A 288,358-nucleotide genomic window follows, 5' to 3' on the forward strand; every position below is an offset into this window, starting at 1 on the left:
TGGTAGCATCTTTAGGATTCTCTATGTATAGTATCATGTCACCTGCAAACAGTGACAGCTTTACTTCTTCTTTTCCAATTTGGATTCCTTTTATGTCCTTTTCTTCTCTGATTGCTGTGGCTAAAATTTCCAAAACTAGGTTGAATAAGAGTGGTGAGAGTGGGCAACCTTGTCTTGTTCCTGATCTTAGTGGAAATGGTTTCAGTTTTTCACCATTGAGGACGATGCTGGCTGTGGGTTTGTCATATATGGCCTTTATTATGTTGAGGAAAGTTCCCTCTATGCCTACTTTCTGCAGGGTTTTTATCATAAATGGGTGTTGAATTTTGTCGAAAGCTTTCTCTGCATCTATTGAGATGATCATATGGTTTTTCTCCTTCAATTTGTTAATGTGGTGTATCACGTTGATTGATTTGCGTATATTGAAGAATCCTTGCATTCCTGGAATAAACCCCACTTGATCATGGTGTATGATCCTTTTAATGTGCTGTTGGATTTTGTTTGCTAGTATTTTGTTGAGGATTTTTGCATCTATGTTCATCAGTGATATTGGCCTGTAGTTTTCTTTCTTTGTGACATCCTTGTCTGGTTTTGGTATCAAGGTGAGGGTGGCCTCGTAGAATGAGTTTGGGAGTGTTCCTCCCTCTGCTATATTTTGGAAGAGTTTCAGAAGGATAGGTGTTAGCTCTTCTCTAAATGCTTGATAGAATTCGCCTGTGAAGCCATCTGGTCCTGGGCTTTTGTTTGTTGGAAGATTTTTAGTCACAGTCTCAATTTCAGTGCTTGTGATTGGTCTGTTCACATTTTCTATTTCTTCCTGATTCAGTCTTGGCAGGTTGTGCATTTCTAAGAATTTGTCCATTTCTTCCAGGTTGTCCATTTTATTGGCATAGAGTTGCTTATAGTAATCTCTCATGATCTTTTGTATTTCTGCAGTGTCAGTTGTTACTTCTCCTTTTTCATTTCTAATTCTATTGATTTGAGTCTTCTCCCTTTTTTTCTTGATGAGTCTGGCTAATGGTTTATCAATTTTGTTTATCTTCTCAAAGAACCAGCTTTTAGTTTTATTGATCTTTGCTATCGTTTCCTTCATTTCTTTTTCATTTATTTCTGATCTGATTTTTATGATTTCTTTCCTTCTGCTAACTTTGGGATGTTTTTGTTCTTCTTTCTCTAATTGCTTTAGGTGCAAGGTTAGGTTGTTTATTCGAGATGTTTCCTGTTTCTTAAGGTGGGATTGTATTGCTATAAACTTCCCTCTTAGAACTGCTTTTGCTGCATCCCATAGGTTTTGGGTTGTCGTGTCTCCATTGTCATTTGTTTCTAGGTATTTTTTAATTTCCTCTTTGATTTCTTCAGTGATCACTTCGTTATTAAGTAGTGTATTGTTTAGCCTCCATGTGTTTGTATTTTTTACAGCTCTTTTCCTTTAATTGATATCTAGTCTCATAGCATTGTGGTCGGAAAAGATACCTGATACAATTTCAATTTCCTTAAATTTACCAAGGCTTGATTTGTGACCCAAGATAGGATCTATCCTGGAGAATGTTCCATGAGCACTTGAGAAAAATGTGTATTCTGTTGTTTTTGGATGGAATGTCCTATAAATATCAATTAAGTCCATCTTGTTTAATGTATCATTTAAAGCTTGTGTTTCCTTATTTATTTTCATTTTGGATGATCTGTCCATTGGTGAAAGTGGGGTGTTAAAGTCCCCTACTATGATTGTGTTACTGTCGATTTCTCCTTTTATGGCTGTTAGTGTTTGCCTTATGTATTGAGGTGCTCCTATGGTTGGTGCATAAATATTTACAATTGTTTTATCTTCTTCTTGGATCGATCCCTTGATCATTATGTAGTGTCCTTCTTTGTCTCTTCTAGTAGTCTTTATTTTAAAGTCTATTTTGTCTGATATGAGAATTGCTACTCCAGCTTTCTTTTGGTTTCCATTTGCATGGAATATCTTTTTCCATCCCCTTACTTTCAGTCTGTATGTGTCTCTAGGTCTGAAGTGGGTCTCTTGTAGACAGCATATATATGGGTCTTGTTTTTGTATCCATTCAGCCAATCTGTGTCTTTTGGTGGGAGCATTTAGTCCATTTACATTTAAGGTAATTATCGATATGTATGTTCCTATTCCCATTTTCTTAATTGTTTTGGGTTCGTTATTGTAGGTCTTTTACTTCTGTTGTGTTTCTTGCCTAGAGAAGTTCCTTTAGCATTTGTTGTAAAGCTGGTTTGGTGGTGCTGAACTCTCTCAGCTTTTGCTTGTCTGTAAACATTTTAATTTCTCCATCAAATCTGAATGAGATCCTTGCTGGGTAGAGCAATCTTGGTTGCAGGTTTTTCTCCTTCATCACTTTAATTATGTCCTGCCACTCCCTTCTGGCTTGTAGAGTTTCTGCTGAGAGATCAGCTGTTATCCTGATGGGGATTCCCTTGTGTGTTATTTGTTGTTTTTGCCTTGCTGCTTTTAATATGATTTCTTTGTGTTTAATTTTTGACAGTTTGATTAATATGTGTCTTGGCGTATTTCTCCTTGGATTTATTCTGTATGGGACTCTCTGTGCCTCCTGGACTTGATTAACTATTTCCTTTCCCATATTAGGGAAGTTTTCAACTATAATCTCTTCAAATATTTTCTCAGTCCCTTTCTTTTTCTCTTCTTCTTCTGGAACCCCTATAATTCGAATGTTGGTGCGTTTAATGTTGTCCCAGAGGTCTCTGAGGCTGTCCTCTGTTCTTTTCATTCTTTTTTCTTTATTTTGCTCTGCAGCAGTTATTTCCACTATTTTATCTTCCACCTCACTTATCCGTTCTTCTGCCTCAGTTATTCTGCTATTGATCCCATCTAGAGTATTTTTTATTTCATGTATTGTGTTTTTAATCGATGCTTGATTCATCTTTAGTTCTTCTAGGTCCTTGTTAACTGTTTCTTGCATTTTGTCTATTCTATTTCCAAGATTTTGGATCTGGGAAATAGAATCTTGGATCATCTTTACCATCATTATTCTGAATTCTTTTTCAGGTAGACTGCCTATTACCTCTTCATTTGTTAGGTCTGGTGGGTTTTTATCTTGCTCCTTCTCCTGCTGTGTGTTTTTCTGTCTTCTCATTTTGCTTATGTTACTGTGTTTGGGGTCTCCTTTTTGCAGGCTGCAGGTTCGTAGTTCCCGTTGTTTTTGGTGTCTGTCCCCAGTGGCTAAGGTTGGTTTAGTGGGTTGTGTAGGCTTCCTGGTGGAGGGGACTAGTGCCTGTGTTCTGGTGGATGAGGCTGGATCTTGTCTTTCTGGTGGGCAGGTCCACGTCTGGTGGTGTGTTTTGGGGTGTCTGCGGACTTTTTATTATTTTAGGCCACCTCTCTGCTAATGGGTGGTGTTGTGTTCCTGTCTTGCTAGTTGTTTGGCTTAGGGTGTCCAGCACTGTAGCTTGCTGGTCGTTGAGTGAAGCTGGGTGCTGGTGTTGAGATGGAGATCTCTGGAAGATTTTCGCCGTTTGATATTATGTGGAGCTGGGAGGTCTCTTGTGGACCAGTGTCCTGAAGTTGGCTCTCCCACCTCAGAGGCACAGCACTGACTCCGGGCTCCTCAATTTGGGATGATGTGTTGTCTATTCATGTATTTCACAGATGCAGGGTACATCAAGTTGATTGTGGAGCTTTAATCCGCTGCTTCTGAGGCTGCTGGGAGAGGTTTCCCTTTCTCTTCTTTGTTCTCACAGCTCCTGGGTCTCAGCTTTGGATTTGGCCCCGCCTCTGCGTGTAGGTCGCCGGAGGGCGTCTGTTCTTTGCTCAGACAGGACAGGGTTAAAGGAGCAGCCTCTTCGGGGACTCTGGCTCACTCAGGCCGGGCGGGAGGGAGGGGCACGGAGTGCGGGGCAAGCCTGCAGCGGCAGAGGTCGGCGTGACGTTGCACCAGCTCGAGGCGCGCCGTGCGTTCTCCCAGGGAAGCCGCCCCTGGATCCCGGGACCCCGGCAGTGGCGGGCTGCACAGGCTCCCGGAAGGGCGGTGTGGGCAGTGACCTGCGCTCGCACACAGGCTTCTTGGCGGCGGCAGCAGCAGCCCCAGCGTCCCACGCCCGTCACTGGGCTCCGCGCTTTCAGTCGCGACTCGCGCCCGTCTGTGGAGCCCCTTTAAGCAGCGCTCTTAATCCCCTCTCCTCGCGCACCAGGAAACCAAGAGGGAAGAAAAAGTCTCTTGCCTCTTCGGCAGCTCCAGAGTTTTCCCGGACTCCCTCCCGGCTAGCTGTGGCACATTAGCCCCCTTCAGGCTGAGTTCTCGCCGCCAGCCCCAGTCCTCTCCCTGCGCTCTGACCGAAGCCCGAGCCTCAGCTTCCAGCGCTGCGCGCCCCGGCGGGCGAGCAGACAAGCCTCTCGGGCTGGTGAGTGTCGGCACCGATCCTCTGTGTGGGGATCTCTCCGCTTTGCCCTACCCAGGTATGTGGGGAGTTTCTTGCCTTTTGGGAGGTCTGGGGTCTTCTGCCAGCGTTCAGCAGGTGTTCTGTAGGAGTTGTTCCACGTGTAGCTGTATTTCTGGCGTATCCGTGGGGAGGAAGGTGATCTCCGCGTCTCGGTGATTTGCATCTTGCTGATTTTTCAGGGGTGATTCCTTTTAGTACACCAAATCCATTGAGATCAAACACAATGCAAACCACAGTGGGAAAAAGGAGTCTGTACCTATATTAATGATTTCCATGCATGGAATGTACAACCAAAATCAGGTTTGAAAGCCTTGATACCTTTTGGACCATGTCTGTGGATATCCCTGTGTGCAAAGATCAAATAATGGTAGAAACTAGAGGAAAACATGCTAGCTTTAAGCCCACCCTGCAGCCAGAGTCCAGATAACAGAAATAACAACCAACCCTGTATAGCACCTTCTATATGCTGAGTGCTTTTCAGCATTTCACCTATATTGACTTCTTTAATCTTCACAACAACGCCTTTTTTTTTTTTTTTTGGCCATGCTGCGCACCTTGTAGCAGGATCTCAGTTCCCCGACCAGGGGTTGAACCCCAGGGCCACAGCAGTCCTAACCACCGGACTGCCAGGGAACTCCCACAACAACGAGTGTAGATAGATGTTGTTATTATTTCTATTTAAAGATGAAAACAAACGATCCCAGAATAGTTATGTGACTTGCGAGTTAGTGGGAGAGCCAGGATTCAAACCCAGGCAGTCTAGTTCCAGAGTCCACACCTTTTGCACCATGTGGGGCAACGGGATGTCTTGTCCTGTGTCCCTGGTCATCACCACATTTGCAAGGGGGTTGAACGACCTGCATCTTTTGGAATGATGCCACTTAAATGGCAACTCTCTTCCTTAGATTCCTCTGTGACATAGCTGACATGGCCTGCAGAACCAGCAAACGCCAGTCAGTGACATGGCTTGGGAGGTCACTAGAGCTCCTGGGATCTCAAATATTCAGGGAGAAGTTGCGGCTGGAAGTTACAGGACTCCTCTTTCCTCCCGCCTCTCTGGCTTCTCAGAGGAAGCAGACCACTAGGGCTAGATCTGCATCTTCTATTTTTCCTCCTGCAGCAAGTTTCTTCCTAGGTAGGTAGCCCGCCCTCCCTCCACCACCAGCCCTCCACATCTAGGTTCTGGCAGTGAAGCATTTTCACATGTTGTTACTCCATGTTTCCAAGAATGTCTGCTTAATCTAGGATTAGGGCAGCCGCAAAACAGGTGGAATCCGCAATTGAGAAAATAATCAGATGAGAGAAGGAGAGATGGACTAACTGATCACAAGGGGTTGGCTCAAGTACAGGGGGAGGATTAGGGTCCTGGAAGGCTGGTAGAAGTGAGGCAGGGACGACCCCTGGATGGATGAGAGTAGAGGCGGGTATTAAGGTTGTGAATCAGGTTGAGAAGCAGGAGACAAGAACCCAACTATTGTAAACTGGACACAAAGTGGGGTGCTGATCACTGACACGAGGCCTTTCCCATCTGCTCTACCGGGACTGGGTATGAGAGTAGGACAGAGGCATGGCTGCCTCAGCATGGATGGAGTCCCGAACGCAGAGGAGGAGGCGGGGGTGGGCAAAGGGTCGTTCTGCAGCCACTTCACCCCTCCTTGAGGAAGAGACCAGATGGCCAAGTTTTACAGATGGCTAAACTCAGACTGTGGGTGTAGACCTCTGTTGTTGCCTTCTGACCCTGGTTGTTATCCATCTGCATTTCCTATTTCACAAGTAATTTTTATTCTTTTCAACTTCTCTTCCCCTTTTAGGCTAGATTTCTTAGAGCTGAAGAGCAATTGCTCAAGGATGACCTTGCCTAACTTGAAGAATTACTCTTGTTCAATAAAAAATTAATCTTATGTAAATAAAACTTGATAAGAAGTGCATCCATGCTGCCCTGGTCCCCTCTCTTGGGCTTCTTGTTTCCCTTTTCTGAAGTTTCATTCACTGGTCTATAATCTCAGCTTGCATCACGTCCCACTGACTAGATTGTTATTCATTCTGTAGTACTGTTTTTATTGCTGCCCGGACACCTAAACCACTTACCATCCCTGAATTCACCAGAGTCGAGCACCCCTAGCCCTATTAGAACATTCCCCTCCGCCGCCAGCCCCCGCTTATGAAACGCTACACTGGCTGAGACTCAGTGTCCTTGCAGCCCCAGGATCCTTCTCTGATGACGGCGCTACAGCCCTTGTGTGAGAGGACCTGCGATTTGTCTCTGATATTGGCAGAGTTCAAGATGCGTCGAGCCACTTTCAGGGTAACTCAATAAGGTTCTATTTACAGAGCTCTCTCTTGAGTTCAGCTCCCTCAGGAGAAGTTTTGACTCTCTGTAGGTAGGGATGAAGTCTCATTTACCTTTATTGCCCCAAATGATATCCAGTACATATTAGAGGCTCCTCTGATATTTGAATGCATTGGCTGATTTTTTGGACACCCTCCTTGAACTTAGGTTTAAACTTAAGAGATTTCTTAATAACTTTCACAAGTGTACTACTTATTGTTTGAAAGCAATACTTTTAACTTTTCTAAAAAGAAAAGGAAAGAAAAGCTTACTCAGAGATCATTTAATGAGCATTAATTCTAAAATATGGGAAGTTTTTTTTATCCCATTTATCTACTTACCCTATTCTGGACATAGTATGTCCTTTCTTAGTCTTTCTTTTTCAAGCCAAAGATTATCTCTTGGTTTCTTTGTTTTCAAGAAGTAATTTCTTCTCACGTGCTTTTCTATATTAATAAAAATGAAGAGACTAAATATGGGTTACATTAAATACATTTAGGCTGTCTGTTATTAGGCTGAACTAATGATCCACCCCAGCAGGAAACAGCTTTCCCTCCTTTAAATTCTTACAACTTGTTGCCTCAACAGTTTACTTGGTTCTTTTTGCATGCTGCCTGTATTTTTGCACCTGCATAATTTTTTTCCAAGGAGATAATATTTTGAAAGCCCTCTTGGTCTGGGACTTAAAGCATAAAGTAGGCACTCACAAAATATAGGCTGTGAAAATAAATAAATGAAGGAACGAAGTAGTAAATTTGACAATAAATTTCCTGACAGGAGATTTCTTAAAATGAACAAGTGCTTCCTAAGAACTAAACACGGAGAGTTTTAGTGACAATGGGGGCAGCACAACCCAGAGGATTTGGCTTTAGAAAATCCTGGATCTACTCCTAACCACCAGCAGAGTTATAAAGATGATCTTGAACTTGGTGGAATGATTCTGACTCTGCTTATAGGTTTTATAGAGTAAAAAGATTCCTATTCAGTAGACACTTTGTGACTTTCATTTCTTATTCTTTTCACCAAACTGTTGGACCTCTACAGATACTAAGTCAAAGATAACTGACATATCAGTTACTCCCATTACAAACTTTGTAGATGCAGGCCTTCAATGGAAATTCTCTAGTTTTAAACTGTAGACCATTCTTCCTTTACATTTCTTTAAGGTCATCTTTGTAGCATTAAATGTCAGGCAATGAAAGGTGAATTTAGGGCAGTTGATTTAAGAAGTATGATACAGCCTTGCCTCAGAATCCACGGGGTATTGGCTCCAGGATCCCCTGCCAATACCAAAACCCAAGGATGCTCAAGTCCCTTATATGAAATGACTCAGTACAGTCGGCTATAGGGAATCCATGGCTGGTTGAATCCGCGGATTCGGAACCCGCAGAGGGCCTTCTGTACTTTAAAACTTTATGTTCGTGTGTGTAGAGGTGTGGGTGCACACAACAAAACGACTTGTGAATGTCTCTCTCCTTGACCTGTTTTGACCAAAGTTTATTACTCATTTAATGGAGTCATGACAAAGAGCAGGAATCAAAACACATGGGGATCACAGAGGCTGTTATGTTTATTGTGCAGAACAGACAGTGATAATCCACTAGAGAAATATTTTCAACAAGCAAGCGATTCAAAGTACAATCATAGACAGCAACTCTACATGAAGAACAAAGTTAGAAGACACTCAAAGAAACAGGGAGAAAGTCAACTGCAGTTCAACGTCTTGATACTTTTCTCCTGCACACATACCTAACTTGCAGAAATGGTAGAAAAGTTAAATGTCCAGTCTTACTTAGCCCGAGACCAACAACAGCAAAGAACAGTCCTATAAAATTTATCTCCCACAAAAATAAACTATATATATAAAAATTTTATGATGTTCTTACTGTTCCATTGGCCACAAGCTTTTTTCAGTATGAAAAATGAGGTATACTGGGGCTTAAGAGGTAGTAGTGTGTTTTGATTGTACAACGTATAGGAAATAAGAGAGTAATTTCATCAGAGATGGAAACTGCCAGGTGCTCCGAGTTTGGCCAACACGAGCAACTGCTTTAGTTTTATGAGCTGGCCAGTGAGGTTTCAAAAGGCCCAACCCAAGACACGGAATGGGGCTTCTTATGAGCCACTGTTTAGTTGCTTATTTAATGCACAGTTAACAGTAATGTTGAGTTTTAATTCTCTTCATAGCTCCTTTGGTGATTCACAACAGTGAGCAATCTGCCAGTCTCAGAGAGGTATGTGGCCTTTGAAACTACCTCCCTGAAGCGGCTGGAAGAGAGATGGTTTTGAGTTTCATTTGGCATCAGTACTAAAAGCCAGACTGACACAAGCCGTCATGAGAAGCTACCTCTTGGCCCAGTTGATAATACCATGTTAAAAAGTCAGCACACTCACTAGGAGAGAAAGGAATAAAAACTCTACATAAGAAGCGTTTAAAATAAATCTGGTTGAGACATATTACAAAAATCACATTTGTGTAAAATACATGAAAATATCTGTCAAGCATTTTCTCATATTCAACTAATCTTCAAAACACATATTTTTGATTGCATCATGCAAAAGCTGAGCTTGTTGCATCTCACCTACAAAGCTTCAAGTTTCTTTGAAGGTTGGCTTTATTTTATTTATTTGCAAAAAAGTATGTAAAAACGTGTTCCTTTCTATCAAAAGCCTTTTACAAAAATAGTTTTGACTAGGGTTAGCTGCAGTCTGAACTATTTCAAACATTGACAAAAATGAATGCTGCAAGTAACAAGTTCATTCCTTTTGAAGTCTGGAGGTAGGTCTTTGCAAGTCAATTAGTCCATTTCCTTAAACAATTCATGTGAGGTACAAACTTGGAGGGTGATATTTAAACATTACAGTCAAATTTTGTGTGATGTGTAGTGTAAGGAGGAAAAATATCCTTAAGAACCTAGGAGCGACTTGGTTAAAAAAAATTCAAGTTAATGTGGAAAATCTAGCAGAGAAGCTGAAACAAGTATTTGTAAATTTTAATTAAAAAAAAACCATAGAAAAATACATAGCCATGCTGAAACACAGTAAGGAGACTGCTTCTTTAACTGTAACTAAGTGTACAAAAAGAACTGTAGATGATTAGCATCATCTACCCATTACTTTTCTTTTTCTTGCATTGCTTGTGTATAGCAGCATGTAGTAAGTACTAAACTGTAAATTAACTGTAACATTCAGAGGTAGTATTGAGCAGTGGGATGTATTGCATCTCTGGCTAAAAGTGCAGTTTGAGTGAAGAGATGGTGAGCTGAAATCAAGGTAAAGCACCTCAGCCAACCATCCTATGTCAAAACGTATTACTTGAAGTAACACATAAGCTTCATTTGAGGTAAGTGGTATTCAGGTCTTTCACAGAAACTGATACACAATGGAGAGAGAGAGAGAGAGCCTGCTTTTTTGTTGTCGTTGTCCTTTAAATTGTAGTATAAACTATAGCAAAAGAAATTTGGATTTCGCCCCTCCCACCTCATAATCCAGGTGAGTTCATCATGCGTTATTCTGTTGTACCTTTTCATTAAATTACAGAGAGGATAATTTTACTTGTCTAGGTTCCTTAAAATGCTTTGAGGCTGACAAGTGTGATTTATTGCTAAATGGCACTTGGCTCTGTAGGAAGTAGATTCTACCCGGATGAGGGTTCCTGAAAAAAAAAATGAGGGCCGTGAGTAAATTTATTACTCCTGCTGATATGTGTGGCATCCATAAATAAAGGAGTTGGCAATCTGAGTTTGCTTACTTCCCTTTTTGAAAAGTGAACATCACCTTTTCTGGTTTGTTAAGCTGGATGAAAGGATACATCAGCATTTCGTCTCATTTAGAAATAAAAGTAAAAATTAAAAAAAAATCATCAAGTAAGTGTCTACAAGGTTATATGAAAAAGAGAGAAGTAGTATCTAGTCCTATCTTTGGTGTTCTAAACAGAAGCTTCACTACTGCGAGTGGGTTGGGTGGTGTCTGAGGCAGCCAGTGTTTCCCACCGCGCCTCTCCTAGCGGAATGCCCAGCGTCACACGGGTGACATGTTTCTGGTTTGGATGCAGTGCAGTGATTGACTAAACCCGATTCAGAGGTTCTTCTCACCCACCCACTCCTGCTTATCAGATCCACAAACTATTAGTAGGTTAAGGAAAAAGAGAACAGTAATTAAAAGTTGCATTGTTAAACTGTGTCCCCTGTGTTTACAGCAGTTTTTCACTAAACCTGGGACCGTGAAGGGATTACAAAGAAGGTGATTAATATAGTCCTTTTTAAGGTTACGTGACTTCTCCCCCCACCCCCGCCCCTCCCCCGCCCCGCCCCGCCCCCTAACCCCAGATGAAAGTGGAAAGACCATGGCGACAGAGAGTAAGTGGTCACTGCAGTGTCTTCTCCCTTCAAAAGATCCAACTGCTGCTGAGGTAGAAATTGAATGCTGGCGCCCCCTAATCCTCTTCCGCAGACTCTTGTGAGGATGTCTCTTCAGTCTCCTCCTGGAACACACAAAGGGCACAACCATTACACTGTGTGGGCTGTTCAGACAAACAGTTCAGAGGTGACCTGTTTCCACAGCACATTATGCTGGCTTCAAAAGAGGATGCGGATGATTGGCAAGCCCCCTCGTTCCCAGGGCTTCTTAAACCGTAATTGAGGAATCAAGGTGTTGTTTTTTCCCAGAGCAGTCATTAGCCACTGTTGACTTAAGGCTTGACATCATGGCGGCTGCTCAGCAAATTCAATTGTCTGCCGTCCAGAGAATGTCAGGCCCGTGTGAGCTTACTCACCAATCAGAGAGAAAAAGAAATGGATAAATTTTTACCGACAGCATGCCAGTCATCAGTTTTATAAACCAGCAAATCAAGTGAAGGGGATCTGTTCTTAAGGGACAAAGAAAACACGTCCTGCAGATATTGGTAATCATAGCTGATGCTCTTAGGGACTGGCTGTTATTATCCCATTTTACAGGTGAGAAAATCAAGGCCCAGTAAGTCGTATACCCGAAGTCGCAGAGCAAGTCGAGCCAGGCTTTGGGCAGAGTCAGACGGGTGTTGGCAGCTGTGTGTAACCAGGATGCCACTGCCACATACCAGAGGCAGCGTGAGGGCAGAATCGAGCCTGAGAAAGGGCTGCAAGAGCTGACGACTCACTTCCTTTCCAAATGGATTTCCTCCTTCTTGTATTTATTAAAGCGCATTTTAAGACAATGACCAGAGTTTGGCATTAACTGCTCAATCTCAATACTAAATCCACACTGACCAAACATTTAATGGTGGTTTGGCCAAGCAGAGAAAATCTAATATATATGTTTTTGCAGGGCCTCCTCTTCCTATAAATCTAATTTCTCCTTCTCTTTTCCTTTTTCTGATTCCGTATGGCTCTGGAATTTGTTGGAATTTCTGCAAGCCGGCTTGAGCTGCAAAGTTCTCTTTCCTTCTGCTTATTTAACAAACGTGCAGTACCTTTCAGGACATGGGTGGTAAAGCGGAGACAATAAACATTTCTGATAGAAGCGTCTTTAGTGAGAGGATGATTTTTATCAAATGCTGTACATTGTCTCATAAGACGGCATGTGAAAAAGATCTGGGAGAAGAGGTAAACATTCACTCCTGCAGCAAACTTTAAGAATGTCCAGCTTAAAACAGCTTATAACAGTCTTCATACTTTAATAGATTTGATTTTCCACATGGCTTCATTTTGTCTGGGTGGCTAACTGACACAATTTATACCTCTCTTCCTTTCCCAGGTCACTACAGTACACCATTCAGTAAAGCATGCCTTAAAGCTTGTCTGCATTGTATGACCAAACTTCCATTCATTAGTGTTTGAAACACTTCAGCTGTGAAGGAACTCCTAAATGCTACCATGTGTGACGCTTTTGCGTAAAAGCAGCAAACGGGAGGGAAAAAAACCCACATGAACAGGCACTCACATGCTCACATGAATGTGCGCACACGGACGGACGGACACACACACACTCTCTCTCTCTCTCTCTCTCTCTCTCTCTATATATATATATATATATATATATATATATATATATATATATATATATATATATATCCTGGGCTTTAACCATAGGCCACTGCTTACTGCAAACCCTTTGCAAAAGGTTTCAAACGTTCTCTTCCCCCAAGACTGAAGGAGCTGTAAATCCTGGGAATAAACACACACACAAATGAATGGATTACAGCTTAAAAAATATAACCACGGCAGCATCAAGTCATGAGGTTTCACACCGGTTTTGTTTAGTCTGCTTTGGGTCGTGTGGGAAACGTGGAACGTTTGAAGCTACCCCGCATCTGCTCCCAACCCCCAAACGGCAGCCTTCACATATTTAGGCAGCATGTTTATACCTCTTGACAGGCAACAGGCCATGACCCTGAGTTTCTCTATGGAGTCCCGGCCACAAAGGAGGATGTAGCAGGATCAAAGCCACGGACGGACGTGAGAGAGACAAGCCAAGGTTCAGCTGCCCTCTGACCTTGTTTTTTCACTTAATATTTAAATTCCAGAAAGTCATTAAGCTGTTCGGCAGATACACTCTTCACCGTCCCCAAATGACTCACTTCTCATTATGACAGGAGGTGTAGACTTAGGTAACTACCCTGAAACAGACCACAGATTACACGCCGGCAGATATATGTGATCCTTTCTTCTCCTGGTTAACAAATTAATAGAACGCAGTCAAGCTGGAAACCTCCCTGGATGGAGCTGTAATTATTCCATTTCTAACTGCTCGATTTTCCTAGACTATCTGGAAACCAAAGTACTTCCAAATCCGGAAGGAAATCGAATTTTCAGGCCACGAACTTACAAAGACCTTGTAGTAGATGGAATGTGATCAGCTTTTCAAAACCTTCCCAGAAACTTTGCTTGATTTGAGCTCTTGAAGCTCCTGATATGTAAGTGGTTTATTCAAATCCCTTAGACACAACTCAGCTGAAAATGATGGTCCCTCATCCTCATATTGTTTCCTTTACTTAACGGTTCTTAACACAACATGGAGGGTTGTTTTATTTCCACCAACACTGAAATGCTCCTACTAGTAGCTGTCAGTTAGTAATGGGTACATAACTAGGATGTCAAGGGTGGGAGCCTCACTCCGTCAAACTTTTGGAGGTCATGCAGCTCTCACACGCTCAGAACGGTGTTTGGCTCTTTCTCAATGTTTGGCTCTTGGGGAGCTCTCTCTTCCTGGCATAGCCCTGACTGGCCATCCTCCAGAGGACGGCATGGCTGCCAAGTGGATGAGGTTGGCGGGGCACGTGGCACCTCTCACCTCTGCAAGACCCAGTTCTCACCTTCCCAGTGACTTGGCCTTTTGCTACATGTATGGTTGCTGTGACCAAAGTGTGCGTGTAATTAAGAGAAGAAAAACCCTCTTCGTTTTTTTGTTTTGGTTCCACAATTCATTTACTGAATTGGGGCAGGTGCCTTGACAGCAGATTGCGAGATAAGGCGGGGAGAGAAGAGTTCTTGCTTTTCCCTCCCAGGAGCCATGTGGGTCATGGATGCATGAAGATGGAGTCGGGAAATCCATGTTCAGCTGCCCTGTCACGGCTGACCAGACTTCACACAGGGCCCTTCTGCGGTGCAAAGAGTGGACAGGACCCGGTGACGAAGGAAATAAGCAGCAGGTTCTGAGGTCCCCCAGGGATCTTACTCTCACAGCAGAGTAGTTGGTAGGGACCCTTGAGATTCAATCCTTCTCAGTTAACTTAGAAGACACTGCCATTACTGCAGGCGATAGCCTGCAACTTGAGATATTTATTTAAATTGCTTCATGTTCGCAACATACGCCCAAAGGATCTTTGAGCTTGGGTAGCCCCCCAAGAGCAGCTCTGAGGCACTAAGGGGGTGGAGAGACCGTAGCCAAGCATTCTCCACATCTCATTAGGCGCTGGCTGGTGAGATGGGAAGGCCAAGCAGCCACAGGCTTACCGTTGGAATGGGGCTTCACGAATGTAGGATAAAAGGACTTTTCAAAGTGAAAGTGCACAGTGACATTTTTATGAGTACCAGCCACTAAGGCCTCTAAATACAGAACAGCCCCCAGCCATCTGCTCAGTTACCTTACAAAGACCACTGAGGCTGTACCACACTGGGGTGAAATGCGGATTTTTTGGCAGAAAACTGAAGAGAAGGAAAAGAAAATGGGCAGAGTTGGAGAACTATATTTTTATTACGACTACTGGAAAAATTGCACTCATTTTGCCTTAGTCTTTCTTTTGTTCCCCCAAAAAAGGAATTTAATAAGTCTAACTCTTTCATTGCTTTCATTACGCTTGTGGAAGAAAACCCCCACTGAAACCTAGATATATAGTTTGCACCTATCTCCATCCTTTTAATGTGGTTCAGCACAATGCATGTGGTGTACACCCTTGGGTACACTTCTGCTAACTTATTCAAAAGGAGGAAGAAGACATCCCAATATCCACCCTGATCCCCTAACGTTGGATGGAATTTTTCAATGTCTTAGGCATTTAACCATAGATGTTACCACATAGGCACGGGTGAGGGTGTGCGCTAGAGGAAGGTTCAGGGTTTAATGTGACAGCTGAAGCTCTGGGTTTAATTTTCAGATGCAGACTAAACAGCAGATCTGCAGTGGAAAGGAGGCCAGCGAATTTTAAATGGAACCGAGAAGTGGAAATACTCTCCCCGCAAACCTTAGGAGTGCTGTCACCATGATGCCCCTCTTTGTGTGTATAAGGAGGGCAAAGTCATAGACATCCACGCCAGCTTTAATAAATCCTTATTTTTTCCCCTTGGTTGCAAAGAATTCTGTAACTCTCTTATCATAAAATGCTGCAGGCTACAAATACATCTGTAATTTAAGCTGTCGTGCCAGTAAACCTACCAACACCTGGTAATTTAGAAAGTGTAGTTATGGTTTAATGACATTCTTTTTGTCATCTTAGTATGTCCAGTTCCTTAAGCACTTGGAATGCCACACTCACGAGTGTTTCATGTTCGTCGTGACTATCTCAAGCCAATCCCGCCGGAACAGAAATAATGGGCTCTCCTCAGCAGCAGTGACCAGAAACAAGTTTTCAAGTTCCATCTGCAGCTAAGTGACCCTCAAGACCACAGAGCGGACTCTTTCTATGTCTGGGTCAGATATTTTAATTTTAAATTGGATTGGGGCTGTTTAATTGAATGGAAAGTGATTATTTCCTCCAACTAGGAAAACTTTATATCGCATTAAAAAAAAAACATATCCACTGGAACCTACATAAACCCTATGATCAGGCAAGTGCAAGGGATTCTGGTAGAAACGGTAGGGGGTAAATATGTTTTTCAAAAGGAGACTTTAGAAGTTGGGATATTTACGGTATTTGTACCTGATTTTTTTTTTTTAAATTTTAGTTTTATGTATTGGGTTGGCCAAAAAGTTCACCCAGGTTTTTCATAAGATGGTATGGGAAAAACCCGAACAAACTTTTTGGCCAACCCAATATATACAAATATACAAGCATCTACCTTGCATGTGCTACCATCAATGTAATAAAGCCAGTATAAGGTCTTGTCGGGGGATATTTGAAGTAAAGAAGGTTGATCCTAGATGTCACTGACCACAGGCACCAACCCTGGCATTTGTGTATAACTTGTGCCTTATTCTCACTGTGTCAGACCGGTAATGAGAATACTCATCTCTGCCCAGCAGGGTGTGAGAAAAAATGTGACAACCAAATGGGAAAACTTTGAAAAAAAGAGTAAAAATCCTGTAAGACTACAGTGTGGAGCTATGATGATTAATTATAGCTACTCATTCTGTGTGTCTTTCTTTACCTGTGATTCAGTGATAGATTGTTGAGAAAGAAAGGAAAAAAAAACCCTATTATTAAACAATGCCTCCTAAATAAAACAAAATAAGACATCTTAGATTTGTAAAATACACTCCTGTTTGTCTTATTCATGCCTCTGGTCAGAGTTCCATCACTGAAAATATTGTAAACAGAGGTAATATTTATCCCTGGGATACTACGAATTTCTTTCCTGGGATGAAAGGCTATTTAAAACTATCTTCAGGAGGGAGTCACATTTTTCAGATAGGGAATTCATTTTATGTATAAACTAACTGCAAGTTTCAGGATCCTGGAAGTCACGATTTCTGAGGATCACAAGCTTGATCAATTTTCCATGCCAGATCTAATTCGTACTGAGGAGTCTCATGTTTAAAAAATAGCTAAGGACGCAGCAAAAAGATTTTCGCATGAAGGAAGCACTCAGAAGAAGGAAATTTATTTCAACATTTCCAAAATTGTTGAGGAATGTTCTTCCTTTTATGCAGAGTAGTTTTAAATAAAAGTGGATAGATTAAAGGCTGCTTAGTGGTTATATTCTGGATATGTTTATTAATGGCACAGATTAGGAGATCCTTTACTCTTTGCTTTCCATGTGTAAAAAATTTTTCATAAGTTGTATTTGTTGCCAGGGAACAGGACATTTCTGGATTTTAATCATTATTGCACCAAACATTTTTCATTATCCTGAGATAGGACTTTTGAATAAGATTATGAAAATATCAGTAATAATACTAAGCTAACAAATAATTCTTCAATAAGACATTTCAGTGTCCAGCAAACATGCTCTGAAGGTACAGAAAGTTTCTTGGATAAAGCAACATATTTCTATTCAAACATTAAGGAATTTCTTAGAAAGGCCATGTTTTAAATCCAGTTACTATTTATTCATATTAATTTTGGTCAGCAAGTTTGGATAATAAGAAGAAAGCTTACATATTGAATAAATAATTGTTTTTTATCCAGTTCACATCAAAATGCACAGGAAAAGCATTCTGCAATATGCATAGAAAAGCAGGCAGACATGGCCATTTTGTTTTTAGCCTAATCCACAGGCTTTACCACACAGTTAAAAACAATCACACTTAAAAAAAAAAAAAACAAACTCCTATAGGAAATCTGTCAAGTCCAGAAATACTATATTTTGCCTTTTGGAGTTTTATATCTTGCCCCAAATTGAGTGATGTTCTTTCACTTCCGTTAGAAGTTTATGTCATCTCTGTAAGACATTCCCTGCCAAGAAACAGCTGACTTCATCTTGCCAATATTCCTTTATTACAACTAAGCTAATGACTTCATATGTTTACGGTTAATAATCATTTTGATATGCTTCCTCTGCCCTACGCCTGTGCTGCTATATCCTTGAGCTACTTTATTATAGGGGTTAAATGTTGCTTTCTACTTGGCTTTCCCCTTCCCTTGACCTTTGCAATGTCAGAGGTCAGAGGTTAAATCAAAAAGTATTTCCTATACAACAAAACAGTCCCACTCAGGGCAGGCTTTGATATAATTCTTCATGTTTTGCCAGTTGGTACCAAACATTTACTGGCCCACAAAATGTTTTACCAGATTGAAAGGGCGTAAGTTGGAAAACAACTAAATCAGTACTCTTTATGACTTAAGCGGTATAAATCACTATTCTCCCTGAGTGAGTAGAGAGTGCCTCTTTTCTTCAAGTCTGATTTATGATGAACTATTGACTGTACTGGCCAAGATACCATGTACAGGATGAGTGTGAGAGTGAGAACTCTCCCTTCTTCCTCCTTCCTCCCTTGTATGTCTAGACTGAAAGCCCCCAGGAAAAATGCTGTCTTTGAGAACAAGATGTTGACTGCAATTCATCAACCTGCTTGTCCCAAAAATGAAATCTCTCATTTTGCTCTAAACAATGTTTAGGTTGTCTGAAATATAAACATCCTTAAAACTGCCCTTGAAGTCTCTGTAAAAACATTCAGCTTTTTTTTTTTTTAAGGGGGGAAAATCCCATGATAACCAAGGCTTACTGAGATTTCTTTGCCCCCATACACACCACCCACAGAAGATGTTACTCCCAGGTAAAAGCTCTATTTTGAAACAGAAAGCTTTGTTTCCAGTCTTTTAGAAACTGAAAACTTTCCAGTTCTCTCACTGGGAAGTTGAAAAGGAGCAGGTTTCTACCTGTCTTAATTGCTAGAGGTGTAGCTTGCCAGGGCTGTACAACAATGAGGAAATTGGGTTGAAAGGAAGGAGAACTTAGGATTTTTAAAAGCTGTTTTTACCCTTTGGGTAGGGCTCAGGTGAGAAAATATGTCTGAATTATATATAAGGACTCACTTCTAATCTCAGTTTAAAGCCTTAAGAGGGGGAAATCAAGAGACAATAAGATATCTAATAAACCAGCAAGATCTTTTCAGAAGTCTGAGATGGAGTGAGATTTTTTTCTTATCAGAATTAAAACTTGAGAAACAAAGCCCCCTCTATCAATAATAATAACCTGATACACTATGGGATTTCTCTTATAAAAACAACAGCAGCGGAAACAAAACCTACCACTGTTGCCTACTCAAGTTGAGAATGTAATCCATGTGGCTGAGAAATCAACTTTCAAATTGCTAAAAAACTAGGAAATTAGCTAATTTCTTATTTTATCAATTTAAATGAAAATATAGTAGATTTCTCCAGTAAGCTTTGTTTTCACTAGTTTTGGAATTAAAAAAAACAGTTAACGTAAATATTAGAGATCTTCCTCTTTAGATTTTTAAGATTATTAAGGTTTGCAGCTGATGGTACCTGGTGGACTTCCCAGGCACAAACCCCTGCAGTAGGGTTTTCCTTAAATTTTTATTCCTAACAAGATGCATGTACTTATATACACAAATGCACATGAATAAGATTTATCATAATCCTGAATTTGTCTCCTTAGAATGAATTGTGACTTTCTGTAACCCAGTTTCAAGAAGTGGCATCCTTGAAGTTCTGAGGTTTCAGAATTTGATGGCATTAGGATACTTCAGAAGAGAGTCTTTGTACTTCCACACATATGGAATTACATACAAGCCAAGTGATTCTAACTGCTTTAGTCCTAATGATAGGATGTAGCAATCACCATAAAATTTCCCCTAAGTTAAAAAAATCCTTATTTTAAAAAGATGCAGTGAAAACACTTGAGGTCAAAAAGATAGTCGTTTTGAACTAATTAGAATGCTAACATTTTTGAGAATACAAATCTCCGGAAATAAAAAACCTAGCATACAAAAATAAGTCAGAATGTAATAATACTCCCTGGAATGTACACAAGTCTCTTCAAAATGTTCTTGGGAGTAAGATAAGATGCATTGTTATTATCCCAGTTCATAGATGGATACATAGGGAACAGAGAGATTGATTCACCCATTGATGGGGCCAGAAAGCAAAACCTAGGTCTCCTTAGACACTGCTGAGTCCTTTTCTTGGGATGTAAAATATTTAATCGTGCTAAAATTTTCACCACCTCAAAACAGGACCTGAATGTAACCCTTCAAAGTAGTGTTGATGAAGAAAGGATATGAGCCTGAGTTAATCCAGACTGCTACATGGAAAAGCCATCTGGGAGGGTATTTTGAAAGAAACAGATGGAAAAGGAAGAGATTCTTTTGAATGTGATGTAAAATTTACATTATCCTCCATGAACTTCTGTGTAGTCCCCATGTTTATATAATTCATCACTGTGTCCTTAGACAATATAGATTAGGAAGTCCAATGAGCTCATGTTCTTTTTTCTGAGTCTGAACTCTCCTTTCAAGGGCAAATCTGGAGCAGGGTCTGTAGGTCTGTAACACAGCCAGATTGATCAGCGAGGACCAACCCAATCCATCTGTGGTTTCTTTGATATGCCTGATTCTCTTAGGACAAAAATTTATGATGTCACATCATTTCTTGGTATATTACTGCCCAATTTGCAGTCAGTTGCAGCCACATTGATAATCTCCACCAATGATTTATCTGTCTCTGCCTCTTTACTTTTGAATATGCCATTCATCTCATCTGTAACATCTTCCTTTCTTTCCCTAATCTATGTCTTTATTTTCTCTTCTGTAGCTAAACAACAACAACAAAATTGAAACTCTTCTGGGGATCATCCCTTTAAGCAACACATGGCATTCCACTCATTCATCTGTATCCCATTGTGCGTCATATAGATTGATATTCTGTGCTCATTTGCTCAACAAATGTGCAAATGTCTTCTCATGTGTGTTCACTGAGTATCTTTATCCCTGGCTCTACATTAGACTCACTTGAGGAGTTCATAAAAAATACTAATGCTTGGGTTTCCAGACCAAATAATCAGAATCACTGAAGGGTGGGGCTAGTGGTGTGTAGGTAAATGTTCAACAACTTGCTCTCCAGTAAAAAAAAAAGTCCTGATTTGTAGTATTTTCCAATTTCCATGGTGTAAATACTCCTACCATAGTGGATTTCAAGTTACCTACTTGACATCAGTAAATACAGAATTTGGAAGAGATACTCACAGCTGCCTCACAAGGGCTGGTTCCAGCACATACCACTGGGTAGGGTTCAGAATGTACACACACACACACACACACACGCACACACGCACACACACACGCACACACGCACAGAGCTGTCAGTCAATTCAGCATCTGTGGGGGATTGGTTCCAGGACCCACCACAGATACCAAAATCATCACTGGGTAGGGTCCATACACACGCACGCGCACAGACACACACACACACACACACACACACACACAGTTGTCTGTCCTTCAGTATCCGAGGGGCATTGGTTCCAGGACCTTCCTCAGATACCAAACTCTTCAGACTCAAGTCTCACAGTTGGCCTTTACTCCATATCCGTGATTTTTCATTCACCAATTCAACCAACTATTAATCGATCGTGTAGTACTGTAGTATTTATTGAAAAAATCCACGTATAAGTTGACCATCACAGTTCAAACCCATGCTGTTCAAGGGTCAACTGTATATGGCATATAATATACAACTGTATATATATATATATGTATATGTGTATATATATATATATATATAATTACATTTATATTATCTGTAGGTGATTCTCATATGTAGCCAAGGGTAAGAACCTCTGAACCAGACTACACATTTCTCAGATGCATGTGACTAAGTTTTCATTTGCCTTATCTTCCCTAAACCCCAAGAACAGAGACTGAATCAAAGTTGTTAACAGACCACGTAAGGTTATTAATCTACTGTTCACAGCCCACGATGCAACAGCGAACACTGCAGTCTCCTTTGACCACAATGCACAGATTTATAAATTCATTTGCTCTTTTTAAAAAAAATCCCTTACTGATTTCCTTACTGATGAAGGATGAGAGGCTAAATATATTTGGGATCTCCTACTTAAAAATGTCAAGTTTGGTTTATATTTTGTTTTGTTTAATATTGCATAGAAACACTTGAACACAGTGTACTTATTTTTAGTGCCCCCAACACTCTTGGCTTTTGGGAAAGGGAACAGCTATGAGGATGATTTTTTTTCATGGCAACTCTGTTTTTATTCTATTTAAAGCACATGTGTAATTATTCAGATGCATTTCCCCTGTGTGCTTTTATATCTGTTTAGAAGCTTCATTTCTCTTTCAAGCTGCATTTGTAAAGAATAGTAGACACAGGAGATTGTCTGAATGGTCTTTCCCAGGCAAGGCAACATTGTCCCAAGAGAACAGGGTGCAAGGTACAGTTTTAGAGACCTCTAAGGAAAAGATCCCATGGATAACTTAAATTATATGAAAGATCTACAAAGAACTTGGTAACCCATGACACTGCTTAATAACTTACTTCGGCAGGTTCTGCATGATGCACCTAGAACTCCTGGGCATCTCTTTCAACCCAGAAAGGGAGAACAGCAAGATATTTTCATATTTTAATAAAGCTCACGTACTTAGCAATCATGGTTAATTTATTCTTCAAGATATACTTCCTCAATAAGCATGATTCTTATGCTTCTATGTACAGATTATAGTTGGGACAAGGAACTCCAGGCATACGGAACAAGAGAAGTAAAGCTGGTTCCTAATTTTGATGTTGCCAAAGACGTCAGAGACTGTGATTCAGCCTAACTGAAGTGAGACCTGAGAGTTCATCAACAGCAAAATTAGTATGACCATTTCCCAATTTCCCAGTCTTCTTTGGGAGTGTTTTGGGATCACCAAATGTTATGGAATAATTCAATGAATAGATATGTTTCCTGTCATGGATCATGATATATTTTGTGGCTAAGAAGTCCTGTATCAGGTCAACGGAATATGGATAGTGAGATGGAAAGGACAAAACTTGATGTTTAAGAGTTGGCAAAACACATGATAAGATTAAGTATTTGTTTTATATGAGGCACTAAAAGGTTTTATTTTTTAAAGTATTTTTATTTATTCTGTATACTTCAGGCCTTGATCTTTTAGAATTTCTAAAAATCTCAGTCTACGTATTCTTGACTTTGTCTGAAGGATACAACCAATTTTCAAGAATACTACAATGCTGACATAAGGCTAGAAAAATACTAATTAAAGGTTTAATTTGGGGTCATATTTTTTTCACTATTTATATTAACTGGGGGAAAAAAAGCACAATGACCATCTCTTACCTGAGCAGGCTTCTTCTGAACAACTTGTTGAGGCTAAGAAAGAAAGAAAAGAACTGTTATAATTTAAAAGGAAACACACATAATGAAAATAATCAAGTATACAGGTTTTAAACATAGACACTTGTCTGCAAAGACAAAAATTTCTAGGTGCAGATGGTTTATTTCAGGTTAAAGGGTGTTTATTCATTATCTTCACATGTTAAAGAAATACAATGCAGGTTATCTCCATTAACACAATTCCCAACTAAGGTCTGCAATACATACCAATTACATCAAAATAAACTTGCTCTTCTATTCACTTTGTTTTAGCCTGTATATCACAAAACTTAGGAAGTGAAAGGGCCTAATTTATTAATATTTTGTTTTTTTAAAAAAACAGCTTTACTGAGATATAATTTATATTCCATAAAATTCACCCATATGAAGTGTATACGTCAAAGTATTTTAGTATATTCAGAGGATAGTACAAGCATCACCACAATCTAATTTTAGAACAATTTCACCTCTTGTGAAAGACCCCATATCCATTATCACCCACTCCCCACTCCCTCCTGCTTCCCTAGCCAACCTCCCATCCCTAACCAATCACTAATCTACTTTCTTTCTCTATAAATGTGCCTATTCTGGACATGTCATGTAAATATATGGTCTTTTGTATCTTTTTAAATCATATAATATATGGGCTTCTTTCACTTAGCATAATGTTTTCTAGGATCATTCTGTTATAGCATGCATCAGTAATTCGTTCCTTTTTATGGCCAAATAATATTCCATTGTATGGATATGCTACATTTTGTTTACCCATCCATCAGTTCATGAACATCTGGGTTGTTTCCAACTTTTGGCTATCATGAATAATGCTGTTATGAAGCTTCATGTATAAGAAAACTTCATGTATAAGTTTTAGTGTGTACATGTTTTCATATCCCTTAGGTACATAGCTAGGAGTGGCATTTCTGGATCACAGAGGTAACTGTACATTAAACTTTTTGAGGAGCTGCCAGACAGTTTTTCAAAGCAGCTTCACCATTTTACATTCCCATCAGCAATGTATGAGGATTCCAATTTCTCCCCATATGTGCCAACACTTGTTATTGTCTGTCTTTTTAATGATAGACATCCTACTGGGTGTGAAGGTGAATGTCATTGTGGTTCCGATTTGAATATTCCTAATGGCTAGTGATGTTGAATATCTTTTCATGTACTTTCTGGCCATTGGTATATCTTCTTTAGAGAAATGTCTATTCAAATCTTTTCAAAATGTATTTGGCTTTTCATTATTGAGTTATAAGAGTTCTTTATATGTTCTGGATACAAATCCCTTATCAGAATATGATTTGCAAGTATTTTTTTCCATTCTGTGGGTTTGTTCACTTTCTTGATGTTACCATTTGCAGAATATTTTGTTACACTTATATCTGTGGATCTTTATCATCTATATGTATTTAATTCTGGATGTAGTGCAAAACTCCCCTCTTTTGAGTAAAATACCTGAGGAAACTTTTTTCTACTCAGCCTACATTAACTGTCCAATATTTAGAGTATTAGAAAAATATTTAAGTTATTCTTTGGTGTTGTAAAAGGTGGATCTGAAGCCCAAGTTTCTTAATGGATTACTTCCAGTACTCACTCTCATGTCTGAATATAAGCCTCCTTTATTCTATCTACACATCCCTGAGATTTGCAAATACAACGGAACCACTTTGATGTGGGCAGTGACATGCTTCTGGGGTACAAATGAAAGAAATAAAATTGTTACAGAAGTCAAGGTAAATTCACTCCATTGTGACGGGGTAGAGCTTCTATTCATTTTCTTTCCTCTCAGAATTTCAGTGATGGTGTGATGTCTTATTGCCACTATAGTAAACGTGTTTTATAAAAATCATCAGAGTTTTTTATTTTTAGATGAACAAGATAAAAATAAAAGAAATGGCAAAATACTTCTGTTTACTGAAAAAAAAAGTTTGAGTTTAAACCACAGTAGAGATGACATTCTAAAAGCCCAGGTTTTGAGATGATGTTTTCTCCAGGTGGAATCCAACCAAGGATGATTAGGACTTCTTGCCTCTTAGGATTCAAATGTGTGTGCTAAGAGAGTATTCATTTCAAAAGAGTCATTTGTAAGAACAGACCACTTTTCTCCCCTCTCTTTTTTCCTGCTGATTACACCTGTACACATGTTTACTCCCAAACCATTTCAAATCCTCACACATCCTCACGCATTCTTGCAGGCTGACTGGTTCCTACTGCTCAGAAGTCCCCCTCCCTTTTTGGCCTAGGAGCCCACATTCATGTGACTCCTCCACACTGTGGGTCTCAATGAAATCCTCTGAAAGGGCTGCCAGCTCACCCAATTTTCCATGAATTAGGTCCTGACACTTCAATGAGGAGAAAGACAATGTCTGAAACCCTGCCAGCCCTGGCTCCCAGCCTAGTTCGTGTCACAGAACTTCTACCAGCTGCCCTTCCACACAGCACTTCATACTTTGCAGACCACCAAACAAACAGACCCTTGAGGACTTTCAATGCTGGTTGGGGTTCTGGCTGCCAGGATGTTTTCCCAGCCTCTGGCACCCAATGGCTCCAGACTGTGCCGAGAACGTTTTCTGTTGTTGTTATTTTGTTTTGCTTTTATTCTTATGAATGGCTTTGGTAGAAAATGCAGATGGAAGCACAATACTACTGCCATTCATAAAGTGGGAAACGAAACAAACTGCTGTCTGGAAATTTTGGGGGACACCAAACAAACTGCAAATCTCTTATCTTCCTTGGGGCATCTGCTAGCTTAGATACCTAGAAACCAGTTGCCCCCCAGGGTTCTTGTCATTAGAAGCACGGTCGACCACTACGTTTTTCTAAGAAAAAATGGATAATATCAACTGTGCACATTAATCTTGAGTGTGGTTAGCAGTATATTTCCCTGCACCTTAATAAATGAGTAATATTTTACACATGCATCTCCCATATAGAAGCTAAAATCCTTTCTATTTTCAACATCTGCCCCTTTGTGACAGGAAGGACCCAGGTCTTGTTATTTTCATTTGCTCACAGGGAAACTAAGGCAGAGGGAATTTAAATAACTTCCATGAGATCATTTTCTAAAGCTGAAACAACCGGGGTCTCCTAATTCTCTTAATCCCCCATATAATACTCTGAGGAAACCCATTCTCAACCTTTTAAAAACAGTCAAATCCGATTCATCCCAGGAGGATAAGCTATACTTCACGGCCTTGGTTTCCACCTCCAGACTCAGTCTTCTCCTTGGGATCTTTCAGGGTTCCCCTCCCCACCTCACTCCTACCACAGCCAGGAAGCCTCATGGTTTCGTCAGCAGGGCTAGCTCTGATTCTCCTAGGCTGCTGATGGAGAGTGAACCCTGGGGGGCAAGAGGCAGGCCTGCAAGGTCCAGCTGTTCCCCCTCCCCGCTTGGAGATTCTGCCTTTATTACCTGCTGTGGAGTGTCTGAGGACATCCCTTTTAAAGGCATGGGTTTCACAACGACTGTTCTACTGAACAGATAGCAAAGCCCTCCAAGCTCCTGATTTAGACACTTTTTTTTTTTAAATTTATTTTTGGCTGTGTTGGGTCTTTGTTGCTGCGCGCGGGCTTTCTCTAGTTGCGGCGAGCTGGGGCTACTCTTTGTTGCGGTGCACGGGGCTTCTCATTGCAGTGGCTTCTCTTGTTGCAGAGCACGGGCTCTAGACACGTGGGCTTCAGTAGTTGTGATGTGCGGGCTCAGTAGTTGTGGCTGTGGGCTCAGTAGCTGTGGCTCGCAGGCTCAGTAGTTGCGGTGTGCGGGCTCTAGAGCACAGGCTCAGAAGTTGTGACGCACGGGCTTAGTTGCCCTGCGGCATGTGGGATCTTCCTGGACCAGGGATCAAACCCGTGTCCCCTGCATTGGCAGGTGGATTCTTAACCACTGTGCCACCAGGGAAGTCCCCTGATTTAGACACTTCTGATGGTTCCATTTCTAGTTACGTCTGTGCAACCGGGGAATTTATACAGTTTAGGCGCTCTGCAGACCTGGCATTCCAACCTTTCCAAGCACTCAGATTTTGAGTTCCTTATAAGATTGTTACACTTTTCAAATAGCTTGTAATGAAAATCTCTCATTCCGCGGTTGCATTTTAACTTCTAAAATCCAATGGGTGGAAGAGAGCTTCCTCCCAGAACAAAAGAACATCAACAACAAAGGACTTTGAGGAAATGCTTTGAATTAATATAATGTTAAAATAAAACTGTGAAGAGAATTAAAAAACCCATCAACTGAATGAATCATGAAAAGATTAAAAAGGGCCCTCTCTAACCACGGGGACTTCAATGTGCAGTTTTCTGCAGGTTAACCCTTATATTGGACTAGCTCAGACAAATTGAAAGTACAATCTTTGAACAAATAAATATTATTGTTAAAGTCTGTAAATAGCTTAGGATACAGCATGCTAAGAAAGTGCAAAGGATATGAAAAAGGAAAGAACCTATTCTGGGAATTCTGAGATCATACAGCAAACCAGTATTTCTCCCAATGAAAGGGAAAAAGTTATTGAATTTTTAATGTCCACAGAGTATTTTGGTTTTTAAGATTTTGTAGAAAGACACTGGTGTAGGAAATTTATTTCAGTATAATTAAGGGGCTCCCCAGCCCTCCTGAGAATCCAGCCTATGGTTCCAGGGAGTCTAGGTATTTCAAAGCTGATGCCTAGACAGCTAAGCTACCCCTTCTAGTAGGTACTGAAAGAAAATCCTTCATAACAAAGAACCTGAACATTAGTAGTTCATTTTAATACTAATTTAAACATTAAATGAAAAGAGGCTTGAACTGGGCTTAACCACTCAATTTAAAAAAGAAAAAAAGAGGTACAATGTCTAGTAAAGTAAGGATGATCATTATGCAAAGGGTCTTACGTTGACCTATGAAAGAAAATAGTCCTTCATTGGATCTCCGTGCAGATGGGTCTTTTGGTTTTATGTAAGTAGTAGGCTTTTAATCTAATTATATTTTTTGTTTTACTGCCAGCTAGCAATAGGTGGTTTTGCCCCCTTGACTTTAAAATCAAAAGACCACTATTGAGTCAAGAGGTACTTCTGTTCCCTAGCACAAACTTCATGTAGATCGTTTTTGCATTCTCATAGCAGTATAGGGCAAGACAGATCTCCTAGCTGTTTACTAAAAAAGAATTTTAAAACCCTCATTTCTTTTGTGAGACATGAAAGGCCCCTAAAATGTTAACTCTCATTTCTAAATGAAAGTTAACATTTTAGGGGCCTTTCACAGCTCACAAAATAACAGCTCACAGGATAAGCTCAGTCATTTAAAATTTAAAATTAAATATGGTATCCTGCTAAAAAAATATTTGTTTTTAAACTTCCCAAAGAGTCCTTTATGGCCTAAGTCAGCTCACGGAGATAGGGGCGCTTATGTTTATGCTTGCATCCATACAGGTGCAACCAGATCCATCTTCTGCCTGAGCTGACTGATGAATTTCCCCCACCATTTGGAGAAAATTTCAATAAACAAATCAACCTATTGCTCTATTACCTCAACTGCTTTCTGAACCACATTCATTAAAAAGTATCAAATTGAATAAGTAGACATAACTCAGATTATATAAACTGTCCAGTCTCTACATAAACACTCCAAATACAGCCATGAACCAGGAAGGCCAGCAGCAACTTCATGTCATGTACTGTACAAACTGACAGGAATTCTTTTTGACTTGTGATTTGAACGATATCCTTTTTGACCCTTTGTCCCAAGTAGTTTAAAGTCTCAAAAGATGACCTTTTTCTCTGTATATAACCATTTACCAAGATTCACTTTCATTTATGTGCTGAGAAATATGTTTTTCATTTTCAGTCTCTGAAATTTCACAGTGCAGTTCTGAATATATATATATATATATATATATATATATATATATATATATATATATATATATATTGAATATGACATTAACCCAACTGGAGGGAGACTACCATCATCAAGAATGAAAATTCTTTCTTGCATTTCATGAAATGAGGTAATCAACACACTTGTTCATGGTGCTCTAGATTTAGTCTTGAAACTTCAGTATTTCAGAATGTCAAGATTTATATTTGGTCCCTTTAAAAAATGAACTGTATGTGCTATAGGTTTTGAACCTTGAAAAAAAAAAGCCCAAGACCTTCTCCCTCTTTTACAAATCAGATCTTATCCACGTGGAATTCTACAACAGGAAGCAGACAAAATGGTACTTCTGACTGGAGTGCCGATGCCTCATTCACATGGCCTCCCAACCCACTCCCTGTCTTCCCAGGATGTCCCTGAGGCTCCTCAATGCAACACCAAGAGCTCCAGGGAATGTAAAATAACAGTCTCTGATCTCTAGATGCAAATCCTCCATCATACCTGTATCACCAGGATAGTTGGAGTCAGAGCATCTTCACAGCATTCACTCAGTGTGGTGTATACTGTTAGGTTGAACCATATGGTCTTGAGTTTTTGTCAGTCAAAACCAGTCAAATAGCAACAATTTCATATGGTTTAACCGAATAGAATCAAGGTAAGGTGGCCGTTCTCACTAATTCAACTATATAATTTTTGTGATTTGTCATTAGGCTATATCAGCCAACAGATTTCTGTACTTTTTATGAACCTAGATCCTGCACTCTATCTCCCTGCTTATGACTCTCCACCCCGTGTCCTGACCCTTAAAGTTATTTTGCCAAAGTTTTCTGCCAGACTCTGTGGTGAGAGGACGGATTTGCCTTTACCAGGTGTGATGTTCTGGTGTTCTCATTTATTCTGCAGCCTTTCTTCCAGAGCACCATGTCTGTCTTTGTGACCATCTAGCTAACTTCTCATACCCGCTCCAAGCCCTTCCGAACTCGACCTCTTCATTGAAACTGAATGGCTGGAGTGACTGGCATATAACAATTCTTGGTGGTTATTCAGGGTGGCTTTCTATGAAAACTGTGACTTCTAGTTCAATTTAAAATGAATGGTCAACTCTGAGTTAGTGACATACCTATACGGAAGTTGAGTTCAGAGCATTCTCTAACACCAAGTGGTTAAATAATTATTTGATCTCCCTAAGGAATGTTTTTGGTAATTAGATAGGAAGGTGTGTCTGAAGTTTGAAGAATTTCAGATCAAATGTTGGTTCAACAATGTGAGGATGAGACTCAGCTGTAGCTATATACAAATCTCACGCCTATTGCATATACCACTCTTACTGAGAGTCTTCCTGTTTTAATGGCTTCCTCAGTTGAGAATGATCCTGCCCCCTAGTGGTGGGAGGCCTTTGTAAAGTGGAGAAACCATCCATCATAAGTAAGTAGCTAGTGCCTATTTTTCTCCAGCTTAGAAAAAGCCTGGGTTGGGTCACAACTTCTATATTTTGCACCTTCTGTGTGCACTTAGAGTTGACTGTGCAACGTGTGTTCACGTGGAGCCTCAAATGGTTACAATTTGACAGTAACATCTGGCCCTTAGAGAGTAAAGGAGATTTTGTAGTTCTCTGTACAATGTCTCCTATCAAGTGATAAATCTATGGGGAGTTTTGGCAAAATCTCTGGAATTTTTGCTCGGTATTGGGGAGAAGGGGAGGTGTTCTTTATTTTCTACTCAACTTGGCTTTACTCTTGGACTTATCGCAAAAGACAAAAGTAAGCATCATTTCAAAAGTATTTATTGGATTATTATAGTAAAGTGCCCTCGCTGCAGCTGACCTTGTTTAATCTGTTCAAGGATGAGAATAGTCACAATCTACTCTAGTTAGTGTTTATTAACATCAGCCTGCATGTGTATGGCAACGAGCCACAGTAGTTCTCATGAAAACAGATTTGAGAGCCAATATTTTGGAGTTTTTGCCTTCCTTCTGGTACCTTACAGATACCTTCAGAATGGAGGAGAAAGATCAAAGAGAAATCCTTAAAAAACCCCTCAGCGTCCTGATTAGTTTCCAAAGCCAACCTTCTACAATTTGACCTGATGAAGTTATCCACTGGCTCATTAAATTTGAATTGATATTTGATAAACTACACATCAGATGGGCACTGCGCATACAAAATGAATATGAAATGTTTCCTAGTCTCAAGGATCCTAGAGTCTAATGGGGGAGACAAATGAGGATATTAAGAGTATAACGTGAGACTTCCCTGGTGGTCCAGTGGTAAAGAATCTGCCTTCCAATGCAGGGGATGCAGGTTCAATCCCTGGTTGGGGAACTAAGATCCCACATGCTGCAGGGCAACTAAGCCCGCGTGCCACAACTACTGAGCTTGCGTGCCTCAATTAGAGAGCCTGCATCCACAAACTACAGAGCTCACGCACTCTGGAGCCTGCGCGCCACAACTAGAGAAGAGAAAACACGCACGCCACAACTAGAGAGAAGCCCAGTGCTGCAACAAAGAGCCCGTGCGTCGCAACGGAAGATCCCTCATGCCACTATTAAGACCTGACGCAGACAAAATAAGTAAATAAATAAAATATTAAAAAAGTATAACGTGCAATTTTAGATCAATTTTCTCCTACGTTCAATGTAATCTTACGTGTAGAGAGGCATGCTCATCAAAGTAAAAAAAGCATAATCATAAGAAAGAAGAGCTATTTTCCCTCTAATAGGGAACATGAGAAAGTAGAGGTAAGTTCACTGAAGGAAAAAAATACAAGAAATTTGAAGACTTGATATAGAGGAAAAGTATCATTCATCCCTATCACGAAAAATACAGGTAGAAAGAAATTTTCTTTTTCACTTTGGAAAGTTAAAGATTAGAATGAAGTTTAAAAAAGTCAGAAAACGAAACAAAACAAAAATGCAGCTATGGCAGTAGTGTTGTTAAAACCATGGTTAATTTTAAAATGATACTCCTGAGTATCATCGGTGTGTTCCTGAGCTGCAGCATTTAATAGGCATTTTTATCTTACGGAAGATGGCTGTACTTTGGGGATATAATGCATTCCAAAGTAAACAGTCACAAACAGGTCGGGTAAAGAATACGTTGTCTCACGAGTAGACTTCATCTCAATTTTTATGAAAATATTTCATCTCCAAGATTTGGGGGGAAGAATTCACCCTTAGGCAAAGTAGCTGAGTAAAAATTGTGAGATTAGCATTACTTCATAGGAAAAGAATTAATCTTGTTTCAGACCTATGTACTCATCCTACAGGTTTTTAAACAGAAACACTATACATTTTTTGGTATTTTTTAAAGACGCAAATTATTTATTTATTCTCTTTACATATTTCTTTTTTCTGTTTATAACCATTCACAAATCTAGTTCACTTTGCAAATGCACACGTGGCTAACAGCACCAAAGTAAAATGAATAAATATGTGAAACACTATGCTGTTGGGTTTTGACAAATCAAACACATGTGCATAGATGCTACGGACTAAATTCAAACTTTAGCTAATGCCAACTTTAGCCAGACAGAAAGACTAATGGTCAATAATGGATAAAAGTAGACATCTATAAGATAATGGAAATTAAATTATGTATTATAGGAGATGAGCAATAATTAATACTCCAAATTTGTTGGGGACATACTTGAAAGTCCATTTAAGACACAACGTCTTCTTAACATTTGATGGATTATTCAGAGTGGTTATATGAAACTGGATTTGGACTTGATGAACTAGAGACACAATTTTTCGTATCACATGTAATACCCTTTTTTGTGTGCTTGCCCATTTGCATGGGATAGAAATCGTGTGATTTTTAAATAGTTCTAATTACTTTTATTTTAATGAAAGAGATTTAGAATCAATACTTAGAAAACTTCTTTGATGCTGAGAACATCTGTCTGGATCGTAGACTAAAACACTTAAAAATGGTTTTACCACTACTATATATAAAATAGATAACTAATAAGGACCTACTGTATAGCACACGGAATTCTCCTCAATACTCTGTAATGACCTATATGGGAAAAGAATCTAAAAAAGAGTGAATATGTATATGTATAACTGAATCACTTTGCTATACAGCAGAAACTAACACAATGTTGTAAATCAGCTATACTCCAATAAAATTTTTTAAAAATCGTTTTACAGAATGATTTGAGGAGCCAGTATTTCCCAGCAGCTATACTAGCTACACATGGAAACCGAATTTAAAAAGCTGAATCATGATTTTAGGCATTTCCTTTCCTTAAGGAAAGAGTCAGTAAATTTATTTGTAATCTCTTACGCTGTTAAGGACTACAAAGGGATAGTTTATGGGTTGAGAGCTCTATGGTACTTAACTGAGTCATATCTCTCCTAGAACCCTAATTTAGCAGTATTTTCTTGGCCTCAGCCTGGGACTGACTTTAGCAGTTGAGTTGTTTTTCTTGGAGGAGGTTTAATATTCAATCCGAGAAATGTTAACTATTCCTGAACATTAGCTTATGTCCTTGAACGTTTTAAACAGTTGTAGAAGTGGGCTCTCTTCCTTGCACGTTCTCACACTTCCAGAGTGTACCCAGCATGCCTGTCTTTCCAGAGAATACCTTCTTCCTGGACCCTCCCTGGAGGTTTTCTCTGGATTAATGTCCCTTTCTTCAGAATCTGTAAATTAAAACATCTCCCTTCCTTCTTCAGAAGAACATCACATTTCATTCGGCTTGTCTCCAAAATCTCTATTTCAAACTCAAGGGGAGATTGAGGCAACCAACCCCCGGCACTTCCTAACTCAGCTCTAACTCAGCTCAACTGCTCTAAAACTGATGATTCTAGCATCGGTATACCGTCATCCTAAAAACTACATGTCTTTGTTTAGACCATTCCAGAAATGTCTCTCTGAACTCTGTCTCGTGATCACATCCATGGAATCAAACATTCTTTAACTACAATTCAGGATAAGGTGACATGACTCTCCTTTTTATATTTCTGTTGATCATATATGAAAAACAGAGCAAGGTACCGTTTACAGAGTGATTTAATGTGTACTGTCTGATTTACCCCACAACAGCCATCTGCTGTTCAGATTTACACACAAGCAAGCGGAACCCTAAAGACAGTAAATGGCTTACAAGGGATTACAAGGCCAGTATACAGCGAAGCTACAACTGCAGCCCAAGTCACATGGGTCCACATCTTTTGCTCTTTCTACTATGCCACACTGCCACAGTGATCAGCTTATTCTGTGCTTATTTTCTTATTAAAAATCAGTGCTATATGCAGCATCTTCTCTCCTCCATAAAAAGAGCATCTGTTTAAAAAGATAATAAAAGTCTAGCTTTCTAGGATTATGACTTCGCTAAGAAGAAAAATGATCAAATAAGAAAAACTGCATTTTAATGTAATGATATTAAAAGATCTTAGTTCAGACGAAGGCTTCTAATATATTTAAAGGAAAAATCAGTATTAGGAAACTATTTTCATAGTAACAGCTTTCTTCTGGAAAAAGTTTTCTTGTCAAGAAATATAAATAGCATCTTCTTTCACACTAGATTTCTATAGAATTAGAAATCCTGTCCTGCTATGTATATATATGCTTTCCTTTATTCTTTCATTTCCCTTATTCCCTCTGAAAAGTTTATGGAAAAAAATTCAGGCAAGTCTGTGAAGGCTAAGATGTCTGTGATAAATGCTAATAAATTACTTTTGTTTTTTCCCTGTTTATCACTTGCTCTAACATGGGACGGTGTTAAAAAATGTTAGCTATAAATTCCATGGTGTTTATGACATAGGAAATAGTAGACACAGTTCCTGTATCTGTGGTGTTTATAATTTCATGTATTATATATATTATTGTCTGTGAGCACAACGTGAGGAAGAATAACGATGCCTGCTTCCCATCAGATGCCATACAGATCCTTCCATATAGACGCCTCATCTACATCATCAGACATCTCTCCTCATTCCCTGTGTCTTTCTACTTAAGAAATCTGTACGTCTCTTTCCTTTAATCCCTTGTCCTGTATGGCCTCTGCATTCACTGGCTGGTGCTTTTGTGCATGTGTTCATTTCTTTGGAATGTGACCACCCATGACACTTATTTTTTACCCACGATATATATAAATATACACTGCCATAGAGAGGGAGTCGTTTAAAACACTCCATTTAAAGCCTGCATATATATATATATATATATGTAATATTTATCTATATTTACATTAAGGCACAATTACTAGTCAAAGCTATGGACGTGGGCCACTCCATGCTCCAGTCTCAGAGAAGCTGTATCTGTTAACCCTAAGCAGACTGCGCCACCAATGGAAAATTCCCAGGGAAATTGCCCACCCACCTGACTCAGCTCCTAGCACACTTCCTGTCTTCTCCATAGAGTAAATATTCAAAAAAGGTTTTCAGCTGATTTCTACACCCTCTTGGTGCCTGGAGGAAGTCCTCCTCCTCTTCCAGCTCCTCTTCCTCAGGTGGTGGTGATACCCTTTCATAGACTTCATAAAAGGATGCTGAAGAAATGCAGATTCCTGACTCCACTCCTTGATTCAGGAGGGCCCAGTAACCTGCCTTATAAATAAGCAACTGGCCCTCTGGATGTTACTCTGAGGAACATCGTCATAGGAAAACAACGCTTACACTACAATTCTTCCCTCCAACAAGACTGTAGTTGACATGAGGGAGATCTTTTTCCCAGGGATCCAAGAGTGGGGAAAGGGACATGGGTATATTTTTAAAACATGATAAGATATATATATATATATTTTTGCGGTACGCGGGCCTCTCACTGTTGTGGCCTCTCCCGTGCTCTCCCGGAGCACAGGCTCCGGATGCACAAGCTCAGCGGCCACGGCTCACGGGCCCAGCCGCTCCGCGGCATGTGGGATCTTCCCGGACCGGGGCACGAACCCGTGTCCCCTGCATTGGCAGGCGGACTCTCAACCACTGCGCCACCAGGGAAGCCCGAGAAGACATATTAAATACGACTGTATCTCCCTCTATTTCCTGTAGATCAGTGTATGTGGGGAAGGGTAATAGAAATTTAACCAGTTTATAAAAATGTAGGTAATGAATTCTGATGAGTCTCAAGTATCCCACCAAAGAAAATTCCTCTTGTATGCTTTTGGGTACAATAGGGAACCCCAACTCAAACTGTCTTAATAAGGATATTATTATTATGAATATAAAACAAACAAACACAAAAAACAGAAAGCTTGGAGATGATGCCCCTCCAGAACTGGTTAATTCAGCAGGTTAAATGCAGTTGGTTAAATCCTTGGGGTTTCAGATTCTTTCTATCCTTCTGCTCTGCCATCTTACATTTATTCTCACTCTATCTTCCCCAGAGTCACAAAATGGGTATGGCTGTTCCTGGTGGTGCTTCCAGGAAGGTCAGTGTCTCCAGGAGGGGAGACTGTCTGTCGCTTCCTCTGGTCCCGGGCAGACCTCTCTGCTCTCCTCTCCCTGCAAGAGGAATGGGATCACCATGACTGGCTCAGACAAATCAGACTCACCCCTGGGCTAGGGAAAGGGTCACTTTCTGTGAACAAAGGAAAAGAGGGAATGGATCTAGAATAGCAATCAATTGGCTTTGATACTCTTCCCTGTGCAATTCCTTCTGTCTTTGAGCGCTGGCAGGTAGTGCCCTCTTGACTCTGAAATCACCTGCACAAGATTTTTCTCTGCCTTGTTTGTCCTGCACTAGGGCATAAAGCTTTTGTCTTTGTCAAGCTGTTTCATAGGAGATAGAAGAACAGGCCTCTTTGTAGAATGTACGCATTGCCGTGTTATGATTATTATGGAGATGGTTGTATGGGGGTTTTGCTTTCCCGGACTGTTTGGAATTTTCCTTTGGTGAATCCAGATTTGAGTTCATTTCATCGTGGACTGAAGGGTGTAGCTGTTCCTGACAGTTAGTTAATGAGTGTGCCACGCTGCCTGAAAACCAGCTGTAACTCATTGGTCATGTCCAAAAGGGATTCCAGAGATGGGCAGGAAATAACTAACAGGAGCTTCTGCCCACCGTCTGGAAGTCGACTAAATGTCGATTGACTTCTAACGGGAGTCAACCGGGAGTTCTGCTTTGCTAAACTCTAGAAGAGCAGAACCTGCGCTAGGGTTCTTGTGAGTGTGCTTGGGGCCTTAGGCTGCCCAGGCTTAGGCCTTAGGCTGTCCCTCCTCTGTGAATGAGTTGCCTATAGCTCTAGATAATATATGTCTTGGTATGTCTGGGCTTATTGCCAGATCCGTGTGTGCACCTCTGATCTTAGAAGGGACTGTTGGTGGTAGTAGTTTTTTTTAAATAAAGGAAGGATGTTTGTAAGGTGCTATCTTTGATTGTAGCTGCTTTTTCCAGGATGTGGAAACTGCTTTGGAGTACTCCAGAGGCAGCTCTTTGGCCTTGAGGAAATTCTCCCTGAAGAAACTCCATTTACCTTGTCCAGGTTTGGAGGCGACGTCTTGGTACCTGCAGAGTTTTGGTCCCTTCACACACACACACACACACACACACACACACACACACACAAAGGAAGTTTAAGGCAGTGGTGGAGAACAAGCTTTAGAACGAGAATGGCTTCTAAACTCAGGCCTAGAGCAGTTATGCACAAGCCCTGTGACTTGGTAGCAAATTAAACTTCAATTTCCTAATTTGTATAATGTGGATACCTCGCGGGGCTGTTGTGGTGATTAAAAATGATTACCATCTCTTAACACACGTGGCACAACTGCTGGCTGTAAAAACTTCATAATCATTATTTAATAGCACTAGGGGGGTAGGGGTGGTATAGTAGTAATAGTAACAGCAATAGCAGCAGCAGCAGCAGCAGCAAGGGCAGCATCCCTCCTGGCTGGTGATTTGCATTGTTCAACATCAAAGAACTGGGTTTCACTCTGGTGAATGGTTACTGGAGTCTCTGCAATATAAATTTAACCCCCCCCCCCCTCTGATTTGCCAATGTGTCACTTCTGTGGCCTTCAAGATTCCGATTTTGGCTGCACAGGAATATGCATGGCAACCAGAACAGGACTTTTTATGTGCTTTGTTCACCTAACTTGCACAGGACAATGGCAATTTCCTTTGTATTGTGTGATGCAGAGTTCATTGGCATACATTTTACAAAGATGTTATCTAGCCCGATTTCCTTCATTCGGCTCTCCCCTGGCTATTTAAAGCACTTGATTTGTGGATAGGGATGTCCTCCCCCCAAATTCTTATAAGGCCAAAAAAAAAAAAAAGGAATGGAACAAAAGATTTACAGAGAGGAGCAAAGAACACACGCGTTCACAATATTAACCAGGAACCGTTACTTAATGGTAAAACAGCTTAATAATAGTGGCTTGCAAACTGCATCAGACCCAAAGATCCCATTTGTTGAATGGATCCAGCCATGTGAACATTTAAGCTATATGTGTTAGGCATGTATGAGAATTCCCTGTAGCTTTTTTCCCTAATATTAGTGTAATATGACGCTGCATCAAAAATGCAGCGCCTAAAGAACTTAACTGCAACCCTGCAAGACTTCACGGCTTAAAGTACTTCCCTTGTTCTCCTGTCTTCAAAACACCCTGGGCTGCTGGGAAAGACAGCCAGGCTTTAAAATGTACTATTGTCAGGCATTTCTTTTGAGAGGAACCTATATTTTATTAAATTTAATTAGTGACTACCAATTAGACTGCAGGATTAAAAAAAAAAACCCAACGCTTTATTTTCTTCAAAAATTACCTCTCTTCAAAAATAACTTTCAGCAAGTTACAAAATTAGAATTTCAATTAAATTCAAATTTCATTCTCTTTTTTCAAAGTTATGTGTTGCTTGCAAACTACCTTTAGAATGCTTAGGCTGTTAAAAAGAGTCAAGAGATAACACTTTTCTCTAGGCTACCGCAGCATTATTCACATTATGTCTGCATGAGTGTTACATAGACAGAAAAAAAAAAAAACCCAAATCAAACAGATGCCCTTAGGCTATAACGATCATATATACCACACTGCCATTATGCAGATATTTCTGTCAAAGAGATTTCATTTATTCGACAAAATTTTGAGTAGCTACTTTGTGCTAAGATGACTACCAGACTATTCTCAAACAACTGCTAAGCAAGCATCCAAAAGAGGACATTCCACTACACGTTTACTGCTTAGTAACTCTTCTAATGGTTCTAATAATTGATAATATTCCCTGTATAATCTTAAAATCAAGCTAAGTTTCCAACCTATTGTTCGACATCAATAGAATGCAGAACTGATGTGAAAGCTTGGCTACGTGCACAATCTACTTTTCCTAATGTTTCCCCCCAGACTCAACAACTACAGTAGCATCTTCAGGATGCTAAGCCGTGAACACTCTGAAAGTCCCCTGCTATTGACCAGCAGTCAAGCCACTGCTTCCAGCAGTGGGGTAAACTAAAGGGGAACTCTGCAGTACCGCTTATGCTTAAAGAACAAACATCAAGGAAAGTTGAAAAACGATGTCTAGGGGCTTCCCTGGTGGCACGGTGGTTAAGAATCTGCCTGCCAATGCAGGGGACACGGGTTTGAGCCCTGGTCTGGGAAGATCCCACATGCCGCGGAGCAGCTAAGCTCGTGCACCACAACCACTGAGCCTGCGCTCTATAGCGCAAGAACCACAAGTACTGAAGCCTGTGCGCCTAGAGCCTATGCTCCGCAACAACAGAAGCCACCACAATGAGAAGCCCGTGCACCGCAACGAAGAGTAGCCCCGGCTCGCCTAAAGAAAGCCCGCGAGCAGCAACGAAGACCCAAAGCAGACAAAAATAAATAAATAAACAAATAAATAAATTTATTAAAAAAAAAAGACATCTAGCTCGGAGTTGTGTCTGGTCGGGTATATATAATCTGATAAAGGTGACAATAATAAAGGAACAAGCATTTGTGGAGCTCTGCAAAGGTCTTTCCTATATATATCACCATGTTTGTGAGGACTGACCAGCGGACCTCGGGTCCCCAAGGTCACCCAAGCAGCTAATAGTGGATGAAACAGACACTGAAATCTATGCTAGTCTATTCCAAAGGGCACACTTTCCCTCCACTTATGCTGCATAGCAGTGTAATGATGACAAAGTATTTGTACAAATACAATTCATCTCCCAAAACACCCTCGCCCCAATTCTCAAAGTGGTGAGGAATGTTCCTCTGTCACAGCCCAAGAACAGACTTAGCCCACATGGGACAGAAGCCCGGGGAATAAACTGGCAAGCTGGTGTCTGTGATGAGCACTGAGGATGCTAAAGTCACGTCTGTTTTGAAGGGCAAGTGGCAAAGGAAAGTTCACTGACTGTAGTTGTTACAAGAATCGTTTTCTAGAAAGTGAGGAAACCCTTGGAGGAGATGGCTGCTTTAGGATTTTGCAGATAGTAGCCATGTCACAATGCCCAGAGAGTCCAGCAGATGCACAGATTTCTTCCCATTTCATGAGAAAGTGGTTGCTCTCATGTTAGGAGTACTTTGCAAACATGGTACAGGGCACCACGTCTGGTGGGGAATACATTCACCCCTATATACCATACTATTTATGACCGTATAACTGTATCTATAGTCTCAGCTAGCACTGTGCTTGCTCCTACATCCAAAACGAGGTTTGATGAACTGAATCTATCCTTCTAACTTCCCATTGAGCTTGTTTGTTCATTCATTTTTTTCATTCCTTCAACATACATTCATTGAGCGCCTTCTAGGATCAGGGTGGCACATAGGTTCGTCTCATACAGTAGGTACTCAAGAAATGAGAAAGGAAGAAAGGATGAAAGAATATGATCTTTGCCACTTGACAAGTCTAGTGATGCTCACGATAATGACCAAATGTCATCAAGAAACACAAACAATTACATTCAGTACATTTATAGATGTAGCCAGAGACACACGAACCATATCCATTAGCCAGATTTTCATATACAACATTATCAAAATTTCAAGTTAAAAATTTAAAGATGTTAATATTCAACTATCTGGAAAATTAATATTTTCTGAGAGTCCAAAGATTAGCTGAACTTTTACAGTATCTGGTTTTGACCCCAGCTCTCACTTTCCCTTTCTTCTGGGAAAGAGTTGTGCAATGACGATGAATGTGAACCTTCAGTGAAATCTAAGCATCTTGCCTTACGCTTCTTAGGATGAAAGCGTAGATTTCTTGCATTCAAAAACCTGGACCTTGAAGTCAAATTGTGCTACAAACCGTGTACAACTGAAGAACAAAGATAACTATTTAAACTAGCCAAATTTATTAGTTTAAACTATGCAAGCACTCCAATTTTTTAGTCCTCCATTGGTTGCGGTGATCTGGCCTCTAACTACTAATAGGTCCACACACTCATAATTTTTAGAGGGAAAAGAATACGGATGCCTGATCAGCAATTTGTATGCTGAAAATACCATGCATGTTTGGACACACAAAGCTTTGGATATATATCAATCTGCCTACACACGCGTGTGCACACACATACATCTATCTATAAACTTTGTTAGCTCCTGGATTTCATTCTTGTTGCCCTTGATAAACAAAGAAGTTATAAGCATATAAAGGATATTTATAGGATCGAGAATCTCTTAAGTCTTTCAACATTGGATCGCTTTACATGGTTGTAAGATGATGGTTTTGGGAGGGAGTAAAGAAGGAAATTCCAAAATGTGAATGGTATTTAGACTTCTTAAATTTTTTTCTTCAAAGGCAAAGAAAAAGAATAAAATTATGTTTTCGTTATTCGACAAGATGGCATGCAGAAGGGCTGTTGGGCAGAAAAATAACTACAAGGAATACAAAGATCTAGTGACTTGAGTCCCTTTCATGAAATATGTAAGTTAAAAAATATTCAATAACCATAAAACAACTTTTTCTTTGATGCTGAACAAAAAACAAGCTTGAAGTTTAGTGCTGCTGAGCAAATGAATGAAAAATACAGATGTCTTTACCTTCAGCTCAACTCAGAGTCGCCATCTGAATCGTCCCGCGCCTAACTCTTTGTATCACAGACTGACTAAATGTATCACAGCATTAGTCAACAGCAAAGGTTTAAAGCAAAACTTAAAAGTACATATTTTTCCTTCTTTTAAAAAATCTCTTAATGAATTAGTAAAGGCAGTTCTGCCATATCCCTTTTCTTGCCCTCCATGAATTCAAACCTTAAAATAACACAGAAAAGCGAAACATGTTACGTCTTTTCCTGGTGTAGTACTCCAGTCTAATGTTTTCAAATTAACTAAGACATTGTTTCATTTAAAATGTAGGACTTTGATGCTATTTTAATTTTCCAAAGTCAGCTCATAATGCCAATTTCCCCAAAGGTCAAAAACAATATATTAAGGAAATACCACCTGCTACTAAGAGCTTCCATAGGAAATTTGCATTTCCACTTTGCAGTGTATTATTTAGGGGAGGAAATGACAACCTACTTCATTATCCCAAAGCACGGAATCCCAATCCCTGCAAAGGAGCAGAAAAAAAGAAAGAAGACCAGTGTCCATTTTTCCACTGACACTTCATGGAAATTAAAAATTCAGTAGGAGAAAGCAAAAAGCATGTGTTGAAAGATGTCAGGCCCACCCACACACTCTCTTCTGTTTCTGTTAAAGCCAGGCTTGCTTGCCAGCCCACCTGAGTGGGGCTAGTTCCACAGAGGGGAGGGGATGGGCCCTGGGCACATTTTTCAATCTTTTGTAAACAATCCTTGAAGGAATAAGGTGGTGGTCACAGCTGTGCCCTTTATCTGGCCTCTGAGAGTGAGAGAGAGCACATGGAAAAGGTCTTTCCAGAGTGCAACAGATCTTTTCTACAGAGCTATTTACAAACCAAACAAGGTTGAAGATAGATTACTTCCTACTGTCCAGCTCACAGGGAAGAAGCATTTTGCTCAGGTATAGGATATACATCAAGGAACAAAGGAGTTGCAGAAAGCATCTCCTCTTATAAGCATTCAATTATATTGAGGTGTCCAATATATTTTACTATGAAAGTAATCCATAATTTTCAGCTTTTCTTGAGGGTATCATTTCTCTCTTCTTCCCTCTCATCCTTTTCTATTTTTCATGGTTTTCCTCCTTCTACAGTTCTTATCACCATTTACAAAAACCTGCTATTCCTTGTTATATATCCCATACTTAATGTGTACGGTAGTTAAAGAAACCTGTATCTTGACACATTACAAAGATTTGTTCAGTGGATCAGTGATTTAATCTGGGTAAGGGCAAACAACTAGTTTGATCAACTGTTTTTCCCCACTGAGTTGACTGACTATCCTCTTTAAAGTACAGAGTTATTTTCAGTTGAATTTAGTTTAAAATTGAGTAAAGGTATATTCTTTGAAGTCATTGATGTAAGGTACTTGAAGAACTGATGGAAGGTTTAGTTGGTTATCTACCTGTGCAAATTAACTACTTAAATATGTATATCCTCAGGAAAGATCAAGCTGGTAGGATTTTTTTTTTAACTTTTAAAACAAAGGTGAGTTTATATAGGTCTTTAAAATTAGCAAGAGCTTCCTTTCATCTTCAGAGATGAAAATTATTTAAATTTTGTGGTCACGATGCATATAGCTCAAAAAATCAGCGTTGTTAAAGATACAACGCTGCAATACAAGAATGGAAAACAGAGGGTTTTGCTATTGAGAGAAATGGTTCAACAAAATGGCCGAAAGGTTACCCAGTCTTTACCTAAGAAGCGGTTTTGAGAGCAGAGAAAACCGCTCTTGTATACATATACAGAACTCATATATATGAACGTAGACACAATATCCAAATACCTATAAAAAACCTTGGCCAATTCCCTGAATATTTTAGTTCAGAATCTGAAAGTCTGCTGTGCACAGACCGTGTTAAAATGGTGAAAAGATTAAAAAATGGAAATATCAAAGGAAATGAAAAAGAACTGGGATTGTTTAGTTCGAAGAAGATGAGGATGCTGGTAACTTAAGAGCTGTCTTGGGGGGACCTCCGTGGTGGTCCAGTGGGTAAGACTCTGTGCTCCCCATGCAGGGGGCCCAGGTTCAATCCTGGTCGGGGAACTGGATACGGCACGCATGCCGCAACTAAGACCCGGGGCAGCCAAAATAAATAAATAACTATTTTTTTTTAAAAAAGAGCTGTCTTGGGGATATGTATATAGGATAGGGACGAATAAACCTCTCTCTTCTGTGAGCGCAAACCAGGAAATATGTGTATTAATGTAGGAAAGGCATTTGGATAGCTGGAAGCACGACAAACTACATACATCAAAACTCTGGCTTCTAACTCGTTTTCTGCTTCTAGCTGGCTATGAGACCTTGGGCCAGTCTCTTGAACTCTCAAGATTTCCATTATTTCCATCTCAAACGTCTAATGTCGCAATTCTATAAAACATAAAGAACTGTTTGTCTTTGCCTTCTTCAAAACTGAAATAATGACCCGGCCACTTAAAAGTGAAGGAATGTCTTTTCCAGTGTGGTTAATATATTTGGTGGCAAAAATGAACCCCTGGCAGAGGTAGTATGAGAAATCAAAAGGCAGATGGTCCGTAGTGAAGGAGCAATTCGTCGTTTCAGAAAGTTGTGATTCCTTCCCAGAGCCTGGCGTGACCACGGATGGTAGCTCAGAGAATTACATTTCAGAAAACGCTCTTGGTTTTCCTACCATGAAGGGCATAAATTCAGTACCTACAAGTATAGCAATGAATAGGCACCTGTGACCATCCTGCTCGGAGGAAGAAAGGAGCCATTTTGTGCAAACAATCCAGGGCTGGAACTCTGGCTGGTTTAAAAGTGGTGTTAAGCTGTACTTTTAAAATGAGTAATAAAACTCCCATGTGTTGGGCTTCCCTGGTCGCGCAGTGGTTGAGAGTCCGCCTGCCGACGCAGGGGACATGGGTTCGTGCCCCGGTCTGGGAAGATCCCACATGCCGCGGAGCGGCTGGGCCCGTGAGCCATGGCCGCTGAGCCTGCGCGTCCGGAGCCTGTGCTCCGCAACGGGAGAGGCCACAACAGTGAGAGGCCTGCGTACCGCAAAAACAAAAACAAAAACAAAACTCCCGTGTGTTGAAAGAAGGCCATAAAACACTGCAACTCCTCCCTTTACAAAAAAAAAAAAAAAAAAAAAAGGAACATCTAGGCCTTTCCCTAGGAGCCTGCAATGGCACACTCTCCCAACATGACACTTCAGCAGCAAGAAGAACCCTGCGTGTTTCACCGCTAACAATGTTCAACAGAGCCATGCAGAAGATTAAATGCAAGAACACATTTTTTTTTCTTTCCTTGAATGCACACAGGGATGTTTCTGGGGTTGAAGGTTGCATTTTTCTCGCCACATACCTCCCTCAGAGCTGCATGTGTGTTGGGAAACAGCTGAAGGCGCATCTTGCTGAATGTTTCATGTGACAACGGGTGCGTTTCAGAGCTTCCTGCTGCTGGTGGTGATCCTGCTAACCTTTCCTTTGTAATCTCAGCAGTTAACGAGGCTGTAAACCAGCATCCGAGCTGATTGAATGTAGGTTTAAAGGGCAAAAGAAAACGGTGGTTGTCTAATGATTAAACGACTTCTTTAACAAAAATTGCTCAACACTGAAGTTGTTTTATTTTCATGTTTTAATCAATGTACAGGCCGATGCAAACTGCGTTCGGGCTGAAACAGAACTTCACCACACTGTTGTGGTCAGGGGGAAAATGGCTTCTATGACTTTAAAAACTCAACTCTGTAAACCCGCCTTGAAAGCCTCTGCCCCGCCCCCTCCTCCCGCCTTCCATGAATTAATTCTATAGAGACAGAGTTAAACACAGAATTTGTAAAACTATTGAGAAGTAAACTTCTGGTTCCACAGTAACCGGGAGTAGTTGCCAAATGCAGATAAATCTTCACCCGGAGTAGGAAGCCCTACACTGTTTAGAAAACAATTCCTAGACTTTGCCACGGTTGAAACTTACTGAATGCTCAAACCAGCGGAACCCCGTGCTTGCTCTCACACATGGCTTTTAGGGGTGGAGTTAACACTTTTCAAAAAATCAGTGGCTTCCCTAATAAAAAGCTCCAGTGATTTAGTGGAGATTTTGATGGTCTTGCGTTTTGGTGTCCCCGAGAGCAGAAGCTTTAATAAATACAGTGATTTAGTGGAGATTTTGATGGTCTTGCGATGGTGTCCCTGACAGCAGAAGCTTTAATTCATTTTGCTCTAAGCAGGTGTGTAATGAGAATAGAGGCTGTGTTGATAAGAGAACCCTGGGAGTTGGTAATATATTATCCTCTGTAATTTCTTCCCAAAATAGACTTAATGGAAAGAGGATGCATAATATACCCCTTCTCAAAGGAAGCGTTCCCCAATACAACAGAAGCAGTCATTCTAAAAACAGCTTTATGGCTCTTCAGTCAATGGCTCTATTTTCTTCCCTTTCACAACTTCCTTCCTTCTACTATGTAAGAATGCACGTGTGGACACACACATTCCCATCTCCCGCACACGCCACTGAAAATGCCCCCAAGATCTGCATCCTCCCACTCACTGAAAATTTCAATCATTATTTGAGGCGATTTCACCTGAGTACTTTAGAATGATCTTCATTTAATCTCATTTTTACTCCAAATCCGATGGTGAAGAACCATTAATTAGCTTCGGGTGAAATTCAGTTCAAGGAGCAATTACTAAGTGCCCGACTATGAAGTCTTGTATGAGACCCAAAGACAAATGAGGGTTCACGAAATACGATGAGCTGCAAGCAGTACACTTCCCTAAAGGTAAAGACGGCCTCAGGAGCGGAACCAGAACGTGGGCATCCCGACTGCTGATTATCGATCCTCAACACACCCCTAAATTGCAAGTCCAATTACTTTCCAAGGTCTCAGAAACGAAATTTCCTTGCTATACCTGTGATGTTTTCCTTAGCTGTATTTCACAGGCTAGAGGACTATTTCCTCCTGCTCAGGGCTAACCAAACCCTTATTAGAACAGAACCAGTCCAACAGCTGAGTTGGGTGTCAGTTTTTTTCAAATTTGTTAGATAATTTCCTTTGAGTGAATGAAGGTATAAATGGTGGTTAGATTCTCAGGCTGGGGACAAAAGTCTATAACATAAAGTGTAGCACATTTATAACAGAAAGGACAGAAAGAAACACTTGAGCTATTCACAGTTAATTAAAGGAGTTAAAGGTTCCTAAGAAATAATTTTGAAATTCATTTTGGAACCTGATATTTGAGGAATACCAGATTTTAATAAAAGACAGTGGATGGAAACTTTTGAGGAGGGTCTGAATGGGAGTTTCTAGGCATTTTCAAGGGCTGGAGATTAATGGCATTCTTGCTTCATTCTCTTAAATTTTACCTCAAAACATATGGTTTCTCTCTTCTCTGATATGTGTATTGCCTGGGCCACTCTAGCAATGGGACAAAATGGTAGAAGAGGCATGGAATAAGGTGGGAAGACATGTTCTGAAAGAACCCGAGGGACTTCCCTGGTGGCGCAGTGGTTAAGAATCCGCCTGCCAATCCAGGGGACACGGTGTTCAAGCCCTGGCCCAGGAAGATCCCACATGCCGCGGAGCAACTAAGCCTCTGCGCCACAACTACTGAGCCTGTGCTCTAGAGCCCGCGAGCCACAACTACTGAGCCCACACACCGCAACAAAGAGTAGCCCCCACTCGCCGCAACTAGAGAAAGCCCGTGTGCAGCAACGAAGACCCAAGGCAACCATAAATAAATAAATATTTGAAACTCTGTAAGAGTTGGAAGAGAGAAGGAAAGGGAAAGTAAATTGGATACTTGTGTATATGAAAATATACTTGAGAACATTATCTTGAGATGTAAAGGCAGGAGGAACCTCTGAGCCACACAGTACTCTATTCCAGTGCACAGCAAAGTACCCTCTGCCAGAGACGTCATAGATACTGTTGTTTAGAGTGACCTCTGAACTGTGTGTGTGTGTGTGTGTGTGTGCGCGCACGCGCGCACGTGCGCAGGTCCTGTGAAGGCTGAGCCAAGATAGAGGACACCTGGGATTTGTAACCACACGGCATTTACAGAATTTGAGTACCTGCCCTCTATCCAATTTACAGTCCAGGAATTAATGTGTTGGAGAAATTGGAGAGTATCTTCAGACAGCAAAAAGAACAATGGGATTAGAAGCAGGTCAGATGAAGATAGAGGAAAATAATTTTACACCTTAATTGGAAGTGAAGAATTTAAAACCTAGTTTCAATAACATGCAGGACAGTAGGTACTAGGCAAAGCTTCCACGGCCCTGAATAAACCATGACAAAAGGAATCTTGGTAACAGCAGGAGAAATTTTAGTTACTCTTAGGTAGTACCTTCCCAGGCAGGCTGGGGCTGCCACTGGGGAAAGCTTTCTGAGGGGTGTGAAAGTTTGGCATCTCTGATCAGACAACCTCTAGAGCTCCCATTTGAAGCCATAAAATGGCACTTCTATTGGTGTCCTAACACGCTTATTCTTGGTTCCCCCTGGGTACAGGAACCTACAGGAGCTTAAGGTACTCACCAGGCAAGTCAGACAGTTGTTTGCTCTTTAGCATCCTAACATATTTTGTTTGCCTAGTTCAGGGCCAGAGCTGGCACGAGGAGCCCAAGACGGTACCAGCTTATTCCCTGAAAGCAGAGAACTGACAGTGACCTGCATATAATACAGGGAAGCCCATCGTGGGTGACCAGTGTTCCTTCATCAAAGAACCCTTCCACTTCCCCTTCTTCCCACACACAGTCTTAGAACATCAATTTGTATAAATGATAAAGACAGAGGTGCTGTGGTTTGGGAGTGGGAAAGGACCTAGAATCTTGTCCTCTTATTCCCTGAGGAGCCTTCTTATGGCTCCTATATATACATATACATATGGCTGTAGGGAATTTTTGCTTCTCTTTTACTGGACCCGAATTTACAATTAAATCAGCCAGAGGAGCCAGCCACCCTTCTCCAGGGCACACCAATTACTGAGAAGGAGCAATTTCCCCTCGATTCCAATTGGAGACACCAAAGAAATGGTCAGATTTTCCCAAGGCCACGTGGTTAGTAGTAGGAGAATTGGATCTAAAATACACACTCTGTAAAATCTTTTACATTTTCCTTGTCTTTTTTTCTTTTCTCCATCATTTCCTATTATATTTTAGTAGACCCTTGATGTTTTATGAGGATTTGGCAACCCCCAAATTCAGTCTCTAAATCCAGGAAATATTTTGCTCAGGTTTGGAGATTGCTCCTAAAACTGTATTCCTATTGAGAGGCAAGCCTTTCCTGTGGGAGAGGTTAACTGCCTTTCCAATTTTTCCCCAGGAGTCATCCCTCCTGTGATGGCTGTTTTCACAGAGAAGCCAAAACAATTGTTTAGTCTCCTACAGAGAGTGTCTACGTAAACCTCCACTAGGGGACAAGGAGGTCGCATTGTGCTGGGACTGCTGGCTTTGTGTTGCCTCCCTTCATCCACAGACTGAATGGTTTCCTCCCAAACATCAGCTTCCAGGAACCAGAATTCAACTTTGTGCCTAAGAAAAATAGCAACCACTCAGTGTTACAGATCTTAGAGTCCACCTCTGGTCACTGAAAACTTGGGTTGTCCGAGGTCCTTCGTGTTCTTTTTTTTTTTTTTTTTTTCCCGGTACGCGGGCCTCTCACTGTTGTGGGCTCTCCCGTTGCGGAGCACAGGCTCCGGACGTGCAGGCTCAGCGGCCATGGCTCACGGGCCCAGCCGCTCCGCGGCATGTGGGATCTTCCCGGACCAGGGCACGAACCCGTGTCCCCTGCGTCGGCAGGCGGACTCTCAACCACTGCGCCACCAGGGAAGCCCTCGTGTTCTTTTTTATAGCCTGAATCCTTTACAGATTGAGGTAAAACAGGTTAAATAAGGCCACAAATAAACAGAGCAGATCTGAACACCACCCGGTGACAGTTTTTGGTCCTATTTTGTCATTTATATACATACTCTACCCCTTACTTGATTCTATGACATGTCTTTCAGTGGTGTTGATGGATTCTCAGATGTTCTAATTCTCATCAATTTAATGGCAAGTAATAGAACATGCCACACCCTTCCACATTGTTCTCTGTCTTCCAGAGTAAGGAAAACAGCTGATTTACATACATGTTGAAGGATTATTGCATTAGCTTTTGAATAATGTTTAGTTTCTGTTTCATACATTTTATTTCATCTGCTAAGATCTGTGCTGGAAACACCTTCCCTTATCAGGGAAAGCATCTCCTCGGTTGCCAACTTTCTCTTGCTTCTAGAGCTGGGAATTAACTGACTATAGGTACCTGTCTTCTGCAGTCATGCTCAAGGCTCCTCCACAGTCTTAAGAAAGCCTGACAAAAGCAGACATAGAAAAGTGGATCAGCATATATTTGGCTTTCCATTAGGACCACTACCATGTCTTTATTCGATATCTTGTCTAATTCACTTGAGCTTCCTTTTGGGCCAGGAGCTCTTGGGCTCCTGCTATACTTTCATTAGTCATACTATCTTATGTGTCATTTAACAAGCACACCACAATGTCTAGTGTTTATATCAGTGTGATTAACGAAGACTGGCTATTGTTCTTCTCAGGGTGCCAGTCTATACTTTTATAGTGCTTTCTGTCATCCATGTTTGGGATTTAGCGAATCTATGCTGCATACTATTCCCACAGAGATGTGGCTGTAAAATCCATGAGGTCTGATAAAAGTTCTTATCTGATATTCATCCATTTTCTGTGGGAAAGTTCTATCACATGAACCAAGACTGTCTGGCCCTCCCTTTTCTTTCTTATCCTCCTGAGAGATCTACCAGAGTGGTACCCTTTCCTTCCTGCAGAAACTTTTTTTTTTTTTAATCGCATGAAAGATTCTTTAAATTCTAAGGTGCTTTACCATTTTCAAAAGTTTCACACACATGATTTCATATAATCCCATAATAATGCTTTTTTTAATCTCCTACCACTATCTTGCCCCTCTCCCCTCCCATTTCCACCAGTAACCACTAGTTTCTTCTCTGTATCTGTGAGTCTGCTTCTTTTTTGTTTTATTCACTAGTTTGTTGTATTTTTTAGATTCCACATGTAAGTGATATCATACAGTATTTGTCTTTCTCTGTCTGACTTATTTCACTTAGCATAATACCCTCCATTATCCATCTATGTTGCTGCAAATGACAAAATTCCACTCTTTTTTATGGCTGAATAGTATTCCATTGTATATATATACCACATCTTCTTTATCCGTTCATCTCTTGATGGACACTTGGGTTGCTTCCGTATTTTGGCAATTGTAAATAATGCTGCTATGATTGTTGAGGTGCATGTATCTTTTCATATCAGTGTTTTTGTTTCTTTCAGGTATACACCCAGGAGTGGGACTGCTGGGTCATATGGTAGTTCTACATTTTTTTTACATCTAGAGGCACTTTGTTATGGTTGACCCACTGGTATCTCTTGCTCTGCAATATCACAGACATCACCCCTAAAAACAGGAATGACTGCCAGGAAATGGATGCCAGCAACCTTTATAGATTTAATAAAACAAGTAACATTGCTGCCTTTTCAACAGTCTATTCATTGCCCTTCTAGGAACACTGGTGGTAGAACATACTAAGGGTACATACAGATGCCATTCCTAAGACTATTTCCCGAGTCTCCAGCCTCTGGATATTTGTCAACACTTCCATCTTGATCTCTACCTACAGGTGAATTTTACTTCTTTTCTTAAAAGTTTGAGAAAAATGTGTGCAGACATTTTCAAATGATAAGAAAATTACATTTTGATGCTTTCAGAACCATTTTCTTATTCAGATCATTGCTGCACATAAATTGGTAGAAAATAAAAACGTTGATTCTTCCAGGTGTCTGGGATTCTTTAAAGGAGATCTTGTAGACTAACTATAGAGGCATTTCCCAGGTTCAAAATTAATTAACCACCTCCACCAAATTTTCTCACCAGCCTTGCTTTTGTTTCCCATGTGTACACTCAACATCAACAAGCCTGAGCTCTCTTTTTAAGTCCTCCTATTGCAAAATTACATGGACATCAGATTTCCCTCTAGAACAACGCTGTCTTTAATTCATCTGCAAATACTTACAGGTATTCTTATGAAAATGGAACAAAAATCAGAGTGAGGGAAGTGAGAGAAGCATATTTCAAATCCTTGAAATATAAATATGCCGTGTGTCTGCATTTTGCTAAGATTAGGAAGGATGTTTGTATAGCTGGCTCTGAAGGACATGTCACAAGCAATGCATCTAGACAGTCTTTTAGAGGAAGAGGTTGGGGTAAATGATTTAGAAAATCCAAGTTAAAAGTCTCCTCTGAGTGGAGAAGGGATGATTAGGGATGTTTTAGTTTGATTTATCAAAACTGGAGGTTTCATATATAAAATAGATAACCAACAACAATGTACTGTATAGCACTGCATAGTACTACACAGTACTGTATACGCAATATTTTGTAATAACTGTAATGGAAAAGAATCTGCAAAAGAATATATATATACACACACACACACATATATATATACAACTGAATCACTTTACAGTACACCTGAAACTAACACAACATTGTAAATCAACTATACTTTAATTAAAAAAAAAAAGGAGGTTTCCCCCGACTAAATTTCTGGATAATTATACACTTGTAGAAATGACTGAAAACGTGCCTCTCTTTCTCTCAATCTGTCATTAAGTGTAGAATAAATGCTGTAGAACTGCATTAGGTACCAAAGAGATATACAAAAGAGTTTTTTTGGGTCTCTGCTAAGAAGCTTAAAGTTCCATCCGAGGGAAAAGATGAATGTTCGGGAAACAGCTAGACAGTCAAACAAATTCAAGGCCAAACCCGAACACTGAGGTTGTTTATCTCTCCGACTTCTCACTCCAGGAACAGGTCAGCTTTGCTCATGACCCCTGTCTTCTCCTCTCCTCCTCAGTGACGCTTCTCCTTTCTTTTCTCAACTCTTCTCCCTTCTGCCTGTCGTACGTGTTAGGCCTGTCAGCGACTTTATAGGCACAGTTGAGTACTATGCTATTATCCTCTTTTTTTATGGACAAAAACCCATGATCACCTATATCTGCTTATGTGACTGATTCATTCATTCATTCACTCACTCATTCATTCAAGATGATCAGACCCAGATTCTGCCCCGAGTGTGCCTCTGTCTCGAAGTCCTAGCTTTTGTTTGTCCCTTTTATGAGTCATCAAACACCACCACGGCACTTTACTGAACTTCTTAGCAGCGTCCCAGTTCTAGGGATCCAGCTGCCTTCCATACCTCGATGGGATTCCCAACCTCTTCATGGACTCAGCGGCGTGGGACTGAGGCCACAGACTCTCAAATACCTCCACTTACTTTTTCTTTCTTCTTCAACTCCCCCCTCCTCCCTCCACGCACCATCACTTAGCGCCCCGAGGGCTCAGCCCCAGGCTCCCTGCTGTTCTCCTCCTTCTCTGCTCACTCCCTTGAGGCACCCACATGGCTTCAATCAGAACCTGTACTCAGAGGAGCCCCAGAGCCCCATCTTCAGCCCTGACCTTTCACTTTCTCTTCAGTCCCTTATTTCCCAATGTCTACGAACTACACAGGTTAGATATTTCACTGCCATCTAAAACCAACATGTCAAAACCAGACTGTATCATCTCTCCACCCCCTCCCCAGGCCCGGCTGCTGGCTATCTCCCCATCAGCCACAGAGGCACTGGTGTCCCCAGTCCCTCAGATCTATCTTCCACCAGCCCCCTCTGCATTCATGGTCCCCTTTGCCCGGCACTCTTCCCTCAAGTCTTCTACTAAGCCCTATTAACTCTCTTTCTGCAGCATCTCCTCAGATCCAATCTTTCACCACTATTTTCCCTGTCGAAGAACTATTCCAGATATTAACTATCTCAAAGTAAAAATATATACGTATTAACACACTCAGAGAAGTAATAAACAGGAAAACTTTCTTGGGATGCCCTGCACATCCTAAAATGGATCAGGAACGGTTCCCATCACATGTCTTCTGGTGATTTGTAGAGCATGAAAGAAATGCTTCAAGCTGAAGTTATACAAATACTTCTTAGGTTTTTCTATTTACTTCACTCAGTAGTTGTTTTATTATTATGTTCCCAGGGAGGCACTGGCCTAACGGGCACATTAGAAATAGATGAAGAAAAATAGAAGCAAGGTAAATTTAATAATGGCATTCCCAAGCATATCCACCACAAGACTTATCTTCAGTGCAGTACATCAAGCTGTCAGAAAAGTTTGTCTCTGGTTTCTCATTTCTTAATTTTGATCCCCTTTTTTGCATTAAAGTTTTCTTCTACCTTCTTGAGATGAATTTCAGAAGAACCATCAGTTACTGGATATGAGAACAAGCTGGCTGAGACTTATAAGTTCACTGATCGTCACAACTGGTTTGACTAAGCTTTGGACAACTTAATTGTTCAAAGCACCTCCTTATTGTTCTATGTGGGACTTATGCAAAGTTGTGAGCTTAGTGGAAAGGGATCTTCTTTCCTGCTAAGGAAGAGAGCAGAGAACTCCTCTCAAGACCACTGAGCTCCCACGTCCTGTGAAGGTTTTCAGCGTGTGGATTATGGAATTCTCTTGGCAACCCCTCCCCATTGTCCTTCTATTACCTCAGTTTAGGCCATTTTAGATACTCATTAGAGTCATCTCCAGAGGAAGAGTGGAAAAGAGGCAGAAACAACCCTGAAAGGAACTAACTATGTCGATTTTGCCAATTTGCTTTGAAAAAGAATCTGTGAATAGAATGTTGGAAATTTCAGGAAAATCTATTTGGCTTAATCCCAAATTGCCTAGCATTTAAACACAGAGTAACTCTACACAAAATAAAAATCAAGGCAGGGGTTTCCCTGGTGGCACAGTGGTTGAGAGTCCGCCTGCCGATGCAGGGGACACGGGTTCGTGCCCCGGTCTGGGAAGATCCCACATGCCGCGGAGCGGCTGGGCCCGTGAGCCATGGCCGCTGAAGCTGTGCGTCCGGAGCCTGTGCTCTGCAAAGGGAGAGGCCACAACAGTGAGAGGCCCGCATACCACACACACACACACAAAAAAAAAATCAAGGCAGGTATTCAAAAGTGCATGTAAAGAAACAGCTAGAATCAGTAGAAGTAACTGGGGCAAACTGAAGCAGGGAATGCAATGTTATTACACATTGTATTGGGAATAACAGATACAAGAAAAGGAGAAGGCCAACGGAATGAGAAAGGAAGGTTAACGTTGGATGACACCAAAGAGACAAAGATAGGGAGTACTTCTTCAGCATCTGTTTTCTGACGTTAAACCACATCAGAGCCAACACTCTGGTTTCTACAAAAAGGTTAAATCCGTACAAGGGTGCTGAAAGTTCAGTCCACCCTTTAACCCTCAGGCTATCCTCCCAGGCATGGTGGTGCACCTGCTGAGAATGGGTGCCTTTTATAATCTGCACAAGGGTGCCACACAGAGCAGCAGTGAAAATGCGTCCTGGGATTCATCTAGACCTCAGGTGGAAACCCAAGAATGAGTAACTCAGTTCTGAAAACGATATGAAGGACATCTGACAGGTCCTATGTAGGAGAGAGCCACCAAGAAGCCACACAGAGGTAACTTGGGTAACTCTTTGAGGTGAAAATGAGGTCAAAAGCTACATATGTATATGTATAACTGATTCACTTTGTTATAAAGCAGAAACTAACACACCATTGTAAAGCAATTATACTCCAGTAAAGATGTTAAAAACAAAAAAAAAGGAAACCATGGCAAAAAAAAAAAAAGAGAGAGAGCTATCCTGGACTCCTCCAAAGCCAATTAAGTGACTTTTTTGCATATTGTTTCCTTGGAGTGTTCTCTTTTCAGAGCTGATTCTTGGAAGTAGCTTGTCTGTGTGGACATAGCATCAGAGGGCATATGGAAATGGCATGAATACCTCAGAGGAGATCTAGTGATGAAACAGCATAATGGAGGGGATAAAAAGAATGTCTTGGGAGGATGAGTAGGCAGAATTATTTCAAATTCCGATCAATCCTAGGCTCCAAACTAGTAGAAAATAGTGACCTGATGTAGAGGAGGGTCACAGGGAGAGGGAAGTAATATTTATCAGAGCATCGATTATACACTAGAAACATTACATCAATTCCGACAAGGACCATATGACATAGGTCCCATTAACCGCACCTAACAGCTGAGGAAACTGCAGTTCAGAGAAGTCAGGCACTCCGAGTCCCGTGGCGCAGATTCAAACCCAGGTCTAACTGCAAAGCCCATATTCTTTCAATCACATCATGCTGCTTATTAAAAGGCTGAACAATATATACCTGATGAGAAAAAGTTAAAGGAACTTCTAGAACTCATGCTTGACAAAATAGACTGAAAAGTGAGATGTTTGTGAAGTAATGTCTGGGAAGGGTAGACTTAAAGGACGGCAGCCAGCTGTTTTGAAACTTATTCTGAAGAAATAAGAATAGGAAATGGGCTTCAACTGCAACACGAAGGAAAGCTTCCTTCTCAGAATGTTACATGTGTTGGAATTAGTGGCTGAGGAACACTGTGGAATTTTCTTCCTGTGCAGAAGTCAAGACGTCTGACTCTGGGGAGAAGACGATAAGTGGGGTTTGCTTAAAATGAAGGAAACCGCTGGAGGAATTCATCAGAGAGAAGGAAGAGAAGAACTGCCACAGAATGGCATGCTACAAAACAGCACAAAAGGGCTTCCCTGGTGGTGCACTGGTTAAGAATTTGCCTGCCAATGCAGGGGACACGGGTTCGAGCCCTGGTCCAGGAAGATTCCACATGCCGCAGAGCAGCTAAGCCCGTGCACCACAACTACTCTCTAGAGTTCGCGAGCCACAACTACTGAAGCCCACGTGCCTAGAGCCCGTGCTCCGCAGCAAGAGAAGCCACCGCAATGAGAAGCCCGCGCACCGCAACGAAGAGTAGCCCCCACTCGCCGCAACTAGAGAAAGCCCACGCGCAGCAACAAAGACCCAAGGCAGCCAAAAAAAAAAAAAAAAAAAATGGCAGAAGGAATGGGAGAAGGAAAGAAATGTTGGATGGGGAAATAAATAAAAAACAAGAGAATCATGATTACAAATATTGAAAACACTTTTGTTTCAATGTCTAGTGTAACCATTTCTGTGGAGCCAAGTTCTACAGCCTCACCTTCTCTGAAGGTATTTTCAAGCAATATATTTAGATTTTTATCTGAAAAGAAGAACTTAAGTGTGATCCTGCCTCAGAGCAGGAATACATAAGTGTTAAATGACCACTTTAGGGGCTTTGGTAATCCTCAGAGCAGTTTTTTTACCTTATATTTATATGGATTTAACAGTAATCTCATTTTAGAAAATTTAATGCCTCATTTAGTTTTCAAATTCCCCTATGTATTAGGCTTTATCATCCTATTGCAATTTGTATTTTTAGGGTTATGAAAGCTGTGGCCCAGAGAGTCTAAGGAACTTATCTAGTTCCTAACTGACAGAGCTAAGACTCGACACTAAGTCTCTGAATGAATCTCCGGTCCAGGATTCTTTCCAGAATCTTAACCTGCATTTTCAACCACATTCTCAGCATTGGCTGTCAACCATACCACCTCCGGTTGTTCCCTTAACTTTGATGTGAATCACCTGTAAACTCCAGAGATTGCTTGCAAGGGGGGCAGAAGAATTGCTAAAGAAAACTGATCATTCAGAGTAAGAGAACAATAAAAAGGACCAACGTGTCTAGGACACCCGTGTCCCTCTACAGACACGCTGATGAGACTGGCTTCCTCATGGTTCTAGAGAGTGGGAAGCAATGTCTAAAGGCTTTTGTTCTTCGTGTTGTTGAAGCCCACTATGAAGGCTGAACCCAGAGAATGCTCTTTCCTCCATTTGTTTATTCATTCATTTATCCACATTTGAAACAGAGGAGATCATAATTCTTTATCTCTTTTTTCACAGCACTGAAAAATCTTAAAGTAGTGTGTCCTCTGGAGAAGTAAATGACAAAATATAAAAAACATATCAAGTTCACTTTAACATTTAGAAAACTTTTCATTGTTTAGTTTTCCAAAATAATATGGAGAAATTTAAAGAGATTTAAAAACATTTATTATTTACCTTAAGAATCATTCTGGGAAATGTGCTAAGGATTGCAATTATTGGGTGTTTTGGGATTATAAAGAGACCATGCACAGAAAAACTAATGGGAAGGAAACATAGTTATAGATAATAAAATTGAAGAGAGCTACGGTGTCTAAGTCAGGAATCACAGTCTGAAGCCCTGATTTACACTAGAAACTCTATATAATATAGCATCTGTAACTGTAAATATACCCAGATCCACAGAGAGCAGAATTTAGCATAGAGATGCCACCATAAGAGCCTCATTCCTATTGGGCCATGCTTATAAAACAATTTCAAGCATGAAATCATTGATCAACATAGAGCTCAATGTGATGAATTCCACATCTTGGATATTCAACAAGATGGAGCCTTCACCATGTATGGTATTATTTCTACACAGATGCTCTAGTCTTTAAGGGAGGCAAGGAAGCTACAGTGTAAGGGATCCCATCATTACAAGTATGACAGAGATGGAAAAGGGTCTCAAATGAAATTGTTTGATATGATGGGAATTCAAATGCCCAAGTGCTCATTAGCAGGCTTGGCTTTAGGGATAAGCTGCATTAGTGGAATTGACCATACTAAGGGACTAGGAGAAATAGGCAACTTAGAGCCTCTGACCCAGCCCTGCTTCCTGCATCCTAATCCCGCTGTCATCACACAGCTCTCCTTGGAGCTCTGCCAAGCAATGTGCCAACAGAGAAGCTGCTCTGTTGAGCAGAGGATGTGGATGGTAACTACCCTGTCACCTGCTTCCGGGGAAAGTTGAAAGCATATTAAGGTTTTTAGAAGCCTGATCCTCCCAACAACCAGCCCATTATTAAGTTATCCTTTTATCTAAAACTAACTTTAAAGTGAAGTGATAGAGATAGTGTTTCTGCTACCCCGACCTTTGAATATCTGTTTTTCTAACAACAAAACCCAGCTAGCTGTTTCCCAGACCCAACATTTGAGCACAGAGGCATCTTCTAAACTTGCTTGTGCCTAAGTTATCATAGTATTCCAAGTGATCTGGATATACAAAGTCTTGTGTTGAAATGAAGAGTGGAATTTCTATTAGATATACATCAGTTTTTAGGATGAGAAAATGTCTGTCATACTTCTGAAGCCTTATTTCTTTTTTTTTTTGCGGTACGCGGGCCTCTCACTGTAGTGGCCTCTCCCGTTGTGGAGCACAGGCTCCGGACGTGCAGGCTCAGCAGCCATGGCTCACGGGCCCAGCCGCTCCGCGGCATGTGGGATCTTCCCGGACCGGGGCACGAACCCGCGTCCCCTGCATCGGCAGGCAGACTCCCAACCACTGCGCCACCAGGGAAGCCCAAACCTTATTTCTTGATGCTATTACTCATGAGGATCTTGACCATTGTTGCAGAGTCTGGTGGGGACTCCAATGCTGCAAGAAATAAACTTAAGTGGGGTTTGGGGGTCTATGAAAGGCTGAAAATCAAGTCTCTTAACCACTGACATTCAGTGACTAGTAATTGCTACTTCTTAGCCTATACAGTTCAAAAACTTAAGAGTTGGATTTGGGCCCTCTGAATTCAGTCAACCCAGGGAACAAAGGGTACTTAGTTGTTTTTTAAGGAAAGGGGACGCATGTAAGAAACCAAAAGAAATGGAGATGTGCATTTCAGTTTAAGTTGGAAAGTGCTCTGAGAACTCATAAGGAGCTATTGTAAAAAGGAAAAAAGGAGGAAACCGTAAAAAGTGGCCCAGGATCCAGTACCCAAAGTTCCTACCTGAAGATATCCATGGAAAATCAGAGCCCACAGAAGCAGGACAGAGAGAGATGCAGACAGGAGCAAAGGGAAAACAGCAGGCTTTATGTAGAGTTATCAACTATACGTGTTTATATTCGTGCCTAAAGCTATATCGTATCTTATTCAGTAATCAATAAAGTTGCGACAACAGTATCTATTTTACAGGAGTGAAGACTAAGATGTCAAGATTTTTAAGTAAGAGATAAAAGATTTAACACAGTACTTGAGTATGTGGTAACTATTGTTCAGAACTGTAATATCTGACTTCTAGAGAGGATACTTGGCTTATTGGAGAAAAAAAGAAAAAAGATTTGAAGAAAGTCTCTGTTCCTGGTGATGGAGACCTGTCTTATGAGAATGGTAAGACAATGACTGAATTAAAAGATTGAACAGAGCCCCTTCCTCCCACTGGCGGAAGGAAAGGAGAATTTTTTCAGCTATGGTGTCCCATGGATAAGTGCTCAAGGCCAGACTGTGAGCTGAGTGTGACGGAATGTAAGAACCATCTGGGGCACAAAGAGTGGGGGAGGATAGGAGCCTTGTACTTTTAGAGCGTTGCTCTTAGCTTCTCTAGTCTTCCCTCCCTCCCTCCCTCCTTCTCTGTTTCTCTCTGTCTCTCTCTCCTTTCTGCCTCTCTACATCTTCTCAATATATTATCTTTTGTACCATTAATTTTTATCGATCTCCTTTTTTTTTTGTCCTAGTGAAAGTGTTTCTTCTATACATTCAACACCCAAGACAATATATATGCAGCAATCTCACATTCTAGGACCACATGGGCCCAAGGAGCTGACCACAGGGCACTAGGGAGGCCAGTCAGGGAGTCTCCGAAGAGGTGAATGCATTTGGAAGGCCAGAGCTCTCCATGTGCATATCTGGGCAGGCACGTGTTCCTGCCACATGGTGTGAGTCTAACATCTTGGTCCTGTAAGCAGGGTATAAAATTACGTGCAATGGATTTACGAATATGGGGTTTATGACTCCATAATTCCTGCCTACAGATGATCTACCCCTAAATTCATGTCTCTGTAGGCAAAACAGAGGCATGTCATCAGGCTTGAAGCATGATGATTTGGTTAAATTAGGTCTAAGGTCTATTTTCATTCTTTTTTTTGGGGGGGGGTCTGTTTATTCAGATAATGGCATCTCTTCCCCATGTCACCAAGCCAGGTACAGCCTCAGTACCACTAGCTTTAGATTGTTTTCATTTTCATATTAACCTGAGAGAATAACAGGATTTTTGAACTTGTCTTCCACACGAATGCAAAATTCAAAATATGCCTGTAAAAAGATTAAACAGAAATTAGGGATGCTAAGTATCCCATATTACAGGAACAAACCAAAGTTTTCTAAAAAGGACAATCCATAGTTTAAATTTCCTGCCTTCAGGGCATGTTACACCATACATCCTCTTAGATTCCACAGGTAATATAATTTATATTAAATGGGACAGGTCCCAGCAGAAATTTGTACAGGCACCAGGCAAAACAATTACTTTGATGTGCTCTTTTGAAAGTATTGCAGCACCTAGGTACAGGGTTTACATGCAAACAAATAGTAGAAGATTTAGAAGTACTCTCTGCTATTAAAATTATTAAATTGCTAACATGTAATTATTGAGTATAATATATAAACAAAACTAATCTATTTACTTGTTTTCTTAAAAAATTAATCAACAGTTAAAAGTAAGAAAAAGTCAGACAGTCTAAGAGTTTGCTAAGCTACAGTTTCCTAGAAAAGAAAGCAAAACAAATCCTCTGCCAGCGGATGTGTTCAGAACTAAACCTTTTTAAAATGATAGCAGGATTTGTATGGAAACACAAAAGACCCCAAATAGCCAAAGCAGTCTTGAGAAAGAAAAAGAGAGCTGGAGGAACCAGGCTCCCTGACTTCAGACTATACTACAGAGCTACAGTAATCAAGACAGTATGGTATTGGCACAAAAATAGAAATATAGATCAATGGAACAGGATAGAAAGCCCAGAGATAAACCCATGCACATATGGTCACCTTATCTTTGATAAAGGAGACAAGAATGTACAGTGGAGAAAAGGGCCTCTTCAATAAGTGGTGCTGGGAAAACTGGACAGCTACATGTAAAAGAATGAAATTAGAACACTCCCTAACACTGTATACAAAAATAAACTCAAAATGGATTAAAGAACCAAATATAAGGCCAGACACTATAAAACTCTTAGAGGAAAACATAGGCAGAACACTCTGTGACATAAATCACAGCAGGATTCTTTTTGACCCACCTCCTAGAGAAATGGAAATAAAAACAAAAACAAACAAATGGGACCTAATGAAACTTCAAAGCTTTTGCACAGCAAAGGAAACCATAAACAAGACCAAAAGACAGCCCTCAGAATGGGAGAAAGTATTTGCAAATGAAGCAACTGACAAAGGATTAATCTCCAAAATATACAAGCAGCTCATGCAGCTCAATATCAAAAAAACAAACAACCCAATCCAAAAAAGGTCAGAAGACCTAAATAGACATTTATCCAGAGAAGATATACAGATTGCCAGCAAACACATGAAAGGATGCTCAACATCACTAATCATCAGAGAAATGCAAATCAAAACTACAATGAGGTATCACCTCACACCGGTCAGAATGGCCATCATCAAAAAATCAACAAACAATAAATGCTAGAGAAGGTGTGGAGAAAAGGGGACCCTCTTGCATTGTTGGTGGGAATGTAAATTGATACAGCCACTATGGAGAACAGTATGGAGGGTCCTTAAAAAACTAAAAATAGAACTACCATACGACCCAGCAATCCCACTACTGGGCATATACCCAGGGAAAACCATAATTCAAAAAGAGTCATGTACCACAATGTTCATTGCAACACTATTTACAATAACCAGGACATGGAAGCAACCTAAGTGTCCATCGACAGATGAATGGATAAAGAAGATGTGGCACATATATACAATGGAATATTACTCAGCCATAAAAAGAAACGAAATTGAGTTATTTGTAGTGAGGTGGATGGACCTAGAGTCTGTCATACAGAGTGAAGTAAGTCAGAAGAGAAAAACAAATACTGTATGCTAACACATATATATGGAATCTAAAAAAAAAAAAGAAAATGGTTCTGAAGAACCTAAGGGCAGGACAGGAGTAAAGACACAGACATAGAGAATGGACTTGAGGACATGGGGAGGGGGAAGGGTAAGCTGGGACGAAGTGAGTGAGTGGCATGGACATATATACACTACCAAATGTAAAATAGATAGCTAGTGGGAAGCAGCTATATAGCACAGGGAGATCACCTCGGTGCTCTGTGACCACCTAGAGGGGTGGGATAGGGAGGGTGGGAGGGAGACGCAAGAGGGAGGGGATAGGGGGATATAAGTATACGTATAGCTGATTCACTTTGTTATAAAGCAGAAACTGACACACCATTGTAAAGCAATTATACTCCAATAAAGGTGTTAGAAAAGTGATAGCAGGATATATGTTGTAAAGGCAATTACAGTGGAATTCAGGTGGGGCCAAAGTACATCAAGATTATAGTTCTGTAACAAAAAGCCTTTTGCTGTAGTTTGACTACGTTGCAGGAAGTCCTCAACCTACACAGGAGTTGGGTTCCAAAAGTCTGTTCGTAAACTGACTATCTGGAAAGCAGAATAAACTTTCTTACTGAAATTATGATGCTTAAAAACAGAAGCATTTATTAAGTTCCCATTAGATTCCAGGTAAGTTGCTAAAGATGAAAGTCCCTTCAAGGCAGAGACGGGTGTATAAACAAATAGCTGCAATGCAGTGACCCTGACCTGTAGGAGGTGCTGTGGATGAGCCGAGAGAGGAACGTCTAACTCCACTTCCCAGCAACAACGGGGATCAGTCACCTCACAGTGAGAATGCAAAGAGGGAAAGAATAAAGAGAAAGACAATGGACATAAAAGAAGAAGAGATGTGGAGAAAGGAAACATGGAGAAGCCAAGAGAACAAGACTTTAATGACATGAGGAAAAGTACAGGAATGTATGAGCAAGAGTTGCACAGAAGAGAACAAACAGACTTAAGAATAGAACTACAGTGGTGTGTGAGATAATCCAGGTTGGGGGGAACAGCTCACGGCTCAGGCCAACAGTTTCCTGGACCTGTTCTTGAGGGGGAAGAGGAAGTCCATGTCATATACAGGTTGCCATTTGTATGTAATGGCTGTTGCAAAGTCAGGCATGGGCAATCCAGAGTGCCCTTTATACTGTACCATAACTCACCATTACAGTCAGGTAAGCTCCCACATATGTATTTACACCAAGTCTTAGGCAAATTCTTGGTCCACTTGGTTGTCTAATGTGACCTTCTTCCTCCACAGGGAGAGAATGCAGTTTCTTCTAAATGCTTAATTGGAAGACTCTATAGACATTGCTATGGTCTGAATGTGTCCCCCAACCCCAAATACATACATTGAAACCCTAACCCCCAGAGTAATGGTATTAGGACGGAGGCCTTTGTGAGGTGCCTAGGTCATGAGGCAGCGCCCTCATGAATGGGATTGGTCCTTTTATGCAAGAGGCCCCAGAGTTGGCTTGCCGCTTCCACCATGTGAAGACACAGCAAGAAGTCTTCAGCCTGGAAGAGGGCCCTCACCTGACCATGCTGGCACCATGATCTGAGACTTCCAACCTCCAGAACTGTGAAAAATAAATGTCTGATGTTTATAAGCGACCCAGTCTGTTGTACTGTGTTATATCAGCACAGATGGGTTTAAGACAGGTATGGTGTCAACCTCATTTAAAGGAGTAAAAATTGAGTAAGTTAGTATCAAGAGGCAGTCAAGCTACATTTGTAAAGACTGGGAAGCAGTGGTAGGAGCCGAAAGGGACTGCCAAAATGGAACTTTAGTCACAGTGGTAGTCGATACCACCCAGGGGCAGGAGGAGGACTCGAAATTATGTCGGAAACCCAATGACATCATGATTCTCCAGTGCAGCTGCCTAATCCCATGTCTACCACATCCCAGAACCACTCAGCCACAACAGGAATGTTACCTAGAAACATCCTTACTGGAAAAATTAAGCACTTGTCCAATAATTTCCTGTTAATGACCGATTTCCCTAAACGTTGGCTTGTGTGTCTCCTCAGGGGCCACTCTATCTTTCTGCTCCCTATTCCCAAACTGCTGTCATTAATGAACTCCCCAAAGAATAGGCCTTCCAGGTGCTTCCAAAGAGGAGCACAGACTCCTATTTGAATCTCTCCATCATTTTCCCTCATGCTCGTTAATCGTTGAGTGATCTAACTTCACACAAATGCTGGGAGGCCCAGAACACTCAGCACAAGACTCCAGCAGAGGACTGACCCCTTTTAATTGAAGTGCACAGTTCACATGCTTGATTTCCATCGTCTTAAGCCTCAGGGACTGCCCATTCACCACTGGAACAAGTCGCTAGCATGGGTGCGGCACGTTGTAGATGAGCAGCCATTGTGAGCGAAGCCTGATTTGAAAAGGTATCGATCTTTAATGTTTGTAGCAATTACAACACTATATTTAATGTTGAGCCTCTGGAATGACTATTAAGACTCTTAACAGTCAACTCCTAAGCATATGAAACCTTATAAACATGCTCTTTTGCCCTCAAAGAACTTACAATCTAAAAAAGAATAAGAAAAGAAAACTCAAAATCCTTTCCCCATAGGACTTAATGTTCAGCATCATTTATTCTTAAGCTCTTTCATTTTCATCCCCTTCCTTAATGCCCTTTTCTCCTCCACCTCTCTAATCAGTTCCACCAACTCTAGTCAGCACTCAAACAAAAATATCTCTCTAAACATTCTGTGACAATTTGAATTCTAAGTGTTGATGGTGGGGAAGACTTTAGGATTTTCTTCTCGCTCAAGTATGGGAAGCAAAAACCACACACCATTGAGACTTCTGCTTAGCTTTTCCCTTCTAAAGCCACGGAGCCCACAAATAAACACAAAGATGTACATAAATACTTATTAATGAATGTTGCTGGGCTACTGAGGACCCACTTCTGTAGGAATCACCCTTCAAGGGCTCACGTAAGATGGTAACAAATCTGTATGCCTATAAGATGCTCTCGCCAGAGGCACTGACACCGCCCCCCCCACCCCCGCCCAGAGTAATCCCTCCCAGTCTGCCTCACCTCTCTCACAAGACTTCCAGAGGAACTCCCCCTCCATCCATTGTTACACGTGACCTCATGGCAACTTCCCGACATGAGTTTAGCTGCAGGCTGATGTCTAAAAGTTCAGGCACTATAAAAACTGGTTTATTGGGTGCAAAAGAGAATTAGGACTTCAAAGACTCTTACTCTGTCAAATTAAATTAACATATGGAACAGCAACTAAGCTATGATTGGTATTCATAGCATCAGCTCTTTGGTAAGGCTCTGGCTGGTTTTTAATGCAGCTTGTTCACTGTTTTAAGTGAACTATTGCTGATCTACTCTGGTTACTCAGAAGAACATTTAACGATGTGGGAAATGCTCACAATATACTGTGAAGTGTAAAAAGCCAAATACAAATTATATGTAAAGTATAATCCAAATTTTCTAAGTAAGATAGGCTCCATATTATATTCAGTTAAAAAAAAATATTTCCTTCATCTCTGAAAGAATTATACCAAAATATTAATGCTGACTCCCTCTGGATAGTAAGATTAAGGGAATAATTTTATTTGATTTCTTGTACTTTTATGAATTGTCTAAAATTTCTAAAGAAAATGTATTACTTTAATAATCAAAAAAATGTGTTCAAAATACATTTTTAAAGAAAATTTTTCCTTATGTAAGAAGAAACATGCAAAAAATAGTGGGCATATACAGAGACAAGCCTTTACATGCATATTATTGGCTTTGTGTGGCTCTTCTCAGATCAAGTGCAGTCGAGGGCTTATCTGCCCATGTGATAAAGGCGGTGCCCACGCACAGGACAGGTTTTGACATGAAGTATTTTATTTACCTTTTTGTTAGTTTTTCTTTCTATTCCCCAACCTAGAAGACGGTAATAATGAACAAGCAAAGTAATAGAATAATGGTAAATTTTTTTCTTTTTCTTTTTTTTCCTCTGGAAAAGGAGTTAGTTTCAAAAGCTGGTGAAATGACATAGAAGAAGCTTGATAAAGACTTAAACAAAATCAGTAGGCTGAAGCATAAGAAATAGAAAGTATACAATCATTTTTATCTTGCATTTGGTTTAACTGAATTTGGTTTACAAAACTGAATTTGCATTTGGTTTAACTGGTTTAACTGAATATGTCAACATCACTAATTACACATAATAATAAATGTATAATTTTTAGTATTTATCCTTATTCCCCAGTCATCTATACACATATATGTATTTAAGTGATAAAGTCAATTTGTTAGCACCTCCTAAAATAATCAGAAAGCCAAACCTCTAAAAAAAAAAAAATTAGGACGTGCACTTCAGAACCTGATGTAAATGATTTTCTATTTATCTGCAAGTTTTAAATTAAAAAAAAAATGCTGTTTCACTCCACAATTCACCTAATCAGAAGATGACTTGGTATAAAGCTATACATATATACAAGATGCTTAAGAGTAGTCAAATTAGCAGGCAGTGTAATCCCCCAAATAGCCAAATAATTGTTTGAATCGATTAATAAACAATATCATTCAGAATCATCAGACCAACCAATTGAACATATAGGAATCATTTTCTGTGCACCTTGCTTTATTCATTTATAAAATAGCAATACTTTACCTATAAGGCTGCAACAAAATTTAGTTAAGGAACAATTGCTAAGAAATTGAGGGTCAGGGGTGGCTTGCACTGTCATCTTAATTTGGGATGCTTTCTACTGTGGAAAAATAGGATAAACCACAATTATTTAAAAGAGATTACCTGATAACTGTACCTATCGTGCTTGATATTAGAAGCAGTGTTAAAATGAATTGCTCTGCAACTTGCATTTATTAGATGAGTTTATAATCTAGAAGCAGATATAGTGATTGCAATGCTTTGATCACTCAGCCAAAGGACAGTAATGGGCGGAAGCAGTAAATCCAGATTCTAGTCCTAGACAATGACCTTGGACAAATCTCCCAAACCTCCCAGGGTCCCCTGCAAAATGAAACTAATGATTTATCTGCTGGATTAAGTGGTGCTTTGCCAAGTTACCCAACACATTCAAGATATTATAAGTACTATTCATGATAATCACAATGGGATATGCTTGGTTTTTTAATTTACTATTACTGGCAGGTCTAACACCACCTCCCTCAAATGAAACATTTCCCCTTTATTTCCACTAGGAAATCAAGGTGCTCTAGGCAGTTATCAGGAATGTAAATTTGTCAGCGTGAGTCTTGTTTCATTCCAGCAACTGAGATGAACGTTATCTGTTTGCTGCTCATTATCCACAGAAGCCGCACCTCACCAATCCAGAAGCCACAGGACGTGGCGTAACTTTGGGTTCTGCCATTCTGTCATTTAATCCGTATTCATTTTCAAGATGAAGGAGCACTGCCCTCGGAACACAAACAGCCTCTCTAGGCCCACCGATGCAGTGTTTGACAGGGCTGTCAGAAACATTTTGCTAACATTTGACCTACATAAATATTCACTGTGACACTTCGAACCTGTTATACTCGCTCCTTTTTACAGGGACTCCCGTTAACCGGGGACCTTTGCCCCGCCCCGCCCCGCCCCCCACCGAAGTCTCAGTCTGCTCTTGTGACCACAGTCTTTCCAGCTTTCCCCAGAAGGTAGCCCTCCCCCCATCACTTTCCTGTGTGTTTCAGCATTTCTCCAAAGTTTCCTAATAGACTGCAATTTATATTGCCTCAAACTGATGACTTAAACCAATTAATAATCATAATTTAAGAAGACCAACAATCCTACATTTCCCTTCATTTCTTAGGGTACGTTGACGATTTATGCATTTAACTTTATGGCACGATTTTCCAGGCATTTCTTCAGTGAAATGTCCCAAGTTTCGGCCTTTCTCATCAGCAAAGCCACTGATTCCAAACTGTGTGTTTTGTGGAAAGGACATAAATAAAAAAAATCCTAGATCAATATACAATAAAATATAAAGCAACTAAAGGGAGATGGTATTTCCAGTGACATCTCATGTCCTGATGTTTGTTTCTTTAAAAAAAATATATGTATACACTAATATCTTGGATCTATATTCATAAATAACATATTCTCTCTCCCTTTTATATCACACCTCAGCTTGCTTTATTTTCTTTCTAATCACACTACCTGGTTTATCTGATCATTTTACTCTAAACAGTTGAGATATAAAATATTGGGTTAATACTGATAAGTAGCACATTGACACATTACATGGGACAGGAAGGAGAGTGAGGAAGGGGGGATTACTTAGGCCACACTGTGAGCTGAATAATTATATCCTGTGGTATCAGTGGGTCAAAGACTTGGTTGTTATCAGAGATGAACAACAAGATCAGAATATGGTTCTCTACTTTCCTCTCAATAGAAAAGATACCACAAGACTCTGTTGCCTGTTCCATTCCCTCATTCCCAGACAGCTGTTTTCTCATGCTGTGCTATCTACTGAAGAAAACGGATCTGGTCATCCAGAAGTCACTTAGTTTTATCCTCGCACTTGTTGAAAAGCACTTCCCCAGGCTCAGTGGGTGTTCAGTAATGATATAAGAAAGAATATATTTTTTGTTTGCTTTGTGTTGTTTTTTAGGGCCTCGGGGTAAAAACCTTTTCAGAAAAGACAGAGAATTTTTGGATCAGAGAGACCTGTACTCAAATCCCGCCTCCATCAAATTTCGTGTAAAATGCCTCATTTTGGCATAAAATGGAGATATCAGAACCTAGGTCACAGAGTTCTTTAAAAGATTAGTTTTGAGGAATATGCCTGGTATAGAATGCAGCACCTAACAGATGGTCAATAGTGTTGATTTAGTATTACCAGTCTACGGAAAACAAATTCAGATTATCATCGGCCCTCACAAATTCATACCAATTCTCCTTAAGACACTGAGACTAGCTTTTTAATTTTACTATTTATTTGGAATGGGAAAAACATCTTTAAAGCGGGGTGATCCATATTGCGAACAAACATTTGAGCTTGACCTAGAGAATAGGGACCGAGTCTTAACTTATCTCTCTGTGGAGCCATAGACAAAGTTTGGCAGCTAGCTGGTTCTCAAAACAGAAACTGAAATTAAGTTTCGGTTATTCAATTAATATAAAAATTAAGTTTATATACATCATCGATTTTTACTGTTCTTGAAATACAATTCTATGGGCCTAACATAAAACACTTAGTTTTCTGAAATAGTTAAGTATATTTCAGATGTAAGTACTTAGATTAGATTTTCAAAGACAAAGTAGGTTACTGGTGATAGCTTTTTTCCCCCAGGAGTGTGTGTGTGTGTGTGTGTGTGACTTTTCATTCTGTTTGAAAAGTTCTGCTGGTGTCCTCGAAATAGCAAGGACCTAAAAACAGGACTCAAGAGAAATTTGTGGAGGATTAATGGATTTGGGTCATAAGGCTTCTATTGTCTTCCATTATCTAGTAAATGATTAACACCAGGCTCTCCAGGAGAAAAAACTGTGTGCACATCTACACTTACACAAGTTGATTATAAATTTTGTGATATAAAAATGTATTGCAAACAATCTCGAATATTAACAAGACATACAATACTCTATTTGTTAATTCCAAACACTTGTAACTGCAGTTTGACTTGCTATTTCTTGCAAAATTCATAATCACTTTTTATAATTCTATCACCAAATACAGTGTCACAAGATCGGGCTACAAAGAAATGCTTGATTCCTATTCAATTTAGCAAAGAAAGAGCCATGCTGTTAACAAACGAATGCAGTTCCAACACAAATATAGGTTGATATTTTCATTTATATTAACAAGTTAAGACAAAGTGAAACAATGAAGTCAGAACTTCACTCAGTCATCAATAATGTAATTTCTTTGCTGAATTAGGTAATAGTTTCTGAAGAGTTGAAGAACATTTCCTCAATTTTTTTCTTGCTATTCACTAAAGGCCACAGACATAAGCATTCTTAAATTTAACCCGAACTGTTAAAATATTCTCAGTAACTGAATCTTAAAGTCTGGACAATCATCAAAACAATATGTCAAGCCCTATTTGTAGCATTTTTCAATTTCTGTAGCATAATTGTTCCCACTACGGTCAGTTTCAAGCTACCAAGGTGTCATCACTGAACACAGAGTTGGGAAGAGATACATGCATTACATACTATTTTCTCTGGATGAATGCAATAAACATAAATAACCTCAAGAGCATAAATAATAGCAAAATCTAGTAAAAATAATTTGGAAATGATGAGCTTTGTGTACTACCTTTCTTTTTAACGAAATTTATTTAATTATATGTGTATATACCTTAACTTTTTAATAATCGCTATGTGTAACAACCAGCTCACGAAATTCCTGAAAATTTGATAATCTGCTCCAGCACACCACAATATCTCCCTCAAAAACCCTGGCTAGTTTGAATCTATCCAGCTTTATCTGTAAGCAGCTTGAAATTAGTCTCAGAAATGAGTGGAGCTTCTACTACAAAAATGGGGCTAATTTTTGAAGCCATATATCTGTGACTGTGGTCTCCATGCCCTGTTCTGTGTATTCATTACAGTTCACAGAGTTAGTCTCATTTGACACAGTTGGTCCTTGACTGGCAGCTGATGTGAGCTCGCTGTGTAAATGTTAACGCCACGCGCGTCTGGTTCCTACCTGAGTCGTGCGCAAGGTTCCCCTCTGATAAGCTCTGATCTCTGGCGCTCAGCTACGCTCTGAACAAGGAACAGATTCTACCTAGTTTGATAACACCCTGCGAAGGGATCTTGATGAGAAGAGCCTGAGCCTACCCTGGGCACAAAAACAAGTCCTCGGAATCGTAGTGTGGGAAATGCTCAGCCATTTCACAACTGAAGATCTAGTATTTTCACAGCAAAATCTCACCATATAAAATTTGGAATGCAGTAAAGCCCTACTAGAGAATGTAGAGACTGATATTTACTGCTCTTTCTCTCTTATTCAGAGGTAGCAATGACTGAAATAACCCAAAGGAACCTCAATTCAAACAAATCATTTTCATTGTCAGCAGAGCAAATATGACCTAATTTGCTACCAAGAATTAGCAAAATAATCTAAACTGCATATACAAAATAATCTACAATGACTAAATAATTATCCTGTAAGTCAGGGTTTTTGGAAACACAAAATAGCCAGATGACTGAGACAAAAGGTTTCCCCCCTCCTTGGATTGTGTTATTTATTTATCATTTTATTGAAGTCCCCACATAGCTGCCTCAATGTCTGACTTTGTGAGAGGTAGAAAAACTCGAGTGTCAGGAAACCAGTTACTTTGATGGCAAAAATGCTGAAGGTGAAATGTGATCGTTCATAATGGAACTAGAAATGCCAGCTTTCCTAAGATGCAGTGGGGTGTTTGTAAATTACAATGAAAACTATCCAGAGATAAAAAGTCTTCAATTCTCATCGTAAAAATAACACGATCTGGGAAATGATCACTTTCTTCCCCAGAACTACAGAATCCTAAAGGGTATACAGACCGTGGTAAAATGTCTAGAATGTAGAGAATTTGCTATAGATAGTGAATTAGGCTTTTCTTCCATAAGCATTCAGAAACTTGGCCAGAACGCTTCCATTTAATTCCCTAGACCAGAATTCTTGTCATCCAGAGATAAACTTGATTCAAACCCTCATCCCCCTCTACTTAAACCTTTTGCAATTCAGAAAATATCTTGTGATTATCACATCATAAGGCAGATTTTCCCAAGCGTGCATGTCCTGTGATGATAAGGAAGAAAGCCAATGAAGTAATGGGGTGAATTCTGAAGCAGGGGAAAGTAGGATGTGAGCCATTATGGTGGGGGAGGGGGAGTTAAATGTAGGTACTACAGAAAATAAATAAACATTGAAAAGGACTTGTTCCCCAACGTGTCATAAACTACTGCCTATGAAATATAAGGATATTTGGAAACATCTAGATATTTGACCAAACCGTTAGGTTTTCATCTGTTTGGAAGCATGAGTTATAAATGGACAAGAGGGCAGATGAGAAAAAACACAGCCAATGCAGTTTGCCAGATGTAGTTGGAATCTGGCTCTGTTATCCTCTAACTCTGTCCCCTCACTAAGCCTCAGTTTCCTCACCTGTAAAATGGGAGTAATCATGACACAAGTTTTGCAGGGCTTGCTAGGAGGATTAAGAATAATGTTAATCAAGTGCTTGATACAGTTGATGCTCAAAATATAGCTGCTATGGCTGGGATCCTGGTAGATATAAATGCAATTTATGCCCTTAAAGTATGTTGAATATATTCAATAGCCATATGTATAAAACAACAGAGTATTAAATAACATAGATATTTTAAAACTCATGAAGCTTTCTTAATGAAAAAAAAAAAAAAAAGATACCTAGTTAGCCTTTTGGGCACTGGTGTAACAGGGCTCAGCAGGAAACACCAGCCACTGTAGGTTTCTGTTGAGACTGGGAAGCTCCACTTTGGGAGAGTTGAGAAAGTCTTGGAAAAGAGATCTGAACACTGGTTTACCATTTCAATAGATTATACTGAACTGACTGTAACAAATAGCACTAATCAAAGAACAAAACCTGAAAGAAAATGAATAAAACACTGCTCTACCGCAGATAATGATTTTCTACCCCGTTGTGCAGGCTGGCAAACTTTTTCCCCACCCGACCTGTAGCACCTGTATATTAAAAACTTACTGAGGGAGGGATTTTGGGGGCCTACTAAAGAGCATGACCATATCTTAGTTAGAAAGCAGCCTGGTATCATGTTTGTTACCTAGTAGGGACTGAGGCTCATAATGCAACACCCACACTTAACCAGGTCACATCAGAATTAAAATAAAGAATTAATATCAATGGCTTGTGGAAACATGAAACCACTGTGCTGTCCTTTTCTATGGATGAATCATTTAACTTTCTTATTTCTCCAGAAGAAGTGGCAAGCATTGTTCCTTACCTACCATCCCTCGTCCTAACATCCCTTTTGAACTTTATTTTTTATTTAAAAATTTATTTAAAAATTTTTTGGCCGTGCCACGTGGAATGTGGGATCTTAGTTCCCTGACCAGGGATCGAACCCATGGCCCCTGCAGTGGAAGCATGGAGTCCTAACCACTGGACCGCCAGGGAAGTCCCCCCGTCTGAATTTTAAAACACTGTTTGGTACACTTCCTCACTCCGTGATCTCCCTGACCGTTTTTTTTTTTTTTTTTTTGTCCTTTTTCCTGGGCCCCAGTATGAAGACGTAACATAAGACAATGTGTCGAAAATAAGTATAGTAGAATACCTGTATTAGGATGCCTAAAACTCAACTTAGTCCCAAGTTACATCACAAAAATTCCCATTCAAAATAAGACGTTTTTTCTTTAATTTTTCTACACTCCTCTTAGTGTAGAAAAGAAACTGCCCTATAAAGTGTGACACGGACAACTCAGCTAGAGATGTACCAAGTAAAACAACCACCTGGAGTCAGATGCTTACGTTAAGTGTTGGTTCCCACAGACTCACTCAGCACAAGTCCCAGATATATTTTCAGGACGTAAATGTCAGGGAGTAAGAAAGATCTTGAAACCAGATTCTTCATGCGGTGTTCCTCCAATGTTTATTCAATTAGGAAAATACAGACCTCCCCGCAGGCTTCGGGGCTACTGTAGATCAGTTTATAGAATCATCTTATGTCAAACAAAGACCTGCAGTTGGCCACTGACTTGCGAGCAGCAGTGAAGGTCAGAAGATCTGCTTCTAGGTGTGGCCACGCTGCACACAGACAGAAATGTATGTATGTTCATAAAAAGAAAGGAGAGGAAAAGACTAAGAGGAAGGAGGAAAAACACAGAAGGAGAAAGAGAAAGAGAAAGAAAGCAGTACACCTCCAACAACGGCTTTGTGACCCCTCTGGAAATGCTACCCAGTTTTTTTTTTTATCATGAAAAGATCCCATTAATGCCTCAGCTCCATCAAACAGCAGACCAAGTCCATGAATGGCACCTATCAGAGCCCAGGGTAAATCCAATGATTAGAGGGAATTCGCCAAAGGGCCTTTGTAGCTGAGAAAAATGCCTACTCCAGAGAGGAATGCAGAAAATTCCTGGGAGCACAGGCCTTCCTTTGTTGGCAGTCTGGCGGTATTCTGGAGCAAATAAAGGGACAAAAATGGGATCTTAGATGCAATGAACATTTGAAGAAAATGTTTTTCAAAGACCTCCTTGAAACACTCCTTTAAAAAAAAAAAAAACCCTCAAACTATCACTCTGATAAAGATGAACTACAGGACTTCAACCCACACCGCCATTTTACAGGATTGCATAACCTTGGAGATTCTCAACAGGAATAGTGTTTTCATTAGGTCTCCTTTGTCCTACTGCGTTTCCTGGTTGAACAGTAAGTCAAAGTTAAAACTTTACAGATAAGAAAACACACATTCCCTCACTCCCTTCAAATTTACTGACAGAATCCACTGAGATTTAGCATAACATAAAAGCATCAGGCAAGGAAAGAGGATAGCATGTAACACTGAATTGAGGATATCAACCAAACTCAGACCAGAACAAAACATAAAGGATATGCTGAGCTATCACCGTTATGAAAACATGCAGACAACCAACCAGAAAGAAAATCTGCCAGGCTGACTAAATAGGATGAAGAAGGCACGTTAAGGCACAAGCACCCTGGACATCAGTAATTCTCATTCATGCTGTACACAGCAGCGAAATTTTACTGAAGCCCCCTAACTAACTAAAGGATGGCAAAAAATCACAGCCTTATATCGCTGCTACCATTCAATAGCTTGGTTATACCAGAGCAGGCAGAAGGAATGCGAAGCCAACTACACTTCTTTTAGCATGTTTTCCTGGAGAAAACAGAATCTTTCAGTTTCGTTTGGTGCAAAGAAGCTGGCCTAATAGAAGATGGATCTGAACCTTTGGTACAGGGGTATTTTAAACCTTCAACCTGAGGGAGACGTCAGAAAGGCATTTGGTACATCTGAATTTCTCATTTTTTTAAAAAGCTCCCCACCCCCATGCTTCTTCAGACCCAAACAATTTTAATGACTTTTCTGCACAATGGGCCCCTAAGTGTAATACCTTCCCTCATAAATCTTGTTGTAGACTTATTTTATGTTCCATTTTAACAGTTGGCAGGGTTGAGGGAGGAGCAAAGTAATAATCATGTAATTCTAGTGGAAGGTTTTCCTCCCCTTTCTCCCGGGCTGAAATATAAAATATTATTTATTTGCATCTTTAGAGAGCCATTCACTAACATTTTTCAAAACTGTAGTAAAGTGGTTGCAAAGCCTTTATTGCTTTGCAAATGTTGTTCATTTAATTATTTGTTTTAAATGCCATTTTACTGGTACCAGTGGGTCGGCATTGTAAAGCCTGTATTAGGATGCTATTTGGGGTATACACAACAAATTCAAGCCTTTGGCTTGTGCTTTTCCATGCTCACTTCTGTTTGCCCATGTAGCCATATATAACACTTTTCCCTGACTTCTCTTCCAAATAATTGAGCATACATAATTGTGAGGTTACTGCATCACTGTTTATGACCAACCTTGTCCTTCCTAAGAGGTACTCCAATAAGTCTCTACCTTAGGGTGCACTCTCAAAGTTTATACCTCTGTGCACCAAAGGGGAGAGGGTCAATTTTACTTGTGCATCATTAAATATATAGTTTGGCAAGCACTAATGAATACAATACTTTCTCAACAAACATGATGGCTTGAAAAACAATTGGCACACCTTTCTGATGCATTTTGCAAATTTCCTCCTATGTCTGGACTGAAAAAGCTTTATCGTTAGAGTTCTTATGAATAAAATGCTTCGTTTTGCCAATGTAAAAAAAATAAGATCCATTTGAAAGAAATATATAAAGCAGGAATAAATTTAAGCACAGAACCATATAAATGCTCTCAACGACCCTGATTCAGGATTCCCTATAAATGGAGTGTACCTCTCCACCACTGTAGATTTCTCTGAAATCTTGCCAAATGCATAAATCCTGGAAACATCTTCTAAAAGATAAGAATGAGCTTGGAAAATAGATCATGAAAGAAATATGCAGTGCCTATAAAATAAACCACACACATACACACACAATTTTCATTTACCAGATCCTCTTTCACAAATCTAGCAGATGGTGGAGTTTTAAAACTCAGTTTTCAAACGACAATCTGACTTTCTATTTAAACCAGAATCTTCAGTATGTTAAAAAAAAATGTGGTGGATACAATACAAACACCAGGGGTACATAACCATGCTCATGTTAAGTTGGCCAGAGGAAGAGAAGAAAAATGAATAAGAAATGGCAATTCAAAAAACATGACAATTGTTAGCTATGTAACTTTATACTTTTCTATATCATTTCTTTCTAGTACTACAATTCTTTTAAAAAGTGAATTAAAAAATTTCCGTAGCAACTTTCTACTTCAGCTAGTGATATATTTGGGTACTCTGAGCAAAAACAGCGATAACACAATACTGAGGAACAGCTATTCTATGCAGACCAGACTCTACATGGAGCCAGAAAGTCAGACATCAGTCTTGTTTTTTAGACTTCTTCCTTAGAAGACTCAAACTGTTCTAATATCCTTCCCTTTTGATCCCAGTCCCCCCCAAATTAGAACAATTAAACTCTCTGCTGCTTAGTTGCTTAACACTTGGAATTACAGCTCTGATTTAGCTCTTTGTCAGCAGGGACTGTCAGGCCAGCGGTACACCACGAAGGTGCAGGCAGCACAGAAGCTGGTCCTAAGCAGCCATCGCTCTGAGATCTACAGTGCTCGCTAAGGACGAACGGCTCAAACGAGGAGGTGGCTGCAGAAGGAACTCCTGCTCTGCATCCATTTACAAATACTAATATACAAAACCTCTAAGTGGACTCAATGCTCCCCACCCCCTTTTTTTTTCTTTCACGTTTTACACTTGTGCTCTCCGGAAGAAAATGACATCACGCCGAAGATATAAAAAGCAATAACGGGGCTTCCCTGGTGGCGCAGTGGTTGAGAGTCCGCCTGCCGATGCAGGGGACACGGGTTCGTGCCCCGGTCCGGGAAGATCCCACATGCCGCGAAGCGGCTGGGCCCGTGAGCCATGGCCGCTGGGCCTGCGCGTCCGGAGCCTGTGCTCCGCAGCGGGAGAGGCCACAACAGTGAGAGGCCCGCGTACCGCAAAAAAAAAAAAAAAGCAATAACGAGAGAGGCTAGCTCTTCTTTGCAAAGGTATGTTTGGCCTGTCCTCAGGCAACGCTGGGTTCTGGAGTGCCCTGTCCTGGCAGATCCTGTCGTGACAGTAAACGCCTGGGATCTCAGGCTGTAACCATCCCGGCGGCAGGAGATGGTATTTGGGGCTATGAACTGAATGCGGCCCTTAAACGTCCTCCTGTACTAACAGAAATTAGAGAGTGGAGCTGTAATTTCAGCCCTCCTTCCTTCACGCAGGACCCTGTCTCCCTGTCTCCAGGAAATGGGGGCTGAGTTAGTGGGGCATGACTATAATAGGAATCTGTGACTGGAGCGGGGTAGCCATCAGTATAAATCTGTCATAGACACACTCACAGAGGAAGAGGGACTTCCATACACTGCAGCCTTTACACTTTTTGATGCAGATACAGATTTATGGCCCACGGGAAGCAGAAAGCCTTTGAGGCAAAGGGGCCCTGTGAATCAAGGCCGTTTTGTAGGTTTCCGCCGCCTGAAAAAGCTACACATTTATAATTGTGCTCGGAGTCAGCCCCCTTCCAGCCCCAGGACGCAGCAGCATTTGGTTGAAATAAAACTGAGGACTTTCCCCAACAGCTGGCCAGCTCTAGTTTTAAGTTTTAACAACAGGATGAATGAATTGAGGACGGCTGAAGGGATCAAAAAGCATTATGCCAGATTTTTTAGAGACCCTTTCCCCAACTATGCTGTTCCCATGTATCAGATTCATTCAGAGATGGTGAACTCTGCTTTGAAGAGTTCCCTCCCATTGTTCGGCTGACACAGATGACTCTTTCACCAAGATACTTAGAAATGATCTGGCGGAGACCGTGAGGAAATGTCTAAAAAAGTTGCAGGCAAGAAAAGAAAGAAAAAAAAAAAAAAGGAGTCAGCTAGAAGTAAATTAAAAACCAGCCCAGAGTTGGTGTTAATTAATTAAAAACACAATTTCAAAGCATCCCTAATAGAAGACTTCCTCCATGCAGCCAGTATCTGATTCAGGGAGTGACTCAAGCAATAAAATCACAGTTGGGACGACTCTCGTGGTGCTGGCAGGCCAAGTTCAATATTTTCCCTATGAGGCATGCCTGTACTATAAAAAGAATGTGATGTTTGAAAATGAGTGTCTCTGCTCTCTGTGTGCTGGCATTAAAAGCCTTTCCTAGCCCTCTTGCCACACTTTGAGAGTACAGTATGAATCACGATCATGTGGCGAGTACCTCCTTGCCAAATTCTTTCATGCTGCTACCACGGTGCGTTCCCTCTCAGGCTCCTGCCAGCAGCCTCTGTCGTCCAGCCAAGAGCATCAGTGCGAGCGGCGGTGCAGAGGCGGGGCACTTCACTCCACACTCAGCAACCAGGACACAAGGAGGCACATTCTTGTAAAAATGGGAATTGCTGAATGGACCGAGTGGGCAGGAGGGGACAGCTGAGGGACGAGGCAAAGAAGCTGGAGAGAATGGATGAGCCATACAGAAGAGGGGCTGATGCTTCTGGAGGGTAGCCTCTGTGTCAGGCGTGGGGTTGGGCTCTTTAAATTCATGCTCTCAAGGAATACTCCTGAGATATGATCGCCCATACCATGGGTGAGGCAACAAGAGACCAACGGGTATCAGAGAAGTGGCTTCCTGCATTATATAGCCAAGGAAAGCAGAGCTTAGGCTGGAACCCAACCTAGTGGCCCTGCCCTCTTCCCTCTCTTTACCCTGCTTCTTTGATTCTTCAGCTGAAACTGGGAGAAGCCAGGAACTTTTTTGCCATCTTGGGCTTTTTAATTTTGTGTTTGTTTTTTTTTTTGGCTGTGCCATGTGGCTTGCGGGATTTTAGTTCCCCGACCTGGGATTGAACCTGTGCCCTCAGCAGTGAAAGCGTGGAGTCCTAACCACTGGACCGCTAGGGAATTCCCAGTCTTGGGCTTTTTAATATTTAAGCCACTCTCCTAACTACCACTGTTGTCTAAATGAACATAATGCCACTTTCAACCATACATGTTTATTAAAACTGTATCAACCAGATTAACATCCATTGGACCAATCTTCACAGCCATGACCACAGAACTCACCCCAAGCCCACCAGCCATCCCCATATTCTGCTCCAGGGTCACAGAGGGAACTGGGTTCAACATCATGAATCATTACTGATGGAACCACTCAAAGTTTATCCCTTACTTACATCTGCATTTCCTTTGTGTTCATTTATTGTTGTGGTTAACTACAGATTAATTGACTTGCCAGTTTTCTGGCTGAGTCTCCTGTGAACCTAGCATGGTTTGGCCTCTAAGAGGCAGAAATGGACTGTGAAACCAGGATGCTCCCTGGAGTGACAATGCTTCTAAATGGCCTGTTACATATAAAGGTTTGGAATCAAAAACAGAGTTGGAGGAAGTTTCTATGCTTTGCATTATTAAAAAGACAACTTGTCCCAATGGCTGGGAAGAGGAAGATACAGAAGAGGAGGTAGAGGAAGGAGAGAAAGGCCCAACTTGCATGCAAGGGTCTACAGGAGAAGCAGTAAAGTGGACATCCTAATCCAAGAAGGACAGTCTTTCCTGGAGTTCTGGTCTACCTGAAATCACAGTGGCGGGGGGGAAGGGAATGTGGATGTTCATAGCCCATCTAGCTAGCTAGCTTGAGTGGGTAGTCTGTCAAAAAAAGAGTTTCATCTTTTCTTAAGTTTCTTAAAAGTTTCATCTTTTCTTAAAAAATATTTATTTATTTGGCTGCGCCAGGTCTTAGTTGTGGCATGCGGGATCTTTAGTTGTGGCATGCGAACTCTTGGTAGCAGCATGTGGGATCTAGTTCCCTGACCAGGGATTGAACCTGGGCCCCTTGTATTGGGAGCACAGAGTCTTAGCCACTGGACCACCAGGGAAGTCCAAGATTTTCATCTTAAGCAATATAATATTTAGAATAATACCAGGTGATGGTCTCATTCTTCTTTGCATTGATCAAATCCCAAGAATCTATTAATGAAAGATTAAGTAGGAAATTGAAAGGACTCCAAACCAAGACCTATTACTTTAATCAGTCCATCACTTAATTGTGCAGCTATTATGTCTCAGGCACTGTGCTAAGGCCTGGACATACAAAGATAAATAAAACATGTTCTCTGCCCTATTGGAGTTGAATACAGTGGGATAATACAGAGCTTTTTAAGTGCTATACTTAAACAGTGGCCTGTCCTTGTAACTACTAACTTTGTGGTATAATAATTTCCAAGATTTGGGCAACTCTCATCTTGCTTAGTGTTTTTGTTGATGAAATTAGACCAGAGGAATTTGTATGATTTTTTACTGCTTAACTACTCTGTGAGTTGGTGATGTCGTTGTTGTATGGATCCACTTTTGTAGTAATTGTGGAGGAAATGAAAGTGGGTAAGAACTGGTGGGAAGAGAGCCTGGATTTTCTTTAGTGAAGAAAACAGAAGAATTTTTCAGAGTGATGTGCCATATAAGTGGGACAAGGGTGTAGAAAGAAATAGGTAGTCAAACAGGATGGCTCTGAAGCCAACCTGTTCTGCCTGGCTCTATCACTTATTTACTTAGCTGTTGAACTCTCCAGCAGATTACTTTACTTATCTGTGCCTTGGTTTCTTCATTAGTAAAAAGAGGATGATAATAGTACTACCTCACTGAATTGTGAGAAAAAAATGAGATAATCCTTACAACAACCCTGATATGGGCTTTCCCATGACCTAAACCACTTCCAAACTAAGATTTGTCAACAACTACCCACAAACCTATTTAAAGTCATACTCCGATTCATTCACCATTCTGCAAAGCTAGAATATTCTGCCCTAAACTTTTTTGGCCTTGTGCACTGGGTTTTCAGGTAGCATTCTTGGAATGGAAACTTTCTTGAGTACTCATCTGTTTTTATCTGTGTGTATAGATTGTTATTTACTACCCTTGTATTTACTAGAACAGGTTGTCTGGACATCTCCAGTGCATCTAAGATTATTTTGCTGGGAAAGAGAGGGAACAAATGCCAGATAACACTGGCAGCTCGTGGTGCACTGAAGATTGTTTGATCTATAGGAAAAAAGCCCTTTTTCTTTCTTGGAACTTGAGGGGAAAAAACAATGGTGATACTATATTAATTACAACAATCAGTTTTACCAAAGTCCAAATTAAAGAAGACTTAGATATCTAGTTGGGATACTGGAGTTTATGCAACAAGAATAAAAATAAAAGTTGAGGAGATTAAAATGTGCACATTTAATATTTCTTTTAAAAAATGTTTAATACTTTGGATATTTTGGTGTAGATTGGAGGAGAGTGCCAGAAGAATTCAGAAGTATAATAAAACAAGATACCAAGTGTGTAGTCCTCCTTGCTAGTATGCATGTGGAGGGCAGCTCACTACTGGTAGAAAGAGCACAGGCTCTGAAATCAGATAAGCTGGGGTGAGTGCGTCTAAAAGGGGATGATGGTCCCTGGGTCCCTGAGTCATCTTTGCTACAAGAATTGCGCGAGATAATCTGATCAAAATGTGTAGCGTGCTGAGGCACTATATATATTGGTGAAGGAATCAATGAGTGAAAGATGTAAACAAAGTTTTATTCAAAGGTTTCTTTCTACAAAATATCTGTGCCTCCCTAACTCACAAATAACATCTTATGCCCCTAAACCGCTAAGGAAAAAGGCATTAATAACCTCAGAAAAAACAGCTGCTATTTCTAGTAGTCTTTGTGAAGGGGTGTGTGTAGGTGGGTGTGTCTGTGTCTGTGTATGTGGGAGAGATCAAGAAGAAACTCTAAAACCTAATGTGTGATCCAAAAGTCACATAACGCCTTGGGGTCAAATGCAAGGAAGGCGCAGTTAGAATAATAAATTCAAAAGTTTTTTTTTTAAAGCTTATCTGTGTCAGGTTTTGTTGCGTACAGGTATCTTACTATAGAGGTCCTAGGGATCAAACTCCAAGGAATCTTCACTGTTTATTTATTTTAATTATAAAAGTTAAGATCTATGGTTCTTTAAGATTTTTAGAATTTCACAGATTCTAAGTGTCAAATATTTTTCTTAATATTCTTCCATATGGTGATTCACTGGAATGCCAGCTTCAAAAAGAAGCGTTAAGATTTTCATTGCCTTCATCGAACTGGCCTTAGAAGAAGTCATCAAACTTCTGTCTTTGAAACTCCCCATAAAATAACATTGATTGCACAGGGGCCATTTGTGTAATGAGCTCTTTATAGAAAAGGCATCACTTAAATTGCCAAATAAATAGAGTGAGGTAACTGGCCTTCTATAATTCTGGGCCATGAGAAACATGCATTACTTTCTAAATGAGCTCAAAGTCATTAAAAATCACAGGAATTTCATAACCTAACCTATAGTTCAAGAGAGTCTGGCTTACTTATTAAGGAGCACAGGAGGAAGGCAATGAATAAACCAGGAAATGAGGAATTCAGTGGACTGTGCCTTCAAAGAGCAAGAGTGTGTTCAAGATAAGGCAAAGAGTGAAAGTGACCACTGTCAGCTGGCTCTTGGTTGGCAAATTGATAAGCTTTGTCTGGACATTTCTCTTGAATTCAATGGTGTGCCCTGGTTGGATTTCTGCCTCCTTCCCCAAACACCTCTCTGTTGCCTTTTAGCCAATGTACTTCTCAGTAATTCCCTGCAAAAATGATGAATCCAAAGAATCTCCCCATCAGGAGGAGGAAACAGGGACTAAGGATGCTAGAGAATCTTGAACCTTAATTGAATTGTCAGCTGGAAAACAGTTTGATAACAGTCCGGTTTAAATTCCACTCAGCATTGTAACTCTTAAAACTGCGCTTCTTTTAGTCAATGAATCATTTTTAAGAATGGTTACAATACAGCAACAAAGATATTTATGTAAGCCAAGTTTAAGTAGTCTGATCTTTTAACTAGCAATTTGGTTTTTTGTGTGTGTGGTACGAGGGCCTCTCACTGTTGTGGCCTCTCCCGTTGCGGAGCACAGGTTCCAGACGCGCAGGTTCAGCGGCCATGGCTCACGGGCCCAGCCGCTCCGCGGCATGTGGGATCCTCCCGGACTGGGGCACGAACTCGTGTCCCCTGCATCGGCAGGCGGACTCTCAACCACTGCGCCACCAGGGAAGCCCGCAATTTGGCTTTTTTAAAGACATTGTCATGGCATAGATATTTGATATCATCAGATCAAATTTTAAGAAAATTTTAAAAATGTGGCTCTCGGGCTTCCCTGGTGGCACAGTGGTTGAGAGTCCACCTGCCGATGCAGGGGACACCGGTTCGTGCCCCGGTCCGGGAGGATCCCACATGCCACGGAGCGGCTGGGCCCGTGAGCCATGGCCGCTGAGCCTGCGTGTCCGGAGCCTGTGCTCCGCAACGGGAGAGGCCACAACAGTGAGAGGCCCGCGTACCGCAAAATAAATAAATACATAAATAAATGTGGCTCTCAAACTATCATTTATAGTTATAAAAACTTTTCATATCATTGTTGTGATTATTATTATTTGAACCAAGAAATATGGGAAAGGAGGCCGGTCTTGATATTATTTTTTAACAAGGAAATTGGGTTGAGATATTTAGAGTGTACTGTAAGGTGCAGGAATGCTCTTGTTGCCTCAAAGCAAAGTGTTTCCAGCATGTTATTTATTCCTAGGGATCGTACACATTCCAGATGATATCACCAGGGCTGCTGGTGCACAAGAAAATAAGCAAATGAGATACACATTGGCTCATGTGGCAAATCACCGGCTTTGCCAAATGGAAAAGAACAGAAATGGGGAGGGAAAACATTTTGTTTTCAATCTACAAGGATATTAATAAAACTCAAACCCAGCATTCTGTGGCTACGTTTCCCAGGAAGAGGAATCTTTTCTGGCCAAAAGAACATAACAACAAACTTTTGTATCTGAGAAATATGTATCTCATGATGTCATTTAAAAACCCACTATTTACCATGACTAGGACTGAAAACATGTTTCTCTGAAACTCGGAAACCAAGAAAAAAATTGAGGGCAAATTCTACCTAAAATCATCTGCAGTTCAGAGTAAATCAATTCAGTGAGTGTAATTTGATGCATTATTTATCACAGCTTAAAGTCAAAAGCTGCTCTAGATAAAATTCGAAGGAAAAAATAAACAGTAAGTCACCACTTACTAAAGAGAGGATGAAGTAAAAGAATATGAAAGTTTCTTAAGAGACTTTCTATGTAAATGCAATTTATAGACACCAGTGAGAAATGAAAAAAGCAAACTTCATAGTGATGAATACCATGTAAAAATAGAATAAATTGGAAGGCTTAGGACTTCCCTGGTGGCTCAGTGGTTAACAATCCACCTGCCAATGCAGGAGACACGGTTTCCAGCCCTGCTCCAGGAAGATGCCACATGCCGCAGAGCAACTAAGCCCATGAGCCACAACTACTGAAGCCCGTGCGCCTAGAGCCCGTGAGCCACAACTACTGAAGCCCGTGCGCCTAGAGCCCGTGCTCTGCACCAAGAGAAGCCACGGCAGTAAGAAGCCCACGCACCACAATGAAGAGTAGCCGTAGCTCGTCGCAACTAGAGAAAGCCCGCGCGCAGCAATGAAGACCCAACGCAGCCAAAACTAAATAACTAAATAAATAACTAAATAATTTATACATAAAAAACTTAATGGATACAATTATTAGCAAATTTCGGTTTGGAAATCATCAGTGATTAATAATATTAGTAAACACACATATAGCACTGTGTGCCAGGCACAATCTGAAGCACTTTATGACATTAACTCATTTGATGCTCTCAACAATCCATTATAATAATATGATGATTCCATAAAAATTCCCATTTTGTGGCTGAAGCAACTAAGGCTCAGAGAGCTTAAGAAACTTGTCCGAGACCATACAGGTAGTGATTATTAGCACATATTATTCTAGATGAGGCTAACTAACAAAATTTCAAAGATACTAATAAATATTGAGAACTTAGAAGCATAATTCCATTAGAATATAAAACAATTTTTTAGAGAAATTTCACTTAGTAAAGTAACAATGCTGAGCTCTCCAGATAGCTTAACTTGAGGATATAAATTATATGCATAAATACACAATCTTTCTTAGAAATAAAGGCCAGCACAAATAAAGTTTAAAATTTGCCTTTGACAGCAAAAGGAGATACACCTGTGCATTAATACTGTTCAGTCAGTATCAACTGAGCAGGTATAATTTGGTAAAAATGCTAATTTTTCCCAAGAGCCACTGGGCTTGCACATGTATCAAAATACCCCTGAAATTTCTTTCCCAGTTTTTAATCCCTTCCTGAATTCTCTAACTTAAATGATACATATTATACATACCAAAAAAAGGCAACTGGTCCTTTAATTTTATTAGGGTACAATTTATTTGGAAAGTAAGATTCCTTATTATAAACTATGCCTCTTCCTGGAGACATTTAGAATTTTGAAAGAAGTAGATTTGGCAAGAATGTAGTGCAGCCCTTAATTTACAGAGGAAAAGACAGTGACCCATAGAGATTCAGGTTAGAATAAAGGCTACCATTAAGCGGAAAGCAGGGCAAGGCACGCTGGCTAAGAGCATAGGAGCATTTACTAGCTGAATTAGCCATAGGAGCATTTACTAGCTGAATTATCTTGGGCAAGTTATTTAACTTCTCTAAGCCTCACTTTCCTCATCACAAAAGAGGGAAATATTTCATGCAGTTGTGGAAATTAAGTGGGATTACAAATATAGTGTGCTTTGCCTAATAGCTGACACCCTGTGAAGGCTCAGTAAATGGTCACTGTTCTTGTATTGTTATCTTTAAATGATTTCCAACCAGCTGGTGTCAGAACTTGATGTAAAGCACTTGGGGAGTAAGTGTTGTTATGAGCTGGTTCCTAATTCCTTCCATATACCTGGGCCTAAGGGGGCAAAATCATCTATCATTAGTCTTTTCCGCAAACGTAGTATTATTCACCACCTCCTCCCTTCTTTTACTCCCTAAAACAGTTCTTCAGCTCTTAGGAGGTGTTTTTCCATCAGAATATAACTTCGAAGTTGAATATTCTAAACTCTCAGTCAGGAAGGTTCAGAATTCGCTTTCACAAAGGGGATAAACATGGATTCAGGAAGTCTGACCAGCAACAATTCCAGGGCTCACATTACCCGCTTCCTCGTTATTCCAGTTGGGCTCTTCCTGGAAAGGGGAGTCTGCTGTTTGATTAAACATTCCAGTAACATCAACACTGAACAAAATCATATAATCGGCCTGATCTTAATCAAGTGTGCTTACCTCTCCTTGGGAAAAGCATTCAAATTAAAAAACATTTCCCTAACAGATCAGATACGTAGGAACAATTCCCCATCTCTGCTGCTTCGCTGGCATGTCAAGTCCCCGTTCATATGAGACCAGCCAATGCGTACTGAGCACTTCCTAAGGGCCAGGCACAGTGCCAAGCGCTTTTGCTTACACTTTCTCATTTAACTCTCACAACCCTTAGAGGGAGGGAGGTACTATTCTCATCCCCATTTTACAGATGAGATCACTGAGGCCAGGGAGACTAAGTAAGTTGTCCAGGGCTACATCATCACCTCCAGAGCTACTAAAAATCCAACAGTGGTGTGGACAGGTCCTCAGCAGACCTGGCTCAGCCATTGCCCAGATATGCTACATTCTCTCTGGCCTCAGTTTCCCGTCTTGGAGAGAATGCAGCCACTCTCGAAGTTCCTTTCCAGCCTGACATTCCACAGCCTGCTGCTGCTGCTGCTTCTGGCGGGCTTCTTTGTTTCCACGCTCAGCTGCTCTGGCCGGGCCTCCCCCGGCTCTGCCCTGTTTTGTTTTTGCGGCTGGACCTACTACAGACGCACTCCTGGCAGCGCAGCCCAGAGCGCAGCCGAGGAGGCTTCCTCTTTCGCTCAGTTCCTGGCCGCTTTAGTATGAACAGAAAAGGTGGGTAGGGGCCAACTGGCAGAAACCACAGAAATAGCAGCGCATGATTCTCCTATGAGCAGGAGAAAGGTCGGCACGCAGGACCCCGCCATCTGCTGAGCTCTTTCACTGACTAAGGTTGCTTTTGGCACGCACAGGCACCAGGGGTTTCCACGCTTATTTCCCTCTGGTCAGAGTAGACAGCTTTGCTGATAGACAATTCGGAGGTGATGCTCCACGGTCCCGTGCTAGCAACTGACCAGCCAGGGACAGGAGATGGAGACCTTCAACTGCAAAGCCACACGGGAACACCACACAGGGAACACCCCCAATCTGGATCTCTTATTCTGTAGCCTGCAACCTCCTGGGGGATCTCCCCGGGCCCAGGCCACCTCTGAGCACTTGGGAAAAGGTGTGCAGTTCAAGGACGCGTAAACCGCAGTGACTCAGCCATCCCTGCACTTGCGGGAAAGGTGGGTTCCCTGGATTAGCAGGCTTCCTTCGCCAGCACTGCGTCCTCATTAGCATCTGCCTGCAGGGATCGTGTGCTGGGCTGTCTGCAGCACAGTTTCTCCTCTCCCTGTCATCCTCTCTCTCTCTCTCTCTCTGGGTCTAGGGCAATACTCAGGCCAGGACAGTTCCAGTCATAACTGGATCTTTCCACCACTTAGGAGCACACATGAGGATTTGCTGGAGTGGTGTTTTGTTTTGTTTTGTTTCGCTACTATTAAGCAAGATTGCTTCATAATCCTTTAAGTGTTTTTCAGCCAAGTTTTATTTACATATCCTGGCCAGCAAGCACGTGATTAACCCAAGGATGTCACGGAGGGAAGGCAAATGCTACGTCTGAACAAAAGCTGATGCTGTTTCGGTGAGGAGACACACACAGCTGAGCTGTCGAAAGGACAACCGTCTCTTGGGCCAACACTACACAAAACTCTCTGACTCTGGAGACCCTCAGAAACAAGAAGGAGCTGCTGAGGTAGGGGCCCAGATGCAAGTGATTCTGCTTCCGTCTCCTTCTCTCTCTTTCACTCTCTCCACTCTGGGGGCAAAGCTTGAGGAGTGCCGGATGCCCACAGCATCTAATACATGTGAATGGTGGCAAGCTCTCTGTCTGTTTACCACAATGATACACTTACAATGTGGTGTATTCCTACAATGTACACACCACCCAGAAAACAAGCTGCAATGGCGTGGACAGAAAGGAACTCTTTCGATCAATATTTATTGAGCGGCTTGAAGTGAAAGAACTTTCGTATCTTTCACCCCATGATAAAGGTAATTAGAGCCAGTTATGATCATTGCCATTCCGCAAAAATATATCTGATGATCTACCAGAAGGTTAAATGGATCCTGACTAATCAGTGAAATTTTTTAAATAGTAAAAGAAACAAACCCCAAGACCTAGACTCCTGGAATAAGGATCTGCTCGCGAATGAGAAATCCTTAAACATTAAAATAAGCATTTACCAGGAGGTCTTGATAAGCATTTATCAATGAGGTCTTGACCATATATAGGCTGACTCTCAGGCAAAACCTACTATAACACAAACAGTGACCTTCTATTTCTAACTCTCATCCCTCCACACTGCCTAGCTATGCAACTTTAAAACAAGTCATTTATCTTCTCTGAGTATGCGTATTATTATCTTTAATACGAAGGGACTGGGTCAGGGATTTCTAATTTCCCATCTAGTTCTAAAATCACATATTTGTTTAATGAAAGAATCTATTAACACTGTCAATGGCAGTTTTAATTTTAATCTTTACCTACAAAGGCCATATAGCACAAAAAAGATTGCTTTGCCATAACCTCCTGCAGAAATATTTTTGCAAAATTTTCCTTGCTCTTCTTGGAAAAAAAAATATCATGCCATCAGGCTCTGTGAGAAGAGGCCAATGATACAGGATGGAGGATAGTGGTTTCATTTATTTGCTCTGAATGGCAATGCTCTGAAAGTGCTAGGATTTTCCCCATGAAAAATGTGTTTGCCGCTAATATTATCTCTTGTGATCGGGAGTTAGTGTCAAAGGTTTGTGAATGGATTTCAGAATGTGCAAGTGGCACCTCCCATCATTAGCTGTCTACATTTTTTTATAACCACTTGCATACTTTTGGTCAACCACTGTAAAATAAACAGTCCTTCTCAAATGTTTTTGTTTTCTTTGACAGCACAGCAATAATTCACTTGGAATGCTGTAGAATAGAATAGCACTTTAATGCTTTTGTAAGGCTGGCTTTTTATGATTTCTATTCATCAAGTTGTTTTTAAGTTGAAAGATGCCAGACTGAAAAGAACATAAAACACTCTGGAGATGCACTATGCTTATCTCTTCTCCCCCATCCCTTCAAAATATACATGCGTACAATATACGCAATAACCACACGTGCACACGTGCATAAATTGATGTGTATATACACAGTCAAAATGTATATGAAAAACAATATTCATCGAAAGCGCTGGCTGTTTTTGTTTTTGCACTTGTACTTTTGTTTCATGCTTGAGAAGTGTAACATCCAAGTTAAGGTACGGTTTTGTGTTCATGCAGATGAAGATGGAAATTAACATTTATTCCTGCCTAGAAAAGTTTTAGAAAAAAATGTCCTAACACACTCTCGGCTTATTTGGTTAAACACTCTTGATCGCTTTTCTCCAGTCAGGTACACACTAAAGAAGGAGTTTAGAAGAAATATATAATTTGGTCAAAAGAACTTTATTTTTTTGTGTGGGGGGCAGTGGCGCTGGGGGATAATCATCTCAGATGTAATATATGACAGAATAAGGTATATATCTGTGTGTCAAAACGGAAGGATGGGAGTTAACTTGAGAATAGTGCACAGTTTCGGTGTACCACTACACACGATAGCTTTATATAGGTAAGAAGTTGGAGGTAAGAAGCTGGAGTGTGGGCAGTGATCTATTTTCATCTTACCCATTCTCCTCTCTGAGAATCCCATCCCTAGTCTGCACGCCTCGCCTCTTCAACTGTGATCTATGACAAGCATGAATAAGTCTTGTGTTGAGTTTAATTTCGGAGGCTGGGAGTTTATCAGCTGAGCCATCTCACCTGCATTCCTTGAAAGTGATGGGAGCCCTGGAAGCCTGGCCTAGCTTTGGGCTTCTCCAGCAGAGAGCAGTGAAACACTGTCAATAAACTTAATTCTGGAAACCAGAGTAGCTTCCAAGCTAAGAGGAAGGCAAAGGCAGAACTGGCAAGCTCATCGGAGTTGTGAGGAACTGGGGAAACTGGGCTTGTAGATTTTCAGAGCTGGATGTGTGCAGAGGTTTGATGCCGATGGTGACAGCACTGCATATATTTACACACTTACATTTTAGTCAAAATAGCACTTTAGAGCGAAATAGATGAGCCACAAAAAAAGTGTATGCCTTCCAAAACTGGTCTCTTATTTTAATCGTGCAATCACTGTATTATTGTACATTTATTAGGTCACTTTCATTTGCATTCGGTATTATCACAATGTCAACTCTTGAATCCCATTCTCCGGCCACCTACCTTGGCAGTTCTTCAAGCATTCCTTGTTTGCAGCACAGTAACTGCTTGGTAAATCAAGTGCCGGAAGGAGTTTGTACACATGCATTCTACAGGAAACGTGGTCGCGAGAGCCGTTTTAAGAAGCTGTGGCTCCAGTTCAAAATGAGGTTCCTAGTGGGGATGTGTGAATGATGCTTCCAGGTGACGTGATTTACAACAGGACATGTGAACTTGTTAACAGTATAACACAAAAATGTACAACTCCCTGGACACCCAGTCCTTGGCTGGGGTGCGAATGGGTTCTTCTCCTTCCAATCAGCAAAAGCTGATGACAGAGAATATTAGGGAATGGACCATGTCTGTGCTAAGCTGCTCTCAAAGAAAACATCTATTTTCACTTAGGAAGTATGAGCGTTAACGATCCCATGAGGTGGTCTATATGATCTGACTTGTTACTTTTCTTAGATGAAAAGAAGTTTAATCCATTATATATTTTTTTGAAGCAAAGCTATCAGAGAGATTATTCGGCAAAGATCTTAAAAAAAAAAAAAAAAACAGCAGGCAGATCACTCGCTGGCTCCTTGGAAGCAGGAGGTAATGCCCTATGTATACATCAGTGGCTCCATGAGTTTCTATTCTGAAACGTTCTGCTGTCTTCAAGTGCTGGGCTCAGATGCCAGCCTGTGCGTGCAGGCTGCCAAAATACTAAGTGAGGCATGGGGCGCTACACATCAAAGGGGAGAGGTCGGCATGGCAGCTTGCCCGAAAAGCACGCTGTACAAAGGATGAACTTCGAAGAGACCGGCTCACATCAAAAGTCACCGCGTGTTTTACATTCCCCCAGTGCCCGGGGGTCATTTTACCTTCCACTGGCAGCTCCTCTCAGCCAATCTATCTCCCATTTCCTGAAGGACAACTCCCTCCCCTTCTTTACTCCTCCCAAAGCCCCTCTCCAGTCCCATCCCAGCAAAAAGAAACTCTTCACAACCAGAAACCGACTTCCAGGGGGCAACTAGAGCTGCGCACCTAAGGGTGAGGCTGCCCTGGGACCAGAGAACGTGGCGATGCAAGGCTGCATTGCTTGGGAAAGCACAGCCCCAGTGCTCCACGTCAACATTCCACCCCCTCGGCCTTTCCCAAGGTCTCAGTGAGAAAACTTTTTTTTTTCCATTTTCTTTTTTTTGGGTTCTTATCAGTTCAAATAAGAACAATGAATTCCTCAAGCCCACAAGAATGTGACAAGGTGTCAACAAAGCCGACCAGGAAGGTGATGTATGGCCCCTGGGCTGCAGCTCCCATAAATCACTTCACAAACCAGAGCTGCAAAGAATGAGCCTTGCAAGCAGAGTACAGAGGGCCAGCTCCCTGCACCCTCAAACAGGCACACACCACACCCAGCCTCTCCCAGCGCCCTCACTGGAGTGCACCTGTCACCCCTGCACCAACAAACTGGCCTGCTCAAGGGTTAAGTTCTTTTCCTTCTGTGGCAAGTACTGTTCGTACATGGGGAGCACTATATAATTTAATGTGCTTTAGAGACATGCGTTGATGTGGCTTTGTTGAAGGCTGTCTGGAAAGTTCTACATGAAACCCCAATTTTAAAGGTTTATAAATGACAGAAGTATTTGTTCTTCAGTCAAAATTTGATTTAGAAAGTTTGGGCTTCAGTGGTGAAATGATTTTATGGTTTTCAAAAATCGGATGCCAGAAATTGTTTTGCCTGCTTTGTAAATGACACAAAGAGAAATTGAGAATTACCCATCCAGCATCCCTTTCTGGGATCCTAGGATGTGGCTTTCTTGAAAGAAAAACTGGACATATAGTTGTGTACAGACCAAAATTAGGAAGGGAATGGGACTATTTAACATTGCCTTATGCAAAGTAACATATTGGCCAATATAGAATTACCAAAGAAAATATTTTCCGTCACTGTTTTAACATACCTAACCGATTTATACTTGACACCATGATTTGGGAGTGAGTATACAGTGTAAACACCCAGTGTAAAAACTCCTGAAAATATTTACATACAAGTGTTTGAAGAATTTTGCAGAAATTAGAATTCATTCTATGAAAAACATAATACAGGACTTCTATTTTTTTTTGAAAAAAAAGAGTCTTAAGTACATACTTAACAGTTCAGATCAGCTAAGGTAAATCATTTACACACGTATTAAAATGTAGACTGATTGGCAGCTGCTACATTCTTATATAACAAGTAGTTTAGGGGAAAAAGAAGGAATTTCTAAAGAAACAGTGTTACGAAAAAATGAGAAGCAATAACAAAAGAGAATAAACTTACCAGTGCTCACACTAACAGAAGCCAGGGGCAGCCTAGTTGAATGTAATTCTATTGCTTCCATCCAAACACTTTTAAAAAATTAAAGCGTTTCAAAATAGCTAGAGGAGCCAGGGTGAGCTCATTCTCTACTGACTAACTTTGCTCATTCTCTCAACGATAGTAAAAATAATTCAAAAGAAAAGCAAATTTAAACAAGGAAAGTAACCTCCATCACGTTGGTAGTTCAAACTCATAAAGGGAGGATTTATGATTGATGTAAGCCTTGGTATTTAAAAAAACCAAAATATATGAAAATTTAAATAAAGAATTCTCTGCAATCCAGTATGATGGTTGAAATAACAAACTGAGGTTGTTATAAATGACATGTTCTTCTAGAGCATGTAAATAGGTCAACTTGGAATAATATAAATTATTCATTCAAGAACGCAGCTACTCAATTAAATGAAGTCCATCTGGTATTATTGCCAGTAAGACAACCAAAGAAAGTATGGGCTGAGCCACTGTCAGTTGTCTTCTAAGATGAGAATGGAGAAAATCCAATTTGGGGTTACTTTGGAATAATTACCTGTTGCATTAACTCTTTAAATATAAATGTTTCTTTTTATTTTTACACATGTGTGGTTTTGAAAAATAAAACTCACCATGGCAATTGCATCAAGCTCCATGGAACTTCTACATGACTATTGCTGGGGAAAAAAACCTCTTTCTGGTTGAATAAAGGGAAAAGAGAAGATAGAATGAGTACATGCAGATCTGTGAGATTCCAATCTTCTGGCATTGGAGAAACTTGTAAAAAGAGCTACACCTGCTTCAAAATGTGACTATTTTCCCAAAATGGAGCTCCAAACTGGAAAAGGCAAAGAAGAGGGCATGGGGGATGACCATTTGAAATTGTCTCTAATATTTGTAAGCATACTTGTGAAAATATTAACCTTCCTATATAGATACAGAAGAACAGATGAATTAGAACATGATCATCCATTCTTTGTAAAAAAAAAAAAAAAAAAAAAAAGATATCTTGCTAAGCCTCAAGGAGGTTCCATGGGTAAATCTGGGCAGCCTGGTACATATCACAAATTGGCAAAGATCAAGTGTACATGGGTTACCTGTACTCCACTCCAGTGAAGCTGGCGAGGCACCTGGAATCACCCTACACCTCCTTCTGAAAAAGACTAAAACAACTACTAGAAAGAACCACATCTTCAGTTGGTTTCCCTTCTATTGGAAACCTATGGCTTTGTCGTCTGAAAGCAATTTGCTCCCATTGAAAAGACGACAGTTCAACTTTCCTGAATATTCGCCTCATGTCGTTAAAGACTTATCTACACTTTCACCCAATGTGTCTCAGCAAGACTGACAAAGCCTTCAACGAAGTAGCAGACTTTACATAGTTTTAAATTATATACATTTTTATATCTTTATTACTTATATGTTTTACATACATGTATTATTCACATTATATAGTTATTAATTTTCAATTTGCAAAATAAAAGTAAGTTTTATCTGAGATCTATGAAGAGTATTAAGAATACATTCTTACTCTTATCCACATCTGGCTAGTGTCAATAAACACAGACCAAGACCCAACTCCAGTTAAATGCACACAGTGAAGAAAGAACAATTGTAAAATTATTACAAATTTGCCTCTGTCCCATTGTCACTTCATTGACTCAGCAAGTACTTATTAAGCACCCACTGTGTGCAAAGAGCTATAGTAAGGTATAGAGAGATACAAAATGGAATCTCACTTATTATTTGCCATTAATTGGCGTACCTCAAACTACCTTATGTTATTACTTATCTTTTTATGTATGTGATTTTTGAGTTCCATAAGGTGGGGACTACATGTTAAACCCCGTGGGTTAACCCTATAAAGTCCTCTGTCTTTATTATTGGACTTACAATGATAATTTTCTGAGGATGAATATACTAAAATATAACTCAGTAATGTTATAATGGTGATATTTAAATATATATGTGCATATATATTTCATATTACACAAATATGTATTACATACTTTATATGACTAATAAGACCCTAACTTTCTACCAAGCTCTCTCTGTATTATGGGAAGTTACACTTTATCTCTAATGTATATGACTCACTAATAATGACACTGGAAATCTCTCCTATTCTCTTCCACCCTGTTCTGTTAAAATAAATACTAATCTTCCCACACTTGACTTCTAGAGTGACTATGTATAGCCACGTACACTCAGCCTAAATTCAACACAAATAAAATATTGAGAGAAGGAAATAAACCTTTTTTGCTGATAACTGCCCTACTGGGTTTTCACAGCACCACTCATTTCTAACATGCCTGGTAACTGCATCCAGAGGGCTCATGGTGTAGATACAGACATATAGCGTGGACACATTCTTTCCTTGGATGCTTTTTATGAGATAGGCAGTGTGCTATGGACCAAAAATACAATGAGGAAGGAGATACAGTCCACTGTGTGAAAAATGTAAACAAATAATTACAGTACACTGTGAACTGTGTACTGGGTACACTGTATCGTGGGTAAGACTCCGTGCTACCAATGCGGGGGGCCTGGGCTCGATCCCTTGTCGGGGAACTAGATCCCACATGCATGCCGCAACTAAGAGTTCGCATGTCACAACAAAGATCCCGGTGCCACAACTAAGACCCAGAACAGCCAAAATAAATATATAATTGTTTTTTTAAAAAAAGAGGAGGCGGTACTAATTTTGGGAGGGGGAGCACCAAATGTGAACTGGGGCTTGGGAGATGTGTTGAGATTTGTCCAGATGGAGACAAAGGTAAAGAATACAACAATGAGAGCCGAGGAGTGAAATCACCAATAGAGGTTTCGGAAAGACTAGCCTTTCTGTACTAATGGAGGGAAGATTACAATTGGAGGACGATAAGAGGCAGGATTAGAAACTAGGCCTAATGTGAGAATCAAGCTAAGAAAGTTAAACTTTCTCCCTTGGGCGAATGGAAGCCATTGGAGGCGTTTGGTCTTGGAGAATGCACTTGTGGGAGTATTGAGGGTGGGCTGGAGACAGAAGACTAGAGACAGCAAGGAAGCTAGCAGGAGACGAGTGCAAATAGTTCAAGGGAGGGATGATAAGGGCCTGTACAAAGGAAGCAGCAGTGGGAATGGAGGAAAAGCAAACTCAAACCATATGGCACAGTAAATAAATGACAGGACTCTGTGAGTGTTGAAATGGAGGAAGAAGGGAGTTCAGGGTGACCGGATGAGTGACGGCACGCTCACGTAAGCTAGGAATACAGTCCTTGACATGGAGGTAATAACCAAAACATAGATGTCATGAGTTTCCTCAGAATGGACACACGGAATGAAACACAGTGGGCTTCGCTTATCCCCCTGGAGACAAGCAAGCAACGTGGGAAGGGCAGGTAGAAAGAGAAGCGCCTGGAGCTTTCAGATAAGAGAAGAAACGTCAGGCCCAGATTTTGTTCTGGGATCCAAGAAGGGAGAGTGTGCTATAAGGCAGAGTGGTCAAAGTTCAGATCCTTCAGAAGAGACATCAGGATGAGGACTGAGATGCATCCCTGGGATTTGGCCGTCAAGAGGTTGTTGGTGACCTGACGTGGAGCGCTTTCTGTGGGATGAAGGGGGTGGTGCCACATATTTCACTTTGCATCCTGTTGTCTCCCTGATATTTCAGAATGGTTTCAGCCTAAGGGCCTGAAACCCCAGAAAGCTATGATGCTGAGAAGCACAAACAAAACTGCAGAGCACAGACGGCCATTGGTAGGTACTGTGACATTAACACACCAAAGAGGGAGGTTAAATATAGTGTTCATAATCCAAGGTTATTCCACTATTCCTGAGCCTTTCTGAGGAAAACTACCCCGGTAAGACACGGGCAGAAACCAAACTGGAAGAGATTTTTAAGAAATGCTAAGAAGTTCATTTGGCATTGTTCTGTGAAGCTGACAGCCTGAGTATGAACTACAAATGGGATATGATTAGAAAAGGAATGTAGCTCTCTAAGCTAAAGAGAAAACCATACTTTAAGGATCCCCATAGTAAAGGGATATACTAATGGATAAAACATATTCTGCCTCATTATTCTTTAGCTTTGAGAATCTAGATATACAGAGAACATTCAAGATTCGCAAGAGAAGGAGGAAAAAAAATATCTGAAGGCAAAGCTAAAGGTTTCTTGCTTCTACTAATGAACTTCAACTCATTTTCCATTTGTACCCGCAAGTAAGAAACCCATATAAATGGATTAAGAGGGCCAGAAAGACACAATCCAGCCGGGGTCAGCAAACTTTTTCTTGAAGCGCCAGGTAGTAAATATTTTAGGCTTTGGGGGCCAGGTGGTCTCTGTGGCAACTACTCAGCTCTGCCACTGCAGTGGGAAAGCAGCCACATGCAGGACACAGGACGTGAATACATAAGTGGCTATGTCCCAGTAAAACTTGGTTTCTGGATACTGAAATTTCCATCTCACCTGATTTTCATACATCACAACATATTACCATTCCTTTTTTCAACCATTTAAAAATATACAAACCATTCTTAGACTGCAGGTCATGCAAAAATATGCGATGGGCTGGATTTGGACTGTAATTCACTGTATGTTGACTCCTGTGCTAGAAAACCCTCATCCAGGTCAACCACTTCCATCAGCCTAGACTTAGTGAATTAGAATTTCTGGGTGTGGAACCCACTGATCTGTAGAGACCATGGAATTTATCTATTTCAGAATTTACAGAAATCTGGTTCTTCAGAAGTCCCAAAGTCTTTCTCACTGTGGCCCTGGGTTAATCACCCTGATGCTAAGAATGCAAATTACAGTTAACCTAGGCTATACATTCAATTTTTTATTCATCGAACAAGTATTCATTGAGTGGTAATGGTTTCTCCAGTGCTGTGGGAGATATTACTGAAGGCAAAACGGGGTCCAAATCCTCCAAAGTCTACATCTATTAGAGACAATAGACTCATGCATTGAAATAATGATACAACAATTTCAATGCAAGTTCACAGAATTAAAGGGAGAGGTCTGAGATTGCTAATACTTACACCAGGTGGCTAGAAGGAGGTAAATCCTTTCACTTTCAAGTTAATCAAAGCACGTGACTACCAGCTCCTGGCATTAGAAAACTGTAAAAATCATCTCATAAAATGCTAATTACCTGTATTATAAATACCTCTTTTAAAAACTGATGGTTTAAAGAAAATGATTGTAGCAAATAATTCTAATGCATTGGTCATGAGATGATCTATGGCTATGATGTAGGCTTCTGAGTAAGCCTACTTTTTTTCCGAATCAATTCACATCTGATCATTCCCTTACACAGAAGTCTTTAACAGCTTCCCATTTCCTGTGATGCCCAATCTCCTTGGGCACGTGGCACATGGCCTTCATGACCTATGTTATCACTTATTGTTTAGGCTTATTGTCCACATCATCTCCTACCCGTGCTTTGGCCCTAATTTACACTGTTCAACCCAACCTATCTGCTCTCACTTGAACACGCCTGACACTTCCCTGCTTCCCTTGATTTGTTCCTACTTTTCACACAGCATGGAAGGCTCTCACCAGGAATGGAGCTTCATCTTCCAGCCATCCTATTAAAATCCCATTTATTCTTTAGGGCTCAGCTTGAAGTACCATTCATCTTCATAAAACCTTCCTTATTTTACCTAGTTGGAATAAAGGCCTCATTGATCTTTGTTTATGATTTACATCTTGGCAAAACTATTTATAAAATACTTACTTCATAAGGCTCTTAGAAAGATATAATAATAAAGAAAGATAATGTTTATAATGCACCTAGCATCGTTCCTGGCCCATAATTGGGGTTCCAAATAAACAGAAGTTCCAAGCATATGCATATCTACCCTTAGGCTGTAAGTTCTTAAGGCTAAGAACCATATTTTATTTACTTACTCACAAACCTATTAAGTGCTTAATAAATGTTTATTAAATATAATTGGAATATTGAGCACTACATTTTGCAAAGCACAACCAATGCTTTTAATCCTAAAGCCAAATCTGAGAAGGACTGAAAATTGTAAGATCATATTTTTCTAATTGTTTTGGCCACATGGTGTTGAAAAATCATGGGTTTGGGAGTATGATAGATCTGGATTCTAGACTTGGTTTTGTTACTCCCTAACTGTGTATCCGTACAAATTACTTAAATTTTCTGAAACTCAGTTTCTTCATTTATAAAATTATGTCAATCAGGTGTCCTTTGAAGGTTTATTTTGAGGTCTCTAGAATAATACCTGGTATTTGGTAGGCATTTAATAAGTATTGATTATGAATATTAAGTGGGACTGTTTAGATGCCCCATTTATATTACCTCCATTGAGAAAAGATGCTCAAAATAGTATATACCAGAATGAAATGTGAACTGTATTTCTTGACCTTTCTTGCTTTTTTTTTTTTTAAATTGAAGTATAGTTGATTTACAATGTTGGTAGTTTCTGGTGTACAGCAAAATGATTTAGTGTGTGTGTGTGTGTGTATATATATATATATATATATATATATATATATATATATATATATTCTGTTTCATAGTCTTTTCCATTATGGTTTATTACGGGATATTGAATACAGTTCCCTGTGCTGTACAGTAGGACCTTGCTGTTTATCTATTTTATATATAGTAGTTTGTATCTGCTAATCCAAAACTCCTACTAATTTGTCCCTCCCCAACCCCCTTTCCCCTTTGGTAACCATAAGTTTGTTTGCTATGTCTGTGAGTCTGTTTCTGTTTTGTAAATAAGTTCCTTTGTATCATATTTTAGATTCCACATATAAGTGATATCATATGGTATTTGTCTTTCCTTATCTGACTTACTTCACTTAATATGATCATCTCTAGGTCCATCTACGCTGCTGCAAATGGCATTATTTCATTCTTTTTTATGGCTGAGTAACATTCCATATATATATGCCACATCTTCTTTATCCATTCATCTGTCGATGGACATTTAGGTTGCTTCCATGTCTTAGTCATTGAAAATAGTGTTGCTATGAACACTGGGGTGCATGTATCTTTTCGAAATAGAGTTTGACCATTCTTTCTTAAATACAGAAATACAGCAGCAATCTCTAGCCCATTTTGTGTTGGGGAAGGGGAGTGGTGCAATGGAGGGTAGTTTACTATGATCCATGAGGAGTTACCCTATTGACAGTACATTCTTTGACTTCTCCCTGATGACCTCAGTGGATAGCAAGAGGGGAGTGCGGACCATGATGTCAGATTAGACTTGAGGATCCATCAACCTATCAGATGGAAGTTTAAGAGCTATGATAACTACCATCTGCTTGGTAAGCTCCCTGAAATACAACTATTGTGTTTCATTTTCTAGTCATTGCTGTCATCTTTCTGAGTTGCTCTGTGATCTACCATGTTCCTCCTCCAGTCTTGCCTTGATTTATGTAGATACATGAATATAGGAGTGGTGGTCCCTATTTGATGATGTATATCCAAACTAAACTGGCCCAGGGAACCCTACACAAAAATGAATCAAAGTCTACTTGGTACTGAGTTGAACTGAGTAGGACCGTTAGAAAACAAGTTAACAGTTTTCTAACAGTTTCCCAGACTTATTTTAGTGAACCGTTTCATCAGCTGAATGTTTTGCAAAGGTTTCTGACTCTTTGATTAAGGAAGTGTAAGCAGCTTACTAATGCCAATCTCTTAAAATATATGGTACGGGAAATCAATCAATGGTAATCTATTAGACTCACTTGTACACAATGTGTTGGTGGTTTGGGGCAGCATTAGCATTTTAAAAACGATAGTACTATAATCTGAGTTTTGGCACAAAATCTTGATTTACTTTTTACTTTCTATGCCACAATTCTATTATTCTATCAAGAATAAGCAACAAAACCCACCAATCACCCAGATGATAACATTAAAATTGATGCTAGCATATTCCCATAGATTCTAATGAGGATTCAGGTAAAAGAGTGAGGTGAGAACAAGAATGGTGCTACCTGGGTTTTTCTGCCATATCACCATTCCATAAACCATCATTTAAGATGCTGGTTGGATGCTGGATGACTGAATTAGACAAGAACCATGGAGAAAACAGCAAAGAAACTCTTGCTTCAATTTTTCTCCATACTCAAGGTAAATGGTGTTTGGGGCCCAAATGATGTGACATTGCCTCAGTTCTCCCTTTCCTGTTTCACGTTCAGACACAGCCAAGACTGGAAATCGGACACCTCCCTGATCCTAGTGGACTGCTGCTTCCAGGATGATAATTTAGTTTTCATTCTTCATGGGCTCCGTAAAACCACCTACTGCTAGAGAAGCTCTTTGACATGTTCTTCACTCCAAGAACAAATGAAAATGGCATTTTGAAAAAAAATGAAGCCAGCACAAAGAAGTCAGAAACATGATACTGTAAAATCAGGCACTTATCTGCACTGCAAGTGAAAAAAGCTTCAGACTCAAAGAACTTAGCAATTTAACCACTAGTTTTCTCCTGAGAGTTGAGTGTCACAAGAGATCCTTACATTTCCAATGGCATTCAACAGAATTCTTCCCTTTCAGTAAGGCCAGCGGCAGAAGGTTTACTGGATATTTGTTCCTTCTCGGACTCAGAGATTCTTTTGTGAGCAATATTGGAGGGAGAAAGAACTCAACAGGGAGTGGACATAGGAAGACAAAAGGGACAGGCCTACAGGTGCCTGTGACATCTGTTTCTGTGACCAGTGGCAGAGTAGAAGGCCAATCCTTCATCAATTTAGCAACATGGCACTCCAGTCCCTCATTCAAGCTCTTGGTAAACACTGCTGAGGAGTAACAAGGGACTTCAGGGAACATGTAAGAAAGAGATACCACGTCCTCGCCCTCCAGGTGGTTCCAGTCTTGCTCAGGTGACAAGCTTTATGTATGCTGACTCAAATCTTTTCCTCACTCCCTCCAGAGCTCCACCCAAAATTCTTCTCCAGCAGGCAGCCTTACTGACTAAATCACTCACGCCTCAACCCTGTGTTCCCCACAAGACTCATATCCTCCCCTTCTACACAATTGGAACTTGGCAGAAGTGTTCTTTAGTTGATTTCTGTGTGCTCAGTCCAACTGATTTGTCAGTATCATGAGGATAGGGTTTTGGTCTTCTCTTCCCTTTGTGCCCGTTCACAGTGATTAGTTCTGTAGCTTAAGCATAATAAACACTCACTCAGGGGGGACTGGCCAGCCAATTCCGACGCCTCCTGCTCAGATATCATTCCAAGTGCGCTGCGTCCTGGCTCTCCCCATAACAGACTGAGTTCCTAGAGGTCCCCCTTCCTGAGAAGGTCTCCGGGTTTTCATGTTACCTTTGTATCCAAAAGCAAAGATGTTCTCAACAGAGGAAGAAGTTGGAAAAGAATCCAGTGCTTCAGGGCTAGACCTCTCCTCCTCATCAAAACAGGACCAGTGGTTGCTTCTACACCGTTTGTGCCATTAACTACATAAGGAGCACCAGCTAAGAACAAGGGCCAGTCCTCAGTTCACAGTGTCCACACTTTTTGCTGTTATACAAGCTAGTAACTTAACCCACCAACTAAGGAGTCTCCTGCGCCGCATTCTACCTCTTTCCTCACAAATTCTGTTTCGTCCTCTACTATGTTCTTCTGCAGTGTTTAGAAACCAGAGAACCGGAACAGATTTCTCCTCCCCCATCCCCACACACACACTTTCTCTCTCTCTCTCTGTCTCTCACTTCTACAGGGGAAACAGCAACAGAAAGAACAATCTGACTCAGATGGGTTAAGGGAGCACAATGCTAAGCAGCGTTGATACATGTCGGCTGCAACTCAGCTAAGTGCCAGCGATTTTTTTTTTCTGAGTTAGCACTGCTAAAAAGAACGACTATTTTAATTAATGACTGGCTTTCTTAGATCTGTGCTGAAAAATGAAAGGTGGGCTAAGGTGGGAGAGGTAATATTTATTTCACTTTGAAGCTTACAAATAGTCACATAGGTGGAATAGATATAATGAATCCTCTCACTGTTTTCCTGCCTCTTATGATACCTGCGACATATTCTTGGGTGTTATACCTGTGGCATCCTTCAGTACCCAGAGGAGAAGAAAAACAAAGATGAATGCTCAGGTAGCCCCGTCTAACTCCCCCCTCCCATCTGCTGTTAACTCCGTCCAGGCCAGCAGATCTACCAGCTGCGAGGCTGGCTTCTTGTCATTTGGGATTCTAAGTTCACACAGCATCTCCTCCACAATGTCCGCCCAGACTGCCCAATCTAAAGGAGTCTCCCTCACTCCAGTACCCTCCATTACGTGAACTTGGTTCACTTTTCCCCATAACTCTCATCAGTGTTGGAAATGATCATCTTTATTTTTGAGTAGCGAGACCACTGTTCATAGTCCCTCTTTAGAATGTAAGATCTATGAGAGCAGGGGCCTTGAAGTGCTCACTAGTGTATCTCCAATATCTGGCACGTTGCCTGGGATTAGCACTGGTGTGAGAAAGGTTAGCTAAGTGAGCGAGCACATCTCCTTAGGGAGGATTCTCAGTTTCCAGTCTTTCTCCTATGTTTGTGAATGTTTATTCTCTCCGACATAGAGGCCCACCCTCCTTAGACCCAAAGGAATTACATATTTTATGTGATTCCCTAGGGTTCGCACATTTGACTCATCACCATTTTAGCCAATAATGACAGTTTGAATATTAGTGAAAAATATATGTGGACACAGATGCTTACAATGAGTGTCTTCCCAACTTGATAATGAAGAAATGGAAAAATGTCACTCTGGTGAATTCCATATTGTATTTCCATTCAAACTGGAAAACTTTTGAAAATCTGAGGCCTAACTTAGATTTAAATTTAATATAACTATTTTGTATGTGTATGAAAAGCACATATGCATTTCATTAATATAGAGTGCTTTCATTTCTATTTGCAAATGTTTAGTATAAAAAGTTCACCCTCATGAAATCAAACAAAAATACACTAATGTGCAAAAGACCTGAAATGAATAAAATACATCCCACTATTTCTAATCGCAGTTAAGTGAGATAAGAAATAAGGGCCACCAAAAATTTTAGACTGTGCTCAAGTGGCCATTGCACATGCAAATGAAAGGAAAATCTACTACATGTGTTAAATGTAAACAGCATAGAATCATTTGTAGGGTGTCTTAGGGAAGAAAGAGGATACGGTAAGTCCCCTACATACGAACCTTTGAGTTGTAAACTTTCAAAGATGCGAACACACGTTTGCATGTCCAACCATGTAAGTTAGTTCATGTGTCTGGCGAACATCGTCACGTGCGTGCATCCTCTACAAGTGGTTGTGCTTTTGTGTACTTTACTGTACAGTATTGTATAGAGGACAGTAGTACAGTATCTTTATTTCAAAGCCAGGATGTCCGGAAGCAAGTGTAAAAGCAGCGGTATATAGCTGACTGCGTTAGTTGGGTACCTAGGCTAACTTTGTTGGACTTAACGAACAAATTGGACTTATGAACGCGCTCTCAGAACAGAACTTGTCTGTATGTAGGGGACTTACTGTATATGAACATTACAATATTAACGTTAATGTCTTCAGTTTAAAGCATTTTTTTCTAGTATGTTAAATACTTCCCTGTATCTAAAAAAATGAGCATTGCTATTAATATAGCAAATCTAGTGATTTCTGCCAAGTGCAAGGTGAACACAAGCTACCTACAAAATAGCCAACGATGGAGTCCGTAACATCACAGAAGATTTCAAAGAGGTGCAAGAAAATGCTATTATTTTCCTAATAATCATACTTTTGTTGCCAGCTATGGAATTTTTGACTTTAGAGCACTACTCAATTAAGTTAACCCAGGAGTCAAAAATTATCATCTTGGCTGCTATGTGGCTGGTATTCTTCAAATGTCTTCAGATGCCTTGCTTAAGTTTGCTTTTCTGAAAAGCACTTACCCACCTCTCTGGGGTGTTATAGGAACTAGGAATCCTGGAGCCCATAGAGTCAAAGCATGGCCAGCAGGTTGGAAGCTAATAAGCACAATGGGAAAGGGGCTCTACTTAGTTACCGTGGATACCTCAGATATAAAGGATTCCTATTCGAGGTACTCATCAGCAGCTACTAGCACAAAATCCCACATGCTGCCTGGACCTAAATGTGATCATAAATGTTTACTGCACATACATAAGACTCATGGAACTAAGACTGCAGAGCTGCAGTGCGGGAAGCAGTGTGTTTCTTTCCTTCAGTGTATTTGTGTATCTCGTTTTCCATCTGGAGAGGTTAATTTTGCAATTAGCTTTACAGAATACAGCATTTTTGTTGCATTACTGAAACTGCTCGGCCAATCTTGGATGAAAGTGAAAGTCCACTAGCAGGTCAGAGGGATTGCAGTGGGCACCGACCCTAGCATCCCTGACCTGTACGGTCCTATTCATGTGAAAAACTTTCAGACCTTTTCTTGTGAGTGAGTCCCAAATTACAACTCAGTTCCTCATCATCTGATTCATGCAAAAGGGTATCATCTTGGTGGGTTTTTTGTTGTTTTTTTTTCTGTCTCTGAAATCTAATGATCCTTAAAGCCAAGGCTGTCAGTTTAATCAACACTCCAGGGACATTTCACTCTTCTTTACAGTTGTTCACATCGTACCTCAGAAAGGACGGTGCAGTCAACTGCTGGGGCCAGGACTTGCACTTGTGCCCATTTTGCTAAACAGTTTCAGTAAACCAATAAAAATGCTCCATTCTGTAAAGCTAAGTGCATAAGAAAACTTTAACTTTTCCAGATGGAAAACGGGATGTCACAGACAGGAGCTAATGATCTGGCCCCCAAAAGGATTCTCCTTGGTCTCATCTCCCTGCTGTCCTTGAGTGCTGATCGCAACGTCAGGATGTAGGGCTCACTGCTGTCTGTGGTGCGCTTATGCTAGTGAGCTTGTGGAGAAGTCAATTACCATGAGCTGAGCGTGGGTGAGGAAGGGGCCAGGGAGCCATATAGAGGTCCTGTGTATGGTGGGACCACTGGTCCACATACCATAGCTAGCAGCTGACAGCATATTTTATCTCCTTTGTGTGCAATGGTCCCATATTCCCTTTCTTCTCCACTTTCTGCATCACTTTTCTTTTCTTTCTTTCTTTTTTTTTTTTTTTTTGGCATCACTTTTCTTTTTCCACATTTTCTAGAGATCTTTATCCACAGTCATGGCTTCAACTACTACCATGAATGGCCCTCGTATCTTTATCTGCAGCTCAGCTTCCTCTCCCAAACGTCATCCATACATAACTAAGGATACGATTATTTCATCTCTACTTGGAACTCTAAACCCATTCTTCTCCTTCCTGGGTTTTTTCTCTTAGCTGGGGGCATGGCCACCCTCCAAGTGACTCGTGCTTCTAGCCCTTGACAGTTACCACTTTTTAAATATTTGGAGCACAAGAGATTTCTAGCCACTGCCTTCCATTTTGTACACCCAGCAGATTAACTGTTCTAAAACAGTATTTTTAAATGTACTTTCAGAAACAGTTTTTCTTCACCTCTCGTGTAATATAAAAATGTGAAAGTACTTAAAATATTTAAGCCTGTTGGTAGTACTGATTGTGGGAAGCAGGGAGAGAAGTGGGTAGAGAAAAAGCCATTTTCTGTTGTTTGAAGTTGTGTAGGGTGTGTGTGTGTGTGTGTGTGTGTGTGTGTGTGTTGGTAAGTTTGTTGTAAGAGCCTGAGAAAAAGTAAACATATCCAATGTTTATTCTTTTGTTGCCACCCTTTAAAATCTAAAGTCTCACTGTGGAGTTAGGAACATGCCCATGCATAAATCAATTTTTAAAAATGTGTCAACATATTAAATTTTAAAGAACTGTCTATTCAGAAAATAGTTGCAATATTTCTTTACTGAATTTACTCTTAAGATTTTATCATTTTGTTTACCATGGACATATAAGATGTTTAAATTAAATATACAGAATATCTAGAAGGAAGTCAAAAGGTACGAACTTCCAGTTATAAGATAAATAAGTCATGAGGAGGTACTGTACAGCACAATGACTATAGTTAATGACACTGTATTGCATACCTGAAAGTCACTAAGAAAGTAAGCCTTAAAAGTTCTCGTGACGAGAAAAAAAAAATCTGTAACTATGGGGGTGATAGATATTAACTAGATTTATTATGGTGATCATTTTGCAATACACATAAACACTGAATCATTATGTTGTGCACCTGAAACATAATATAAACATAATATATAATATATATTATATAAACATAATATAATGTTTTATGTCAACTACGCCTAAAAAAATTAAAAAATGATTTTAAAAATGATTTTCTTCTGAATTCAGTGTATCATATATATAGAATGAGGATTAAAAATAATAAACATTCACATATAAGTTTTGCCACATGGAACTCTGTTTTGTCCATCCCAATCAACAAGTGTTATTTCTTTAAATATTCTTGCTAAAAAAATCAATCATTGACACTTTTTTTGGGGGGGGTTTATTTGGAGGAAAAATCTCCCAAATAGACACGACTCTTTCCAACAGCGCAGAAGAGCATGCCACCATGTTATCAATCCTATTGGGCAGCTTCATCTTAGATTGAGTCCCTGAACTAAACTTAGCAAGACTGTTTACATTTTGTTATCTTTGCAGGTATTTTTCCAATATCTGCTTCTAAGTCTACTTCCTATTTTGTAATCTCACTGAACGCAGTAGTAGAGCTAATGTCACTTATATTTATGTCTCTTACTATTGGATCCAAGAGATTAACAGCAGCAGTAATTCCTCAGGATGCTGTAATTAATGACATAATACTGTGGAAACACTTAAAAAAAAAAAGCTTCCAATTACACAGTTTTAAGAAATCATCTTGTGGGAATGACCTAAGTAGCCTAGCCATATGCTTTTTAAATTTCATTCCACAAATGTGTATTAAGCAACTACTGTATACCACTGTCCTAGGTTTTGAAGAAAATGCGAAACATGTGGTACCTCTTCTCAAGGAGTTTACAAAACTGGTAAACAAAGATGGGATTTGTTCAAAAAGTCTCAGTACAAGAGAATGGATCATGCTCTAAGCAAGGCACTAACAATGTATGTTCATATTCAGGGGTGAGACAGCCCTCTTCTGACCAGGAGAGTCAGGAGCTACTTCATAAAAGAGTGGTGTCTAGACCGGACGTGGAAGACTGGAGAAGATTTTCAGCAGTTGGGTATGGGAGAAAGAGATTCCAGTCAAAGTGAAGGTGAGAAGGTGTCTGTCTTGTTCGTGGAATAGGAAGCTTATTCACTTGGCTACATGTATGTGAGGAAAATGGTAAACAGAGAGCTCAACAGTTCTATTTATGAGACCTGAAAAATTTGTAATTGATTCAGTCACTAATTAGGAGCTATTGGCAGTTTCCGAACAGAGGAATGACCCGATAAGAAATGACCTGAAAGAATAATCTGGAAGTAACCTAAGAACACAAATGCAACAAGATTAGGGTGGGTACAAGGGGGGTGTGTGTGTGTGCATGTGTGTGTGTGTGTGTGTGTGGAAAATTTAGGCAGACTGTAGGAAGGGGGGTTATAGGATTTACCCTCCCAAGCTGGACACTCTGGGGACTGGCAGGGGTGCTATTGGTAGTTACACTGGAACAACAGGCATAAACTGCAACTGTACTGAAATAAACGTGATATATAATCATTTTACTTATGAGGCACTAATGTGGCATTTTAAGAGATAATAGTGTTACCCTCTGTGCCCAGCATGGAGCCTGCGTTTCCATAGAGCTGGAAATCCTGGCTCAGGGTCTCTTCCCTCAGCCGTCACTGAACTGGCCCGGAGCCCGAGGGGAGAGTGGCCTCACTGAGGTTGCCGGCTCTGGAGGGGCCCCAGCAGCCGAGGCCACGACAGTCCTTGGGACCGCGAGCTGGTTGTTTCAACAAGAAACTTAAAGACAAAATGGAAAAACAAGGAGGTTTGTGCCTGAGATCATGTTGATGTGAAACCAGGGATGGCCACCTTGTGCCAGATCACTCATCCTGGGGTAAGCCTGCTGCCGTGTCATGAAGACACTCAAGCAGCCATAAGGAGAGATCCACGTGGCAAGGAACTGAGGCCTCCGACTTACAGCCACATACTTCTAAATATTTTCAAAACATTTGTATGAATTTTTATCCTCAGCAGCAGTGAATGAGATTCAAGGATTATACACATTCTTGTCAAACTTGATAATACCTGTCATTTTCATTTGAACTTTCTGGTTGTTTTGGTGATGATGAGATGCCGTGAGAGATATGACTTCATTAAACAGAATAGGTCAGGAGCCTTGGTCTCAATATCCCTGTTTAAAAAGTGTTATCACATGTCTGCCAGAAAGAATTGCTGATGACACTGGAAAAAATTGAGAGTTATCCTTAACAATTAGGGGTTTTGCGACAACATGGATGGACCTGGAGATTGTTGTGCTCAGTGAGGTGGGTCAGACATAGGGGGACAGATATCCTGTGATGTTGCTTATATGTGGAATCTTAAAAAAAAAAAAAGAGGCAGAAGACCCACATTATGAACAAGAAATTGGTCCCTCACCAGACACTAAGTCAGCTGCAGCCAAAGAGCTGGGCTGAGGAGAAATATCTGTGAGCTTGAAGACATATCAAGAGAAACCTTCAAATCTCAAAAGAAAAGAGAAAATGGGCAGGAAAGAAATCAACAGAACAGAGTAATCAGTAATTGTGGAACAATGAAAAATGCTATGACGTATAAGTAATGGGTATAGCAAGAGGAGAATAAAGATAACAAAAAACAGAAAATATTTTTAAAAGATGACTGAGAATTTCCCCAAATGAATGTCTGACACCAAAATCACAACATCCAAACTCAGAGGAACATATGAGTAGTAAAGAAAACTGACCAATATCTCTCAGGAACATCAATGCAAAAATCCTCAACAAAAAAAAAAAAAAAAAAAATCCTCAACAAAATATTAACAAATCGAATCCAACAATATTTTGAGAGAATTTTATATCATGAATGAGAGGGAATAATCCCAGGTATGCAAGGCTGGTTCAACATTCTAAAATCAAACATTATATCCATCATATCAACACCCTAAAGAAGACAATCATTAGCATATCAATAGATTCAGAAGACCTTGGAAAAAATCTAACAACCATTCTTCATAAAAACTCTCAGTTAAAGAAACAGACTGGAGCTTTCTCAAGTTGATAACAAAAATCTACAAGAAACTTTTATCTTACATCATGATTAATGGTAAAAAACATGAAGCTTTTCCACTAAGTTTAGGTAAAAAGCAGGATGTCCCCTTTCATCACTCCTTCTCCATATTTTACTCCAAGTCCTTGCTAATGTAGTAAGGCACAAAAATAAATAAAATAAATACAGATTGGGTAGAAAAAAATGAAAGCAGCCTAAATAAAATGTGGACCAATATACTTTATGGACACCTCACCAAAGAAAATAGACATTTTGCATATAAGTATACAGAAGAATAATCCAGATTACATGCTGCCATGAAAAAGCAAATTAAAAATACAATTACATACCACTATATAACACTTAGAATGGCCAAAATGTGAACAATGACAAGAACAAATTCTGTAGGGGATGTGGAACAATAGGAAACCTCATTTGTTATTGGTGGAAATGAAAAATAATTACAGCTACTTTGGTAGTCTGATTGACACTTGCTCTAATATTGAACACTCCCTTACCGTACAATCCAGCAAGTATTCTCATGGATATATACTGAAAGTAGTTTAAAACATACGTTCAGACAAAAACCTGCATATGGATATTTATAGCACCTTATTCAATATTGCCAAAATGTGAATGAAACTAAGGTGTCCTCCAACAGGTGAATGAAACAATGTAGTACTAATATATTCTGGGAATGGAATAATATTGAGCACTAAAAAAGTAAGCTACCAAGCCATAAAAATATACAGGAATTCTTTTTCTCTTTTGAAATATAGGTGATTTTCTTTATTTTTTAATTTAAATTTTATTGGAGTATAGTTGATTTACAATGTTGTGTTAGTTTCAGATGCACAGCAAGTGATTCAGTTACACATATGCATATATTCATTCTTTTTCAGATTCTTTTCTGATTAAGGTATTCCCAGAATATTGAGTGGAGTTCCCTGTGCTATATGGTAGGTCCTTGTTGCTTATCTATGTTATATATAGCACTATTCGTATGTTTACCCCAAGTTCCTGATTTATCCCTACCCCCCACCTTTCCCCTTTGGTAACCATAAGTTTGTTTTCCAAGTCTGTGAGTCTGCCTCTGTTTTGTAAGTTAGTTCATTTGCAACAGTTTTTGGGTTCCGCCTATAGGTCGTGTCATACGGTGTTTGTCTTGCTCTGTCTGACTTGCTTCACTTGGTATGATCATCTCTGGGTCCATCCATGTTACTGAAATTGGCATTATTTTCTTCTATTTTATGGCTGAGTCATATTCATTATATATATGTATCACATATTCTTTACCTATTCATATGTTAATGGACATTTTGGTTGCTTCCATGTCTTCACTATTGTAAAGAGTGGTGCAGTGAACACTGGGGAAGATGTGTCTTTTTGATTTATGCTTTCCTCTAGATATGAGCACAGGAGTGAACTTGCTGGATCATCTGGTAGCTCTATTTTATTTCATTTCATTTCAATTTCAATTTTTTGGAGTATGGTTGATTTACAATGTTGTGTTACTTTCTGCTGCACAGCAGAGTTAATCAGTTATACATATATCCAATCCTTTTTAGATTCCTTTCCCATACAGGTCCTTACAGAGTATTGAGTAGAGTTCCCTGTGCTATACAGTAGGCCCTTATTTGTTATCTCTTTTATATATAGTAGTGTGTATATGTCAATCCCAATTTCCAATTTATCCCTTCTGCCTCCCCTTACCCCTGGTAACCTCCATTCTGTGCTCCATAGTGGCTGTTACCAACTGGCATTCCCACCAATAGCGTGGTATTGGTGGCGCAGTGGTTAAGAATCCGCCTGCCAATGCAGGGGACACAGGCTTGTGCCCTGGCCTGGGAAGATCCCACATGCCGCAGAGCAACTAAGCCCACGAGCCACAACTACTGAGCCCGCGTGCCACAGCTACTGAAACCCACGCACCTGGAGCCCATGCTCCACAACAAGAGAAGCCACTGCAATGAGAAGCCCACGCATCACAACGAGGAGTAGCCCCTGCTCGCCACAACTAGAGAAAGCCTGCGTGCAGCAACGAAGACCCAACGCAGCCAAAAATAAATATAAATAAATAAATAAATAAAAAGAGATAATAGTGTTATACTTTACAGAGTACCTCATTTAAAAATGGTTTGAAAGTTAGCCTTTTTAGAAATAAAATCCCACTTTTTTGCAATACCTCCCAGCTCAAAGACATAAACTCAGGAAAATCCACAGATGGCTTACTCAGGGTTAATGCTAAATCATAAACTGTCTGTTCACTGTCACATGGAAAACCCTGGTTCTTTTTACCCTGTAAGCCCTTTGAGGAAATGGAACGGACTATGTTTTCTTGATCTCTCTACTTCAGGTCCAAGCACAGTGGCTTGCATAGAATAGCTACTTGGTTTTTGTCGTATCGAACTAGACAAGAGACCAAAGGCAGAATATGGCAAAATTTGAGTTGAAGGGAATTAAGGTCTCCTCCAGGGGAAACAGGCAGTTAGAATAGAATAGATACAAGGTACCATGAAGGTAAAAAGGACAGATATGGAGGCAAGGCAAAGACATAATGGACCCAAGGTGACTGTGCTGCCCAATACAGTAGCTACCAGCCATGTGTAGCTATTTAAACTTTAATTAGTTATAATGAAATAAAACCAAATATTCAGTTTTTCAAATGCACGAGCCACATTGCAAGTGTCCAAGTAGCCACATGTGGCTAGTGGCTACCATATTGGATGGCACAAATACATTTCCATCACCACAGTGAGTTCTGTTGGGCAGTGCTGCTCCAGAAGAACTGGGAGAACCCTAGCACCTTCAACAAAAGTGAAAGAAAGCAGAGGGGTAGGTCTGAGAAGCAAAGTGGCAGCTAAACTTTTCGTGGATGTCAAAAGCCGAGGAGATGGAGAGAAGCAGAATGGGGACACTTGAAGACATTTGACAAAGAAGGTTCAAGAAAGTTTGATTGCAAATAAGTTCACCAATGTGAACAACTACTTGAAGGCTGTGAGCGAATTTGGTAAAGAAAAGAAGAAGTGGGACAGGAACTTGAGAGCCAAACAGGACAAGATTTCTTAGCTTGCTTCCTATTGCTTTTAGTGCAGATCTATATGTTCTGCAATTTTTCAGATGCCCCACCGAGCCTGGCCTATATCTGAAGCTTGATAAACGTGGAGAGTCACTAACTGGTGAGACAGATAAAACTGGTGCACAGGCATCATGCCTGGGTGATGCTGTTCACATTTCTCCATCAGGGCAAGGATGACAGTATTCCAGGATTGTCCCAGTTTTCCCGTTTATGACTTTTCAGGATGTTTCTAGGTTAGATTTGTTAATAATTGAGATAAAAATAACACTACCAGCCAGGTGATTAAGATCAGAAGGGAAAATTTTTTTTAAATGCCGCCTTTTTAAAAGAATCAGAAAGGAGCATGGTGAGCAACATTTTGACACTTTGGCTTCATTTTTAAGAGTTTTTCGTGTGTGTTTTGTGTTAAAGGTTTTCCCATAATTGCAGTATTTAATATACATTAAAAAACCCTGCAATCCTGAAAAACTAAGTTGTGCATTGCTCTCTCGTAGATTCACTATGTAAAAGTATAAATATAAGGCTGCCTCTTATACAAATGACAGAAAAAACTCAAAGAAGCACAGTAAATTATTGCATGGTTTAAAAACTTTTCTTGCAGTGTTTTATTGTAAAAGAAGTATTATCACAAAAATGGAGAATAAACTTTTTTCCTTTCAGCCCATATGTGAAACCTGAATATTATTTGAAGTTGATAACAGAAACTGGTGTTTCTAAATATGTCAGTGAATACAACACTTTTAAGCCTTGAACCAATGTAGAAATTACTGAATCAGTTTTTTTTTTTTGAGTGGGAAAGGTAGGGAAACGTAAAGTCAGTTATAAAACATATGGAATACTGAGAGATGATTCAAACAATCTGACTTACTATTGTATGTATACACATTCATTTTCTCGAATTAGTACATACCATCGGAAACTGCATCAACCCATAAAAATAACTCATACGCCTATCATGTTTTTCCATTTTAAGTTTGTAATAGCAATAACGACCTCAGCAAAAGACATTTCCTTGGAATTAATGGCTGGCTGGGAGGCAGAGCCGAGGGCCACTGGTTCCTCCCAGCTGGTCATTAATCCTCAGGAAATGCCTGCACCTCCACCATTATTGCTAAAGCACCATTATAGAAAATTCTCACAGTTCTAATATATGGAAATCTGAGGCTATTTTGCAAGCCCATGGTATTCATGTTAGTTAATAGGTCACCACTGAGCACAGAAGACATAATTATCAAAACGACAGAAGGGAAAATGTTGTTCTCCTAGGTCTGTAAGATTATAGGAAATGGGGACTAGCCTTATGGGAAGAAGTAGATTTGAAGCTAAAAGATATTAATTTAAAGGGAGATTTAGAATCACATATATAAAAGTTAATAAAAGACACGGCATCCACTCCCATGACTTGATTTTAAAAATATTTTTTAAAAAAGGTACAAGTTATGGTTATATGGACATTTCCTCCCAAATTGATCAAATAATGCTAAAGAGAATGAGGTCAGGAAGAATGTTTAGGAACACAAATGACCGTATTCAACTAGGAAAGTTTAGGGGAATGCATACAGTTGAGGATGCTGACTGTGTGTAGCATTTCTTTCTTTTTAATTTTTACTTAAAAATTGTACACACACCATGAAATATTATCCAGCAAACATTTTGTTCTAGACTTTACTACCACATAAAAACTTTTTTAAATTTTGATTTTTTATCTTAGCTGGAGGCTTTAGCACATGCAAATAAGCATCTAATAACTGAAGATAAGATCGAAATAATACATAAATATAGTGCTAATGTTCTGCAACATAGTTTTCAGTTCTCTAAAAAAATTTTTACTGGCTTCCAGGCTAAAAGGCAAATGAAAATTAGGTGTTTTCAGGTCTATTCATTCCCTCTTTTAAATAAACAGGACCCAACAAATGGTTTCAAAGCAGGGAATTAATCCAAAAATCACACCCAAAACAGTCTATAAATTTTTTCAGTGTATTACTGTAACTAACTACAAATGTTGGATATGATGCTTTACACTCAATGAAACTCACTGCAAGTTCTCATTGGGTGTTACAAATACCTGCCTGGTTCTAAACATGATCTGGAAGCTAACGAGACCTGTTATGAACTGTGTTCCCCCCGAAGATGTTGGAGCCCTAACCCCTTGTGCACCTATGAATGTTACCTTATTTGGAAATAGGGTCCTTGCAGATGTGATCAGGTGAAGCTGAGGTCGTTAGGGTGGGCCCTAATCAAACATGACTGGTGTTCTTTTAAGAGGAGAAGAGACATGCGGACACACAGTAAGAATATCATCTGACAACAGAGGGAGAGATTGCAGCCATGCAGCTAAAAGCCAAGGAACATCAAGGGTTACCAGCCACACCAGAAGCCAAGGAAAAGGCATGGAACAAACTCACCCCTAGAACATTCAGAGACAGCATGGCTCTACTGACACCCTGATTTTAAACTTTTGCTTTCCAGAACTGTTACAGAATAAATTTGTGTTGTGTTAAGGCACCCAAGTTCATGGTACTTTGTTACGGCAGCCCTAGGAAACGAATACAGGACCTGAAGGAAGAAGTGCGTCAGAAGAACCGTCAACATTACAAATGGAAAACCAAGAAAAGACTGGTGGGATGACAGGAAGCGCCCCCCTACAAAGAAAAAGCAATGGACTAGGAGTCAGGAAACCTGATTCTTGTCCCAGCTAATGAGGTTGTCTGACCCTGAGCTGGACATTTAACTGTTCTCAGCTTTCATTTTGTCACCTGCAGAATAGGAGAAAATTCAACTACTTCATCTCTAAACTAAGTCTAGGGTTACTGATGGGCAGATCAAGCACCAAACAGACGAACGAACATTTTCATACTTACAGAAATCACTCTTCTGGCATTGCTTCGAAAAGGGCTCAGTGACAGACAACAGGACACAGGAAGCAGAACCGCAGGCTCCCATTTGCCACTTCCATGGTCACACCAGTAATTTGACCACATTTATTTGGATCAAGTCAGGCCCAAAGTTTGCTATGGAAATAACAGCAGCCTGACCTGATATTCTTTTATAATGCTTTCTTTTGATATATAGTTTTTTCTGCCCTTTCAAGATTTTCAAAATGATTCAAAAGTAAGCTTTTGTTTAGATAAGATCATTGTTACCACCAAAGACAAAGGATGTCACTTGCAAATCATGATTTTTAAATTTTATTTTGCCAATAGGAAAAGTGTTCATCCAAAGAGGAAAAGAAGCACTTTATATGCTGTGACATAGTTGGGGTTTAGGATCCAATAGGACAGTGGCAACAAATATAGTAAACTTATCCTCCAAATGGTTGCCACAGTGATCAAATTTACAGCTTTTTGCTTATTGGTTATCATGCCCAAACATCATCTTCACCACCACCATCATCATAATCATAAATTTTGGTCATCTGATCAAACACTCAGATTCTGGGAGTGACTAGTAGAACACGACAGGCCTTTGTCATTCTCAGTTTTAATATTCACAGTTGAAGCTCTTTGCAAATCCAGTTTTTTCTGAGACTGGAGTACAGGATACTTAGCTGGTGAGGCAGCCTGGCCATCTGCCTAGTGTTTGCATCTCAGTATAGCTTTGCTCTGTGTGTGTGTCTGTGTGTGTGTGTGACAGATGGTTGCAATCTTTTTTAAAATTAGGGAATGTAATGCCATTGTGGCATTCTCAAATGTGGATATTCCTAAAGGTCTCAAGATAACAAGATTCTACTATAGTGCATTCTAGAGTCTGAGCCAGATAGCCAAAGTACAATTAACAGGACAGCTCCCCCAATGAATATCTGTCCTCATGGACATTTAAAATCTGTGTGAAACAAATTTCTAGGCAGGGAGAAAAGCATTTATCCACAACCTTGGGTCTCTGGAGACATGTTTCAATATATCCCAGAGAGGGCAAACAGGCACTCAAATCAGCCTGTTGCATGCGGCCTCGGGAAAAGCAGGTGTGTAGACTCCTAGGCCAACTCTTTGCTTCCTGGCCTCTGAAACTGGCAGAATTCTTAACACAGTACAAAAGCATAAGCTCCTCCAGGCAAGTGGTTAGCTGTGTGCCTAGCCCACCTATGATGCTGCCTGGGCCAGCCAGCCCTGTCTAATGAGGGAACGTGAAAGAGTGACTGCACAGCCACAGACAGGAGCCACGGGCCAGATTTCCACTCTCCACCTCCCCACAACCACATAAAGTCCCTGTGTATTTAGAAGAGAAGACACATCTTAACGTCTGTCACCACGGGATGCGCTGACAACCCTCAAGCAACCTCCAGTCTTCAGAAAGAATACCTCTGGTGGTGGCCACCTGAATCTACACAGGTGGTAAAATCGTACAGAGCTTAAAATACACACATACATACACAGATGTGTACACACAGAAGTGGGGAAATCTGAATATGATGGGTGGACTGTACTCATACAATATCCTAGTTGAGATACTGTACTACAGTTTCACAAGATGCCACCACTTAGGAGAAACTGGGCCAAGCGTGAAAGGGGTTTTCTGTAGAATTTCTTATAAGTGCATGTGAATCTGAAATTAAAAACAAAATTAAAAAGGAAAATAAGGATATATTTTCTGGAGTTTGAGGTAAAGGAGGAAAGAAGACGAAAAGGGGTTTAGGGGCTTCCCTGGTGGCGCAGTGGTTGAGAGTCCACCTGCCGATGCGGGGGACGCGGGTTCGTGCCCCGGTCCGGGAAGATCCCACATGCCGCGGAGCGGCTGGGCCGGTGAGCCATGGCCGCTGAGCCTGCGCGTCCGGAGCCTGCGCTCCGCGATGGGAGAGGCCACAACAGTGAGAGGCCCGCATACCGCAAAAAAAAAAAGAAAAGGGGTTTAATTTTTCTACCAGAGAAAGCGCAAGAAAGAGATTTTTTATTTAAAAAAAATATATAAATGTGTCAGGCTATCAAAAGCTCCCTTTCTAGTTCGAAGTTTTTCCTATTTAGAAATTTGGAAACAATGTGGAGGGCCTTCCTTCTGACCTTTTTTTGGGGGGCAGAGGGAGGTCAATAAAATCCTGGCAATGTTGGTAGAACACCAAGTATCTCAAAATCTGTACCCCCATCAGCTATTTTTCATACCGAATACTTTCAGATGTCACAATATTAGGCGTAGCTTACCAGTTTTGCATTAAGTTAACCTGGAAGAGGTCTTTTTATTAATTCATGAACACGGGAAGCCTCGCTGTAAACCAGGGCAATCATCTTTCCTAGACTAACAAAAGGGTCTGGAACTACATTCCCACACATCTGCCTCAGCTTTCTCTTATGGATTTTAAATGGAGAGTCGAATGCTATGGTGGTGTTCTCAAATTTGGATATTCCTATTTGAGATCCAGAGAGAGACAGGAAAAGTAACTAAATTTATTGAGCGCTCAAGATGCGCCAAGCACTGTGTATTGAGCTGCCGAGACCAGGAAGGGTGGAACCCATGTGTGGTGAGGGTACAGGCTCATGCCCCAGACATGACATCACACCACCACTCTGCCTAGTCAGAAGCACTGACTTCGGAGGCCAAAAACGATTACATGATTCAATGGCTAAGGTCACAGACAGCCATGGAGGAAGGAGCTCCAGGAGAGCAGCATCCACAAATCCTAAATGGACAGCTGGGTCACTATGGCTAGTTTTATTAGAATATAGAACATGTAAAGTAATCAACAGGATATTTAACCAAATTCCACTCTCTACTACCCAAACTTAAGTACTTTCAGCCCCATAATCAAACTTGAAACCAAACTAAATTGAGGCAACAAAAAGATGAATCCAAATATGGGGGAAGGCTTCTTGTGTCTACAAACCCTAACTGTAGATTCAAGAGATTTAAAAAACTAACAGAACATGTAAATCTTCATTTCGACATTGCTATGTCCTGTACTGTCTGGGATCGCTGTACTCTCCAAGGTCACTTCCACTCCAAGCAATCCCCCAAATCCCAAAGTTCTCTTCCTATTCAGATGTGCTTGACCATGCCATTCTTTTGTTTGGAACTTGGCAGTGACTACCTTAAGTCTAACAACCCTCTCCTTTAATGTCCATCACTGGAGAGATCTCTGCTGCTCATTTACCCCTCCTGGGTCACATCACCTCTTTATTCCCACTTAGACCACCTGGCCCTCTCTTTACTCACCTAACTCTGCTTATTGATTCAGCCTCTCTGCACACAAACTCAATCCCTGTAATGCTGGAACTGTTTTAATCTGTGTCTGTCATACATCTGAAAGTTGTCAGTTATAGCCTTCCAACCATAAGAGCTGATGAAAGTGGAAATGGAAAAAGAGTAAATGCCCTGTAACTGCTATGTAGGATAAGGGTGAGGCTGAGGAGGGCGACCTACCTTTTTTAAGTTACATAAATAACAAGACCAATTTCATTCACCCTATTGTAAAGTATTAAATTTTAATTGCTGATTACCCTTACTATTATCACTTTAAGATTGTGTGGTGTTTTGTGACTTATAAATGACTTCTTTTTTTTTTTTTTTTGCGGTACGCGGGCCTCTCACTGTTGTGGCCTCTCCCGTCGTGGAGCACAGGCTCCGGACGCGCAGGCTCAGCGGCCATGGCTCACGGGCCCAGCCGCTCCGCGGCATGTGGGAACCTCCCAGACCAGGGCACGAACCCGTGTCCCCTGCATCGGCAGGTGGACTCTCAACCACTGCGCCACCAGGGAAGCCCATAAATGACTTCTTTATGTTACCCTCAGTCCAACTCAGAGAGGAAGGCACAGAAGATATGATAATTATTATCCCCATCTTACCTATGAGTAAACAGGCTCAAGGATGTGACTTGTCCAAGGTCATATAGCTAGAAATTCATTAAGTCAGGAAACAAGTCAGAGAGGCCTTTCATCGCAAACATAGTGTTCCATCTACCATACCATCGGAAGTCTCGTTTAGAAACAGGATTAGTGGGTTGGAAAAAAAGAACCTAGTCAGAAAGATCTGGGAATGTTATTATGTAAAAATGAAAAGCTGACAATAAATTTTCACAGGTTTGAACAATAATGATACAAGATACCATACTTTGAGCCTTTACCGAGAACGGGACACATTAGTTAAAACTGCAAGGGAAAGATTATCAGCCCCATTTTACAAAAGAAGAAATTTAGGCTCAGAGAGGTAACAATGGCCTAAGGTTAGTAAGTGATAAGGCCCAGAGTGAAACCCAGATCTGCTAGGACCCAACATGTGTATACTTTCTGCTACCCCAAGTAGGAAGGTTTATTTTGAAAAGGGACATGACAGATGTTCTCTATCACCATTAAGAACAAGACAAGAGGAAATGAACTGAAAACCGTATAAGGAGAAATTTAGGTTGAATGTCTCAAGACCCTCCTGTCACAGGCAGGGTGATTAAACTTGCACCATTACCAAGGGTACTCATGAAACCTCCTTTCTAGAAGTTTTTTTTCACATATATAAAAATTTGCTCCCAAAGAGACTTTCAAGACAGTAAGTAAATCAGTCTAAATGTTTTCTCGGACTCAAAAAATTCCTAAAAAGATAAAATCACAAAATAGAGACACCTAAATTTTCACACAGATTCAAAAAGCTGTGTATGCCTTATGGATATAAAATGTCAGCTTCTCACATGGGGGTCTAAAATCTTATCATAACATATCACTTAAAACAACAGCAGGGACTTCCCTGGCCGGTCCAGTGGTTAAGACTTCGCCTTCCAATGCAGGGGTTGTGGGTTCGATCCCTGGTCAGGGAGCTGAGATCCCACATGCCTCGGGGCCAAAAAACCAAACCATAAAACAGAAGCAATATTGTAACAAATTCAAGAAAGACTTTAAAAAATGGTCCAATAGATATTTCTCTAAAGAAGATATACAGACTGCAAACAAACACATGAAAGGATGCTCAACATCACTAATCATTAGAGAAATGCAAATCAAAACTACAATGAGGTATCACCTCACACCAGTCAGAATGGCCATCACCAAAAAATCTACAAACAATAAATGCTAGAGAGGGTGTGGGGAAAAGGGAACAACACTCTTGCACTGTTGGTGGGAGTGTAAATTGATACAGTCACTATGGAGAACAGTATGGAGGGGCCTTAAAAAACTAAAAATAGAACTACCATATGACCGAGCAATCCCACTACTGGGCATATACCCTGAGAAAACCATAATTCAAAAAGAGTCATGTACCACAATGTTCATTGCAGCTCTATTTACAATAGCCAGGACATGGAAGCAACTTAATGTCCATCGACAGACGAATGGATAAAGAAGATGTGGCACATATATATACAATGGAATATTAGCCATATAAAGAAACAAAATTGAGTTATTTGCAGTGAGGTGGATGGACCTAGAGTCTGTCATACAGAGTGAAGTAAGTCAGAAAGAGAAAAACAAATACCACATTCTAACACATATATATGGAATCTAAAAAAAAAAAGGTTCTGAAGAACCTAGGGGCAGGACAGGAATAAAGACGCAGACACGTAGAGAATGGACCTCAGGACACGGGGAGGGGGAAGGGTAAGCTGGGACGAAGTGAGAGAGTGGCATGGACATATATACACTACCAAATGTAAAACAGATAGCTAGTGGGAAGCAGCCACATAACACAGGGAGATCAGCTTGGTGCTTTGTGACCACCTAGAGGGGTGGGATAGGGAGGGTGGGAGGGAGACGCAAGAGGGAGGAGATACGGGGATATATGTATATGTATAGCTGATTCACTTTGTTATAAAGCAAAAACTAACACATTATTGTAAAACAGTTATACTCCAATAAAGTAGTTTTAAAAATAAATAAATAAAAATAAAGCTAAAAAAAATCTATTTGATAGGAATTGACACATTAAGAATATTGAATCTTCCAATCATTAAATATGTATATCTGTATTTATTTAGGTCTTTTTTGATTTCTTTCATTGGTGTTTTGTAGTTTTCAACATATGTACAGATCTTGCATATATTTTGTTAAATTTATACACAAGTATTTCATTTTTGGTGATATTGGAAATGATATTTTAAAAAATTAAATTTCCAACTGCATTGCTAAAAAAAGAAAAAAGAAAAAAAAAGGTCCACATCAAAAAATCTTAAAAAAAAAAGAAAAACCCAACAGCAAATAGTAGTGCTGAATACATACCACATTTTAATAATCTTGGGCAGAAAACTTTTTTTAGCAAAAAAACAAATGTCAGTCACAAGGGAATTCCTCATACCGTGACCATGTACAGCCAAACCCTCTCACACTATACAATCTATGTATTAACAGGATGCATGTATCCTATTAATCCTATAATGTACGTAAGCCCACTCGCTTTACCACAGCAGGAAACCATATGGTGCCAATGAGTATGACATGAATTAGTTCCCTGTGAATACTAAGGAAACCCTAAGAAGTTTTCTACAATGCAAGTAAGAAAATAGAGAAAATTTCTTCCTATAACTACTAAAAAGGGTCCCAATTGATCTCCACTGAGATTAGTGATTTAACAGCAAAGCAGATTAAGATTATGTATTAGAGAAAGTCACCATTTTATTGTTTATAAAATTAAGGAGTTTAAACAATTTTGTGTAGCTCATCAGTTGTCTAAACAGCATGCAAAGCAATGCACAAAACCCTTAGCCTGGCTGATTCACTGATCGATTTTAATGTCCACAAAAGAAGTAGGTCACCACTGGAGGAGGAGCATGATGAAATAAAAACACAGGTTTAACAAGCCATTGTTTTGGTGTGATAGGCTGGAAATGAGCACTCTAAATGGCAAATCTAAATGGAACGTCAGTGAACTCTATACCATTGCTCTGAAAAGAATTATAAGGAAGAGAATAAGGATTGGGAATGAGTTCATTTTCATCCAATACATGTGGGAAATATACATTCCAAAGTTAAGAAAGGAGAACCAAGGCTGTAAAAAATCAAACATTACTTATTCCCAGAAACGAAATGTAAAATTGAGTAAGAGCGCACGAGAATGAAAATGTAATAGGATGGACAGTTCAGTGGCGTGAACAGTACTACTCACCAAATGTCAGTCTCTCAAGAGGATCGGAGACCACCGAGATGGTCATGTTCATACTTCCCAGCTCCACCCCAGATCTACCAACTGAGAGGGGGCCCAGGCCTGCAAATCCTTCATCAAAATCCATTAGGGAATTTAAAGAACTTTGGGGTTGTCTGAGAGAATAATGACAGGAAAGAAAATGCTGAAACTGAGATTCTGTAATTAGGAAATTAGACTCTGGGATCAGCTTCTGACACAAACTGGGTGATGGATGTCTTCTCTGATATTAGAATCATTTGGAACAGGGAATGAGAAAAGATTGCAAAACAAATGGTATTTTATAGAACATTATTAGCTATAATCTTATGATTCCCTGTTCCTCCACACCTCCCTGGGCTTTGGTGCTTCCTGTAATAGGGTGCTCCCTCAAGACTGAAAATATTTGAATTGTCTGGAAACTTGGCCGACCTGCACTTCCTTTATTGGTAATGTTAGTGCTTAAACTTCTAAATTATGTGACATTGCTACCTATGTTATTCCGACCGTAAAGTCCTTATCCCTATAATGACGTAAACCTAGGGTATTAGATTTTCCTCCCAATGAGTCCCTAGCTATAAACCCCATGGCTTTATGTGTCACTTTAAGTGCTTCAAAATACCCTTGAAAGAAGTCAAAGAAACAAATATTTATTAACAGATTTTCCTCTGTCTTTATTTGCATGTTAGTACTAAAAATTAGGACCAAAGGAAATGGGAGACAGGCAGTTAAAATGAGTTTTTATACAAAAAAATGAGAAACTACCTTTGAAAATTATCCTGTGACGTTTTGCCAACAAAGCTCTCTTCTGTGTTTCTGATGATCCAAAGCTGTGACAAAAATTCTTCTAAGGTACAGCACTAGAGTCTATTTTGGAAAGCAGAATGCTATTTCCAGGAGTGAGGGAATGGAAACATTAACATAGGGCAAGGCATTCAAAGTCTGCATTGGGCCTGGGTGATAGTGGCTCACAGCATATACTTCTTAAGTGGAAAGGCATAGGCTGGAATTCAAAATTATTATAAACACTGCTTTGATGCCTACAGGTTGTACTTTTAACCCTTGTGTGGCCTCTTTGAAAATACAAATCATCCAATTAAAAAAAAAAAGACAAAGAATGCAATTCAAATCCACATTCGCTACTGGAAACAAAAACTGAAAGGCCATGCTTTATACACACTAATGAAATACTGTCATTCTATTCACCAAACATTTATTACGCCCAGCTACGGGTCTGAAACTATACTAACATCAATGACGATGATCTATTGAGTGCTTGCCTCTTGGAGAATAAAAATTTTTGATGGCTTCTCATTTAATTCTTACAAAATAATCCTGTGAGATGAGAACTATTATTACCCTTTGTTTTACACACAGGGAGACTGGGCTGGTAACAACGAGCAACTTGCCTTGATAAGCTGATAAGGGAACCCAGGCAGTCTGAACTCTTAATCACTTTGCTGAATTCCTTCCTATATCCTAGGTGCTGAGGGTAAAAAAGATAAAGGCAACGTGCTCTCTAACCTCACAGAGCTAATTTTTAAACACAAATGGTAGCACGATTCAGAAACATTAAAGTATACAATCAAGTCGTTTTAACACCTAGTGATTTTTAAATTATTTGACACACATAGCATGAACAAAGAGAAAAAACAAGATCAACATATGCTGATATGGCGGCTCAAGAGAATTATCCTCGTCGTTCTGATTCCATTTCTCCTCTGCTTTTTGGAGCCTGTATCTAATAATTTAATACCTATCTTTTTAAGTCTACCTTAACTGGATAAAATTGAACTATTTTGATAAATCAAACATGTATATATCTGCTGTTAGCCTGGATATTTGCTATGGTGATAATGAGAGGATATAACTCTAGGCCCACTAGTACAACTAATTAATAAATTATATATATAGCTAAATTCAAATAATAATATAGAGAGCTATTAGGATTGGGAAAGCAACATAATCACTTCTATAGAAGGACTCAAATTCTAAAGAGCTCAAAATGCTTGAAATGGAATTTAATTTACCCTCACAACATCTGAAGCACAGAGTAGTTAATCTAACAGGCTGGCATCAGGTTTCCTGTTTGGTTGTGAGCACCTCAAAGGCAGCCTCCACCTATTTTGTTGGCCTCTACATTCCCAGGACCTAGCACAGAGCTTGATCCATAATATTGCCAGAAGACTTTAGCAAAATGTTTAGACAAATGGAAAATCACAAAATCAAAGGGTCTCGGAATTGGAGCCCTAGGGTTTAAATGGTCCAGCCAAGCAAGAGACAAGCAAACAAACAAGTGAACCAAAGTGCTTAAGTTTCTTCTATATCCACAGTGTCCATCGTACATGCTGAGCCTTCTGCACAATATTATGTTCAAAGAGACACTCGAAGTGCCTTTTCTGGGTTAATGCATTGAAACCACAGCACAAAGTGATGACATGGCTTCCCTTGGTTGTACAACTAGGGTGAGCTTTATGATCTTTTAACACCGCAACAGGGCACTTTCCGCTTCATAAGGCAATCTCCATTCGCCAGAATTTAAAGAACTGTCATTCCCCAACCTGAGTCTAATGGAAGAGCAGACAGTGCAATTCTTCTGGCTTTGAACAAGGGCAAAGCCTTGCTAAACCAAGCCTGATCTGCAGCCACTCATTAATACTAAGGAAATATAAAAAAGAGACTTTGCTTCCTATAGCATCCTGAAAAAGATGTCTTACTTCTAAAATCACATTGATTATAAGAATGAATAAATAATGAATTAAAAAACAAATTTCAAAAAAAAACCCCAAAAAACAAATTTCAGTGTCATGGCTGCACTGAATTTACCCCTAAGGACAGGGTTTGGGGGTGGCTTGGATGTATCAAATCGACAGATAATCTGAAAACCTTATGTATGCCATTACTCTCAGCCTCCTTCCCACCAAGCCTTTTACCAGAGTTGACCCCTGTTCCTGGGTCTGCCCCCCCAATCTGGCAGAGGCGCTAATGAGCAGTGAAATGGCCAAAGGGCAGGCAGCAGGGGGGAGCAGGGAAAACAACACAAAAAAGGAGACAGGAGGCTGGATCCTTTACAAACTCAACAATCAGTCTCTGGACAATAGAGCTGGTGGTAGCAATAAAGGTTTTGTATTTTACAACTGGAAATGCTTGACAGCCATTAGTTATAGATAGAATGTTCCTATCAGGAGAAAAAGTGTGGGCACAGTGAGCGACCTGCCCAAAGGTACACAGCTCGTCAAAACAGTCTTTATCTAGGTCCAGAGAAGAAACGGTAGGCTTGATTAAATCCCGCTGGATTGAAATTTTGCCAAAAAATAGTGAAATATCTGTGTCAAATATGGAAGAGTTTAGAATCAAGAATTCCTTGGTTAAAAAAAATAATCTTAAAATAAAAACAGATTCCACTCTTAAAAACAGAACAAAAATGTTCTCTTGAAATATGGAGTAATAGTTTTACCTATCTTACCTAGTTAAAAACATATATATATATATATATATATATATATATATATACGGCATATTAGTTTTATTTATATATGACATGAGGGTTTCCAGTGTTTTAGAAATATTTACTGCCATCCATAAATACTCAGATTTGGGGGAACATAGGTAAATATGTGTATGGTAGTATGGATGAAGTCTTAAATACATTTACGGTCATATAAAATGGTCACTGAATTTCAGAGTACTTGTCATTTAATTAGAGTGAAACTGAGATAACTGTCTTGGCCAGGATCTTACTGATTTGATGATTTGGGTCGAGAAACAGGACATTTATTTGAACTGCCTCCTGTCTATAATCTGCCACTCATCCACAAGTGGGAGAAAAACATATTCTTCCTTGATTATAGTTTAATAGGACCACCTGGCTATCGTGGTACTGTGGTAGCATCACTTGAGCAGTGGACCCCAAGGTCGATGTCTGAATAATCCTGAGTGGTCAGGATCTGGTAGAAGCTGGTAATACCAAACTGAACTGGATGACCAAGTAGAGCTGGTTATCAGTCTCTTTGTTAAAGACATCATTAACCGAATAATTAAGAACAGGACTTCAAGACTGAAACAAGCAAAAAAAAAGAGACTAAATCAAAATGCTAATGATCAAATCCAATTCTTGCCTTCTAAGTATGATATATTTATTAGTGTTTTCATATTTAATTTTGCAATTTTATCTAAGCACTTTAGGGAATTTTGCAGTGAGCTATTAAAAAAAGAAAATCAACTTAAGTCACTTTTCCTCACAGAGTTCTATTAGGGTTTGCAAAAAACTCCATTTTTATCACAAAATGTTGCAAAGGAGATAGTTTCAGAAAATATAGCTTACCAATATTGAACACATTATAAGCATCAGAAAATTTATATTTTAATTATTAAGCATATGTCAAAAGCTCATGTGCTTTACAGGAAGCCTCTCCCGGTTTTTAAAGCATGTTGTTTTTCCAAGTTTCTAAGGGAAAATGGTTTTGTCTTCACACACTCCATTAGTAGACAGTTTTTGATATTCTATCAAAGTCATTTCTTTCCCTCTGACTCCAGTAAAAAGTTACAATTATCTGCAATATGCATTATTGGATATTCCTCTCTAAGCATCAAAGAAATATTTTCAGTTTAAACAAAGCAAGTGTTAAATTACAAATGGCTAAAAGTTAAAAAAAAAGTAACAAACATCTGGAGGGGAAAAGTAATGGAAATGAAAACCTAATGTTTTAACTTCAACATTAGATTTCCAGGTTCCTCAATACATTAATGCTTGAGATCTTGAGAAGAAATCCAAAGAGTTTCAACCAGTCTAGTTGTAACAGGTTTTATTCCGATTTAGTTCCTCCTACTTGATTTTAAAATCATCACATAAGTTTCTAGATTTCTACAAACTTAGAAAAACAGAAAGCTCTTGTTGCCTATCTAGAATGTTTGACTAACAAATGAAATTACATCACTTTCCTGTGTATCACAAGTTCTTTAATAAAGGAACTGTCCCCCAAAAGATATGGAATAGAAATGCATATTTTTAAATCAACAGACCGCACACACCCCATTACCAAATGAAGAGAATCAGCAACCCGAGAAAACAGCTGGGGTTTGTGAGTAACTTTCTAGTGACCAATTGAAGTTAAGCTTCAGCATCTAGTCCTTGGATCAATTTCTAGGTCAATTTCAGTATCTCCAGAATGATTTCTTTTTTTTTTTCTTTACAAACCATTCATTCAGATTGGGGAGTATTTCCCTTCTGTTGTTAATTTCCTTTCTCATAAAGATATTCTGAAAACAAAACACCTAAAAACATCTCTGGTTCCCACTGATTTATTCTTTATTATTTTGTCCTTCCTTCTTTTCCTCCAGAAGCACTGGCTGCTTCACTAAGCAACATCTGGATGGAGCATTTCATACACAAGGTTAACAGTGTTATTACTGCGCTGTATTTTCTCGAGCCTCAGCTCTACTCTCTAAAACTGTTTCCAAATATTTTCCCTCGCTAAATCAGTTACGTGATGGGCTCCTTTCTAAAGCCAAAATCGAGAGATGCAAATAAATATGAAATGCCTAGTTTCAACTGGCAGAAGGACTGACTAACTGAAATCTCTATAGGTTCTAAGAGGCCAGAACGTCTTTGCGTGTGCCTATGGAGGCACACAGCAGAAATACTACTTTCCAAATTGATGAACGACACGTGGCATCGAACCTCTACAGTTAGAAAGCTTACAAGTTGCAATTTAAATTATCTTCCTTGGGGACTTCCCTGAAGCTCCAGTGGTTAAGACTCCACGCTTCCACTGTAGGGGGCACTGGTTCGATTTATGTATGGCTGCACGGTGCAGCCATACATAACTAAATAATCTTCCTTAACTACCAATAGATTAAAAGTATACCTTAGTATTATTTTTTTTTTTTTGCTGTACGCGGGCCTCTCACTGCTGTGGCCTCTCCCGTTGCGGAGCACAGGCTCCGGACACACAGGCTCCGCGGCCATGGCTCGCGGGCCCAGCCGCTCCGCGGCATGCGGGATCTTCCAGGACCGGGGCACGAACCCGTGTCCCCTGCATTGGCAGGCGGACTCTCAACCACTGCGCCACCAGGGAAGCCCGACCTTAGTATTATTTATAAGCAAGTCTTACACTTGGTGATATTCACCACAGATAACAGTGAAGATATAGTGATACCGCCAAGGGTACTCGGTGAGTTTGACGCACAACTGTCACCTCACAGGTAGCTATAAGCTATTAGGGTTTAGGCTGTCAGTGATATCTACATGAAAGTGTACAGTGGAATTAACAATAATGTTAAACACTTGCTGAGCACTTACTATGTGCCAGGCCTTCTATTAAGCCCTTTGCATCACTGCCTTATTTAATCCTCACACGATGCTATTAGAAATGTACCACTCTTACCAGCTTCTTAAAGAGGAGGAAATTGGACCTTTAAAACTGAAAACATTACTACCGTATGACCCAGCAATTCCACTCCTGGGTATTTATCCGAAAAAAAGAAAACACTAATTCAGAAAGATACATGCACCCCGATGTTCAGAGCAGCATTATTTATTATAGCCAAGATATAGAACCTAGGTGCCCATCAACAGATGAATGGATTAAGAAGATGTGGTGTATACAAACACAGACACACACACACACACACCCCTCCCTATATATACACAATGGAACATCACTCAGCCATAAAAATGAATGAAGTGTTGGAGGGTATTGTGCTAAGTGAAATAAAGAAAGACAAATACTGTATGATATCACTTATATGTGGAATCTAAAAAATAAAACTAGTGAATATAACAAAAAAAGAAATAGGCTCACAGATATAGAGAATAAAATAGTGGTTACCAGTGGGGAGAGGGAAGTGGGGAGGGGCAAGATAGGGGTAGGGGATTAAGAGGTACAAACTACTATGAATAAAATAAGTAAGCTACAAGGATAGATAGTACAACATAGGGAATATAGCCAATATCTTATAATAACTATAAATGGAGTATAACCTTTAAAAATTGTGAATCATTATGTTATACACCTAAAACTTATATAATATTGTACATACCTCAGTTAAAATAATTTTTAAAAGTGCTTTTAAAAGTGCTTTTAATTTGCTGAAGATTCTAGTTAGTCAAGTGATGGGCCAGAATTTGAACCCAAGCCACCTGAATCCAGATCCTGAGCTCCCGACTCTAAGACCAGTAGAAAAGTTACGTCCCACTTCTCTCTCCTTCCTTTACCTCTCACCTCCTCCACACCAAAAAAATGTGAAAGTGCAAAGCAGCTCATCAAAATAATAGATCTGAAATCTGATTCAAACTCAGAAAAAAACCAAAAAAACAAAGGGGAATAAAGTAAATAACAGAAGTGCTCTTAACCAAAATCTAGTTAATGTCCTCACTGGATTAGTCAACACTCCATCCCCTGCAGAAGCAAGACTGGCACAAACGTCTTTCTTATGTCCACATACTTTTGGTTAATCAACTTTGGAGTAACCTACCAAGTACTGATCCCAGTCACATCAGATGAGAGGGTTACAATATAGATATCTTCTTGTAGCCCTGTTACATGACACCATAAAATGTGCAAGACTTCTTTTTAAAAGCGAAAGAACTTTAAAACAAAACAACCCAGAAGAATAAAAGGGGACCAGTTTGGCTTTTAAGCCCTGTACCTAGTAAATCCTGTCGGTTCAAAAATATATCTCTAATATAAGGAAATCAGTGAATGACACTGTTGGAAAGAATTGAACTTACTGTAAAGTACAAGGCTCATTTCCTATGGAAAATGCAATAATTTATTTCTTTAGTACAAGTTTTCCAGTAAAGAATGCCCTTGAACTGAATGCCTTGCTGTGACTGGCTGCACACTCTACCCAACAGAATATATATAAGCAAAAAGGAAACACGCTGTCTAGAAAAAAAATACACAATTTCCTTCTATTTCCTTTTCTAAGTAGAACAACTCTTCTTTGGGGAACAAATCGGGGTCTTATAACAATTAGCTACACAATATTTTCCATTCTCACAGCCAGTGAAAACTAGAAACCACGAGGGTCAATGAAGATGGCCCAATTATTCCCAGGAAGGCAAGGGATTTTGTGGTGGGTGCTTCACGTGGGCTTCTTATTCAACATGAAGATCAGGTGCCTGGAATCCAGATATCCCGCAAATGAGCAAGAATCCATTGAGAAAATAAAAACATATAGATCCTTTAACTACTACATATTTTATTCCAGCTTGGCTGAAACATCGGCTGTATGAGGATGAGTGGTGGAAAATAAAGGCATAAAGGGAGGTGGGTATAAACTGTGGGGACTTCGAAGAGCTAGGGAAGGTTGTAATCAATTCAGTGGCCAGCTGTGGATCTGTAGAAAGTTTCTAGGAAGAGCAGTGATGTGACTATACCCTATGCAGGTTAACTGGCAAACATAGGAGAGCCAAAGGTAGAAAAGGTGAAAGGTAGGAAGACCAGTTAAGAGGCAAGATATGGAACTTAAGAGTCCATCTACGGATAAGTGCCTGAAGGAAATGTGGTGGACATATACAATGGAATATTACTCAGCCAGAGAAAAAAGGAAGTCCTGCCATTTGCATGGATGAAATTTGTGGACATTATGCTAAGTGCAATAAGTCAGACAAAGACAAATACTGTCTATCACTTAATATGTGGAATCTAAAAATACTAAATTTATAGAAACAGACAGTAGAATGGTGGTTGCCAGGGGCTTGGGGGGAGTGGGGGTGTGCGGAGGGAATGACGAAATATTGGTCAAAGGGTGCAAACTCCCAGTAATAAGGTAAGTTCTGGGGATCTAGCATGGTGATTACAGTTTACAATACAGTATTATATACCTGAAAGTTGCTAAGAGAATAGATCTTAGATGTTCTCACCACAAAAAAAGAAATGGTAATTTGTGAGATGATGGAGGTGTTAACTAATGCCACTGTGGTAATCATTTTGCAATACATAAGTCAAATCAACACGCTGTATTCCTTAAATTTACACAAGGTTAGATGTCAATTACATCTCAATAAAGCTGGGTTGGGGGACAACTGATGGAAGCTGAGTGCTGATTAAATCTCACTGTATTTGCTTACAGTGCGTTTCATTTCATTTTAGCAACATTAATCTCATGACTTCAAAGAACTTACCTATTTCCTATTCTGTTGCCTATAAGAAAGTTTATGTAGGTTTTTCTTATTGATGAGTTCAGTGGGATACAATGTCCTTTTAGTTCTGATGCTTAGAAAATGGCAGACCTATATTTGATATGTATGTCAATACCAATTTAGTCAACACTGTGCTCACTAGAGTATAATGGAGTAGCACTTTTTGACTTCTGACACTAGGTCAAAAAAGGCCTTGCTTGCAGCTTTCTCCTCATTTGGGAAAACACCCTCTCTGGGAGCCCCTGAGTGTATGTCAGAAGGCTGACTTCCCACCCTGAGACCACCATGTTAGAAAGGCCATGTGTGTGGGTGCTCCAGAGGACACCCCCAGATGCACGCAGACTTCAAGGCAATTCTGCAAAAGCACCAGACCTGTGAGTAAAGATGCCTCCAAATTCTACCCCAAGCATGAGAGGTAACCCCCAGCTGCTTGAGTCCTCCCAGCTGAGGCCCTAGACATCCTGAAGCAGAAACAAGCCTTTCTGTTGTGCCCTGTCCATATTCCTGACCCAAAGAATCCATGAGCTTTTTTTTTACATTATTAAGTTTTGGGGTGGTTGATGAAACAGTAATAGGTAACCAGAACCATATGTCTAACAAGAGAGGTAATAAACCCATTGGTTATGGAGCCCACACCTGGAATATGATACTTAGTTCTGGGTGACATATTACAAAAGACAAAAAAACAAGCATACTCAGAGGAGAATAAGAAGAATGTTCCTTCATGGGAAAAAGCTGAAAGGCTTAGAGATATTCAAACCAGAAAAGAGAACAAAGGGTATATGTTAATTGCCTTCAAATATCTGAAGAGCTATCACAAGTAAAAGTAATAACAACTACTCTGTATATTCCCAGGAGGGAGGCCTAGGGACAGTGAGCAGAAGTTACAGGGAGTCAGATGGAAGTGTTTTCTAATGTTCAGAGCTTTCCAGGAAAGAAGAGGCAGCCTTAAGAGGACGTGAATTTCCTAACATTAAAGGTAATCAAGCAGAGTCTAGATGATCACCACCCGGTGGGTTAGTTTGGAGAGAATTCATTTATTGACCAGAAGGTTGAATAAAATGCTCTTACTTTAAGGTTACACTGTAACACTGAGATGTTTTTAATCTAAAGATCATCCCCATTTCCTTGTGCTAAGAAATCTAATCCCAACACATGTTGAGCAGAGGGAAAAAAATACAAGATGAATAAATTGAATGAAAGGCAATACCAAAGTATAAATAGAAAGGGATGCAGAACTCTGGAGGAGAGAAGAATGGCAAACTAACAGGAAAATACAATCCAGCAGAGCAGCAAAGGCACTTCAGAAAAAGATGAAGCATGAAGATGGAACCATGGAAGAGAGAAAAGCAAGGCCAAAGATCCCATCATAGATGACCCAGGGTAGAGAGGATGCCTTCATCTTTCTTGAGAAATGGTTTTATTCGTTTTTAAGACTTTTCTCCTCGGTCAGTGAGAAAGACAGACCAGAAGAACATGGTAATGTAGCAGCATAAAGAACCAGGTTCAAGTGGTAAAATTAACAAAGCTCTTCAGTGATCAGTGAATTTCTGGCCTCAGAAAGATACAGGATCTGTGTGCCTATGGGGTCAGGTACACCTGCATGGAAGCCACCGGCAGTATGTAAGAATCACTACTAAGGGAAGCAAGAAAAATCAGTGCGTAAAACCTGGTTTCCTAACAAAGGCAACGTGAAAAGGAAAACACAAACCACCTAGAAAATGAGATATTTCCAAGGCCAAACCATCCTGGGAACAACAACAAAAAGAAATGAAAAGAAAGAGTTAAAAAGTTATCTCATACACATTTCATCTGAATTTTATCACCATTTGTAATCAACTTCCAATGTTTCATAATACCCTTTAACCTTAGTTACTCAACCCAGGGAACAAGTCATCTCATTGTTACCCCATTTGAAGGAAGAGTGGAGACTCTTTTCATGTTGATAAGAGATAGAAAAAGGAGACACTCCCAGGAAAGAAAAGTGTTTTGAGGAAACTCCTGGAGCCTGAGGGTAAGAGGTGGTGATAATATGCTGCTCGCCTTAACCCTTTCAAAGATGCATCAAACCAGAAGTTAGAAATTCATGTAATCGATAAAATAAAAGTCATTTATTAAAAAAAAAACAGAAATTTTTCAGTACTAAAAAAGAACAGAAATTTTATCTTACTACTCACCCATTTCCTAGGTCTGCCTCTTGGCCGTTTTTCTCCAGTGGCTTCTGCTTTCTGCAAAATGAAAAAGGAAGTCATATCGTTTCCTACCTGACATTTCTTATAAGTGCTGCACCAAGGAACACATTTCAAGTAAGAATGTTCTGGTTTGCAGATGAGGTATTAAGATTGCTTTAACAATCTCTTTCTCCTTGAAGGTTCATCTTCTCCAATTTTCATTGCATGATGCAAAGAGAGATCTATGCAACCCTCACCCTAATAGACTCCCCTGGAGTAATCTCTGAAATGCATGAAAATGTTTTTTAAAAGCCATTTTGCCCTTATTTCTATCTGTCATTAAAAAAAATTATCCCCACATATCCATAATTATGTAAAGTAGACTTTTAGAAAATTAATGTTTCTTAAATGATGATTTTCTTTCCATATCACAACTAAAATTACCAAAATTAACATTGATATATTACTGTACAATTTACAAACCACTTCTACCCACATTGTTAGGCAAAAGCAAATCTAAATGTGAGTGAAAATATATAGGCTTCTAACTCAAAAAAACAAATATTAGCACATTTCTACATAGTTAATTTCCTATTCCTTGTCCCAAACAAACATCTGTCAATCAGTTCACCCAAAGCAGAGAGAGAAAAAAAAAGCTAGCAGAAATCATCAATGTTTTTCTCTGAGATGGAAACCAGGGATGTTAAAAATAATAATTAATAAACAATGTATATTATTAACAATTCCACACTCAACACAAACCTGACATGAATATATTTCTAAATACCTTAACAGTTTGCTCATTGTTTTACTTCACAGATGATTTTTCTGGTATCACAGTTGGTTTTTTCCCTTTTGAGTAAAATTTTAATATTATAATTTCCCTGTGTTTATCACCCCTACTCCAATCCCCAAATACACCAACACACACATATCACATACACTTTCTATAAAAATACACGTTTATAGGGACTTCCCTGGTGGCGCAGTGGTTGAGAATCCACCTGCCAATGCAGGGGACACAGGTTTGATCCCTGGGCTGGGAAGATCCCACATGCCGCGGAGCAACTAAGCCCGTGCGCCACAACTACTGAGCCCGTGTGCCACAGCTACTGAAGCCCACGTGCCTAGAGCCTGTGCTCTGCAACAAGAGAAGCCACTGCAATGAGAAGCCCACACACCACAACGAAGAGTAGCCCCCTCTCACTGCAACTAGAGAAAGCCTGTGCACAGCAACAAAGACCCAACACAGCCAAAAAAAAAAAAAAAAAAGTTTATAATTTTCATTTTCAGAGTAAAGAAAACTTAGTACATCCTCTTCTGTGTATGAGAATCATCTCAAGGCTATATAAACACAAAAATACAGGTAACCTGAGCCAGGATAACTCGTTTTGCATTTTACTTTTGTTACCTGGGTTAGCGGCAAGTACTTGGTACAATGATACTAAAATTACCTATTATAACTGTCTACACTGCCAAAGACTCTCCTTTCTCCCTTCAATCTGGTAAAAATAGATGGAGATAGGTGATAGATTGATAGATACACAGAGAGATACAAAGATACAGGTACATAGACAAAATAAGATTTTTATGTCACAAGATTTCTCACCAAATATCTTCCTGACCTATCTAACAGGTTCCATGAATTAACTCAAACTTTGTATGATTATAATGTCAGTTCACATTTATTGAGCATTTAAAATACCCTAGGCACTGGGCTAAGTCATTCGCATGTGTTATTTTAATCTTTACAACAGCCGTCCATGTAAGGTAGCTGTTATTATTTCTCTTAGTTTGCAAATGAGCAATTAAGTCTTAGAAAGGCAAGCTGAATAACTCAGGTCACACACAAAGCTGGCAAATGGCAGGCCTGGGATTTGAACCCAGTTCTGTTGGACTCTAAAGCCAGGGCTCTCGCCGTCCTGACAACGCTACCTCCCTTTAGGTTACATGCATTTGCTGCTATGAGGAGATATTTTAGTTAAGGAAAATTGTCACTAACTCAGCTCCACCTGAGAGTCAGATTTGGGCACTCTGAATCATAGTAGTAGGGGTTACTACTTTGAATGGCTCCACAAAGGAATCATTTCTTGTCAAGGGTTAGTGGTCCTGTCTTACCTTCGGTCATAAGGGCGTGAGTTAAATTAAGTGAAAGCCAGGAGTGCCCAGTGAATCACACCCTCTTTCTGAGTGTTGTCTCAGGGAGAGAGGGAGATCTCAAAAGGAACAGAGACTCCACTTTGGAAAGCTTAGATTCAAATCCCTGCTCTGCCATGTTAGCTTTATGACTTTGGGCAGGTCCCTGAAAACCTTAATTTGGTTTCAGGTGTGAAATGGAGATAACACCTCCGTGAGGACTGAAGTGGCTACCATAAATGAGGTGCTCAATAAATGTTCTTTCACTCCTAACCAGATGGAACTCTTAAAGGGAAAGTTTTCCCTTAAGTTAGTCCAATCTCATAGAAGGTTCAATCAATGCAAATATTCCATTACACCCATAGATCACCTTAAGAATGAAGCTTTTAAGAAGCCCTCTGGCTAGTACATCATGAGTTATATGAGTACAAAATTCCCTAATACAGAAGTAGTGTCTAATTTACCCTTTAGGAGCAACTGTAAGGTTGCACAGTTTACTCAGTAGTAAATTATACAAACATGGATGATAGAAATCCTTTCTAATGGGCATGGGGATGGTAGGAGGGGTTGAGAGTAGGAGACTGCTGATCTTAAAAGCTAACAGCGCTACACCAGGCTTTTCTGTATGGTGGTTATGTTCCGGGGCCATGATGTGATCCGGGAGTATCTAAAGTCTGTTAAAAAGAGGGTTGTTTTCTAAGAGGGTTACACTGCATTTCAAAGTTAGAGAAAGCAAATCTCTGATAGAGAGAGAAAGCCCTGCAAACAAGAGGACTTAAAAACGAGCATCCCATTTACAAAAAGTCTATTCAAAAATAAAATTCGCACCATTAACTAAAGGGCAAAATATCACGATTATCACTTGGACTTGTTAAACGCAAACTTGCTCCTTGGTCTTGGGGCCAGTATTACATGTAAACTGAAACCCTCTTCTGAGTCGACATCTAGAAGAAACACATTAGCTGTGCTGTGTGTCGTCGATCTGGGAGGTTTTCATTGTTCCTTAAAACCCACATTATTTAATCATTCTGATCAAACTTCACAAAAGCTGCAAAACCAGTTAGGATTTTCCTTTGTAAACCAGCATAGATCCAGGAATTTTACATATTGGAAAACACTGGCTTTAACTTTTTTCCCTGTGTTTAATGCTCTTCAGAATATTATTTTTCAATAGAAAACAAACAAAACATTTCGGGGGCTTGTTTTGTTTTTAATATGTTAACATATGCAATACTGTGTGAGTGTATATTTGGTTTTCCTCCGCCAGGGTGGAATTTGGTTCCACACTACAAACCCATGTATAATTCAGACAATAACTTATTCTGAGTACTTACTGCTTATCTCAGGGCGGGGGAGTAGGGAGAGAGGGTGGGAATTCTGCATTTGTAAGAACTGGATTTCAGACTATTATCAGCCCTGTTATACTAACGTTTGCAACGATCATATGTTAAAAGTGTTATTCCCTCCTGGCTTGTCTTCATTCTTATTTTTGCCTTTTAAAAAAAGTGTAAGTTCAGAACTGTGTATTTAATTTTATAAGATGCTTCAGAAGCAAGTTCATGAGGATTGGGGAGACTATTAAATGGGAAATGTAATTATATCTTTCTCTAAGAAGTTTTGGTACTCCAGGCTCTTAAATGTATTAGCACTAAAAAATTAATTAAAAAAGGAAATTCATCTAGCAAATAGAACTCTTGATCTTGGAAACAGTGCTTAGCATTAGTGTCTGGTGCATAAGATGTGCTCACTACATATTTGTTGCATGAAGGAAGGAAGGAAAGAAAGAAACACTGGTGTTTATAGCACCTGTGTGTTTCCCTGTTGTTTCCCTCTCGCCTTTAGAATTCTACAGCTTGGTAGGGCTTTAGAAGACATTTCATCCAGCCCCTTCATTTAACAAATAAAAAAACTTCTGGATGTGCCATGATCTCCAAAGTCATAGCCTTTTGGTTTATTTGGGGGCCAGAAGTCTGTGGGAATGTGTTGCAGTAGGCACATATTGCCAATCCCTTTATAAGCTTGTAGAGAACTGCCCTCTGAAGATTTCTCAAAATCTAACTTACAACCTACATTTCTGGTTACTGGAGAAAACATAATCTACCTTGTAGCAAATACTTTACAAGATATTTGACACCGCATAATAGCGGAAAGATCATAAGCTTTAGAATTAGATTTGAACTCAAGCCCAGGTACTCCCACTTACTGGAGCTGAACATTAGACATGTCACAGTTTACATCTCTGAATCACAGTTTTCTCATTTGTGAAATGAAGACCATAATGCCTACATCAAAGGATTAAAGGAGCTAATGTATATGGAAGGTAAGCCTGACAAAAGCTATAGCATTTAGTAGGTAGTCAAATGTAACTTCTTAACTCCCTCCATATTTTAAAATGTTACCCTTAAAAGGAGTACCTCCCAATTTTGTAAGTTTCCAGTCAAAGTACTGAGTGATTTTCTGAGCATTATCTTATTTAAGTAGGGCAGCTATTACTTCCCCTGTTTAAATGAGCGATTAAGCAATCTGCCCATGTTCTTAAGTGGTGGAACTGAGACCCCATCTGATTTCAAGGCAATAAAGGGTCTGTTCTTCTGGGAGATAGTCCCATACAAAATGAAGTAGCCATGGGGAAATTTAAAAAAACAACTTCTAGGGTGGAAATCAAATGAGTAGTTAAAAGTAAAATATTTCCAAGTTTCCTATAAAGGCATAGACAAGAGCTGAGATTGGGAATCAAGTGCATCAGCTAATTCTGACTTTTGGGTCAAATTTAGATAGTTATTAATTTTTTGCTATTCTAAATGCTCACATCATCCTGTGGTAATGCATAAAAACCAGAATGCCCCACTCCGAATCAATCAGTGCATCTGTATACACACACACACAAAAGAGCTAGAAAAATACTTGGGCTTAGTAGTACCTTGCTTTGTTTTCATGTATCTTTACATATATATGTATATATGACTAAGACCTGCTGACTTTAGAGCATATGGAGCCATCTAAAAACAGTGTAGAGTCACATTTTATTTCTTTTAGTAGCTCTTTCAAAAATATAAAGAGTGCACTGGCATCAAAATCAACTGGACTAATCAATCACATTAAATGTTAAGTAATTGTCACTTTACCTTTTTGCTAATCTAGTTCTATGGGTTTCCAAACTGTACATGAAACTATTTTTAGTCTTTAGAAGACATTACAAGTTTGCCATCACTACATATTTTCCAAAAAAGAAATAAAAGTGAATTCTATCATCCATTGTAGTTCATGCTCATTTTCCCCAAGGAAGTCCTTGTTGTCAACTCCCATGTCATTATTTACCCATGCCTGTCTTCACCTATACAAACATGAAATTAAAGCCAAGGCCAAAATAACAGGAAAAGTTATTTTCAAAGTTTAGGATTCTCCTCTTTAACTGTTCCTCTCCCTCCTTTGTAATCAGAAAAATCAATAGCAATGATATAAGAGTTCATAAGGATGACCTTCCGAGCAAACTGCTCCCTCCATTATCCTGGAGAAAAAAATGGCTGTGACTACTCCTTGCTAAATCACTTAGAAGATGCCATTCAGCATTGTTCAGTGGATTAAAGCAATATAGAATAATAAAGCAGCAGCCTAAAATGGAATCAGTTCTCCATTCACCTTTTTCTCCTGGTTGGCACTATAAAAATTCAGAGCTAAAAATCTCAGAATCTAGGATATAAAATTCATTGTTCCACCCTTGTGCCAAGCTATATGGTTCCAGAGCGAGCTCTGGAAACTGCAGAAAGTCAGCTAACAAGATAAGATAGGTCTGAATGATTTAACTGACATAAAATGCTCTTCAGCATCCATCTAGTCTCAAAAAAGAACTGAAATGCAACAGAATACCAATCTGTTATGTTCTCTTGAGCAAAATGATCTGTTGAGACCTTGAGATAAAAATGAGCCAGAGTTGGAAGTGAGTCAAAGTAATGAGGGGCTTTCGATGAAAAAGTTCAGAAGAATAACAGGCAGAGAATGAGATCTCTGGGTTCCTTGAAGTAAAGTGATTTCAGAAAATAACTCAAATGTATTTGAATCTTCCATATTTGGATCATAATCTACAATGACTCAAAGGCATTGTGAGAGAGAATTTACTGATACATTAAGGCTCGGTCCTCTCTGGCAAAGTTAAGTGAAAAAAAAAAAAAATGAGTCAACTGTTTAGGTAAGACGGCCTAAAATACCAAGATAATGGAGACAACAATTGGGCTTTACGTAATTCCACCTGACTGGATTTATCTGTATCCTTAGATAGAGCCCTGAGTCCCAGTGGAAGCTACTTGTCCATAAAAACACAGAGGAACTCAAAATAACTCATATTAGTAACATAGAAGCCATAGGCTCGAATTGTATGACAACTGCCAACACCATCTTTCCCTGACTTACCTATAATGATGCCTTTGGTTCCTCTCTTCAGCTCGCCCTACTATATCCCGTAAAAAATCATGTCCTTGCTCAGCATCTATGTGCTAATATTTAACTGAAATGGGGAGGAAAACCCATTCTCTCATCCTAAAATATCTGTGCTTGGTGTTAGTAATCATTTGTGAAAAATCAACCACCTTCCTAGGAACATGATTAGAAAAGGAGCACAAATCTTCCTCTATAGTATCCAATTTGTATCAAGTCTTCTTTGTTTAGGCAAGCGGAAAATATAAATTAGGTGTCTGCCTGAACACATTATTTGAAGTATACTTTACCTAGATGGTATTTTCATTTTGTACTTTGCTCTCTATTTCTCTTCACTACAACCTAAAGTCAAAAGGAAGTTCAAGCAAATCTGTGATATTACGAAGTAGGGCTATCTCACACCTGAGATCTTTTTTATATGCAATTCTTCCTATTAAAATTTAATTCAATCTCAGAATTTTTTTTTCCCTAAAAGTACCTGAATGACAATTGGCCTGACTTACAGATGAATTTGACTTGTGACCTTAAAAACTGGAGAATTAGTGAAAGAAACCCCTCCAGTGTTCTCTCATTAAACAGGCACAACAAAAAACCCTAAACTAAACATAAAGGAGATTATATCTTTCTTCTCTCCAAACATGAGAAATGTGAAAATACAAAGTATTTCCATCCAGCACAAACAGGAGAGGAAAACAAAATAAAGCAAAAAGGAAATTAAGAGCCAACTGGTCACAGGTATACCTCAAACTAAGACATAAATAAAAGGGTCAAGACACACACACAGATACACACATACTCACATGAATAAATTATTTATTCAGGAAAACATTAACTTCTGATTTCTTTTATTAAGATAACAATACGAAACTGGTTCAGGGATGAATTTTGAGCACTCAGATTGGTGTTCTTAGGAATAACTAGAATTTCTACATAATGGTTATCCATGGGAATTTGTCATAACGGAATAGAAGCAAAGTGAAGAATAATTATCTTCTCTTCCAAAAGTTCCAGGCATAACAAATTATGTTTTTATAAATGTTTGTTTTATATATTACACAAATCAATTTTGTATTGAATATGACCTGAAATTAAAGTGATTGCTAATTTAGTAGTCCTTCACTTGGTCTTGCAACTTTCCTCATGCATTGTCAAGTGTCACACTGCTAATTTTCCAACAAGCAGTTTTGTTTTCAAATGCCCCAAGGCCAGTTACTGGGTCCAAACACAAACTTTGGAAGTAAAGAAACTCCAAGCAGCAAGAAATTTTAAACATACAACATCATCAGTATCCCAGTGTACACTGTATCTCCTCTAATTTTAGAGTTCTGTTCTCTTATATACTTACCAGGTTTTGTTATATATTTTCCATTTTGGTGAGTCTCGGTTTGCAGGAGAATTCCCAATTTATTAATCATAGAAGACTTCTCATCTCTACTTTGGTCAGGCTAGCATGTTATGAACAATGTAACTTTTTCTAAAAAAGATTACTTTTCAAAGTCCTAACAAAAATATGTTTTGTTAGAATACAACATATGTTTAATAAACAAATACATGTTTGATAATTATGTTTACATAGGGTAGTAGCAAACTCAATAAATACCGATTCGAAAGTGAAAATACCTTAAGTTTACACATGCCATGAACAATTCATCAGTGTCATTCATTATTTTGCAAAGTGTTATCTTCTCCAGATGAAGCGTAATTTATAAGACTGAAGAAATATAACAGTCAGGTTCTGAGCAAAAATATGTATCCATTTTTATTAGAAAGGGGACTTTTATAACAGAATTGTGTGAAATAATTTTGTCTGGAAGAATGAAAGATTTCAGAGAAAACTTGCTTTCAGAAAAAGAAAGCCTACTTCTGTTTTGGAAGTTGTAATACTATGTGCATACACATGAAGAATTATCAGAAAGATGAATAGCCTAAGGGTCATTTATAAATGCCTATCACCAAAGTAACTAAAAATAAGTCAAACCTTACTTGGGAAGAGACCAACCTTTTGTTATTTTGCTTTAGGTGGTAAATTAGGCACAAGTCTCAACTTTCCTTTTGTCAATAAAGATTTTGCTAGTCAGTGGCAAACTTTCAAACTGAAGAGAAGGTGATGGAAGCACCTTTTTACTTGTTCAAAAAAAACAGTAATACAGTAAAATATGAGAGGTAATTCATTTTCGTTTTTTTTTGTATTGAATTTTAAATAATTTATTTATGATGAGATTTACAGATTTCTTCCTTGGAGATGTTATGATGCATTTTTCAGAGCAATTACATCATAGTTTAAATGTTTGTCAGCTAGCTACCAAGATATTTCTTTGCCATTCCATTAGAGTAAAATTAAGATAGAATTAACTTAATGCAACAAAAAAAAACCCTATGTTAAATTGTCCCTCTTTTTAAATTGAATAAAGCAGGTAAAAAAACAAATAGTAAGTATTCATATTAGTAATATCAGATTACACAGGCACCTTTAACTGACAAGATAATTTAGAGCTACTTCAATGTTTAGTCATTAAATATGAGTACAATTAAATCTTCACTCTCAGAAGCAGTTATATTTAAATATATTAGAAATCTGCTCTTTCAACTCTGTTCAAGACTGTTAAAATAAAACAGAGAAGAACTCATAGTTGCTCCCTAAATAACTTTATATGTATCACTGGTTGCTATGGAAGTTTACAACACTGAAAACTATCAAATATAATATGGTTAGTGCTCACACTCACAGAGAAAACCACACAAAACATTAATCCTCAAAAGATGAGCATACAATCATTTTCAACAAATACTATACATGGTATACTCAAATCGACTGTAAAGATATATCAAAATTTACTTCTGAATTTTGAACCTTTGTTTTTAACGAGCATACAAACCCACAAACAAAATATAGAAACTTTTTTTCTGATTTATTTGTAAAGCTTAAAAAATGTGAATTTTATCTTCACCTTCCCTTCTCTGTCTACGCATTGATCCTGAGATATTTCTTCTTTGTTAGCTCAAATACCATCAAACATGAAGTTTTTAAACTGCAATTTAAAATTTATAAAGAAAAACACTGGAAGTTACACTTGGTTGGGTTCTATCCTGCCCAAAAATATACAATAAGTGAGTCAAATATTTGTTTAAAAAATTTCTCATTGTCCTATTCAGAACATTTCTCTATCACCTGAGGTGGAAAGGCTTTTGAGAGATTATGATATATTATATTGCAGGTTTATTGTAAACAAACAAGGTACTTTATCAGCACATTTAAAGTTGTAAAATTAGTAAAAATTTTTTTCCAGAATTCCATAATTGGATTTACTTCTAATTCTCATCTATTTGGCAAAGTACTTAACTTTAATAGTGGGATTTGGTTTTCCAGTAATCATGTAAATAGGCACAAAGTAAATTAATCTTTATTATTTTTTAAGGAAATTGCAAAAACTTCACCACCAGACAAAATCTATAGCTTTGATTTGTTTTTAACTATTTCACAACTGGTGCAAATCTTAATTGTTCATTCTCCACTCCCCCACCTCCCCCTCCCATCTCCGTTTTAAGTTTCTTATTATTTGGTGATTGTTTAAAAACAGCAGTGTAAGCATCCTCATGAACTTTTTATGCTAAGTATCTGCTTGAAAATCTCACCAATATTAAAGGTAGGAAGTGAGTCTTGGGTTACCCACTTGGGAGAAATCCTTAGGTGTGGATCTAGAACGGGAAAATTACAGGGAGGTTCCTCTGGGCGTTGAGAAAGTTGGGAGGACGTAAGAAATCTCACCTTTTGAGCTGCTTTGGAGGGACTCTTGTTTTTGCTGCCTTTGGGTCTTCCCCTTGGTCTCTTAGGAGAGGGCTCACCGGTTGGCTCCTAGTTTCGGGGGAAAAAAAATGCTGCTGTGGCAAGAATGGCTGAAAGAAATTGACCCTGACTCTATAGTTGTATTTTCTGCCTGTGCTGCTCAACAGAACTGTTGGAACACATTCAGTTCAAGCATAAACGGATGATGATGGTACAGAGTTTACAGAAAGGGGAAATAACTATACTTGTAATCCAAGAATTCATAGAGGAAATTCTATTTCGCATATGAAAGCTAGATTCTATTTCAACCCGAAAAAGGTAACAAAGGCTGACTGTTCAAAGGTTGCTTGTTCTAGAAAGAAAGTTATACATTTTAAGGTGTAAAATATGCAAGGCTGTGTATTTGGCAACGCATAGAAATAATAAGCATTTTACACAAATACTACTCTCCACTATACCAGCATTTTAAACAACAGAAATATGAAGCTAACATCAGAAATATTTCAACAATCTCCCATATTGAAAAAGGTGGCTTTTGATCATTCTATATATCTATATTGTAGGTCAGTTATAATTCAGTCAACACACTGAGTGAAATACTGGAGCAATTATCCAAGTTCTTCAACTTAAAATAACTCCATTCCTCCTAAAATTTCCAAATAATTATGGTAAATCTGTTGTGGGAGGCTTTGCTTGAATTATCTAGGTAATTGCTTCAATTCTTCACTGCCAATTGGAGATGTAGGAATGGTCTCCAGTCTAGATTTAAATGTCTTCTGATAAAAATAAATATTTTCTCCAAAACTTTCTTTTGAGAAAACCCTTATGGGGGTGTACCGAAGAAAACTAAAAGGGATGGGGGGTGGGTAGTGAGGAGGAATGGGAGTGTCTGGGAAGGAGAAATTGAAACTATCAACAGGTTTAGCAAAACTTTAAACGGCTTCTATGCCAAGTAGTAAATACTCGAGTGGTTAAGAGAATGCGATGATTAATATTCCAGATCCTAAATATTTATCCAGTGAATCATCAATTTACATCTCATTCAGATTCGGTTATTAAATGAGAATTAGCTTAAAATGCATAGAAGTCTTCAATGAAAATTCGCATCCTATTTAGAGATTCTGAGGAAGGTTTCCTGCAAGCTTCTGTGGGACCACTAGCTCCAGTGGGCACATCCGGAGCAAACACATAGGAGACACATTTTTCTTTCTTTGTGAACTCTGCCTTAACTCAAAGGTAAAACCTCCAATCACCTCCAGACCCCACTGCAATTTCTTTTGGATTATTTTTTGGAGGTGGGGGGCAATTAGTAGAGTTAGAGTGAGCCGGGTGGCGTGTGGGAAACAAGAGCGGGGGGAAGGGCAGTGACTTCCTGGGAGGTGTAAAACAGGATCCTAACGCGATGTAAAGTGTCGCCCGGGCAGAGCGGGAAAACTCAGGGGCCTCTAGATTGGCTTGTTTCCTTTGATGATTTCAAAAAGGTACAGCAGTTTTTCTAAAACGCACTGGCAGGCAAACATTGTTCGCCTTCCCCACCTTGCTCTCGGGCAGCTTTGGGACTCTAGGATTATTTTCTAATAGGCCTATTTGCCATGAAGGAAGCGCTTTAAGGCTAAAGAACGAAGAAGTAGCTTTAAACCCCACGGAAGCGGAGTTTAAATGTTCTCAATAGACAAGTCCCGCTCCATCCTTGCCCGCGGAGGCTTGGAAATTGCTGCGAACAAAACCCCTCCACCCCGGGCGCTGCGCGCAGCTCCGCAAGCGCAGGCTACACGCTTAATTGGTTGCATCCGCAGACAAAACCCTCCACTCCGCGGGGTCCCGGGCGCCCCTCGATCGTCCCCCTCCCAACCCCCAGCCACTCGCTCTGGAGAAGGACGTTTCAGGTCTGCAGCTCTGAGGCGCGGGACCCAAGGCAAAAGGGGGACTGGGCGCCTGGCGAGGAAGTGACCCTAGCTACCGTGCACCCTCTCGGACACTGCTTGCCACCGCGCCCTTGGCTGAACTACTTAATCCTGTCCCGTGGGGACCCAGGGTCTCCTGTAGCCAGCCCCTTTCCTGGGACACCTCAGCAGCGGCCGCCGCGCCGCATTTAAAGAGCCCTAAGAGAACCGGGCGGGCCCACGAGTTCTTTGTCGGGAGGGCGCGAGTCTCAGGCCACCGAGAACTTGGGGAGGGCGCCAAGGGGGCGGCTGCGGCGCGCCAGTACCCGGCCAGCGAGCAGCCCCGGTTGGCGGGAGAAAGAGCCTACGGCCCCCGAGGCTTCAGCCCCTCCAACCCTGACCCGCCAGAGTACCCCTAACCCCCGGGCCACTGCAAAGCGGCTCGGAAAGTGCCTGGCGAGCCCCGGCTTGTCGGACCCGGCCGCTTCCCGTCACCAGGAGACACCGCGCCACTCGGGCCGGGCACAATAGCGAAAGTCCGAAGACGCGCTTCGCCCGACCCCGCCTCCAGCCCGCACCCGGCAGCCCGCCCGCCGTGGCTCCCACCTCCCGGCCCAGAGGGGCGCGGGCGCCCGGGGCTCCGCCGCGCACTCGCGCCGGGACTCCGTGGCTCGCCCCCGCGGCGGCGTGCGGCGGGCGCGGCGGCTGGATACCCGCGCTCGGGTGGCCGCGGGTCGCGGGGCCCTCGCGGAAGGAGCGGAGGTGGGCTGCTGCCCGCACCCCGCCCGCGTACTGACTTGCTGCTGCTTCCTGGGTCGGCCGCGTCCTCTCTTCTGAGGCGCCGGGGCGGCAGGTTGTCCCTGGGCTGAAGTGGACGGCTGCCCGGCGCCTTCACCGCGTGCGCTCATCCTGCCTCCCGCCGCCGCTACCGCTGCCGCCGCCGCTCCTACCGCCGCTGCAGCCGCTTCGCCTCTGCCGCCCCGAATCTGCCCAGCACCTTTCGGGAGACTGCGAGGTAGGGCTGGAGAACGAGGCGGGGTGGGCGAGAGCTGGCGTGCGGCGAGGGCTGCTGCTGCTTAGGCTGCCGCCGCTGCCACCATCAACACCGGACGTCCAGCGGCTGCCAACAAGAGAGAAGAGGGGAGGAGGAGGAGAGAAGGAGGCGCTGCTGGTGGCGGCGGCAGGGTGGGTGGGTGCCGGAGGTGGAGGTGACGGTGGAGGTAGCGAGAGGAGGCGGAGAGCGAAGGAGAAGGAAAAGAAGGTTTCAAGTTGGGAGGCTCCCCTCTCAGTTTGGGATCAGAAGTTGCGGTCACCGGGAGCACTTCGGAAGCGGCTTGGAAAGGGAAGAGACTTGGAGTGAATTGTGTCCCTTGAAACGTTAGGCGGGGAAAGAATTCCTCCTCCTCTTCCCCCTCGCTCCGCGCTCGCAGAGCAAGAAAGAGAAAGAGAGAGAAAACAAATAGCGCCTTGGGCAGTCGGAAAGCAGAGGGAGGATGGGGAGATTCTGCCGGGATCGGGTCGGGCACTGAGCGCGGGCAGGGGACGGAGCGGTGGGTGGCACCGCGCCTCCTCGGGTGGCGGGAGCGGGCGGCAGCGGCACCGGGGAGTCGGAGGGGGACGGGCTGATTGCTCTTGCGTCCTGCACCAAGCGCGCGCTGCCCGGGCTGGAAGTTTTCTGAGTTCCTGCCCCAGGATTCAAGCGGGATGAGAGTGTGTATGTGTGTATGTGTGTGTATGTGTGTGTGTATGTGTGTGTGTGCGCGCGCGCGCTTGGGGAGGGGGCGGCGGGATGGGGGGGGAGTGCCCACCTCTAATCGTAGGCGGATAAAGGGGAGGGGGCTGCGCCCTAGGAAAAGTATGAGGAGGAGGGAGGCCAGGCGGACCGCCGAGCCAAGGCGCCTGGCCGTGGGCCAGAGGCAGCGTTCGAAATACAACTGCCTCCGCGGCGGCGGCGCCCGGGTGCCACCCGGAGCCCCGCTCACGTGCTCTCGCCCGGCGGCGGGGTTAAAGGGACAGGCCGGGGATGCCGGGCCGGCTCGCCGCCGGCCTCGCCCCACCCGCCGCCCGAGGTCGCCCCTGGCCGGCTGTCCTAGGAAGGCGCGGAAATGTGGTTGCCCCCGGAGCCGCGTTTACGGGCTTGGCCTTTACCTGCACCTCCACGATGCGGAGCCAACACTCTGCAGGAAGCGTCTGGCTGCACGCGCGGCAGAGTTCTCGTTTCCTAGGAGTGGGGATCGACTGAAGAGGAGTAGGAGCAGGCCCCCGCCGCCCTGTTCTGCGTCGGAATGCCTTCCTCGCAGATCGCACGACCCGTCGCGCGCGCGCGCGCGCACACACACACACACGCGCACACACACACTCACACACAGACATGCTCGCAGATCCACACACACACGTGCACTTAGACACACGTGCACACTCCCACAGCACATGCAGGCATAAACACACATGTAAACAAACACGCTTGCACTTACATGCACACATGCACGCAGAAACACATGCACTTTCACAGACACAGGCACACGTGCAAACAATGTGCACACAGGCACACGGAGCGCGCCAGCCTCTTTCCTGAGCTTTTTTTCTCCGGGAAAAACTGGAGGCGACGCGAAGTCTCCCCTTGGCTGGCGCTATGCACCCGGGTTCCAACGCTCGCAGGGTAGAGGGGTTGCCCAACGCGGGGACCCCATAGCTTCCTAACTCCACAGTTGAGCCAACTGTCCAACTCTCCCTTCAATTTACCTCGATTTAACCTTCTCCCTAGGAACTCCCTTTCTGCCAAGTCCTAATTTTATAGCCTGGACTGTTTCTGAGTTATGTGAACACCATAACGACCACAGTCCGTTTTAAAAAGGTGGAGTACATTTTAAAATGTACCTCTTTTCATCCTTGAATAACAAAAAGCTCTGAAAAAATTAGGTTGAGATTTTCACACATCACACCCAAAATTATTTTGGACCAATTCCAAAATAAAAACTTTCACCCGAGGAAGAATTTTTTTCTTTCCCCCAAATACAGACCACCGTGGAATAAAAACCGCCTACTTTACAGCCCTAAGTAAGGGAGTTCGGCACCGCCAGGTTCCTCTGTGCCTGTGGAGGGAGGAGGCGCGTGTAAACGTCCGCCTCAGGCGCGGCAGCGCTGATTGGTCCGCGTTGCCATTTTAAATCCATTTCCAGTTGCCCTTTGCAGAGCTGGGACACTTAGCTGCGCGTTGAGTGCCCTGCAGAAACCCAGGGTTTCTCCTGGGTCTGGGAAAGCCTAACAGTGATGGAGAAGGAGAGCCCCCATCCCTCCGGATGGAGACCTGCGCTGACTGGGGAGGGAGGGGTCTCACAGGAACCAAAGGTTTTCTGCCAGGACTTGGCTGAAAGATGGTATCTTCATCAAAGAGATTGAAATTTCACGTACTGAAGATTGCAGGGATGTTTCCTAACTGCCAAGTTTGCACATGCTTTAATGTGATCACATTCGCACAGTGGTGTGCACATTCTACATACACATACAAAATGGGCTTCTCGTTTGTTTTTGTTTGCTTGTTTTTGCAAGGACTAGAGATAAAATTCTGAGGGTGAATGTAGGAAAAATCACCGAAGATTTCAGCCAGCCAATTAGAAATTGGGGTACCTTATATCCTCGGATTTTTCTAAATTATACAGAGGCCGGCAAGGAAGGGATTTCAGAATTTTATTTTTGCATTCATCCTTGACTGGAAGAACAGCACAGAAGAAAATGGGGGTGAGAGCCACTTGTTTTCAGAGTACTGTCACTTTGCTGTCAGACTCTTTGACCCTTTTTGAATTTATAACCAGAAGGATAGGAAACAAATATTGCAGCACGTTTTGTCTATATCAGTTTTATATATTTTCATTCCTGGAAACTATATTTATTTTTTTTCTAGTTTCTATATGTTTTCTGTCCTCATTTCTCAACTGAAAGATCACTATAATCTCTGAGTTCTTCCAGTTCTAATAGACTTTTAAAAATGTATATCTTGCTCTCTGATTGTGTCCTGTTTGTATGTAAATTCCATGGAAGCAGGTAGTATTTCTGACACCTCTTTTTTGCACCAGTTGTGTGCGGGTAGTGTTCAGTTCATAATAGACTTTCGGTACTTACTAATTTACTTCTATGACTGTTACTCTTTTTTTTTTTTTTTTTCTGTACGCGGGCCTCTCACTGTTGTGGCCTCTCCCGTTGAGGAGCACAGGCTCCGGACGCGCAGGCTCAGAGGCCATGGCTCATGGGCCCAGCCGCTCCGCGGCATGTGGGATCTTCACGGACCGGGGCACGAACCCGTGTCCCCTGCACCGGCAAGCGGACTCTCAACCACTCTGCCACCAGGGAAGCCCAACTGTTACTCTTAATAAGTTACTATTTTACAAATGTACCACAGGATGAGAAAAGCATTACATATATTAAAATAACTTCAAAATTATTTTGATTAAAAGAAAATGCATCTGTGATGAAAATATTGGGGTTCTCACATTGTACTTTATCATATTTAACCTTTAATATATTCATGAGTTAAAGAATGATTAAAGGAATTTCTCAATTATAACTGATTGAATTAATCATGGATAATTAAACAGAGATTTATTAAAACCAGATACTTTGGAAGTGAATCTATATAGGGTCACAGAAAAAATATAACTAATGTTTATTGAACAGAAATAGCACACACACACACACACACACACACACACATATATGTTCAGCATATAGAAGCTCAGTATAGCACAAGGCAAACACATATTTCTGAAAAATATTTCCAGTATTTTAACATGAACTCATTTGTACTGCTCAAACTCACAGTTTTAGTGATTTTGTTTTTTAAAAGATGCTTAGTATTTAATGAAATGCAGGAATGATAATCTCTAGGAGTTTCCCTACGGAATCACCAAGAAAGAATATACAGTGCCAAGTTAATATTTTGGTGGGGGAGGGCGGGGTGGCGGTTTTGGACTGGGCTTCTAGTCCCATAGACAAAGGGTCACCAAACAAAATAAATTTGTCCCCTCATTCACTCTACAAACATATGTTGAATTGGTTTTGCAGTAATTGCAACTATTATTCTCTCAGGACTCAGGATTGTAATTCATTCAGAACTGGAGAGAATCTCTTTGGAAACAGCTAGGTGCTCATTTAAAACCTATTTACCTGTTATGTTAAGCCTTTCATTTACCCTTACAAACATTGATCCTCTTCCATCTAATACATAGTGTCCTCAACAAACATTTATTGAATACCTAAAAGCACTAGGATTCACAGAACATTCTTTTTGACAAAAGTCATGGAAGTGGAACAGAAGTGGCATAGTTTCATTTCCATGTCTCATCTGTTGACATTATACTGTCAGCCCCCAACAATCTTGGTCTAGGTATACAACCCAGCAGCTTTAAAGTCAGATATAGGAATGGTTGCCCTCCTGGTGTACGTGCTGTGCATAATCCCTGGGAATATAATTTGATGGATTTTACTCCCGAGATTAGATTCTGTTAGATGGTACAGTTGACCTTAAGATAAGGAAATTATCCTGATGAGCATGACCTCATCATATGTGTGCTTTTAAAGCAGAGCATGTTCTCTAGCTGATTTTAGGAGAGGAAGTTAGAGATTTGGAGCTCAAGAATGATTTGACTGTCCATTGTCTGTTCAGAGATGGAGAGGACACATGGCAAGGGATGTGGGGAGCCTCTAAGAGCTAAAGGCAGCCTCAGGCTAACAGCCAGCCAGGAAACAGGGACCTCCTTTGTAAAACCACAAGGAGCTGAATTCTGCCAACAAGAATGAGCTTGGAAGTGAACCTTCCCCAGAGCCTCCATTGAGAACTCAGCCAGGCCAACACCTTGATTCCATCCTTGTGATGCCCCCAAGCAGATAACCCAGCTATACCTGCCTTCTGACCTACAAAACTGTGAGCTAAGTATGTGGGTATTTTAATGGTCTGTTAAGTCATTAAGTTTGTGGTAATTTGTTGTGCAGCAATAAAAAACTGATACAAGAGGGATCAGGTCTGGTAAACTTCCCTTCCTCCATTCCATGGATTGCTTCAAAAACACAATTACTCATACAGTTTTTCTGTATGTCCTAAGTGTTTGCACTACACCTACCAAGCCACCCACCTGCTGTATCTTTTTGGGCTGGCAGTGAAGTAATGTCCAGCATGGAAACACATCATCTGTGTTGCTTTCCATCCTTTCCTCTTTCCCTCTCTCCACCCCCACTCCATCTCTGTCTCTACCTCTTTCTCTGTCTCTTCTCAGTACCTTGGAATTCCTGAAGCCACCATACTGGAGAGACATGGGGAGAGGTCACACATTCAGATAATTCTAGGCCCCCCCAACCCGTGCCTCTAAGCCACCCCACACTAATGTAAAGCTGCTCAGAAAGGAGAGACCCCTGCTGAGCACTGCCCCAATTGCATTTTATTAGTATCAAATAAATGTTTTTATTCTTTTTTTAAAATTTTTTATTCATTTATTTATGGCTGTGTTGGGTCTTCGTTTCTGTGCGAGGGCTTTCTCTAGTTGTGGCTAGTGGGGGCCACTCCTCATCGCGGTGCGCGGGCCTCTCACCATCGCGGCCTCTCTTGTTGCGGAGCACAGGCTCCAGACGCGCAGGCTCAGTAATTGTGGCTCACGGGGCCAGCTGCTCCGTGGCATGTGGGATCTTCCCAGACCAGGGCTCGAACCCGTGTCCCCTGCATCGGCAGGCGGACTCTCAACCACTGCACCACCAGGGAAGCCCCAATGTTTTTATTCTTAAGCCACTAAATTTTGAGGTGGTTTGTTATAGAAACTGGCCCATGATTTTTCCCCTAAAGCTAATTTCTTTTTTATTTACCAATTAATAACTTTATTATTTTTTTTAGCTAGATTTTCTTAGCTAGAAATCACTGTTAGCTGGCACTCACTTTAAACCCTCCTCTTTGCACATTAAACGATCACCAAGTCCCTCCAGTTCTGCCTTCTAAATGTTCCTTCAATCTGTCTACTCTCTACTTCCACTGTCGCTGCCCTAGCTAGAACTTTCTCCATTTCTCATTTGGACAACTCCAATGTCTTTTCTTCTGGTCTCCTGACGGTCAGTCTTATATTTTAAAAATCCATTTTCTACAATGTATCTAGAAGGATCTATTTCTTTTCTGGATCAGTTATATTTATTATATTAGAAAATGGAGGTGACAGAAAAGCAAAGAAAAAGAATTGCTAGTTATCCCACAACTCATAGATAACCCTGTAACATTTGAATCCTTCTAGACTTTAAATGAACTACTATAGGTTCATGCTACACATTCTGTTTCATAACCTATTTTTTATGTAAATAATATATCAAGAATTTTTTTCATGTCAATGAATGTTCTACAAGACCACTTCTAATGGCTTCACTGTATTCTACTGTATATATATATTAAAATAGAATACTTGGAATTAAGTAAGCACTTGATAAAAATCTTTATGACATCCTTGTGAAAAGATGAAGAAATATGGCTTGGATGTTGTGCATTCCTTTGTGCTGACATCAACTTCCAAGGTAGCCTTTTCTATCAGCATCCTGGCATAATTTACAGATTTTCAGATATCCTAAAGGTAGAAGGGATAACTAACTCTGTTGATGCCCAAATTTAAGATTGAAAAAGATCTCAAAGGCCCATACTATAATTTGAGATGATGAATATGAAGTATTCATGGGGGGAATTGGTTTCAAAAGGAGGAAAAATCAGCTATACCAGTATAGGGTGGAAAAAGTGATTTAAAAACAATTCCTTGGATTACATATCAGACTAAGAATTGCTAGTTTCCCACCTAATGTTCATTCTGCCCTTCTAATTTGTAAAAGAACACCTACAGTGTTGGGTATGGCAACATGCCCAACCATGAAACTACATTTCCCAGCCTCCCTTCTAGATTGTGGTGCTCAATGAAATATAAGCAGAAGTCTTCAGAAGTATTTCTGGGAAAGCTCTTTAAAGGGGACTGACTCGGGGCTTCCCTGGTGGCGCAGTGGTTGAGAGTCCACCTGCCGATGCAGGGGACGCGGGTTTGTGACCCGGTCCGGGAGGATCCCACATGCCGCGGAGCGGCTGGGCCCGTGAGCCATGGCCACTGAGCCTGCGCGTCCGGAGCCTGTGCTCCACAACGGGAGAGACCACAACAGTGAGAGGCCCATGTACCGCACCAAAAAAAAAAAAAAAGGGGGGGAACTGACTCAACTGAGAGGTTTCTCCATTTGGATGTCCAGTTGTTCCAACACCATTTATTGGAAAGGACTGTCTTTGCTCCATTGTACTTCTTTTTTTAAATTGAAATATAGTTGACGTACAATATTATATCAGTTTCAGGCGTACTACACAGTCATTTGACACTTGCATACATTATGAAATGATCACCACGATAACTCTAGTAAACAGCTGTCCCCATACAAAGTTATTATAATGTTACTGACCATATTCCATATGCTGTATATTACATCCCCACGGCTTATTTATTTTATAAGTGAAGGTTTGTACTTCTTAATCCCCTTCAGCTATTTTGCATCCCCCACCTCCTCTCTTCTGGCAACCACCCATCTGTTCTCTGTATCTGTAAGTCTGTTTTTGTTTGGTTTGGTTTATTTGTTTTGTTTTTTAGATCCATTGTATTTTCTTTGCTCCTTTGTCAAAGATCAGTTGCTTATATTTGTGTGGATCTATTTCTGTGCTCTCTATTCTGTTCCATTGATCTACTTGTCTTTTCTTTTGTGAATACCATACTGTCTTGATAACTGTAACTTCACAGTAATCTTGAAGTAGAATAGTGTCAGTCCTCTGACTTTGAGTCCTCCTTCAATACTAAGTTGGCTACTCTACATCTTTTGACTCTCCATATAAACTTCAGAATCAGCTTGTTGAAGTCCACAAAATAACTTGCTGAGATTTTGATAGGGATTGTGCTGAATCTATAGATCAAGTTACAAAGAACTAACATCTTGACTATACTGAGTCTTCCTAATCATGAACATGGAATATCTCTCCATTTATTTAGTTCTTTCATATCTTTCATAAGAGTTTTGTAGTTTTCCTTATGTAGATCTTGTACATATTTCATTAGATTTATACCAAAGTATTTCATTTTGGGGGGTGCTAATATGAACGGTAAAATGGCTTTAACTTCAAATCCCACTTGTTCACTGGTATATAAGAAAGAGATGACTTTTATATATTAACCTTGTTTTTACAACCTTGTCCTAGTCACTTATTAGTTCCTGGAGTTTTTTTGTCAATTGTTTTGGATTTTCTGCATAATCACGTCATCTATGAACAAAAACAGTTTTATTTTTTCCTTCCCAATCTGTATACTTTAATTTTCTTTTCTTGTCTTATTGCTTTAGCACTTCATCAACTACATTTCAGGTTTTCTTATCCCAGTACTGGTTCTGCAGAGGTTTCTGCTCTGGGAAGTTGTCATTCTCTGTATTCACCTGTCCCTCCGGTTTTTGAGGTAGTGATTGCCATGTGATCTTACTGCTCTTATGCATCTAAGAATAATTTTTTCTTAGTTTGTTCAGCTTCTTACTTGTTAGGACAGAATAGCAACTTATAAGCTCCTTACATGTCAGTTCAGAAACCGAGAGTTCCTAAAACTGGCTTTTAAATACTCAGAATAGAGAAAATAATAATATCACTATGTTTTGCCCTTGTCAATGTACATCAGGAAAATTATATTTAGTTCTAGGCACTGTGTTTTAAGAGCGATTTTGACTAATAACATGTGACCCAGGTAGGTATTCCATATAAGTCATACAAAGACCTTTTGAAGGAAATGGGTTTTTTAGCCTAAAGAAAGACTTGTGGTAAGATGATCACCCTTGTAAAGTACTGCCATTTTGAGGAAGTAACTTTAGATTCTTTATTGCTTCAAGCAGAAGAAGGATGGGTCATCAGATTTCAGCCAAATATAAGATAGAACTTTCCAAATTTAGGGTTGTTTGAATCCACACTGTATTATCTAATTGCATAGTCAGTGAACTCCCAGTTATGGAGATGTTTATACACAGAGACTTAGCGACTAAACAAAGTACATTGTGGGAATATTTGGAGTAGGAGGTGAGATTAGAGAAATTGTTTTCACTCCTTTTGAAGACCAGAATCCTTCTTCAAATGAAAGCCTACTGAAGCCTTCTCAGTATAACCCCACTCCTGGAAAGACTCTCTGGCACTTCCCAGGACACAGCTTTAAAAGACTGGATTAGAAGATAACTCTGTAACTCCGATTCCAACTCATAATGTTAAAAAACCTCAATTACCAATGAATATTTGCCCATTCATGATTTTTGTCTTTGATACCCAAGAAAAGTATTGGGAGAAAACCTGATTTATCATCAGAAAACTTTAAAATAAAAATAAAATTCCCTGTCATATATGTATCATAGGTGAATGATTATTGTGTATTTTAAATGTAACAACTATATTACCACCTAAGGGAAACTGTAGTCTGTGTCATCATCTCCATAATTTTTTGTAAACTGTACATTGTAATAAATTAGTAACTAGTATCTATTATAATAGTAATAGGTAGTAATAAATAGTAATAAAAATGAATGATAGAACACCCATTTGGTATCAAGCTTTGTTTCAGGTGCTTTGCAGGGAGGGAGGGAGGCTGAGTTCAAGGAGGAACATTAAGGAGAGAGAGAAAAACAAAAACAATCAGACCTAGGTGTAGGTTCAGACCTCAAAGAATTTACAAACTGGCCAGAGTTACATGTACAAAAATCACTATAATTTAAAGCAGAAAAAAAGATAATCACTTTCAAGTATGTGCTGAGTGAGTTCAAGGAAAGAAGAGATTTCCATGGTATGGGAATTAAGGGAGGCTACATGGGTGCAGTGGTGTTTGAGAGGGCCTGGAAGGACAGCTAGACAGAGATGGGAGGAAAGGGATTTCAAGCAAAGGGAAGATTATGGAAAATATTGCTGAAATGCAAACTGAAGCACTTATACCAAGAGAGGTTTTACTGCATTAGTCAGAGGCCAGCTGGAAACAATTCACTGCAGATGGTTCTTGGGAAGGCACTGGACTGGAAGGACCACATATAGAGATTGGGCAGAGTTATAGGAATGAACAAGGAATGTTGAGGCCCCCAGACACTAGCAATGTTGGGGAGCCATTACCACCCTAGGACTGAAGGGTTAAGCAAAGGAAGCAAAGGAAAAACCATTAAGACCCTACTGAGCATTGGAGCCCTGGGGGAAGGGCTATCTGGTGGGAGCTGAGGTCGCAGAGGCCCGTGACCACTGCCAGAGAAGAGGCACCAAAGCAGCGAATAGACGGGAAGAATTACCCTGACCTCTTTCTCCTTCTTCTCTGCTTTCTTATGTCAGTGCCTCCCCCGGCCAAACTGAACAAGAAGCCAACAAGCAAGGGAACTTGGATGACTTAAGCCACCAGCATGGGCCTCCAGGTAGGTGGGGCACAAGCAAGGCTGAGAAGGACAAAAAATGGAAACTGGGTGGGTGGTTGGTCGAAAGAACAAGGAATAAGCATGACATGAAAGATTAGAAGTTTAGAGAGAATTTTGGAAATCTTAATTACCACTTTAAACATTTCTAAATTATTTGGTAGTCCATATAGAGACACTGATGCTTGATCAACAAGAGAATGACATAACAAACATTCCAGAAGTGGGCAGGCCAGGCAAGGCAGAACTCCGTGATGTTATCAGTGTTCCATGTTCCTTCTTCCATTCTGCACCCTGATTCTTAGCATGTGGCTTTCATCTACGGTCACCCTCATGGCTAAAATTTGGCCACTCCGCCTCTAGTCTCACATCCATGTCCTAGACAACAGCAATAAGAAGAAAATGACAATGAAACCAAAGTTTTCTAGAAATCCACAGCAGATTTTCGTCCCAGGATCAACCTCAGCTACAAAATGAGGGAGGCTGGGAAAAAGGCACATTGCTACTCTGAATAAAATCAGTTTTGTTTTTTTTTAAGAAAGAAGAGAAAATGAAATATTGGGTAGAAGCTAGCAGCATTTGATATAAAAGAGAAGAAAGCCTGATGAGACGAGGGCACTCTAATTCTTAATTATTTGAGCTTCCAGTAATTCCAAATTTGGGTGTTGTTGCCTAGATGGAGAGGTTGGGAGGAGGAGTTATTTGGGGGAATGAAAAGGGTTTCTGAGATTTGAGACATACTAAATTTTGAGTGACAGCAACGTATAACACATAATGGCTAAGCCATGTTAGAAAACAAGAAAGGGGAGAGAACTGGAGATAGAGAGTTGAGTGGTAAGGTAGATTGGATTATTGTTCCCCACCTTTTACCTCTATACTTAATAAGATTATACATTCATACCCTTTGCCATTGCAAGCCAAGTTTACTTATCAGCTCCACTGAAGCTGGGTTTGGTGACATGAATTTTTTCAACAGTGGTTTGAGAGCAGAAGTGACATGTGCCAGTTTTCGGCCATGAGGTATTTCTGTTTGCTGTTTGAGATTCTCAGCTCCCTTATGAGAAGAGCACTCCCTGGTCCTACGATAAGGACTCATGAAATGGATCAGAACCAATGCCCAGCCAAGCCCAATAGGGCCACAGGCAACGTGCGAACTCATGAGGGAGAAATAGATGCCTGTGGTTAAAACCACTGAAGTTTGAGGTTGTTTTTATTATGAAATGCTATTGTAGCAGAAACCTAATTAATACATGTGGTCATTCTCAAATACACAAGAACATATGGGAACTACTTCTCCCTTACTAGGAAGACCCTGATCAAAAAGACAGATAAAACGAGTTTTGGCAAGGATATGGACCCTCATACATTGCTAGTGGGAATGTAAATAGGTACACCCTCTTTGGAAAAGTCTGGCTGCTCCTCAAAATGTTAAAAGTAGAATTATCATATGATGCAGCAATTCCACCCCTAGATGTGTTACCAAGAGAAATGAAAGCATAGGTCCATACAAAAACTTATGCGTGAAGGTGGAGAGCAGCATTATAAACAAGAACCAAAAAGTGGGAACAGCACAAAAGTTCATCATTGGTGAATGAATAAACAAAATGTGGTATATTCACATAAGGGAATATTACTCAGCAATAAAAAGGAATGACATACTGACACATGCTACAGCATGGATGACCCTTGAAAACATTATGTTAACTGAAAGAAGCCAGATTCAAAAGGTCACATATTTTATGATTTCATTTATATGAAACTTCCAGAATAGGTAATCTATAGAGACAGAAAATAGACCTGTGGTTTACAGAGGATGGGGAGGGGGATAAGGAATGATTGCTAATGGGTAAGGGGTGTCTTTTGGGGGTTATAAAGATATTCTAAAATCGACTGTGGTGATGATGTCACAACTCTGTGAGTATACTAGAGCTGTGTACTGTAAATGGATAAATGGTATGGTATGGTTTAAAACAAAGAACAAAGGGCAAAGCCACAAACCTGTCAATAAGACACATGCTGTAAGCTGAGGGCAGTAAACCAGTCACACTCTCTCACCTGATCTGTGACAATGGCATATGTGGTTGTGAAAGCTGGTCTGGGGTTAGTAGGTGCAATCTTTGCCAGACAAATGGAGATATTCTGTATGTGGCGCTAACTTGCCTATGTAGGAAAAAGGCAGATATTCGTGGTTTCATTAGCACCATGATGATCTCACCCAGTTGGTTTCAAGCTCTGTAAAAAATATTTCCTTTAATAATGTTCACAAGCTATACTTGAATAAAATCTAAGTGTAGAACATTCAAACAATTCAGAAAAATTTGGAGGAAAATATGAAAGTGTGACAATCTTTCTTTACCAGCCTACCAACGGTACATATTCTCCTCCCAGAGGTAATCACTGGAAAAATATTGACATACTATAACCTTCTAGTCCTTTGTTCTAAGCATTTGCTTAAATATATAGGCAAGTATACAGCCTTATTTTTACATAAATTGGACCATACTAAGCACATTGTACTGAAACTTGCTTTTAAAAAACTTAACATGTCTTGAAGATCTTTCCATTCGTTTTTATCAGCTGTACAGTGTTTTTCTATAGTATGGTTATATCATAGCTTGATTATCTATTCCCCTATTGAAAAATGTTAGATTGTTCCCAATGTACTGCTATTACAAAGCAATGGTAACAGAGTTCTTGATATATACATCTTTGAGCTTGTGTGCAATATTTTCTGCAGGATAGTTTTTAAAAGTTACATTTCTGAGTTGAAGAGAATGCACATCTTAAATTTAAAGTCGCTTAAAAAAATTAGTAGAAACCTTTTTTCCAAATAAACCTTTACATGGAAGCCGAATATCTAGAAAATTAAGAGAGAAAATGCATTGATCTTTGGCAGGAAGCAGAGCTCTGAAGCTCTAACCCCTTGGCCTCACTCTCAGCCTCTGGCTTTCATTGCCCCAAGGCACCTTCATGGAACCCTAGGGTTCCACAGAGTACAGATTGGAAACCATTGCTTTAGTCAACTGAATTGACATGTAATATTTCAGACTGTAAGGATGGATTTCAAATGTGGTTTTTATTACAAATTAATTCCAAATCATATAGTTTTAACAACCTATAAGAGTAGTGTATTATTTTATGTCAACCAACTGGACCATTGTCAACCAGGATGACTTTTGAAAGCAATGGAGTTTCAGAGTTTCTAGAGAGGAGAGACTTAGGGGAGGTAAGCTGATTACAGGAAGGGGCTGGGTACTGCTGCTGCATTCACATGGCAACCTGCCTGCCTAAGCTGGCTTTGGGGAGCTGAGAGTGAGTGGTAGAATAAAGCACCTCCCGTCAAGCTACCACTTGGCTTGACCATATCATAAACGTTTCATAAATCAAAACGAGATGTCAGGAAGACAGAATAATTCAGATGCTAGATTTTATACATCTTTATTACCTATGGTTCTGTGTTAAATCCCAGCCTTAGAAATAGGAGCTTTGAGAATGCTTATATTACCATCAGCTAAAGGAATACATCTGGATAGCAATAAGTCTTTTGCAATCCAACACAAAATGTAGGGTGATGTTACCTAATTCTTATGAAATCTTTAAAAAATGAAGTTCGAGAAAAAAAAAATACTTCCATAGCAACTCCTTTCAAATATACCAACAGCATTTAGATTGGAAATCATCATGAAGACATACAACTTACAGTCCCCAATTCCATTTTATAGGAAAAAAAATAAGTAAAGCTAGCTAAGGACCTCCCTGGTGGCACCGTGGTTAAGAATCTACTTGCCAATGCAGGGAACATGAGTTCGAGCCCTGGTCCTGGAAGATGCCACATGCTGCAGAGCAACTGAGCCCACGCGCCACAACTACTGAAGCCTGTGCGCCTAGAGCCCGTGAACCGCAACTACTGAAGCCCATGAGCCTAGAGCCCGTGCTCTGCAACAAGAGAAGCCACCGCAATGAGAAGCCCGTGCACCACAGCAAAGAGTAGCCCCTGCTCACCGCAACTAGAGTAAGCCCGTGTGCAGCAACAAAGACCCAACGTAGCCAAAAATAAATTTTAAAAAATTAAAAAAAAAAGCTAGTTAAAGCTGCGTAGTTGAGACACATTATCTGAAGCTAAAGTCTGGCTGATATTTGAGAAAATAAAACAGAATAAAACCCAAATATTCAAAGACATGTCATTCCCACTCCTTGTCACAGCCGTTCATTCCCTCATTGAGAGCAGAGGCTGTGTCTTTTACCTTTATGTCCCATGGCCTTGCATAAGATTCAGTAAATCTTCAATAAATGAATGAAAAAAAAAATGATTGGTTGCCACCAAATCTGAAAGGAGAAAGTACATAATTTAATTAAAACATTCTGGCCTCCTAAAAGCCGTTCTTAATAAAGGGACAGATCTTTTAAGAAGCAAACCACTTCTTTAAAATTAAAAAAAAAAAAAAAAAAAACAAGCCCCTTATAAAATTCTCAAATACTGCAGAAAGATATAAAATGTTCTAATTTCACTCTCTAGAGGTAACGTCTGTTAATAGTGTCTTGTTAATTCTAAATGTTTTATGCTTTTGTGAGTCTGTGTGTAGAGAACACCTCTTACTCTTTTTGGCCATGCAAGGTGAGCATCCTCTCCCTGTGCTTTGGGAATTCCCACTTAATACTTAGTGGGGCACATCTTGCCTCTCAATATAGAAGCTAAAACTGCCAGCTATTCCCTTTTCTGGTGTCTCTTGCAGCAGAGGTATAAACACACATTCTAGCCTCCATCACTTAGCCCCCTAGACCTTAGAAATTAGGAACTCAAAGAGCAGGAACCACAAGGAATCCATGCTGGTGAGGACGGGGGCAGTGGCTGCAGTCAGCAGTTGGAAGCAGCAGTGGGTTAATGGCAGGGCACCAGCAGCATTCAAGATTTCCCAGGGCAGCTGCACGGTGTGGTCTGCAGCATTGTAACTGGCTGCATAGCTCAAAGCTGGTTCTGCCAAAGGAGTGCATTGTGTTTGTGCTTTGCCCAGATCTCACTGGATCCCTTTTTACTGTTTTGTGTGCTTCTCCTCCCCAGCATCTTGAGGCTCTTTCACTTCCAAAAAGCAGCACCTACATCTTTTTCTCAAGGGCTGTCCTGCGGCTCCTGGAATTAGCTTTTGCCAGAATGCATGGAAAGCCAGAAGTCCTGGGAATTTGCCTTCCTGGAACAGCCCTCATCCAGTGACTTAGAGGTTCACAGTTGGAAAGCCCAGCCCTAGGCCTTGGGTTGGGGCCATACTGAGGTGTAACTTCCACTACGGAGTTTCTCTGTGGGATCAGGCTATAGCTACTCTGGGGACCTTTGCTTGAGACTGCACCTTTGCTGGGCTTTCCCATCCTGCTTCCCCAACTCCCAGTGGGCGTCTCCTGGCATCATTGAATAAATCACCAGCATACGAATCTTCCAGGGTCCACTTCTCAGCAGTCTGACCCAAGACAACCAACTTCCTGGAGATTCTGAACCAGTCAAAACCCTTTTTAAAGATTCCCCCTTTCTGCCTAAATTAGCCTGGGATGGTTTCTCTTGCTTGCAATTCAGTATAGATAGATACAAGCACATGCATATATACATATGTTAAAATACATGTATACTTTTTTTTTTTTTTTTTTTTTTTTGCGTTACGTGGGCCTCTCACTGTTGTGGCCTCTCCCGTTGCGGAGCACAGGCTCTGGATGCGCAGGCTCAGCGGCCATGGCTCACGGGCCCAGCCGCTCCGTGGCATGTGGGATCTTCCCGGACCGGGGCACGAACCCGTGTCCTCTGCATCGGCAGGCGGACACTCAACCACTGCACCACCAGGGAAGCCCCATGTATACTTTAAACAAAAATTGAATCATAAAAATATTTTAGATTCTGAGTCTTTGCTTTTTTGAATAGCTACTTATTTATTTTCATGTCCATTTTTACCATCTTTGGAGTCTACCTTTATGAATATTCCTTTCTTGCTCCCTTTCTAATGGTTCCATGAATTTCTCATCAATCTAGTTCGGGTGGAATTGGGACCACCCAGCTTTCAGGGTTAATCTATACTTGGCTTAAAACAATCAGCACATCCCTCAGAACTGGGTTTGGTTCATGGGATAATCACGAGACCAAATCTGGCAAATCAGGGCAACAAATTATGGGACTTTTGTTCGAACTGTATTGCCCCCACCCAGGACTGAGCAAGAAATATGCGCCTAAACTTACAGCTGTAGGCAGCTTTGGGGGGACTAGGAAGGAGCAGCCTGCCAGGGGTTGGGGTCAATATAGTGGCAGTAGAGCAAAGAAATGGAGAGAGGGACACATTTTTTAGCCCTGGATAAAGCCTTGCCTGAAGGACCGTTCATTTGTATGACCCAATATATTCCCTGTTTTGTTTGAGATAGTTTAGGTCAGGCTTTCCGTGCTTTTCACCCTATAGGTCTGTCATGAGGTTAAATGATTTAATATATGTAAAATGCTTAGCATTGTGCTGTACGTGGCATCCACTAGATTATGGCTGCAGAAGTAGTAGGCATAGTCCGTCATACGTGGTACACAAATCTTCCGTTTATCTTGTTTGCCTCTGGTGCTCACAGCGGCTTTTATTTCATTCCCCGTTTCTGTGTGATTCTAACCGCTCTTGAGTATCCCCACTTCTTCCTCATCCCACTTTCTTCCCATTTTCCTGTCCCCTCCCCCATCATTTCATCTTTCTCACCTTCTCTCCCTTCCTGAAACGTGAAGTGGTTTGTGGATGCAGAATTTAGAATCAGGGAGAGAAACTCGGGAAGGTGATGAAAGTGCTTTCAGTGCCTTTTTAAGCTGGATCTCTTTTTGTCTTGTACTCAATTTCTCTCTCTTCCTTCTTGGTACTGAGGGTCATGATACTCAAAGCCTTTGTTGTTAATAAGCAAATAAAAATCAAAAGTTAACATCGTGTTTTACCACATTATTTGGGAAAGCATGCAAGGGCTCCCATACTCCCTGAAAAGACATCTAGTAGAAAGGCAGATCGCTCTTCCTTTTAGTTCATTTACCAAGGACTCTATACTATTTTACACTTTCTTCCGTACTTCCCTTTTCCAATAAATCTTTCCATCAAGTGTTTATAATGTGTAACTATTCCTCTTTGTTCAGATGAGCAACCATGTAGTACAAGGAAAAAAAATTCATTGAGGTGTTTGGATCACTTCACAGTATAGACAACTGAATTTTTAGTGGCTTGGCATCAGAACTTTAGGATAGAATTTCTTTATTTTTTAAAAAATTTATGTATTTATTTTTGGCTGTGCCGGGTCTTAGTTGTGGCACATGGGATCTTTGTGGCAGCCTGCCAGATCTTTAGCTATGGCATGTGGACTCTTAGTTGTGGCATACGTGTGGGATCTAGTTCCCCGACCAGGGATTGAACCCGGGCCCCCTGCACTGGGAGAGCAGAGTCTTACCCACTGGACCACCAGGGAAGTCTCGTAGGATAGAATTTCTTTTGTGGTATAGTCTTAGCCTTAAAATGTACATTTCTCCAAGAGACAGCATAAAATGACATTAATACTGATATAATAAAATATCCTTTTATGAATACAATACAGTCTTGATTATGAATTTGACTTCCCTTGGAACATGTAATGTACACAGACATTTTAAGTGGGAACACTCCAGTTTAAATTTTAACGCAGGATAAAGATGTAGAATGATTCACAGGACAAGTATTTTTCTCACGAAGTACTAACTACTTATGATTCAAATTTACTTTTCCCTGCTTTTGTTTTCCCAAATCATTATTTCAATTATTTAATGTTCATCTTCTGACTTTTAATCTACTCATCACTTATTTGCTTGTGTATGCAGTCAAAAAATAACTGTGGCACGTCTGCTATGTGCAAAGCAGCGTGCTAGGTGCCTATAAGGGGGAGAGAAGGGAACAAAAGTGAGTAAACCCCTTCCCCTAAAGAGCTTACAGTTGATTAGGAGCAGACCCAATGTACAAATAACTCTAAAATATAATGTAAAGAGACCTAAGTATGGGGCAGGGAGAGAGAAGAAGCACAGGCCAAACAAGGAACAGTTAGTCAAAGAGGAAAATAGGAAAGCCTGGTGCCTATGTGTGACTTGAATTATTCCATCTAGAGGGCTGTAAGGAAAGGAGCAGTGGCAGGTGAGGGCATAGAGTAGGCTGGGCCTCACCTAAGCACTTCATGATTGACAAAAGCCAAAGGTTATTTATGGGGACTCAAAGGATCCAATCTGGGTTTGGGGGGTTTTAATCTTGCAGATTTGCTCAGAATAAAATGCAAATGCTTACAAACCAGAGGCACTATAATTGACGGTGTTATGTCAGATATTTAATTTTCCTTAGATACCTACAGTTTTCACCAACGTTGGTGCGCCACTAAATGACATTTTTGCAGGCAAAAATATTGGGGCTGATGGAGAATGAAGAGAGGGAGCCTGAAGCCCAAGTTAATAGCCGCAAATCTAGTCATTCTGCGGAACCCAGGGATTCCGAACATTTTGCTGAAAACGTTTCAGATGGCTCACTCTACAAGGAACAGGGTTTTCACTACTCCTGGGACGTTGTGGATGGAGATGGCAAATTGGATCCACGATTCTTTTCATCCTCTCAAGTTGCACCATATGTTTATAAATAGTGTTTTTGTTATGACCCTAATTGAGGGAGATTTAGTGCTGGACTATTTCTGACTTGCTATTGTCTAAGATCTTGCATTCTTGCAAAAGTTGAAACAGAAAACTAGAGTAAATTACACATATCTTCTGCCTAAAGGATTTATATTTTCCTTTTGTTTGTTCTTAAATACCATCATTCGACTCATCTGCTGACTGTTCAATTGCAGGACATAGTGGCCTAAAGCCAGATATCCTGTCCTGTGGTTTCCCCTCCCCCACTCATGAGATTAAGAGGGAAGGGGGCGGGCGGTGTAGAGGGAGAAGAGGAAAAAGGCAGAGGAAGTTCCTCTGTTTTACTAAAGACCTCATCCAAAAATAAAAGAAAAATATGTTAGTGTAAATACCACTACAAAGACAATTTCTGATTAGCCAGAAGCTTTCAGTGTGGTAGCTGGCACTGGTTCACTTCTTCTATGCAACGAGAAATATAGACTGCGTGAATTTCAACAGCACGTTGAAGTGCTTTGTGATGGCACTAAATCTCAGCCTAATGTGCTGATGGAAGGGGCCCACCTGCCTTGCTACCCAGGACTGAGTCTGAGTTAAAGTCTGTGATGACTTGCTGCTTCTCTTAAGAGGCTGGGCTGCTGGCCTCCCTCCCAATGCTGTCTTTGGGGCTCCTGTATCTTGCATTGGCCAACTGTGCCAATTCATTTGGCAGTCAACTAAGAAGACAGCAGAGGTTTGGTTTAACAGCAATGTTATTATTATTATTATTTTTTTGCGGTACGCGGGTCTCTCACTGTTGTGGCCTCTCCCGTTGCGGAGCGCAGGCTCAGCGGCCATGGCTCACGGGTCCAGCCGCTCCGCGGCATGTGGGATCTTCCCAGACCCGGGCACGAACCCGTGTCCCCTGCATCGGCAGGCGGACTCTCAACCACTGCGCCACCAGGGAAACCCAAAGCAATGTGATTTTAATGCTTAATGAGGTATATTCCACATTCCACATATCAGTAGGACTCTTCCTTTTCCCTCCTTCTCTCCCTCGGATTTTCTTCTTTTTCCTGTGCATTCTTCCCTTCTTCTCCCCCTCCCTCCCTCTTCTCCCTTCTGTCTTTCTTCCTTTATCTCTTTCCTTCCTTTCAACTTTATTCTTCTTTTCCAGGGGCGGTAAGTCATTTCATAGCATGCAAGTTAAGAACAATTGAAAGAAGAATTATATTATGCTCGGCAAACAACGTGCTGCCTTCAGGACATGGTAGATGTTGTCATCTGACTTACATTGTCACAGAGAACATGGGTTTGTCATAAGTCATGTTGGTAACTGTAGTAGTTAGTGTTGGCCTTACCTGGTCAAGGAAATCTGTCCTTCGAAGGCATAGGAGAAATCATGCTGTTAGTCCTCAACAATGATATTTCCAGGGAAACCATTGGCTTTTTTTTTTTTTTTACATCTTTATTGGAGTATAATTGCTTTACAATGGTGTGTTAGTTTCTGCTTTATAACAAAGTGAATCAATTATACATACACATATGTTCCCATATCCCTTCCCTCTTGCGTCTCCCTCCCTCCCACCCTCCCTATCCCACCCCTGTAGGTGGTCACAAAGCACCGAGCTGATCTCCCTGTGCTATGTGGCTGCTTCCCACTAGCTATCTATTTTATGTTTGGTAGTGTATATATGTCCATCCACTCTCTCACTTTGTCACAGCTTACCCTTACCCCTCCCCATATCCTCAAGTCCATTCTCTAGTAGGGCTGTGTCTTTATTCCTGTCTTGGCCCTAGCTTCTTCATGACCATTTTTTTTTCTTTTGTTTTTTCTTTTAGGTTCCATATATATGTGTTAGCATTCGGTATTTGTTTTTCTCTTTCTGACTTACTTCACTCTGTATGACAGACTCTAGGTCCATCCACCTCATTACCATTGGCTTTTTATCTGGCTACGTGTTTCCACCAACTGATGCCAACAAATGGTTGTATGGGTACTCATCTCTGTGATAAAGCAGCTGGTGGTGAAGCATCAGTTGTTCTGCCTTCTGTGGCTGTAATTGTTAACATATTCTGACAGCATCTGGAAAGAAAGACCTGTACCAAGATCTGTACAGGCATACACTGTGTGTTAGTTTCCTGGGGCTGCCATAACAAATGATCACAAACTGGGGGACTTTAAACAACAGAAATTTGTTATCACACAGTTCTGGAGAACAGAAGTATGAAATCAAGAAATTGGCAGGGAAGGTTTCTTCTGGAGACTCTGGGAGAATCTGTTCTATACCTCTCTCCTAGTCTCCGGTGACTGCTAGCAATCCTTGGCTTGCAGACTCATCATGTCAGTCTTTGCCTCCATCTTCCCCTTTGTGTATCTGTGTCTCAAATCTCCCTCTCCTTTCTCTTATAAAGACAGCCGTTATTGTATTTAGAGCCTACACTAAATGTAGGATGATCTCATCATGAGATTCTTAAATTAATTACATGAGCAGTGACACTATTTCCAGATCAAGTCACATTTACAGGTTCCAGGGGTTAGGACTGGAACATATCTTTTTGGGGACATCCAACCCACTACACACTAGTACCTTAAAACAAAAAATATCAAAGATTAAAATCTGTAAAGTGACTGCAAGCCAAATCAACATTTAAGCCAGTGAGAAAGAAATTTTGAGCTTGTTACTGAACAAAAGAGAAAACATACTTCTTTTGCCACAATCTTTTTGTCTACAAGGATTTCCGTTGAGTTTTGTAAAGGGTGTTCTCCTTAAACACTGATGTCATGTTTACAATCATTTGGAAACCAAATAAAAGAAAACAAGGTTGTTGTGTTGCTTCCAAAAGTTTTACTAAAAAAAAAAAAAAAAAAAAGACTGCACGAGGAAAACCATGTGGGTGGCTTCACTAAAGAGACACCATTCAGAAGAGAGTCAAGAGTAGTAGTGATTAAATCAGTTTAGCAGTTTTAATACACAAAGGTCAAATGGTCAGTTTGGAAAAAAAGAAACCTGTCAACTTCATTGTTTTAATCCTAAACTAAAATCAAATGGTAGGTTTCATTCAGTCACCAGAAAGCTTTTGCTAGACCATAACTTTTTCATGCTTCTAATGTTATGATCATGCTATACCCCTGCCTCAGAGTGAAAAGAAAATAAGCCAGTAGCTCTAATAGATTAGCCTTTCTGTGGACAGGTCAGCCAGCACACTCTTATGACTGTGGACGGCTCAGTCTTTGCAGGCTCCTGTTTTGTTGACATTTCTATTCAATTACCCAGTGGAACACATTTGCTACTTTCAAGTGAAAACCCACATCTTCCTCCCAATATATTTGTCAACATCTCAGCTGTTGACTTTGTATGCAGTGAAGTCCCAGTAGGTCCTTTGAAAAGCAAATACTTAAGAAGATGATTGAGTGAGCATCAGCCTGAAACTTGGGGACATTGGGCAACTACTTCAAGTTCCTGGGGCAAGTAGTATTAATAGGACCTTAACTTGGAACTTGATTCTTAGAGCCCATATTCAAATATGACCACAACAATGCCTGCTACTGAAGTGGTTTTCCCAATGTCTATCATTTGGAATGACCTATGCCTCTGCAGCCCTCCAACAGAGGGATCATTAAGAGCTGACTTTACCTCTCTCTGCGTTTATCTCTAGGAGCATTTCAACCTACAACCATTAGCCAGAAAATGGTTAAAATTGATGCTGTAATGTTAATTCTTCTTTTTTTCCTTTTTTTCTCTTTTTTTTGCTGTATGCGGGCCCTTCACCGCCGTGGCCTCTCCCGTTGCGGAGCACAGGCTCCAGACGCACAGGCTCAGCGGCCATGGCTCACGGCCCCAGCCACTCTGCGGCATGTGGGATCTTCCCGGACCGGGGCACGAACCCGTGTCCCCTGCATCGGCAGGCGGACTCCCAACCACTGCACCACCAGGGAAGCCCTAATTCTTCTTTTTAACTGAAATGCAGTTGATTTACAATGTTGTGTTAGTTTCTGGTATACAGCAAAGTCATTCAGTTATACATATATATATGTTCTTTTTCATTATAGGTTATTACAAGATATTGAATATAGTTCCCTGTGCTATACAGTAGGTCCTTGTTTATCCCTCCCCATGCTATCCCCTTTGGTAACCATAGTTTGTTTTCTGTGTCTGTGAGTCTGTTTCTGTTTTGTAAATAAGTTCACTTGTATCATATTTTAGATTCCACATATAAGTGATATCCTATGATATTTGTCTTTCTCTGACTTCACTTAGTGTGATCATCTCTAGGTCCATCCAGGTTGCTGCAGATAGCATTATTTCATTCTTTTTTATGGCTGAGTAGTATTCCATTGTATATATGTACCACATCTTTATCCATCCATCTGCTGATGGACATTTAGGTTGCTTCCATGTCTTGGCTATTGTAAATAGTGCTGCTGTGAACATTGGGGTGCATGTATCTTTTCGAATTAAGAGTTTTCTCCGGATATATGCCCAGGAGTGGGATTTTTAATGTTAATTCTTATGTAAAGGGACTTTTAAGATGAGGCAGTGCTTAGAATTTTGGACTGGAAAGCTGGCAGCAATTTGACAAGAACATTTAGTGGTTTGGCATTATGTTGACATGACTTCAACAAGAAATACTTGTCAATTGTAAGTGCTAGCTATGTACACATTTGGGGTTACATATATGCACTATCAGAAACAGAGAATGGGACTCTCTTTTACAGCCATGTGACTCTTGAGTGTATTTATGGATGTAGGCATTAACATCTGTGAAATTACACATGAAATATAAACCTTAATTGAAATACGCTCATCGTGCTTAATTGAAACATGTTTCCAGGAAAGCAGAGGAGGTTTTGCCTATGTAAAAAATTGCAGAATAGAAACCAAAGGTAACACAATATTCTTTATTAGTGCAGTTTTTTATTTAATAAAACTGTAAGACAAATATCTCATGTGCTTGGCTCCTTAACAATACTTATTTTTTATCAGAATTAATATTCTTCCATATTTTCTTTGGAAAAAGCAATATTGATGTTTATATAAAATGCAAACAAATGATGCAATGTTTCACATTTTCCATTTTTTCGCTGTGATATATTTATTCTCTAAAATTTTATGTTAGTGCAACAAAGAAAAGTGCTTCCACAGTTCATTCCAAGATAATATATTGCTCCATTATAGCGATGCGGTTACAGCTTGGGCTTAGGAACTGGAAGCTAAAGCAGTCTTGGTACCTGTGTTCATTATATCTTGAACAAGGCTCTTTTGTAGGTCTTGGACCACAGATGCGTTATTAAAAGACATAATTTCCATGCAAGTGACAAAATCTTTAAAATACGTGGATGTAAATATTGATGTAGACATAGATATATTTCAATGCACTAACTACTAAAATATCTTTGAAGAGAACATCCTTTTCAGCAAAGAGAAAATTATAAACATGTAATTCTAAAAAATTAAATGAATGTTAAAAGAAAAAGGCATATTGATTTTGACTTTTTATATTTTAGTTGTTCTGGGAATGATAACGCTCACTCCACATAATCATATGTCTCTAACCTCCACCTGTTTACTTTGTTACTAGAGCATAGTAATGTGTGCTTTTATATATAATTATATAATATTTCATAAATATTAAACAAATTTTAAAACATAAGCCTAGTTTGAAAACTCTTAATCTGTCAACTTCTTGGAAATTTTTGAAAGGAAAAGCTGAGCATGAGCATAAAATTATAAGTAGTTGGATTGAAACAGACAATACTGGTCTGTAATACATCCTTAAATTTTATTGACTTCTTAGTGTATGCCAAATATACATACATAAGCTCATTAATCCTCATGAAAAGCCTTTGAAATAGGTTCTTCCAAATTTCAAACAAACAAACCTGAAACTCAGAGAAGTTAGATCACCCGACATCACATCTTTAGTAAATGGAAGAATCTGCACTCTTAACCACAGCCATCTAAAGATGATTCAATTTACTCATTATGTATTTTCTAAGGAAATCACTTGCATTCTTAAATAGTATGTACTCTATTTTTTATATTTAATTGAACAAAATACCTTTTCTCTTGTTTAAATAGAAAAATGTAGGGGAAAGTGAGAATTTTAGGTTGTTAAAATATTTGAACAATGTACACTAAAGCCAAGTGCTAAATAGCTAGGATGACATGACACATATTTTCTTAGGAATAAGATCTTTCTGAGAGATCATAAATATTTAAGCATAAACATACCATAGAGTAGCAACCAGGACAACTCTTGATTTAATGTGGAATTTTCTCAACCCTGAGATTACTAACTACACAATCTGAATTTCTCATTAATCGACAAATATCCACTTTGCTTTGGAACGTGCAGATCTTTAAGCTAGATCTTAACTTTCAAGATGTTCGACTTCCAAGACCTTTAGAAGACCTTGTGAAAGTAACGGATAAAAGAAAATAGCCCACAATCATAGATTTTTGTGTTCTTGCTTAATTCAATTCGAATATCTCAGCCTACCACTCCTCCTCATTTTTTGTAATCACTATAACTTTATTATTTTATTTTATCCATTAATCACAGTTTTACCTCAAATAACCATTCTTTCCTTCTTCTCAAAAAGAGAAGTCCTGAGTCTTAGCTAGACATATGTCTTTCCAGAATAAAGGCTACATTCCTTAACTTCCCTTGTAGCCAGGTGAGACCATGTGAGTAAGTTCTAGTCCAAGTGCTGGGAGAAAGGAGCCAATGCATGCCCCTTCTTCATGCTTTCTTCCCACACACTGAAATGGAAATACAATGTCTGAAGCATTAGCTGCCATCTTTGAACATGAAGTGATCTTGGAATGGAAGCTTCACATAGCCAGGCAACCACCTGGAAGGAGGTGGTTCCTGCCACTGGGGAATGCCATTCCAACCAAGATCAATTGCCTTCAGACTTTTTAAACACAAGAGAAATATTTCTAGCTTGTTCAATCAACTTTTTTTTTTTTTTGGTAATTTGCAGCCAAACCAGTTTATCTAAAGCAATATACAATTTACGATCCCATTTGATCTGTATTGCTTATAAAGTGCTACAACAATGGCAGCACAGTTTAGTTTTAGAGTTCTGGTAGCAGGCACAAGCAAACAGCTCAGGTGATCAGGACGTGGCTGAGTTTGGATTGTTTATGAATTTGCTGGCTGGTTTCCACTTCTTATATCTTACATGCTACAAAGTGAGTTTTTAAACTTTGTTCTGAATAATATCTGACAATGTCCAGTTCAACAGATTTTTTTTTTTTTAAGATGTTGGGGTAGGAGTTAATAAATTATTTATTTATTTTTGCTGTGTTGGGTCTTCGTTTCTGTTCGAGGGCTTTCTCTAGTTGTGGCAAGCAGGGACCACTCTTCATCTTGGTGCACGGGCCTCTCACTATCGCGGCCTCTCTTGTTGTGGAGCACGGGCTCCAGACGCGCAGGCTCAGCGGCCATGGCTCACGGGCCTAGTTGCTCCGCGGAATGTGGGATCCTCCCAGACCAGGGCTTAAACCCGTGTTCCCTGCATTAGCAGGCAGATTCTCAACCACTGCGCCACCAGGGAAGCCCAGTTCAACAGATTTTGCAAGCGAAATGCTTTTTGAAATAGCTGCATGTGTGCGCTTACCTTACAAAGTTTTCTGAAACGATACTTGGGAATTAATTTGCATGCAGAGACCTAGCGTCTGTGTTCTCTGGTTAGGTAGGTGGGGTAGAGATGTTTACTTGGTCAACCTGAAGGCCCAGAGGAGACCTTGACATGTGAGTTCCTAGGCAGCTGCTGAGATCACCTTAAAAAAAAAAACCTCTCAATAGAGGCATATTACCAAAGGCACAGAGGCAAATATTGATACTACAGGGATAGATTTGCCAGCTATGTCACAGGCCTTAATGGCATGTGAACAGAGGAAGCTGTGATGCTTTATCTTGACTCCATGACTGGTTATATAGATAAACCACTGTGAATGAAACTTCAGTCAAATGTTTAGTGAAGTTCAATCCAACTGTAGCTCTATAAAACCAGTCCTGCTTTTACTCCAGATTTGAATATAGAAACAATTTATTGAACTTTGTACAATTCTAGATGAATTGTTTTCCTAATTTCTCATGTGACGTAACAAAAAGAATAATCGAGTGCTACCTAATTTTACACGAAATCTTAAGTATTTAAAAGTGGGAGTTTTGAGGTATTTATACTTAAAAGCCTTTGAAAAAAGTGGTTGAATAACTATTTCCTTCTTGGATGGAGAAACAAACTTTCCTTTAACTTAAAGAAAAAAATCACATTTGGGAGGCAGCCACCAGGGACAGCTTCACTTGGAAAGAGACTTTTTGAGAAAGTTCCAAGTGACTGAGAAAAGAGAATTATAATGGAATTTGCTCCACAACTTTTATTCTGACAGAGGGGCTATTCATCCTATGGAATTCTTTTAAAATCACTGACCTGAACAATATGCTTCTGAGAATGTTTTCCTGCTTAGCTTATAAAGATATTATTATGTATCTATGATATAATCACTAGAAAATGCTTCCTCTGGGGCATTTGTTGTTTCTCTAGTTATCACAGTTCATTGTAGAACTGATATACCTGACATGCTTAAAGGTATAACGGGAAAGCAGATACAATCTTTAATGCCAGCTGTACCTTCTGTCTTTATATTGGAGTCAGTGGTTATAGGTAACGATTGAATTAAAAGATGTCCTATAACAGATGTTTTTATAATTTAAGGGATAAAAATTACTGTAACAAAGTTATAATAGTTCCTATAGTTATTTGTGATTCTGATGTCAAGACAAATCTATTTTCAACTATAAGCTCTGATACAAGCTACTTCTCTGAGCCTCAGTTTCCTTCTTGTAAAACAGAGCTAAAAATATCTCTCATCTCCTAGGACTGTGTTGGGGATAAAGACAGATTATATATGTAAATGGTCTAACACAGTGCTTAACTCATTGCTGTCTAAGAATCCGTACAATTCTTATTTATTTATTTATCTATTTTTTAAAAATTGAAGTATGGTTGATTTACAGTGTTTCAGGTGTACAGCAAAGTGATTCAGTTACATATACATATATATATATATATATATATTCTTTTTCAGATTCATTTCCATTATAGGTTATTACAAGATATTGAATATGTTCCCTGTGCTATACAGTAGGTCCTTGTTGTTCATCTACTTTATATACAGTAGTGTGTATCTGTTAATCCCAAATTCCTAATTTATCCCTCTTCCCTGATAATCCATACAATTCTAAAGCCCACAACCATAAATAATAGAAATACATATTATATTATACTGTCATTCGTTTCACTGTGGAACTGAAGAAAAGTAGCTCAATAAAGTTAACCAACTATGAAGAAATTGTACCCTTTAACTGTCATTTAGGTCCTCTCAATTATTCAAACTATTTGAGAAGATCAGAGATTAAGTTAATGTAAAACAGAAGATCAGAGATTAGGTAGTAAAACTAAAAATTCTTTACATTTGGCTTTGGGATGTGTTTGGTTCTTACATTTGAACACTGATACGTCTGGTGGTCTAGATATTCACTTCAAAGACAATGATGAAGACAAACTGAGGAGATGTAGTTCAGGAACAGAGAAAGATGCCTGGTCTCCCCACTCAGCCTCTCTATCCAGCTCTTCCGGTAATGCAATGGCAGAAAATGTCTGCTTTCCCTTAACTGGTGAAAATCTGTGCTCTCTCAAAACTGCTTTATAAAGTAGGGAGGTGGCTAAGTCTTTGAGCTTCAAAGGGCTTCTCTTCAGGCAAAGTAAGTAGAGGAAATTGAAATGTCTAAAAAGCTATAATTAAGCAGTTGCTACACTGACTGCATTGAACTTGAAAGCAAGCCTATTATGGACAACCTAAAACTCTGATAAACCACCCAAGGACAATACTGATTAACCTCATGGTCCTTTGAATATTTATGAGGCGTAGATCTGAACATACTAAAACAAAGCCTGCACCATTGATTTTATTATTTATTTAGAGGTATTAATTTCTTTTTAAGTGAGCATCTAAAAAGCTGATATAGTAATATCATTAAACTGGAAAGATTTTTTTCTTTTGAGAAAGGATCACTTCTAGGAAGTGCTCAGATTCTTTTATTTTAGATAAAATATTTAATACTTGATTTGAATCTGATAGAAAATAATTTAAATAAGACACATTAAAATGCACTTCAGCAATAAAACTTGCAATGTATTTTTAAAGCCACACATGAATTTATGGTTAATGCAAGTAAAATAAACTATTCTTACAAGGAGAAGGTGGCACTTTAGCAAAGCAAAGATGTTAAATCTGATCTTTAAAAAACCTAGAGAGAAGGGCTTCCCTGGTGGCGCAGTGGTTGAGAGTCGGCCTGCCGATGCAGAGGACACTGGCTCGTGCTCCGGTCCGGCAGGATCCCACATGCCGCGGAGCGGCTGGGCCCGTGAGCCATGGCCGCTGAGCCTGCGCGTCCGGAGCCTGTGCTCCTCAACGGGAGAGGCCACAACAGTGAGAGGCCCGCGTACGGCAAAAAAAAAAAAAAAAAAAAGTTATTCACAAAACAGAATAAATAAGAAAAGGAAGGCAGAACCTCCCATTAAAAATAAAGCTTGATTTAAAAACAAAACAAAACAAAACCTAGAGAGAATAGTATGACAGTAGGTTTTTTTTTTAAAGTATCAATTGTAAAACAATTTAAAAAGACAAAAAGGTTTATTTCTAAAAGATTTAAAGCAAGCTTCAGAGAAACTTAATAGTATGTAATTGTAAAGTGATTTTTAACGTTCTAACAAGTGTGTGGGCTGCAGTGTTGATGAGTACTGCATGGAACGGGGTGCAGGGTCAAACACTGGATTATATACAGTTAAACATGCTTCATTATGCTTTAATTATCTATTGCTACATAACAAACTTCCCCCAAATTTAGCAGCTTCACTGGGTGGTTCTGGGTCAGAGTATCTCATAGGTTGCAGTCAAGATGCAGCCCAGGGCTGCAGTCATCTGAAGGCTTGACTGGGACTGAAGAGTTCACTTCCAATAAGGCTCACTCACGAAGCTGTTGGAGGGAGGCATTCCTTCTTTGCTGCCTGGGCTTTTCTTTGACACACAGCAACTGGCTTCTCCCAGAGTGAGTGATCCAAGTGAGAAAACAAGGAGAAGACTCCAAAACCTTTTATGATCTCACCTCATGACAGGGAGCAACACATTGTCACTTCTGCCATCATCTATTCATTAGAATTTGGTCACTAAGTTCAACCTTTATGCAGGAGGGGAAATAAACTGTAATTCTTAAAGGGAGAAATATCAAAGAACTTGTGCCTGTCTATTAACACTCCACATCCCTACAGAACTTCTCAGAGCCTTTATTATTCTGATGTGAATCCAATTGTGTGTGTACCATTTCCCAAGCTTATTTGGCCACTGAATTCATTTTTGTGGATTATCTTGCAGGACTGGTGTTTCATTAAAGACACTTAGGGAGACACTGGTTTAACACTGCCATCACAAGGGAAATGTATTTCTTCGAGTTTGCGATGTATGATATTGTTAGCTTTTAGTGATGGCAATTCATTATCTTCCTGGTGCTAGATACAGATTTCTAGGCCTTAGATAAATAGCCACCTGTAGTCAACGAGTGTTTATTGCTATCTCCTGTGTGCCAGGCACTGTCTAAGAGTTGTCTACTAAAGGACAAATAAGAAATGGTCCTGGGCCCTGATGAGCCAACAAATGAAGCACAATCTAGAATAGTTACAGTGAGGTAATAGCAGAGACATAGAGCCTAAATTATGTGCCTTGTACAGTTCTAAGTGCTTTGTGCCTATACCTCATTAAGCTCTACAATAACCCTATCAAGCAGAGTCCTCTTTTGCAGATGAGAAAATGGAGACAGGGAGAGGTTAAATAACTTGAGCAAGGTCACACAGCTACTAAATGTCAGAGCTAGGATTCAAATTGAGGGGGAGTCTGGCTCTCAAGTTTAGCTCTTTGCGTTATGAATACGGCTTGCTAAGGACTATACTACCACTTCTTTTCCTGTAGAAGAGAAGATTGCAAATAGCTCTGGCCTAGGGGACTAGAGGAAAGTGTCACCATGGAGGTGACATTTGAGCTAGGTCTTAAGGAGTAACCAGATGGAGAAGGAAGAAAGGCAGTTTCAGCCTTAGGACCTAGTGTCCCTAAAGGCACAGAGTCTTGCCCCTGAATTGTGGGTTCAGAGAACGCTGGTGTGAGTTCAGAGCACCGCAGATGATAGAGGGTTCTGGGAAAGGAAGCTAAAAAGTGAATGGCAATTACCTGGGAAGTAAACTTCAGAACCACAGTGTTATTTGGCTCCGATCTGCAAGTGTTTCATATGAATATCCACCTTTGCAAAGAATGATCCGATGAGCCAGGAATATCTGTCTAAGATAGTCTCGAATATGGGGGGTGGTGGACACTTTGACGTACCACCCAGAACCCCTTTCAGGGATGGAGGGCTTAACTCTCCCAGATGCTGGGACTGCTTCCAGCAGAGAGCCCTCAACGGTCAGCCCCCTTTGGGGATTGCATGGGCTGAAGAGAGCTGCCTCCCCCAAGGTCAAGGCCCTTTTCCGGGATGCCTGCATGCAATGACTGATCAGTGTTGGGATGTAAAGGCTGGCCTCTCCTGTCGACTCAGGACAACACAGAAAGGTCATCCTAGCTTTAGAGAGCCCTGTAGAGTCAGCTGCAGACTTGGTTGAAATTGCAACACAGCTTGACTTCTCTCTCTCCTCAATCCTGCTTTCATCTCTCCTCTTCTGCGAGGTGATCCCAAGAGGCTCCATAGTAAAACTCTCGAATTCTAATCTCCATCTCAGAGTTTGCTTCCTGGAGAACCCAACCATTGCCAATTAGTACTAGGAATGGTTGGGAGAGCAGATGCTGGGATGGAATTTTGGAGTGCTTGGCTGGCAATTCGAATTTCCATCACTGGGATAGGATAGGTGGTACCCAGGTAACCTCTGGTACAAGGCAGCACTGCAATTGTTAACACCTTTGCCAGTGGTGAACTAGGATGGTAAACTGGTGACCAGTGTAACAGGAATCACTAATTGGTGTGGTGTAGTAGGAGTTTGAGAAATGTGTGAGAAAGGGTAACTGTGAGGATGGTGGAATTGGTTGGCTATACCCAAACTCAACTGACGCTCTTGAAAAAACAATTAGGACACAAAACCAAGAGTGACTGACATTTAAAAGCTAAGAATGAAAGCCAGAGACAGCCTCCTTGGCAGCATAAAGTGGCTCTCATCTTTTGGAGGGAGAGCAGAGAAAGCTGAGGACCAGAGTACTTAATCATGACAGTAGCAGAGCTCAAAAGGAGGTTAAGCTCCCAAACAAGGCAGATCTGTTATGCCAAGGTCAGGGCCCTGGATAGAGGGGGAAGGAGGGGAGTGACCTTGGCACATGGACAGGACATCTGGATTGATTTGCTTGAGAATCATGAATTCCCAGATTCCCCCGAATCCACTGAGCCTGCACAAGGGGCCCACTCTTCTTATTTAAGGGTAGCCCTTCCCCTGGCTTGCTACGAGGTCAGTAGGTAGAATTCAGTCACAACATAACCCTGCCAAGGGTATATTGGACCTGATGAGGGAGGAAAGGGACTAGACCCCCAAAGAGCAGGTGAATGGGCAGGGGCCGATGAGGTGCATGTGTCTGGTTGTTGTGAGTGCTTTTTGAAGGGTAGTGGAATGGAAGGTTGAATAAGGGAGTGTTTATCCAGGATAGAGGATTAACACCCTGGCAAGGCCCCCACGAGATGGCTCCTGGATGCCTCCTGGAAAATGCAATGAAGCACATTAAGTGAGATAGGTGTGCCAGAATTGCTGTGATGGGGGAGAAGGGGTTTAAAAGCTCGGGGAAATGGGCATGCTGCAGTGGGTGTGCTATGTAACACCAGGAAACCACCAGAGGCCTTTGTTCTACAGGAACAGGGGAAGAGCATCATTTGCCAAGCAAGAGGGATATGATGGTGAGAGGGGCACCAGCACCCCTAAGAACTTCAGTGGTGGCTGCCCCCTGTAGGCCAGACCTGATGGTAGGAGAGGCCATCTCTGGCAGCGATGGGTGTGATAGGCCCCCCAAGTAGACACAATCATCGTAATGAGAGGCAAAGTCATAAAGGAAGACAGAGGGGTCTGTGCTCAGTGTATTACGGATACTGTTAGAATACAGTATCTCTGATGGAAAAATAGATGGGCAGCCGAGGAGGGTACAACTCAATCCATAAAGTCAAAAGAAATCCAGGATGGATAATCAGGAAGCTAAGGGCAGTCATCCCGATAAAATGGTTCTGAACCTGAGCCAGTTTTCGAATCTGGAACCCAGTGGCTAAAGAAGAAGCTCGGTCCCCAGGAAGAAAAGCCCTACACCACCACAGCAAGTGAACACACTAATGACTCCCCCGCCCTTCCCTAAAGAAATCTGTGGCCAGTTACTACGGAGAAGGGACACTGATACCCAGGGACCAAAGCATTGCCCTTAGCTCCCTTTTAGCATGTGGTCACATGGAGGCCAGGTAAGAAGTGGAGTCCTGGCCACCGGTGAGCCCACTGGGACCATGAACCCATCCAGTGGTCATTTCCTGGTCCCCAAATATAACTGGAATAGATATATACTTGGTAGCTGGCTGATTTCTGCATTGGCCCGTGTGGTCAGAGCTATCAAAGAGTCCAGAGAAAGGCCAAGTAGAAGTCTCTGAAACTGCCCCTCCCCCCAGCCAAAATATTAAATCAAAAGCAATATTGCATCCCAGGGAAATGACAGAAATTAGGGAGGGCAAGAATGTTTGAATTCTTTGTATATTTCCTACTGAGATCAATGTACTTCCCAGCTAGCTCACTTCAGCAACTGGACATCAAGTCTAATTCATCTCCAAGGCCTCTAAATTGAAAACAATTATTTCTAGTGATGATTTCATTAGAGCCATTAAACCCAATTCCATTATGACTAACTGATTTGAAAAATCCACAAAAACTTTTAAAATGGAATTTTGCCTCTGTATGCTGTCTCTACGGGTACTCTTAGAAAACACATTCACTTAAAGAGTTATAAAGTTGTTTGCTGGGAAACAAGAGCCTTTTATTTAAAAAAAACCTATTTTCATTGTATCTCTCTGGGTGTGTGTTTATTAATTTTTTGACCCATAAGGACCTCAGTTCCTAAAATAGGAAATCTAAGGCTGACTTTACAGAAAATAGTAAAAGACATACATTCAGTCTTTGTCCTCCTCTTTCTCCTCTTCACCTCTTCAACTTTTTCTTTTCTCAACCTAACTTGCCTCCAGTAACTTTATGTGAATGTTTTAAGTGATATCTCAGAGAACCCAGAAAAATGAGGCCATATTATAATATTCAGCATTTGCTATATCTTTTTCAAAGAACAATCACTTTTTGTTTTTATGTAAAAAGAGTTTTAAATGGGCAAAATTTAGGGAAAAGATGACTTAGTGGGACATTTTAATTCCCACTGGATAAAGATTTTTGATATTTCAGTGGAATAGCCTCCATAGATCTTTTCTACAAGAGTGAACTTGGTTCCTTAGAGTTTTTGCTTCAAACACCAAGATGGCAATACTGCATTGAAAAAGATTCTCAGAAATTACAGATTGTATCTTTCTTATATCCCTATGTACTTCCTACAACTAATGCAGTGTTTGGCAGAAGGTGATGAAAGGAACGGGGTTCTGACAGCTAATAAATAGGTCTGATTTCCACAGTATTTCCATAAATGTTCACCAGTTCTCCATATTCATCTTATCAGGGTAGACAGGCCCTGTTTGACCTATTCTCCATTCCAGGTGCCTCTTCAAATGGTTAAGGATATAATGAAGAGGGACTGAGGGCAGATGTTCAGAATTATTTATGTGTCAACTATTTTTGCTCTCGAAACACACACAAAACAAAGCCATGAAATTTACATTCAACACTTTTGTTGTTAGTGTGGTGCTATGTATTAATTTGAAGGAAAAAGATTAATACATGTGAAGCACAGTCCTAGGCACTAGGAAGCACTATAAAAGAATCTGAACAATACCAAATTGTTATGATTAGCATTACTGTTATCTAAAAAAATATCTTGATCACATACCACAGATCATAGAGCAGCCATTTTTTTATTTGGTCAACATGGTATTTTCAACTTTTTTTTATTATTATTAATTTATTTATTTATTTGGCTGCATTGGGTCTTCGTTGCTGCGCGCGGGCTTTCTCTAGTTGCAGCGAGCGGGGTCTACTCTTCATCGTGGTGCATGGGCTTCTCACTGTGGTGGCTTCTCTTGTTGCAGAGCACGGGCTCTAGGCGCATGGGCTCAGTACTTGTGGCTCGCGGGCTCCAGAGCACAGGCTCAGTAGCTGTGGCGCACGGGCTTAGTTGCTCCGCAGCATGTGGGATCTTCCCGGACCAGGGCTTGAACCCATGTCCCCTGCATTGGCAGGCGGATTCTTAACCACAGAGACACCAGGGAAGTCCCTCAACTCTTAAAATTAGTTGGTAACGTTGAAAACATCAGGGCATTACAAATCTTGGATTCTCGGCTTCTGGATCCACTTTCTCCTATGGCTCAGTCACCAAGTGTCCCCTGCCACACGGTCTTCAGTTCCCCACACTCCTCCCTACTTCCTACTGCCCCTGCCGCTGAAGCAGTGTCAATTGCTATTTTTTTTTGCAGCATTTGTACTGTTGTCTTTTCTCATAACTGCCTGCTTGTCTTTCTTTTAATGTTCCTAGTCCATGTGGGCATTTCAGGTTGCATGCCCATCAATTTGCAAATTGAAAGGGACCCCACAGTGTTGTTATATCACTTTTTCTCCTTCCACTTTTGGCTTCTGTCACTACACAGTTGTTACTACCAACCTGCTTCCTTCTTTAGACAACATGGTCTGAGTGAAGGCTTTCACCTGGTAACATACCTCTCCTGGGAAGATCATGTGTGGCCTCTGTGACCGGTAACCTCACAGAATTTTCTGGGTTTAGTCATTGTTGCAAATATAATTTCTACTAGTGAGTGGAACAGACATAAGACTGTTTCATGGAACCTGGGAGTTTTTACATTTGCTCCCAGCCCATCCCCCGAAAATAACTCTTTTACCTTAAAATGACATTTACATTCATGAAACTGAGTAAGTAAACGTTGAATTCCTTTTAGCAAGAATTTTATGGCTGTGTATTCTGTAATTCTGTACAGTTCCAAACAAACTGTAATTTAGGGAATTCAGAAGGAATTAGTTACTTAGTGTTCTGTAATTGAAAATAATTATGTATTTTTATTTTCACTTTTTAACTCTTTGTTCTGTAGTGTTTAGACAGTCTATGGAAAATTACATTCAGTCTAACTTTTATAATTCAGTTTATCTTTTCCTATTATCCTTTTGGGACCAAGATTTACCAATTAGAATTGAGGATGACAAGTTTGGCACCCATCTTTGTGGAGTACTTCAATATTTAATTCCAAAAGTTACTCTAAATTTTTATTGTCGTTTGTTCTCAAAAAACGCTCCATACTGACAACTGTGACTTAACTTATCATCCTTTTAAACAGCAATTCGTTATAGTATCTAAGATCTTAACATAGTAAAGAAAATCTTCAAAAAGATGCAGTTGTAATTGGTTGACACACTGATGTCACATTAATAGGTTGTAAGGAGACACTAAACCTCTAGCTTTGTTCTTCCACCATTCTTGATATTTAATTTCTGGATTTCTTCCCTCCCTCCACCAGGTAAAATATTGTCTAGCTTTTTCTATTGCTCTTGTATAATAAATGAATAGTGCCTTCATTTTGGCATTTAAAACAATCCCGACTATAATTAGATGACTATAGTCCAGTGCACTGTAAAAATCATCTTTATCCAAGTTAAAGCTTTTTGTGTAGATTTATTTGGACATGGACATCGCTGTTTTTATCCCCCTTCCTTGCTTTCTTTCTCCTCTCATCTCCCTTAGCTGCTGTTTCTGACCCTGGTAGGGTTGGATCAAAGGCTAGAGAAGATGAAAGGAAGAGCCGAGACATGGCATTGGTGGCCCAGGCAAGACAGGTGCTCAAAGCTGATTTTTTCCTCTCAAGCCTAGTTGTTGCTGGCTCCACAGTGATCCTTGGCTGGGACCTCTGACTGCCACCACCATGCCATAGTCAACAGTCTGATTAACACTGCCCCTTGGAGGACACTTGGGCACCTTCTCCTCTGTTAGGGTCACATCATCCCTCCAGGTAGCCACTTAGCTATTTGGGGAGGACCCCTTCTAAGGCAGCTCCAGGCTGACTCCCTTTTACATGGTCCAGTCTGAGCTCCAGGAAACACTCACCTTTTCCCACCATCACCTGAAGTGAAGTTTGTCCCATTGCAGCCCTCCTTACTCTGCAACCAGACACAGCGGTGTGTCCACCACCACAGCTTTTACACTTACCGCTCTTAGTGGGTGTCAGACATCAGTCCTTATGTTTCCAAACTCCAAGGGTGTTTATAAGTTCTCTGAGACATACCCAGGAAGTCCCTGTTGTTTGTGCTGACACATACAACAACTTTTCCAAAGAAATTCTCTCCCACTTCTTCCACCCACCTAGAAGGTGGGATGCTGCCAGAGCCAACTTGGGTTCAGCCCCTTTGCAAATCCCACATGGGTGGTCTAGAACCTCGTATGTTAACAGGGGGTACTTGGAACCAATTGCTTTTTTCTTGGAGTTTGGTGCTTCTACCAACACTGAAGCAGAATGATGCCAATTTTATCATCCAGTTACATAGTCAATCCTCTTGACTCTGGCTCAGTGGTATGCTGGAGCTGGTTATTAACCATGGACATTATTAAAATGTAAATGATATAAACTTACAATTAAATAAACTATATATTTTAAAAAAGTAACAAGTACTTAAAGATCATCGTTTCCTAATAACTTTGCTTCATTTTACTATTATCTCTGCTCTTGAGATTTTTTTTTTTTTGTCTATTGCATCTGTTGGATAAAACTATTACATGATGATGTGCCACTGCACATTTATTCCCAGTGCTGCGTTCAGCAATCTCACTTTGGCAGGTTGAAATCAGCTATGGTGGGAGTGTTTGCACCAAGGAAATTGGCAAATGTAGCAAATCAGGTGCGCCTCCCCCCACCCCCCACCTTGTTGTTAAACATTTGCCAATACCCTACTGCTCAGGATACACTCTTTAAAGCTGTTAAGAACTAGTAAGATAGCAGGTGCAGTCCAAGTTAAGGCAGCTCATTTCAATATAAAACGGTTACTTTGTAAGTACTAACACTTCCCAGGATCAATAGATTCATCGTGTTCAAACAAAGTGTGTCTCTCTCTCCAGTGCTTTTAGCTCTTGGGAGATCAAATTGGTTCCTCTTCGCAGGTATCCACCCTTAATACTTTTTCAAGTAAAAGTCTGAGATGAGAGAAAGAAGCTCCTGCAGCTGCACATTCCTTGGCAGCCCACATCATAAATGCTTTTGCAAAAATGCCTCACCCAATTTTTTAAACTGTTCTGGGCTGCATTTAATAGATGATGAAAATAATGACTTTTAAATATGCCACTGCACAATTAAGCCACTAAAGCAACTGAGATACTTGGGAAGCTTGAGCCTAGGAAATAAGACAAAAATACCTGCAGGAAAAAAGCAAAGTATCTACAGGGAAAAGGTGGAACTTGGAGGTCAAATCTGCATCTACACAGTCAAATTGAATAAATGTGAATGACACTGTAAAAGAAGCAGCCTCTCATTTCTCGTTCAATAGTATACATTTGAGCATTAAATAAGCTTTCCGTCTGCTCAAGCAGACTCAGGGAAGAGCTATTGACCCCATCGTTTCTCAGGAGTGGGGCGAGGGTAAGGGATGCTCATTCTCTAATAGTGGAGTCTATTCTAGGAGGAATATGGTGACATGATGGTTGTTGAAAATATGAGAGACTTTACAGAAAATAATGTGAAAGCAAAACTATGAGACATACAGAACAGGAGAGTTGCTGAATGGAGGTGTCTCCTTTATGTGTTCAACCTCCCTCCTTCCTGACACCATCTTGGGCTCCCACACATCAGTATCTGAACCTGGAAATACCTTTTCCACCTGCCCTATGAGGTATGTTTCCCAGCATGCACCAGCGTGAGCCTTTTGCTTCTGGCCAGCATCCTCTCTGATTGGTTGCCCTCTGCACTGGACTGGTTCTTAAACATTTCAAATATCACTTTGGGTAGCCCTTTATATCCCACCAAGAACATTAAAGTCCACCCTTTCAGAGGACTGAAGGCAAGACACATCAAGGAGGCAAGACAAGTATTACTGGCTCCTCTTTAAAAATCAATTGATGGGCTTCCCTGGTGGTGCAGTGCTTTAGAATCCAATGCAGGGGACAGGGGCTCGAGTCCTAGTCCGGGAAGATCCCACATGCTGCGGAGCAACTAAGCCTGTGTGCCACAACTACTGAGCCTGCACTCTAGAGCCCGTGAGCCACAACTACTGAAGCCCGCGCGCCTAGAGCCGGTGCTCCACAACGAGAGAAGCTACCACAATGAGAAGGCCGTGCACCCTCTCTCTGCAACTAGAGAAAGCCTGAGCGCAGCAACAAAGACGCAATGTAGCCAAAAATAAATAAATAAAATAAATAAATTTATTTAATAAAAAAAATAAGTCAATTGACCTAGCTCTCTGGGCTGCTAGCCAGTGAAGGTGAAGATAGAAACTGAAACTCCCATTTCCTGACTGTGGGTCCAGCAGAACCTAGTAGAAAGAATATGTATTGGTTTTCTGTTGCTGTGTAATAAATTCCCACAAACTTAGAGGCTTAAAACAACACCCATTGGTTAACTCAGTTTCTGTTGGTCAGAAGTCCTGACACAGCAAGTCTGGATTCTCTGCTTAGTGTCTCACAAGGTTGAAGTCAAGATGTTGACCATGCTGTGGTTCTCATCTGAATCCTCTTCCCAGCTTCAGATTGTTGGCCAAACTCAGTAACTTGAGGTTGTAGGACTGAGGTCCCTTTTCTTGGTAGGTGTTGGCCAGGGGTAGCCAGCTGAGAGTGCCCTAGAGATTGCCCTCAGGTCTTATCCATAACATGACAGCCTATTTCTTCAAAGCCAGCAGGAGAATCTCCCTGACTTCTGCCAAGATGGAGTAGTCTTAAACACCATAATGTAATCACAGGACTGACTCTACCCTCATATTCACAGTCCCACCCACACTCAAGAGGATGGGATTATACAGAACGTGGACATCAGAGGAGTAGGAATCTTGGGGGCCATCTCAGAATTCTGCCTACCATAGGGCATAAGCCTCTGACACACAAAGAGGACATTTACTGTCAACTCTGTACTAACTAGCTTTGTGACTTAACTTCTTGGAGCCTCTTGTTCCTCAAAATTAGGGCAATACTATTCATAGACGGTTGTGAGAAATAAAAGTGCTAACACCTGGACAGTGTTTGACACATGAAACTCATTCAGTGAATGCTTTGTCCTGCTCCTGCCACTGCTTGCCAATGCATGCACCACTGCATGCAGGTACACCAGGTCAGCTCAATATTTCTTGTGTTATAATAGTTACAAAGCAGTGTGTTGTGAACTACGATATTCAACATGGTGCATTGACAATGGAACATGGAAAGAAAAAAAAGATGACTAGCTCATCCTACTTATCTCATCTTTAATGAGTATCTCCTGTATTTTAGATGCTTCCTATGTTATCTTATTAACCCTAAAAACCCTGCACAGTAGGTATCACCATCCCCATTTAAGAGGCAAGGAAACTAAGGCCCAAATGCAGACAGTGAATAAGTGGCAGAGTTCAAGACTGGAGATCTCAGCCTGTAACAGGGTATCCCACCATAGAGCCACTGAGAAACCATGCCTTGTGTGTGTGTGTGTGTGTGTGTGTGTGTGTGTGTGATTCATCAGGAAGGAATGCAAAGAATTTCCCCTCCCCTCAGGGAGAAGGCTGGGCCCCTTTACCCTCAACAGAGAGTACACAGATTTTAAAATGTTGCAAAGGGCCATCAATTCCTATTGTGAGAGAAAAGGAGCTGAAAGAATATTTTGTAAATAAGGACTACAGAGAGAAGGTCTGGAATTAGTGATTGCAGTGTTTCTCTCATTATTTAGCACTATTTTTAAGGTTCAAAATAATCCATTCGTTTTTGTGGTTATTGTTGCAATGTCATTATTTCTATATCTTAAAAAAAACCCCTCAAAATATGGAACAAGATCAATGACATTATTAACTCTCAATTAAAAAGAAAAAATGAAACAACTCCCTACTCAGAGGATCATATACTGAACTAAAATTTCTAATTGAAAAAAAAAAGATATACTCATTGAGAAAGATTACTCCAAAGCTCTCAGAAAGGAGCAGAGACTTGATAATTGACCAGGCAAAGTTTATGCTGCAAAAAAAAATTCTTGCTTTAGTTTAAAGGTTTTCTGAAAAGGTGGGGGGCAGGGTGTGTGTGTGTGTTAAGAACATAGCAGCACTGAGGTGGATGCCAGTAACACTTTAATAGCATTGCCATTTACACATAAAATGAAAAAAGGGGAAGAAAAACTAAAAAAGTTTTCTTTGAAGTAAAAATTACATCTTCCTAGCAATAAAAAGTCTCTGCAAAAAGAAAAAGCAAAATTGTTCAAAAAGATCTCAGAGTTATGGAATAAGAGATGAAAATCTTTGAAGCTGAGGCATCAGAGAAAAATATTTGGAGATAGATTATTACCATCTCTTCATCATTTCACCAACTGGTATAAAGTCAGAAAGAGCATTTCAGCAGCTCGCTCACTTAACTTTCATTTATAAATGATTTAGCTCTGAAGAATAATGAGTATTTTGGATCTAAAAAGATTTTCATAGGCTGAAACGAGCACTTTCTAATAAGATAAGGTTTAGGGTCCTGTGCTTGGGTACAAATATCTAACTGTAGGTACGAGACAGAGGACAGACACATGACTTAGCAATAATGTGCAGTAGGCAGGGACTGTGTGTGTGTTGCCTACCCATTTCTATTTTCCCTTCTTCCTTAATAATAAAACCTGAATTTTATTTGCAGCAACAAAGTGCCTAGCTAAGACTATATTTCCCAGCTTCCCCCCAAAAAAGTTTTGGACAATGAAATATAAATGGGATTCTTTGTAAATAATTTTTAAGATAACTATTTAAAGGGTTCTGACTCATGTAGGAGGGATATCTCTTCTGCTTCTTGTCCTACCCTTTCTTTCTGCCTAGAATAGATGTAGTGGATGGAGCTCTAGCAGCCACATTGTGGACACGAGTCCACAATGATGGACACGAGTAAGCCTGTCAGAGAAAAACAACAAGGTAACACTGGATCCCTGATGCTGTTATGGACCTCTATACCAGCTCTGAAGTGTACTACCTCTGGACTCCCTTTATATGAAAGAATAAACCCTTAACTAGTTATCCTGCTAGTTGGATATCTGCTACTAGCAGAGAAACTCAATTCCTGATACTGGTAAGCAGTACAATGTGATTATGAAAATGGTCCAGATGATCTGAGACTGCATTAATAAATATTTTGTGCCTGGGTAAGACTACACAACGCAAGACAACAACAGAACAACAGCAACAAAAATTGGTGCCTAAATTTCCTTCTACCACAAGCCCCCAAAAAGAGGCAAAAATTATTTTCCTTAAGGCCCCTGAGGGGATATGATGCTGGTCTGATCCAGAAGTGAGGAAATCAAAGGATATGCTTGGATAATGAAGGCAGAAATGGATGGCTCTGCTAGCTTTGGCCACAGCACTTCATGAGTGACAAAAGGGAAAAACGGGATGGTATGCTAAACACAGTTGGTTGTCCCCAGTATCCATTAACTCGTTTTCTAAAGCAGCAGTACCTCCAAGGTTTAGCAGGGCATATGGCTCTCTAGAAAATATTCCATTTCCCAATCTCTCTTCCTTAGATGTGCAGGCATGCAACTAAGTTTGGATCAATGAGATATAAGCAGGATTGGCGATTTCTGGACACCTTTCCTAATGGATAGCACACAGGCACACTTGGGTCTTTCTGCCCCCTTCTCTATCCTGCTGCTTAGAGCTTGGGTGCTATCACTCAGATCTTGAGATGGAAGCTATGTACAAAAAAAGAACAAGCTGGAAGGAGCCTGGGTCTGTGGTGTTGTGCAGGGTCATACTAGTCATAGATCACCTCCCTGAAATTTTAGACATAAAAACATACTCACATCTTGTCTAAACCATTATTGGTTAGGTTGTCAGTCACTTGTAGCAAAGCCTAACTAGTGCAAAGGCTTGGGGAATTCATAATCATGTCAGGGCATTGAAGGAGCTGGGTCTCCTTAGCCTGGAGGAGAGATCACTCAGATGGAGAAGGTGGCTGTTTTAAAAAACCTTCAACTTCTTGCAGAAGAGAGATAAGCCTTATTCGGTGTGGCTCCAAGGAAGAAAACTCTAGAAAGACAGATATGGATAAAATATAGGACAAATTATAAGTATCACTTTTAATTGAGGTGAGTGTCTGATCTGGACCTATCATCGGCTGTATTATCTGATATGACTGGTTAATTTAATCAAACATTCCTTGGACTATAAGCTCAGTGAGGGCAGGGACAGCATTGCCCGTCCCCAACCCCACTCAGACTGACCACAGCGCCCCCAGCCCCTAGCAGTTGCTGGATAAAGGTCTGCTATGTGGGTGAAAAGACAAAAAGCAAAACTGGCCTGTGGAGTGAGAGGCCTTTGCAGGACCAGAGGGGTGAGCTTTGAGGGCAGTCCCTCCCCCAGTAGCAAGCAGACTTTCATTGCTTTTTAAATTCAATCCTTTTTTTTTGTTTGGTAAAGTCTAAGCAAAGTCTACTTTAAAAAGGGAATGCTGGCAAGAGTGGCCATTATCACATAACAGAAGAATGTATGGGACAGTAATGATTCTAGGGAAGAGACAGGGAAATTCTCCATTTGCTTTCTCCAATGCGTGTGTACATATGTGGACATATCTAAGGAGAAATATACCAGGAAATACGGTATAAGATCTTCACCACTACCACTTTCAGATATGTAGATATTTACCATATTTCTCTTATTCCCTTCAGCCACATTTCAAGCCATGCCATCTTGATCCCATTCAGAAAATCTGAACTTTGCAAGTAAAACTATATCAGATGTTTTGCTTACAATTTTCTTTGTATTTGTTTAATCCCCAAAGCTGATTCAGGTGTGCCCTGCTTTAAGGAAGTCAAGTACAGGATACTAACACCCAAACTTGACAACATATAAATTAGGGGTTGAGAATTTGTGTTACAAAAAGAGTCTGAATGTATCTTCTTGGGAGAATGACAAACATATTAAAACTAAAGCCACTTCATTAGAATAAGACTAAAATCTCCCTGAGGTTATGATGCAAACCAAAGGGAAAATACTATTTTAAAGACATGGATTCAACTGAGACATCCTTGTGATTAGGGCATTCACTGTAATAGAAGTGATCAGATATCTTTGGAGTCTGGTAAAAAACAAAGGTCTATGACACACAGAGCTGTTGTACAAAAAGAGTTCTCCCTATGTTATACTCGGAGGGAATTATTATTTTAAATAAAATGGACTTGCAGAAAATAATCACAGTAATGACACTGTGTTTTCCCTGATGCATTTTAGATAGGAGCCCTTTGAATCAGATATTTGGTCCTGGATCATTTATTCATTAATTTAGTAAACATTACTTAAAGTCCACTGCCCCCCACCCTAGGCTAGCTGCTGGGCACTTAAAGAATAAGTCATAGAGGTACCTACAAGTTGTCCATGCACAGACAAGTAGTCATAATAGTTTATGGTGAGTGTAAAAAGGTATTGCCTGTCTGGAAATAAGTTTTCCAAAGAGAAGTTGTGGCATAGGCTACCTCTTGCTCTTTGAGAACAGAGTGAATTGATGTATGGTCCACCACTTCCCACCCGGTTCTATCAAGGTCAGCAGATGCAGCTTGGAAAAGCAATCACAGTCCCTAAAGATTTTCATTGTATTTTATGGCAGCCATGTTGACTTTGAGAGACTTTTGGCCTTTGGATTATGCTTGGCTTCAGTAAAGGATCTGGAAGGGGAAAATGAGGAGTAGCTTTTTTTTTTTTTTTTTTTTTAAACTTAGGATGCATGATTTCTATAGAGAGGAGAGGATAGACTTATCCAAAAGCTAGATGGACCTAAGGACTACCATAAAACTCTCTGAGAGAAACTTCCCATACATTAGATTAGAGATAGGAAATGACAACTAGTATTTCTTTTTTTTTTTTAATTTAAGTATAGTTGATTTATAATATTTTATTAGTTTCAAGTGTACAAAGAAACCAATACTTTTTTTCTTAACATCTTTATTGGAGTATAATTGCTTTACAATGGTGTGTTAGTTTCTGCTTTATAACAAAGTGAATCAGCTATACATATACATATATCCCCATATCTTCTCCCTCTTGCATCTCCCTCCCACCCTCCCTACCCCACCCCTCTAGGTGGTCACAAAGCACCAAGCTGATCTCCCTGTGCTATGCGGCTTCTTCCCACTAGCTATCTATTTTACATTTGGTAGTGTATATATGTCCATGCCACTCTCTCACTTCGTCCCAGCTTACACTTCCCCCTCCCCGTGTCCTCAAATCCATTCTCTACGTCTGCGTCTTTATTCCTGTCATGCCCCTAGGTTCTTCAGAACCTTTTTTTTTAATTCCATATATATGTGTTAGCATACAGTATTTGTTTTTCTCTCTCTGACTTACTTCACTCTGTATGACAGACTCTAGGTCCATCCACCTCACTACAAATAACTCAGTTTCGTTCCTTTTTATGGGTGAGTAATATTCCATTGTATATATGTGCCACATCTTGTTTATCCATTCATCTGTCCATGGAAACTTAGGTTGCTTCCATGTCCTGGCTATTGTAAATAGAGCTGCAGTGAACATTGTGGTACATGACTCTTTTTGAATTATGGTTTTTGCTGGGTATATGCCCAGTAGTGAGATTGCTGGGTCACATGGTAGTTCTATTTTTAGTTTTTTAAGGAACCTCCATATGGTTCTCCATAGTGGTTATATCAATTTACATTCCCACCAACAGTGCAGGAGGGTTCCCTTTTCTCCACACCCTCTCCAGCATTTATTGTTTGGAGATTTTTTGATGCTGGCCATTCTGACTGGCATGAGGTGATACCTCATTGTAGTTTTGATTTGCATTTCTCTAATGATCAGTGATGTTGAGCATCCTTTCATGTGCTTGTTGGCACTCTGTATATCTTCTTTGGAGAAATGTCTATTTAGGTCTTCTGCCCATTTTTGGATTGGGTTGTTTGTTTTTTTGATATTGAGCTGCATGGCATGAGCTGCTTGTAAATTTTGGAGATTAATCCTTTGTCAGTTGCTTCATTTGCAAATATTTTCTCCCATTCTGAGGGTTGCCTTTTCTTCTTGTTTATGGTTTCCTTTACTGTGCAACAGCTTTTAAGTTTCATTAGGTCCCATTTGTTTTGTTTTTTTGTTTTTATTTCCACTTCTCTAGGAGGTGGGTCGAAAAGGATCTTGCTGTGATTTATGTCATAGAGTGTTCTGCTTATGTTTTCCTCTAAGAGTTTGATAGTGTCTGGCCTTACATTTAGGTCTTTAATCCATTTTGAGTTTATTTTTGTGTATGGTGTTAGGGAGTGTTCTAATTTCATTCTTTTACATGTAGCTGTCCAGTTTTCCCAGCACCACTTATTGAAGAGGCTGTCTTTTCTCCATTGTATATTCTTGCCTCCTTTATCAAAAATAAGGTGCTGGGGACTTCCCTCGTGGCCCAGTGGTTAAGAATCCTCCTGCCAATGCAGGGGACACGGGTTCAAGCCCTGGTTCGGGAAGATCCCACATGCCACTGAGCAAATAAGCTCATGTGCCATAACTACTGAGCCTGTGTTCTAGAGCCCGCATGCCGCAACTACTGAAGTCCAGATGCCTAGAGCCCATGCTCCACAACAAGAGAAGCCACCACAATGAGAAGCCCACACACCACAACAAAGAGTAGCCCCCACTCGCTGCAACTAGAGAAAGCCTGTGCACAGCAATGAAAACCCAAAGCAGCCAAAAAAAAAAAAAAAGGTGACCATATGTGTGTGGGTTTCTCTATGGGCTTTCTATCCTGTTACATTGATCTATATTTCTGTTTTTGTGCCAGTACCATACTGTCTTGATTGCTGTCGCTTTGTAGTATAGTCTGAAGTCTGGGAGCCTGATTCCTCCAGCTCCTTTTTTTGTTTCTCAAGATTGCTTTGGCTATTTGGGGTCTTTTGTGTTTCCATACAAATTGTGAATTTTTTTGTTCTAGTTCTGTGAAAAATGCCATTGGTAGTTTAATAGGGATTGCATTGAATTTGTAGATTGCTTTGGGTAGTATAGTCATTTTCACAATGTTGATTCTTCCAATCGAAGAACATGGTATATCTATCCATCTGTTTCTATCATCTTTAATTTCTTTCATCAGTGTCTTATAGTTTTCTGCATACAGGTCTTTTGTCTCCTTGGGTAGGTTTATTCCTAGGTATTTTATTCTTTTCATTGCAGTGGTAAATGGGAGTGTTTCCTTAATTTCTCACTCTGATTTTTCATTGTTAGTGTATAGGAATGCAAAAGATTTCTGTGCAATAATTTTGTATCCTGCTACTCTACCAAATTCATTGATTAGCTCTAGTAGTTTTCTGGTAACATCTTTAGGATTCTCTGTATAATATTCACCTGCAAATAGTGACGGTTTTACTTCTTCTTTTCCAATTTGGATTCCTTTTATTTTTTTTCTTCTCTGATTGCTGTGGCTAATACTTCCAAAACTATGTTGAATAATAGTGGTGAGAGTGGGCAACCTTGTCTTGTTTCTGATCTTAGAGGAAATGGTTTCAGTTTTTCACCATTGAGTATGATGTTGGCTGTGGGTTTGTCATATATGGCCTTTATTATGTTGATGTAGTTTCCCTCTATGTCTACTTTCTGGAGAGTTTTTTATCATAAATGGGTTTTGAACTTTTTCAAAAGCTTTTTCTACATCTTGTGAGATTATCATATGGTTTTTATCCTTCAATTTGTTAGTATGGTGTATGACATTGATTGATTTGCATATATTGAATCCTGGCATTCCTGGGATAAACTGCACTTGATCATGATGTATGATCCTTTTAATGTGCTGTTGGATTCTCTTTGCAGGTATTTTGTTGAGGATTTTTACATCTATGTTCATCAGAGATATTGGCCTGTAGTTTTATTTTTTTGTGACATCTTTGTCTGGTTTTTGTATCAGGGTGATGGTGGCCTCGTAGAATGAGTTTGGGAGTGTTCCTTCTTCTGATAGATTCTGGAAGAGTTTGAGAAGGATAGGTGTTAGCTCTTCTCTAAATGTTTGATAGAATTCACCTGTGAAGCCATCATCTGGTCCTGGGCTTTGGTTTGTTGGAACATTTTAAATCACAGTTTCAATTTCAAAGCTTGTGATTGGTCTGTTTATATTTCCTATTTCTTCCTGGTTCAGTCTTGGGAGGTTGTGCTTTTCTACAAATTTGTCCATTTCTTCCAGGTTGTCCATTTTATTGGCATAGAGTTGCTTGTAGTAATCTCCCATGATCCTTTGTATTTCTGCAGTGACAGTTGTTAGTTCTCCTTTTTCATTTCTAATTCTGTTGATTTGAGTCTTCTTCCTTTTTTTTCTTGATGAGTCTGGCTTATCAATTTTGTTTATCTTCTCAAAGAACCAGCTTTTAGTTTTATTGATCTTTGCTATTGTTTCCTTCATTTCTTTTTCATTTACTTCTAATCTGACCTTTATGATTTCTTTCCTTCTGCTAACTTTGGGGGTGTTTTTTTTTTGTTCTTCTTTCTCTAATTGCTTTAGGTGTAATATTAGTTTGCTTATTTAAGATATTTCTTGTTTCTTGAGGTAGGATTGTATTGCTATAAACTTGCCTCTTAGAACTGCTTTTGCTGCATCCCATAGGTTTTGGGCCGTTGTGTTTTTTGTTTCTAGGTGTTTTTTGATTTCCTCTTTGATTTCTTCAGTGATCTCTTGGTTATTAAGTAGTGTATTGTTTAGCCTCCATGTGTTTGTATTTTTTACAGATTTTTTCCTGTAATTGATATCTAGTCTCATAGCGTTGTGGTCAGAAAAGATGCTTGATACAATTTCAATTTTCTTAAATTTACCAAGGCTTGATTTGTGACCCAAGATATGATCTATCCTGGAGAATGTTCCATGAGCACTTGAGAAGAAAGTGTATTCTGTTGTGTTTGGATGTAATGTCCTATAAATATCAATTAAGTCCATCTTGTTTAATGTGTCATTTAAAACTGTGTTTCCTTATTTAGTTTCATTTTGGACAATCCATCCATTGGTGAAAGTGGGGTGTTAAAGTCACCTACTATTATTGTGTTACTGTAGATTTCCCCTTTTATGGCTGTTAGCACTTGCCTTACGTATTGAGGTGCTCCTATGTTGGGTGCATAAATATTTACAATTGTTATGTCTTCTTATTGGATTGATCCCTTGATCATTATGTAGTGTCCTTCTTTGTTTCTTGTCATAGTGTTTAGTTTAAAGTCTATTTTGTCTGATATGAGAATTGCTACTCCAGCTTTCCTTTGATTTCCATTTGCATGGAATATCTTTTTCCATCCCCTCACTTTCAGTCTGTACGTGTCCTTTGTTCTGAAGTGGGTCTCTTGTAGATAGCATATGTATGGGTCTTGTTTTTGTATCCATTCATCCAGTCTGTGTCTTTTGGTTGGAGCATGTAATCCATTTACATTTAAGGTAATTATTGATATGTATGTTCCTATTACCATTTTCTTAATTGTTTTGGGTTTGTTTTTGTAGCTCTTTTTCTTCTCTTGTGTTTTGTGCCTAGAGAAGTTCCTTTAGCATTTGTTGTAAAGCTGGTTTGGTGGTGCTGAATTCTCTTAACTTTTGCTTATCTGTAAAGGTTTTAATTTATCCATCAAATCTGAATGAGATCCTTGCTGGGTAGAGTAATCTTGGTTGTAGGTTTTTCCCTTTCATCACTTTAAATATGTCCTGCTACTCCCTTCTGCCTTGCAGAGTTTCTGCTGAAAGATCAGCTGTTAACCTTATGGAGAATCCCTTGTATGTTATGTCTTGCTTTTCCCTTGCTGCTTGTAATATTTTTCCCTTGTATTTAATTTTTGATAGTTTGATTAATATGCGTCTCTGCATGTTTATTTCTGGGTGTATCCTGTATGGTATTCTCTGTGCTTCCTGGACTTGATTGACTATTTCCTTTTCCATGTTAGGGAAGTTTTAGACTCTAATCTCTTCAAATATTTTCTCAGACCCTTTCTTTTTCTCTTCTTCTTCTGGGACCCCTACAATTTGAATGTTGGTGTGTTTAATGTTGTCCCAGAGGTCTTTGAGTCTATCCTCAATTCTTTTCATTCTCTTTTCTTTTCTGCTCTCTGGCAGTTATTTCCACCATTTTATCTTCCAGCTCACTTATCTGTTCTTCTGCCTCAGTTATTCTGCTATTGATTCCTTCTAGAATATTTTTAGTTTTGGTAATTGTGTTGTTCATCACTGTTTGTTTGCTCTTTAGTTCCTCTAGATCCTTGTTAAATGTTTCTTGTATTTCCTCTGTTCTGTTTCTGAAATTTTGTATCATCTTTACTATCATTACTCTGAATTCTTTTTCAGAAGGGTTGCCGATTTTGTCTTCATTTATTTGGTCTTGAAGGTTTTTACCTTGCTCCTTTGTCTGTAACATATTTTTTTGTCATTTCTTTTTTTTTTTTTTTTTTTTTTGATTGGTGGTGCTGTATTCCTGTCTTACTGGTTGTTTGGCCTGAGACGTCCAGCACTGTAGTTTGCAGGCAGTTGGATAGTGCTGGGTCTTGGTGCTGAGATGAGGACCTCCGGGAGGCCTCACTCCAATTGATATTCCCTGGGGTCTGAGATTCTCTGTTAGTCCAGCAGTTTGGACTTGGAGCTTCCACCACAGGAGCTCGGGCCCGACCTCCGGCCTGGGAACCAAGATCCCGCAAGCTTCATGGTGCAGTAAAAGAAAAAAAAGAAAAAGAAAGAAAGAAAGAAAAAAGGAGCAGTATAATATCAAAGAATAAAAAACAAAATAAAATTAGAAAGGTAAAAAATATATTAGGAAAAATAAAACTATAATGGAAACAACTGCAACAAGGTAAAATAAAACCACAACAGAAAAAAGAAAAAAAAGGGCAGGGGTGGCGGGGGGGAAGCCAAAAGGAGAGAACAATAACAAAGTATAAAGAATAGAATAAAATTAGAAAAATAAACGATTTATTAGGAGAAATAAAAATATAGAAGAATCAACAGCAGTGAATCAACAAGGTAAAACAGAACCCCAATCTAAAAGAGGAAAAAAAAAAAAAAGCTTTGGCTATGGGTGTGGAGTTCAGGCGTGGGTGGAACTTAGGCAGAGGTGAGGTTTAGGGTGGGATGGGACCTAGGCAGGTGGGCGGGGGGACGTTTGAGTGTGGGGCAGGGCCTAAGCTCAGGACCCACATAGCTGGAAAAGGCCCTGGGGGCAGGCCCTAGGTGGGGCGACATTCAAGCGTGGGGTTGGACCTCTGCCTAGGACCTGCCAGATGGGGCGAGGCATCACATCGAAAGGAGGGCGTCTGGAGTGTGGAGTTATGGAGTTTGGAGGTAGGGCCCTGAGTGAGGGTGTGTGGGTGGGGTTTAGGTTCAGAGCGTTGGAGGGGGTCTCAGAGGGGGTCTCCAAGTATCGAGGTAGGGCCCTGGGTGAGGGTGTAGGGGTGGGGCTTGGGCTCTGTGGGGCACGAGGGAGGCTCCGAGGGCTGACGTTTAGGCCTGGGAGCCCAACAGCCTTCCTGGTGCCTAAGTGGACAGGTAAAGCACTGGCCCTGTTCCTTTCTGTTCCTTCCCATCCCTCCCCCACTGTCTCCCCCAGGGTCTCCCCTGTCCCCGCTCGACCCCTAACTGTGGGTGTGTCCCACTGGGTGTAGGAACTCCTCCCCTCCTCCAGCCACCCCTCTGGGGTGCTGGTCCCGGAGGTCCGGCCTTTACTTTTGCTCTGCCTCCCACTCCCTCGGGATCTGCATGGCTGGAGGGGGCCTTGGTGGGCAGAGGATGAGGTCCGGGATCTCAGCAGGCTCCTGGGGGCCCAAGTGGGTAGGGGAATCCTGGCCACGCTCCCTTTTGATCATCTGCCCTCCCAATGGTTCCCCAATTTACCCCTTCCGGTGTGGGATCCCTTCCCCTCCACCAGCAGCCCCTCAGGGGTTCCAGTCCCCTCCCGCCTCCACTTCTGCTCTCCCTTCACTCCCCCCAAACCCCACGTCCTACCCGGTGGCTGGGGGTTCCTCCTGTCCCCTTAGGTGTCCATGGTTCCCCACCAGTGCCTGGTAGGTGCCCTAGTTGTGAGGAGATGAAAATTCCATGTGCTCCTAGTATGCCATCTTGACTCTGCCTTCAATAATTTTGTTTTTTGAGAGAAAGTTTTAAGCACTGCTCACCTTCTTCTAAAATAATGAACAAGGAGGAAAAACAGTACCAAAATCGACTTCATTTACAAACAAACAAACATAAAAATATGCTTAATTTTCTTCGTGTGGTGGCTATAAGAAAATATCAAGGAATAGAGGGAGAAAAAGGAAAAGAGGAAAAAGGAAGTGAAAAACACAGAAAGGAAAAGGAGTAAAGTTTCCTGAAGTAGAAAGGGGAGCTGCTATTTCTAACTCTTGCTATGTAACAAACCATCCTTAGTTTGTGATGTGAAATAACAACTCTTTTATTTAGCTCATGGCTCTGTGGGTCAGGAGCTTGGGCTTCCACACAACATGGCAGCCTTAGAGCAATCCAACTTGTCCATGGCTTTCAAGAGGCCAGGATGGAAACCTTCTTAAGGGCTAGGCCTGGAGCTGGTGTATATAGCATTACTTCTACCAGATTCTGTTGGTCAGGGAAGTTATAGGCCAGCCAGATCCAAGGGGAGGGGAAATAGACCCCAACATTCAATGAGAGGGATGTCAATGAATTTGAAGCCATTTTTTAATATACCACAATATTCAATGAAGAGATAGATCCCTACCTTTGGCCCACGTGAGGTCCACAGCTGTAATTATACAGCCACATAACAAATAGGATCAGAATCTGGGTCATTCTGGCTTCCAGTCCTGAGTAGGCCCCCTCAGCTACATCACATATATGGTTTATCCTTTTCTATATCTTGAAAAGCCACCCTTAGTAGATAATGTTACAGATTTCCTCTATAATCTTTAGAAAAATACCATCCTGCAAATCTTTTTTTATCTTTTGCTCTTTCTTGGTGATGTGCTTTTTTCTTTCCTTTAATGATAGAGTAAGCTCATATGTGTGGCCTTGTAAATAGTAACTTGTCCAAGGTAACAATTTATTCCAGGACAGCCTAAGAGAATGTTGATTGTATTTATTTTACTACCTGTGTACTTCCTGAAACGAGGGTGGTTTGATAAAATATTACTGTGAAGCTGCTCTGTTTTGGGTACTGTATGTAAGCCTGCATTAACTAATTCCCACCAGACTTCAGGATTCATGTCATCTGGACTCAATGAGTTGTATATGATCAGATTTTTCAAGTATTCCTTTACCTGCGTTAACAGAGCATATATTTGACAGAATAATATTAAAAAATATAAGATTCCTTTACCTGCGTTAACAGAGCATATATTTGACAGAATAATATTAAAAAATATAAATATATATTAAAATATATAATTTTAATATAATATTAAAAATATAAGGCAAGCAGATGGTCAGAGTCTTGACTGGAAAGAGATCTTATTGAAAATGGTTTGTGAATGCAGAGCATGCTTTTGTTTATGCGAATGTCCTTTTAAACATTTGGTTTGATCACCAGTGGAAGTCTTGAAAGAGCCCAATGCTTGCAGAAATATGTTAGCTAATATCCTCTACCTGAAGTAATGGCTCCCTTAAAAAAAGAAAAAAAGAAAGGGTGGAGAAGTTTTCTATAACTCCTTGTTGCCCGATGTCTGCCTTGCTACCTAAATCATGGAGGTGATAAAAACCTCTTCCTGATCCCCTAGGCCTGATGTAGCTCCTTTTTCAGTGAAGAAAGGCATGAATTCCATCCAGTGAAAGCAAGAGGAGGTGAAAGAAAACAGAAATGGAAAGACAAAGACTCATACCAAGAATTTCCAGGGATCTCAAGTTTAGTTCCTTTGTGTTGGGAAGACAGGTTGGTGAGAAATCTGGGCTCTGCAGTGATACCTGGAATAAGTGTTAGCACTTTTATATGTAAAGAACAGAAAGTTATATTTAAAACCCTGGACACCTCACACATGTTGCAAAGGGAAACTTGGTAACGTAATATTTGAGTTTTTCTACAGACCTCTCTTCCATGGATGCCAGTATCCTATTAACAGAGAAAAGAATGTAGATCAATATTTCAACAGTGACACCTAGTACCTTTCATTATTTGAATAGTCAATTCTGGTACCCTCTCACCATTAGTCTCTAGCTGTCACCACTGAAAACATCAGTGGAGTGGTTTGTGCAGTGTCATTGGAATGTCAGAACCCATGTCCTATCTTAGTTGGACCCATGTCCCATTTCAGTTGCTAAGGTATCAATATATGGACAAGATGAGGTTGAGAGAGCAAGCCTGGAAACTGCTTACATCTGTTACCGACTATTTGCTGCTGAGTATTTTAGGAAGGTTGAATATTTGGGGAGGATGAACCTTATCTCTTTAATACACATAACCTTCTTTGTCTCACACTAGGACACACACCGTGTACGTAAGCACCCACCAAAGTCTAATGGCCCTGTGCTGTTTTATTTCCTCAGGCATATTTCCTCTACTCCTTGCAGCCTTAAGCATTGTTCATTTTTCTACATATATTCTTCTTCTCTCTCCCTTCCAGTTATGCATATCCAAGTTCTCTTCTCTTTCACGTCCTAGCCCATGCCTGTACTGGAAGTTGTGGCAAAGCCATTTTTGTGATTAAAATGAAGGCTTCTTTTTTAATACCATCACATGAAATGTTCAGTAACTAAAAAGATTTCTCATCTTCTCCAAAAAGACACCTTAAGGGAATTTTTCTTTTACATGGAGTGCAACAATTTATTATTCTAAAACTATATGGCTGGAAAATATGGCAGAAGCTTCCTCCACCTGCTTCTAGATGAGACTGTTTTTGGCACTCCACACAAGTGAGTCTCTCTTGGAAGACAGAAGATGATTTTATAAGAAGTAGACCAGTGTGCAGAAAATCAACCAAATAGTAAGTCATTGACTACCAATCCATCAAAGAACTAGTTTGCCAAAAGACCAATTTTTCAACATTATTGATTCACCAAGAACTTGTTGCTTTATAGTTATTAGCATAATTGCTTGAAAAAATTCCAAGCTAAACACTGTTGGACATCTTCACACTCTCCTTATATCAGTGCACACACCCACTATCACATGCACACAAAGATCCCTCCCCATCCATGTATAAAAACATTCCCAGTGAATTGCTTGTAATCCAACTCCTTCCCCTCCTGGTCAAGAAAGAAAATCTGTAAATCAAGAGCAATAGGAAAAGCAGTAGACTGGGATGAAAATATATTGGAAGATAAAAACTCACCATACAGTTTTAAAATATCATTGAGATTGCTGACTGCATCTTGCCTGATACCAGAATTTTTTAAAACCCGAGAAATTGTCTCTTCCCTAAGTAAGCTGTATATTGAGCAGCCTGACTGAAACACACATTCCTGTTACTCTATTACTTGTTAAAAAGTTATGAATCATTAAGTGGACAAAGTGATCACTGGGCCAATTGATTTCTTGACAAATTGTTATTATGTGAAAGAAATGCTAATGGACTCATCTAGAACATTATATAAATTCTCTTTTAAACAATTCTAGAAGCTATAAATTTTCTCTCCAGAATTTTTTTGCTTATAAGTCTAAGTTCATGCATTTTTTTTGATTCTCAGTAGATATACCAATGAGCTAATTGAAACAGTGAAGTCATTCATCAATAAATACTTTTTAAGTACCAAACAAAATATTTTATTAGACACTTATAGGTGAAGAAAAGAGAGGAAATCCTAAAGAAACATGTGATGAAAATTCTGTTCCTTACTGACTCAGAAACAAAATATTCATATACTGGCTGACTTGAGAACAATTAAAAAACATCCTATCAACAAGTTCACAATGGCACTAAACAAGAGTAATGTGCAGACAGCTCTGACCTCCTTTTGGGTCATGCCCACAAGCCCCAGTGTCCACACATGAAAGCAAATCTTCTCTCCTCTGGCAGGATGTCTTTTTGTCCATCCAGATCAGACATCTTTCTAATTTTCAAAGCATAAGATATTTTTTCCCCATGCAAATCATTCTCAACCCAACAGGTATTTTTACACGTTCAGTTGTTTTACTCACATAAGTCTGTTTTGATTCTAAATTCAATAGGAAAAAAATTGACTTCAGTCTTTATATTTCCTAGCATAGACACTTGAAAATATACCGAGATAAGATTTTTTAAAATATTTGTGCATGATGATTTGAAGCAATGCAGCAGAGATCAGATGTCTGTAAACATCTACTTTTGCCATTATTCCTGTATGCAGAGAAAGTATGGCCCAACTTAAAGGACCAGGTGACTGGGCTTCCCTGGTGGCGCAGTGGTTGAGAGTCCGCCTGCCGATGGAGGGGACACGGGTTCGTGCCCCGGTCTGGGAAGATCCCACATGCCGCAGAGCGGCTGGGCCCGTGAGCCATGGCCGTGCGTCCAGAGCCTGTGCGCCGCAACGGCAGAGGCCACAACAGTGAGAGGCCCGCGTAATGCAAAAAAAAAAAAAAAAAAAAAAAAAAGACCAGGTGACTAACCAACGAGCTAAATGATGATCTATAGAGAATGCAGGAGGCTTAAAAAAACTGTAATTTCAAAAGATGAGTTTTCTGATGAAAATGCAGCCAAAGGTCCCAGGGATGCATATAGAAATCTAGTCAGTGTTAGGTCCCAAGGATTTGGGCCTCTGACATTATACATAATTTTTCAGACATGCATCTTAATTACTTGGAAATACCTTAAGAAAAATCACCAAAACATTATAACAGGTCCTGAGACATAAGAGAGTCCAAGGATTGAGCAGTGCCGTCCTCCAGGGCAGAGACCACATTTCCTCTATTGTTTCATGTAGCAGTGTGCATAAGGTTGCTGGTCAATAAATAAATTAATAAAACATCCCCATAGTTACAAGCTTCCTTGACTGGAGGGAGTTTTCAAATAATATTACAAATAATATTTTACAAACACCGACAAGCAAAATGATAAAATTATGTAGATGGCCTTCTCTCAAATACTTGTTGATGTCAATATAATCAGACATGGCTTACTTTCATGTATCCAGTCTTAAGTGGCTTGAGAGACTATTCAGGATTTAACTAATGTGCTGGATACATAGCTCTCTACATTTGATCATCAGCATAGAAGGAATCAGCAAAACAGAAATGCTTGTTCTGAACATACGTATTGTCCTCCAAGTCTACATCTTGGTTCTGCCTCATATACTTTACAAGAAAAAAATTATATATATATACATATATATATATATAATATATATATATACACACATATATATGTGTATATATATGTATGTGTGTGTGTGTGTGTGTGTGTATATATATATATGGCTGAATCTTTAAATCTTCAAACTGCATGGTTGGAAGAGCCTTTAAAGATGCTCTAGTCCAGCCATCCAAGTCCAAATTCCTCCACATTCTAGTCTAGACGCTGAGATTCCTTGCTGGACTGCAACACCCATACAGTTTTGTTCTGCCTAAAGCAGGGGTAGGCAAACTGTTTCTGTAAAGGGCCAGAAAGTATATATTTTCGGGTTTGTGGGCCACGCAGTCTCTGCTGCAACCACTTCCCCCTGCCTTTGTAGTGCAAAAACAGCCACAGACAATATGTAAGCGAGTGAAAGCGGCTGTGTTCCGTTAAAACTCTATTTACAGGGCTTCCCTGGTGGCGCAGTGGTTGAGAGTCTGCCTGCCGATGCAGGGACGTGGGTTCGTGCCCCGGTCCGGGAGGATCCCACGTGCCACGGAGCGGCTGGACCCGTGAGCCATGGCCGCTGAGCCTGCGCGTCCGGAGCCTGTGCTCCGCAGCGGGAGAGGCCACAGCAGTGAGAGGCCCGTGTACAGCAAAAAACAAAAAAACAAAAAAACTCTACTTACAAAAGCAGGCAGTGGGTCAGATTTGGTCAGGCCCTGGTGTATTTGCTATGAAGCATGGAGCATGGAGATGGATGAAAAAAAAAAAAAAAAACCTAAATAACATGAATAAAATACTCATGATGAATACCAACAAAAGCTCTCCCTGACTTCTCAGTCCATATGACTCAAGATTTTTAAAAGAAATTGGCTTCTTCTTACTACTTTTGTTGGGTCCTCTTGAGTAAGGATTACCTCCTCCTACCCCTCCCCTCTGGCCAACCCAAAGCTGAGGTAAACAAGAGAATCTAGCAGACATTCATGCAATCACCTTCATATATCTTGGATATTCTTAAGGGTGGCATTATTTTAAAACAAAATTAGATACACTCTGGTTGATAATGCAAAGATGTTATCACTTGTTATCACGGGGTGCAACCACATGCAGATAAAAGGGGTGATCCAGGAACACAGGATCAGGAAGTGAGCACAGCTCAACTCTAAATGAAGGATCGTGTAGTGAAGCTGATTTTGAAAATGAGAGCCAACATAGCCCGGTATGAAGCACACGGGCTTTGGAGTCAGAACCATTTGGATTTGAATTGTTTCTGCAACTTAGTAATTCTGAAACTTTGGACATGTTTCTTAATTTTCTTACGCATCTAGTGCCTCATCTATAAAATGGGGATAATAATATTTATTTTTCAGGATAGTTATAAGGGTTCCATTCAGTAAGGTCTGTGACATTCCAAGCACAGTGCCTGACTCACAAGAAGCACCGATATTTTATACTGAGAGAATAATGAATGCTCTGTTGTAAAATTTTGCCAACTGATCACAATTTAGAAAAATCTGCCACCTGCGGGACAAAAGTCTAAATTTTAAGGAACTGTTTTGCTTTCGTATTTCCAGGGGAAAATGTCAATTGCTTCCACCATACTAAGTGACAGTTATGATCAATAAATTATAGAAAGGCATTGAACTTCACACAGACGTTACCTGTTTCTCCCAGTTTTTTTTTTTTTTTTTTTTTTTTTTTAAGTTTATTTATTCATTTTTTTAATTAGTTTCTGCTTTATAACAAAGTGAATCAGTTATACATATACATCTGTTCCCACATCCCTTCCCTCATGCATCTCCCTCCCTCCCACCCTCCCCATCCCACCCCTCCAGGCGGTCACAAAGCACCGAGCTGATCTCCCTGTGCTCTGCGGCTGCTTCCCACTATCTATCTACCTTACGTTTGGTAGTGTATATATGTCCATGCCTCTCTTTCGCTTTGTCACAGCCCACCCTTCCCCCTCCCCATATCCTCAAGTCCATTCTCAAGTAGGTCTGTGTCTTTATTCTCGTTTTGCCCCTAGGTTCTTCATGACATTTTTTTTTAAATTCCGTATATATGTGTTAGCATACGGTATTTGTCTTTCTCTTTCTGACTAACTTCACTCTGTATGACAGACTCTAGGTCTATCCACCTCATTACAAATAGCTCAGTTTCGTTTCTTTTTATGGCTGAGTAATATTCCATTGTATATATGTGCCACATCTTCTTTATCCATTCATCCGATGATGGACACTTAGGTTGTTTCCAGCTCCGGGCTATTGTGAATAGAGCTGCAATGAACATTTTGGTACATGTCTCTTTTTGAATTATGGTTTTCTCAGGGTATATGCCCAGTAGTGGGATTGCTGGGTCATATGGTAGTTCTATTTGTAGTTTTTTAAGGAACCTCCATACCGTTCTCCATAGTGGCTGTACCAATTCACATTCCCACCAGCAGTGCAAGAGTGTTCCCTTTTCTCCACACCCTCTCCAGCATTTATTGTTTCTAGATTCCTTGATGATGGCCATTCTGACTGGTGTGAGATGATATCTCATTGTAGTTTTGATTTGCATTTCTCTAATGATTAATGATGTTGAGCATTCTTTCATGTGTTTGTTGGCAGTCTGTATATCTTCTTTGGAGAAATGCCTATTTAAGTCTTCTGCCCATTTTTGGATTGGGTTGTCTGTTTTTTTGCTATTGAGCTGCATGAGCTGTTTATAAATTTTGGAGATTAATCCTTTGTCAGTTGCTTCATTTGCAAATATTTTCTCCCATTCTGAGGGTTGTCTTTTGGTCTTCTTTATGGTTTCCTTTGCTGTGCAAAAGCTTTGAAGTTTCATTAGGTCCCATTTGTTTATCTTTGTTTTTATTTCCATTTCTCTAGGAGGTGGGTCCAAAAGGATCTTGCTGTGATTTATGTCATAGAGTGTTCTACCTATGTTTTCCTCTAAGAGTTTGATAGTTTCTGGCCTTACATTTAAGTCTTTAATCCATTTTGAGCTTATTTTTGTGTATGGTGCTAGGGAATGATCTAATCTCAAACTTTTACATGTCCCTGTCCAGTTTTCCCAGCACCACTTATTGAAGAGGCTGTCCTTTCTCCACTGTACATTCCTGCCTCCTTTATCAAAGATAAGTTGGCCATATGTGCGTGGGTTTATCTCTGGGCTTTCTATCCTGATCCACTGATCTATCTTTCTGTTTTTATGCCAGTACCAGACTGTCTTAATTACTGTAGCTTTGTAGTATAGTCTGAAGTCAGGGAGCCTGATTCCTCCAGCTCCGTTTTTCGTTCTCAAGATTGCTTTAGCTATTCGGGGCCTTTTGTTTTTCCAAACAAATTTTGAAATTTTTTGTTCTAGTTCTGTGAAAAATGCCATTGGTAGTTTGATAGGGATTGCATTGAATCTGTAGATTGCTTTCGGTAGTAGAGTCATTTTCACAATATTGATTCTTCCAATCCAGGAGCATGGTATATCTCTCCATCTATTTGTATCATCTTTAATTTCTTTCATCAGTGTCTTATAGTTTTCTGCATACAGGTCTTTTGTCTCCTTAGGTAGGTTTATTCCTAGATATTTTATTCTTTTTGTTGCGATGGTAAATGGGAGTGTTTTCTTGATTTCATTTTCAGATTTTTCATCATTAGTGTATAGGAATGCCAGAGATTTCTGTACATTAATTTTATATCCTGCTACTTTACCAAATTCATTGATTAGCTCTAGTAGTTTTTCGGTAGCATCTTTAGGATTCTCTATGTATAGTATCATGTCATCTGCAAACAGTGACAGCTTTACTTCTTCTTTTCCAATTTGGATTCCTTTTATTTCCTTTTCTTCTCTGATTGCTGTGGCTAAAACTTCCAAAACTAAGTTGAATAACAGTGGTGAGAGTGGGCAGCCTTGTCTTGTTCCTGATCTTAGTGGAAATGGTTTCAGTTTTTCACCATTGAGGACAATGTTGGCTGTGGGTTTGTCATATATGGCCTTTATTATGTTGAGGAAAGATCCCTCTATACCTACTTTCTGCAGGGTTTTTATCATAAATGGGTGTTGAATTTTGTCGAAAGCTTTCTCTGCATCTATTGAGATGATCATATGGTTTTTCTCCTTCAACTTGTTAATATGGTGTATTACATTGATTGATTTGCGTATATTGAAGAATCCTTGCATTCCTGGGATAAACCCCACTTGATCATGGTGTATGATCCTTTTAATGTGCTGTTGGATTCTGTTTGCTAGTATTTTGTTGAGGATTTTTGCATCTATGTTCATCAGTGATATTGGCCTGTAGTTTTCTTTCTTTGTGACATCCTTGCCTGGTTTTGGTATCAAGGTGATGTCGGCCTCGTAGAATGAGTTTGGGAGTGTTCCTCCCTCTGCTATATTTTGGAAGAGTTTGAGAAGGATAGGTGTTAGCTCTTCTCTAAATGTTTGATAGAATTCACCTGTGAAGCCATCTGGTCCTGGGCTTTTGTTTGATGGAAGATTTTTAATCACAGTTTCAATTTCAGTGCTTGTGATTGGTCTATTCATATTTTCTATTTCTTCCTGAGTCAGTCTTGGCAGGTTGTGCATTTCTAAGAATGTGTCCATTTCTTCCAGGTTGTCCATTTTATTGGAATAGAGTTGCTTATAGTAATCTCTCATAATCTTTTGTATTTCTGCAGTGTCAGTTGTTACTTCTCCTTTTTCATTTCTAATTCTATTGATTTGAGTCTTCTCCCTTTTTTTCTTGATGAGTCTGGCTAATGGTTTGTCAATTTTGTTTATCTTCTCAAAGAACCAGCTTTTAGTTTTATTGATCTTTGCTATCGTTTCCTTCATTTCTTTTTCATTTATTTCTGATCTGATCTTTATGATTTCTTTCCTTCTGCTAGCTTTGGGGTATTTTTGTTCTTCTTTCTCTAATTGCTTTAGGTGCAGGGTCAGGTTGTTTACTCGAAATGCTTCCTGTTTCTTAAGGTGGGATTGTATTGCTATAAACTTCCCCCTTAGAACTGCTTTTGCTGCGTCCCATAGGTTTTGGGTCGTCGTGTCTCCATTGTCATTTGTTTCTAGGTATTTTTTAATTTCCTCTTTGATTTCTTCAGTGATCACTTCGTTATTGAGTAGTGTATTGTTTAGCCTCCATGTGTTTGTATTTTTTACACATCTTTTCCTGTAATTGATGTCTAGTCTCATAGCATTGTGGTCGGAGAAGATACTTGATACAATTTCAATTTTCTTAAAATTACCGAGGCTTGATTTGTGACCCAAGATATGATCTATCCTGGAGAATGTTCCATGAGCACTTGAGAAAAATGTGTATTCTGTTGTTTTTGGATGGAATGTCCTATAAATATCAACTAAGTCCATCTCGTTTAATGTATCATTTAAAGCTTGTGTTTCCTTATTTATTTTCATTTTGGATGATCTGTCCATTGGTGAAAGTGGGGTGTTAAAGTCCCCTACTATGAGTGTGTTACTGTCGATTTCCCCTTTTATGGCTGTTAGTATTTGCCTTATGTATTGAGGTGCTCCTATGTTGGGTGCATAAATATTTACAATTGTTATATCTTCTTCTTGGATCGATCCCTTTATCGTTATGTAGTGTCCTTCCTTGTCTCTTCTAATAGTCTTTATTTTAAAGTCTATTTTGTCTGATATAAGAATTGCTACTCCAGCTTTCTTTTGATTTCCATTTGCATGGAATATCTTTTTCCATCCCTTTACTTTCAATCTGTATGTGTCTCTAGGTCTGAAGTGGGTCTCTTGTAGACAGCATATATATGGGTCTTGTTTTTGTATCCATTCAGCCACTCTGTGTCTTTTGGTGGGAGCATTTAGTCCATTTACATTTAAGGTAATTATTGATATGTATGTTCCTATTCCCATTTCCTTAATTGCTTTGGGTTCGTTATTGTAGGTATATTCCTTCTGTTGTGTTTCTTGCCTAGAGAAGTTCCTTTAGCATTTGTTGTAAAGCTGGTTTGGTGGTGCTGAACTCTCTCAGCTTTTGCTTGTCTGTAAAGGTTTTAATTTCTCCATCAAATCTGAATGAGATCCTTGCTGGGTAGAGTAATCTAGGTTGCAGGTTTCTCTCCTTCATCACTTTAATTATGTCCTGCCACTCCCTTCTGGCTTGTAGGGTTTCTGCTGAGAGATCAGCTGTTAACCTTATGGGGATTCCCTTGTGTGTTATTTGTTGTTTTTGCCTTGCTGCTTTTAATATGATTTCTTTGTGTTTAATTTTTGACAGTTTGATTAATATGTGTCTTGGTGTATTTCTCCTTGGATTTATTCTGTATGGGACTCTCTGTGCCTCCTGGACTTCATTAACTATTTCCTTTCCCAAATTAGGGAAGTTTTCAACTATAATCTCTTCAAATATTTTCTCAGTCCCTTTCTTTTTCTCTTCTTCTTCTGGAACCCCTATAATTCGAATGTTGGTGCGTTTAATGTTGTCCCAGAGATCTCTGAGACTCTCCTCTGTTCTTTTCATTCTTTTTTCTTTATTTTGCTCTGCATCAGTTATTTCCACTATTTTATCTTCCACCTCACTTATCCGTTCTTCTGCCTCAGTTATTCTGCTATTGATCCCATCTAGAGTATTTTTCATTTCATTTATTGTGTTTTTAATCGATGCTTGATTCATCTTTAGTTCTTCTAGGTCCTTGTTAACTGTTTCTTGCATGTTGTCTATTCTATTTCCAAGATTATGGATCATGGAAATAGAATCTTGGATCAGCTTTACTATCATTATTCTGAATTCTTTTTCAGGTAGACTGCCTATTACCTCTTCATTTGTTAGGTCTGGTAGGTGTTTATCTTGCTCCTTCACCTGCTGTGTGTTTTTCTGCCTTCTCATTTTGCTTATGTTACTGTGTTTGGGGTCTCCTTTTTGCCGGCTGCAGATTCGTAGTTCCCGTTGTTTTTGGTGTCTGACCCCAGTGGCTAAGGTTGTTTCAGTAGGTTGTGTAGGCTTCCTGGTGGGGGGGACTAATTCCTGTGCTCTGGTGGTTGAGGCTCGATCTTGTCTTTCTGGTGGACAGGTCCACGTCTGGTGGTGTGTTTTGGGGTGCCTATGGCCTTATTATGTTTTTAGGTAGCCTCTCTGCTAATGGGTGGGGTTGTGTTCCTGCCTTGCTAGTTGCTTGGCATAGGGTGACCTGCACTGTAGCTTGCTGGTCGTTGACTGAAGCTGGGTGCTGGTGTTGGGATGGAGATCTCTGGGAGATTTTTGCTGCTTGATATTATGTGGAGCTGGGAGGTCTGTTGTGGACCCGTGTCCTGAAGTTGGCTCTCCCACTTCAGAGGCACAGCACTGGCTCCTGGCTGCAGCACCAAGAGCCTTTCATCCACCCGGCTCAGAGTAACAGGGAGAAAAAGTAGAAAGAAAGAATTAGTAGAAGAAAGAAAGAGAGAGGGAAAGAAAGGAAGAAGGGAAGAAAGGAAGGAAGAAAGGAAGGAAGAAAGAAAGGAGGGAGGGAGGGAGGGAGGAAGGATGGAAAGAAAGAAGGAAAGAAAGGAGGGAGGGAGGGAGAAAGGAAAGGAAGAAAGACAGGAGGGAGGGAGGAAGGAAAGAAAAAGAAAGTGGAAAGAAGAAGGGTGGGAGGGAGGAAAGAAAAAGAAAGAAGGAAAGGAGGAGCGGAGGGAGGGAGGGAGGAAGGGAGAGTAGGAAAAAAAGAAAGAGCAGGTAAAGTAAAATAGAATAAAGTATGAAATATAGTAGCGTTATTAAAATTAGAAAGTAATTATTGAAAAAAAAAAAAAAAAACGGACCGATAGAACCCTGAGACATATGGTGGAAGCAAAGCTATACAGAGAGAATCTTACACAGAAGATTACACATACACATTCACAAAAAGAGAGCAGGGGGAAAAATCAAAAATCTTGCTCTCCAAGTCCACCTCCTCAATTTGGGATAATTCGTTGTAAAAAGAGGAAAAGGGCGAGAAGTCTGAAATCTTGCTCTCTAAGTCCACCTCCTTAATTTGGAATAATTCGTTGTAAAAAGAGGAAAAGGGGGGAAAGTCTTAAATCTTGTCCTCAAAGTCCACTTCCTCAATTTGGGATGATTCGCTGTCCATTCATGCACTCCACAGACGCAGGGCACATCAAATGGACCGTGGAGCTTTAATCCGCTGCCTCCGAGGCTGCACAGAGAGATTTCCCTGCCTCTGCTCTCACAGCTCCCGGGTCTCAGCCTTGGACCTGGCCCCGCCTCTGCGCGTAGGTCGCCGGAGGGCGTCCGTTCTTCGCTCAGACAGGACGGGTTTAAAGGAGCCGCTGATTCGGGGGCTCTGGCTCACTCAGGCAGAGGGGAGGGAGGGGCGCGCAGTGTGGGGCGGGCCTGCGGCGGCAGAGGCCGGCGTGACGTTGCAGCAGCCCGTGGCGCTCCGTGCGCTTTCCCGGGAAAGCCGTCCCCGGGTCTCGGGGACCCCAGCAGTGGCGGGGTGCACAGGCCCCCCGGAAGGCGGGGCGGACAGTGACCCGCGCTCGCACACAGGCCCCGCGGCGGCGGCGGCGGCGGCGGCGGCGGCGGCGGGCCGCGGCGGGCGGGCGGCGGCGGCGGCGGCGGCCCACGCCCGTCTCCGAGGTCCGTGCCTTACCCGCGGCTCGTGCCTGTCACCGGCGCTTCCCCAAGCAGCCCTCTTAATGCCCTCTCCTCGCGCACCAGGAAACAAAAGGGAAAAAAGTCTCTTGCCTCTTCAGCAGCTCCAGACCCTTTCCCCGGACTCCCTCCGGGCTAGCCGTGGTGCACTAACTCCTTCAGGCTCTCTTCCTGCCACCCTCTCCCAGTTTTATTTTCCCTATAGCTCTGGTTATTGTCAAGCTTGGAGCCAGATTTAATCACTTAGGTTTCTCCTCAGGTGTCAACGCAGGGACTCAAGAAACAGAGATTCCAGAATACAGTCTAGCTCTTTTCTAACCAGGTCCTCAAATGATTAGCCAGGAGAGACAATCCAACTTGTTTCCCTTTGAAGGCAGCCCTAAGACCACCCAGGAGCTTGCAGTGCTCGAGAAAGTGGTGGCATGTTTATATAGGAATGTGAGCTGTATAGAACATGGAACACCTGTGCTCTGTGGTCTTCACAGACCCCATTAGCTTCTGGAAAGAATTCAGGGTAGAGATCCTTAATGGGATGCCCCAGAAAGTGCCTCAGTTCTGAGCACTGAAATAATTTCTTTAGCTCTGCTAGCTCCATGTAAAACATATTCACTAATAACCACTTATTTACCCAAGTGAGTGCCATAAAAGAATCCTTGATATTCAGAGAAGAGATTCAACTTATGATGAGAACTTAAAGTGTTGGTACACGAAACTGACTTGGGGCTTAATATGAGAAAAGTCTTTCAAAATCCAGAACCGTTCATATAAGGAATGGGTTGTCCTGTGTGGTAGCAAATCTCTGTGGTTAGAAGTGATGATCTATTAGAGGTGTCGTGGAAAGTATTCCTGTAATGAAAGGAAGGAAGAGTAGTCTGAATTGTTTTATTCCTACATTTTAATTTAACTAGCATTTTTGAGCACCTAATACTAACTAGCACTTTTTAAGTTCTGACACACTGATAAAGGTTAAAAATATAAAGATAGATATGAGGGCATTTTTCCATTGAAGGACTTAAAGATGAGGGGAATGGGGAGGGAATTCCCTAGTGGTCCAGTGGTTAGGACTCAGCACTTTCACTGCCATGGCCCGGGTACAATCCCCGGTCGGGGAACTAAGATCCTGCAAGACATGGAGCACAGCCAAAAAAAAAAAAAAAAAGATGAGAGGGGAAGATAGCCAAGTTGCCAATAATTACAATAGAGCACAGGTACTACAGTAGAGAAATGTGCAAAGGTGGGGCACCTAACTTAGCAGATAATGATGAGGGAAGGCTTTCTGGAGCAGGTGACACTGAGTCTCAAATGGTTAGCTAACATAAGTTAGTCAGATGGAGGCAGGAGGTAAGAAGCCATTCCAGGGAGGAGGAACAGTATAAACAAAGGCATGGGGTCATAGAAACAATAATGCTTCAGCTATTCGAGAGGATTTTCCCTAGTGGTGGGTCACAGGGCTCTGTCATCAACCCTATCCCATTCAATGCTGTAATAAATGTTGTGGATGAAGTTTCCCTAATCAAATTTGTGAATAATGTGAGGCTGAGATAATACATAATACATTTGAATAGCAAAATTAAGACCCCAGAAATGACATAGTAGGGATTCAGTAAATAATTGTGAATCAGTAACTCTTGACGGTGTGGTTATATGGCTGCAGAAATGCAGTACGTAGGAGACCTAGATAAATAAAGCACATGTAAAGAGGTAAATAAGGCCAGCTAACATCCGTTGATCTTGATGATGAGTTTGTGGGTATCTGCTGTTTTATTTTCTACATCTTTCAATATTTCATAATTTTCAAAAAATATTTAGGATTCTGGTAACTATAATTCAACAATGGGACATAGCTGCCAAAAACTCAAATGCAATTTTTGGCTGGAGCAACAAAAGTCAGTACTGAGGACAGTATGTGTGCCTGTCTCCTCTGTCCTGTGCTGACCTGATTACACACGGACAATCTGATCAATACTGGGAGTTATACTTAAGGACATATGTTCAGATCTGTTCAGAGGAGAAATACAAAAGAGTGAGAGACTCAAAACCACGTTCTGTGAGAAACATTTGCAGGAAGATGATGTTTCATGTAGAGCAGTCTAGAGGGTTCTAATAACTGTCTCCAAAGGCTTTCATTAAACACATGTTAGACTTGCCTTATGTAGCCTTAGAAGGCAAGGCTACAATGATGTCATGTCATATATGTGTTTAAAGGATACAACATTTACATGCACTCTGCAAAAATATTCACACTTTAAAGGGGATAGCACAGCCTAAATAGTGTGGCTGGCTCCTGCATTTATCCACTTAATGAGTGTATGTGTGCCCTCAAATGTGGAGGAGACAAAAGGGTTGAATCCCCCATCTCAGGACTAGTTGGCCTCTCAGAGCATGAGCATCTCCCTTGTCTGAGTGTGACTCTAGCCTTGAAAAGTACATGTTGGTTGTTTTTTTTTTAATCCATATATCTCCTATATGCAAGCCAACTACTTTCCTTGGTTCTCAACTAAAGACACAGTGCTTAATTCCTACACTGGAGAGAATGCTGGCTAAGGACTCAGACTGATGACTATGGGGGTGCTTTCCTGAAGAATGTTCAAGACCAAGTTTGGCTGTGTGCAGTTGTTGCCTTGTGTTTACTTTAGAACCAAACCTCCTGCAAAAGATGCAACTTCACAACAGAACCAAAAGATAAAAGTTGCATGCAGATGATTTCAGCTTAGCCTAAAGAAGAAATCTCTAACAACTTACTTCTTTAGGAAGTTAAGAGGACTCTCCGGGGCATCAAAGATATTTAAGGGGAAACTAGATGATAACTTTTCAAATATGTTGCAGATGGGACTCAGGGATTTGACAAGCGTGGTGAATTAGACCAAGTCTAATTGGCCTCATGTAATCTTGAGATTCTGAAACTCTATGATACAAAGATCAGATTCATCCCAAGCCCATGACTTAACTTGTTGCCTTCTGCTAACTTATCCATCCTTCTTTCTTCAGAGTCCTCTTTTTCTGATCTTTTGAAACCAACTGTCTCTGTCAAGAAGCATTTCTCAGTTCATCTCTGCTCTAGTACAATGGATGGTGAATCATAGTTGCCCAGGAATGGTAACCATTGCTGCATTTTTAGTGATGGCTGCATGTGTTCTTAAACTTCTATTTCTTAAATGGTGGTGACTCATTTTGCATGGAGCTTTCACATTTTCCTGGGGCTAAATCTTAGAAACTCAAGATTCTGGCTTACATGATTTCACTAAATGTGGATATTTATATGTGTGATATTTATAGGACCAACAACAAACGCCCAGTGGGAGGGGAAAGTTCAGGGTTGGAGTTATCTATTGGTGCATAAGAAAACACCCCAAACTTAGTGACTTAAAACAACAATAATCTTTGTGATTTGCTCACAGACCTGCAAATTGGGCAGGATTCGGCAAGGACAGCTCCACGAAGTGTGAGCTGGGGTGGCTCAAATTCTGGGGATCACTCCTGGGGGCTGGAGTCCTCTGAAGGCTCACTCACACACACGACTGGTAACTGATATCAGCTGACAGGTGGGACCACAGCTGGGTTGTCAGCCAAAGCACGTACGTGTGGCCTCTCTGTGGCTGCCTGGCTTCTTCACAGCATTGTGGCAGGGTTCCAAGAGCAAGTGTCTCAAGAGAATTAGCTAGAAACTGGATCCCCTTTTATGGCCTAGCCTTAGAAGTCACACAGTGTCACTTCTGCTATAGTCACAGGCCCTCTCCTGTTTGAGAGGAGTAGACACAAACTCTACCTCTCTGTCCAAGAAGTGTCTACCTCGGGTTGTAAGAAGCCCATGTGTGGTGAGATATCTTACTGCCACCATCTTGGGAAGTACAGCCTACCAGGAAATGGATGATTTTTTTGGAAACAAGAAGACCCGAAACCTGCTCAGTTTGATTTTTTGCATCCTGTAGTATATTAGGAAAAATTGCATATGCTTCATCTTCACTCATATATTACCCTTGAATGCATGGTTTCAAAAATCTAGGCCTCCCTGGTGGCTCAGTGGTTAAGAATCCACCTGCCAATGCAGGAGACATGGATTCAATCCCTGGTCTGGGAAGATCCCACATGCCGCAGAGCAAATAAGCCCGTGCACCACAACTACTGAGCCTGCGCTCTAGAGCCCATGCTCTGCAACAAGAGAAGCCACCGCAATGAGAAGCCCGCGCGCTGCAATGAAGAGTAGCCCCCACTCACCGCAACTAGAGAAAACCCACGTGCAGCCATAAATAAATAAATCTATTTAAAAAAAAACCTTCTGCCTCCATAGTATGTGAGAACTAAAGTATACTCTACCAAAGGAGGCAGAATCCTCTTAAAAAAAAAAAAAAAAAACTAAGTTTAAAAAAATATTTATTTATTTATTTATTTATTTTGGCTGCCTTGGGTCTTTGCTGTGTGCGGGCTTTCTCTAGTTGCAGCGAGCGGGAGCTACTCTTCGTTGCGGTGTGCAGGCTTCTCATTACGGTGGCTTCTCTTGTTGCGGAGCACGGGCTCTAGGTTCATGGGCTTCAGAAGCTGTAGCACACGGGCTCAGTAGTTGTGGCGCACGGGCTCTGTTGCTCCACGGCATGTGGGATCTTCCTGGACTAGGGACCAAACCCGTGTCCCCTGCGTTGGCAGGTGGATTCTTAACCACTGCGCCACCAGGGAAGTCCCAGGGTTTGTTTTGTTTTGTTTTGTTTTGTTTTTTGCTGTACGCGGGCCTCTCACTGTCGTGGCCTCTCCCGTCGCGGAGCACAGGCTCCGGACACGCAGGCTCAGCGACCATGGCTCACGGGCCCAGCCGCTCCACGGCATGTGGGATCTTCCCAGACCGGGGCATGAACCCATGTCCCCTGCATCGGCAGCCGGACTCTCAACCACTGCGCCACCAGGGAAGCCCAGGGTTTGTTTTTTTTAAGATGACATGGCTACTTTATTAAATAGATGCAAGGAAGGTAATACAGGTGTCTGAATTTGAGGTAAAGCTTTGTGCAGACGTCAATTTGATGAACAGTTCATTGTGACTACATTAAATGACAACATCGCTGTCAACACTAGTCTTGTAAAAAACCTCTTCTCTCTCATGTGTGGAGAGAGTTGGGCAAAGGCTGTTGCTTTGTACTCGTCCTCAGCGGAGCAAGGAGGCCACAGTCTATTGTGTCAATTAGCACGGGGGACGCAAGAAAAGAAGATTCTGACTAGTTTGTTCCCACTTCTTCTGGTCCCCTAAAGCTCCCTTCCAGTCATTGCATTGCTTTCACTGCCGCACCCTAAACTACCCAGGCAACGAAATAAGAAAGCCAGACCAAACCAAGAACTTACCGTCTAATTGAAGCATCGAAACACGTTTTGAATCGCGTCATAGTTTTGAACAATGACTGAGCTCATTGCAGTGTGCACGTATGTGTACGTCTGAGTGTAAATGGACAATAGTTCCAAAGCTTGGCAAGGATTTGCCAAGGACTAACTATTTTTTTTTTTACATTTAGAGGCTGTTAGATGAATGGCTTCCTCTGGTTGACTGGGGTAAGGAAGGGAGAAAGGAGAGGAGGGGAGAACAGGGGGATATGGGAGCGGGGGCACTGCCCTGGGTATTTTGACACCAAATTCTCCCTACGTGGACATAGCGCTACTGTTCATTTCTGGTGTTTCTCTGAATAAAAGTCATGAATGTGGTGAATATCATGACATGAATGTAATTCTGCAGCCTCACAATTGGCAACAAAACTAACACATAATATGTTCATTCAACTTTCTCTCTGAAAGCTGTACTGAATTCTTAAAAACTACAGTGGCCAAGAGTAGCTGGTTTTTTTTTGTAAGCAAGAAGCACGTAACTCTGACTGCTTCTTCAAAAGCTGTGGAGAAATAAGCCCAATAAATCAGGAGGATAACATTTGCTGCAACCATTTGACCCCAGACACGGTGTTACTTCCAACCCTTCTTTTTTGAGCTTTCCTCAGCTTCCGCAGCCACCCATCACCAAAAACCACCACTTTCACATCCAAGGGAGGGATGCAGGGAAAAAAAAAAAAAAAAAAGAGGAATAAGCCCAATAAAACTATGACTGCTGGAACAGCATCGCTGAAGGAAGTTATGCTAGTAGGCTATTCTCAAACTGTTTCTCTCTCTCCCTTCTTTTCCTTAAGAGGACATAACACTTCTCAATGTCCCTGTGTCCCTCAGCCTGTCTTTCAGCCACCACTGCCAGGTGGTTTGCTTTTCTGAGTTCCTGTTACAGCAGATCAGTACCTGAGTTTAGTACACTCACTGGTTGAATCACCCAAGTTGAAAGATACTGATTGAAAATTCCCTAATAGGGCTTCCCTGGTGGCGCAGTGGTTGAGAGTCCGCCTGCCGATGCAGGGGACACGGGCTCGTGCCCCGGTCCAGGAAGATCCCACACGCCGCGGAGCGGCTGGGCCCGTGAGCCATGGCCGCTGAGCCTGCGTGTCCGGAGCCTGTGCCCCGCAACGGGAGAGGCCACAACGGTGAGAGGCCCGCGTACAGCAAAAAATAAATTAATTAATTAATTAAATAAAATTCCTTAATAATATAATGCATATCATTCCAAATTTCTAAGAGGGCCTGTCCTCCCTTTCAGGGTTCAAAGGTCCAAAGGAGGTTTGTGTATGACAAGAGAGTGTTAAGTTTCCTCTCAGAAACGTTTAGGAAGTTAGATAGACTTTTTTTTTTTTTCCAGGCTCAGACTGAGGATCAGGAATATGCATACATTCAGTATGAAAAGGGAAGGAGTTTCCCTTCAGGATAGGGTCATGGCTCAGAATCCCAGTGGTCACCTGGAATCAGACCAAACACACACCTTGGGAACTAGGGACATTAATCTGTCTGGCTTGCGGGTGTGAGATGATTCTTTGGAGGCCAGGGGACAATGAGGTAACCAGGAACGAGGAGGAATCAAGGGGGATTTGTGACCAGAGGGAGAATCGATAGAATGAGCAAGAATTATAGGTTTCTGCCTACTGAGAATAAACAAGGGGTGTCTGGTAGATGGATTTAGGCACAGAAGAACCTGAAAGATCAGGTGACGTATAGTGCTAGATAGGGAAGTCTGTACTAACCTTGGGTCTAATGTAAGGATTTATTTTGTTAGGTGCTAGGTCTGATACTGGGAGTTGGTGGAATTCTCCATAAGACATTCCAATGTGGGCCGCATCTGTCTAGGGGGATTTGCTATCAGAACCAGCAAGCATTCCCCCCAAATAATTATAACCCAGGGTGGCCTCTGGGCACCCATCCCCTTCTCCCTCCAGAGAGTTGGGGGCTTCTGATAGCTGGCAGGCCTCCCAGCTAAGAGTCACGTGTCCCTGCCACCCTGGCAAATTTACAAGGGAGCTGCGGCAAATTTACAAATTTACAAGAGTGCTGCAGAGCCAGGAAAACACTGGCCTAGTGGGATGGCTGAAAGTTTTTCTGTTTCTTCACGGGAGAGAGCATGTCCTTTCTCTTTAAGAGCATTCGCTTATTTTTCAGTTCTGCTCAGCCACTCAAAACAGAGAGCCCCTCTCTTCCCCACCCTGATTAAAACGGGCCAGTTTTAGCAAAAACTCATTTTTCAAAATAAAATTATGGTACACATTCAAAAAATGAGCTTCTTCGACAGTTGTTTCTCATTAAAATTCTTACCTTAAGGATTCAAAACATGATTTCACAGCCCAGCCTCTCCCTACCAAAGGATTGCAGAGTCTCAAAATCCACTAAAGGCTCAGATGCCTGACATCATTTTACATAAAGACAAATACCCTGTGTTTTCCACAAGCAGTGAAAGTGAGAAGTATGCTTGTGGTGAGAAGGTGGAGGTTAGGCTCTTCAATAAAGAAAAGGCTGTACGTGCAGAGCAGGAGTGAAGAGGGGCCATTGCTCCAGTTTGTCTCTGGGAATCTGGCTATTAGGCAGATTCAAGCAGTTACGAAAAGCATGAAGAATTCAGAAGTAAACAAAACTTTTCATATCTAAATCACAGGGACTGCAACACTGCCCCCCGCCCCCCAAAGGCAGTTTAGATGTCAAGGAGCATCATGTTTTGCAGCAAAACAGAAGTTCCATGCCTACCAGCTTTTAAAGGGAAGCATAATATTGACGTCTCAGATGTTAGTTAGATGGACTGCTGAAGGTTGTTCTATTTCCCAGTAACTATGCTCCGATGTGTCCCTCTCTCACCCATGTTGGGTTCTTTGGCACTGATGACTGAAAGAGTGATACCAGAATTCCTGGGACAGCACTGCTGAGAGAGGCTTCTGTATGAACACTATAGAGAATGTAAGATTGCCAGGTTTCCTAAGTGCTAAGAGAAAGTAGGGGAAGGGAGAGACTTGCGAAATGGTACAGTGCCAAGACCAACCTTGCTCTTTTCAGTGGTGCTCTCCAGAGGATATGATCTCAAAGGCATCATTTAGGCTTTGGGGACCAACCAATCCCAGAGGATGCCTTAGGATTAGAGGAGAACAGTTCTCAAAGCCATGTTTGCCAAGGCATCAACAAACTTAAGTCCTATGACTTAAGGTTTCAGAAAATTTCAGTCTACAATCCAAGAGGAGAATATGTTCAACTCTCTTTTAAAAAATTGAAGTATAGTTGATTCACAATGTTTCAGGTGTACAGCAAAGTGATTCAGTTATACACATATATATACATTCTTTCTCAGATTCTTTTCCATTAGAGGTTATTACAAGATATTGAATATAGCTCCCTGTGCTATGCCGTAGGTCCTTGTTTATTATTTTATGTATAGTAGTGTGTATCTCTTAATCCCCAATTCCTATTTTTCCCTCCCCCTCATTTCCTCTTTGGTAACCATAAGTTAATTTTCTATGTCTGCGAGTCTATTTCTGTTTTGTAAATAAGTTCATTTGTATCATTTTTTTTGGTTTCCATATGTAAGTGATATCATATATCTGTCTTTCTCTGTTCAGCTCTTGATAATGTGGAATTTTCTGGTAGTGCTTTTCACCAGAATCTTCTTAGGTTTTTTTTTCCTTTCTTCTAGTTCATGTGGATGCTTTTTGGTCAGAATCATTCAGTCTCTGCAGCTTCAGGGCTAACAAAAGCTCATGAAAGTAGCCCCCACCAAGGTCATTGCAGCTACTGCAAGACCATGCTTGTCGGTCGCTTTCTCTCTCCTGTTTCTGATAAAAATTTCACATCGCCACATGGTTCTGGTGGAAGAGGCCTGAGAGGCAATGGTAATAGGTTTCCCTTAGACTGGACTAGTTGTTTTATTTGCACAATGCACCTTGTCTATCTTCAAAGTCCTGTGGAAATTAACGATTTGATTTTGGTTTTGACTATTTACTCCTTTTGTCTCCAAACATTTCCACAAATGAGCTGAATTTATGATTCAGTATGAAACTGACCACTTGCTTACCTGGGTCTTAGACATAAGATCAGTTCTCAAAGCCTTGGAATGACTTAAAATGCCCATTCAGCTAGTAGGATGAGAGCTAAACCTTTAGACCTGTGATTTTATATTCACTCCAGACTCCATGGAGTCCCAGAACCTCACATTTTAATTTACCTTTCATCTTAAGTCAATTCTGGCACTTCCAGAAACTACCACAAGTTCTGATATCTCCCAACTGGTAATTCCTATACAGAATGAAATATGTTAGGGCTTCCCTGGTGGCACAGTGGTTAAGAATCCGCCTGCCAATGCAGGGGACATGGGTTTGAGCCCTGGTCCGGGAAGATCCCATGTGCTGCAGAGCAACTAAGCCCATGTGCCACAACTACTGAGCCTGCGCTCTAGAGCCCACAAGCCACAACTACTGAGCCTGTGTGCCACAACTGCTGAAGCCTGCGTGCCTAGAGCCCATGCTCTGCAAGAAGAGAAGCCACCACAACGAGAAGCCTGCACACCGCAACGAAGAGTAGTTGCTCGCCGCAACTAGAAAAAGCCCACGCTAAGCGACGAAGACCCGATGCAGCCAAAAATAAATTAAATTTATTTTTTAAAAAAAGGAAATATGTTAGAAAAATAGGTAAAATCTCTTATAGCTAGACGGATATCAGTTGGCTGGATGTATGGCAGCTCAAAAGTACAAGCTAATCCTTCTATAATGTGGTGGTAACCTGAGAAGTAAGCCCTCTCTCCTGGTTCAAATTTTCATTTGGACGGTGGACTCACTTTAAAGTTTTTATTTGTGAAGGCCTTAAGACTTTACTTCCTTACTTGGAGGTGACTTGGCAGGCGATAAATCTCGGTTTATATAGGTTTTCTTCAAGTGATGTTTAAAAATTATATGACTTGACTCAAGTCAAGTTTAAGGTCTCCTGTCTTTAAAGATTTTCTCTCCAGAGATCAATGTCTTCAGCCTCTCCACCACTGAGATGCCATTGCTCTGTGTTGCCTTATTTGCACACCCGAAGGCAACTGGTGACTTAACAGGTGACAAGATCATCTCAGATGCAGCTTCCGTTTTTGTGGTTGACTTTTTATAGTTCTTATATCCCAGCTGACTTAAATGTATTTTTGCTTCAGTTAATACCACCAATTCCTCTAGCAAATATATATTGGGAACCCAATTTAATAAGAACAGCAAACATTACTGAGCATTTACTATATTCCAGGCACTGCTGTAAGAGTTTTACATATATTTTTTTGCGTTCAATCCTTTTGACATCCCTGTGATATAGTTTTATTATTCATTTATAAGTGAATACATGAACAAACCCAAGAGGTTAAGTAACTTGCCTCTGCAGGTTGTTAATAAGTGTCAGAGAGAGGATGTGAATCCAGGCAGTCTGACTTCAGAGCCTCCACATTTAATCCCTACCCTATACTACTTGCAGCCCCATACAGACAATCAATAGAGGTATGAAAGAAAATAAAGCATGATCATTCCTGTACTTTTCACTCCCTCCTCCCTGCCCACTACCATCTAGGTCAGATTCCTGAGGGCAGTGCACCCACTCCTACATCTGTGCTCAAACACTGGTCCTGTATGCTGAGTGCCATCTGTATCCAAATCTGACTGCATTCTTCAAACAGTTTTATCTCTCCTCCCACCCGCCCCTCCCTGCCTTCCGAAGCCATGCTAGCTCACTTCTGTCTCCTCTTTCTTTGACCTTATTACAGCTAATCAGACACTACCAGCAACATTGTTAGCTCCTTGAGGGTAGTGTTTCATGCATGTTAGTTCCTTTATATTCTCTAGATTAGGTAGAGCAGCCAAGCTGCTTCTATAAGGCACCTTCAAATCTGCCTCCAGCACCTAGCAGTTTCTCCTTTTGGCTGCTCTACTGTTATTCTTTTCTTCCTCTTCCTCATTTGTCTCCTCCTCCCCCCTCAATATTATAAAAGTAATATCCATATACTCACGGTATCTCTTCATTGTTTCTGATGAGAGGTCAGCCTTCATTTGTCTCATCATTCCTCTGAATATGATTTGTTTTCTTTATTTCTCTGGCTGTTTTTTGCTTTGTTTTGGGTTTTCAGCAGTTTGACTATGATGTGCTGAAATGTGGTTTTCCTTGTACTTATTTGGGGTTTGCAGAGCTTCTTGGATTTGGAGGTCAATTTTTTTGTTTGTTTATATGGCTTTTTAAAACCCAATTTGGGGAGGGCCTCCCTGGTGGCGCAGTGGTTGAGAGTCCGCCTGCCGATGCAGGGGATACGGGTTCGTGCCCCGGTCCGGGAGGATCCCATATGCCGCGGAGCGGCTGGGCCCGTGAGCCATGGCCGCTGAGCCTGCGCATCCGGAGCCTGTGCTCCGCAACGGGAGAGGCTACAACAGTGAGAGGCCCACATACCGCAAAAAAAAAAAAAAAAAAAAAAAAAAAAAAACCCAATTTGGGGAATTGGGGGCTATTACTTCCTCAAATATTTTTTCTACTACATTTCTCTTTATTGGAGTATAGTTGCTTTACAATGTTGTGTTAGTTTCTGCTGTACAGCAAAGTGAATCAGCCACACACATACATATATCCCCTCTTCCTTGGATTTCTTTCCCACTTAGGTCACCACAGAGCACTGAGTAGAGTTCCCTGTACTATACAGTCGGTTCTCATTAGTTATCTATTTTATACATAGTAGTGTATATATGTCAATCGCAATCTCCCAGTCCATCCCATCTCCCTCCCCCCTTGGTATCCTTATGTTTGTTCTCTACATCTGTGTCTCTATTCCTGCTTTGCAAATAAGTTCATCTATACCATTTTTCTAGATTCCACATATATGTGTTAACATATGATATTTGTTTTTCTCTTTCTGACTTACTTCACTCTGTATGACAGTCTTTAGGTCCATCCACGTCTCTGCATATGGCACAATTTCGTTCCTTTTCATGGCTGAGTAATATTCCACTGTATATATGTACCACATCATCTTTATCCATTCCTCTGCTGATGGACACTTAGGTTGTCTCCATGTCCTGGCTATTGTAAATAGTGCTGTAATGAACATTGGGGTGCATGTATCAGTTTGAATTATGGATTTCTCTGGGTACATGCCCACGAGTAGGATTGTTGACCCCGAACAGCCAAAGCAATTTTGAGAAAGAAAAAAGGAGCCGGAGGAATCAGCCTCCCTGACTTCAGACTATACTACAAAGCTACAGTAATCAAGACAGTATGGTACTGGCCCAAAAACAGACATATAGATCAATGGTACAGGATAGAAAGCCCAGAGATAAACCCATGCACCTATGGCTACCTAATCTACAGTAAAGGAGGCAAAAATATATAATGAAGAAAAGACATCCTCTTCAATAAGTGGTGTTGGGAAAACTGGACAGCTACATATAAAAGAATGAAATTAGAACACTCCCTCACACCATATACAAAAATAAACTCAAAATGGATTAAAGACCTAAATGTAAGGCCAGACACTATCAAACTCTTAGAGGAAGCATAGGAAGAACACTGTTTGACGTGAATCGCAGCAAGATCTTTTTTGACCCACCTCCTAGAGTAATGAAAATAAAAACAAAAGTAAACAAATGGGACCTAATGAAACTTAAAAGCTTTTGCACAGCAAAGGAACCCATAAACAAGATGAAAAGACAACCCTCAGAATGGGAGGAAATATTTGCAAATGAAGCAACTGACAAGGGGTTAATCTCCAAAATATACAAGCAGCTCATGCAGCTCAATATAAAAAAAACAAACAACCCAATCAAAAAATGGGTGGAACACCTAAATAGACATTTCTCCAAAGAAGACATAAAGATGGCCAATGAGCGCATGAAAGGATGCTCAACATCACTAATTATTAGAGAAAAGCAAATCAAAACTGCAAAATTGCAGAAAAGCAAATCAAAACCTCACACTGGTCAGAATGGCCATCATTACAAAATCTACAAACAATAAATGCTGGAGAGGCTGTGGAGAAAAGGAGGGAAACCTCTTACACTGTTGGTGGGAATGTAAATTGATACAGCCACTATGGAGAACAGTACGAAGGTTCCTTAAAAAGTCTGCTCCATTCTTTCTCTCCTCTTTCTGAGACTCCAACACATACATTAGGCTGCTTGAAATTTTGCTACCACTCACTTTTTAAAAACTGTTTTTCTCTTTGTTCTATGGATTAAATAATTTCTATTGATCTGTACTTAGGTTTACTGGCCATTGTTCTGCAGACTCCAGTGTCCTGTTAAACCAATTCAATGAGTTTTCCATTATAGATATTATAATTTTCAGTTCTAGAATTTCCATTTATTTCTTTGTTATCAGCTCTCTCCTGATAATTCCCATCTATTCTGTCATTATGTCTATCATTTCCTAAGTTCTTAGACATATTTATTATCACTGCTTTATAAAGTCCTTGTCACCTAATTCATCATCTGAGGAATCTCAGTATCTATTTCTATTGACTGCTTCTTTTCTTTGACTATGAGTCACAGTTTCTGACTTCTTTGCACACTTTGCTCAGTAGATTTTTATTATAAGCTGGACAACTTAGATGATCAGTCATAGGGAGACTAGAATAGGTTGTCTTCCTTTAAAAGATGTCTATATACTTTTTTTTAAAAAGCACTTATTTATTATTTATTTTTTTGGCTGCATTGGGTCTTTGTTGCTGCACACGGGCTTTCTCTAGTTGCAGTGAGTGGGGGCTACTCTTCATTGCAGTGCACGGGCTTCTCATTGTGGTGGCTTCTCTTGTTGTGGAGCACAGGCTCTAGGTGTGCAGGCCTCAGTACTTGTGGCACGTGGGCTCAGTAGTTGTGACTCGCGGGCTCTAGAGAGCAGGCTCAGTAGTTGTGGTGCACAGGCTCAGTTGCTCCACAGCATGTGGGATCTCCCCCAACCAGGGATCAAACCCATGTCCCCTGCATTGGCAGGTGGATTTGTATTCACTGCACCACCAGGGAAGTCCCTATATACTTATTTAAAAATGCATTTGAAAGTACAGGGGAAAAGAAATTATCAACTTGTTCATAGGCCAATGTAAACATTTTTAAAATAACTATTCATCTAGCAGACAGTGTTTTCCATCATTCTACCATAAGTCAGTCTCAAGAGCTGGTTTCTTTATGTTGCTGGAAACATACTCAAATGGAACTGACTCCAAGTTGCTTGTTAAAAAGATAAATGAACAAATGACTTGTAGTTGTAAATTCCAGGGAAAGACTTGAAGAAAGGTTAGAATTTGGAAAAGGTTATGCTAGGCACATGGGGCATAAATGCATATACTCAACAATAAGTTCCATATCTTCTTGACACTATCAAGAAATAATGTTTTTTGTTTGTTTGTTTGTTTGTTTTTTGCGGTACGCGGGCCTCTCACTGCTGTGGCCTCTCCCGTTGCGGAGCACAGGCTCCGGACGCGCAGGCTCAGCGGCCATGGCTCACAGGCCCAGCCACTCCGCGGCATGTGGGATTTTCCCGGACCGGGGCACGAACCCGTGTCCCCTGCATCGGCAGGCGGACTCTCAACCACTGTGCCACCAGGGAAGCCCAGAAATAGTGTTCTTATTTCATCCTTTTCCACTACCCTGTTGACAGCATTCAGAAAAGATATAATATGTTCATAGATCTCCCTTTCACGGGTTTCTTGCCACTTTACTTAGTCTTCTCAACGGCCGTCAACTGTTGCTTTATTCCAGGATCTGACCCAACTCTTTTGCGTTCAGGGATCAGGGGCACAGCACTTGAAATACAGATAGACAGGTGGTTTACTGTGACAGCTACCCTTCAGCTTCATCCCTGTGTTCTTCCTGCCCTGCGTCAGCACTGCTGTCACCCTCCTTGACTCGAGTGGACTGTCTGATATCTGAAAAAGGTCAATTTCTGCATTTCTAGTTCTGTGAGCAGTGGGTCACAGTGGGAACAGCCTAAAATGGCAGCCCTAGTTTACCGGCAACTTCTTAACTTAGTCCAATTTTTAAATTCTTCCTTTCCACTAAGCCCATTTTCAGTCCCACCACCCTACCCCATTCCTTGCTCCTGTTTTTCCTTCCTTTTAAGAGCAAACAGAGCCTGCCAGTCAAAAGTCCTGAAGTCCTATACATCTTGGACCCTTCTAAGCCTTCAGGCCTCTATGCCTTCTGGGAGGTGAAATGGGAATAGCTAGAACATGAGATTAGACCAGACATTTGGTTTTAATATTTAAATGCCGGGATCATGTTTTCTGGAAGATGCTTAGTTAAGTATCCACTACCCCCTTTCTTCCTTGCTAACAGAACTCTATTTGCCTTGTGTTGGCAGTGTGTTCAGTCCCAGGCTTTGGCTCATAATTGTGATGGTAATGCTCACCTCCTTTGCAGCTAGCTGCGGTCATTTTCCCAATTCTGACCAATGAGATGATAGGAAATCTGTTATAGTGGGATGTTGTGGGAAAATGTTTGCTTTTCTCATAAAAGAATAGTCATGTGGGCATTGACCCTTCCTTCTTCTACCCTGCATTGAATATGAATGTGCCAGGAGAAAGAGCATCTGTGTGACACTGAGGAAAAGTCAGGGATGAGCAGAGATGCCATAGAATCTGTCCCAGCAGGTATCTCCCTCAAGCTTCTTATAACTTGGAAAAAAATATTTGTTTGAGTTACTGGTCATCAGGTTTTATTTGTTGTTTTATTTTTGTTTCTTTGTTTTTTGTAGCTGAAGCACTCCAAATAGATAGGTTTGGGGGATCTTTTCTTTCTTATACTAATAGGAAAAAAACAAATCCATAGCAGAAATGAAAAGAACAGTGGAAGAAAATACAGATCAATGTAAGAAGTGCCTGTTTCAAAACACCTAAAGCCTGTGGTTGATAGAGGGTGCTAGGATCTGAATGTTTGTGTCCCCTTAAAATTCATATCTTGAAGGCTAATGCCCAGTGTGACAATATTGGGAGGTGGGAAATTTGAATGATGATTAGGTCATGAAGGTGGAGTCCTAATGAATTGGATTGGTGCCCTTATGAAAGAAGCTCTAGGCAGCTCTCTTGCCCTTTCCACCACATGAGGACACAGCAAAAAGCTACCATCTATGAAGAAATGAGCTCTCACCAGACACCGAATCTGCCAGTGACTTGATCTTGGACTTTCCAGGTTCCAGAACAGGGAGAAATAAATGTTTGTTGTTTATAAACCATCCAGTCTATGGTATTTTGTTATAGCAGCCCCAAAGGACTAAGACAGAGAATATTGTTTTAAAGTTACTATACTGTATTTTAGATTTTTCCCCTTCAGGCTATTTTTTTTTCTGGAACACTTCATTCATTCATTCATTCATTCATGCATTCAGCAAACATTTGCTGAGCCCCAGCTATTTGGCTTTCACTAGGATAGGTACTGGGGATACAAAAATGAGATGAACAACAAAACCTCTTCTGTCCTCATGGAGCTCAGACTAGTAGGGGAGACACAAAAGTAAAGCAGCGTGATTAGTAGGGGAGGGAAGAAAAAACATAACAAGCTGAGAGAACTGTATGTACAAAGGTTCAGAGATGAACTGGCCTATGGAATATTAGTGATGAGTGAGAAGTTCAGCGTAGAACTTGCAGGACTGAGCGACTGGAAATAAAGTTGACATACTGAGCAGGGCTAGGTGTAAAACCCTTGATTGCCAAACTTTATAATTTGGTGAAGCCTACGGGCAATAAACTGTAGGTAATCTAAACCTTTTTTAGATTTTGTCATATTTTAAAGTTGTTGGGTTGACATGGTCAGATTTCCTTTGTAGGAAAATTGGTGGGAGTTTAGAGGACTAAAGTGAAAAGAAATCCATGAAAGGGAGTGCCACCATCTGTGTGCCACCATCACAGAAAGTTCTGTTCAACAGTGCTGGTTAAATGTTTTAAAAGACTTGAATGAGGAATCAGGGAAATATAAATTTAAATGACAGTCCATTTCATATCTGTGAGATTAGGGAAAGAATGGAAAAAGCCTGATAATACCAAGTGTTGCTGGGGATGTGGGAAAGCGGGGCATCTGACACGCTGTTAATAATCAAGCACATGGTTATAAGCACTTTGAAGAACAATTTGGCCCCATCTAGTAAAGATGAAGCTATGTAACCCTACAACCCAGCAATTTAACTTTTAGGGACAAAAGTAAGAGAAACATTCTCATAAGCAAACAAAGAGCCCAACCAGTACAAGGACATCGCTACAACATTCTTTCTAACAGGAAAAATATATATATCCTCTAAATACCCAAATTCAGGATGAGTAAGTAAATTCTGGACTCTTCATTTAATGGAAAACTATACAGCGGTTAAAATAAAGAGCTCCATGTCTCAAAATGAATATATCTCAAAAGTTTATTGTTAGACTTCCCTGGTGGCACAGTGGTTAAGAATCCTCCTGCCAATGCAGGGGACACGGGTTCGAGCCCTGGTCCGGGAAGATCCCACATGTTGCGGAGCAACTAAGCGGGTGCACCACAACTACTGAGCCTGCGCTCTAGAGCCGGCGAGCCACAACTACTGAGCCTGTGTGCCACAACTGCTGAAGCCTGTGCGCCTAGAGCCCGTCCTCCGAAACAAGAGAAGCCACCGCAATGAGAAGCCCCGTGCACCGCAACGAAGAGTAGACCCCGCTCGCCACAACTAGAGAAAGCCTGCGGGCAGCAACGAAGACCCAACACAGCCAAAAACAAACAAATAATAAATAAATTTATTTAAAAAAAGAACTTTAGGGCTTCCCTGGTGGCGCAATGGTTGAGAGTCCGCCTGCCGATGCAGGGGACACGGGTTCGTGCCCCGGTCCGGGAAGGTCCCACATGCTGCGGAGCGGCTAGGCCCGTGAGCCATGGCCGCTGAGCCTGCGTGTCTGGAGCCTGTGCTCTGCAACTGGAGAGGCCATAACTGTGAGAGGCCCACGTACCGCAAAAAAAAAAAAAAAAAAAAAAAAAAAAAAAAAACTTTAAAAATAATTTTTTATAAAGTTTATTGTTGAATGAAAAATTTTGTCTATATTGTAAACAATATGCAGGGGGTATACTGTGTTTATTAATTCCCTGGCATAGGGTTATTCTGCACATTGCCTCCATACTGCCACCAATTTTTCTAAAAAGCTAATCTGGTTATGTGAAACCTTGCACTTTCTTTAAATGGGATAAAAGTTCTCTCACTGAAAAAAATATACGTTGTCATTTTCCACATTTGAACAATCTCTGTCCAGTTAAGTCTTGTGTTCTCACCTCAGCATTTATGTAGTTTGAAGGTGGGTCAGAAAAGTAATAAAGACAATGCAAAGTTGGAGAATGTTACATATTAAGGAATGTTGGCATTGTTAGCCTGGAAAACAACATGAACTTGAGGTGTTTAATGATGGTTTGAGGGCTTCTGTGTTTTCACTTAGATGTGCAGGATCTGTCTGGTTTAGCCTTGAAGATCTTAAGTCTAACCTGTTTCTTTCAATGGATCTGAAATTATTCTGGGATTCCCTCCCCCACCCTCCTTTTCTTTCTCTCCTCTTTTCTCTTCTTCTTGGAAAGCTTTATATAACAACGTTAGGAAAGCTTCAGGTGAAAAGCTGATTCAGTTGAATTCAACATGATTGAAGGGACAGCTACTATTTATTTGCCAAGCCCTGTACTAGGGTCTGGAGCCATCGAACTGAGTAACACAACCCTACCCTCAAAAATCTCATAGTCTAGATGAATAAAGATCAATATAAACTAGTCATTGTACCCCTGCAAGATTAATGCCAAAATAGACTACTTCAGCGTCTTTATTCTATGCAAAATAGCCTTTACAGAGTCGAGGAGAAGAATGGCTGTAAAGGAATCTCGGTCACGGCGACCACCCAGGTGGTGCCAGAGTTGGAAGTAGCCCTCCTCCCCCAGCACCCGCCATCAATGCGGCTCAGAACGAATTAGCTTTTCAGGAACGCAGAGAGCAACGGAAAAGGCGGCCAAATCTTCCAGGCAGAAGCAATTCCGATCCGAGGATTAGAGCCTATCAGTGAGGGGTGACCGAACTGGAGGGAGGATAGAAGGAAGGAAATAGGGCTTAAGCTCCGGGGGAGACTCTCTCAGGAGACAGGGTCAGGCACCAAGCCGCCGCCTTCGTCGGAAAGCTTCCACCCGCGGGGGAAACAGGCCCCTACGGCGGGGCTCTCGCGGCTGGGCTGCGGCCTGGCTGGGACCCCGTGCCCGCCCGGCTCCAGCCCGCGCCCCGACCGCCCGCGATCTGAGTCGCCCGGAGGAGGAACTCCAGCGGCCAGGCCTCCTTTGAAGTCTCGGCGGCCGACGGGAAGGGAGATGGATGACACGGGGGACAGGGCCGGGGCGGAGGGGCCCTGCCCGGTTCCCACGATCGATCGGCCAGCTCGAGGGGCCAACGCAGGGTGCGGGCTGGTCCTAGTGTAGGACGTGGAGTGGGTGTGCACACGTGTTCGGGAAGGAGCTGCGCGGGGAGAGGAGCCGGCCGAGCGCACGTGAGAGATGAGGCCTGGTGGACTCTGGCCAGGGGCTCAGGGTCAGCTACCAGGAGTGTGGGCGGGACCGAAGGCTGGCGGGGAGGCGGCCGAGGAGCCGCGAACACTACGCCCCTCTCGCAGGGTGGCAGGCGGAATCCCTGCCCCTTCCCGGGCGGCCTGGGGCACGTCGGTGGAAGGAGACTCGGCAGGAATGAGGTTCCGTTTAACCTAGGAGCGCAGGAAGAGCTATTAACTTGTCACTGGCATCTGCTCATTCTTAAAAGAAAAAACCCCGCGAGCCAAGGGACCCCCAGGAGGGAGCGCTGGGGGCGTGGCCGTCGCCCCCTCTGCTCTCAGGGGTTGTTTCCAAGGCTCGCCCGGCCCCGCCCATCCGCCCGACCCCGCCCACCCAGACTGCGCGGCGTCGGCCAGCGAGCCAATGGGAAGCTCCCAACCTCCAGCCCTGGCTGCAAATCACCGCAGGAAGTGTTACGCTCGCCTCAGCACTAGACAAAATCGATTACTTTTCTCCCCTCCGTGGTCCGGCTGGGAACCCGAGAAGAACCCGGGTGGGTACCTGTCGGTCTGCCCTCGGGCCGGGAGAACTAGCGCTGATGGCTCCGGGGGCTCGGGAAGTCTGCTGCTTACCTCTTCCTCCAGCCTTGCCGACACGGATAATAACGCGCCCAGTTTGAGGCTCGGAGAGAGGCTCATTAAGGAGACACAATAAAGGCTCTCCTGGAGAGGAAGGCGGTCTTCTCCCCCGACCCCAGATTATTTCCGATGGGGGTCATCGGATAAATCCACAGGTCACATCTGTTCAAAGGGACCTATTAAAATATTTGTTGACCTAGAGTGAGAGTTACATCTGAGAGGGCGTGTGTGTGTGCAAAATTGGAGGATGCACCCCACCCACCTGCTAAAATGCACACAATGAGAGGATGTGAAGGGGTCTTAAATAACTACCAGTTCAAATCCCCCTTCTCCCCCAGTCTTTATGTTTGAATAGTCTCCGCGTGCAAGGTAGGACTTTGGGTTGCAAGGTAGTTGGGAATTCCTAAGATTTAGTGGTTAAGAAAAGCTTTGAAATGGGGGAAATATTACACTGAAAAAATTTGAGCAGCGAAACCAAAAGATGGAACATGGGAGGGAGGGAGATAACAAAATAGATAATAGAAGACGCTTTAAAAAATATCATCTGGGGGCTTCACTGGTGGCGCAGTCGTTGAGAGTCCGCTTGCCGATGCAGGGGACACGGGTTCGTGCCCCGGTCCGGGAAGATCCCACATGTCGTGGAGCAGCTGGGCCCGTGAGCCATGGCCGCTGAGCCTGCGCGTCCGGAGCCTGTGCTCCGCAACGGGAGAGGCCACAACAGTGAGAGGCCCGCGTAACGCAAAAAAAAAAAAAAACTGACTTCAAGCATCCAAACTTCAAAACTGTATTTTTCTTCTTCTTTTTTCCAGAAACATGGGGACTTTTTGGGCTTCCATCACAATGGGCTGTTTCACACTTCTGTGCTTTGACATATGCTGTTCCATCTGCCAGCAATGTCCTTCCACTTCTTCCTTATTCACCTTGTAAGCTCCTACTCATCTTTCAAGACCCAACCCAAATGTCACTACCTTTGAACCTTCACTGATCCATCAACCTGAATGAATCGCTCTGTTAGCTGTCCAACCAAAATACTTTACACTGTTTCTGTTTTTGCATTATCGCTCAATGTTGTGATTATTTATTTACTTTTTTTCATCCACACAGTGAGTATTCAATCAATGACTATTGAATATTTTAGATACTTAAGAGTCCAGTTTTGATTAACTATACTTGAGATGGATGAATATCACATTAAAAATTAGTTTCTTTACCAGCCTAATCTTCAGCTTAGCTGCTCCTAAGTCTCTCTAGACTCATAACTTAATTGGCTACTTAGAGAATTTAGAAAGTGTAGCATTTAGGAGTTACCTTCAGCTGCTAATGACAGAGACCAGAAATAACATTTGCCGAAACATGACAGAATTTTTTTTTCTCTTGCAGAGGGAGTCCAAGGCTAGTATGGTGGCTTCACAGCCATCAGTGACTCTTTTTACATTTTTGTTCAGCGGTGTGAACACACTGATTTGCTTCTGCAACTTTAGTAGAAGGATGATGACAAACTTAGCATTTGTTCAGTTGTTTTCCAAACCCTATGAATCCGTACTCTTTGATCCAAAAGTAATACCAACACTCTGGGCTCCTGCCAGAGAGAAGAATCTTAATTTTAAGTTATTTGGCTCAGCTGAGAGAAGTGATATATGGGGAAGGCTGCCCAGTGGATATGTTATTTAGTGTTTAAAGTGAACCCTCAAATACTGAATTATATTAGCTTAGTCTGCAAAGACTCCCCTTCACTCAAGTCTTGATTTTTATGGAAGGCTATTACAAGAAGGTTATTACAAGCCACCACCATTCATAGTAGGTTGCTTCCATTCCCCAGATTGCTTCATGGTCCATGACGGACGCTGGAGCTATAGCCATCACATCTTTTTTTTAAAGACAGGAAGAAGGAGAAAGGGACATTAGAATCACAGAACAGCTATATAAAATTCTGTAGATCCTTGGTGCCTCTTGGACTAGATTCTACAAGCTTCTCCTACCACAACACAGCTGGTTAACACTGACTATAATTGGATTAAAGCATTTTGCTACCTGTAGTGGTTATTTTAAAAATTGCTGCAAATCCTTTGCTACTCTTCCCATTGGGTGGTAAAGTGCATGTCCACTTCATGCAAATCTGGGTAACCTTGTTTTGACTAATTAAGTATGGCAGAAGTGGTGCTCTGTGACTTTCAAAACTAGATCATAAGAGGCCATGGAGCGTCCCTCTGGCTCTCCCGAGAGGTTTGCTCTAGGTTAAGCCAGTTGCTATAGAAGAAGTCTGAATATCCTGAGACTGCTATGCTGGAGAGGCCACGTGTAGTCACTCCATTGGTAGCCCCAGCTGAGCCCTCAACTGAGAAGCAACATCATTGCTTCTGTGTTGGATGTCCCAGCTGACATGTCAGTGTGACCACAGGAGAAACCCCAGGGCAGAACCGCCCAGCTGAGCCATGCCCAAATTCCTGACCAACAAAATTGTGAGCAAAATAAAATGGCAGTTCTAAGCTGTTGGGTTTGGGGGTTATTTGTTCACAATAACAGATAGCTGAAACACGATCAGACTGTTCTGATTGATGTGTGCCAGTCTTTACCAAAGTATTTCAAGCAACCCCTCTGGTAGGATCCTGTTTACACTCCTAATGATCTATCAGCAGCTGTTTGTATCTCACCGATTATAAATCCAACCATATTTTTGCATAGTTCCTCCAAAACTTTTTCCAGTTTTCTGTATTTCTGAGACTCTCAGCCTGACAGTTTACCTAAGGAACAAGTAGATTACAGATGCAACTACCCTTCCTTAATGTTCAATGATACATTGCCTATCTCCTTTGGGAGAAAGTTGCCTAGAACAATGTAAGATGGTTTACAGGTTTCACCGACTCTTCATTTTGTGGATAAGAACTGGCTGTGAGTCACATGGCATGATTTCAACATAGATTATTAGTTAGTCATGACCTTTTAAAAAAGTTCTCCTTAAAGTCACTATGCTACATAGGTCAGTCACAAAAGTACACATACTGTATGATTCCATTTATGTGAGGAGGTAGAATAGTCAAGTTCATAGAGACAGAAAGTAAAATGGTGGTTACCAGGGACTGGGGAAGAGAGAAATGGGAAGTTAGTGTTTAATGAAACAGAATTTCAGGTGGAGAAGATGGAAAACTTCTGGCAATTGATGGTGGTGATGGTTGCACAACACTAAACTGTACACTGAAAAATGGTTAAATGATAAATTTTATATTATATACTAAATTTTATATACATTTTGCCACAATAAAAAAAATTCAAAAAAATTCTCCATTCCAACACCCCCTATAAAAATCAAGACAAGCAGGAACGGTCTCCTGACAGATCAGATAACAATCCTTTGAGGGGTATAAAACAGGATGATCTCCCTTGTCCTTTAAAAGACTCCCTGCCATGGTAAATAGGAAGAGAAACCTTTTCCTCTGGTCTGATGACATTGTTTTATTTTCAAGAACCAGAAGGGGCCTCAAAAAAAAAAAAAAAAAGTGGTTGTAGTATCTAACACCTGTCAAAAATAACAGCCTAACCAACTATAATAAAATTAAAGTCCTCGTTTGTGGGAGCTATTCTCAACTCATTCAATTTCATTTTGCGATGAACTTATTCTGGAGTCTCATCAGAAAGCCTCGTCATTCAGTCAGAGGTACTGTGGGAGTCCTACTGATGTTTTCCTCCAGCCACTGTGGGTGATTAGGAAACACCAGCTTTGAAATTTTTTCCATGCCAAAACAGTATGGAGCTCCAGGGACGCAATTAAACATTTGTTCAAGTGCTGGAGCACGTTCAAAGCAACTTCCTAAGGAAAATTTTGGCTCACCCTTGAGGTGCCCCTGCAGCCTACCTCTGAGGAAACCTGGGGTGGTCTTCAACGGTGTGAACACACTGATTTGCTTCTGAAACTTTAGTAGAAGGATGATGACAAACTTAGCATTTGTTCAGTTGTTTTCCAAACCCTATGAATCTGTACTCTGTGATCCCAAAGTAATACCAACACTCTGGGCTCTTGCCAGAGAGAAGAATCTTAAGTTATTTGGCTCAGCTGAGAGAAGTGATATATGGGGAAGGCTGCCCAGTGGATATGTTACTTAGTGTTTAAAGTGAACCCCCAGGGCTTTGCTGGTGACGCAGTGGTTAAGAATCTGCCTGCCAATGCAGGGGACACTGGTTCGAGTCCTGGTCCAGGAAGATCCCACATGCTGTGGAGCAACTAAGCCCATGCACCACAACTACTGAGCCTGTGCTCTAGAGCCCCTGTGCCACAACTACTGAAGCCCGCATGCCTAGAGCCCGTGCTTCGCAACAACAGAAGCCACCGCAATGAGAAGCCCGTGCACTGCAACGAACAGTAGCCCCCGCTCTCCGCAGCTAGAGAAAAGCCCACGCAGCAACGAAGACCCAACACAGCCAAAAATAAATTAATTAATTTTAAAAATAAAGTGAACCCCCAAATTCCGGGTTATATTGGCTTAGTCTGCAAAGACTCCCCTTCACTCAAGTCTTGATTTTTACAAGAAAGAGGGCTGTGATAGCCTCTTTTCTTTTCTATAAAAGTACTGTTAGGACACTTCCTGTTACGTCCCTTGGTGCCCTTTATGATACTCCGCATAGGAAATTTCTTTTAAAATTTAGTTTCATTTGAAAATAGGCATTCTTTGCATTTTTCAACAGCAAGATCGGTATCAGGGTTTTTCTCTCTTTACCTTGGCTGCTGAGAAGCTCAGAACCAAATCTGAAGCTTGATTTTAGTAATCATGTTCACTCTTAGGGTTGCCTTATTTCAAGTTTCCATTTTTTCCCCTGGTTTTCTATTTTGATTTTACCAATTTATTTGAAATGGGGCTGTTTTCAGTCGTAGACCACCCAGATTCTTTTTGGAAAGAAATAATAAGTAAAACGTACTTAGCTCATAACTCTTAACTCCCTTTGATTGTGTCACCTCAGCTCAGCCTCAATGTACAGGAATTAACCCTCAAAACGAGTGTTTAAGAAACTTAAGAGAAGAAGGTGACGACTTAAGGCTGGTAGGAGGAAACATACCGAAGGTTCTAGAAGAGGCAATCTGTATGCTAAATCCACATCAGAGACTTTCTTAGAGGGAAATGACCTTTAGTGAATTCCTTCACTTACTTGGAGCACAAGACAGAACTGAAGTTTGGCCAGACTCAGTTTAATAAAGGACTATCCCTCAGCTGGGAGTAATCCTGTCTCCACTGAATTCCCTAGTACTTTATTTGGAGCCTATCTGGAGGCATTTACACTTTCTACCCCTTGTTACTGTCTAAACTTTCTTCCTATCACTAGACTGGATGATCCATGTGGGTAGGAGCCCTGCATTTATTCATATTTTATCCCTTTCCCAATTCTTTCTGAACCCTCCTACCAGAAGAGGTTTGTCCAAATATTCCTTGAATGAAAAATCACTCACTCACTCACTAAATGATGTTCTTTCAAAAGTTGCTCTGTGTGTGATTCACTCTTGGGAATCTGCTGCACAGGTTTGTCCCTTTCTCTGTAGTGTCAAACACTGGCTCTTTGCCCAGACAGGATACCAAGATCTAAGAAGCATGTGACATTCTTGGCATTGCTTTGCTCTCCAATGATGGTCAGCCATAAGGTTTCTGATAAGTAAATGGATGTCTCAGTCGGTCCTTTCTATTCCTTCCCCAAATTATCCTGATCATTAATTACACTTTCCAAAATTACTAGGCTTATTTGTCTCGAATGATGGCAATTAGACTTTGGAATACATTCCTAGAAGATGCGGTTGAAAAACGAATTTGTATGAGTACGCCATTTGTGATTTTCTTACCAGGGATGAGTTTTTTAAAAATACTAAACAGAAATCTTGGCTAAAGAGATGTTAGCTAACTTCTAATCCGAAGTGCAAAAAAAAAAAAAAAAACAGTCTAGTGGCTGAATTCTTGCCAGGGAAGGAGGGCAGCGGGTTGAATTAATAAAGGAAAGTCTGACAAGCCAACCTGTCAGAAAGCACATAGGCATAATGTTATGTTTGTGGGCGGAGGCTGCCGTTCATTACTATTCCTTAGGTGTCCTGAATGACCCACGGCTCGGCTTTTGTACTTAGAATAGCTTTGGGGTGACGTCCTCCCCCTCCCACAGAGTCGCAGTTAGCAGCAGCTCGCCCCTGCCCCCTCCCCGCCCCACCGGGTCGCCGGCCAGGCTGCGGCGCCGGGAAAGCCGAGCCCGCGCTCCCCGGGACCGCCCGACTGCTCGACCGCCCCGACCCCCAGCCGCGCGCGCTCGCGGCCCCCGGCGATCGGGACGCGCCGCCGGAGCCCCTCCGTCCGCTGCCGGCTTCCGGGGGTCTCTGGCCCGCGGACCCGCAGGGACCCCCGCTGCCTGGGATGCGGAAGTCGCGCCCGGGAGCAACCAGCGTTTCCATCCCGAGGGCGTTGTTGGGAACCCGCGGACACCTCCAGCCGCAGGGGGACCGGCGTCGAGCACGGGGGCGGCTGCTCCCCGAAGATGCGCCCCGGGCGCCCACCTAGGGTGTCCCCGCGGTGACGTCGGCTCTCAGGTCTGCGGCGCGCAAGTGCCCACGACCCGGGCGGAGCGAGGGGTGTTCAATTTCTCCCTCCTCGCGGGCGTCCGGGTCCCGGGGTTCCTCTCAGCCACGCGCCAATGCAGGGCGCTTTGACTTTCATCAATTAGGGGCACGTTTAGAGCCGGCATGAGCGTTTAAAATAATAACAATGATAATAACTATTATATTAATTAATTTGTATAATTAATTATTATATTAACATTAATAATAATTATTATTATTTTAAGCGTTTCGAAGAGGGAGGGGCCAGAGTGAAAGTGGAGGGTAGGAGGGGAGAAGTGTTAAAATCTCTACCAGACCAAGAGAACTCTTAACTGGTTACGAGTTTGTGACAGTTTATTGGCTTTCCCCAAATATCCTCAGATTAGCCTGACAGCTCCTTCCCTAAAAATACCGAGTAAAAGCCCCCGACTCGGGAGCAGTTAAACGGTGTCACTGAATCCAATCTCAGAGCGATTACAGAGTTAATTCACATAATAAGCAAATCATGGAGTTGACAGATTATTATATGAACACGGACAAATTGTTACATAAAATATTTTAATACTGATTGTTTTATTAGTAATGTTAAGCCTCTTCATGGCTGTTTCTGTTTCTCAGGACTGACATGTTAAACAATGCTCCCTGCTAAATAAATAAATCAAAATGGTGTGAACTGTCTCCGTCATTTAACTGTACACTTTCATTAACATTATTAACAAGATTATTGATAATTCTACTGGATATTTAATCCGTATAAGGTTTTTCAGTAGCAAATGTTACCCACAGAGGAAAAAAAATGCCAGCTTAAAGTGGACTTGAATAACATCCAGGTGTGAAACAGATCTTTTTGATGTTTAAAGATAACATTAAGGGTTCCTGTATCCTTAGACTATTATGATTTTCCAGTGCACATGCTCCAGCTCTTAAAATCAATTTCAATTATTAATGACAACAACAACAAAAAAGTACAAGGGGTGTAATCATAAGTCAAAACTTAGAAAAATGTTTTGCCTAGCAAAGAAAGGGGAAATGTAATTTATATTTCATTTTATCAAAGAAAGCTCTGTGCAGTTTACTTAGTGCTGTATAATTATGATTTCTAGTTTTAATAGAGACATGTGCATATAAAATCAAAATGATTAATAGGTATTTTGCTGATAAAAAGAAACACAGCAACTCAATCTTTTACATTTCAAGTAAAGCTTCATTGACAAGGAACATTTTAGCTAATGAAAAGTCTTTAAGAACTTAAGTGGGGTGTTATATATCGTAGAAGTAAGTGAAAAGTCAAATTTTAAATTCAGCTGGGCTTATCACTTTCTCTCAGAAACTGGAATCTTACCTATAAAATGAAGTGAACTTGGGGAAGGGGTGAAGAATTGGGAAAGAAGAAGAAGGAAACTAAAGAAATTTTAGTCTGTGAACAACATAAATACATCAGTAAATCATATACATCTTTTTCTTGTAAAGAATAAATAAAAGGACAACAGTAAAACTTGTTAAAATTTCATGCAACACAAAGGAAGTGTTCAAACATCACCATCTATACTGTCCTATCATTCTCTTTCTGGGCACCAATTTAACCAAAAATATGTTTCCTAGTAAAAGAAGCAAGAAAGCCAGAGAGACATCACTGGAAAGTGTTGTTTCTTAGGGGGCAGCTTTGCACATTGCAGTATTAGTAGCCTTGAAGGTACTAACTATGGCATGAGGTGGTCATTAGACCAAAAGTCAAATTTGCCTGTATGTTTTAAACAATGCGAACTGGAAGTATTTCCGAGAAGAGCACCGCCAGGACTAGAAATTTAGGTTACATCAATTGGAAATATTAAAGGAGTTAAGTTTAAATCCCTAGTAAGGGAAGATTTAGGATGACTGATAATCATATTCAGTTATTTAAATGTTATCCTAAGGGCACTGGAGTTGGGATATACTAAAAATTTTAGTGAGAAGAAATGAGACTTCAGTGGCAATGGGAGAAATGGGTATTAGTATCTGAAGGCTTTCCTAATCTTAAAGTTACTGAACAGTAACAAGTCACTAAGCAATGCATTCCTACGGAACTATAGCTCAACTACCTGTTTAATGTACCTTAATGTTTAGAATCTTCTAGACTAGCTGGTGAAAAAAGCTGAACTTGGGAGGTCCTTCTGGTCGTTCATTGTGAAGTTCTACATAAAAATAAAACTTGTGCAAAAATATTTCATTAAAATATTATTTTTTTATTGGAGTATAGTTGCTTTACAATGTTGTGTTAGTTCCTACTGTACAGCAAAGTGAATCAGCTATACGTATACATATATCCCCTTTTTTTGAATTTCTTTCCCATTTAGGTCACCTCAGAACACTGAGTAGAGTTCCCTGTGCTATACAGTAGGTTCTCATTAGTTATCTATTTTATACATAGTATCAATAGTGTATATATGTCAATCCCCATCTCCCAATTCATCCCACTCCCCGCTTCCCCCTTGGTATCCATACGTTTGTTCTCTATGCCTGTGTCTCTATTTCTGCTTTGCAAATAAGATCATCTGTACCATTTTTCTAGATTCCACATATATGCGTTATTATATGATATTTGTTTTTCTCTTTCTGATTTACTTCACTCTGTATGACAGTCTCTAGGTCGATCCACGTCTTTACAAATGACCCAATTTTGTTCCTAAGTAATATTCCATTGTATATATGTACCACACCTTCTTTTTCCATTCCTCTGTTGATGGACATTTAGGTTGCTTCCATGTCCTGGCTATTGTAAACAGTGTTGTAATGAACATTGGGGTGCATGTGTCTTTTTGAATTATGGTTTTCTCTGGGTATATGCCCAGTAGTGGGATTGCTGGGTCGTATGATAGTTCTATTTTTAGTTTTTAAGGAACCTCCATAATGTCCTCCATAGTGGTTATATAAATTTACATTCCCACCAACAGTGCAAGAGGGTTCCCTTTTCTCCACACCCTCTCCAGCATTTATTGTTTATAGATTTTGAAATGATGGCCATTCTGACTGGTGTGAGGTGATACCTCATTGTAGTTTTGGTTTGCATTTCTCTACTAATTAGTGATGTTGTGCATCTTTTCATGTGTTTGTTGGTCACCTGTATGTCTTCTTCGGAGAAATGTCTGTTTAGGTCTTCCTCCCATTTTTTGATTGGGTTGTTTGTTTTTTGACATTGAGCTGCATGAGCTGCTTGTATATTTTGGAGATTAATCCTTTGTCAGTTGCTTGGTTTGCAAATATTTTCTCCCATTCTGAGGGTTGTCTTTTCGTCTTGTTTATGGGTTCCTTTACTGTGCAAAAGCTTTTAAGTTTCATTAGGTCCCATTTGTTTCTTTTCGTTTTTATTTTCATTACTCTAGGAGGTGGGTCCAAAAGCATCTTGCTGTGATTGATGTCATAGAGTGTTCTGCCTATGTTTTCCTCTAAGAGTTTGATAGTGTCTGGCCTTACATTTAGGTCTTTAATCCATTTTGAGTTTATTTTTGTGTATGGTGTGAGGGAGTGTTCTAATTTCATTCTTTTACATAAGCTGTCCAGTTTTCCCAGCACCACCTATTGAAGAGGCTGTCTTTTCTTCATTGTATAGTCTTGCCTCCTTTGTCATAGATTAGTTGACCATAGCTTCATATTATTTTTGATGATAAGTTCCTCCTTTGTCATTTTCCCCCCTGTATTCCTACAATTTATTTGAATTTTTATAAGAATAATTATCTACTAGCTTGGACTGACAGCATAAAACCACTGAGTCTCATTTTCTTCAACTATGGTGATAATTCCTATCTCACAAGTTGTCTTGATGATCACATACGATAATGAAATAAATTCATGTTTAAAAAGTGTAATTAGGGGCTTCCCTGGTGGCGCAGTGGTTGCGAGTCCGCCTGCCGATGCAGGGGACGCGGGTTCGTGCCCCGGTCTGGGAAGATCCCACATGCCGCGGAGCAGCTGGGCCCGTGAGCCATGGCCGCTGAGCCTGCACATCTGGAGCCTGTGCTCCGCAACGGGAGAGGCCACAGCAGTGAGAAGCCCGCGTACCGCAAAAAAAAAAAAAAAAAAAAAAAAGTGTAATTAATATTAAAAGAAACTCCCTACATATTTATGTTATGGGTGATGACTTTCTATATATTTTTTCTTGCTGTATTTGGTTGCCTTTTTCCAAAGTGGTTAAAAGATCAAGAGCACAGTTGCCTTTCCTTGTTAGTTGTTTTAGTTGTAATTGCAATTTTTTTTTTCTTTTGAGAAGTTAAATGAATACCCTAGTGGAGACCTACCTTTATTTATCATGCCTTAAGGAACAAATTCACCATTAACGGTGAATATCAGAATTCCCTATCGTGGGTCCCAGTGACCTACCCCTGACACAGTGAGTCATGAAGTCCAAGGGTGGGATACAGAAATCCTAGTTTGAAAATGCTCCAAGAAACAAGATGCATGCCCCCAAATCTGAGAACCCCTGTCCCAAGAGTTAAATTCATTGCCTTCTGTCTATAGCCAGATATGCCAGTCATGTTTGTATACTGAGACCACAGAATGATTCTAGCTTATGGCTGTCATCTTCACTCCCTAGCCTTCAGGGAGACTGCAGAGAGCTGATGTCCTCTGTCACTTGTCAGCTAATCTGGCTCACACTCCTTCAAATTCAAAAGGGCTCATAAATGATTGGGTATCCTAGAGATCTCAGAGCCTAAGCTTTAGGATGGGCTTAGAATTTGCATCCATCTCTTTTGACAGTGATCGATGTGTTCTTAATTCTCATGGAATAACAGGTGTCAATTGTGTCTGCCCTGAGCAAACATGGATATATGGTCTTCCTACCAAACTTAGACCAGGCTTTCTAGAATCATCCTGGAAGCATCAGAAAAATCTCAGCAAACCCTCCATTACCAAGGGGCATATCCAATCTCCTTCCTTTCCGCACCCCCAGATCCTGACTCAGAGCTGAAAAACAAGACTTAGGATGCTTTGGGGGATCGAGAGTGGCCCTGGAATCCAGTCTGGTAGTCCTAAAAAGAGGAATATCTTCCCTGGTGACTCCCCTTTCATCATTCTGTTGGTTGCCAGACAACCGAGAAATGTCATGAGGGTAAGTGTGTCCTGGGGCTCCTGAGCTTCTAAGTCCATGGCCGGCCGTTGTGCACAGCCCGTCCCAGGCAGAGCTCCTCCTGTCGCTGCTGGTGAAATGCAACTTCTCTCTCCATTTGCTGATCACTTCCTCATTTCCCAGTTTTCCCTGAAAAGCTCAAATGTTTTACAGGCCTAATACAATTAACCTTCCCAGATTCTTTCTCTTTCTCTAGGGCTTTGTAGTTATGGGATTGCATTAATCTTTTGTTTCCATTCTTTCCTATCTGTTGACATTTTCTTCTCTTTACTTTCCTCTTTTCCTTATTATTTTTTCTATCTGGATGCTATGACAGGAAGCCTGACTAGAGGAAGGCCAAAATTAACATATGAGGACCAGATTGAATGACTAAGAGACAAGGAGATGGTTGAAAACCTTGATGGAGTTTAAAAGATCTTTTAGGAATAGGTATTCAGGATAAAAAAGCAGAGGAAGAACATTGGAATCTCAGTGTTACTTTTGAAAATGTAAGGATTTATGGTGTGTATATGTGTGTCACCACAGACTTTATCTTTCCTGAATTCTGAGAGCAGCCAAGAGACTGTAAATAAACAACATCAATCCCAGCACTTTTTTTTTTTTTTTTTTTTTTTTTTTTTTGCGGTACGCGGGCCTCTCGCTGTTGTGGCCTCTCCCGTTGCAGAGCACAGGCTCCGGACGCGCAGGCTCAGCAGCCATGGCTCACGGGCCCAGCCGCTCCGCGGCATGTGGGATCCTCCTGGACCGGGGCACGAACCCGTGTCCCCTGCATCGGCAGGCGGACTCCCAACCACTGCGCCACCAGGGAAGCCCCCCAGCACTTATTTTTGATCATTCAGTGTCAGCAGCAGAGGCGAGAATAAAATACAAAGTCTGTTGTGTTTTGTAATTTTATTTAAGGACCAAATAACAAGAAGGAGAAGGTTCAGTGGTCTCTCATTTAATCTGTAGGAAATTTGTTGCTGAAGCTGTTTTCTTAGAACTATTTTAACCTTTTCATATGTATATATTTTCAGTTCCCTGCTGCGCTGCTTCTCTATGTCTTATAAGGTAATCCATGAACTTCCCCTCCATTTCTACAGATGAGAAAACTGAACCACCTTTATTTGTAATCCATTTCTGAATTCTCACTAAAGCATGAACCCCTGGACATTATCACAACACTAAACTTGCAAATTACTTCTACCCTTTGACTGAAAAAAGAATGAAAGAAATCTTAGAAAAATAAGGTTAGCATTTCTAGAAGAACGGCATGAACATTTCATGTAATACAATGTGAAGGCAGGAAAGATCACACCACTGTGGACATCACCGCCATACAGAAAACACTTGCCATTTTTATCAAGCTATTCCACAAATTTGGCTTAGTTGGGGGCAAATTCTTGCCCTTTTCAAGGTGAAAGGGAACGATCAAGTTAAAACCATAAAAAATTCCATAGTTTCAGCTTTTGTTTTTAGGATTATTGGAGCTTGAAATAATGAGTTCCAAAAGCAAGGGTGCGAATTCTTAGAAAACCAAAACCAAACTAAAAATAATGGAAACAAAGAAGAGGTTCATCGAACACTACAGCAAGCCACTTCTCCAGTTTTGCAGTTTCACTCCCCTGGAACTTTAAGATTTTACATAGTTATATATCTAGTAAAAGTAAAATCATTCATCTGAGAAAGAATTGTATAATATTAAGAAATGTACAAGAAAACAGTTGACTATCTTACTGAACCAAATGTGAATGTTCAAAGTTTGATCAGCTCTCTTACTAAAATTCATTACATTTTTAGAACTCTACATCTATGAAAGCTTTTCCAGGAGAGAAGTTTATATTGTAAGACATTTCATAAAAACAGAGAAACAAACACAACTCTGACTTTTGAAATTACCATGGAAAAGAAATCCAAAATGTTGACATAAACTGAGAAACATACTTGGGAATTTAAAAGCGTGTTCCTTCTTTGCTTATGGGCTCGCTCCACTTAAATTAACAATGAATGAAATACACTCTGCCTTTTTCCTCAATTAACTTTCCATTCATTTACAAATACAGTGGGCCTGGGCCCTGGAATTAGATCTTTCATTCTTCTTCTTTTTTTTTTTTTTTTTTGCTTAAAGCAAAATCATGTAAATTTTATTTGCCAAATAATATGAGTAAAAGTTTTCATGGCTTTAAAACAAGCACATATTAACATTGGTAATATTTTTGTGATCTGAGAAAATAAATAAAATCAACAGATATTAGATCTTTCATTCTTAAGTCTGTGAAAGTTGTTAAACTAATCAAAGAAACAAAACAAAATGTGAAATAGCTCCAAGGAATTAAGGTTGTTCCCTTAAGGTAGAGATGATGTCTCATCACTTACAGTCCTACAAATCCTTGGCATTCTCCAAAAAGTGAAGATTCCCAAATTTAATTTCCCTCTTAACTGACAGTTAACAAATCCCATAAAAAAGTTAACTGGTAACCATAGGAGAGAGAGAAGGGATGGGGGGAGGGGGTGTGCATCAGAGCATCAGATTTGGAAGGAGTTAGAGAGCTTTGCGTCCCCATCTATTTCTTCTGTTTGTAAGGAAGGAACGGTTGTTAATGAAGATCAGACAAAGTTAGAAACCCCCCCCCGCCCTGCCCCTGCCACAGGAGGTTGGGCGAGACGGAGCCCCGGGACAGAGCAGCCCTGCTCCTCACCGGCCCAGGGCCAAGGGGTCATTTAAGTAAAAAGGTCAACGCTGGACAAGATGCAGGCCGGTGAGAGCAGGCAGGGGTCGGGGGGCCTGGGGCGAGGCTGAGGGGCCAGGGGCGGCAGGTGTGCATGAACCAGGCAGGGCTGGACAAGCATGGGTGGGGTGCGGACGGGGCCTGGGCAGGGACAAGGGCGGGGCTGGGGATCTCATCAAAAACAGTTCTGCAGCTGCAAACTGGGCCAGCAAGCACCACCGCCCAGGGGTCCCCTCCCAGCCAGTGCAGGGCCGCCTCTCTGTTTGTAGGGTCAAACAACTCATGGGCCTTTTAAATATTTAAAAAACAAAACAAGTTGCACAATCAATGTTATGCTTTAAATAACCTACTTAAATAATCTGAGTTGTTTCAGATTTCATTCCACGAAGTAAAATGAAATCCAGAGACATAAGTTTTCATCAAACAATTTGATATGTTTGTAACATATATATACACTAACAAACAATAAGCACATACACAGACGTCTGACTTTCAAGGTTTTAAGATTACATGCACCTGAGTCATTAAATTAGAGGAAGTGCTACAGGTCTGTTATAATAGAACATGAAATAAAATCTTTATATACTTCAAGGGGTTAGGATTACTAGTATAGAAATGGGTAAATAAAAGCTTAAATCTCCTCTGATCACACTATGTCATCATTCTAAAGGCTTTACATGTTCTCCTTGGAGAGTTAGTAGAGTAGACCATAAGCCCTTCCTGGAACCATGGGTGTCCCAGTATAATAAAGACAGAGCGGCCTGAGGGGAAACCATGCTTGGCTATTGTAACCACGCTATTTATCACAATAATGAAACTCTGTCGAAAGCAGTGGTCAGGATGATGCATTACATGGCCGAATCATAAAGCATGGTTACCACCAGTACTGAAAAATCTCAAGACTTTGGCCACCTCACAGGTTGGCTTGACGTTTGTCCTCCGTGACAGATCCTCTGTAGTCCATCAGCTGTGTTTATGATATTGCAATTCTCCCTTGTTGTAGATGTCAGGTCAATATACTTGCAATTTTAGGCAATAATTTTGAACTCATACAGTTGACATCTTTGCTCAGTTTAGATTTGTGGGCTGGACCACAGGACTTTCCAGGTGACTGAGTGCCCTGCCTGTCACTGACCATAGATGGATTTTAATCATGGATTTCAAATACAGCCAGCGGAATATAGAGGGCGTGAGGCCCAAGACCAGATGCACCTCCTGACTCCATAATACCTGCTACAGTCCTTCCCCTTTGCCTCTCTAAATTATTCTTTAGGTCTAGCTTAGCTGTCCCAGAGCTGTGATTTTAAAGATGCTATAGTGCCTTTTCAACTTCCTCCTTTACCTGTGTCTATCACCTCCACCTTTTTTGCCAAGGATTGACATAGGACAGCTTCCTACACCGAAAGAGGGTTTAATGTACAAATAGCTTTCAGTGAGTTAGCATTTAATTGTAATTCATGCTATAATGTAAATGACCTGCACAGAATCCTTTCAGTGTCTGAAAAAGAGAAACAGCATAATGTTAATAGATATAGGCTTGTAACCAGCATTTCACAAGTCCTTCATTTACAAGGTCATCCCCATTAAACCACAGCTATCCTCATTTTACAGCTGAAGACAGTGGGGTTTAGAGAAGTGTGAGGAAATTGTTTAAGGGTTACTATAGGACAGAGCCAGGCTTCACCCACATCCACCTGATACAAAATTTTAAGCATTCAACTCTACTACCTGAGGGAATTTAGCAGTTTGGCCCAGGCCTTTGTTCTCAGCCTCATCACAGATTGACCCACAGGCATATCACCATTACGCCAATCTTTTATTTCACCAATGTCTCTTTTATTGTTTCCCTAAATGCCACCACCTCCCTTCTCATCCTCTGTCTTGTCTGTGAGAACCACCTATAAGCTCCACTTAGAATCTCTTTACCCAGACTTCTGGACTTTATTCCAGAAGATTGGTTTCTTCCCTTTAATTCAAGGTTCTTTTGTTTTAATTGAAGTAGAGTTGATTTACAATGTTTCAGGTGTATAGCAAAGTGATTCAATTATACATATACATATATATTCTTTTTCAGATTCTTTTCCATTACAGGTTATTACAAGATATTGAATATAGTTCCCTGTTCTATACGGTAGGTCCTTGCTGTTTACCTATTTTATATACAGTTGTGTGTACCTGTTAATTCCAAATTCCTAATTTATCCCTCCCCTTCTCTTTCCCCTTTGGTAACCATAAGTTTGTTTGCTATGTCTGTGAGTCTATTTCTGTTTTATAAATAAGCTCATCTGTGTCATTTTTTTTAGATTCCATATACAAGTGATATCATATGATATTTGTCTTTCTCTGCCTGACTTATTTCACTTAGTATGATAATCTCTTGGTCCATCCATGTTGCCACAAATGGCATTATTTCATTCTTTTTAATGGCTGAGTAATATTCCATTGTATATATATATATACATACCACATCTTCTTTATCCATTCATCTGTCAATGGACATTTAGGTTGTTTCCATGACTTGGCTATTGTGAATAGTGCTGCTTTGTATTTCAGGGTTCTTAACCTAGGATCTAAGAACAAAACTTCTGGGGGTAAGGGGCATTAGGATAGGCAAAAGCCTTGAAATTGTAATTTTTCATGTATATAAACAAGTACATTTTTTCAGGAAAAGGAGGTTCATGGTTTTCATCAGATTCTCAAGGAATCTGTGACCACAAAATATGAAAACCATGGCTTGATTCAATTTCCAGTGTATAGAGGTGAGAGAGAATGAATTTGCCTAGAAAGTAGAATTTGGGTGACATCAGAGTAGTACAAGAACAATTTACTTTGAACTTCACAAATCTGCCTGAAATTTTCTATATGCTCTGCTGTAAAAGTTTTACCCATTGCCCACTGTTTGTTACAGAACTTAGCTCACCACTCAAAAATCAGTCCTCAAGAGAGGCAAATGTTGGTAGAAAGGAAAGTTGCTTTTAATCAGAATGCCAGCAATCTGGGGAGATGGTGGACTCAGTGTCCCCCACAAACCACCTCCAAAGATTCTGCTCAGCCATGAAAGTTTTTAAAGGCAAAAAGGGAAGTAATCTCAGTTAGTCATTGAAATGGGGGTCAGAGTCATCACCATCCCCCACTGTATGCAGGCTTGTCAACTTCTTGGGATTTTCCTTTAGATGCTATCTTGTTCACACAGTTGGTTCCTGAGATTACTGAAGGGGAAGCTAGGGAAGAGATCTGCTCAGCTGTTAATTACTTATTTTTCATTTCTAATTCTTTGGTCTATGGAAAGAACCAACAGGTTAGGCAAGGTATTGTGTGACCAAGAGATTTGAATGGTGTGCTAAGTCCGCAGATGAGTAGAGCATGGGGGTGCCTGGTTTAAGGTTAGTGACAAGACAAATGGGTGCCTCCTGCAGAGAGCTCTTTCCTGCCAGAATCTGCTTACATATTTAGTTCTGCATGTCTTATATGTGGAGCATGTAGTAGGCATTCTTGATGCATCACATTCCCAGCTGGTTCTTGGTGGAAAGGGTTCTTGGTTTCAGACTTGACTGCTAGAGCGACAGTGCCCCTGAGCTTCTGGGATGCTCAATAAGCAGTTGAGGAAAGTGGGAGAGATGGCAACAATAGTGGTAGAGTATGTCTGGTAACTATGAACTATGAAACTCCTTGGGTTCCTGGAGACTGTTCAATAGTCTCGCATTTTATGGTGTGGTTTACTTGGTCATGCAAGGTGAAATTATAAACTGCTGTCTGATAAGACCCAACGCTTTTGATCATGATTAAAGTGTTAGGAGAGATATGGGAACATATGTATACGTATAACTGATTCACTTTGTTATAAAGCAGAAGTTAACACACCATTGTAAAGCAATTATCCTCCAATAAAGATGCAAAAAAAAAAGTGTTAGGAGAGTTGAACATAAGTGAGATTTAATGCAATTTAAGAAAGTATTTAGCAGTGAGTGGATAAATAGAAAAAGTTTAAGAGGAAAAGTGTACTTTTCAAAAGAGAACATACTCAAATGCAAGGAAAAGAAAGGCTAATGACGAATGATGACAATCCTAGTTCTAATTACTGTTTGGGTGTTAGTAGTTAAAAAGGTTGTAACCACCCAATAACTATGTTTTCTCATTGCTGGAGAACATAATGAAATCTTTAAGGAAAATAATTTCCTTCTGAAAAATCATGGTTGTTGATCTGGAGGTGTGGCAGGGAGATGGAGAGAGGAGAGAATCAGAAATGGTAGTAGCCTTGTTCTTTTTACTAAAAGTAAACGAACAGGTCCAAAGTGGTTTAACACATGCAAGTAAAGCCTCTAGGAGCTGCACTGAAGATGTCAAGGAGCATTGTGACATCTTGCTGGGGAGGCTTTGGGAAGCAGCTGGGCTGGGTCCAAGCAGACGGTCCCAAGCAGACGAAGGAGCGTCAAATTAAGAGGGACCAGGATGCGCCATTAAAAGTCCTAAAAAGGAGAGACAGAAAGGATGCCAGGAGACCACGTGTGGGGCATCTTCTGTGGCCCCCTGGGGAGTAGGCAACACAGAGAAGAAAGCTGGACTCGGAGGTGGGTCTTGATCACAAATAAACTGGAAAGAATCTTCAGGATTAAGTTAAAAGAAGACATTCAGCACATGGGAGAGACTAAATGGTTCTTTTAAACCCTGGCTAAGGCCACAAGACAACATGAAACTGTAGTATTAGTCCTTAGTTATATATGGTTTGCATTACCAAATTCTCTGGACACCCAAAAGTCATACAAACTCCTTGTAAAATACATTTCACAGTGTGTACAAAACTATACAGAATTATATAAATTCCGGATACAAACTATAACATAAAAGTCTTTCCTGATCCCATTACTTTTTCCAGAGGCAACCAGTGTTAATAGTTCTATATGCATCAAACACTCACATACACATATGCACACAATTTTTTTTGTATATATGCGTGTGTATTCTGTGATTTACTGAACAGTGTACCACAGCCTTCTCACCATTTTAACTCATATAGATCTGCCTCATGCTATTAATGGTTACAGATGATTTTGAAGTATCAAATATTGTAATTTATTTAGCCATGTCCCCTCACCAATCCCATCTTTAGCAGAAATCTCTCAAATGCCCTTTCATTCCTTTATTCATTCATTCATTGGATTCTGAACATCCACAATCAGTATGGCTTCACGTCAAACATATGGTTGGTACAAAGATGTAAAATCCATGATTTTTACACTCAGTACTTAAAATCAAGTGGAGGAGATAAGAACCTAGTTGTATTAATCTAGCTGTAAAATATAAGACAGTTTAAAGCCACATTAAATCCTTTCTGCTCTAGGCAAAGTATTAGTAGGAAGGGAGTCAACGTAAACAAATAAATAACCAGTTTGCCGCACTGTATTAATGCTGCACAGGGAGTATAAACTAAGAGCGGTGGGAGTTCAGAAGAGGGAGAGATGGCTTCCAGCAGGGCTTTCCTGCTCCCATCCCCTCCATGCAGCCCCGCCAGATCAATCTTCCCGCAGCAGCACTTCGATCATGCCACTGCTCTTCTCAGAAACCTCCCGTGACCCTCCGTGGCCTGGCTTCTCTTCCCATTTGCTGCAGAAATTACTTCATCCATGTCACTGTACCATTAGAATGGAGGTCATTGTCATAGGGTTGAAAGCAACCCAGAGTTGTTCCAAGATCTGAGTGTGAAACCTGCTTCTGTCACTTCTCAGCTAGGTGACCTTGGGTAATCCATGCAACTTCCCCAGATTCAGCTTCTTCCTTTGTTGACTGTTGATATGGCCCATCTCATGGGTTTGGTATAAGAATTAAATGAGATAAGGTGAGTGAAAGTTCTTTGTTAACTATCGAGTGTTTTGTGAGTACAAGATATATACGCATATGTGATATACAGATTTGCAAAGGCACTGGATAATCATGTATTTATAAATATGGCTAGTACTTCTGTATGATATGCCTAAAGGAAGCTTTGATATTTGGTTTAGACTCTGAAGGATTGATGGGATTTTGAGAGGAGAATGGGGGAATGGCATGAGAGTATGTAAAGAGGTTGGAAGGCCCACAGTGTGTTCGGGGAACAGCAAGTCATGACTGGCTCAAGTGTGAGGTTTACCCAGAGGAGAGCAGGAGCTCACGTTGGAATGAACTGGGATCAGCTCTTGTGGAGGCTCCCAAGGACTGGGCCACGAGAGGTTTCTGAGCAGAGGAGTGGTGTGATCAGTGTTCTGCGCAATGGATTGACAAGAGGGTGGTTAGAGGGAGAGAGGATTGCTGAAAGACTATGGTTAGGCCAGGTGGCAAAAAATAAGCTAGGATCGAGCCAGGATTCTGGCAGAGGAAATGGAGAGGAAGAGGTAAGTTAGTGAGATTGCTGTGAAATCATTGGCTGGATTCTTCTTGGTCATTGATTGTACTCTGGGGAGGAGGGAGAAAGATGGATGAAGGAGGTTTTAAGCTTGATGGTGATCTGGGGTTGGGAAATGGGGCCGCTGAGCACCAGAGAAAATGGGGGCGGAGGGGAGGTGCATTTATTTGCCTGGGATATTGTGGTAATGGAAGAGAAAATCGAAAATGTAGCCAGCAGTGATAACTGACCTAGCCAGGGACGCAGCTGCCTAGGGGCTAGGTAATGCCCCCCAGTTTCTCCCAAACCTCACTGATTCAGAAACCGGATTAAAGCATACGTTTGCATTCTCTGTGAACACAAACTGTACCCAGATAATTAATAGTGAAAACTAGACTTGGGGAGACTCTTAAATCTTAAAGGAACAAACAGTTTTCTAGAACCCACTTATTAGAAACAATTGATTTGATGATTATAATTTATTCTCAACTGTCTCTTCTATTCATGAAAGAGTTTCCTTCAAAGGATTTGGCTTAGAAACTTTATTAATCATGTTTCAATGATGGTATATCCTTAAAAGGAATCCAGATGCATTTCTCTACAAATAGTCTTCAATTCAGACATTTTACCAGTTCAAACCCACTTTGATTTCTAATATGTTTGAATAAATAAGGCTATGCTGCAAAGCTAATCTGTTTCCTGAGGATTTGAGAAATAACTTGGAAATCAATTGTAAAACACTATTTTCTGGGAAAACCCAATACTCTGTAGCCAGATGTCTCCTAAAACACTATAACCAAGAAAAACCCTTCATCTGCATTATTCACCAAAGGAAACAGGAATTTCTCCCCATTGTCAAAACTAATAGAAATTTCTCATTTTATGTGGGTTTACTCCATTTCGTCTTGTGATCTACTATTATCTATCCTGAAAGCAGCAACGAAATATAGTTCACCATAAAAATGAGTCACTGAAGTATAAACGAGACCATGTCATGCAAATAGATTTTCACGTTGGGACAATAACCAACACAGGGAAAATCAATGGTATAATTCCCAGACGTTAAAAAATGCACAACTTCATATTGTCTTATTTATTCCAAAGACCTATATATTTTTAAATTTATTTATGTTTGGCTGCGTTGAGTCTTCGTTGCTTCGCAACAAAGAGTAGCCCCCGCTCGCTGCAGCTAGAGAAAACCCATGAGCAGCAGCGAAGACCCAAACGCAGCCAAAAATAAATAAATAAATTTATTTTAAAAAAAAGAAAGACTAAGGGTCTTTTTTTTTTTTTTTTTTTTTTGCGGTACGCGGGCCTCTCACTGTTGTGGCCTCTCCCTTTGCGGAGCTCAGGCTCTGGACGCGCAGGCTCAGCGGCCATGGCTCATGGGCCCAGCCGCTCTGCAGCATGTGGGATCTTCCCGGACCGGGGCACGAACCTGTGTCCCCTGCACTGGCAGGCGGACTCTCAACCACTGCGCCACCAGGGAAGCCCTAAGCGTCTTTTTTGAATAAAACAGACTTGAGCCAATTCCAAATATTGTGTGTGCTTGAAAGTCATGAAAATGTCTATTGTTCAAACATTTACCTCTTTGGTGGTAACTTTTCACTTTCCAATCTCCTCTTCCCTCCTCATCTTATTGCCCTTCCTTTACCTCTGTCCCACACAAATCTATCCAAATGGGGGAGTGTTTTTTTTTTTTTTAACCATAAAACACTTTGCCTACTACCATCTATTGACTTTTGGTTTTCATTCCACACTCCTGTATGAATAATCAACTAAACAATGCCTCCAATGTAACCTCAATGAAATCGACATACGGATTGGCCTCGCTTCAATTTAAAGGTAGAGGCAGTTTCCCACATATCTATTTTCAGGTAAATGGCTCTGATTCCCTCCTAGGGTTCACAGAAAACTCTTAGTAACATCTGATGTGTTTGAACTTTACAGTGGTGAGGCAAGCAAAGAAACTTGATTCTTCTTAAGGTGGATCTATTTCTATAAAAATTAACCATTATACATTAGAAGTGTTGGAAATAAAACGAAAACTACATGCTGATTTAATCCCAGGCTCTTGGTACCTGGTCAGCTCCTGAAGATCTTTAAACAGTTCCCTTAAAGATGTTGGGGTCAGCCTACAAACACTGAGCCCTTTATGGGACACCAAAACTCAGACTTGGAGTAAATAATGATCAGAAAACAACTCTCCAACCCTAACCTCTAGCCCTATATCTCTCCCCGCGCTGTCCTCCCTGTGCAGTGGAAATTGAATACAAACTTTATATCATCAACTCAAGATGAAATCATCCCCTTACCACTTTACTAGCTTACTTACATTTTAACATCTTTGACATCTTACAATCAATGGTCTCATAATCAGTGTTGGCCAGGTAGAAGTCCTGACATAATCGTCATTGCTTTTGTTCCCATAACCTTGAGTTTGGTTGACATTTTGGAAACATGACTGGATAACTGCAACCCTTCAATATTTAAGTCAACAAACTGTTAAAAGATAATTTGAGGAAGAAACATGAATTCTGGCTGTTGTCTGAAAACCTTCCTTTGATCTGGTGAGATCAAGCAATAACCAGCATTTGCAGAAATGGGTGTCTATGACTTGAAGGAAAATCCCATAGAGAATAGTGGAGCACTCTTGTGCAGCAAACACAGCATTTTGATAGCACAGAGAGCAACACTGTGTGTGGAGAAAAATTCTGAATCAAAAAATGATGGAAAAAGTTAACTTGTGATGAAGGCTTTAGGAATAACTTATAGTTATTTTGCTCATATTTTTCTTTGTATATGTGCATTAGAGCAAAATATGTTAAAGAAAAATCTATCTAAATAAGCTTAAGTGAACTCTTTCAATAAAAGCAAAGTAAAAATTATAAGTTACAACTCCCCTCCCCAACCTTGTGCCATTTTAACTGGCAGTACTTTTCTTTTTAAATTATACCTGAAATGTTGGTTAGTCTTATAATCAGTGTTATCTCAGATTTGATGAAATAAAAACACATTCTATTCTTCATGGAGGGAAGAGAAAAGAGGGAGGGAGTGGATATAGGGAAAAGGAGAGATTTCGCTATGGCTAGGAGGGCTCTTCTATTGCTTCTTGCTATGTAGAGGTCCAAAGCTGAAACTAGCCACTGGTTCAGTCTAAAGACAGCAGACTAGAACTTTGCACAGGATTAAAACAAGTGTGCCAAAAACCTTCAAAGTAAGAAAATATAAGGAGGAGGCAAACCAGTGTTATTTATTTTACGACCTTTGTGTTGACCATCAACACTTGGTATTCCTACAACGTGTTTCTTGGCAAGTTGAAGCTATAGGCTGATGGACCTTTGATCCTGTGAGGCTGGTAGTTTGTTTTTACTTCCACTTTCCATTTCTACAAAAAATGAAGCCAACCAGTGCCTCCTGTAAGAATTGAGCCAAGCTATTGACTGTTGAGAAATAACTGTAGTCCTCTGCTTGTGCCACTAGACAGTGTACTCTCTCTATATTCAAGGCACTGACAATGCTGTATTTCCTTAACCCTGAGAAATTGGCTATCGAATAGAAGAGGTAGCCTTATAAATAACTAAACACTAAGTGTAGATGGACTAGCCAATATTTACTACAGATCGTATCTGGGATGTACTCGGTGTCTTAAGTGCTTGTCTCCTCTGGATTTATTCCAAGAGTAAAAGAGAGAAGATTCCCAGGAGGAACATTGCATTCTTATGGTTCACTATTTTTTCTTGGGAAATGAATGATCTAAATTGCAGATGAATTCATTGACTCTCCAAGCTGTAGGCACTAGCTCCCCCACTCACACCACAGGAATCCAAAAGCAGAACTCCCTTGTTTTCTGGAATGTTGGAAAAATAGATATGGAGCTCCTTATAGTAATTTTTGAAGTAAACAATTGACACATATTTATAAATAGAAGTATTGAGGTATAATGGAAAGAATAAGTTTTTGATGCCAGATCTGGGTTAGCACCAAAACTGTGATCTTGGGCAGATTACCAAACCCCTCTGAGCCTGATTTCATAATCTGCAGCATGGGAAGGTTACAGGAGATAAACTAATCACTGGCTTGTAGTAGAAGCTCAATAAATGTTCATTTCTGTGAAAGAGAATGACTACTGGTATCATTACTTTATAAATCACCTCTTCTTAGAATGTGTGTTATTATAAATAACGCTACAATGAACATTTTTGTGCACAAATCTTTGTCTAATTCTCCAATTTTTTTCTTAAAATATGTTTCGATCAGTGAAATCATGAGATCAAGGGTATAAACATTAAAAAAAAATTATAACATATCCAAGCCTTTTCAGAAAGTTTATGTCTTTTTATTTTTATTTTATTTATTTATTTTTTGGCTGTGTTGGGTCTTCGTTGCTGCCCGCAGACTTTCTCTAGGTGCGGCGAGCAGGGGCTACTCTTTGTTGCGGTGCGTGGGCTTCTCATTGCGGTGGCTTCTCTAGTTGCAGAGCACCATCTCTAGGCACGCGAGCTTCAGTAGTTGTGGCTTGTGGGCTCTAGAGCACAGGATCAGTAGTTGTGGTGCACGGGCTTATTGCTCTGAGGCATGTGAGATCTTTCCGGACCAGGGCTCGAACCTGTGTCCCCTGCATTGGCAGGCAGATTCTTATCAACTGCGTCACTAGGGCAGCCCAGAAAAGTTATGTTTTTTTTTACTGAGTAGGAGAATGCCTTTCTCACCTATACCTCATGGGCATTACATTTAATTTTTCTTGTTTAATGGTATCTTTTGCCTTACCTTTGTTTTAGCTAGCATTTTTTGATTACTTATGAAATTGAACTTTATTATTTATTAATTATTTGTATCAATAACACTTTTTCATGAAATACTGATTTGTGATGATTCATTTCTCATATAAGTTTTCATGCATACTAGAGTCTGATTCTGAATCAGCTATGTCTTCCATTGCTATGTCTTTCCAATCTTGTAACAATGTCACACTGTTTCAATTATCATAGCTTTACTCCAAATTTGAATATGTTTTGAGAAACCTTAAGACCACTGAGCTCAAAAATAGCAAGGCATGGTAAGATGCTAGGGAAAAAACAAAAAGAGAAAAAAGAGACCTAGACAGAGGTAAAATGTTGGGAAGCCTCAACAAACTTCCCAAAGACTTGCATAAGCCTTGAAATAAGATTTGGAAAGTCCCTTAAATCCATTATGGATCACGATAGAGATGAAAAAGACGGGTAGGGAGGTAGCTTTTCTCTGTACCCTGATCACAGCCTCAATGACCAGATGATAGGTGAAGAGTGGATCCCTTTGTGTATGCATTCAGTTTTCCAAATTGATTTTTTATTCACTTGCAAATGAGATCACATCACTTTTTTGTTTGGAAATTTCCAATCACCTAACCATCACATAAGAGTGAAAACTACACTGACAAGGCATTGAATGGCCTGGTCCTTGCTGGTCTATGCAGCCCTATCTCCCTCAAAGCCTACCCCCTTCTGATGGCAGGAGAGGATCTGAATTCCCTGGGTAACCATCCCCCTTCCTTCTGTTCTCCTGATTTTTTTCCTCTGACAAATCCCCATAGTCCTTTACATTTCAGTTCAAATAGAATCTCCTTAATCAACTCTTTCCAGCCTCTTTCAGCTGCTCTCTTTTGTACTTTCTTCATCTTTCCATCACAGCAATGACTTTATTTTAAGGATATACACTCCTTGGGGGCAATGACCATGTTGATTTCATCTTTGAATCCCTGGCATCTAGCATGGTTCCTGGCACAGAATGAGTGACTAATAAAAAGTTCTCAAATAAATGAGACCAGATTGGATCTCGGATGCCATGTAAGAGATACAGCCCCCCTTTTCCCCTCCTGAGAAATACTCCAGAGTTAGAAATGAAACACAACTCTGTACAAATTTTTTCAATATCAGTCTTTTGAGTTTTTGAATTTGTTTATTGGCTATTGCCAGAAGGGCATACTTGAAGATGTTTCTCCATCCACCTTATTGAGGGATGTGTAATGATTATAAAGCTCTTTTTGTAGAGAGGAAGCACGTGGCTGGGATAAATGTGGCTAATCTGAAGGAGAGGAGCGATATCTCTGAAAAAGCACCGCCATCATCCAAAGAAGGGAGCTCGCAAATCCGCCCACTCACTCATCAAAAACCAAGTAGGACAAAAACTATCAGCACCTTCTAACCACAAGACTAAATTATAAACTTCCAGCTGCCAAGCCTCGCTTCAGATAATGCTCTTATTTCTGGCTTTTCCAGAATTTTCCAGCTTTGACACACATCTCAATTTTAGTGCTAAACAATAAAGCACATCTTAAGGCCACAACTGAACAAAAACCCCTGCTGGCCTCAAAGTCCAGTGCTTCTGGGGACAATCCCTGGGAAGTGGGCTAGACAGGAAGCAAAGCTACCTCTCACTTTCACAAGTTGTAACAGCCTTCCAGATCGTGTCTGTGGTCAATGACTGGCCAGAACTGGCCAGCCTCCAACAGGCTTGTTTAGACTACTTGATGAGTTGACACAAGCAACGACTCTTTCCAGTGCTATTAGTGTCTGAACATTAACGAGCAAGTGTTCAAGTGAGACTATTAAAGAGAAAGGGCATTTTAATCTTTGTTTTGGAAGTGAGCCCTCCAAGTAAACCCGTGGTGAGGGAACCCTTCTGAGCCAGTGACTGGATGGCAGCAGTGGTTGACAGGAGATGGGCTGAGTCATCGCTGCCCAAGGATCCTCCGCTCAGGGACCAGGAAGAAGGGAGGGGACCGCCCCAGCCCACCACCCTGAGAGAAAGAAAATGCTAAATACACCATATGATGAATTGTCAGCACTCTGTCAGCAATACTATACGTTTAAATTCCAAACCAATGGTTCACAAAGGAGTCCCTTATCTTTCCTAACTGCAAAATAAACAAACCTCCAGGAGAGAGGGTTTCTCACCTTACAAAGGAACCCTTGCAATTTAGAGACTGCTAGGATGGTATTTAAAATTATGGTTCTGGGAACTGGTGTGGTTCCCAGGTGTGTTACCCTGTCAATGACAATCTCAACTAAAAGTGTAGAGATGGTGGCAAGAATGTGACACACGAGGCTGTATCTGTCTCTAAGAGTGGGCATTCCAAGACAAAACAAAGGCAAATGTTTCACGCGTGAAGGAGAAACATGTGCTGATCTTTGCTTCTTTTTTTCTTGTTCTTTTGTCAGCAAACACAAAAGCAGAGAATCATAAAACTTAGAGTTTAAAGGGAACTTAGCGGTCTTCTGATCTAAGATCAGTCTGTTTTGCATATTATTAAGCTGGAGAGTTCAGCTAATGAGGACTCTAATCATACTTTTCATCAAATAGTAATAACCATTTAATTTTCTCCCTGGGGACTTATAAAACTAGAAAGAGAAAAGTTGAATATCTCTGCATCCATGAGTATGAATCAAGAACCATTGGTAGGGGCTTCCCTGGTGGCGCAGTGGTTGAGAATCTGCCTGCCGATGCAGGCGACACGGGTTCGAGCCCTGGTCTGGGAAGATCCCACATGCCGCGGAGCAACTAGGCCTGTGAGCCACAACTACTGAGCCTGCACGTCTGGAGCCTGTGCTCCGCAACAAGAGAGGCCACGATAGTGAGAAGCACGCGCACCGCGATGAAGAGTAGCCCCCGCTTGCCACAACTAGAGAAAGCCCTCGCACAGAAACGAAGACCCAACACAGCAAAAATAAATAAATAAATGAATAAACTCCTACCCCCAACATCTTCAAAAAAAAAAAAGAATCATTGGTAGGATCTATGACACTTCTACTGAGTACGCATCAGTGTTTATTTTTAATCATTCTTATGCAGAATTTCCAAACAGCAAGAAATTACTGACTGTTCCACAAAATCTCTTTTCTTCCAACCATTCGGTTCACTGAGTCCATCATCAATTTGGTTTGTATAACTCTTTGAAAAACAAAGAGTTTTAACTTCAGACTCTCTTTCATATTTAATAACAGTGTTTGAAAATGGGAGAGAGTGAGAAATAAAACCATCATATAATATTCAAGCTGAAGAAGATGAGAAATCGGACCTATGTATCCTTTCATCCTCCCCCTCCATCACTGAGGAAACTATAAACACTGGATCGTGAGAGCCCACTCAAATGGTAACCTTGGAGAACAGAAAAAGAAAAGAATGGTTACAGCCTCAATTATATTAGTGATTACAATCAGCACCTACAAGCCTGCTGCAAATATTTCTATGTTGGCAATGTTAGAAATGATGGAAGATATGCCTAGTGCCCATTTTCAAGATGAGGTATATATGCTGATGATGACTTAAGGTTGTCATAGAAAGTAACCACAGTTGCCTTTTGCTTCATTTATCTGTTTCTTTCATACAAACTATATATTTTAGAAAGTAATTGCCTCTGTCTTATTCCAAATTTGGAAGTAGAACTTTAAACCACCAGCCTCCTATTCAAATATGTTTTTCACTTTGGGAGGCTGAATAATAGCCCCCCAAAATACCCAGGTCCCAACTCCTAGAAACTGTGAGAGGTACCTTGTATGATAAAAGGGACTTTGCAGATCTAAGTTCAGGTTCTTGAGATGGGGAGGTTATCTGGGATTATCTTGGTGGGCTCTAAATACAATCACAAGTATACTTATAAGGGGGAGACTTGATTATAAAGAAGAAGGAAAAGGTAATGTGACAACTGAAACAAAAGTCCAGACTGTTGACTTTGAAGATGGAGGAAGGGGTCATGAGCCAAGGAAAGCAGAGTGCAATTCCAGAAACTGGAAAAAGCAAGGAAACAGATTCTTCCTTAGAACCTTCAGAGGGCATGAGCCCTGCTGACACCTTGGTTTCCACCCAGAAAAGTCATTTTGTGCTTCCCAGCTTCCAGAACTGAAAGAGAATAAATTTCTCTTATTTTAGGTCACTGAGTTTGTGGTAATTTGTTACAGCAGCCGTAGGAAACTAATACAGTCACCTTTCCTTATTAAACAGGCTTTGTGGGACTTCCCTGGTGGCACAGTGGTTAAGAATCCGCCTGCCAATTCAGGGGACATAGGTTCGAGCCCTGGTCGGGGAAGATCCCCAATGCCGCTGAGCAACAAAGCCCGGGCGCCACAACTACCGAGCCTGTGTTCTAAAGCCCCCGAGCCACAACTACTGAGCCCTCGAGCCACAACTACTGAAGCCTGCATGCCTAGAGCCCGTGCTCCGCAACAAGATAAGCCACCGCAATGAGAAGCCCCGTGCTCCGCAACGAAGAGTAGCCCCCGCTCGCCGCAACTAGAGAAAGCCTGCGTGCAGCAACAAAGATCCAATGCAGCCAAAAATTAAAAAACAAGACAAAACAAAACAGGCTTTGTAAATCACTCACAAAATCAACATTTTTTTTCCCTTAGAATTATAGCTGATGTATATGGGAAACCTGGGCTGTTGAAGAAGTTGCATAATGCAGCACGATAAATTGAAAGACTCTGCCCCTTTAAAATTGGTCATCTTTGGAAAGACACTTTTGCTCAACTATTTTTTGGCTTGCAATTTATAGCTTGTATAACTCCAAATAAATATTGTATATTTCTAAAATTAGAATATTTTGACATAATTTTATTTAACCCTTCATTTCTATTACTCAATATTTAAATTTTCCAGTTTGGGCTTATTGTTCCTTTTAAAACAAATAGTCCTTTACAAAATATGGTATTTCCCCCCCTTCTGAGAAATTAAATGAGAAATGGTGGCAGTCTATGTTGAAACATTTGTCCTTTAAATTATTTTAAAATCTCTGGAATAATCATATTTTAAACATCTGAAATGGGCATAGGACCATTAAGGGTATGACTAGTAAGTGATTCTGGAGAGAGGAATTGTAGAGAGATGACACTGATGATCTACATACTTCATTGTCAAGCCTGTTTTTGAGTATGGACCCTCTCCCTCCTGGCGCACTAATATTTAGCTCTGACACCTTTATGCAAATACTTTCACTGCTTGTCATACTTTTAGCTTACGTGATCTTATTAATTCAATCAACACATGTTGATTAGTACCAGTACTAGATAACAGGGAGATAGTGTTAAAAGAAGACCCAGGTCCTTGCCCTCATGGAGCTTATATTCTCATCTCAAACCAAATTTAAATTCTTTATCACCAATCTTTAGCAAATCTCCAACGCTATGAATTTCTCTTTCCTTTCTATCCAAGGACATTCCAGCTTCTCAATAAATTGGTAAAAGAAGTAATGCTCTCTACATATGAAGGGTTACAGAATTTATGGAGCTTGGAATCTCATGTAGAGAGCATACACTTTTCCTTCCTTATTGGATTTATAGTTATTCTCTTAGCCTCTCTACCCCACCTGTCTATCAGTTCATCCTCACAGTCACCTCCCAAATAATCCTTCACCTGAGTGCACTTTGAAACCCAAGGAGGAGTCAAAAAGAAAAAAAGAAAAGGAAAGAAAAAACAAAAGGGGAAGAAAAAGAAAACATTTGGGAAAAACAAACAAACAAAAAAACAACCCAAAGAGTCAACCCTTGGGAGTGTGAGTGAATGTGTTGGCCAGGAGTTTATGAGGACAAGCCTATGAGATTTCAAGGCAAGGGAGACCAGAAACAGGAGAACCGCACATCTTCTCTCCTATGGTTTGCTGCAGAATGCTATGTCATCAGTCAGTGGTAACAAGAGACATTAACTGAACACCTACTTTGCTGTAGGTACTGTGCTCAGCACTGGAGTTGAGATGAGGATTTCCCATCTTCAAGGAGCTCACAGACCATGACTTTAATGAGTACCTGCACGATAGTATTGTTTCCTCTTAATTACCATAACTCAGTAGGATGATAAAAGAGAAGATCACATGAATGTGTGAAACGGTAAGAAACTCTTTATGTCTTTTTATGCTTGGTGGATTGTAATAAGGCCCACATTAGCAGGGTCCAAATGTTATCAGCTGGTTATTAATCCCATTGTTATATCATTTGTTGTTTCTTGTCTTGGTGAAAAGTACTGCTCAGAACCAACCATCACCTGTGCTTTTCTGCTCTGTTCATTGTATAGTAATTTTATGGGTGAACATGAAGTGGTGATGGTGGATGGGGAAGCATGGGTATTGGGAGTTGAAGTATCTATGTTACAATCCCAGTTCTGCTATTTGCTAACTCTGTGACTTCATACAGATTTCTTAATTTCTCCCTATCTTCATCTGTAAAGGTAGAGATAATATCTCTTCACAGTGATTTTTAAAAAAGGATCAAATTAGATAACACATAAGGAATATATCGAACCAAACCCAGGCCCTAGGAGGAGAGACAGGACATAAGAGTGCCATATTGGAATTGAGTCACAACCATGAGTTGGGAGTTTTTTAGAGAGGGCTGACATTCAGCTGATGGGCACTGGTTCTGCTAGAGTTGTCGTTTACAGCTGGGGTCCATTTTGATTTGTTGGTGTTTGCACTAGACTGGCTAAAAAATATTCTGAACTTCACTCTTGCCTTGCAGAAAGCTCTTTCAAGGATAAAACTACTTGTTAGTCTGTTGACTCTAGAGCAGTTGAAACAACCTTACAGAGGTCAGTGCTCCCTTTTTATAATAATTCCCTTTATTATTCTAAAATAAAATAATTTTTTATTATTCTGTACAAGATATATAGAAAAATTAAGGAGGAAAAGTACAAATGGATACTCGAATAAACCTACTGTTAGGGTGAGTAATAACAGTATATGTGTTTACATGTAGTAATAAAAAGAAAACTAATCTTAATTTAAGTAAGGGGAAATGTCAAGAAGAAATATAGAGTCAAAGTGCAGAAAATGAAGTCCAATACTCTTACAAATGAACTGGGTTCTGTTTATAAGTATAATATCAAAATGATTCCCAATTTATGACATGGATTAGGATAATAACACTATCTTAGTGGACGTGTATTCAGTCTCTAGGATTTTAAAAATCCTTGGAGGCTGTATTTTTTGATGGATGATGTGGAATAGAAGGTTTGGGAAAGGGAACTATAGTTCAAGAGGTTGTTGAGAAGTTGTGTGGTGGTACACCTCTGGGGACAAGGTCAGAGTCAGACTGAAAAACAGCAAACATCCCCCGCCCAAATTAGCAAGTACTTCCAAAACATAGTTTTCACAACATAGATTTCTTATTATATTGCCTCCAAATTTTTGAATATGAAATATTATAAACCAGCCCTTTTTTTAATGGACCTCAATCTGATCTCTATGTTTTGTGTGTCTCTGCTCATATAATGTTTGAATGTTAAATTCATTAAAATACATCTCAGATATCTTTTATTACAATTTTTGGTGACATCTACAGATGTAGACTGAAACAGGTTTGTTGTATGGGCTGTTGAAGACCTTGAACAGCATTGTGATTGGTGACACGACTTCTCAAAATGACAAACAACACTTACTAACCTTCTAAACCAAACAAAGGACCTTCTTCCTTTGATTTACATGGTCTGTTGCTTTGCTGGAAAGTCAGTGTCTATTAAAACTGTTCAAAAATTCTCTATATAAAGTAGCATTAGGTTTCAGGCTGAGATAATTATAAACAAATTTCTCACTTATTTGACTATTTGCTGGGATATTTAAAAGCTGTACAAAGCTCAGCTTCTTCATTGAGCAGACTGTCCCCTGCCCTGGGAGACCTCTAGCATGCCTGCTTCATCAACTGCTAGAAGTATACCCTAATCATTGTGAAAACAAAAAATACCTCCACAGATTTCCAAAATGCCCTCTAGGGGGAGGTACCACCTCTGTTGAGAATCAATGATCCAGATCTGTGAACTTGAAAGTATGAGGATGGCCGTTCTCATGTAGCCTCTGAACACATACTTTCCCCTTTGTTTCTGTGTTGCATTATCCAGGCAATCCTATGTGATATTTCCAATTTTAATGACAAAAGAACTATAGAATAATTAAAATATTTCTTAAGGTAACACTTGGCTTGAAGTCCAATTTGGTTGGACCCTATTTTTAGTCTTTCTGTATAACACACAGGATGTGGTCCAGTGAGGGAGGTGTTTCAAAAGTTATAGATCAGAACATGAGCATTAGTAGAGACGGGTGAGGGCTGTAGACCTCTTGATGCTGGGATTTGCCTTTTTCATCTCTCCATCAACTAGGACAACGCCTGGCCTGTAACAGCTGCCACTGTTCCTTTCTGTTGGGTCAATGTTGAATGCGGTATGCTGGCACACCTGTTGCAATGCAAGGTAGAGGAAATAGGGACAGTGTCAGAGCTTGGCATCACACTCATCCGTTAGGAAGGATGGTCATTTGTGGAAACTGGTTCCTGAGGGGCACACCAGGCTCAGTCTTAATCCTGGAGCTTGTGAGCCCAGGGGGTGTGTGAGATGGGTGGGAAGGGAGAGGAGTTAGAAAGCACAGTTCAAGATGAGGTTCTAAAGGCTGTGGTGTGGTGCAGAGTAACCAAGAGTCTTGGGACAACACCTAGGCAAGCAGGAAAGCTACACTGCTGGTTCACATCCCCTATAGCCGGGCTGAGACCCTGGGGTGAGACTCCTGGTCCTCCTGAGAGGACCTTCAGGAACACAGGACAGCACAGGAGCTCTGGCACCAGCTTGGAGTTTAGGATCATGTCCCAGGTCTCAGGGAAATAAGCAGGGCAACCGGCTGGAATTTCAGAACGGAGTCAAAGGAAGAGTCCCAGTTCGATAGCCTGAAGGAGAGTGTGAGACGGCCTGAAGGCTTGGGATGGGATGAGTTGTGCTGGGGGACATTGTGGATGACCAGGGGCCACGGCCTCAAGTCTCAGGTATGATTGACGACAAACGTGAGTTTGGAAGCAATGTGGTGGGACAGAGTCTGGCCACCGGGCCCTGTGAGTGGAGCAAGGCATGTTGAGATACTTTCCAATGAAAGAGAACCTGAGGGTGTCCTGGAAAGTAGGGTCAGGCTGGTCTCAGCTTGGAAGGACTGGATGAGGCAGAAGGAAGGGAAACTAACTGGGTGGGTGGTAGAAGTGAGGTGAGGTAGGCAGCATCATTTTTCAAGTATACATTTGAATGAGGTGATGTATTTTGACGTATAATGTACTGTGAGGTGCGTGAATTATGGTTAGTTTTAACTATATAAGTAAATCACAGGAACTTACTAAGGAAGGCTTAATTCTTAGTGCCCCAACCAGAGGGCAAGCAGACCAAAATTTCCAGGTTAATTTTCAGTCACTAAATGTTGGAGAAAGGTCTAAAGTCTTCCAGATGGAATGTAACTTGAAGTGGGAAGCAGGAAGGAGGGAGAAGTGTGTGCCATTTCTCCCCTTGACTTTACATCTGTTATTACTTTCTTATTTCCCTGAGATACTAGCCTTGCCTCCACAAAAAAACAATCCCTTCTCCCTTCCCATAGCAAAAAGAAGGCAGGAATATAAATGTGAGGCTTTTTTGTTTCTAAACCTATCAATAGGATTGATTTTATTTGAGCATCAGTTATCTTAAGTTTCAAGATTGTCTTATCCTCAACCAAGCAGTGACTGCTTATGTAGAAACAAAGATCACGTCACCGTTTAATGAAAGGGGTGTGATGACAACACATTTCACTCTAAACAGGAATCTCAGCATTAATAGTTTTCATGTTATTGAAATCTCAAATTTTTTTAGCCACATGGCCTTGTATTATGGATTCTTGGTCCACATTACTCCTGAGCTGGATCCAGTGGGAATGACAAGTAGTTATTTCAACCTAACATTTTGTGTAGATCAAAACAAAAAATCAAAGAGAATGGTTTAAAACAACAGACAGCAAATAAAGTAGAAGAAATTTAAGACAAGATATCTGTCTCAAGGTCTAGTAAGCTGTGCTGATTCAAGAAGAATATCTTAACACCTTTGTTGGTCCATTCATGGGTCAGATTTAGAAGCAGTAAGTTTAAATTCTGGGGTGTTTACAAAGCAAAGATGAGATTTCTCACGGTCATCCTTCACAGTCATCAAATAGCTATGGACAAGGATCTATGACAAGATGCTGGGAACCTAATAAAATAGCTGCTAAGGGCCAGATCACGCACCTGGATGATAACTAGTGAAACATTGTTGCCACCCTGTAAGTATCAGTTCTTGCTGTTTCCCAAGTCCTTTTTTCGTAATTTTAAAGTTAGGTTAACCTACAGGTGCAAGTAAGCCTTCCCCGCTTAATAAGAACCATGACTGGCCCTACAGTGAAAAGATCCTGACCATGTTGGATAAATTAAGCCTATCATTGCTATTTTGCAAGTAGACCACATTCTCTTCTTACCTAGAACACCCTCTCCACACCTTCCACTGATCTAAACAGCATGCCTCAAGGCCTAGTGAAAGTCATTTATCATCCTAGAGCCTGACACTCACTGAAGCTCCCTACAGTCCTGAGGGTCTCAGCTACATAATTCAACCTGTGTTTCTTTGGGGTTTTCTTTTTTTCTTTCTTTCTTTCTTTTTCTTGATGCATGCTATTGCTTCCAATGTTAATCCTGCCTCTTCCACCAGAGCACTTCACTTATTCCCTTAAGGCGAGTTTCATGTGGTAAGCATCTTTTGCCTTCAACTGGTACAGAAATGAGTTACTATTTTTGGCAAAACGAGTTTAAGACTTACAAAGCACTTTCCTGTATATTCTTCTTTAATCCTCACGATAATTCAGTGAGATGATACTATCATTATTGTCATTTTATAGACGAGGAAACAGGTCGAATTATTGGCCTGGGATCACACTCTTAGAGAATGGTGAGACTAGAATTGAACTCAGTACTCTGGATTCTAAATCCTTGGAAATTTCCACTCTGTAGATGGCCCCTTCCTAACAGGGTGCTCAATGGACCTAGAATTTTCTTATAGAATAATTCTGTTATACAAGGGTGGGTGGGGGCATGCTTATGATTCTTGTGGTTTACAAGATGGAATTTAGTTTGTGGATATTCAAACATTTTAAAGGTTCATGCTTGTAAGAACTTTAAATGCATCGATACCGTGGGAAGAGATTGATGTGAATTTCACTTCCATAACTGCCTGGAGCCATGTAGTTTTATACCTATATGTAGATATGTACTGTATATGTTCAGTTCTTCTTCATTTTTTTTTACTAATTAAATAACTTAATTTTGAAATTAAAAATTTCATACAGTTGATCACCTTCACTCATTTAACCCATCCCCAAACCCCCTTATCCTCTGGTGACCTCCAATATTTCTCTGTATCTATGAGTTTGTTTTTGTTTTATTTATTTTTTGTTTTGCTTTTTAGATTTCACATATGAGTGAAATCATGTGCTATTTTTTTCTGCCTCCACCTGACTTAGTTCACTTAGCATAATACCTTCAAGGTTCATCCATGTTGTCACAAATGGCAGGATTTCATTCTATTTTTATGGCTGAGCAGCATTCCATTGAATATCTTTATCCATTCATCCATCGATGGACACACAGGTTGTTTCCATATTTTGGCTACTATAAATATGCCACAGTGAACATAGGAGTGCACATATCTTTTTGAATTAAGTATTAAGTGTTTTTGTGTTCTTCGGATAGATACTAAGAAGTGTAATAGCTGGGTCATATGGTAGTTCTATTCTTACATTTTTTGAGGAATCATCATACTGTTTTTCCATAGTGACTAAACCAATTTATGGTCCCACCAACCGTGTACAAGGGCTCCCTTTTCTCCACATCCTCCCCAACATTTGTTATTCCTTGTCTTTTCATAATAACCATTCTAACAATTGTCAGGGGATATGTCTTTTGATTTGCATTTCCCTAATAATTAGTGATGTTGAGCATATTTTCATGTGCCTAGTGGCCATCTGTATGTCTTCTTTGGAAAAATATCTATTTAGATCCTCTGCCCATTTTTAAATCGGGGTTGTTTTATTGTTGTTGAGTTGTATGAGCTCTTGATATATTTTGGGTATTAACACTTTATCAGATATATGATTTGTAAATATCTTTTCCCATTCAGTAGGTTGCCTTTTTGTTTTGATGATGGTTTGTTTCACTGTGTAGAAGTTTTTAGTTTAAGTCCTGTTTGTTTATTTTTGCTTTTGTTTCCCTTGCCTTTGGAGTCAGAACCTCAAAACTATCACTAACACCAATGTCAATGAGATTACCACCTCTGTGTTCTTCTAGGAACTTTATGGTTTCAAGTCTTACAGTCAAGTCTTTAATCCATTTCGAGTTAATTTTTGTGTATGATGTAAGATAGTAATCTAGTTTCATTCTTCTGCATGTGGCTGTCCAGTTTCCCCAGTGCTATTTATTGAAGACATTATCCTTTCTCCACTGTGTATTTGTTGTCCCTTTATTGTAAATTAATTGTCCATATGTTTGTGGGTTTATTTCAGGGCTCTCAATTCTGCTCCATTGATCTGTGTGTCTGTTTTTGTGCCAATAGCATACTGTTGGACTACTATAGCTTTGTGTAGTATAGTTTGAAATCAGGGAGCATGAGACCTCCAGCTTTGTTTTTCTTTTTCAAGATTGTTTTGGCTATTCAAGATCTTTTGTGGTTCTATACAAACTTTAGAATTATTTTTTCTAGTTCTTTGAAATATGCCATTCAAATTTTGACAGGGTTTGCATTAAATCTGTAGATTGTTTGGGGCAATATAAACATTTTAACAATATTAATTATTCCAAACCAGGAACAAGGAATAGCTTTCCATTTATTTGTGTCTTTTTCAATTTCAAATTTAGTTCTTTATTCCACATTAAATTTCTTTTTTAAGTATGGTGTGAGACAGGGATTCAGTTTATTTTTCCATTTGGAAGGCCAGTTTTCCCAACACTATTTGATGAATAATCCATTACTTTCATTGATCATCAGTACCATTTCTACACTCATCAAGTTTCCATGTGGGTTTTTGATTATGGATTTCTTATTTTGATCCATTAGTTTGTCTATCCCTGTGCTAATAACTTTATAGCTCCTTAATATTTTAGGGAAAATTCCTTAGTCTTAAAAATCATTGTGACTCTTCTTGGCTTTTTGTTCTTCTAGGCCCTTAACCAGTTTGTTAAGTTTCACAAAAAATCCTTTTGGATGTTGATTATAATCACATTGAATTTATATATGTACTATACCCATATTAGAGAAAATTCAAAAACAGAAAGAACAAAGTCTCACAATATTAGCACCCTAACACCATCACTCATGGATACATATATATTCATACGTGTGCTTATTGTGTATTTCCCACTAGAATGTTTCCTCCCTGAGAACCAGGACTTTGCATGGCTTGTATTGCAACAATACTGATGCCTGGAAAGGTGCCCAGCACATAGTATATACTCACTCAGTATTTGTAGAATAAATAAGTAAATAAATAAATAGATAAATAAATAAATGTAGGTGCATTTTCTTATCATCTTTTTTTTCATTACTGCCTCTTTAAGTAGTTTCAAAACCTTTAACAGAGGGATTCGATTTTTTTTCCATGTAGATTTGTGAAGAATAAGACATTATTCTAAGAAGACATATTTCCCATAGTGTGTTGCACAGACATTAGACCAGGAAGATGCTGTGTGAAAAGAGAGCTCAGTGGGCAAACATGTTTGAGAAACGCCTCGTGCAATACTTGTCTCTTAGAGTCACCATGTATATTAGAATATTAAAGGTTCTAAGAAGTTCTGTAGTCATAAAGCTAGTTCAATTTTTTTCCAAAAATGATCTGCCTTCCTCCCACCTTTTAAAAATGCCAAGCCCCTTATTATGTCAAATGCAAATGCTGTTCTAAAAAACAAATCTTCTATATCTGGGAAAGCATAGAACTGGAAAATATTAGAAAATGTAAAATGATTTAAATATCTTCTCCTATACAATTGAACACTTACTATAGTAATGCTATATGCCATAGAAAAGAAGAGTTGATGGGACTGGCACATCCCTTGAGAAGACGTCAACTTTAACAACTTTTCCCCTGCTAGTATTCGATAAAGTGGAAATGATTAGTTGCCATAAACTTCCAAATTTTTGCTAGTTCATAGAAGGAAAATGTAGTCAGGGAAATACATTTACAAATGTCAATTTCATTAATTCTATGCCTGAAGAAGAATAAACTTGTAAACACTGTCTTGTATCTGTATGTCTATGCTATTATACTAGTGCTGGCATGACAGCCAAGCTACCTCTGTGCTACAGCCCTTTTTTTGTCACTCTTTGATTTGACTCCCAGAGGAGGAAAATTATTTAAATAATTGAATATTATATACTGTGACAACTGTATTTTCCAGATTTTAGTGACAGGTGGTATTTCCTGTCCCGGACCAAACACTAGATTTATAAAATTTCTTCACTATAACCATTCTGCAATGGATTTTACATCGAATAACTGTAGTTTACTAGGACTTTCTTGAGAGTCAGTGTGGGCACTGTTCTTACATCAGGGCAGTAGACATAAACTGGGACTGTCCCCAGCAAGTCAGGCATGCAGTCATCCTAATTAAATAAGACTCATTTCAAATGACTCCTTTAGTGTAGGATGACTGATTGTAACTATCCTACTTTTGAGGGCTTTAAGGCATATATTTTTATTATAATTGATGCAGCCATTTAAAAAATTACCCACAATTTTATGATTCCATCATAAAATCAAGAGTGTGAGGGAGTTGTAAGTGATAAATGAGTCTTACCAGGCATCAGAAAATGTAGGACCTCTTTTTATAAAGCATCATAACACTGTACTTTAAAAAGAACTGTAGGACCCTGAATATAGACAAAGCCAGTGTGTTTCTTTTTGTTTGCAACTCTTTTAAAATAAAATTTATATATCATAGCTTTGAAAAAATGCCATGGATATGTCAGCTACCCTGGAGGTGACTGCATTGGCATTGGTAACACATCTTCAATTTCTGTTTGGGGAGTGGGGGTGGCCCTTTCCAAGGGGAAACCTTAAGGATAAAGCAGTGGTGATATTTTTACATTTTTTTTGAATAATAAAGTATGATTTTGTATGCTATTTAGAATTAATAATTTATCTTTTGGGAACCTCTTTTCGACATCTCGTTAGAAGATAGTAACAAAAATAATCCCCCCAATTTGTGTTTTATGAGTAGAATCATCTTCTTGCTGTAGATATTTGATCCAGTTGGTCTGTAAAGGTATAACCTGCGAGTGCTTAAACTGAAGTCTTATGTATACATAACACAATTATAAGCATAGCCAGATACAGATACAGATACACATGGTATAGATACACAGTTATATATTCTACTTCTGAGGAGTTTCTCAGGAGGACAGTTTGCTTCTTTCAGAAATAAGTTAATCAGCTGTGAGGCCTTAGTAGTAAAATACTTAGGTCACATAGCCAGCAGCACATTGATAGATGATAGATAGGTAGATAGATAGATAGATGCAGGTATGGGTATAACCAGAGTATATAGCGTATTTCAAATGTAAATAGAGATATAGATGATACAAATATAGGTATATGCAAATAGAGACATAGACACAAATATAAGTTATATAGCTTATTCTTTCCTATTTGAATGAATGTAATTTAATGAATGAACATTAATAACAGCAAATCCTTACGTTCATCTTGATTTATTTTTCCAAAATATATTTTGACTGTTATATAAATGAAACCGAAGGAATGGCTACGATTCACATTAAGATTACAGACTTCTTCCCTTACATGCTAATTTGAGTTGTAAGTTTAGAGAATAACTGATTTGGAAAACTACTCAACGGCTTGTGCCCTGCTGGCTTCCCAGCCTGGAGTGTTCTTATTTTTATTTTTTTTTTTTTGCGGTACGCGGGCCTCTCACTGTTGTGGCCTCTCCCGTTGCGGAGCACAGGTTCTGGACGCGCAGGCTCAGCGGCCATGGCTCACGGACCCAGCCGCTCCACGGCATGTGGGATCTTCCCGGACCGGGGCATGAACCCGTGTCCCCCGCAACGGCAGGCGGAGTCTCAACCACTGCGCCACCAGGGAAGCCCCTGACGTGTTCTTGCCACAAATTTCTAAGGCACAATGTTAGTCTCATCTACTCAGAGAGGCCTTCTTGAGCACTCTGACCAGGAGAGTGGACCAACCCCGAACTCTCTCTAATACTCTGCTTTGTTTTATTCTCTTACATTTGTCATTCCTCCTCCCTTCCTTCCTTCCTTCCTTCCTTCTTTCCTTCCCTCTTTCTTCTTTTTCCACTGTCTCTGTCTCTAAGGGGCTGGAACTTCATTTACATTATAGTGTTTTCAGAGCCTAGAATATTGCCTGGCACAGAGTAGGTATTCAAAATATCTTTGTTACATGGGTAAATGGATAAATGAATTAAAGTTCACCCAGTTTAACTCATCAGATAATGAGAATTTTGTGATCCTCCAATAAGAGAGGAAACCACAGTTTTTTGAACTCCAACCATATTGCAGGCACTGTGATGGGAACTGCTGGAATATCATTCAACAAAATCATACGTGTGAAATGGAACTGTTCTCATGTTTCTTTAACTGAATTTAATTTCTATATGGGGCCCTTATTTTGTTGGGCAGTGGGAACTTTATCTTCATCTATTTGGAATTCCATGCCCCTTTCTTTGGGGTTGTGCCTACATTTCCAAGATTGACATATGTGAGTGCGGAAACCAGGTTCTGGTTTTGTCAGCTCTCCATGCTGGGATCTGAGGAAGCATCCTTGTTTCTGTGTGGTCCTTGTCTTTTGTCCAATCAGGTCCCTTCAGATGTGACCCTCTCAGCTAATTCCTGACAACCTGAGCACATGGCCAGGCTGAGATGTGGGAAACTCTGCTTCCTTGCTTCTTTCAACTACCTGAGACCACTGTCCTCCATCTGAGAAGAGAAGGACGACGCAGATGGCACTTAAGGGAACATTTAGGAAACAAGCAGAGGAAAAGGTGTTCCATTAGCTCCTTAGAAAAGATCAAGAGATATGAGGACAGAATGGCATCACGGGAACCAATGAAAGAGAGGATTTTGTAAAAGTGAAAGTGGTCAACAGCATCAGACACCAAGAAAAATCAGTTGAAACGGTGAAAAAGAGGCCCTAGGATCATGTCTATGTGGTGCCCAAACAATGATTGAAAAAGAGAGAGAGAGTGAAAAGAAGCATTAGCTCATATATTGTAAAACACAGACAAAACATTTGTTTGGACTCTTTTTCCTTATGGAAAAGTTTTGCCTTTATTCTATACAAATACAATGAATGAATGCTGGTCAAAGGTGACTTTTCAGTCAGAAGATCGCTGACTACGGTGATGGTCACTGGCTTTGTCTCCTCAGCCTTTAATTTAACTAACTTGGCATACTTGAAAAATATTTTGTATTCCATCCTTAGATTTGTGCTGTTTCTTAAATGTCAGTGACCTTTTGATATGGTCAGTTGCTCATTTTCTTTCTGCCCACCCCCCAAAGAGAAAGGTTTTGTAGAGGCATTATACAGAACAGCTGCTTGAAACATGCATAGGCCAGTTTACATTAGGCTGTTTTTTCTAGAGAAAGTCATAGTTTAAACAAATGGTTGTGTCTATTTTAATCATTTTTGCCCTCTTTTGAAGTGTTTTTTCAAGCATAAGTTTTTTTTTTAGAATAGAGTTTTGCATTATAAATTAGTCTGCTCTGTCATGTCCCTTTTAAACACAGCTGTTACTACAATGTAAACAGAGTTTTTAAAATGTAGATAAACAGTTATAAGAGGAAGAGTTTCAGGTGTTTTTAACACATGGTCAGTTTTTGCTTACTTGAATTCTGTGGTTTGAAAGTTGAATTCAAAATACACTTTTGATTTCACAGATGTCAGGCTATTCAATACAGCTGTTCACGGATGCCCTAAAAGGCATCTTAATTTCACAGTCATTACAATTTGATAGTATCATATTTTTGAAGTCATACTGGTAGTAAACCTAAGATGAATATGGAAATTTTATAATGGTACACTACATAGTACCCTTCTGAGACATAAAAGTGGAATGGAAAAAATATCTAGTGGCCCAAAGCTAAAATGTGAAAGGATTTTGTGTGGCCAACCCAACAATGTGAAATATATAGTAAATTTTAGTATCTTGGAAGGAATGATAGTCTCAGTAAAAGAGTCCTTATTCTTCAGTGGAATGATCTTATACCTATAGTCTAAGAATTTATGCCTAAGCCCACACCTTGAAATGTGGAAAATTAGGCACTGTTTGAACATAAAGCTGATCTAAGTTTATTATTTAACAGATTTCAAAAAAATGGACCTGGGTACAGCAATGAGTCTAATATTTCCCGAACACCAAACTAGGTCTTCTAGGTACACAAGAAACACAAGCATTTGAAACTGAGAGAGTATTAGAACTAGAACATTTCAATGATTTTTGGTGGTATGATGACAATATATTTGAAATCAATACTTCCATGAAATATCTGGAAATCTACTATCAAAATATTCTAATGGATGTTTATGGATATCATTGTATAAATTATTATCCCAAACTCCTCGATTCATTGTTTATCTGTAATAACATGACATATTACTTGAGTGATAAATTTAGGGACCACAATATTTTATTTTATTTTTATTTATTTATTTTGCGGTACGCGGGCCTCTCACTCTTGTGGCCTCTCCCGTTACGGAGCACAGGCTCCGGACGCGCAGGCTCAGCAGCCATGGCTCACGGGCCCAGCCGCTCCGCGGCATGTGGGATCTTCCCAGACCGGGTCACGAACCCGTGTCCCCTGTATCAGCAGGCAGATTCTCAACCACTGTGCCACCAGGGAAGCCCGGGACCACAATATTTTAGATGATTATTTGGAAAATGTTCTCCCAGGCAATGTCACATAAAGTAAAAATGAGAGTAAATTAAATTATATTTAAAATGTAGTCTAGTTAGAAAGTGACATTCATTTGAACGTCCAAGAAAAACATACACAATTTCTACCCATATTGTTCCCAAACCACCATGTCTGAGTTATGGATCTTAGGGAGGAAGCCATGTTACTAAACCTAATTACTCTGTGTTTGGCTTGGAAAAATAGTTAAGTGATTATTTAGCTATATCACACAACCCAACATGACCTCATTTTCAATAAAAACATCTGATTTGATCCAAAGCCTTCTGCAGTACTGCATAATTAGACACCTTATCCATCAAGGTGCAAGGAAACCTTGGTAAAGAGTAAAATAAGAATTTTCATGTGTTAAGTTATACAGTAGAGGGAGTCCCGTGAATATAATACATACATACTGATATTGCCAAAGAAAAGTCAATTAAAAATTATATGTACTCTAAGAGTTACAAAGCTCAAAATGTGCTGTGTAATTCAGGTCAAATAGCCCTTGAGTACAGGTATTCATGAAAATTAGGCTTCATTTATTAGAGTTTTCATCTCTAAGAGCTTTTAAGACTTTTCCTAAGTGAATTTTGGAACTGATCTAAAAAGTATAAACAACATTTTTTCTTCATCAGAATGTTCAGAACATGTTTGTATGTATGAACACACATATTGTGTATTTATAAGTAGTGCCATGTTTGGAATCTTAAATTTTCCCCTAAAATTTGATCAAATACCTGATCCTTTAATGTTTTTACCTCCAGTGTACATAAATCTTGTTTCAAGGTAAATTGTTTGACTCCCTTAAATAAGAGAGAATCTGGATTTCTTCCAAAATGTCACTTCTTATTTTTTTTCTCTGTGATGGCTGTCCCTTATACCTCCCAAGTCATATAAGTGAAGGTTAAGACCAAAATGTTTTGCCAAATTTTTTCCCTTTACTTCTCTGTTTTGTTCAGCCTCACACTGTACAATTGACATGGAGAATCTTGCCAAATACAAGTAACAGTAACTCTATAGACTACAGTAATTATGGTCCCTAAAGAGCTTTGAATAGTGCTTAGAAATTTGTGATCAAGGAAAGCTGTTAATATCTTCACTTACTTGTTTATATTTTTAAAAACATGCTCCTCTGGGGTTTATTTTGCCTATTACTATAGCCCATTGATATAATTAGTATAAAATATGTAGTCAAATGTTATTTTATAAGCATAGTACAAAAGGACCCACCCAACACATAAGCCATTTCTTTACTAGTTAAGAAGAAAGAACTAGTGAGATGTTGAAAAATTTAGGCAAGGTGCTAAATTGCTGCTGAAAATGTAGACTCTCCTGAGTGGATAGTTAACTATTCTACTGGAGAAGCTATCTTACTGGTGGACTTTCCTGTTTCTTTTAAATATTCTTAATATGACCCTGGAAAGGGCTCTCCTGAGGTCAAACGTTGAAATGTAAAGTGATGAAGAGATGATTGAGTTGACTATTATGAAACCTTCACTCTTCATCACTTTAGCATAACACAGCCTAATGCCAATATAATCTTTTCTACCAGATATGAAGGGTACGTACGGAATGATGAAAAGAAAATGATTTCATTTACTATCTTAATCATATTTTCTTTTTTGATTTCTTTATTGTTAATTTCCTTTATTCCAACAGCAACAAAAAAAGTCTGTACAAAGTAGAGAGGAGTAATTTATAAGTATGGTGCTAGCCATTGCCACTTTTGTAAAGGAAGCCCAAGGAACTCTAGGGAATGTAATCCGGTAAGTGTTTTATACCTTATCACTTCCCTACATTTTCGACCAGCTTCCTCTTGCCCTGGTCCCTTTCCTAAATGCCCCACAGTCCTCCCTTTTCACTTTCTCCAGTAGCTTTGTCCAAGATTACCTAGTGACCTTGCTAGCCTTTCCTCTAATTCTTTTTTGCTCCTCAGTCAATACATTTCCTGGAGATTGATCAGATAGTCCTATCTCCTTGAGGGAAAATGCTGGGTTCCCACTGGAGGCTTTGTGGCACTGAATAAATTCCATGACAGTGGCGTTGTCCTGGTCAAAGGATGAAATAATTCACACTCTCACCAAACAAAGCACAAATGTCCCTTGGGTACAACCCCAGCTCAAAAAGTTTTCCTGCCCCATGCACCACACCATTTCCATTGGGCAGCCAAGTATTTAAAATTATAAATATGTGTTCTGTTAAAGTTTCTAACCATCAGTTGTGGTTTTAAATGACAGAAAAATCAAATTCAATCTTGCATACACAATAAGAGAAATTTATTGGTTCAGGTAATTGAAAAGCCTGGGAGTAGGTCTGGCTTCAAGTGCGACCTGATTTAGTGACTGAAGTGATGTCATTGGGATCTTTGAGTCTTAGTTTTGCATTTTCTCTGTTAGCTTCAGGCTCCAGAGCTTCAAGCTCCATATTCACTGATACAAGTTGAGAGGAAAACTCAGTACTTCCTGGCAGTTCCCATTGAAATCCCAGAATTCATTTTTATTAGATCAATTTGAGATAAATTTGTGAACCCATAGCTGTAGTTAGGGAGAAGCAGTTCCATAGATAGAAAATGCCTGGGTCACAAGTTCCAGTCCTGGGGTGGGGAATAGAGACCATCTAATCACATCATCTGAGAGTAGAAGACAGGTGGTTCCCCAAAGCAAGTTCTGGTACTGTTTCCAAGAAAGGGAGATGAACACTGGGCAGTATTATCTTCTGAACTCTAGGCAAAGACACAGAATGTCCTAACCTGTTCTCAAGGTGGGCTTTCATTTGGCTCTAGGAAAAATGAGGTTATGTTCAAGGGACATAAAAATCAGGTGTTAACATCCAAATGGACACTAAAATATCTAATTCAATAGTAGGTTATTTTAAATATTTAAGCAATATTTGTGTCCTAGATCAGTTCCTTCTCTTTAATTTCCCATTTTTGTAAGCAAAACCACCTTCTCGTAGTGTTCCAGGCCCAAATGGTCCAGGGCTGGGACCAGGGTGGGTGAGGAGAGTGAAGGGAGGCACTTGCCCGAGATGCCAAATTTAAAGAGTCCTAGGGGGCTTCTGTGGTGGCACAGTGGTTAAGAATCCACCTGTCAGTGCGGTGGACACGGGTTCGAGCCCTGGTCCAGGAAGATCCCACATGCCGCAGGGCAACTAAGCCCATGCACCACAACTACTGAGCCCACGCATTGCAGCTACTCAAGCCTGCACGCCTAGAGCCCATGCTCCACAAGAAGAGAAGCCACCACAATGAGAAAACCCACGGACCACAACGAAGAGTAGCCTCCGCTCGCCGCAACTTGAGAAAGCTAGTGTGCAGAACGAAGACCCAACGCAGCCAAAAATAAATTAATTAATTAATAAAGAGATGTAAAAAAACTCAGTGTGGTAGGCTAAAAATTAGCCCCCCTGCCACCCCTCCCCCAAATCCACATCTAATCTCTGGAACCTATGAATGGCAAAGACTTTGCAGATATGATTAAGTTAAGGATCATGAGATGGGGATATTATCCAGGGTGAGCCCTAAATGTAATTATATGTGTCCTTACAAGAGAGAGGCAGAGGGAGATTTTACACAGGAAGAAGAAGAGAAGGTAGTGTGACTACATGGTAGAGATGGAAGTGATGCAGCCACAAACCAAGGAATGCTGACAGCCACCAGAAGCTGGAAGAGGCAAGGAATGGATTATCCCCTAGGGCATCTGGAGGGACTGTGGTCCTGCAGACACCTTGATTTCAGACTTCTGGCCTCCAGAATTGTGATAGAATAAATGCCTGTTGTTTTAAGCCACGAAATGTATAGTAATTTGTTACAGCAGCCACAAGAAACTAATGCACTCTGTAATCGAGATAAATATTTTAATGCAATATTTATTTTTAAACATCAAAATTAATGCAAAAAATCCATGGTAAACAAAATATGAAAACTTTAAACAAAGATGGGCTATCTTTGGAGTAATTCTTACTTCTTTTGCTCCCTTACTCTCTACAACCAATCATTTGATTACTCCTGTGGTCTGTGCCACTGTAATTTCTCTTGACTTGCTCTTTTGCTCATTTTTCCATGGAGGCCACTTTTCTGGCTCAAATGCCCATGATATCTCACTGTCATGATGTCAACAAACAGTAATCTGCTTTGCCTATCTCTGCTTTCTCCTCCTTTCTAATCCATCCTCATTCCAGATAGATTTTTCCTAAAACATATATTTGGTCATGTCCTTCTATTTTTAAAAAAATCTTTAATGGGTTATCAAAGCCCTTGGAAACCAGCTTTCCAGTCTCATCTAACATGTTTCCTTTCCACATAGCCTTAGTTACCCAAATACACCCTGCTCTTTTCTAGCCAGCTATCTTTGTTCATGCACTTTCCTTATATTTCTCATCTATTTATGTTTTATAGACACTGTGGCATAAGCCTTAAAATTAAGGTCCAATATTATGTGCTGTCTTGACATTTGGTAAAATTGGAAGGACTTCAAATGGTCCAACTGCAAATTCCCTTTCCCACCCTGCTTCTGCAGATAAGGTCTCATAGGCAAACAACCCTCCTCATTAGGAGGATCACGTATAGCTCCTGTTTATCCCCAAGTAGCAGTTTTCAGATCCCTACCAGCCTGCAGGATTATTCAAACAAGCCAATTGTATTCTCCTGTGGAATAGGGGATACCCCACCCTCTTGATACTACAAAGACTGCTTCCCACAGGCTCTGCTTTTCTCTGTTTCTAAACGCAACCCCTGGCATGTAGTGTCCCCCTCCCCCAGGTGGTGAGTAGCTGTGATTAATGAACTGCTATCCATGTCATCTGTCCAGTGTTGGGTGTTGTGTGTTCAGCCATCCCCATAACCCTAGGGCAGGAATCCCTCCTTCACCAATGAATTGGAGGTGATTAAAATAGAGATTCCTGTCCAGATCCCAATATACCATTTACTATCTTTGTGACTTAAGGAAAATGAAAAGAACGGGAGAATCATTTTAAAATTTAACAAATTGTGAGCATTACCACCTCATTTTTAACTATAAAAAAAGGCTGCCAAGGACCAGCTTCAAGGTTCAAAGTACTGGGACTTTGTCACCCCATAGCGGGGTGACATAACGTTCAAAAGTTCAGGCTCTGGAGTCAATTTTCCTGGGTTCAAATTGTGGCTCTACCTCTCACTAGCTTGCAATCCTGGTCAGGTTTCTTAATCTTCCTAAGCTCTAGTTTCCTCAAGAATCTGGCCAATGATAATATCTACTTGCCTTGTTGTTGTATTGTCCACATAAAAGAGATAATCTATGGAAAAGCCCTGTCACAGTCCCTAGCACATAAGTGCTTAGTAAATATTAGTTTTTATTATTATTCATATTATAGCATGAGCCAGGGCAATAGATGTACGTTTGGCTCTGCTACTGAGATCATATTTAGTTTCAAACAATGAAGCCTCAAGAGGCTCCTGGAGTCCTTGATCCTACAGTTTCATGTCTGCCATTTTATATATGTTGTCTTAATTGGAACAAAAGTGACTTTTCTAAGAATTCTATCACACAGACTGCAGGGTTCAGGTTGCCCTGGATAGAATGCCACCCTTTTGATTGAGCCCTCACCTTTCACACTCTTTGATGCTATTGAACGAGACTATCCTCAAGTTAATCCTAAGGATTATCCAGGTGATCATTCCAGCCCTTTTATCGGGGCTCCCTGCTTGACACCTTGCAAATGTATTTGGGCAAGTGATGTGCGGGGCCGAGGGGCGGGGAACAGTTTACATTCACACAGAAGCATATGTCTTTCTCCCACATGATTTTCTCCCATACAGGGAGCAGAATAGAGACATCTTTACATACTAGTCAGATATCGGTGTGTTGTATTTTGCCAAGTGCCAGACACTCTAGGTAAATGAGATTATATTCCATGTTTTGCAAAGTCATTTCAAATTAAACAACTTTGATTCTGAGTTCTCAGACTGCATCCCAGAACACTGTCTGGTTAAACATGTTTTTGTTTCCTTTTAGTCTCTGGGTGTCGTTCCATAAATATTGCTTTTTAACTAATCTTTCTTCAGGATTCCATTACTGTCCCCAACAGCACTGGGGTTTACAACAGCCTTGGAGTTCATTTCACCTTATAGCCTAGGGTAAATAAAACTTCTGAAAAAACAAGTAGAAAGATGGTTGATATCGTCCATTCATCATGAAGGAGGGAACACTGCCTGAGAGCTTCCATCTTCCAGATTTAGTTTCAGATCCTGGTGTGGCTAGCGATCTGTTTGGTTTCGGTTCTTTTGAACTTTTAATTTCTGCTTTGGCAAACCAAACCCTCCATGGCACTTCTGGCTTCCTCTCTTCTTTCCTCCATGAAAAAAAAAATCCCAAAGAAACAGACTTGGATGGTGGTTGACTCAGGTATTGTATGGATGGTTGTTAGTTGTGGTGGGGCAAGGAAGGGGCAGAAAGGGAAGGAAAGTGGTGTCAGGAATAAGGAAAATATAATGGGGGCAATTGTTCCCTTCCTATTTCACTTCTGTGTAATCTTTTGAACTTTTATTTTTAAATTTTAAACAATTTTAATTAAAAAATTAAAATTTTTTCAATTAATTTTTAATTAAAATTGCTAATTAAATTTATTTATTGAAGTATATATATATTTTTTTATCTTTATTGGAGTATAATTGCTTTACAGTGGTGTGTTAGTTTCTGCTTTATAACAAAGTGAATCAGTTATACATATACATCTGTTCCCATATCTCTTCCCTCTTGCGTCTCCCTCCCTCCCACCCTCCCTATCCCACCCCTCTATGTAGTCACAAAGCACCGAGCTGATCTCCCTGTGCTATGCGGCTGTTTCCCACTAGCTATCTATTTTACGTTTGGTAGTGTATATATGTCCATGCCACTCTCTCGCTTTGTCACAGCTTACCCTTCCCCCTCCCCATATCCTCAAGTCCATTCTCTAGTAGATCTGTGTCTTTATTCCTGTCTTACCCCTAGGTTCTTCATGACATTTTTTTTTCTTAAATTCCATATATATGTGTTAGCATACGGTATTTGTCTTTCTCTTTCTGACTTACTTCACTCTGTATGACAGACTCTAGGTCCATCCACCTCATTACAAATAGCTCAATTTCATTTCTTTTTATGGCTGAGTAATATTCCATTGTATATATGTGCCACATCTTCTTTATCCATTCATCCGATGATGGATACTTAGGTTGTTTCCATCTCCGGGCTATTGTAAATAGAGCTGCTATGAACATTTTGGTACATGTCTCTTTTTGAATTATGGTTTTCTCAGGGTATATGCCCAGTAGTGGGATTGCTGGGTCATATGGTAATTCTATTTGTAGTTTTTTAAGGAACCTCCATACTGTTCTCCATAGTGGCTATACCAATTCACATTCCCACCAGCAGTGCAAGAGTGTTCCCTTTTCTCCACACCCTCTCCAGCATTTATTGTTTCTAGAATTTTTGATGATGGCCATTCTGACAGGTGTGAGATGATATCTCATTGTAGTTTTGATTTGCATTTCTCTAATGATTAATGATGTTGAGCATTCTTTCATGTGTTTGTTGGCAGTCTGTATATTTTCTTTGGAGAAATATCTATTTAGGTCTTCTGCCCATTTTTTGATTGGGTTGTTTGTTTTTTATTATTGAGTTGTGTGAGCTGTTTGCATATTTTGGAAATTATGCCCTTGTCGGTCACATAGGTTTGAAAACATTTTCTCCCAGTCTTTAGGTTGTCTTTTCACTTTGTTGATGGCTTCCTTTGCTGTGCAAAAGCATATAAGTTTGATTAGGTCCTGTTTGTTGATTTTTGCCTTTATTTCTATTGCCTCGGGAAACTGACCTAAGAAAACATTGCTATGATTTATGTCAGAGAATGTTTTGCCTATGTTCTCTTCTAGGAGTTTTATGGTGTCTTGTCTTATATTCAAGTCTTTAAGCCATTTTGTGTTTATTTTTGTGTGTGGTGTGAGAGAGTTTTCTAACTTCATTGATTTACATGTGGGTATCCAGCTTTCCCAACACCACTTGCTGAAGAGACTATCTTTTCTCCATTGTATATTCTTGCCTCCTTTATTAAAAATGCACCTGAAACTAACACAACATTGTAAATCAACTATCTCCAATAAAAAAATTTTTAAAAAGATTAGTTGACCGTAGGTGTGTTTGTTTAATTCTGGGCTCTCTATTCTGTTCCATTGATCCATATGTCTGCTTTTATGCCAATACCATGCTGTTTTGATTACTGTAGCTTTGTAGTATTGTCTGAAGTCTGGGAGGATTATGCCTCCAGCTTTGTTCTTTTTCCTCAGGCCTGTTTTGGCAATTCTGTGTCTTTTATTGTTCCATATAAATTTTAGGATTATTTGTTCTAGTTCTGTGAAAAATGTGATGAGTAATTTGATAGGGATCACATTAAATCTGTAGACTGCTTTGAGTATTGTGGCCATTTTAACAACATTAATTCTTCCAATCCAAGAGCATGGGTTATATTTCCATTTCTTTGAATCACCTTCAATTTCCTTTATCAATGTTTTATAGTTCTCAGCATATAAGTCTTTCACCTCCTTGGTCAGGTTTATTCCTAAGTATTTTATTTTTTTGGATGTGATTTTAAAAGGGATTTTTTTTTTTTTTTTTACTCTTCAGTGTAATCTTAATCCCTGGCTAGGGATCAATATGTATTTGGTGAGTTAATGCTTATACTTATTGCAGTCTCTTTAATGTAGCTGTGGGGCATTGTTAACAAGCAGAAAATGTGGAAAAGGTACATACCTTCTTCTCAACAGCTGAGAATATGTATGAAAA

At 40.5% G+C, this 288,358-nt stretch overlaps 1 protein-coding gene across 4 annotated transcripts; it reads right to left on the bottom strand.

Moving 5' to 3' along the window:
- Positions 1-11,077: 11,077 nt before the first annotated feature.
- On the bottom strand, positions 11,078-148,388 carry HMGA2 (high mobility group AT-hook 2). 4 transcript variants are annotated; one of them, XM_081249007.1, is made up of 5 exons: positions 148,277-148,388; positions 145,579-145,665; positions 135,252-135,302; positions 23,143-23,175; positions 11,078-11,231 (listed from the first exon to the last, which is right to left on the bottom strand). In XM_081249007.1, the coding sequence occupies exons 1-5, from the start codon at positions 148,385-148,387 to the stop codon at positions 11,184-11,186; spliced, it is 330 nt and encodes a 109-aa protein (XP_081105133.1). In that variant the 5' UTR covers position 148,388; the 3' UTR covers positions 11,078-11,183. The 4 variants fall into 4 exon arrangements, with proteins under 4 accessions (XP_081105133.1, XP_081105131.1, XP_081105134.1 ...); XM_081249005.1 differs by lacking the exons at positions 11,078-11,231; positions 23,143-23,175 and adding exons at positions 59,206-59,423; positions 61,011-61,071; XM_081249008.1 differs by lacking the exons at positions 11,078-11,231; positions 23,143-23,175 and adding an exon at positions 59,348-59,423.
- Between the last annotated feature and the right edge of the window lie 139,970 nt (positions 148,389-288,358).

This window comes from Mesoplodon bidens, assembly GCF_964165515.1.
Source record: "Mesoplodon bidens genome assembly, chromosome: 11".
NCBI classification, from domain to species: Eukaryota; Metazoa; Chordata; class Mammalia; order Artiodactyla; family Ziphiidae; genus Mesoplodon; species Mesoplodon bidens.

Bases quoted from the DNA above. Each gene is read 5' to 3' on its own strand.
- HMGA2 (XM_081249005.1), bottom strand. From the start codon at position 148,387: ATGAGCGCACGCGGTGAAGGCGCCGGGCAGCCGTCCACTTCAGCCCAG. The intron at 145,666-148,276 runs GTCAGTACGCGG...CCCCGAAACTAG, and splicing joins GACCCAGGAAGCAGCAGCAA to GAGCCAACCGGTGAGCCCTC. The intron at 59,424-61,010 runs GTTAATATGAAA...TATTTCTTGCAG, and splicing joins AAATCCTGTTATTCTCTCAG to CATTGGAGTCCCCACCAGAC.